Raw genomic sequence first — 288,358 nt, 5'->3', positions numbered from 1 at the left:
AAAAGACGGCGCTCACTGACAGTACAGTGTCCCCTTCACTATACTGGGGCATTAGGACTTACACAGACCGCAAGTTGAGCACACCCTGATGGCCTCACTAACACTACTTCCAGCAGCAACCTAGTTTTCCCATGAGGTCTCCATTGTTTCCTCTAGGATTTTTTCTAGCTGTGGCGGCAGACTCTGTTGGGCCTTTTACACAGATCTACCAACTACCTATACACTTATTTCACGTGGCCGCCATTTCAAAACATGAAAGCGAGGCTGCGGTGGGAAGAAACCTGGAAGTAGAGGATCAGCACTGTAAATATTGCAGCAACATGCTGTGTACTACAAACCCCCAGCTGTTGCCACGATTTCAAAATGCAGATATGGTGTAAACATCACTTTAATATCATTCAGTTTAGTTTAATTTAAACATTTAAAAGCATATTAGGCATCAAACAACATTACAATCTCTTTCAGAGTAATACGTCCAAGTGTCCTCCTAGGTTTTAGTTCATAGCAGCAGGTAAACACAGTGGGGACGCTTCCCTGCTTCAGCCAATGTAGCCCAGTGAGCGATAAAACAATGCAGTCCTCTGTAGCACACCCTCGTGTTGTCTGTAATAGTGTTGTCCCGGTACTGAAGTTTTAAAAACGTCCAATTCCCACTAACATTTAAGCGCCGCTGAGCGCGCTCATAAACCCAAGTGCAAAACACGGATACACGGACATTGGAGCGTTTAAAGCCGTGAAGATCAATCGATTCATCAGCGGATCACTCGTCTGTGTTTGTGCTCAGTAAACATCGGTAAAGTGCGGTAACTGACGACCTTCACAGCCAATTACAGTCATTTCTGTAGAGCACATGAACACAATGGCAAATCAGCACGCCATCAACAGTGCCTTAAATGTTAACGGGGAATGGATGGGTTTTTTTTATTTCAGTACCGAAATTCAGTATCGTGACATGTCTAACATAGTGAAAGAATCAGTTCATTAACTTAAGTGATGAATGGCATCAAAAATGTGTGTTTGGGAAAGAAAACGTTAACTAACTAGTGCCATTTCCCTTAACTTAGCTCAAAATGAGGTCAAATATCCCTTTTTATTTTCACTATTCATTCAGAACGGACCTTTGAGTCACTCGGAGGGCGGTGAAAGTATATATTTGTGTCGATTTCTCTTCGCTGACAAGATATACAGCCAGGTACACAACATTCCTGAGTGACTCAGGCGATACTTCCAGGTTTCTTCCCACCGCAGCCATGATTTCGCTGTTTAAAAAGGCGGCCGCGTGAAATTAGTCCATAGTGTTATTTCATTGACATAAGCACAGTATTACAAGTTGAGATCGCATTCATGTAATACAAGCATGTGTATCTGTGCTCGAGCGCAGATTTCCTCTGTTCGTGCACAAAACTTCTTGTTGCTCAAGTGCAGATTTTCTTGTGCGCTCTCAAATATACGCTGCTGAAGTGCGATTTAGTGCGTTTATGAAATGAGTATGTCATTTATTAGATTTCCTAGGAATGTTTATGAATCTCTCCAATTAGACCTACAGAAGGGCATTAATGCGCCCTGAAGTAAAGTGAAACGGTTATAAACTCAAGCAAGACAAAGTCATTGTATGCAGAACCACAGACCTTTATCTATAAATAAAATATAATTATGGAAACTGTGTTCATCATAACTGAAAGCTACGCTGTGTTTGCTGGCCTCACGCATCACGCACCTGTCAGTCAGTCAGTCAGTCAGTCAGCACGTAACCTTAAAGGGTTAAGCAAATAACGCACAGGAATACTACAATTACAGAAAAGTTTGCGCTGTTATAGTTCACTTACCTTTTAATACATTTTGGTGCAATTATAACCCGCTATTAAAAAAAGGACTGAATGTTTTGAATGAGAATGTAGCTAATTTAAAGTAGCTGTGGTGGGATAAATTTTGGTGTGGCGCCCCGCCATGGAAGAATGAATGTTGTGGAAACCATGGGTCTCCAATCCAAGTTCTAACCAGGCTCAGCCCTGCTTAGCTTCAGTGAGTAACCGGTCTTGGGCTGCAGGGTGATATGGCTGTGGGAAATTAAGCCCCAGGACGTTTCACTGCATCATGGTGGTAAGGTTATTCACCAGTCAGTTTGATGGTAGTAAAATCACTGGAGATAATGTAAAACTCAATTTAATTGAGATCATTTGAATTGAAGTGGAGAATAAATACATAATTCCAATATGAAGTTGAATTAAAATTAAATGTGGTCTACAGACTATCATGTTGTAGCTACATAAGTCTTTTATTTTTCCTCATTATATCTTAAATATATGCAGCATTTTGTTCATTTTTGTGCCATTTTTACCATAAGCCTCTGTTGATTTACTCACCAACGCATCATGAGAAGTAAACATAACTACTCAATATTAAATAAATAATTAATAATGAAAACGTCTATTGGCATAAGTTGCCTAAAGATAAAGGGAATTGTTTAACTTCAGTTCAGTAATTCCACTTCAGTTCCTATTAGAATTTTCTAAGCTTAAAACTATTAAAAATAATGGTTATTTAAATAAAGCTGAAATAGAAATTTTACAGAAGAAAACTTAGCAAAATTGAAATTATTAAAATATAACCAACTAAAACTCTAATAACCCAAATGGCTAAATATTTTTTAAACTGCAAAAATACAGTTTCAGTTCAGTAAACTCCACTTCCATTAAATTTGAACTTCCTCTGAAACTGATTCTAATTCCAATCAATGAACTGTAATTCACAAAATATTGTGCAATTCCTACTGTGCTTCACGCAGGTGAGTGGGCTTGACAAACCACCTGTAGGTGACACACTCTTTTCCTCTCCATATACAGTATACTAGACACCTTCATTCCAACACCTCATACTTCTTGGAAAACGTTGCACAATTCTGAGTCTGCTCCACATGGGTGAGTGGGCTTAACAAACCACCTGTAGGACACACTCTCTCCTCTCCATTTGCACACACACAAAAACTAAAATAACAGATTTGTCAAAGCATTTGTATCATGGGTCTCAAACTTAATCCCTGGAGGGCCGCAGCTCTGCACAGTTTTGCTACAACCCTGATCAAACACTTTTGAACACCTCGATTATTTGGATCAGCTGTGTTTGATCAGGTTGGAGCAAAACTGTGCAGAGCTGCGGCCCTCCAGGAATTGAGTTTGAGACCTATGATTTATATATGCTTGTCAGGATTCTGCCACTTCAGTCTTGTTTTGGTGGAATAGTCCAGTCACTAGTCCTGTCTTGTCTCTTGTCATTGTTGTTAATGCACGATCTTAAGTGAGCTGCAGTTTTGTCTTCATAGCGAGCACACGTGCACCCTCGCTCTAATGTTCGTGTCTGATTTGTCGATGTCGTGCTGTTCTATTCTCAGCGCCTCAGTATAGTTGGTTTCTGTTTCAGTTGGCACTGGGATTGGAACATGCACGTCGCATATGTGAGTGCATGGTAAGTGTTTATTTATTGGGTATTCGTGTCTTGCATTCTGTCTCGTCTTGGTGTTGTCAAAGCACGTGGCTCGGTGTTTACATTGTGGCTATGTGCTTTAGTGTTGCGTTTCATGTGAACTTGCGGCATGTCTGCGGTCCTGTGCCAGTTCATCGCCGTTTATCGCCTCGTCTATCCCTGCTCTTCCCTGCCAGCCCAGTCAAGTTTGTTTTGTGTTTTAGTTATGTTTTTCCCTTTCAGGATAGTATTGTTGCTTTTTGTTTTATTTAATAATTGATAAACCCATGTTTTTGTCTCTGCATTTGAGTCCTCGCTCTTTTCCCTTTCCTGAAACCCTGACACTTCTACTCTCTGATGATTGTAAAAGTTTTTTTTATCCTCCATTGGTAAAAGTGAATAATTGTAAATGGTAGGGCTGTGCGATTTGGCCTAAAATCTAAATCTCGATTAATTGAACATTTTAACTGGATTAAGATTAATGAATGATTCTTTTATTTATTTATTTTTTATTTTTTGCCCTCTCCGTGCCGCCCACACTTATCATTGCTACCAAGCCGACTAATCACAGAGCTTGCGCTGTGCGTTGTCGCAACATGTAGTTGCATTTTTTGAGAGGTCAGCTTCAGCATCAGTTACGTCGAGGGTCACTCCTCCAACATCAGTCACTCCTCCAACATTTTATTATTTGGTATTTTACTATTCACCTGATTAAGGAGGTCCCAGTGGGCTTGAAACCAATCTCTGGAGCAGTTCACTTGTGGTGAGAAAGCAATTCAACCCAATGGACCTAAACCAGGCTTGTATGATGAGCAATTAGCGTTTTTCTAATGACTTACAGTATCATGTGACATCTGCTTCGCAAATTGGTGAAGTTTGTTCCTCGCCACTGTCGCCACTGGCTTGCATGGTTTGGGACTTGTGGAGCTGCATATTGATAGATTTTCTCTTCAGTGTTTGGACTCTCAGCAGTGAAAATTAAAGAACACTGAACTGAACTAAACTTCAACTCTGAAAACTGGACTGAGACTGTTTCAGTTGACTATAATCTTCTATGTTAAGCTACTTTGACATAATCTACATTGTAAAAGCACTATAGAAAGGAAAATGAATTGAATTGAACTGAATCTCTACCACCTGACTGCTATAGATTTACATTATTTAGATGGTATGAGGGGCGGCTCTGTGGCTCGGTGGTTAGCACTGTCGCCTCACAGCAAAAAGGTCACTGATTCGAGTCTCGGCTGGGTCAGTTGGCATTTCTGTGTGGAGTTTGCATATTCTCCCTGCGTTCATGTGGGTTTCTACCGGGTGCTCAGGTTTCCCCCACAGTCCAAAGCAAGTGCTGTAAGTGAACTGAATAAACTAAATTGGCCATAGTGTATGAGTGTGAATGAGTGTGTATGGATGTTTCCCAGTACTGGGTTGCAGCTGGAAGGACATCCGCTGTGTAAAGCATATGATGGATAAGTTGCCGGTTCATTCTCCTGTAGCGACCCCTGATGAATGGAGAGACTAAGCCGAAGGAAAACGAATGAAGGTGGTATGGTTGTGTCCCAAATGACACACTATGCACTTGTAGAATATGTACCACTAATATATTACATATAAATAATCAAATAAAGGTTCCAAAAGAGTTTTTTACAGTAATGCCACAGAACAAATGATTTTAGTCAAGAACCAATTACTTCTTTTAATTTGAGAATCTAAAGAACTTTTTTGTTCAATGAAAAGTTTCCATTGATGCTAAAGGTTCTTCAATGAATCCATCAATGCCAATTAAAGTCTATTTTTTATACATTTAGCATCAATGGAAACTTTTCATTGAACGAAAAAGTTCTTTAGATTCTCAAAATGAAATGTTTGGTATGCGACCATGTGAAGGCTGCGCCAGACCATACACTGTGCTCGTCCAAAGTCCCTTTAAGGCAAGTCATTTCACTCAGCAGCCATCTTTGAATCGCCTCTCGGGCAGTATGCTCGGGCATTCTGTCTGAATGGAGAAACATTCAATTCTGCAAAACCATTTGCCAAGCTTACGATTACATTACATATTTGGAATCACCAATAAACTTAAACAACCGTCTCGAAAAGTTTAGTTTCTAAACATTCGAATCAAACTAAATCTGTATATTTTCAGGTTGTCCGAGCTAATGCGCATGCACACTCAAGGGGAAGGAGATCATGACACCAACCTCATTCACATTATTATCCTCTGGATAATGATCGTCTGATCGCGCTGCTCTTCTGAAGTAATTTACAGCTTGGTCTTGATTGTGAATCTCCTCCAGAAATGAAAACGACTCTTTGTTTACAAATTTGTGGCCGTTTGAGTAGTTGCTGTCATGTGATGTGCATTTGATAGGACTGACTGTACCTCACATTCATTTCATACAGACTACAAAACCAAAAAAATAGCGGGTTCATTTGAAACTACAGATTTCAAGCTATATGTGGATTTATTTCTTATGTCAGTTTTCACTGAGATTCGTGCAATTTTAGACCACAAAAAACTGTTGCAAAAGCACACGTCTGGTCCAAGCTTCTCCCTGGAGAAATGTCAGTCTATAGCGATCAAGGATTGGCTCCTGTTATAGTAGGCAGGGCTTTATTCGCCATATTGAATGTTACACTTTTCCCCATTTAAAACTATACGAGTGACATGTCTTGTGTGTTCTATAGTCTGAAACTGCACACTTCCATACTATATAGTACGCTAAAATCAGTATGCAAGCCGAGTAGTATGTCTGAATTCACAGAATTCGAAAATCAGTATGCGAGAAGTTCCCGGACGACCTACTACTTCCGGTGAGATTCTGAAGTGCGCACCCTATGCACGCTGCGGTATCCCATCATGCACCGTGAGAGAATTCATGAATGGGAGTGAAGCGATGCAACTGACATGGGTAGGTCACGTGACCATGACAAAATGGTGGATGTAGTACGTCCGAATTCCATTCATACTGCTCACATTCATATTGTAAAGAACGTTCTTTTCTAAAGGCTTAGTAGTACATTTACATTCAAATGCAGTACCTACTGAGTAGAACGCGGTTTGAGATGCAGTCTTTAGCTCGACGCAGTAGTGTAAACAGCGGGGTCATGTGACTCCACATGCGGTAGGGAAAGCAATTTAAAAAATTGACCTGGAAAACTTAGATCGATTATAGGTTCTGAATGTCAATTTTGATTCCTTTTTGATTAATCGCCCAGCCCTAGTAAATAGTAAGGTAAACAAACTGAAATGAGATAATCACATATCACATATTTCAGATAATCTGAAATCACATATCAACATCTTTAACTCTATTCTCCATCATTCCTGAACATCTGCTGGACAATAACACACACATACACACACACACACACACACACATCAATCTTCTACTCAAACCTACAGACCTCCCTGTACCACAGACACGCCTTTAACACACACACACAAACACAAACAAATAAACTCCCCCACCACGCCTCACCCTTCACACCCACACAGCCACATAAAAGAATACGACTCTTATTTTCAACATTTTATTGTCCCTCCTTCAACTTTTTGAGCTTACTGATGCCAATCTCTAACATCTTTCATTTGAAAAAAAATCTTCCAAGGAATGGATTTGTAACAGATCAAATATTGAACCACTCGGTGGTGGAGGGATCCACTACGAGGCCCTATTAGCTTTCATTATAGTATTGCAGCAGCATATTAGCATGAGCATACAGGCATGTATTAGTGGCTTTGAGGTTGAGTGACAGGTGAATCATAAAGAACAGGTGCAGAGCCTTGAGACCAGAGATAAGAGTCTGTCAACCCTGTACCATCCCCCATTAACACACACATACACACACACACGTTTAAATATACATGCATTCATGCAAACATGCTGTGGTGGTGATACAAACAATGGTCGACTGAAGTTTGGGGTGCTTACACAACAGGAAGGCAGATTCTGATAAAGGCAAGGAGGTGGGTTGCGGAAAAAGGCAATGCATCCCATAAACAAAGGCTATTTCCAATATATACCTACACTAATTTGCTCACCAATGCAACACACAATAGCATTGTAAATATCTAAAACATTACACACTCTGTTAAATACTGTGGTGTTGCTGTTTACAACAAAAAGTTTTGGAAAAATAGGGTTCAGTGCTAATGTGAAGAAAAAAAATCCATATTGATTTTCCACAAAAAAAATGACAAAAACTTAACTGATAAAGTCCTGACAGAAAAAAACGGTCAGTATTCTTCTTTAGTTTTTCTAAAAGCTTATAACTATTCAGCAACTTGCTAATTTTAAATATATTTTATTTGTGCTCCTCCAACATTTTAATATTTGGTATTTATAATTCACCAGACTGATGTGGTCCCACAGGCCCTTAGCCAGCCTGCTGAAAATGTGATTCTTTTTTGCTCAAAAAGTGGACCTTTTTGCAGTTATGTGCCTCATTTTCTATTTAATTATGAGATTTAAATACTGCATTGTAGTCACATTTTAAGCACTATTTGTAGCTGAATTAGCTTGTTGGATGGTCATCATAACCACACTTTTTGATGTACAAAAATATTTTCCTAAAGATTTAGAATAAAGAAACGTGACAAAATACTTATTTTTAAAATACAAATGTATTACATCATGTATAATTAGAAAGTTTTACATATAAAAACTGTAACATATTGTCATTTATTAGGCAAATAGCAAACTGGCCAGCACACTCAACTTTACGCATTAAAAACATAATAATAATAACGTAGATCTTCACAATTTCTCTAGCATCTCTTGTAATAAAAATACATTTGAAAATTCATGTATAACAACAATAGCCAAAAGAGTATTCAAATGTGTTTTAATATTGGTCGCTTTTGGTGTTTCACACCTTTTTATTGGTCAGTTTTTGTTTCAAGTAAAAGGTCCAATATTTGGAATAAATGTTACTTGTAAAATATTTTCTCTGTATAAAACCTGTACATTAGTAAAGGATGACATCACTTACATCAGCTTGTATGGTTTCTGGCACAGCTGGACATTGAAAATATTTGTAAGCATTGGGCAAACCTGATTAGCTGAAGTCACACCGAAGCAACAGCCAACAGAGGATTCTGCTTGGTCTTAAAGCCTTTTCGATGGGTTATTTTCAATGTACAATGACACACTATACTATACACTACTAAAGTACTACAGTAAAAAAATAAAGGTTTTAAAAGAGTTTTTTTTTACAGTAATGACATAGAACAAACAATTTTACTCAACATTCTTTAAAAGAAACAATTATTTCTTAGAGTGAAGAATATTTTGAGAATCTAAAGAACCTTTCATGGAATAAAACGTTTCCACTGAAGCTTTCTATTTTTTATGAATCCTTCAATGCCAATAAAAGCCTATATTTATAAGAGTGTATGAACTTAATTTGTCATTAGCAGTGGTGTAAAGTTGAGTAGTTTTTCTCAGGAATTGTAATTTACTAAATAGTTTTAAAAATGTGTACTTTACTTTCCCTTAAGTACATTTTTAGTGCAGTACTGGTACTTTTACTACACTACTTTCCTTCAACCTGCTTTAGTTTTTCTTGTCTAAGGGAATTAGACAAATCAGTCCTGTGATTCCTGTTCAATCAATTCGCCCATAGAAGGTAAATCACATCATAATGAACAACCTCAAGACATGGGTAATTTAAAATTGCAGCAAATTGCTTGGAAGAGTTAAAAGTGTCCAAAGTGTGTCCAAGATGTCCAAAATCTTTACACGCATTTACCCAGAGCCTGTTTAGATGCATGTTACTAATAAGAAGATGACGGATATTTACTGTATGATGACCAAAATGGCCTTAAACACCCTGCAGGCACAAGATGTCAACTTGAAGCAAGATTGACGTACCCCAAAGTTGTGGGGACATTGCATTTTGTTTGGAAATGAAAATCGGGTTGACATCAGAGCTTAACGTCAGGCCGACGTCAATGTCTAACGTCCAACCTAAAATCAACCTAAAATCAACCAAATATCAACGTCTAATAATGTTACAGCTTGACATTGTGTAGACGTTATCACTATGACATCAGATGTTGGATTTGGGTTGCCATACCTGACGAATGAATGTCAGTATTTGACTTCAATGTGACATTGGTTTAAGGTGTTGGCTCGACGTTGGATTTTGGCCAGTTTCTAACACAACCTAAAATCAACAAAATATCAACATAATTTGACATTGTTATTGGACATCAAAATAACATTGTCCTTAGACGCTGGCTAGACATTGAATTTTGGTCACCTGACGTCACAACCTAAATCTAAACTAATATTAACATCTTATGATGTTGTGTGCCTTTCCCAGCGTAATACTCATTACTCACTACTCTTCACTGTAAAAAAATGACCGTGATTTCAACAGTAAAAAAACTGTAAAAATGCTACTGTAAAAATCCGTAACCTGGTTAACGGAATGTTTCCTTAATATATACGCCGAATAACTGTAAATTGACATTCCCAGAATTCCCTGTATGGCACATCACTTTTTATGCTTTTTGTTGACACAACTAAGGATCTTTTTAGTTGTTTCCCCATCAGTTCTGTACATTAGAGGTTTATGTTACATCTAATGCTGATAAACAATGTTTATTTCATGACTTTAATTTCAAGCGTGTTACCATACGGGTGTTTAGTAGCTGTGTAAATGACACTGAGCACCTTCTATGTACTGATACACTTTTCTGCTTGTGGGAAAAGTTATTTGTGATGAGCATTGGTTCATTATGTAACTTACATATCACCACCTGCATATGGCTGTGTTAACATGTCTATCTACGTAACAAAAGATGTGTCGATGTTGGTAATTCAAAATACAGACATTTTATCTCTTTAAATTAATAAAATACGGTAGTTTACTGTAAAAAAAAGAGAAATTACTTTTACGGTTTGTACCGTATTTTTAACGGTAAAGTACTGGCAAACACAGCTGCCGGTTTTTTACCGTAAATTTTACGGATTTATTTTTTACAGTGTTGGGTACTTTTGAAAGGTCTACTTTTTACTCATACTTTGATTTATATTCACAACAAATACTTTTACTCTACTTGCACTACATTTTTAGGTAAGCAATGGTACTTTTACTTAAGTGTGATTTTTCAGTACTCTTTCCACCACTGGTCATTAGTCATTGTACATATAAAAACATTGTTTGTCATGACTTTGTGTCATTGTTTTTACAGTCTGACTGATTTGCCCATTGATTAAAGTGTCCAACTTTCCACATTTTATTGTTAAAAACAGTAGATTATCTGAACATTTAAAGCCATATATTTTTTCTTTTTTTGTAATTTTCAGTGTTAACACACTACTTGCACCATTTATACTTAAAAACAGACTTGAATATTGCATGAGGTAAACATCTTATGTTAAGGAGTTGATAGTGTTATCAACAAATTACAGAATGAAAGCAGCAAGTCAAAGCACATGAACAGCACCGAGCAGTTTATCATTTCAAAATTACAATAATTATGAGATGAAATAAACACATTTTATCTATTCTGGCCAATGACTGATATGAGCAGAATCCCAAAACTTAAAGAGGGAGCTATTTGCTGACCACTGAGATGAGAATTTACTAGCACATGACTATTGTTATCTATCTAGAAAAAAAAATGCCTTATGAAAGTGAACCAATTAAATGACAAAATTGAAATAGTTTTAAACCCAGATGATCTACCAAAAACTATAAAATACACAAGATGTGCTACTTGTATAGTTTTAATTGGTAAAAAAATGCAACAATGGCTGATTTGAATGTGTAGAAACAAAAGTTGGTTGTACATTGCAAAAATGCTCTTCTTGCTTAGATTTGTTGTCTTGTTTCTGGTCCAAATATTTACAAATTCTTAAATCAAGAAGCATTTTAGCAAAAAATATTGTATTGTTTTCAGAAACAATATGCCAAATTTAAGTGAGATTCACATAAATCTGCAAATGGGGTAAGCAAAATAATCAGAAAGTCTTATGGGCAGATTATTTTTGCTTGCTTTAAGTAAAAACTCACTTTTTAGTTCTAAAACAAGACAACGTGTTTTGCTAGAAAATCCTTCTTGATTTAAAAGTTTTTAGATATTTGGACTAGAAACCAGACAAAAAATTGTGTTTTAACCAATACAACACTCATTTTGAGTCCAGAGCCAGGAATGAACAATTGGGAAGTAGATTTAGATCGGCAAACTGTAGATTAAACAGGTTTAAGAATGCATTAATTCCATCTGCAATTAAGTTATTAACCAGTATTAAGTATGTGTTTATTGTTGTGAATTATGGTATGTATAGAAGTGGCATTATGTTGAGTTCATTCAATATCAACATTCGCTAAAAATGTTGAGTTCATTCACTAATAATGTTCCTCAACATTATAATGCAAAGCTTTTCACAAAAAAACAGTCAATTTAATTATGCTACTTCCAAGTACTTCCAACAAGCAAAAGTTGCTGCTTACACTGTAAAAAGTTTAAATAGCTTCAACCAAATATTATCATTATTCACCCCACTACTTCTGTTTATAATTTATATGTCATTTCTTTTTCATTTTCATGCTTTAGCCTGGGCCAAACATGAATCCAACTTTAAAAAAATTATAATACTGGCTATATTTTGGAATTTGTGTTCACTAGTCCAGTCAACATTAGCCAATGTGCATGTTGACTGGATTTGACTTTTTTTGTGTAATTTTTTCTTACTTTACTTATTTAGTTAACATATTTTACAGTGTTCACTTAAAAACATTCCACTTCAATATCTTATCTAAACTTAAAACTATTGAAAATACTTATCATTTAAATAAACCTGGAATGTTATGGAATTACTGGATGAATGCCTTTTGGTTTTTCATATTTCTGCTCCTCCAACATTTTATTAACAGTCTTTTTTACAGTGTGGTATATTCTGTTCAGTGAATTAAATAAAAATATCATTATCTATTCGATTTTTCTAAACTTAAAACTACCAAAAATATATTTGCAATTTAATTATATCAGGAACATAATTAAAATGTTGGATTGTATAAAATTAACTTTTTATAAATATTTTATAAATATTTTTATAATATATTGCTTATCCAACATTTTATTAGTTGCTACTTTTATAGTGCACACAGTGTTTCAAACTAGTCACTCTAAGACTTGAAACTTGAGAATCTGATCAATAAAAATAATATTTAAAGAACAACTATACTATTCATGTCATGTCAAGCGATGCAAAGGCCTCATTAAAGACCAACCCATGAAAACACATCAAATGTTTTAGCCTGGCCCAAACATGAGTACAACTTTAAAAGATTATAGCATTGACTATGTTTTGGAATTTGTGTTTATTAGTCCAGTCAACATCAGCCAATCTGCAATTTTTTTTACTTTATATTTTTATGTAGTTAACATATTTTTACAGTGTTCAGTTCAGATCATTCCACTTCAATATCTCATCTGAACTTAAAGCTGAAATATTATAGAAATACTGGATCAAAACTTTTACATTTTTCCTATTTCATTCATTCATTTTCTTTTCAACTTGGTCCCTTTATTAATCCGGAGTCGCCACAGCGGAATGAACCACGAACTTATCCAGCACATGTTTTACATAGCGTATGCCCTTCCAGCTACAACTCATCTCTAGGATACATCCATACACACTCAGGGACAAATTAGCTTACCCAATTCACCTATAGCGCATGTCTTTGGACTGTGGGGGAAACCAGAGCAACCGGAGGAAACCCACGGAAACGCAGGGAGAACATGCAAACTCCACACAAAAACGCCAACTGACCCAGCCGAGGCAGCGACTTTCTTGCTGTGAGGCGACAGCACTACCTTATGCGCCACCGTGTCACCCTTTTTCATATTTTTGTCAACATTTTTAACATTTCAGGCAACTTCCAACATTTTATTAGTTGCCTTTTCTTACAGTGTGGTACAATCAGTTCAGTAATTTTAATAAAAATATCATTTAAAACTAATAAAAATACATTTGCAGTTTAAATATACATTAAGTACACCCCTCACAAATCTCTCTTTTAAATTCATATTTTCAATAGGAAGCTATACAATATTATATTTGTGCATATACATTAGATTAGTCAGTACTGAAGCCAAATCTGGAACTTATCTAACAATAACTTATGATAACGGTCCAAAAACTAGTCCACCCAAATTTCTGTTATAGAAAAATATGAAATACAAACTTAAAAAAAGAGGAAAAATCAAGAGAAGCAAAAAAAATATATATATAAAAACATTTAGTTGAAATTTTATAGGTTGTAAAATATTTTTGCAACATTTCACTTGAATTTAATTGTATTATCTCTCAATTTCTAAATATGTTTGGTGACTAAAATATTGTTTTAATAAATATATCTGTTTATTAAATCTGTTTTGTTTAAATGCACCAAAATACTTTGCCAATATTCACTGAGAAATTGATAAAAATATTCATTTTCAAAATGGGGTGTACTCATATATGCTGAGCACTGTATCTGGAACACAATTATAATGTTGAATTGTAGTTTTTGCTCTTCCAACATTTTATTAGTTGCTATTTTTACTTTGCATATAGTGTTTCAAACTAGTCACTCTTAGATCTGTAACTTAAGAATATGATCAATATTCAGTAATATGAAAAATAAATATTTAAAGAACAAATAAACTATTCTGTTACATCAAGTGATGTAAAAGCCTCATAAAAGACCCACCCATGAAAACACATAAACACACAAATGTGTTCAAACGCACAATCGGTGACAAGGAAGCAATACAAAAACAAGAAGAAAAGCCTGAGAAGAAAAGGAGGATGTACAAGTGGAGCTATGTGATCCTTCTGGCAGAACCAGATCGGGATAAGGGTGAATCAGCAGAGGCTGGGCCTGTCTCTGCCCCCTCACCCTCCCATCACACCCTGGACCTCTCCCCTGGGATCCGGGATCAGTCCAGACATGCTAAAACACACACATAGACGACTAACCTGTACCGTCAGCCGGCTCATTCAATGTCATTCACTTCACTAACACCACACTGAAAGAGCAGTGTGCCACAAGTCAACAAAGCTTGTTTACTGCAAAGCGGTGTCACTGAGATCTTATTTTCTCATTAGGATGATGTGCAAAGGTGTAGATTTCATTAATTTAGCATGCGATGTGTAGAAATTGTAAATGAACAAGAATGAGCTGCTTACACATGAAATGCTTTAGGTTGAAGCAAATTAGTAATGTATTAGAATTTAGCGCTAATCGTCGTGTGCTAACAATGTGCTAAATGCTAAAAGCTACACAAATGCAAAATTACAACGACCTAAAGCTGCACTGTAAAAATAATGTATTAATAAATAAATAAAACAGTGCAAATGTAATGTTAGCCTAATTCTGTGGCAGCGTCAGTTTTGTCTTTCACAGGGGAGGCAATACATAGTGATGAGCTCTGGGACTTAAGGTGACTTAATGGTTCGCACAATTGCCTTACAGCAAGAAAGTCAGTGGTTCGTGTCCAGGATGGGCCAGGACCTTCCTGTGTAGAGTTTGTATGTTCTTCCAGTGTCTGTGTGGGTTATATAGGTGAATTGGATAAACCAAATTGGCCGTAGTGTGTGAATGGGAGAGTATGTGGATGTTTCCAAGTGAGTAAGTGAGTTCTGGGAAAAAAAATAATCAAAGAGGCCGGACGACATGAGAGCTGCAGATTATAAAAGACTATACTGAATACTTTTAAAAAGTGGTGATTAAAAATGTTTCAGTGTAATTACAAATCGGTTGTTTTATCTAATATTTATGTATTTGATGATTATTTAAGTGTTGCACTTTTAGCTTAGCAATATGCTAATGAAAATCTACTTAAGTAAATGCACAATTGTTAATGGTAAACCAAAGACTCTAGAATAAACAAGACATGTCACTCGTCTAGTTTTGAATGGGGAAAAGTGTAACGGTCAATATGGTGAATGAAGCCCCGCCTACTAGTACAGGAGCTAATCATTGGTCGCTATAGACTGACGATTCTCCGATGGAAAAGCTTGGACCAGACGTGTGCTTTTTATACAGTTTGGTGGTCAACAAACAAACTGGAATCTCAGTGAATATCTGCCTCACAGACATAAGAAATAAATCTTGAAATCTCTACTTTTAAATGAACCAAGTGCACTTTTGTAATCTGTATGAAATGAACGCGTGGTACAGTCCATCCTGTAAAACGCAAATCACATGACAACAATTATTTAAACGCCCACAAATTTGTAAACAAAGAGTCGTTTTCATTTCTGGAGGAGATTCACCATCAAGACCAAGTTGTGGATTACTTCAGAAGAGCAGCGCGATCAAACGATCATCATTCAGAGGACAATAATGTTTAGAACGGCCATAAACGAGGTTGGTGTCGTGATTTCTTTCGGGTGCGCATGCACATTAGCAGATTTTATTGGTAGCTCCAAATATGTAATGTAATCATAAACTTGGCAAACAGTTTTGCAGAATTTAATGTTTCTCCATTCAGACAGAATACCTGAGCATACTGCCCGACAGGCGATTCAAAGATGGCTGCCGGGTGAAATTATTTGCCGTAAAGGGACTTTGTGGAAAACAGCTTCTTTTTTTAGCAGCTACACAGATGCTAAAAGACAAGGTTATAGAGTGTAAATAAAAATGTAGTTATTTTTATTATTAATATTACATTTTCTGGAAATATGTATTTTCTATCTGTAGATTTAGCCTCTGTTACTATTTGATTCTTCTTTAGTCTCCTTGGAATAGGAGTATATTAAAATAAATGAGTTAATAAAAACTTTAATAGGACATTCATTATAGTCTCTACAAGTGACAATAACATACATTAATGCTTACGCACAAACAGGACAGTAGAGATATGACAGGAAAGCTGGGATAGAGAGCTTTTGCTTAGTCCCTTGCTTATCAGGGGTCACCACAGTGGAATGAACTGCCAATTATTCCGGCATATGTTGAACAGAGCGGATACCCTTCCAGTCACAACCCAGTACTGGGAAACACCCATACAGTCTTCCATTCATGCATTCGGAATCGCATTTAGAGCACCCAGAGGAAACCCACACAAACACAGCGAGAACAGATGCAAACTCCACACAGAAACCCCAACTGACCCAGCCAGGACTCGAGCCAGTGACCTTCTTGCTGTGAGGGGACAGTGCTAACCACTCAGCCACTGTGCCACCCTTATTATATATATATATATATATATATTCAGCATTGACATACATATTAAGCTTTATCACAATACTTTCATGGCCATCTGTCAAAGTCAATATTATGTATTGGTACTTCAAACAAAGAAACAAAAATAAATGTATATTAATATTATACATAAGAACAAAATGAATAGACCATTTTTAACACTTAACCAGATGAAATCAGAAGGCCTTTCTTTGGAGCATTGGGAACCCCAAAGCTTTCATGTCCCAGTGTGCGCATAGCAAGAAAATAAAGCATGATAATAGAATAAAAAGACATATGGTAAGCAAGAACATTGTACTTTAGAGCATTGTCAACAGAGCTGTCAGTCAGTCTGTCTGACACATGGAAGAGCCACAAGCCATGGCAATCCTTCTCATCAGACGCACCTACGTCAGTCTCCCATGTCCTGGGAACTTAACCAGCTGGTTTAGCTCAGAGTTATCTGTGCCTCCAGTCCAAACAAGTACATCATGTCAGGTCGTACTGATCCAGGAGTGATACAGGATCAGGCACTTACACACACGCACTCACACATACACAGAAAAAGGGGGGAATGGAGGGGGAAAAATCCTGTTCTGCAACATAAACCAACACACCACATACGCTAACAAACAAACATTATTGGCAGAAATAATGAGTTCTAGTCTTGGGAGAAAGAGCTCAAATCCAGTTGTTGTTGGTTGAGTTTTAAATTACAGTATTTTATTGTCTGTGACTGTATACAAACAGTGTCGAAACTTAAATAGCAGATGCCCACAAGATACTTCTTCAGACACAGAGCAAACACAGACCTCTTCAAACTGATATTCAAACACTTGCAATCTGATAAGCATTCGTGCTGTACTTTTACAGATTCGCAGGAAAAAGCAACGTCATGGATCCGGTTTGTAAGATAGAGACCATTTAAGCAGAACGTGAGCTAATAGAGGAATAGTTTACCTGAAAATTACAAAATTTCATGTTATTATTTTTGAAGACAGTCCAGGTTACTGCTTTTTATTTAATTACAGTAATTGTGGATGGAGGCTTTGTTAACATTATGAACATATTTACATATTTATATTCTTTCAGAGAAAAAATATGATTAAGAGGTAAAGAAATATTTATTACTCCTTATTTAGTGCTATAAAAAGTGTACTGCTTAATAATTTTTGTTAAAACCTTATACAGTTGAAGGCAAAATGATTAGTTCTCCTGTAAATTAAGTATTACTTTTTCAAATATTCACAAGTGTCATTTAACAGAGAAAAGTTTTTGTAATAGTTTTTTACATAATCATTTTAATAACTTCTTTTGTCTACACCATTATGACAGTAAATCATATTTTAGAAGTAATTTTGCAAGATATTCAGTATTTAAAATGTTTTAAGCTTAACTAGGTTAATAATAACTGTGATTTTATTGCACCTGGGAAACATTCGAAAAAGAATGAAAATTTCATAAGAGGGCAAACTTTTTTTTTATATGTGAACAAATATTAAAACATGCAAAAACACTGTGAGAGAATCTTTCATTTTGTAGATTTCAGCTCATTAAATTAAGCAAAAAAAAAAAGGCGTGGAGTTCACAAAGGTCACAGAGACACTTTGCTGGATAAATATCTGCTAACACAGAGACACCCTCATCCAGCGCTCCCTTAAATCCCTATGGGACCCCCAGAGCCGTCTGGAAGCTGGCTGTTCTCATGGGAAAAATGCTGGACCGATACTCCCTCAGTCGGGACACGGAGCTGGAATCCTGTTAGGCCAGTTTCCACCTTCTCCCTATTCTAAGAGTCCCGATCCCGGCAAGTCCAAACCCGCCTCCATCAAGACTTGCCAAACTGGAAAAATGTGACCCATATGATTACTTATTTAGCTTTAATTTGGGCTAGTTTTGTCAAAAACATTGATTCTCATTGCTTGATAGAATATTGCAATTAGGATGCTTCATAGCTCAAGTCCTGATATATAATGATAAATAACACCACAGAAATCAAATTAACTTTCACTGGGGTCACATTTCTGAGGCAGCCACAGGTTGCACAAAGGTTCAACTTCTCCTAAAACACAATGCAGGCCTGAAAACATCCTGAAATACACGGATAAGCCTGACCTCTTCCCCTCTACCTTTTTTCACCACTTCTGCTTTCCTATAAATTCCACAGATAGAGGAAAGCGGAGGCAAACAGGACGGACTGGATCTGACTGATGTATGGCTGTGCCAGAGGACTGAGATGAGGATTCTCCATCATAACGTGGGAGGTTAATCACCCGCCTGAAGCCTCTGCAAGCAGGGTTTCGCCTGAAAAGAATGAAGTAATTTTCCCTAAAGACTGTCAGTGTGCCATGGACAGGTTCTGCCGCCTGCGTTATGAAATCTACCCAAGCTGACATTCCTAGTTATAAAGCATTATGGATAAAAGTTAGCACTGTCAATTTAAATAGAAGATAAATTCAGTGGGGATGCAATATAGTATAAATTAATTTAAATATAGAAGTTGTCAGTCTTATTTTTAAATATAATGCAAACTGCTTTAGTGCAGGCATTCAAATAATAATCTTGCTCCTGCTTAACCAAGTTAATTTACATAAAGGAATATAGTTCAATCAAAAATGAAAATATACACACTATTTTTCTTACTGTTTGTATGAAACAAGTAAAGGGCGAGTAAATGATGACAAAAGTTTGAGTTTTGGGTCAGGGTGTTCGCGGGGTCTTAAAAGTATTAAAAGTTGATAAATCAATGTAGAGAAATTTAAGGCCCCTAAAAAGTCTTAAATGCTATTTTGTAAGGTATTAAGTTTTATATCATTTTTGATTATGCAATGTATAGTTGTATTCTAAAGTTTTCCTGAATTAAATCTGTGAATATCAGGATGCAGTGTAGTTTATGAAATCAATGAAATCCTGCTAGATTTTACATAATGCTGCTTTGTTTACTGCAGTAACCAAGATAACACTATTATTTCTGCAGTTCTATAGGCAGCAACATACTGAATTAGCTAGATTTAATTTATTTTGTATTCAGTATATGAATAATGTTTTAGTTTTGTATTAGTTTCTCACATTAATATTTAGTATATAGACTGTTAGTTAAAATTTCGTCAGTGATTCAGGTTGAAACCTAAAGTGGTTATAAGGTCTTAAAATGTATAGAAAGAGTCTTTAAAAGGTCTTAAAAGGTATTAAATTTCACTCTCTTATAAATACTCTGTGGGTGAACTATTGCTTTAAAGGATCATGCATGCCAAAAATGAATATATATATATATATATATATATATATATATATATATATATATATATATATATATATATATATATATATATATATATATATATATATATATATATATATATTCAGCTTGAAGGCGTAGGGCTAAGGGGAAGGGCTAGATAGCCCTTCAAACTGAGATTTCTCAGGACCACACTCGAAACCAAGGGGTATGAAAATATCCCAGAATACACCCTCTACAACAGCAGCATGCCTGCACACAGGAGTCAGGAATTTTTTGTCATCATTCTGAATTTTTACAACAAATAATCATATGTTTTATACATTAATAACCGCGTTCATGTATTACGGTCATGCTTTAAAAAAAAACACTAAAATAAAAACCGCTAAATTTCTCTATCTATATTCCCAAATAATAACTCCTGTATAGCAGTCCCACAACATTCTGACACTCAATAGCTATGCTTCCATCCAAAAATGCGAATGAACTTTATGCGCAAACTAGATTATCGCATTAAAGACGTGCAAATAAAGCAGCGTTTCCATCCAACGACTCAAAGCGAACAAAATCGTCACTTCCTGATTAACTGGCCCCAAACATCAACAGTAATAACAGAATTTGCTGTGGTAGGAGAAGCTGCGTCAATCTTTTCTTTTCTGAAATTTATGCGCATCTTTTCTTATCGAATAAAAAGTTTATCCTACTCAGTTATGCACAAAAGTTTTTATGCTAATTTTCAAAATTTATGCGCATCTTGCTGTTTCCATCAACCGTATTTTTATGCGCATATCCAAAATGCACATAAAAATAGGTGGATGGAAACATAGCTAGTGACACTCGAATACCCTGTCAGAAAAGTGTAGCGGCTGGGAATGACCTTTTTACAGTGTCTGGTATAATGTTTCTGTTGTTTTCGTGTGTTTTACATTAATATGGGCACGGTGTAAATGCACAGTACAGTTATGATCTTATTGCCACATTATATTGTTCTATACACATTATATTACAATGATTTCCTGAAGATAAATACCAAAAAATAACACAATTGCAATAACTACAGAAGTCGCGATCATCTGATCTCATATGAAGCAAGAGATTGCGATGACATACTGTATAATAACGTGTGCAGGTGCTTTAGTGGTGTCCCATTTCTTAAGGGTAAATGTTGAAGCCCTCCCGTTCACACTCTGTTTCAAGGGTCTAGGGGAAGGGGGAGGGGTACAAAAATAGAATTGGGATTGGGCCTAACTCTAGGGGAGTTGTAAAAAGAGCATATTTTTTAAAAGAAATCTAAGTGTTCCTTCAAAGCCCAGTTTAATAGATTATTTTGTATTAATGAATACAGACCTTACTACTCTATTTACTGAATTACTCTGTACTGCTGTGGAAACAACAATTCCTTTGTCTTACTTTGCACTCATTATGACGTAACTTTATCTTTATCTAAAGCACCTGGCAATGTCTTGACGGCCTTCTAGACAAACCTTGTCACAGGTCTCCTTATTTGCATAACATTTGCAAGTCAAATGACAGTCTCTGGCTGATAGCAGGCCAGGGGTCTCAGCAGCCATCCATGTCCTTTCAACCTCCCAGAAACATCTCAAACTACCTGTAAAACATAGCCTCCAGCACAGAAACACTCCATCACATTAGACTTACAGGTAAAACATGCTGCAATATCTTTATTCGGAACTCTTGAAAACACCATGCACTAGTTAATGGAAAATTAAATTAATTATTAAACTAACCACACTAGGGCATTTGAGAATGCTCAGCCATTTCAAAATGGCACCACTTTTTGTGGGATTTATAGATCGGAATAGGTATAAATTATTATGACAAAAAGAAATCATAGTACAAATAGTTAAAAATGAAGTTTAAAGGTTTGAAAAAAAGTTTTGAAAGTTTAAACAAGGACAAATAATATAGGAAAGTCTTTAAAAAGCAAAATATAACTATAAAATTCAAGAATAACATTAGCACTACAATCACATGAATCACTGCAAATGATAAAATGAAAAATATAAAAGAGTTTAAAAAGCAAAAATCAATTAAGATATATTATTTAAAATAAAAAGACATTTCTGTTTAATGTTTGAATAGTAGTTTGAAGGAAATACCAGTTAACAATCAAACAAAACATAATAATAATAATAATAATAATAATAATAATAATAATAATAATAATAATAATAATAATAATAATATAAAATATAAACTGCAATCACTGAACAGTGGCCCTACAGTATCATTGTTTCTTCATTTGCCAAAAAAAGAAAAACAATGGTACAACAATGGTAGAAATGTTCTTCTAAGTAATTCCCACGATCAATTCTTGGGAAGGAAATGTGAAAATGTTGCAAGAGTGTTGTGGATTGTTGCACTCAGTGTGGGCAGAGAATCTATGTAATTTTACACATGTGTCCCTGTCTAGGCCTTCAGGAAGCATTGCATACGCACCCAACTTCTCTCTTAGCATGACCCCAACACACACACACACACACACACACACTACTGGCAGAAACATGACCACCTCCTTGACACACCCTCACTTGGGTCGCTCATTTGCATAGCAATTTGCAAATCAAATGAGATTGTGTGTTCCATGTGCCAGTCCAGGGGGTAGAGATCTCCAAGTTTACTTCACCAATACACACACACTTTCCACCCAAAAGCCTTCGGTCTCACACTGATACACATGCAAAATGTTCCTGGTGCTGATAGATCTCAAGGGGAAAACAGTAGATCAGATCAAATCAGCTTGTGTACATGAATATAGGCACTGGTATCGACCAGGCACTCTAAATATTGATGTCTCAACATACCTTTTATGTCAAAAAGTGCATTATAATTGTTAACTAGTATGTTGATATGTTGTTTATGGTTTAATAAAATGAAATGAGTGTTTTGAAAAGACAAACCCTAGTTTTGTGTCCTGTTTGGTGAATTGTGATTGAGTGACTAATGTTTTGTGCATGACAACTTGTTGCTCCCTGGATTTCATTGTGCATTGCTGGATTTGTTCAGGGAATTATGGGACACACCAATCAGAGTTGGGCAAAACCAGACTGAAATGTATTAAATAAAATAAAATAACAAATTCCTCAAATTTAGGTGTATCAAAATAAAATACAAAATACAGCAGCCTCAACATGTATCAAAATACTGTATTTTGTATTTTAAAAATACTACAAAATACTTTTACAAAGAAGCATGTTTTCCATCAATTAGGCTTATTCGATCAATCCCTTCCCCATTAAACTGACTTAGTGAAGTAAACAGTGTGGCCAGTAAAATTGCTATCATCTCTGTCCAATGATTATTCAACTTTTTAATATTTTAAAGGGTGTAAAATAAAGAGTTAATTAAATTTTTTTGTTCACAGAATTTTAAGAAATCTATTTTTTTTTTTGCTATTTAACTTTAACAATACTCGATGTGAAAGCTGTATTAGGAGTTTTTGATTAGTATAACATATTTGTGTCTTAAGGCTTACATCTTTCCTCATTACTATACAGTGGCCCTACTGATCAACTACTGGCATCTGAAACAGCCAATGAAGTATTGTAGGAATCACAACTGTAGGACATATTTTTATGTTGTTTGTCTTAACGACAAACATTTGGCATTAGCAAGCTATCCCAAACTACTATTATTTGTATAGTATACTCATTTTCCTAAATAGAACAGTCAATAACATCCAACATTTACAGTTGAAGTCAGAATTATTAGCCCCCCTGTTAATTTTTTCCCCAATTTCTGTTTAACGGAGAGAAGATTTTTTTCAACACATTTCTAAAAAATAATAGTTTTAATTACTCATCTCTAATAACTGTATTTCTTATAACTGATTTATTTCATCTTTGCCATGATGACAGTAAATAATATTTGACTAGATATTTTTCAAGACACTTCTATACAGCTTAAAGTGACATTTAAAGGCTTAACTAGGTTAATTAGGTTAACTAGGTAGGTTAGGGTAATTTAGCAAGTTATTGTATAATGATGGTTTTTGATCTGTAGACTATCGAAAAAATATATCGCATAAAGGGGCTAATAATATTGACCTTAAAATGGTTCATTAAAAATTAAAAACTGCTTTTATTCTAGAAAATAATATTATCAGACATACTGTGAAACTTTCCTTGCTCTGATAAACATAATTTGGGAAATATTTAAAAAAGAAAAAGAAATTCAAAGGGAGGCTAATAATTCTGACTTCAGCTGTATATGATGTCTTGATGTAGATTTCTTACACTGAAAAAAATGATTCAAAGATGATTCCTTGGATTTACAAAAAAATTTTAAGTTAAGTGGTTGTAAACAATTTATTTGGGCTGAATTTAAACAAACAAATTTAGTTGAAAATTCCAAAATTTTATTTGTTTGTTTAAATTCAACACATTTAAATTGTTTGCAACAATTTTACAGACATCATTTTTCAGTGTACAAAGTATTTTACCGTTTTTAAAAATACAAAAATACAAGACACCAAAGTATTTTGATACAAATTATTAAGCCATTTTCATCAGCCCTGTCAAATACAAATTACAAAATACTATTTTGTATTTAAATTACGTATTTGAAATACATGTATCATAAATACTGCCCATCCCTGGCACCAATATGGGCATTTTTTGGTCAACACTGAGAACTTTTTATATCTGAACAAACAATATGAATCAGCTTGTGAAAATAAACAGAAATATTTCATTATTTGGCAGACAATAAACTGTCTTATTGGGTTGACAATAGGGTTGCATGATATTAAAATAAAACTACATAAATGCAAATAAATTTACAAGATGACTTTTGGAAATTATTTTTTATTTTTTATTGATTGGAATGATTTACAGTTGAGTGCATATACATAAATACAAAATTGGGCAAATAATAATAATAATAATAATAATAATAATAATAATAATAGTTATTTATTTATACATAAATAAAACTATTTATTTATTTATTTATTTATACATAAATAATTACAGCTTCATTTATAATAAATAAATAGATTAAAATGTATTATTATATATAAATAAAAGTACAGATGAAAACAACAGAAGAAAGATAAAAAAATAAATAAACAGTACTTTTTTGTTTTCGGTTGGACTTTAACAGTATTGAAGTATAGAAATTTAATAATCAAATGTACATAACATTAAATAGTCTTTATTCTATTGCATTGAATAATTAACTTTATAATCAATTAAACTTTTTCATTTTTCCCGTGCCCAAGGTTTTAAATTCTTGTGAAAAGTTACAGTCACAGGCCGTAAAAAACAGCCAAATAAAAGTCTTTCATATTATTAAATTAGAGTTAAACTCTGCAATGACTCCACAAATTGCATATTCTAAACTATGTTTTCTGGTTAATTGTAATTCCAATTTGACATTGCAGATCCTGTGATGTGACTATTGAAGATTCGCACATTGCCATATCGATGCTGAAACAATATATTGCATCAAAAAAAAGCATCAATATGGTAATGTCAATATTGCCGCCAATGCACCTTGCATCACAAAGCTTTGCAATAGAGACAAATGGTAGAGTCACTTCTTAGTATCCCTGAATACAGACCTAGGAAACTGATTGAGTAAGTTGATGATCACCGAAAGGAAGAGTTGAAACGGCATGAGATATTAACAGTATCATGATGCTATAAATAAACATAATTATAAATATGAACACAACACTGGATGTAAGAGTTTTTTTTAAACACATATATATATAACTAACATACCGAAGTGGTAATCTAACTATGCATATACTATACATACTTATATACGCATAACCTATAGACAGACTATACAAGTACTTTTACATAAGACATAACAATATTATGCAAGATGTGGTTCAAAGGAGGTATTTAAGATTGATGAAAACAAGTATAGTGCAACTTGATTTGTGGCACATTCACAGGTAAACGTTGTTTTTCTTATTATCTTTGTAAAGTGGAGTTTGAGTACAGTGTCCAGTGCATATAGAGAGAAGAGTGTTTCTACTAGTATAAGATTCTGACGGTATGATAACCTTGGATATAAATATCACGGTATTGAAATTACTGCTCTAAAATTTATTCTTTTTTTAAATGTCTGGGTGAAAAAAACTAAAACATTTTCCCCTTGTACACATCATATTTTAATTTGAGAAACATTTAAAATATTTTGGAACAGTAAACATGTCAGGCTGAATAATTCAAAGGAATCATTGGATTATTGAAACTGCTGTCTTCATTAGTTTCAAAAGCACAGATTTCTTTACAATTTAAAATGGCATCTTTTGATATCTTTTCTGCTGGAGATACTGTTGTCCTAAAAACAAACAAAAAATGTAAATAAAAAAAACTTACACATACCTTAGGAGCGGTATTACAGAAAATTTTGATGGTTTTAAAACCTTGACTTTTCTAAACTGCTGTATACCTTGAAAACGGTTATTGTCCCATGCCTAGCTTCAGCAGGTGGTTTGTTAAGCCCACTCACCTCTTTGAAGCACACTCAGAAATGCACAATGTTTTTATAGAGATATGGAGAAATTTTAAGAAAGTGTCTGGTGCAAATGTGAAAACTGGTGCAAGTGTCTGTTAAAGATGAGAGTGTGCTTTCTACAGGTGGTTTGTCAAGCCCACTCACCTGTGTGAGGCACTTTTACTTAGTATCTGACGACAAGACAAAAGGCAAGGACCAAGACTGTGCGCTTAATGGCTTTAAATTAAAATTGTTGGCTGTATCATTTAACAATATATTAGAATTTTATAAATATATACACTAAATTGCAAGCATTTTCAGAGTGTTGGTAGACTAGTTCAATAACATCATTTGTAGTGCTTCAGAAGTAAACAAAGCTAAACATCTCTTTTGGCATGCATTCCTCGCTGTGACTGATTGGTGGAATTTTCTATACAGCATCATGGGTAATGTAGTTTTTCTGCAAAAATAATTATTGTTAAACATGAATGTGTAAAAAAATATGTATAATTAATGAGTTCAACTGACTAAAAACAACCTCAGGGAACACAACATATCTTACAACAGGTCTTAAAAAAATGTTTTCACTCACTGGTAAAAAATCTAAATCCTTTTAAGAAAAATATTACAATTTTACTTCCAATTGTTGCAGTCTTGCTTTTATTCTCAAATGGTTGGATTTATTCATAGGTACAGAGTCATTAGTGATTTAGTTTCTCATTTAAAAACAAGCTAAAGTAAGAATTAGGGCTGGGCGATTAATCGAAATTGACATTCAGAACCAATTTTTCCAGGTACCTTTTTTTCAGTTACTTTCACTAACGCGTGTGCAGTCACGTGGCCCGGCTTAAGGCTGATTTATACTTCACCAGCCACTTTGCAGACACATCTGATTAGGCGTGGGACGATAACCGTTTTCAAGGTATATCGTGGTTTAGAAAAGTCAAGGGTTTAAAACCGCCAAAATTTTCTGTAATACCGTTCCTAAGGTATGTGTAATATTTATTTCCTTTTTGTTGTTGTTGTTTTTTTAGGACAACAGTATCTTCAGCAGAAAAAATATCCAAAGATGCCGGTTTAAATTGTAAAGAAATCTGTGTTTTTGTAACTAATGAAGACAGCAGAAGTCAATGATTATTGATGATAATTATTGAGCCTGACATATTTACTGCTCCAAAATATTATAAATGTTTAAAAAATTAAAATATATTGTTTTCAAAGGGGAAAAGTCTTTGTTTTTTACCTAGACATTTAAAGAAAATATATTTAAGAGCAGTAATCACAATACCGTGATACCGTAATATTTTATCCAAGATTATCATACTGTCAGAATCTTATACCGGCCCATGCCTATATCTGATCTCTGGTCAAGTAGGACGAAGGACCCATTCTTGAGCCTTACTTTGCACTTCATTGATGATGATTGAAAGCTGCACCAGAGATGCATTGAGACAACATTTTCCATTACATTAAAATGATTATTTACATTAAAATATTTGTTTACAGAAGACGCAAGAAATGCACTGTTTAAAATATTATTGACAGTATATACACAAATTATTTTATTTAGAAGATATACTGCTTATTTTCTACTTTTATTATAAAAAACATTGAAAATAATTTTGTTTCCAAAAGTTATTTATTTTCACTTTTTATAAGAAAAAAAACGACTGTTCGCTTTAGGCAATGTGTGTTTTAATTTCAGCTGTTCAACATTGATGTTCAATAAATACTCAAATAGTAGATAGTGTGTGTTTACTTCAATTATTTTAAAATCAAGTAATACAACCTTCATTCAGAAAACTCTCACTTGTAATATATGAGCATATTTACTGTACAAAACTTATCCATGAACTGTGAGGGCAAAAATAAATAAATAAATGAATAAAATGATCGTTCAATGATTGTAATCAAAACAAAATGTTTAATTAATCGAGATTTAGATTTTAGGATTAAATCGCCCAGCCCTAGTAATAATACAGGCTGATTGGTTAAACAAAAACATATACTGGATCAACTCATACTCTCATAACTAACTTAAGACCTGTCTTTAACTATTTAAAAGATACCATTATAGGACCACACTGCCACAGTGTTTACATCCCTCAACATTCATTTTCCTTCGGTTTGGTCTCTTTTTTATCAGGGGTTGCCACAGCGGAATGAACCGCCAACCATTCTGGCATATGTTTTTACGCAGCGAATGCCCTTCCAGCCGCAACCCAGTATTGGGAAACACCCATACACACTCATTCACGCACACACATACACTATGAACAATTTAGTTTATTCAATTCACCTATACCACATCTTTGGACTGTGTGGGAAACCGAAGCACCCAAAGAAAACCCACACCAATACAGGGAACAAGGGCATAGAATTGGCATGGACAGAGGGGACATGTCTCCATCAATATCCACCAATTACTGAAAGGTCCCTACCAATAATTCTATCGACTTCAAAATGAAATAATGCTCCGTCAACCCTTAGTAACCTACACATGCACAAAGTCAAGTTCACCGTAATACTATTAACCAATATCCATGATTCTGAAAAACAATAATCGGGATAAAACTGTTAAATTGCATCACACACCTCTCTAAATTCCTCTACATTCAAACCTCCTCAAAGCCCAACTGCAGATAAATCATGTAACTTGACTTTTGCAGCATGGGAAGTGATTGTTAATTGTATTATTAAGTGTTTATTTTATATTATAAAGTACTTTAGTCATGTTTTTAAAGGTGCAAAACAGAATTCGTGCTGTTCAATGCATGCGCTCTAGGGATGTATGTCCACACCAATGTCAAGAGCTAGTCTACGCCCCCCGGTAGGGAGAACATACAAACTGCACACAGAAATGCCAACTGGCCCAGCCGAGACTCAAACCAGTGACCTTCTTACTGTGAGGCGACCATTTCTCAACATATGTATGTATTACAAACATAACAACAAATTGCGAGTGTAATATATTATATTGCAGAAGATCTGCACCTCAACTGATATCTAGCTCAAATCTAACGCCACACACATGTCACCCATGAGAAACAAATGTACTCAAACATGAGATGCTTTCATGATCATGATAAGTTTCAGTCATCACAGAAAGTCATGCTGAGTCAGTGTGTACTCACGGAAGTAGATTGTATTATTTGTGACCTAATATTTGACTTTAATTAAACCCAAAAATACAATAATTAAAGCAGACAGCTGAAAAGCAGACAAACGAGCTCAACCCAACCTACAGGTTCAGCTTACTGAAACACCTTTTCTTTCTATTTATCATCTCTCTCCTTGTGTGCAAATCACACACACATCATCTGACCCATGACATTAGCGGCCTGCTAGCACACAAAAAGCCGCTTTCTTTTTTTCTTACGCACGCCTATTTGTAATGTTTATGATTGCAATAAGAGCAGGTGACAGAGACAGGTGTGCTTTCCTCTGTTTATGGGGGCTAATAAAAAATACATGAGACTGTGAAAAGACCAAGTAGTATTTAAACACACACAAACCGCAAATAAAACGTGTCTAAATGCGAGTTAGTATAAATGAAGTACTGAAAGTCACCAAAACGAAAAGGAGTACAGTAGCAGACAGAGCGACAGGAAGAAAGACAAAAGACGAAAGACAAAAAAGAAGAGAGATGGGGGCAGTGAAAAATTAACCCTTTCTTTCCCAGAATCAATGGCTTACTCATTTAAGAACTCAAATGACTCTCGCTGGGAAAGTACCAAGCCTGGGCCAGAAAAGAGGTTATACACGCACATTTGTAGTATATTTGAAGAATTCAGATGCAAAAACCTCTGTGCCATCTGGAATTTTCTTCTAAAATGAGCATTTTTCTGAGACTCCTTTGTTTATGTTCACTTATTTCACATTAAAGGCAATAAACATAACATATTAATTGACATAAAAGGGAAATTACTCTTGCTAATACTAATTTTAGGAGACAAATTCAGATGGCACTTAGAGGTTTTTGCATGTGAACTCTTCATTTGTGAATTGCAAATGTTAAAATGAATTTACTTCTAGTCTGGGGTGATGTAGACAAGTGCAAACGGGGTCAGAGTCACAATGGGCCTCATTGGGCTTTGTGTTGAGTGTAAACAGTGCTTGTGTAACATGCACACATGAAAACAGATTATGTCTAGTGACTTTAAAAAAATGTAATTTGCACCTCCTGCTGAAACTTGCATGAGGCCTGAGCTTGTTATATGTATGACAAAAGTAACATGGAGAAAAAAAACACTTGTCCTGCTATAGTAAAGATATATTTAGATTGATATAAAGACATCGAGCAAAAACATCTTTCACAAAAACATCGTCACATATCAGTTTCAGCAATTTCTCAAATGAGAGTGAAAAGATGATTGGCTAATTATTGAAATGAACTGTTTTCTTTCCTATGAAAGTGAAGTGAAATTACTGAACAAAAACATAGGATGCAGATCAAACCAGAAAGACTTGCATAATATATTATAACACGTATATTTTTCACTATATTAAAGGACCAGTGTTTTTCAGGAGAACATAACTTTATATATTATTAATTATGTTGTTTCACACTGCGGTTTTATAAATCCATTAATTTGACCTCTGGCCTTCGGTTGTTTATCATCTTTTCAGTACCATGGCCTTTACATTGTTTGTTATAATTTGTATATTTTTTGCTATATTAGAAAATCAGTGGTTTTTAGGATAACATAACTTGTATTTTATTTACTACATTTAAAAAATTTTAAACTTTTGCTGATTGTTTCAACTACTTATTTAAAATGAGTTGAAACAACATGATTTTAAAGGGTTTTTTTTAGGGACAACATAATTGTTTTATGCTCAATATACTCAAATTTGTAAAAACAATTAAGTTAACTTAATAGATTTGTGTTGGGACAACGTAAAGAAATTGTGTGGAACCCAACTTTTTTTACAGTGTATATAGTTTCAAGTAAGTTTTATAAAATACTTTAATTTGACCCATGCCCATCCATTGTTTATCTTCTTTTCAGTAGCATGGCCTTTGCATTGTTTGTTTTAATTTGTATATTTTTCACTATATTAATGGACCAATGTTACTAAGGATAACATAACTTTATACTTTATATATTAACTATATAGTTTGAGGTACATTGTGGTTTTATAAATACCTTAATTTGACCTCTGGCCTTCGGTTGTTTATCTTCTTTTCAGTGGCAGAGCCTTTGCATTGTTTGTTATAATTTGTATATTTTTCACTATAGACCATTTTGAGGGATGGTCCAAACGTATTTCCTGTTTTACATTTTTCATTTCCGTAGCTTCCGAGAATCCAAAAAATACACATATTGATAAATAAAGCTATGATAGCTGTTTTAACATTAAGTTATGATTGAATTGCCTCTTGTTACAGTCATGAAATAGCTTGATAAGCAGGAAATGTTCATCGGTCAATGACATGACCACATTGAAATGGTCTTTATTAAAAGGACCAATGTTTTTTAGGATAACATAACTTTATATATTAATAAATATATAGTTTGTGGTACATTGCGGTTTTATAAATACCTTAATTTGACCTCTGGTCATCAGTTGTTTATATTCTTTTCAGTAGCATGGCCTTTGCATTGTTTTGTATAATTTATATTTGTTTTTCACTATATTAAGGGACTATAATAAACCACTGTTTATTAGGATAACATAACTTAATATATTATTAATTATATAGTTTCAAGTACACTGCGGTTTTATAAATACCTTAATTTGACCTCTGGCCTACGGTTGTTTATCTTCTTTTAGGTAGCATGGCCTTCACAAACACACAAAATGCCTCAGGAGACAAACACAACACCACCACCACCATAAAAAAGCAAATTGATGTATAAAAGCCAACAAGAAATTCTTCTCCCAGGTAAATAGGTAAATGTTGAAAATAGTGAACAAAGAGTGTGTCAGGTGACCAAAAATGAGCAGCCAATCAAGTTTCGGTGTTGCTTTAAATCTTTGGCTTGACTTTGCATTGCAAATTAGTTCATACAAGTATGCAAATTAAAAATGAGACCTACTCGTGAACTTTTGTAGCCTCACCCTCGCTCTCTTTTTTATTTTTCCACTCTTATCGCATCTCTGCACTGTATCTTTTTTTTTTCTTTTTCACTGTAAAGTGGGTTTGTTGTTCAGTTAGATATCAGTTTCAGCAGCGTTTGTTGGCCTGACGACTTCAGTCCTCAAGCGCCCTCAAGTGGTAAATTACTTTCATTCGCTTTTGTTTATCGTTAATTACAAAGGGTTTCTTTCTGCAGGTTTAAAAAATGTAAGACTTTAAGACCTTTTTAAGACCGTCATGAATGAAATTTTAGACTTACGCTAGGCTAAACACTAAGGTTTTTTTCTAATAGCCCGGTTGGTCATGCAGAAAATAATTTACCTGCCCCATCCAAAAATTCTACTAGTTATTTCTTTGCCACATATTTAAAATAATGTGTCAAAACAAACAAACCCTAGTTGTATACATGCGCAGTTTTTTCATAACTTTTCTTCAAAAAAACATATTGGCAAATAGAGTTTGATTGAAAGTTTTTTTTTTTTAGATGTATTGTTTGGTGATTGGAGACATACACAGATTAAAATTAAAACTTGTTTAAAAAGACCTACAAGACGATATTTCAGTGAATTTATGGCCTAAAATTTATTTAATTTTAAGCCATTTTTAGACTTTTTAAGACCCAGCAGGCACCCTGTTACAGCAAAAGTGTACTTTAATTTGTACTTCAAACATAATAACCACTCTGACTAGTTAAGTAAATGTTTATCAGCATAAAATAAAGTCAAATCTTAACTAAAAGTGTAAATCTCCAAAAACTGCATGTTCTCAGTATGAATAAACTCATTTAGAATCACAAAACCTGGCGTTATTACATGGATTAACTTGATAGAAATGAAAGTGGTAGAAATTAAAGTAAAAGAAAGAAATTAACGTGATAGAAATTAATTAGGGGATGTGATGGGCATTTTCAACATTAGGATCATATATTGATGACTGACAGTTATATATTGATATTATAAATTGAATAAAGTTTTGCTAAAGTAAAGATCAAATCCATTATAATCAATGGGTTGTTACATCCATGTGTATTCTCAGACTTTCTGCAGGTTTCACCAAGTCAAATTTAATACTTTTTAAGACATTTTCAAGGCCATTATGAATAAAATTTCAGACTTATATGGAGTTAAATAGTAAACATTTTTTTCTGACGGCCAATGGAAAAGCTTTTTAATGGTCCTCTAAAAAAAACGCAAAGTTTGTTATTTCTAAGCCACATATTTTAAATAATGTGTCAAAACAAGCAAACTCTATTTGTATGGACTTAAAAAATTGAGTTAATAAATTTTACTTTTGTTAAAGGTTTTATTGAGATTCATTGTTGGTGATTGAATGCGTTGGCCTGGTTGGAAAATTAAGACCTGTTTAAAATGTTTTAAGACCTGAAAGACAATCTTAAGACAATATTACATTTTAAGACCCTGTGGATACCCTGAATCTACTGGTTACTTAGGAGTTAAGAAGCTGTAAAGTAATTTTCATCTAAAACTTTGTAACATTGTCTTTACAAATGCCTGCAAGCCCATCTTTGGAATCTTTATGCTCACAGGGGCTGTCTGTGTGTAAACGGATCATTCTCCGGAGAATTAAAGCAATCAAAAGACAAACTTTGTCTGACTTTATTCAATTTCAGTCTTCACATTAAAATGCACTCCTTGTGAACAGGAAAAAATAAATTGCCATTAAGAAAATACAACGATAATAAAAAAATAAAAATATATACAAAATACAAACCTAGCATGCAGGAGGGAAATCTAAATCCCAAAAACTTTATTTCTGAACAATCACCTGAGGGAATAAAGAAATGTTTAATTGTATTGAAAACTAGACCATCTATAAAGCACATAAATGGATTCTAAAACATAAGCACATTAAAAATATTAATAAATATTATTAGTTGTTTTTTTCCTTGCCATTGTCACCACTGGTTTGCTCAGATCGGGACTTGTGGAGCTGCGCTTCCGTGGATTCGCTCTACAGTGTTTGGACTTTCAGGAGTGAAATTTAAACCACACTGAACTACAATAACTCTGAAATCTGAACTTTACTAGAACTATGTTAAGCTGCTTTGACACAATCTACATTGTAAAAAACGCTATATAAATAAACATGAATTGAAAATTATGAATTTTAAATCATTTTCAGTTAGTAAAAATCAATGTATGATTTGCTTTGTTATGGTTTAGTTGTTTACTAGCTATGCATGGGACCATAACCAGTTTCAAGCTATACCATGGTTTGAAAAAGTCAAGGTTTTAAAACCACAATAAAAATGTGGTTATATCATTCCTACGGTATTTTTTTTTCACCTTTTTTTTGTTAGTTTTTTTAGGACAACAGTATCTCCAGCAGAAAAGAGGTCCAAACATGCCTTTTTCAAGTTAATGAAGAAAGCAGAAGGCAATGATTTTTTGTATTATTTCGCCTGACATCTTTACTCTTGCTAAATATTTTAAATGTTCCTCAAAATAAAATATATTGTGTTCAAAGGGGAAAAAAGGTTTGGTTTTTACCCAGACATATAAATTTATTTTAGAGCAGTGATCAGAAGATTACAGTGAAACCATGATTTTTATATCCAAGGTTGTCATACTGTCAGAATCTTACATCCAGCAAGCAGTTTTTGTTTTTAAAAGATGTCTGATAGATGTCTAATAAAATAAACAAAGTCGCCTTGGCTAAAACAAAGCTAAATTTAGGGCTGTCAGTAAAAATCGAATAGACGTATAAGAATAGGTCAAAACTAGACTACACATATAAAGTCTGTCTAATCTGTCTATTTGAAGGCTAGTCTAGTTTTGGGCTATTCTTAGACATCTATTAGATTTTCACTGACAGGCCAAGTTTAGCCAAGCTGTCTACGTTTAGATGTCTATTAAACCAGCCTGATCTCATGAGAAAACTTAAGTATTTTACGTTTTGTCAGTTTAGATTCGTGTACGAGTTCAGTCGTACAAAATTGTACAATTTTAAAAAGGAGGCATGGCACCTAACCCCACCCCTAAACCCAATCGTCATTGGGGGATGAGCAAATCGTACTATATTATATGAATTAGATCGTACAAATTCATATGAATTAGCCACTAATTAAAAAAAAAGTTACGACTTGCCATAAGATTGTGTTGATTAAACACAAAATTGTTTGCTGGGTTCTAGCCCATGCCAAATACTTGCACACATCATAATTTAGATCCAGTAAGTTTAGCGGAAAAAAAAAATTCTGAAATGATTTTTTGCCAGCATTCAACCATTTTGTAAACGTTCAAACCTTTAAAAGAAAAACAAATGATTATCTGCCAATAGATAGAACCCACAGTCAGGCTTGTTTCTATTCACAAGAGCAGAAAAAAAAGATTTTCCTGTCTGCTAAAAGTGAGATGTTCTTTGTGGTTACAACCAAAAACAAAAGAGGCAGTGGAAAACACATTTTTTAACAGTCTACAGGAAAACCATCATTATAAATCACCATTATTTTTTTATTATTATCCTCCTGCCAACCTTAACAACAAACAAGCATGTGCTACGGAAATATGGGGGCATTAAATTTAGTCCACAAGTTTCTCATTAGAGCAGGTGCACTTCTGAAGATAAACAAAAATAGAAAGCACATGCCATATATAGCAGTGCGGGTGAGACTTTACACTACTTTATTCCACTCTGAAGAGCCTCTTGTCAGGCCAACATCACAACCTGTCTGACGGAAGCAAAGGATCAATCAGATTTTTAGCGTGTAACCATTTCCTGTCTCGGTAGACCAGCACATCCTCTAAATGATAACCTTTAGTTGATTGGAAGGATGTGGTTTACAGACACAACACGTCGCAATTATTCCATCAAACAGCATCCACCCACACACTTGCATACATACACAAACGCCAGGCCTGACAACAACAGTGTAAACAAGTTCTAGTGTGAGCAGGGTCAAAGGTACATCTTGTTTTTTTTTTTTGATGGTCTACTTTGGACACTTTGTTTATTGTAGGCAACTCAGCACCTCCACGTCAACTAGCAAACATTTCTTTGCTTCTGTCAAAATCATACTGAACAATCTCATGAGAGAATTAATAGTTTTTTGTATTAAAAACTAGCCCATCCTATAAAGAACATAAATGGATATTAACACATAAGCACATAAAACATTACTAACAAATATTATGAATTTTAAATAATTTTCAAATAGTAAAAATCTATTTATGATTTACTTTGTTATGGTTTAGTGGTATACCAGCACATACCATGATTAAAATCTAGCAACTTTAGTGGAAATACACAACATACCTGACAAACATCTTGTCATCGATCCCAGTTTTAAGAGCAACAAATAATAACTTGAGTTTTAGTTGATCATTTGGAAAAGTGGCAGAAGGTCAATTTTTCTGATGAATCATCTGCTGAACTGCATCCCAATCATCACAAATACTGCAGAAGACCTGGAACCCGCATGAACCCAAGATTTTCACAGAAATCAGTCAAGTTTGGTGAAGGAAAAACAATAGTTTGGGGTTACATTCTGTATGGGGCGTGCAAGAGATCTGCAGAGTGGATGGCAACATCAACAGCCTGAGGAATCAAGACATTTGTGCTGCCCATTACATTACAAACCACAGGAGAGGGCAAATTCTTCAGCAGGATAGTGCTCCTCATACTTCAGCCTCCACATCAAAGTTCCTGAAAGCAAGAAGGTCAAGGTGCTCCGGGATTGGCCTGCCCAGTCACCAGCATTGAACTTATTGAGCATGTCTGGGGTAAGATGGAGGAGGCATTGAAGATGAATTCAAGGAGTCTTGATGAACTCTGGGAGTCCTGCAAGAACACTTTCTTTGCCATTCCAGATGACTTTATTAATAAGTTATTTGAGTCATTGCAGAGATGTATGGATGCAGTCCTCCAAGCTCATGGGAGTCATACACAATGTTAATTCTTTTTCCACTGCACCATTACTTTATATTCTATACTGTTTTATATTCTATTTTTGTTAAGTGATAAGACTTTTGTCTAAGCAAAGTCAGACCTTACGGTCCTACAGTAATTAAATAATTAAAAATCAATGATTCTATTTTATTTCGGTAAAGTAAGCGCAATCTAGAGACATTTGCCATTCATATAAGCCACTTCTGATATCAAATGATCAACTAGAAGTCAAGTTATTATTTGATGTTCATAAAACTTGGATAGTTGACAAGACTTTTGTCTGGTAGTGTCAAATTCTGAAACAGGAAAAACAAATGATGATCTGCATCAAAAGAATAATTGAACAACAGAATGTCTGAATGGAACTATCAAAATTAAAGTCTGTGTAAAATCAAGATACACATTGTTATTCTTTAGGTGAACAATTAATCCATGTAAATTAATCCACAAAAAAGGTTAATTTTGGTAATCTTCAATCAAATCTGATCGTTTGCTTCCACGTTTGGAGCGCAAATCCTTGTCTATTGATGTCAGTATGCAGCAACTGACCAAGAATCATGTATTACAAAGAGAATTGTAATAATACACACTTTGACAGGTGGAAGACAACACGTGAAAGGTTTAGAACTAGGTTTATTGTTTCTGAGATGAATACTTCATTAGCTCTTTGTACGAGTTAACAAAATAAGGCAGAAAAATGGATGAACAATTAGTAAAACAAGTACCATCTTTCAAAACCTCAATAGCACCGGTTGAGTTGCTCAGATTGTTTCTTAGTCTTTAAATAATAATAAAAAAACTATATACTGCATAGATCAAACCATATTTGTATAGCAAAGCTCTGAAAAAGGGAAATTTTAGCAGACATTATTACTGCAATCCTGAATCACCTCTTGAAATGAGTTAAAAAATGAACAAAAAAAAAAGAAAGCTCAAAAAGCATGCACAGTGTTTTCAGATGGAGGTCTGTGTAATTAATTCACAAAGAAAGGCATAGGAAAAGGGAGACAGTGCAACCAACATTGAAAAGAAGTCTGTCAAATCAGTCCAAGACAACAACTCCTGGAAGACTTTAAGGTCAAGGCTCAAAGGTGAATTCGGCCCTGGCTGCGTCTGGTGTGCTGGAGAATCTGAAAACCAACACATGACTGAAGTCAAACTTTATAGCAAGGGTTCTGTCCCTATTACGGTGTAATAGTCATAGTGGAAAAGCTTTGAAATGTGATGAGAGAATCTCTTCTTTATACAAGATCACAAGAGGTTTCAAGAAATACAAAGATTAAACAAAATAAGAGCTATAAACTGAACCATTATTGTCCTTAAGTGTTTTATTCATTAACGATGTTGTTTCTGGCACCAGTGTTTAGTCCATGCTGAGGTGACTCATTTTTTATGAGGCTGCTGCAATGGACACATGGATGAAACACTGACCTCTACTGGCCGAACGTAATACTAAAAGCTTTAAAACGGAAGTTTTTTTAATAAGCACACTTCCCCTAGTGGTTTATGACATGCACTGCTTTTATTGCAGTAAGAAGGCTCAAAAATCTTGCTTTTACATGATCGAACATCTATTTGTTACTATGTCTTATGTTTTGGACACTCAAACGTCAATCCCACTTGCCCAAACATGCAATAAATCAACTTATAATATATAATCTGACAACACTGCTACTTTCAAACGAGTGTGTGTGCACAAACATGCAATCCCAATCAAACACCTGCTTGTTCTAAAAATCTGAAAGAAGAAATATGTCTGAACGCATTTTGGAAATGTCAGATTTTCTCTGGGCTCTACAAGTGTACAACAAAAGGTAAGGCTTTACAATACAGGACACATAGTTAATGTTAGTTACTGTATTTCCTATCATGAACACTACTTGCAGAGCATTTATTAGTTACAGTTCAACATTTATTAATGCATTAGTTAACGCCCAGAAACCACTTTATTTTCATTAAGCCAAAACCAACCACAAATATAACGAAAGGGTAGTAAATTTGCCAAGAGTGTACTGTTGAATTATTTTTAATTTCAAAGCATTTTCCCAAAACATAAGGGTTGTCACCAAAAATCATTCTATTTGCTGATACACAGAGAATGTTGTGGCCAAATTAACACTCAAATTCACCCTGGAGTGGATAAAAACATCCCCAACAGCACATACAGATTAACCAACACTAACAAAGATGAATAAATACTGTAATAAATATCAGATTTCATGTGTTTCAGTCACAAAAACAGTGTGGTCATGTAAAAAAAAAAAAAAAAAAACAGGCAAAACATGTAAAAAGTTTCCCGTTTTTGACTGAAAACATTAGCAATGTTTCCATCCAACTAAATTTATGTGCATTTAGCATAAAAAAATGGTTGATGAAAACCCTAAGATGCGCATAAAAACATATAAGCATAACTGAGTAGGACAAACTTTTTAGTCGATAAGAAAACATGAGCATAAACTAAGATGGAAACCAAATTTACCAAACAAGTTTCAGTATGGCCATTAAAAAGGTCATGTGATTTTGTTATAACAGATTATGTGATGATAAAAATGTGTGTGAATGGACAAATTAGCAGGCTGGGCACATTGTAAATTATCTGAAATGTTGTTTTGGTCATCCTAAAACGCCTTAACCATATTAGCATTAGTGTTATTATATTATTAATGACCTCCAAAATTGTCAAGAACGTCTGTGCACTGCGTCTCACGTCTTCAAACGCCACCACGTATTTCATTGCGTGTCGGCACTGTCTTCTGAGGCGCAAGTCATTTATTAAATAAAGAAACGATTAACCAGCTTCTCCTACTGCAGCAAATTGCTTTTTTACTTTAGATATTTAGCGCTACTTAATCAGGAAGTGACGATTTGGTTCTCTTTGACACATTGGATGGAAACGCTGCTTTATTCGCACGTCTTTTATGTGATAATCCAGCTTTTGCATAAATTTAATTCGCATCTTTGGATGGAAACATAGCTATTATCATATAAACAGCCTTTTTACCATCTAATCAGTAAAGTGCTTAATCAAAACAACACATCTCAAAACCATACCCGTCAGCATTGGGATGTGAAAATAAGGGATACCCCCCTTCTCAAAAAAAAAAATCCCCAAATTACTAAATATATTCATCTGGAATGGTTTCATTAGTAAACATTAGAAAAAGCTGCAAACAAATTAAACTGTTTGGCCTATTAAAATGAATAGCTATTGTAAAGAAACTGAATCGTAATCAATTCTCATTAACCTTCTCTTCTAAATTAAACAATTCTCATCAAAAGAGCAGCAAATGAATCTTTCCTTTAGATTCTTCATTTGATTACATTAATAATAAGGTGTCACTTCAAAAATGCACAGATCCATAATGAAAGCATTCGATTGCTTTTCTGACTGTTTATGCTCATTTAAGACTAAATTAGTTGTCTTTAAAAAAAAAAAACCCACCAAGATCGACATGATTAAGTTATTATGTGTATATGTCTGTTCAAAAACACACCCAAAACCCACAGTATTCACTTCTGCTCAGCTTCAAATCCCGTGTACAGAATCCATTTGTGAAACAGCATCTATTTATCAATATGGAGCATGTCAGCTGACAGTCACGCATCGCTTGCATGAAATATTTTGAGGATTGCAGAGGAGGGGCAATGGCGCATGTAGCGAAATGGTATCCCGCTGTTTTTATGTTTATTTCAAAGTGTTTTCATGCCTAAATAAAATGAAAGCACAGAACAAATTCACATTTAAGAGCAAGGGGCGTCCCCTGGTGGTTCGGCGGTGTGGGTTGCGTATAGGGAGGATCGGCTCTTTAATGTTTATTGCCACCCTTTGATTGAAAATACGGGAGAAATATCTTTACGCAGGATAGAATTGTCAAATATGGGAGAATCCCGGGCAAAACGGGAGGGTTGTCAGGTATGCTCAACACCTGACTTAGAAAAAAAAAAAAGAAGACTTGACCTACCCTGGGGGTGTCTGGACTGCTGAAAGGAGAGGGCTCAGCCGAGTGGTTCTCTTTATCAAACGAGTCGTCTCTCCGCCCGTGTGCAAACTTTCTTTTCAGGGCTTCGGCGATGAGAGCCGCTGGATCAGATGAACAAGCTATGCCTTTGCTTCTCCGTCTCCTTATTGGAGTTCCTCCTGGAGACCTATGAATACAAAAACACAAGTTTAGTATTGAGCTGCAAACTAAAAACTTATACAAGCTTTAAAACTTTCAATGCATACCTCTCGACAGAGCGCAGTTTGACCTGATTGAGGTCTCTCAACACATCTAACATTGAGGGCATGATGGAGGGCGCTGTAGTTAAGGATGGACCACATTGTGCAAGCGTTTCTGTTTTTGCTGCCTGTCTTTGTCGAATCACCTCCGATACAGACACATTAGTTCTAGTGGGCATTGCTGGAGGAGGAGGAGGAGGTGGAGGAGGAGGGGGACAGACAGGAGTAGACGTGAGGACAGGAGCTGGAAGAGGAGCAGAACAAGGAGTGCCAGGATGAGCTGGAAAAACCACAGGGCCTAAGAGGTAGATGAGCAATGGATATAAAAAGTTATTAGTAAGGAATAAATTTTGGTCACCTGACATCACAACCTAAATCTAACCTAATATTAATGTCTTTTGGCGTTGTGTGCCTGCTGGGCAATAACTAAATGCACTACAGAATGTTACGTTTATACACACACACACAAATGACATGCAAATGCATCAGCTTTTTACAGCGTAATACTCACTACACTTGAGTACTTCTGAAAGGGCTCATTTTTACTCATACTTTGAGTAATATTTACAACAGATACTTTTACTCCTGCACTATACTTGCACTACATTTTTAGGCAAGTAATGGTACTTTTACTGGAGTATGATTTTTCAGTACTCTTTCCACCACTGGCAATAGCCAAAAATACATTGTATGGGTATAAAAATCTTTACATTGTTCTTTTATGCCAAAAATCATTAGAAAATGAAGTAAAGATTGTGTTCCATGAAGACATTTTGGCAATTTTGCCCTACTGTTAATATTTATAAAACATATTTTCTATTTTTTTTTATTAACATGCATTGCTAAGAACTTAATTTAGACAACTTTAAAGAGTTTTTTTTATATATTTTGTTTTTTTAGCCACAGATTTCATATTTTCACATACAGTTAAAATCAGTCATTAGTCCACCTTTGATTTTTGATTTTTTTTAATATTTCCCAAATGATGTTTAACAGAGCAAGGGAATTTTCACAGTATGTCTGATAATATTTTTTTCTTCTGGAGAAAGTCTCATTTGTTTTATTTCAGCTAGAATAAAAGCAGTTTTTTATTTTTTTAAAAACCATTTTAAGGTCAATATTATTTGCCACTTTAAGCAAATTTTTTCAATAGTCTACAGCACACACTATCGTTATACAATAACTTGTCTAATTACCCTAACCTGCCTAGTTAACCTAATTAACCTAGTTTAGCCTTTAAATGTCACTTAAAGCTGTCTTGAAAAATATCAGGTAAAATATTATTGACTGTCATCATGGCAAAGATAAAATAAATCAGTTATCAGAAATGAGTTATTAAAACTATTATGTTTAGAAATGTGTTGAAAAAAAATCTTCTTTCCATTAAACAGAAATTGAGAAAAAAAAAATAAACAGGGGAGCTAATAATTCTGACTTCAAATGTAGTGGCATCTCAGCTAAATATTCACCAGGGTCACATATTTCATACATTTTTAAACATATTTTTAAACATACAACAAGGCAACAAGGCAAGGTTTTTAATATAAAAATAAAACAGAAGATGAAAAATAATCATACAAAAAAATTCACAGGGCTCTATTTATTCTAGTTAGCCAAGTTAAGGCATGTGAATAGCTATGGACAAAAAAAAAAAAAAAAAAAAAAAAAAAGAGAGAGAAAACTTTTTCCCACAATTGAATCACTTCGTGACTAAAAGAAAAACTGTTAGCACCACACTGCCTTCTTTTTATGATATCTCTGAAATCCAGCATTTACATCAACGGCAGATTGACGGAATTGGGTACTGTACCTGCTGGAGCTGTGATTATGGTAGCAATCTGTGCTCGAAGGCTCTGAAGTTCCTCCTCCAGAGCGGAGATCTTCAGGAGGGCCTCAGGCTGAGTGCTCTGTCCCAGGAACCCTCCGCCTCTCTGAGATTGTACAGACACGGACCCCAATGAGAGAGTCTCATAACCGTGAGGTACACACTTTTTCCTCAGTGGCACAGCATTCCTGTTATAAACATATAAAGATGTGACTTCCACACAGATGCTTTGATTGCCACAACCTTTTTACAGTAAAATATGTACAATTTTTAGATATAATAACAATTTAAAATAGATATGTAGTTTAAAATGAAAAGTATTCCTGTGATTTAAGCTGAATGTTCGGCATCATTACTTGTGTCACATGATCATTCTAATATGATGATCTGCTGCTCAAGAAATGTTTATGTTATCACTGATGTTGTGATCAGTGATGGAATCTGTTGGGCTGCTTCATATTTTTGTGAAAACTGTGATACAGTACCATTCAAAAAAGTGGAATAGTGTTTCCATCAGGTACCATTAAAAATATATTTACTATTATTTCTCAAGGACAAATAAAATTGCTCAAGAGTGCAAGTAAAGACATTTATAATAACATTTATAATCACGTGAATAAATGACATTATAAAACATGAAAATGTAAATGATATGGGCTGCACAATTTAAAATTTCAGCACCGATATCTCAATGTGTGTCCCCGTAATAGTCACATCGCAGGATATGCAATGTTAAGGGATTATAGCTGATCAGCACAACAATTGAGAATATATTAAAGATTTGTGGATTCATTGCAAAGTATAACCTTAGCAGGGTGAATCTTTATCATTTGCATGTGTTTTAAAGGCATTTCAAGAGAATTTAAAGCATTCGGGCACAAAAACGTACAACATTTGTAACTTTAATGAAGAATATTATTATTTAATTATTAATACAATGAAGACTATACAGTGTTATTTTACATTTCATTATTAAGTTTGTGTACCTGAATAATACTTGATTGTTTGAAAACCACACTGCACTGTTTATTTGACTTTTTTCTTTGCTATTGTAATTATTCTTGTTTGCCATTTGTTTATTATTTTTATACATGATTTACACCCTTACAATCTCACCCCAGTCAATCTAAATTCAAGATTTCCCAAATAGAGCTATTAGAGCCATCTGCTGAAATTGTATTTATTTCACAATATATATCACTGAAAAACTATAACCGCAATGGAAGATTTTTCTAATACCGTGCAGCCCTAAAATGATTGAATGCAAATTATATTTCAAAATGTTGTTTTTTTATTACATATCTGATCAAATAAATGCAACTTTGGTGATAAGTAGAGACTTTTCCAAAACAAACTGAACTTAAAATCTGGCTGATCCTAAATATTTGACAGGTAGTGTATATTTAGAACTGTCAGTGAGCTATTAATAAACACTTGGGTTTCTGATGTGACTACCTGAATTTTGTGTAACTGTCTTCTTCATCCTCGACCAACCAAAGCACATCCGCTAAAGTAGGAATGGCTGGAGAGTCCACTGACACATTGATATGGTTGTGTTTATTAAAGGTCTGCAGAGGAATCTTAAAGGAAGAGTCAGAACACATTAGTGAGGGTGCTCTTAAGTACTTTGAAGCTTTTTGCATGTTAAAGTGAGTCTCAAAACTTATTAACAATTTATACTGAGAGAAACATGCATGTTTTATACACAAGCGAGCATTAAGCTTGAGTTACAAAATGAGCTGATTGCAAAAGTGCGTATAAATATACGTCATATATATGTAAATATATTTAATTTTTGTTTTTTAATAAGTTTATTTATTGAAAATATGCATAACATTGGTGTGATCGTTTGTCAATATGCGTGCAAATGTGATCTTAGAATCGAGAAGCAGCATGACTAACTGTTAAAATAAGTGTTCGCATGAGCAAAAGAAAGCAGGTAAATACTGAGTGAGAGGATGATCACACGCATGGTGAGACACAGGCACACTCCCGTTACCTTGCGTTAAGTAATTGTGCCTGAAAACGCAACTGGTGCGATTGGTTCTGTTTGAAATAGACTAGACAATAAGTGGTGCTCGTGCACCCACAGTCCTGCTGCTTTCAAGAACTCCAGATTTATGACAGCAGTTGCTACTTTCGCTGCATTCTTTGAACAGATTATTAATAGGTTTAACGTTAAATGTGATCATGCACGTGATCATCATTTCATTAGGTCACATGGTATGTTTTTCACCTGCTTTCTTGCTTAATTCTTTTTAATATGGTTTAATTAACATTCTTTACAATAACATTGCTTTAATAGGAGATTGACTCTCTATTCATCTATAGTTAACTGGTTTTAGATACATGACAATCATTTTTTTAAACGTCAATTGTTTTTTGTTGAATAAAAAGTGAATGCATTCAGCTAAATTGTGCTTGTTTTGACATTATTTAACATTTGTAGCAAGGAAATAGTTAGTTTGGTGTGACCAGAGAAAATTTTGGTAAATGTTTTGTGTTAAGCCCTGAAAAGTCATGTGAAATAAAACTAATTGCAACGTGACACTTATGAAAGCACAATTTGAAAAAATGGCGAGTGGCTAGTAATGTTGGAAAAATACTAGCCACAGTGGCTGGTGATACAAAAAAGTCAATGTCAAGCCCTGATTATAATATATTTTTATCTAAACTTAAAATAAGCTAAAAAGAAGCTTAGAGATAAAAATGCATACAGGAAAATACTTGGAATTAACTAAAGGTTGAGACATGGCAGTAAGAGTTAGATTTGTTCTTGTGAACTAAAATAAATAGTTTTTGCTAAATGAAATTAATCTTAAATAAAACAAAATGTAAATATTAGATGACAAAAATGTCTCCGCAACTAACTGAAATGAATAAGCTTAAACTGAAGCACTTCAACTTCTAAAAGCACAACTGAAATACAAATAAAAAAGCTAAACGGAAATTTTAAAAATTATCAACAAACTAAAAATGACAAAAGTACATAAAACAATGAACATATACAAACACTAAACAACAAAACAGTTCCAAACTGAAAAAATACAAATAGTGCCAAATAGAAAAACAAAAAATAATAATAATAAATAGTGCCAAATTAAAACTGTTGAGTAACTAATTGAGATTAAGTTGGTTTTATTTTCGCACATTCGTTCAGTGACAACTTGTAACATGCTCTCTATATTGTTTACCATGGTGCTTTGAATATTCAGCCTGAAATCACATGCAAGTATGACTTGAAAACAACATCAGCTCTATTTATTTGGCATCTTGTACTTTGATAGTCATTGGCTGCTAATATGATTTCACTATTTAGATTTAAAAAACAATACTTTTCTGAAATTATATTATTAAGGAGAATGTCTGAATGTTTTTATATAAAACCAACTTTACCTCAATGAGTAACTACTGTAGTTTTTATTAATAGTATTCTTATATTTTATTAGTAGTACAAAATTATTTCTACTGCTTCAAATACCTGAAACCGCAATCGGGGGTAAGGAGAAAGAGGAAGATTTGTCCCAATCATACGGACTAGGCTTCGGTACTGTCCACAGTGTGTACTGTCCCATACTGGAACCAACTGCAACATTACACAAAGATGCACTGTTAATAAATTATAACTTACATTTAATAACTTTTTTTATAAATGTACTCGACTGCTTCAATACCATGTCTGGAGGCACTCCAAAATATTCCAGAACACATTTCAGCAGGTCAACGATGTCCTCCAGCAGAGACATTGACCGTGTTTGTGTGTGTTGTGCACGCTGGATTTCTGCTGACAGATGAACTAACAACACACACAGACACTGCACCAAACTTCTCCACGTGACCACAGGGATCAAATCAGCTGCATTCCGCTCAACTCTGTAACAAAAAGCGCAGTCAGAAGGTTTTTGCATTAAATCTGAAATGCTGAGATAAAACTAATGACATAATTGCAAGATAATAGTAATCAAATACAGCGGTAATTAACAGCATCGTCAACTGCCCTACCAATGAGTGCGTGAGAAAACACACACGTATCTCAAACATATCCTATAACGTTATTTCATTTTAGGACATATCTACGTTTCATTTAATCCCACTGTCGTCGTGCTACTTATTAAATGCCGCTTAAATTTACGAAGACAATTTATTTAATAAATGTTATTCACTTTACCTCCTCGCCGTCTCACGCTTCCCGTGCAGGTAAACTCAAATAAAGCTCTTTCTGTGAGAGCGTTTGTGATTGGTCCGGGCTGTGGGGTTGGCTCCAGTAGCCAATCAACTTGAAAGATTTAGAAACTACGTCAAAAGACGTTAGCCAATCATTTCGTTTGAACAGAAGGAGTGGGAAGTTTCGTATCTTGTGTGTGTGTGGTGTAAAAAGTAACGGTAGCGGTGAGTACTCTGTAAACTGATAAATTCAATCGTTGTTTTAACTTACACGAAGGAGTGTTTTGAGAACAATATGTAACAATGTTATCATGAATAAATATAGATATCTTAAAATTTACAATGGTGTAAATTTCCGTTGATTCAGAATAGAAATTTCAACACTTTAGCTGTTATGCTAACACACTATTAGCGGTAGTGTTTTGAGCATTTATGCTATTCGCGTTAGCTTTTCTGAAGTCTCATGTTACCATAAGTATTTGTGAACAAGGTGTACTTTTAAAGTCTAAAAATATGTATTTTACACATAGTTGGTAATGCCTTATTATTGTCGACATTTTATAAGCCTATTGTAAACAGTCACTTGATCGGAGCGGTTGAAATGTCTACAAAATAAAACAGAAATAATGCATGATACGCCCGTAATTACGATATTTAGTTAGCATAATAATTAAAACAAAGGCTGTGTTTTGTGTAGAACATAATCACAATGCATAAACCACATCTGGCCTGAATGTAGCTTCTAGGTATCTAGGTAATGAATTTTCTTAATATCCTCTGGTATTTCAGATCTCCACAAAAAAATGATGGACGCATTATCAGTAGTGACACAGCTGCGGGACTTGGCATCAGAACCACAGAACCGGGAGGTGATTGTTCAGGACCAGGGTTGCCTTCCAGGATTAGTGCTGTTCATGGACCACAAAGACCCTAAAGTGCTTTTTGCCACCCTTCAGGTACACCAAGACCTGATTTGTCAATGAACAAATCGTCACGTTGGAATTGCAACGTTCTATCTGCGTTCTGAATGATTTTGAGATATTGAGCTTCAAAGTTTTTGCATTCCATATAGCAAACAGTATGCGTGTTACATTTGTTTTTTAAATAAAAAGTCTTAAACAGCCCATATTTTACATGAAATAGGGTCATATTTAGGTTGTAAGGGTCTCCAACAACAGTCTAATATGCATGCAAGGTAAAAAAAACACTTTCATGGTCTTATAATCTGCATTTATTTTTACCTAATTATCCCAGCGACTCCCATATGAATCGTTTAGCGATTCATTTGTTCCCAAACCCCTCCTTAGGGCGAAGCTAATCTGCGCTGATTGGACTGATGACAGCCTGCTGCGATTGGTCGACGACACTGACAGGCTTCAGCGCGAGACAGAGTGAAATGGCCAGCTGCTAATCAACAATATAAAAGAAGTCACAGTGCATACACGCTTCATAGTGGATTTTGGCTGCCAGTGGGTGAATGTAAATACAGACGACTAACTATTTTATTAAGCAAAAAGTCCAAGAACTGGCGAGGAGATCTCCTAGCCAATTACAGTCTACCTGCTCTTTTCACACACACACACAAACATGGCCGGCGCGACCTAGGGCGGCAGAAAAGAGGGTGGCGTCAGCGACACCTCCCTCACCACCCGCCTCCTCAGTTATATCCGTGAATACCCAACCATAATATGGGCTCTTTAAAATGTAAACAACTTATTAAAAATCATCCCATAATGTAAATGAGTTGTCATTTAATAAGAATATGTGAATAACTCAATTTCGACAAAAATATCAGATAGAACCTTATAATTCTAAGGTGACGAAATGTGTATTATATGTATAATTTAGAGTTCTAAAGTGTCCTCTTATGTCTCTGCAGGCTTTGCGTTACTTGGCTGAATCGTCCCGTAACATCAACACAATGAAAAATGAGCTTGGCATGATGGTCAGCCTGGAGTTACTGATAAAGAGGTGTTTTATTTTAAACGCATCTCTTTTACTATTAATATTTTATTTATACCTGTAAATGTATAATAAAATCGATCATTAGATCTTCTGTTTATGTTCTGGAATGTTTCATATGAGCTTTGCATTTTGATATATACTATGAACTTTAGTCTAATTATGCACAATGCATCAATGCACAAAATTCATTATCCTTCATTCCTTTTTATATTCCCTGAAGGACTGATTTAACAACTGATATTACAGACCTAGCAACAGAGGTTTATGATTTGTTGAACGCTCAGTCACAGAAGCCGGGTTGTCAGACCCCAGAGCAACAGAAGAAGAAGAACAAACCTCAGTTCTTCATCAACAGCACCAACAAGAAAGCCAAATCAGTTACTCTCCACATACAAGGCTTAGATGGGGTGGTATGTACAATATGTGAATCTGTCACATGCACTTCTTTGATTGTCAATTGTTTGTGCAGATTATAAGCTAAGATGATGTTTTGTGTTGACAGGATCAGAGAGGTGTGTGTGAAGAGGCTCTTCTGAGGGTTAAAGGTGTAATCAGCTTCACGTTTCAGATGGCTCTGAAGAGATGCACTGTACGCATTCGTGCTGATCTGCCTACTGAGGTACTACTTTTTCTTTTCTTTTTCTTTTTTTAAGGAAGGAGTTAACTAAACACAGATGTGGTATTGTGATTTGCATGAAAAATGTAAAAGCAAATGTGTTTTTTTATTTTTTTTTTTTTTCCAGAGTCTGGCCTCTGCCATTGCTTCCACAAAAGTGCTTTCAGCTAAGCAGGTTGTGAAAGATGAAAATGGAGAAGAGGTGCGTGTTTCTGTTGCTCATCCAGGGCTCAATAATATGTTGGTCTGATCTGCTCAAGTCAGATTTTTATGTTTTGCTATTATAATAGTTATCAGTAAAGTAAAGCTTAAAATTATAAATAATTGATATTTATAATATATGTGCCCACACACACACACGCATATATGCACAAGCAGCTATAGGGGGAAATAAAAGATCTACTGAAAAATTTTCTAGGCATGGGTTTAAGTAAAATAAATTTCCAATTATTTTTTAAATTACAATTTTTTTTTTGTCATTTGATCTTTTTTTCTTTTACAAAACTTGGCTTTTGCTCAGAATAGATGTTTGCTCATACAGATGATGATTTTTAAGATGCCAATAAAGACATTAAAAAAAATAATAATTTAAGACAGCTATGATGATAAGGATGTAGAGAAACCATGGCCCATTTCCAATTCTATTTTGGGAACCTTCCCCTTGACCTTTGAAACAGAGTGTGAAGGGGAAGGGCTTTAAAATTTACCCCTTAGAAATAGGACAGCACCTGCACACGTCATCATATATCATCATGGTCTCTTGCTTTATATGAGATCAGACGATGGCGACTGCTGTAGTTATTCCTGTTGTTTTTTGTCTTCAGGAAATCACTGAAGCCATATCATGTTATCAAAACGATCTAATGTGGCAATAAGATTGTAACTGTATTGTGCATTAAAGTGGCCATATTTATCCATGTATCACATGAAAACAACATTAACATTATACCAGACACTGTAAAAAGCTCATTCCCAGCCACTAGACTTCTCACAGGGTATTCGAGTGTTATCGAGTGTCATAATGTTGTTGGACTGCTATACAGGTGTTATTAATATTAGAGTGATTATTATAAATCACAAAATTTAGCTGTTTTTATTTTAGCATATTTTTTTAAAGCATGACTGTAAAACACAAACGAGGTTATGAATAAAATAAAACGTATACTTGTTCGTTGTAATAATGACAAAAAAATACTAATTTGTGGATCTAAAATAAACATTGTAAATATTAAAAATAAATGTGTCCTATTAAATAAACAAAATAAAAATGTCCTGATGTTTTCATTTTGTTATGATTGGAAAATCAGTTAAGTGGCACCTGCATTATTTTTTATATGTTGCTAAGTATCGTGTACAGTTCATAGAAAACAATGTTTACAATTCTAAAAGACATGACGCAGGCACGTCTGGTCTGCAACACAAAAGACGTATAGAATTTAAATAAAGTATTCAAAAGTTAAGAAATGTCATCAGAAGTTTAAATATATGAATTTAAATCAGATCTCACCGATGAACTATGATTAGCCACTCACTACAAACCTTTTTATCTGTCTGTAAAGGATATTGCATGTATAATATTGCTGTAGAGATTGGACTCATAATCATACTGTTATTTATAATTTATATGTCTGCCTTGTGATCACAGGTCCTCATTCCCCTCAGCACTTCTGGCTCAAAGGTAGAAGAAAACTCCAATCTGCCGGATTACCTGCCGGAGGAAGAGAGTCCAGAGAAAGAGCTGGACCGTGCGGTGTCTCGCACTGGCGCTAAACAAGACACCGGCGGAAGCTGGTTGAACACAGCCGCCAGTTTCCTCACTAAAACCTTCTACTGGTGAAGATTGACTTTCACAGACTGCTTCTGTCTGAGCTTGGACCTCAACTTTTAAACGAAAACTGGCCTAAAAAAGCAACAAGCACCAACTAGCACTAAGGAAAGTCTAGTCATTGAGTGACATGCTTTTACAGGCTACAGAATGTGTCCTTCAGCTTATCAACCTGTGTTTGTCAAATCTCAGCCACATCACACTCTGTACTGAAAACTATTCATGTTGTACATTTTTGTATGTTAATGAACAGATCTTTCTTTTCCTCTCTTTCAGGAATCAGAAATATTCTTCTGTTTCTGCTGTCAGATTTGTGCTGTATTCTCTTTCCAGCGGATTTTCTGTAAATATTTCTATTTTTAGTGTGTCTATAAGGAGAACGTGTCGTCTAAAAATGGAAACAACTGAACAAGAAATTAAATGCATATTTGATGCTGTTTTGTGTTAAAAAAAAAAAAAAGGCATTTGATGTCATTTTTTTAAATCCTCAAAATATAGCGTTTATAAAAGAAAATATCAATAATAAAGATGACAAACCAACATTTAAAAATATCTTTAATAGTAGAATGGTTTAATTATGCAAACAATGCATAAATACCTTTTAAAAGTAAAACATTTGGTATCAGTTGAAACTACATAAATAAAAAACATTAAAACCAGAGAAACAAATCCTGGTTAACTTTGAGCTGCAGTTTGTAATGACACAGGTTTAACATAATGACACAGTTAAATTAGTGTGTTTATTATGACCTTTACAAAAAAAAGAAAACCCCTTGCCCTTTTTTTAAATCTGTTGTTAACAATGTCAACTACATGTACATCAGTCATTTCACGAGTTCACACTTGCAATAGTTTCAGAATAAAGCATATTTGGCGTGCTGTCCGGGGAGAGGGCTTTGAGCTCGTGGAAGACACCTAAACTCGAGTTATTCCTCTTATCAGGAAACAAAGAAGAATAGGGATTCGAGCGAAGTATCTAGACCTGCCCAAGAATGCTCCCCCTGGGATTGTAATGCTTAAGAGGTGAGGTGACGGGGTGGTGGAGGGATGCTAAAGTCGTAAGATGCTGCAGGTAAGACAGCTTTGGTATATATAGGGGTTTGGTCAAGAACTGATTGGATAATAGAATAATTGTCAATGACGTATTTGATACTGAAACTTCTACGCGTGCTCCTCCCGAAATTTGTTTATAAAACATCACTTTGTAACATCTGGTAGAAATACTTAGACTCTATATACACGCATTAATATGCAAACTTTAGTTTTAAAAAATCCTGCTAATATCACAAAGCTCTCAAAATTGTCCTCTTATGTTGTCTTGCATCTCCAGCACTGTACTGTGAATGAAGCTTAGAGTATCAAAAGGAAAGCATGAGTCTTTATGCCCACCATTACTGCAGTGCTATTGAAATGACTGCTTAGTATTGCATAATTTAATGAATAGTATAAAATAACAGTATAAATAATGCATATCTTTAAGAATAAAACATCTACAAAATAGAATTTGACATTCTGTCCTCTGATGTTGATGAGAGCTGTTCACACTGATGTTAAAACAAGCTGCAGAGACACAAACAAATATTAATAACTGAAGCAAAGCTCAATGAAAGCAAACATACAATTATATACCACACTGTAGCTACATTGTTATGCTCTTTCAGGTATTTTAAAGGGTTGGATCACCCAACAACAACATTTGTCATTAATTAATCACCCTCATGTTTTTCCAAACCCCTGAAACCTTCGTTCAGCTTCAGAATACAAATAAAGATATTTCAGATGAAATCCAGGAGCTCTCTTCCTCCATGGATAACAATCCTGAGATTTTTGAAGTCCAGAATAATCCCCAAAACAGTCCACATGTTTGGTGTGTCAATTGGAATATTATCAAGCTACAACAAAAATAATGCCTTTGTTCAACAGTTTCTCCTCCTCAGTGTCAATATAGGACACGCATTCATGAGAGCAATGTATTCTCTCTGTGTGTTTAGTTGCAGTCAACATATTATTGTGCATGGGCATTCAGGATGTACATTAGTGCAGTGTTCGTGAACATACTGACACCAATCAGGAGAAGCAACAAAAGCATTCTCGCAGATTGATGATATTGATGAGGGAGTTCTCAGATTTCATCTAAAATGTGTTCATTTGTGTTTTGAAGATGATCGAAGGTCTCGGGTTTGGAATGACATGAGGGTGAGTAATTATTGACAGGATTTTCATTTTTGGGTGAGTTATATCTTTAAATTCAAAACTACTGCAAATACCTCAGAGTAATACTTACATGAGTTTCTCTAGTTTGTAGTCTGGATCATCCAGAAGGCCAGACAGAGGCCTAACAGCTGAATCTGTGAGATTGTTTTCACTCAGGTCCAGCTCTTTAAGAATTGAGTGCTTAGATCTCAGTGCAGAGGCTAAAATGGTGCAACCCTCCGCTTTGACCCCGCAGTTAGTTAGCCTATAGGATAAATATGACTTATATATAATTAATCAAAGTAAGTGTCAAATACATGTATGTTAGTTTTCATCATTAAATCACATTTAAATTCTGTCACAGCAGCATAGATAGATATAGAGTTACCTTAATGTGTCCAGCTGACAGTGTGGATTTCCCAATCCAGCACTAAGGACTTTAATTCCCACGTCATGTAAATTATTTACTCCCAGATTCAGTTCTCTAAGACTTGATGATTTTTCTACAAGAATTGCTGCGAGTTTATCACAGGAGTCCACAGATAAACCACATTGACTCACACTATGGAGGGGAAAATGATCAAGTTTTATATCAATAAATGATTAACAATAATTAAATCAAATGTATTATTTTACTTAGCAATTTGAAGTTTGTGGCGTGGTAGAATTTTTAGTAACACTTTTACAAAAAGATTTCTATTTGTGACACTACTGACATTACACTGTAAACAAATCAATTAGTTACTTTACCTTACATTACATTTACTTACAAATTGAGATAATCCATTGTAACTTGGAACAATTAAGTTTACTTCACTTATTTTATAATTATGCACATAGTTCTTTTAATTATTACTCAACATTTCTTAGGTAAAGTCATTTAAAGCTTTAAAAGAAAATTTAAAAAACGTTTTAAAACTTTTTCACTTTTTAAAAGTCAACTACAAAGGTTATTTTTGACCAAAATACAGATTTAAAATATTTATAGTGTGTAAAAGATCAGAGCATAAAATGTCTCATGATGCTTCAGAATTCATACTAATAAGATGAATTGATCCTCAAGAAAGATTTCCAAAAAATCAAAAACAGCTAGGATGCTTTATATTTTTTGTAAACAAAAATACATTCCCCATTCAATTGAATGCTTTCTTTATAAAAGTATTAAAAGTAATAAAACTAGTATAGTAATGAAATATATTATACACAATAGTTGAAAGCCTGAAGAATTATAATGTTAGGATGTTATTTAAAACCATTGTACCTACTCTAATTTCATAATGTTGCCACTGTGGTTCCTCAGGACAGGAGAAAGATGCCTTATGCCTGCGTCTGTGAGCTCATTATAGCTCAAATTCAGCTCTCTCAGATGAGACGGGTTCGAGTTCAGAGCAGCAGCCAGGACAGCACAACCTTCCTGTGTGACACCACAGTCTCCTAAACTGTTATGACAGACATTTATTTTTAAAAATGCTTTTGTTGTATGTTAAGACTTGACTTACACCTGCTGAAATGAATAGCAGTCACATTTCAGCATCTAAATAAATGCAACATGATCAACCACAACGATAAGCAAGGCAATCGTGTCATAGAATGCATTGATTCAATATGCCTGCTCTCTCTCTTTCTCTCACACACACACAAATCAAACAAATATAAAGTTATTGGTATCCTTTCACTCCAGAAAACTCACAGTAAGAGCTGAGTGATATGACACCATGCATTAACATGCATTAAACACTAATATTTAGAAGTTTACATGAGTTTGTTGCCTCATTACAAACTTTCACAATATACACATTAAACTAAGATAGAATTAAATAGACCTTATGTCTCCTTGGGGTGTTGTTGAATTTATTCAAATTCCATAAATCCTGCATTTTGCATTCTGAGAAGCTGTGAACACTGTGTGTTTATGCATGGCTGTCTACTTCACTTTTGTACTCTTCCTGCATCTCCCATTTTCAAAATAATAGTCCCACATACTTAGTATTTTTAATACAAGCTTGTATAAACTTAAAAATAAGCTGGGAATTATAGCTGTAATCTCACTAGGAAACATTATGGCCAATCAAACGTTGCCTGGGGTGTGCATATTAATGATGCAGTGTGGATGATTTGACAATCAGAAATGAGCAAACAATGGTGTTTGAGGCTCACGGTATGCCATTTCTATGTATTGAACACCTATTTTTTTTTTTCAGTTATGCCTAGATTTCCATTCTGTGGCACCTTTTAAAACCTTTTCTGCATATAAAAATCTAAACTTGCTTACTGTAAAGTTTCCAGCCTACAGTTGGAGTTCTTGACCACTTCGGCAAGTGTGGACACACCAAAGTCCTTTATGTGGTTCTGTCTCAGATCCAGTTCTCTCAGAGAAGCCGGGTTACAAACAAAAGCCGAAGCCAAATCAGCAACACCCACCTCTGAGATCTCACACAACGCCAGTCTGAAATCACAGGACTCGCACATAAGTGGTTGTTTTGTCTTGAATGTAAATTGAGATTTGAAACACTCACCTTAAGATCTCTATTTTACAATGAGGGCTTCCAAGTCCGCTTGAGAGCATTTTTACTGCTCCATCATATATTGCGTTGCCGCTCAGGTCTAAAGCTTTCAGAGTGGAGAAACTGGATCTCAGAGCTGAAGCCAAAAACTGACAGCATTTCTCAGTGAGCAAACCGTAACTTAGCCTGTGGGTGGAAGTGTGAACATTTTGGTTATTTAGAAAAAGTTGTTAATTTAAAAGTGTACTACCATTGATAAGTGGGGTAAGATTAAGATTTCGGCTCTTATGCTCACTAAGGATACTTGATCAAAAATACAGTAAAAATGTTATACTGCACTGTAATAAATGCAGGGTTATACACAATACATTCATGCTGTTCCAACACAAATTTAAGTTAACTTTAACGATTAAGTTAACTTAACAAAACTAAGGGGATTGAACATAAAACAATTAAGTTGTCTCAAACAAACTCAAGAATTGTGTTTTTCAATCTCATTTCAAATATTTTTTTTTTTAATTGTGTGAAATGTCATTGTTTCAAAATTTCATTTTTTTATTTTACCATATAATTGGTGTTCAAAAAATACATTCTTGCAGAAAAAGTTTAATAATAATATTAAAGTCATGGCAAAAATGTTTTCCAATACTTAAAAATGTGTTTTTAAGGTATATATTTTATAAAGATTTTTAAAATAAAACAAGTTCCTTACGTTAATATGTAAATGTTTGAAAAAGGTTTTTTTGACAGTCAATTTGTATATTCATTTATTCATTTCATTAATTTTCTTTTAGGCTCAGTCCCTTTATTAATCTGGGGTCGCCAAAGTGGAATGAACCGCCAACTTATCAGCATGTTTTATGCAGAGGATGCCCCTCCAGCTCCAACCCATCACTGGAAAACAGCACTACCCACTGCGCCACCGCGTCGCTCCAATTTTAATATACTTAAAATTTCGGGCAGAATTTAACCTTTAAAATGTTCTGGACTCAATGCTCCTGTAATTGACAATAAAGTTTTTATAATTTTTTTATAATTATTTTTTCAGAGTTTTTACCTTTAATGGACAGAATAGTAGAGATTACAGGAAAAGTGAGGGGAGCAGAGAAAGGGAAAGGATTGGCAAAAGAGCACATCAGTGCCATGTGTTGACTCACTAAGCTAATAGTGTTGACATTTGACAATACAATTAATGAACCCCAAAAAGAGGAAAAAGTACCACAGTGTTTCAAGCTGAGAGAGGGGAAGTTGGATTACATCCGAAAGCTTCTGCACTCCATCATCTCCTGGGTTATTCCAGTGCAGGTCGAGCTCTCTGAGGTGAGACGGGTTAGACTGTAGTGCTGAGGCTATTGCGAGGCTTCCTTTAGCTGTAACTCTGCAGTCCTTTAGTCTATGATTATAAAGATGACATGATTAAACATGATCGTGAGGAAAAATATATTTCACATTTGGTATTGGTATCTTCTGTTGATTCGTTATTTGAGGATGTTTAATCTTACAGCTACTGACCTCAGTATCTTAAGACTACAGTGCAGATGTCTTAAGTAATCGGCCAGTATTTTAATTCCTGATTCTCTCAGACTGTTTTCACTCAGGTCCAGTACCCTAAGGATTGGCAGTTTTGGGAGCAGTCCTGATTCCAGAATGGAGCAGCCACGTGTGGTGATTCTGCAGTATGAGAGCCTGAGAAGACAGTAACACCATCACATGACTCCTTAAAATATGAATGAACAATTCCGAAATCACATTATTTGTAGGATAAAAGCAAAGTGAATTATTAGACAGGGTAGTAAAAAAAGAGTTTTACCTCAGTTCCTCCAAATTACACTGTGTGTTCTCCAGTCCGGCTGTCAGAAGCTCCAGTCCTTTGTCTCCAATGGAGTTATTGCACAGATCAAGCACTCGTACATTTGAAGAACTGGAGCCAACACTGGAGGCAAGAGCTCTGCAGCATCTCATAGTAAGACCGCAACTATCCAGTCTGAAATATAATGGAAAAAATCATAAACAAAACCCAAACACACAACCCTTTGAAAACCACACAAATCGGATGGAAATATGAAAGCCCAAAAACTCACAGTGCCGTCTCTGAAGCTTTGACCACCGGTAACAACCTGATGAGTCCTTCATCTGATCTGACATACTTTTTTAGGTCGAACGTATCCAGCTTTTCATCTGACGTGAGTAACACAAACACTAGGGCAGACCACTGCGCAGGGGAGAGTTTAGAAAAGTGGCCGGAGTTTAAGAAGCGCTGGACCTCCTTGACCAGAGAGAGTTCGTTCAGTTCATTGAGACAGTAAAAGAGGTTTATGGACTTCTCTGGAGAGGACGTCTCCTCTATCATCTTCTTAATGTATTCAGCTGTTTCTTCAGTGCTCTGACCGCCTCTGTTACCAGATTGAGAAAGCAAGCCTTGCAAAAGACTCTGATTGGACTCCAAGGAAAGGCCCAGAAGAAAGCGTAGGAAGAGATCCAGGTGTCCACTGTCACATAGTAGAGCTTTATCAATTGCACTTTTATGCAACTCAAGCAAGGTGGCCTCCTGATGCTCTTCGTGATCAAGAACGTTGTTTTGGTGGACTTTAAACATGTAATACACATACATGGCTGCCAAAAACTCCTGAATGCTCAGATGGATGAAGCAATACACCTTATTTTCGGTCACTGCAGACTCCTCTCTGAATATCTCTGAGCAAACGCCTGAATACACCACTGCCTCCCTCACATCAATCCCGCAACCTGTCAGATCTTCCTCGTAGAATATCAGATTGCCCTTTTTTAGCTGTTGGAAGGCAAGCTTACCAAGTTTTAAAATCATATCTTCATCTTCCAGACAGGGGTTGTAATCTTTAGCATATCTCGTGTTTTTCGCTTTGGTTTGGATGAGAAGAAAGTGTGTGTACATTTGAGTGAGTGTTTTGGGAATCTCTCCATCTTCAACTGTGTTGAACATTCGCTCTAAAACAGCAACTGAGAGCCAGCAGAAGACTGGTATGTGACACATGATGTACAGACTTCTTGATGACTTTAGATGTGTGATAATACGGCTAGAGAGGAGTTTATCATTGATTTTCTTGTTGAGGTATTCCTCTTTTTGAGCATCGTTAAACCCTCGAACTTCAGTCACCAGGTCAATGTACTCAGGAGGAATCTGATTGGCTGCTGCTGGTCGGGATGTGATCCAGATGAGAGCTTCAGGAAGCAGAGATTTACTGATAAGGTTGGTGAGCAATCCGTCAATAGAAGCTGGCTGAGTTGAGTTATTCAACTTTGTGTTGTTCTGGAAATCCAAAGGAAAGCGACATTCATCCATACCGTCAAAGATAAAGAGAACTTTTTGGTTTTCGTCTTTAAAGCATGCTTCCATTTTGAAGTATTGGAGAAGCTCCGTCAAGCTGAACAGTTTTGCTTGCATCAGATTCAGCTCTCGAAATGGCAGTGGATACACAAACTGGATATCCTGATTAGCGTTGCCTTCAGCCCAATCCAGTATAAATTTCTGAACTAAGACGGTTTTCCCAATGCCCGCAACTCCCTTAGTCATCACACATTTTATGGGTCTGTTTTGTTCTTGTGAGTGTTTGAAAATGTCATTGCATTTGACTGGAATTTCCACTGTGGTTTTTCTCCTCAACGCTTTCTCAATCTGTCTCACCTCATGCTCTTTGTTGACATTCTCACTTTCTCCCTCTGTGATGTAAAGCTCGGTAAAGATGTCGTTCAAGAAGGTGGGATGGGATCGTTTGGACATGTCATTGTGAATCCATTGAACTTTTACTTTCAGTCTTGATTTATATCTTTGTTGGCAGTCCATGATTAAACCGCAACCAGGAATGTTGTCCTTGTGATACCTGTAAACATTCATTGACTATGAAACTCACACATTCTGTCCAGGTTTGAGGTCAGATTCATTTTAAAAAGGTGTATATATGTTTAATTTGCAAGGACTCATTAAATTGATTTAAAAAAGTGTCATAAAAGATATTTATATTTGAACAAAAATTATACAATCAAATGCTCTTCTGTAAAGCCTTGTATTCATCAAAGAATACTGAAAAAGTATGTCATGGTTTCCACAATAATAACAAACATCACGACTTATGATTCATTTTTTCAACACTGATATAATTTTTTTAAGTAACAAATCAGCATATTAGAATGATTTCTGAAGTATTGTGCAACAATGAAGACTCATGTGACAGGATTACATTGCAATATTACAGTTTTTATTGTAATGTTTTATCAAATAAATACAGCATTAATGGGCACTTTTTGTTTTTACGTTTGACCGACCTTACCATTGCTCACTGGCACAGTCTTCAGTGTTGAAAGAAACTGGTTCAGTCATTGATACCTTGCCTTTGTTTGACAGACGATGCAGCTTGCTCTGCTTAACAAAGCTTTAAAATATGTATATGATTTAATATATGGTTCGGCTTTATTTATGCTTGTAGCATGTGAACAATAAAATCATTTTATTGAACATTTAAGACTGTTGAAAATTTAAGCCTGATTTGGCAAAAAGATATTAGCAGTAATATAGATAAAGATACCTGGGATAGAATTCTTTCTCATAGTGGAAAATATATAAAAGAAGACAGAGGTAAATTTATACAGTATAAGATACTTCATAGGTACTATTACACACCAGTGCGACTTTTTAGAATGGGATGCTTAGATGATAATAAATGCTGGAAATGTAAACAGGAGATTGGTACATACTTTCATGCATTATGGCAATGTACAAAGATTTAACCCTTTTGGGAATCTGTATTAATACAATTAGGTAGATGTTTGGGATTTAATATCCCTCTCTCACCCAGGATATGCCTTTTAGGTGACAAAACTGCGGTTCCACATGTTACAAATGATAATTTTGGGCATTACTACAGTATTAGCACGTATAATACTGAGGTTTTGGAAGGATATTCAATGCCCTACATGTAAATTATAGATGGAATCCATGATTGAAAATGTATCATTTGAGAAAATGTTGGCCAAAATGAATGGTGATTACAAGGAAATAGATATGTGGGAGATTTTCATTTCCTCCCTTGAAATGTGAATGTATCTATCCTGTTATGCTCTGTACTATTATTTTAGTATTTTTTTTTTGTTATTGGTTGTTGAATTATTTATTCATTTTCTAAACTGATAAAACAAATTTATAAATTGTGAAGAACCTGTATACATTTTATATTTTTGTATGGTATTGTATGTTATTTCAAGAAAAAAAACTAATAAAAATCTTATTTCCAAAAAAAAATAATAATAATTGTATATAGTTTTACTTTTAATAATATGACAAATTCTAAAAAAAACAAATACAAAATTTTTTTCATATTAACCTCTTCAGCAATTTTTAAGTATATTATAAGATACTTTTTAACTCGAGACGATGTTTCTTACCTTTGTACTGAATAAGAGGATTTTTTTTTCAAATCAGCACTTGGCTGAACAACATGGCTGTGTTTTTTTTGTGAGACTGTCCTAGAATGTGACAAAGTGTTTCAACATATGTTCGTTTATTTCTTAAATTATGGGAAATACATTAGCACATTTTCTTCACCATAGATTGAATGAAGATTGAGTGCTTAAATTTCTCAGATTCATTAAAACTGCAGCTTCACATGTTCACATTATTTCTTCAGTTAAACAGGAAATACAATGAAAACAAGATTATTCAAAGAGTTTGACTCATGGTAAATGGGTAGACAGGCCTAGGAACTATAAATGCACAAGAGCAGATGACTAAATAAGACTAGGAACAATGGAGAGATTAACGACACAGACGTGACATCAACAAGGGGGGGAAAAAAGGATTTCAAAATGTAAGACTGGTTTAAAGAAACATTTGAGACTGATTAAAAAACACAGAACAAACTATTTATACTTATTAAGAGATTGTAATAAAAGACAACCAAACGTGCATTGTTATCATACATTGTAATCATGTATGCTAAAATAATTGATAAACTACGCTGACTTTTAAAGGACTTTCTCTTAATCTTTAAATGGTGTGCAGTGTGAAAACTCATGTCACAATTTACAGCAAAAGAATGAGGAACCACCAACTTTATGGAGAAGTTGACCAGTTTCTAACACTCATGTGGTCTTCATTTGTGGTTTAAAGAAACTTGTTTTGTGGCTAAACAGTATAAGTAACCTTAATCAGTAACCTTCTCTATATACTCACAGGTGAGGTTAGTGTAGAGGTTGTTTTATTATATCATCAATATGATAATATTCAGCATATTTAAAACATTATGAACAATTTTTATATGTATTCATATACACTTGATGCAGTGGGAATTTGAGGACACCTCATGCAAAAATAAACCATCAGTGCTTATTGCTTAAAGCAGTGTTTCATCAAACATCCTTTGAGCTGCTCATAATAACAAAAATGAGCAATAATAATAATACACTATTTAGTTCTGTAGGTTAAATTTATCATAATGTAAGATAAAGTAATAACAGTAAACACGTAATGGATTGTACTGAACATTCTTCTACAATGAAAATAATTAGTAAATGCAAAGACTTTTGTCTTTTCATTTCTGTTGCCATTGTCGAAAATAAGTCTAATCTAATTGATAAAAATTATTAATTAAAATTGTCTTTCTTTCCACTCGAGCTTATTATTACAAACATACCACATCCAGTATGTTAGAAATACTATGACTAAACTAAGTAACACATAATACATATTGTAAAAAAAATACACATTGTTAAAAACTTTAGGCATTTTTCATTGTAAAGCTACAATATTTACTCTAGAATGTATCTATTTTAAACCCAGCTCAAACATTTTAAACAGTTGTTTATAAAGTACTTACAAGACCGACAAGACGAGTGTCTCCAAACAGCTGCTATACTCTACTTTCAGTTCAGAGATTTCACTCCTGTCAGTCAACAATCACGTGGTCACAAAGAGGAGGGGCTAAATCATGACTCAGATTTTTGCTATAGACTGTAAAAAAAGGTTCTTGCCTTTTATTATTACACGTGCAAGAACTTCCCTCTCACATTTTTGTATAGATCTCCATGAAGCATTTCATAAAAAAATAAAGAATAATACCAAGGCAATTCATAAAAAGCTTTTTTTTCTTAACTTTGCTTAGTGATTCCAAAAGATAACAGGCCTAATAAAAAATTAAATATAATAATCATGATATATAAACAGTAAATATTAGAATAAATATAAACTAACATGATACAGCTTAACCTTAAATTAATTACATTGAATTAAATAAAAAATGTAACTATTAATATTAATAATAATAAAGCCATGAATTGTAAGAAGTATGTCAAAGAAATATATTTCTTTAATTTATAAGAAAGTTTTTTTTAATGCAGGCAACATTTTTGCCCCACTTTTTTAAAGACTAACTAACATTCCATAAATGTTAAGTGTTTGTTTATTGATTTATTGTTTATTTATTAATTAAATACACTCTAAAAATGCTGGCTTGTTAACCCAGCATTGGATCAAATATAGGCAAGTGAGTTTTTAAAAAAAAAAAAAAATTTTAAATGACACTTTTTAATCCAAAAGTTGAGTTTGTTCACATTTTACCCAATTTTAGGTTACAACAACAACCTAGCTTTTTTGTATTGTGTAGCTTATTTTATTGCAAATTTAATTTCAAACAATATAAATTATTATAAAATCCCAATTTTAATATTGTTATAAACAGGGTGTTAATAATTAGCGGGGTTTTTGCGATTCACTGCATGTGTTCAATCCTATATTTTATGGTTCAATCGCAGTCAATGGTAAGAAAAATATCATTCAACAATCTGAAACTGGCTGTTCTAGAGCACCGATAGACATATTAAGTCTTTACAAAAACACATTTCTTGTAAAATAGGTGTTAATATCTGCATGTAGCCTAAAAAAATTAAAAAAAATGACACATAATTTGTAGAGTTTGACCTTCAGTAACCTTTAAAATAGTCAATAAATATCCTTCAAAACACTCACTGAAAATTCATACATTTTAATAATGAAATAGATGTAATTTAAATACATTTATAAATTCGGTTTACTGAAGCATGAGTTACCAAACTACCATACTACCCCGCCCCCCTTAATAAGTAGCCATGCAACAAACAACAGATTTTCTGCATTTAAAATTTTTACGAAATACTTTTTGTAACGTGTCATAATATTCTAAATCAATCAAATAATGAAGGGATTTGCATTCCACACCATTAAAGGTCACTTTAAATCTGCCCCCACTGTATGTGAATGGAAATTAATTTAATTAAGCTTTACTTCAGTGACTGGACTGTCAACAAGAGTTTGTAGTACAGTATCTCTCTCTCTCTCTCCCTCCCTCCCGGTGTGAGCTTGATGATGTTGGACTCAGAGCTGGACTTCAGCCAGACACAAACAGGAGGATGTGCGTATGAAGTCCTGAGCTCCTGATCATCAGTCAGAGCAAAGCAAAGTAAAGCACAAACTCCTGGAGGAGATCATGAAGCCCAAGTCTCTCTGCGTCCCGCGGTTTGGCATGTTTGAGGAGGGCAGATACCGGCGGCAGGTCGACGCAGCGACACCGGAGCAGAGTGTCGATCATACGGTCGAGAAGAAGAAGAAGAAGAGGCCCAGAGAGCCGCAGTTCACAGCCCTGACCGAGAGACCACCGTACGAGCTCTTGCTGGAGGACGACAGCCAGCACACAGTGAAGGAGGAAAAGAAAGCGAAGAAGAAGGAAAAGTACAAGAAATACAAAAAGGTATGCACTTTTTGAAATAAATGTTTTGTTTTCCTGCGCTGATTTATGTGTGCAGACCTACCAATTAAAGTTCGGTAACACTTTCGCGACTAAGGACCGACAGTAATGAATCCACATTTTCAGGATATCGGATACACTGTAAACATTTAAATGAATTAAACTCTGACACCATTTGAAATAAAATATTTGAATAAACTCTAAAATTGTCTAAATATTATTCTCTATGATGCACAAGTTTTGTTTTTACAGTTATGCCTTTGTTGATTTTATATACAGTAATGAATCCATATTTTTATTAAGTCGGATACACTGTAAACACTTCAATGAATTAAACTCTGGCACCATTTGAGATAAAATATTGAAATCAACTCTAAATTTGTCTAAATATTATTCTCTATGATGCACAAGTTTTGCTTTTTACAGTTATGCCTTTGTTGATTTTATACACAGTAATGAATCCATATTTTCCATTCATACACTGTAAACATTTAAATGGGGGAGTTGGGGAGCTGGGATGTAAACATAAAAAGTTTGGTACCTATTTGTTTTTGCTACTTTTGAAGTTACAGTTTTTCAGCTTTCATCAAAATATATTTTTTTGTATGTTCAACATAAGAAAGAAATACATAAAGGTTTTCAACCACTTGAAAGTGAGTAATTAGAGTAAATTTGTGATGAACTATTCCTATAAGTTAATTTATTCACTAACATGAACACATTGATGAATGCATTAATGCAGTATTTATTCATGTTTGTTAACATTAGTTAATAGAAATAAATGTTAACTCACAGTCAGTTTTAATATTCGGATTTTAATGAGGCATTAGTAAATGCTGAACTATGAATAATAAATGCTGTTCGAGTATTGTTTATTATTTGTTCATGTTAGTAATAGTATTAATGAAACCTTATTGTAAAATGTGACTAGAAGTTCTGAGTCTATTTTAAATAAAATCTCACTGCTGCATTTATTTGATCCGAGACACACCAAAAAAAGTGATATTGTGAAATATTATTACACTCTTAAAAATAAAACAAAATAAAATAAAAATGTGTTTAATTTGATGGCAAGCAGTAATTGCTGCAGACTTCTGAGTTCAGTGTCCCATGATCTTTGAGAAATCAATCAGCTGATTTGGTGTGCAAATTATCAATGCAGCAGCAAATGAGCTGCTTTTTTGACTATTTTTATTCTTTTTCTTTACAATATACCAATAAATCAAGTATCTAATGATTATAGTACATTATATTTTTCCAATTCACATCTGACTATTCAGTAATCAAATCATGCTTTCAAAAACAAATTGTTTCTTAATTGCTTTAAAGGGGGTTTTGATTATGAAATTATGCACAGTGAAAGTTCCCTTTTCAGCTGACGCTTTGAATCTAATAACCATCTAAATTTTTGCCTTTTTTGAACAAGCACATGGCTTATCTAGTGAATGTGCTGACCCTGTGTTAGATTATAGGTCAGAGATCAATGGGTGACCTGTCTGGAGTCTTAGACGGTTTCCTTATCAGACTCAGCCAATTAAAACCGACGAGACTGAGTGTAAATAGAGCATCTTTAGTAAACACCATCCCTCTGTAATCCACTTAAAATCTAAAGCATCATTGTTTTTTTCCAAAGCATTTAGGAGCACTTTGTGAATTGCTAATTGCATAGCTTTATAAACAATATAAAAGCTTTATAAACAATATAAAGTGAAATACAGTGCTCAACATCAATGATTTTACACTGTAAAATATCATATTCATTCTTTATAGTTCACTACTGTCATATGCACTGCATTATGGGTAATTGTAAAACGATTACGGTAATTAACTGCATATTAGGAATTTACGGTATTCTACTGTAATCAAATTAATCAAGTACCGCTACTGTAGCTGAAGGGAAAAATGAGATAGTTAATAAAAAAATATTTAATTAGCATCTTGTATCACAAAATGTATTAAGATAAATAGATTGATAATTGAACATTACTTTTGTAAGCTATTTAAAATGGATATAATAACAATAAACAATAAAAATATTGCCGTACATGATCTCGTTACTTGTTTGGAATTTATTAAATTCAATAGTAAATACTAAAAATAAAGGTTTTTTACTGCTAGTGTAAAATGTAAATAAATTACAGTACTGTAAAAATTTCATACTGTAAAATTATGTGGTAAAGGGCATTTTACCATAAAAAGAAGTTGCGGTACGGTATTTTTACTGTAAAATGTAATTGCGGTAGGGCCCTGCTACTGTAAATAACTGTAAAATTGCAGCTAACTCTAACACTGTAAGACTATTAATGTTGACTGTATTTCACTTTATATTGTTTATAAAGCTATTTTAACAAAAATAAATTATAATAAAATAATATGCTGGATAAGTTGGCGGTTCATTCCGCTGTGGCAACCCCTGATTAATAAAGGGACTAAGCCGAAAAGAAAATGAATGAATGAATAATGAAGCCACAGGACATAAATGAACTCCCGCAAGTTTATTTTTAATATGCAGTAAATTACTGTAAAAGTATTATAATTACCCCCTAATGCAGTGCATATTACAGTTGTGATCTCTAAAGAATGAGGTATTTTGCTGGGCGTTTTTGCAGTAAATAACTGTAAAATTGCGGTAAAGTCTAACCGTGTAAAATTATTAACATTGACTGTATTTCACTTTATATTGTTTATAAATCTATTAGCACCAAACTTAAAAGTCAAATATATCCTCTTTTGTGGTTGTGGTTAGTAGAAGGATGCATTTTCAGGTAATTTACTGTAAAGGGGAAGTGGCGGTAATCAGCTGGCAACAGTGCAGCCAGTAAGTTACTGCAAAAAATATAATATAATGTCTAACTGTGTATGTTGTTGACCCACTACTTCGGGTTGAAACTCATCCTTCCACTAACCACAACCACAAAAGAGGATAAATTTCACTTTTATTAATAATGTAAACTTATGAACGGCTCCAGAACAAGGGTCAAAACATAACAAAAATGTTTAGATTTGCATTAAAATAAATACAGGGATTGGTGAATTTGTGTAACTAAAAAGTGACCCCAAAAGAGACATTTTACTTGTGTTATGTATTTTAACTACACTCAAAAAATTATGTTTGCTGTTTGTTCAAACTATTTATTCAAAATGAGCTGAAACATTTCAATCCGTGAGGGTTTTTGGGGACAACTTAATTGTTTTATGTTCAATCCTCTTACATTTGTAAAAACTAATAGGTTAACTTACAGTAATTCCTTCATGTTGTTCCAACACAAATGAATTGTGTGGAACCCAGCATTGTATGGATCACTCAAAAAACATTTTTTGCTTGTTTAAACTACTTATTTAAAATGAGCTGAAACAACACAATTCTTGAGATTTCATTGGGGGCAACTTAATTTTTTTATGTTTAATCCACAATCATTTGTTAAAAGTGTTAAGTTAACTTAATCGATTTGTGTTGGGACAACATGAAGGAATTGTGTGGAACCCTGCATTTTTTACAGTGATGGAGAATATTGGAAAAATCTGACATTGCAATACTTAGTTTTTCTGCAATATTTATTGCGATATGAATATAATTTCATCAGATGATTTTAATAGCTCTTTTTGGGAAGATTTCATAAATTTAAATCGATTGGGGTGATCAAGTATTTGTAGATTATATTATATTATAATATATTACAAGCATCCACAAATAAATTAATATATTACAAGCATTCACAAATACAACAGAGCACAAACAATGATAAATAAACAGTGCTTTTCTCGGGAGTTCTATACAAATATGGAAATTGAACAGTCAAATGTAAAATAATTTGGTCATCATTGTATAAATAATTCATTCATTCATTTTCTTTCGACTTAGTCCCTATTTCGGGATATGTTTTACACAGTGGATGCCCTTCCAGCCGCAACCCAGAACTGGGAAACACCCATACACTCTCACATTCACACACACACACACTCATACACTATGGCCAATTTAGTTTATCCAATACATTTATAACGCATGCCTTTGGACTGTGGGAGAAACCAGAGCACCCGGAGGAAACCCACGCGAACACAGGGAGAACATGCAAACTCCACACAGAAACGCCAACTGGCCCAGCCTGGACTCGAACCAGCGACCTTCTTGCTCTGAGGCGACAACCGCTGAGCCACCATGCTGCCCTGTATAAATAATTTTATATAATAGTATAAAAATAATATTTAATAATATCTTTATCTTTTAATCTTAAAGAAACAATCTCATCCTGTGATGTGACTATTGCGGATACACACATTGCGAAATCAATGCTCAAACGATATGTTGTTCAGCCCGAATTTTAACAACATTAAATCACACTGAATTCACTGAAAAGCTTTTCTAGTTAATCTTGAACACAACAAGAGCTACACAGTCCGACGTTCATTTGTGTTATTTTGGGAGGAACGGGTCATTCAGATCACATGCAGTTATCCATTGTCATGCAGCAGAAATTTCCTCTCAGGATAAAGCAGTACATCCTGTTTCTGGCCTGTTGTCCCACACAGAGGCAGCCACTAATGTAAAGCCTATAAACTACACGCTGCTGCCAGTATAAAGTGATAAATCCAGCTAAATTGGTTTAATCCTTCTTGAACGTCTCCTTGGAATTCCGTCCCGCTACAAGCCTTAATACTTTACTTTTGCTACGAGCACAAGCTAAACTTCCTGAATCTGTGAATGAAGCCCTGCTCATTCGCCCAAAATAGTTAGAGGAAATTACATTTCATTCTAGCTGTTTAAATATTTATTGTTGCTCAGATTTTTGGATTTGGATTTTTTCCAGAATAAAATAATAACTACATTATGAAAAATTGCATGATTAAATTAAAAAACAATACATAAAAAATGAAAAAAAAATATTAAAACACTGTAAAAAAATCAAGATTATTGAAGTGTTTTCCACTACAAAATGTCATGTTTAATTCAGAGTGTTACTTGTAGTTTATTTATTATTTGTGAAATTTATTTTGCTTTTATATATATTTTTTGTTTTTGGTGGAGAAATTAAAACTGGAAACTAAAGAACTAAATCAATAAAATTCACATTAATGATTATAATTCATTAAACTGAAAAACCAACAAAATCAGTCATTCGAAAAAAAAAAATTTTAAGGAAAAAAGCATTTAAATTTGACAGGAGGACAAAGACTTTCTCTTCGACTGTACTAAGCATCAGTGTGCTGTGTGTGAGAGTTAAATATGTAGTGAGCTGTCAGTCGAGGTGTTTAAGCCTCTGCAGTGACAGTGAGGTGTTAAGGTTTGATGTGCTGCTTTAAATCCACTTCATACATGAGTCAGACACAGATACACTCAAACACACAACGCTATCCATCCTCACACACACACACACACACACGCACACACACACACACACACACATGCACACACACACACACACACACACACACACAACACAAAAACAATGACACCATGAAATATGACCACACACTTTCTGCTTTTTATGTGGACTTTTATAATAGACATTTGGTTCATATTTAATAAAAATGTATAATAATTAATTAAATTGAACCACCAGATGTTTTAATATAACAAAGATTTGTTCCCTAAGGTATAAATGAATCTTTCTTAGTCAAACTATTTTGTGATGCAGCAAGTAGTCATTTTTAAGTATTTGAATATGTCATTTGCCCTGGACCACAAAACCAGTGTCAATTTCTTTATTAAAATTTTGACATCACATGAAAGTCAAATCAAATATTAATTACAGGACAATGTTTGACTGAGATGCAACTTTTTAAAAATCTGGAATGTGAGGTTTCAAAAAAATCTAAATACTGAGAAAAATTTATTTTATTTCAGAGGACTTCTATTTCAGAAGTCGCCACAGAGTAATGAACCGCCAACTATTCCAGCATATGTTTTACGCAGTGGATGCCCTTTCACCCGCAACACAGTACTGGGAAACACCAATACACACTCATTCACACTCATACACTACTAGTTTATTCAATTCACTGTTCCTGGATATCTACCTTCCGGCAGATTTCAGCTCCAACCCTGATCAAACACACCTGAGCCAATTAATTAGGACCTGAACAGCAATTGATAATTACAGGCAGGTGTGTTTGATATGGGTTGCAACTGAAATCTGCAGGAAGGTAGACCTCCACAAATAGGGTTGGTCATCCCTGGTATGCTGCATGTTTTTGGACTGTGCGGGAAACTGGAGCACCCGGAGGAAACCCATGAGAACACGGGGACAACATGCAACATCCACACGTGCATGCCATCTGATCCAGCCGGGACTTGAACCAGCGACCTTCTTGCTGAGGCGACAGTGCTAACCACTGAGTCACCGTGCTGCCCCAATTTAAAGTTGTCCAAATTTAGTGTTTAGCGATGCATGTTACTAATCAGAGTTAGTAATCAGAGCAGTAAGAAATTTAGAAAATATCTTGATGGAACTTGATCTCTATTTAATATTCAAATGATTTTTGACATTGAAGTAAAATAGATCATTTTGACTCAGCTTTTTAGCCATTGCCAGAAACGTGCCCATGCAACATAAAATATTATCATCGAAGGTCACAAATAAAGACACCCTAATGATCCTTAAAAAATACAAAATTTGGACAAAAGTTTGTTCTCTAAGGCAGTGTTTCTCAACCACGTTCCTGGAGGACCACCAGATCTGCACATATTCATTGTCTACTTAACCAAACACACCTGATTCAGATCATCAGCTGATTATCAGAGACTGAAAAACCTGTAATGGATATGGCAGACAAAGGTGACATCCAAAACATGCAGTGTTGGTGGTCCTTCAGGAACATGGTTGAGAAACACTGCTCTAAGGTGTTACTGAATCTTTCTAAGTCCAACTATTTTGCAGTAATTCTTAGTCAATTGAATACGTCATTTCTTTTAAGTATAAATTCACCATGTAAACATTCAACATTCTGTCTTCCAGAACGTAGGAAAGGCTCTTCGATACAGTTGGAAATGTCTGATGCTGGGTCTGCAGAACTTCACCGTTGGATATTCCACCCCTTTCTCCACCGCTTCCTCCATTATTCCTGATTTCCACCCTGGAGGAGCCTGGGGTTGAGTCCAGCATTTGATCCTCCTTAAAGTCATCCAAAAAATCTTCATATATGGACCAGTCGATGCTACACATCCAGATGCTGCTTTACAAACGGACCAAACGTCTGCCTGAGCAACCCCAGCTCTCATGCTGTAAACTGTTGTAAATATCCACAACTGAAAATCTACAGCTATACGAAAGATGTATGTCTTTTTATACCCAGTTCTATATGTGTATATTTGCTCAGAATTTATATGAATTTCTGTATCGATAATGAATTATTCTTGTATACTGAACTAATATGCAACTGTCCCTTTAATTAATTCTGCAATTATTTTATGCATAGGCTGAAGGCTGTGAATGAGCGATTCACATTAAAAGAGAGGATTTGCTTGATAAAGAGATTAATTTGAATGTTTTTAGGATGGGAAATATAAGTATGTTTCTTAAAAATTGTAGGACACTTTGGATGTATTAATGGGAACGATAACAGGAAAAGATGATCAGAGAAATGACAGTGCCATGACTTGTTTGAGGGAGTCAGTGAAGCTGAGTAACTTGCTTATAACACCTGCTTAAAGTTATTTCTAAGACAAGAAATGTGATTAAAATTAATAAATGAAAATTCAGAGTGGTGCTATATTGTCTGTTTATTCATTAAATGTTAGTTGTAATTGCTTTATAAAAATATACATTCATTCATTCTTTCATTCATTCATTTTCCTTCGGCTCAGTCTCTTTATTCAACATTCATTTCACACACATACATTATGGCCAATTCAGTTTATTCATTTCACCTATAGCGAATGTCTTTGGACTGTAGGCGAAGATGGAGCACCCACGCGAACACAGGGAAACTCCACACAGAAATGCCAGCTGACTCAGCTGGGACTCAAACCAGCGGCCTTCTTGCTGTGAGGTGACAGTGCTAACCACTGAGACACTCTGTGTCCCAGCATATGTTTTTAGGTCATTGTAACTTAATAAACTAAGTTAATCGTGGTCTAACTTAATTTTATAAGTTACGCAAACTGTTTTAAGTCAGTTTAACATAATATCAGTTCAACAGAATGGAAAGATTTAAGGCAACCAGGATTTTTTTACAGTGTAGCCAAAAAAAATTTATCTAAAAAGAGCCTAATCAATTTTACAATCATTGTTTTAGTTTGTTAAAAGCTGCTTTTATTCCAGCCACACTAAAAATATAACTTTTCCCAGAAGAAAAAACATTATAGCAAATACTGTGAAAATTTCCTCACTCTGTTAAACTTCACTTAGGAAATATTTCATAAAGAATAAACATTTAACACAAAGGCTAATCACTTTAATGTCAACACTGGCTAAAAGTAGATCACTTTCACTTGCCAAAAGTCACATTTTAAGATACTGTATTTCCCAATTTCCAAACCCTTGAATGCAAAACTTAATTAAGCCCAATTAAGCCACTACAAATGAGTCATTTCAGTCACATTTCACTGTGTGATTTTTACAAACAATAATACAAACAATAATTACTTGTCATTGTACATGCAGAATTGGGTTGGACATAAATTAATAGTAAACCAGATTACGGACTATTGATTATTGAGATTATTGAAAAAAGTTCAATTATGCACTTACCCTAATTTGATTTCAATTCATTATCTGTCTGGAGAAAAATAATCTAACTTAGTAATGCTGATTCAAAATGAGATGTTAAAAATGTTTTATTTTTAAAATCAAGAAATATAATTTGCAATGGGATATTTCTTTTATATCTGCTAAATATAATTAATAGCCATGCAATATAAATAGTTCTATACTGCACTGTAAAAAATCACATGATCATTCAGTCATGACAACATATGTTTTTAGTTCATTTTAACTTATTAAGCTAAGTTATTCATGTTCTAACTTAATTTTATAAGTTACCCAAGCTGTTTTAAGTTAGTTTATCATAATAAAAGTTCAACTGAGTCATGAGGTTAATTTGGTTCATCTTAAAAATTTAAGGCAACCAGGATTTTTTTACAGTGTGTAGAAATTGGCTATACTTATGTCTTTTAAGTTAAGAAATGTATCCCTGGAGGCTGGAGCTCAAAACCAGCCTTAAATTGCACAAGTATTTGTGTGAATAGTCCAAAATACATCGTATGAGTCTTTTATGCCAAAAATCATTACAATATAGAGAAAAGCTCGATGAAGACGTTTAGTAAATTTCCATTAGTAAATATATGAAAACTAATGTCTAATGTTTCTGACTTGGACAAATCTAAAGACAGGCTTTTAGCCCTGAGATTTCAGTTCTTTTTTGTCCTATCCTAACAACAAATACATAGATTGAATGCTTATACATAATATAAAAGACAAATAAATGTCAATTTCCACATATTTACACTTACAACTGATTTTCTGATCCACAGTTAAATAGCTTCTAAAAACACTGGCATGTTGCAATGTCGAGATTTAGCAAACACTTTCAGAAAAAATTTAATTAGAGACCATTATTTAACAAACATTAAGTACGTATTCATTATTTAAAGGTGACTTTTTCGCAAATAAAAAATAAGTAATGCACTTATTATTCTGCAAAACAAGAGAAAGAATGAGGAAAAAATAAGACGCGACGGTTCCTCCTGTACTGCAGGCGACACTGTTCCACACGCAAGTCTCGTCGGTTACACGTCACTCGACCGTCGAAGAAACGCGAGAAGACATCATGGCGGGATTCATGAAATACAAAAGTGTCTCAACAATCGAAACTGTCAGATTGAAACTTATCCTGACTGCTGTGTTATTTTTACTTCATGTTTCTCAAACGTCAGGTAAGCAATAGTTACATATGCTATAATGTATAATATTGTAGTATTTACCGTTTTGAAATTATTTAGGACTTTAATAAGCTAAATGTTGTTAGCTTACTGAAGATAGTACTATGTGTAACGTTAAGTAAATCAAACTTGTCTTAACAGTAACGTTATTTTTAAAAGGCCGTTTTTTATCTTTCTTTGTCAATATGTATGGTTTAAATCTTTATTTGGTATTTTAATACAACCTTTTCTGAACACAGTAGATTATTCTAGAAAACTTTCATGCTTTCCTTGCGAATACAGTATTAGTTCATAACCCATTGTTTATGTCGTCATTTATATTTAAATATGAAAATAGATAGATAGATAGATAGATAGATAGATAGATAGATAGATAGATAGATAGATAGATAGATAGATGTGTGTATTTCTAATATTGTGTATACGTACATGTATATTCACTTTCATTTTCATATTTGTGCAGGTGCCAGCCGTCCCATCATAGAAATTAAAGATGGACAAGAAATCAAAGTACAAGCTGCGCAACATTTTTGCTACAATAACACCATCATACCAGGATGGAGGGAAACATGGACTAGAATACAGGTAAGGCATTCAAACTATTTAAAATCCATGTGGTTATTAATGTTTACATCAAAACTGATGGAGCCCTTCCCTCTTATTTGATTGACAGGTGAGAGTGTGGAGCACTACAAAGCTGAAAGTGACAGTGGTCAATGATGAGCAAGACCTAAAGGAGCTCGAGCACTTCAGCATCTGGAAACTCGTGCAGTATTTCGTTCGGGAACAGACCAATGAGACCACCATAAGTGTCAGTCTATTTAACAACAAGACCTGCTTCAGAGTGGACCCTTCAGACAGCCGTACTCTCTATACAGTACAACCCAGCCGACGTGAGTTGAAAAGAGTGACAAAAAGTCCAAATGGATGGGCAAGCTCATTCGTGTTGGTCATTTTGATTACATGTCAGGAGACATACAGTGCTCAACATATATAAGTACACCCCTCCCAAATCTGTCTTTTGAATTCATATTTTAATAGGAAGCTATACAATATTATATTTGTGCATGTACATTAGATTAGTCAGTACTGAAGCCAAATCTGGAGCTTATCTAACAAAATAACTTACAATAACAGTCCAAAAACTACTAGAGCCAAATTTATATGTTATAGAAAATAATAAATACAATTTAAAAATGAGGAAAAATCAAGAGAAGAAAAAATTTGACAAATTTATTAGAAATTTTGTAGGTTTTAAGTTTTTTGCAATATTTTGCTTGAATTTAATTGTATTATCTTTCAGTTTCTAAATATGTTTGGTGACTAAAAATTCATTTTAATAAATATATCTGTTTATCAAATCTTTTTCGTTTAAATGCACCAAAAAACATTGCCTATATTCACTGAGAAATGGATAAAAATATATTTTTTTTAAATTGAGGTGTACTCAATTATGCTGAGCACTGTATATAAGGGAGAATTCACTCAAAAATAAACATTTGCTCTTAATTTACTCACCCTTTGGCCATCCATGATGAAGCAGACTTTAAGTCTTTAAATCATGGTCCTCATCAAATACAAGTCACTAGCTACCCGTATTTTAAACTGCAAAAAATAAACAACATATACAGGCTACACAAAATTAATAGCTGTTTTTAATACTATTACAGGGTTCAATACCAAAGATTTTTTCTACTGGCCCGATCACGGCCCTGCACGCACTGCTTGACGTGAATGAGATGAACTGAGTTAATGATAATAACTGAGCAATTCCATGCAAATATCAACCTTGCCATGAAAAAAAAATTTAAGTTAAAAAAAGTTTTTTGTGTAAGCAAGTATATTACAGTACTTTATAAACCCTCAAAAATGTCTCTGTCAATGTTTAAAAATCAAAATTGTGTTAAAAAATGTAAAACATAAAACAATTTTGCCTCGTAGAGTCCATGAAGACTATAGAATGGAGTTGATAATATTGTAAATAATGTTTGTCAGATTATTTACTTCAGAAAACCTCTAAATGTCCCTTATAACCCATAAGTATCATTTTTATTTGTCTTTATGTGTTTTTTTTTTGTTTTTAAATCAAAATGCTAGAAGCTGTTGACTTGCATTTTATCAAGCATCGATGAGCACAGTTTTAGCTACAAATCTTGTTGTTATTTTCTATGTCAATATAGTTAGGAACTATACTCTCATTCAGGCGTTATAATCAAGGAACTTTGCTGTACCATAGCTGCAGCAAGTGCAATGGTATTATGTAATAGGCATGGGACGATAACCGGTTTCAAGGTTTACCTTTGTTTCAGCTTGGAAAAGTCAAGGTATTAAAACACCAAAATGTTTTGTTCTACCGTTTCTAAGGTATATGTAAGGTTTTTTAATGTGTTGTAAGTAAATCTGTGTTTTTGAAGCTAATGAAGATAGAAGTCAATGGTTTATTTTAATTATGTAGCCTGACACGTTTACTGTTCCAAAATATTACAAATATTTTCTTAAACGTAATATATTGTGCTAAATGGGGAAAAAAGTTGTTGTTTTTTACTAAGACATTTATAAAGAAATTATTTTACAGCAGTAATCACAATACCATGAAACCATGATATTTTTATCCAATGTTATCACACCGTCAGAAACTTATAGGCCCATGCCTATTACATTGCGCTATTTATGTCATTTATTCATTTATTTGGGACTGTGTACATTAACATGGCTGCAAATGCATCGGTATTAGCCAAAAGTCTTTTTCATTTGTTGCCCCTAGGCAGATGATAAAATTGTCTCCCTAAAATCAATACAAAAAAATATACAGTGAACAAAGCAATTATATAAGAGCCCTAAAATGGACTGATAAATAGAGTGCATATAGACAAAGCAAACTATAATACCAGCATTTTATAAAAGAGACAAGAGATGTTAAAACATATTTAAACATGCGGTTCGTCAAGAAGGTAGACACTAGTGCCTAATTACCTATCAATAGTATGTCAGCAAAGTTCCTTGATTATTACAACAGAATGAGAGTAAAGCTCCTAGCCATATTGACCTAGAAAATAACATCTCATTTTCATCCGTTTTGGTACACTTTGTAAACCCCAAAATGACAGCTGAATGGATTAAAAAATGGTAAAAGCCAACTTTTGAACTTCAGTGGACTTGAAAATGAACCTATCCAAAAAAAGATGAGTGTTCCTTGCAAATTTTCAGTTTTGTGTTGTCTTTTCCTTTCATGCTCTGATATGTTCAGTGAAGTGTTCTTGGTTTGCAGACTGACATTGTTTTTTTCTGCTGTAGATTTTGACATCTACCTGTTTTTGGTTTTTCTGGCTGGAGTGTTGCTGTTCTTTTACGCAGATGTTCTCAGCAGGTAATTTACAGTAATACTCGAACAGGAATCAAAATTAATGCTCTTTTTGGCAGATTCTGCTCTTCTTCTTACTGAGTATATTATGTACAATTTAGGTTGTTATATGACACATTAATACTCATTTATTGAAAGGGGAAAAAACCTATTTGTGACTTGTGTATGTAAATATGACAAAACCTATTTTAATAGAATGTGTGTTTTAAAACAATGTCAGAGAACATTTTAATTCTAAAAGATTGTATATGACTCTTTTCGTTGATGTTGCTATTTGTATGTTGTTGTTTTGTTTTGTAAAATTAATGTTTATTAAAAAACTGATATGATTATTTGTTATAAATTGTATATTTAGTACAGGTTTTGCCATGAGTATAGCCAATGTTGCTGATATGGCATTAAAACATAAATAAATATGACACATTATTTGTATAACTCTCTGTGCTCACCTGTTTCGACTTGTCTTGTAGAAGTCAAGTGTTCCACTACTCCGCTGGCATGAGCACTGGTATGATTGCCTCCCTCCTCATCCTCATCTTTATCGTTTACAGATTTTTACCCAAGGTAGGAGAAATTTCTTCACTGTGTACTAAACATCACTATCGTTATCATATTGTTAATAATCTCCTTACCTTTCAACATCCTTATTTCCTTGGCCTGTAGAAAAGCCCATTCTATATGCTGGTGGTTGGTGGCTGGTCGTTTTCGCTCTACATCATCCAGCTGGTGTTTAGGAATCTCCAAGTTATTCTTACAGATCACTGGCATCTGGCTATCGGTAAGAGAACACTGTCAAAATATTGTGCTGTGTTTTCTGAAATTTCATCTTGGGGAAGGTAATAGAAAGATTTGTCAATTCAAATAAAAAATAGATTTAAAGGGCATACTTCATAATAATAGTTCACCCAGAAATCAAAATTGTTATTAATTAATTACTCATCCTCATGTTGTTCCAATTGCCTGAAAGTTTTCTGTATGATAAATTTATTTGACTAATTTCCATGTATTTTTTTCTACATGTATACTTTAAAAGGAAACCCAAAGTTAATGTTATAAATGTATGTGCTTCTTGATAAAATCACATGCTCAACTGTAGTTTTCAATCAGTTGAATGGTTGGAATGTGCCATTTGCAGCAATTTGCTGACAAAGTATTGAGTATATGATTCTACCAAACTAGCTGTTTAGACCAATAATTAAGGACAATGCTTTATTATCTGTTTGTTTGCCTGTATAAAAACTGGCCTTGCAGGACTGCCCTTTGAGCAACCAGAATGGAACCTTTTGTGTTTCTTCTGTATTGTTTCCTTGCAGCAAGAACATTAAAGGGCACCTATTTTACCTCTTACCTCTAACTACAGCACAAGTAAGATGTAAGATAAGATTTTGGTGTCTTCAGAATGTGTCTGTAAAGTTTCAGCTCAAAATACTCATCAGATTATTTATTTTAGCCTCCAGAATCTGTCCATTTTAGTGTCTGAGGACTATGTAGCTATTTTTGTGGCCTGTGGCTTTAAATCCAAATGAGCTGCTTCTCCCTGCCCACCGCTCCAAAGTCCATGACTGCTTCTCATGCACTACGTCAGATAAACTCAGTCACTGATAGAGACAGACATGGATGAAGCTGAAATAAGGTCACTAGTCAAAAATAGTTTATATGATGTATTTGTGGTGGAGTTTATTCAAGTCTTTGTGAAATGATGAGTCACCAGTACACACACACACACACACACACACACACACATAAATTTATGCGTTTACTGAAACCATGTGGCTGTGGTGATTATAGCGGTTATTACGTAGCAATTTTACTGCCTTTATTACAAACATTTTTAGTAGCTTAACATTTTTAACAGTTTTAATCTTATGAAATTAATTATTGAGGTGCAGCTGATCACAGAGAGTTGTAACATGTTTTAATCCCAGTTTCTTTGCGAAAAATGTTCTGTGGACATGTTATTATGGAGACATAGCGCCTGTCAAACAATTCGGTGAGTGGGGAAAACTGCACTCCTACGTCATGTTGCGATGGACCTCACTGGGATTTGGATCCTATTTTAACGTCAGGAAATTAAAAAAAGAGACCTGTTGGGTTTATATTACTCGGATATCACAGTGGACACACTATACTTAAACATAGTTCTGTCCAAACAAGTTACAAAAGTTGATTTTCATCATAAGTGCCCTTTAAATCTTTAAAAATGAATCTTCCAGGGTCTTGGAATCATTTTTGACCTTGATATTCGTTAATCTTCAAAACACAAATTAAGATATTTTAGATGAAATCCGAGAGCTCTCTCATCCTCCATTGATGGCAGTGGTCTAGAGACATTGTCAAAATCCAGAAAACATTGTCAAAACATTCCATGTGACTTCAGGGGTTCAACTGTAATCATATGAAGCTCCACGAACACATTTGTGCACCAAAAAAAGCTGTAAAAATGACTTTGTTCACCAGTGTCTTCTCTTCCTTGTCAGGTCATGACTTGCATTACAGGACTTGACATTTACATTTTAATCTGTTTTTTGTCATTGTTTTTTTATGTAAAGCCTAATGAGGGACGATGGCTGCAAATTAGCTTCATGCACTATGCCCTATGTACACTGCATCGGTTGTTTTTGTATAACAATGTCAAGTGTATTGTCCCTGTTAAATAAACAAATAAATAAATGAAATAAAATCAGGGTTTAATTCAGGCAGCTTGACATAGCCATTAGAGTCAGCAGGTAAGTGTCATATTGCCCCTATTAAATGTGCACCCTAATCTAAAATAAATCTGTAGTAAATGTGCACCCTAATCTAAAATTCTTATAGTATTCGTAAGTTAGGTTTTTTTAAAATGGCTCTTATGTCTAGTGTTGTGTTTGTATTTATGATTAATTTATGTAGCACCGTTGTCCTGCGACACACGACATTTCATTTCTTTGTATGTCCACACATCCATAGGAATGACAGTAAAGCTCAACTTGACTTGACTAATCCAATATGAAAAACACTGGCAAACAAAGTCATTTTGGCTAAAGGTTTTCTTAGATTCATATGATTATAGTTGAACCAAAGAAGTCACATGGAATGATTTTACAGCGATTTCGGTCCGTTTTCTGAACATCTCAGGACCGGTGCTGTCTATAGAGGATGAGGGAGCTCTCATATTTAATCTGAAATACTACAATTTGTATTTCGTAAACAAATAAAGGTGTCAGGGGATTGGAACAACTTGAGGATAAGTGATTAATACCAAAGTTAAATTTTTCATTCTTCGATTTGACATTTCTGAGTTTATTGAATGATTTTGTGTAGTTTGATTTCATGTTCTTTCTTCAAAGATTTAGTTAAGACTTGATTACTGTTTATACTAGCTTCTGTAATGCATAAACAGCTGATTGTTTATTATGTTATACATTTAGGTTATGTCCTTGTGGTCGGGTTCATCAGTTTTGCAGTGTGTTATCGATATGGCCCTCTGGTGGAGGAACGAAGTATCAACATCCTGTCCTGGGCGCTGCAAATTTTCGGCCTTCTGCTAGTCTATGCTGGAATTCAGGTCCAACAAGTGGCTTTTGCCATCATGATAGCTGCTTTCTGCTCTAAAAACCTGGAGTACCCTTTTAACACAGCATTCATGCTTTATCAGTGAGTATTTCACTAGGATACATGGTGTTTGAATGCATGTTGAGCAGTTTAGTCACTGTGTTTTTGCTAAATGAATGCTCTGAAGCAAGTTGAAGCCAAAGAAACTGGAGCCACGGCGTCTGCTGACAGAAGAAGAGTTTCAGAGACAGTCAGAGGTGGAGACGCAGAAAGCTCTGGAGGAACTTAGGAAATACTGCGGTAGTCCTGATTTTAACACCTGGAAGACAGTCTCTAGGCTTCAGTCGCCTAAGAGGTAAGACAGAGTATTTTAAAACCATTTGCATTTTGTGGAAATTCAATGTTTTAAATGCTTCAGCTTTGTAGCCTCGAACCATATTCATCCATGCAGAGGAACAATGTACACAAGGAAATCAAATCAGAGCAGATGATTGACAAATTGTTCTTATTATCAGTCATTCTGATCCATGGTCATTTTTTTAGATGTTGTAACAAACGTACAACTATAATCTGCCTATAAGCTGATACTTTTCTCAGTGTTTATACAGAATCTATTTAGAGAAACTTCAAACACATGCAGAGCCCCGAAAGCAGATATGCCCAAAGTAGGGCCTATGGGCCAAAGTTGGCCCATAATAATCTTTAATTTATCCCACCATCCCATCTAAGAAGAAATTAAATGAAGGTTGCGGCAAATGCCTTCAACAGAGATCGTCATTTCTAATTTAATTTAATCTTTTGTTTGTTTGTTTAATTGTTGTGCTACAAAAAGGTCAACAGAAATAAAATGTTTTGATTAAATGTCGTGCATAAATCAGATTTTTAAAAATGTAAATACTGTCACTCAAATATAGAGGACAATACACAAGACATCAACGAGCAAATCAAGTCAAAGACTTAGCATTGAACACCATTGTGTTATAAATGTGTTTGCTTTTAGTGTAAGAAATTCATTATAAAATGTAAAAAAAAAAAAAATAATAATTATTAATAATTATAATTATTAATATGATTGAAGTCTTTTTTTCTATTTATTTTTCAATATTAATAAAATTAGGAAACTACCATAGCAGCTTTAATGTAATAGTTATGTATATTTACCTTCGGCCCACCCTCCTCAATCAAATTTGGTTTATGGCCCTTCATAAGAAAAGGTTTGGGCACCCCTGCCATAAATGTAAAGGAATGGTTAAAAAAGAAAAGAAATAAATTAAATTGGAGGAAGATTTGTATTTTTAAATGCTTTTTGTGTTCACTTACAACAACTTTTGTGATGGAAATATTGAGGTAATAATAATAATAATCTCTAATAATTGAGAACTCAAAAGTTTATCTTGAAACAAAAAAACACTAAGTGAATACAGTAGTTTTGAAGATAAATTAAATATGTTAGGGCAGAAGATAAAACATTTTTGTGGGCAAAAAAAATAAGAAAATGTTAAAGAATTGAAAGTTTTGTGTCCAATGTTGTTGTTTTTTTGTTTGTTTTTTACATTACCATGTCCCATTAGGGGAATTTAAGGTTTGGGAAACTAATTATTAATGTGTTAACATAAAATATATATTTAAAAAAAAAAGAAGGATTTTGATTTCATGCGTTGGCACACAGGTTTGCAGATTTCATTGAGGGTTCTCCACATCTGCTGTCCAACGAGGTGTCAGTTCACATGCAGGAGTACGGCCTGGGAGGATCCTTCTTTGAGGACGAGCTCTTCTCCACTGATGAGGAAGATAAGGAGGAGGAGGAGGACGGCTGGGAAACAGAAGATGATATCAAGCCAGAGGTGACATCTCCACGAATGAACAACACACGGGGGAAATAACTGGAGAACAGTGTTGGAAAATATTTAATTAAGCAGATCTGAGATCTGATCAAGCGTAGCATTTACTGTTCATTGATCCATTCCAAATGGATGGTTTAAAATGAAAATACCCGGGACATTTAGTTTTTCATGACTTATTATTATTTTATTTCTCTTAAATGTTTTTTATTATTTGACTTGCTGTGTGTGGAGGGAACTGTGAAGGCTGCGTCATTACATGGACTGTATTTTAGGTTATGTTTTGTTTTTAAGTTCATATTAAGGCCCAGGCACATGTGTATACCAGTAAAAACAAAAACTGTTGAACAGAAGAGGCACATACGTTACACAGCTGTTTGTGGTTATTTACTGGAGTCGTAAGTTTGGTCAAAGGATTATTTTCTTATGAATAATAAAAGTGGAAATTTATCTACACTCTATATCTTTTTACTTGGCAAACTAGAAAATGTGGTCAAATCTCTCACCAAGTACAGAAATGGTAAAACGTGTATTTGTTGTAACCACTTGGTGGCAGCATAAGCCAAAAGAGGCTTTCTATGGCAACCTACAGTAGATAGTCGGTCATCAGGTGTATTGGGCTGCAGGTACTGGATATCTCGATATAATTTCTTTTCTAGAAAAAGATGTAACATTCTTAGAGATATAAAGATTTTACACTGTAATTAAATTAGTTTTTTTATCAGCTGTAAATGTAATTTCTACACATACCATAGGATTTTGGGTATATATTGGAATTTAAAAAAAATTCTGTGCTTAAAGTCCCCTTTACAGCACCCTGAAATGATTTCATATTTCAAACTGAAGAATCTTAGCAGTTTCTGGAAAATTTATCTATCATCATAGGTGTTTTTTGTTGTTGTTATTAAATTAGACACTTGAATGTCAGCATAAAGGGACATGCTGATTGGGAAAATGTAAAGATATTTTTAAAGCACACATAAATCTGAAGTTTTGGGAATAGTTGGAAGAGGAATGGTAAAGGATATTCTGTCCAAATCGTTAAAAAAAGGTGTGGATTTTTTTAAAGTCTTAACTTGCTAATGCATTTCTGCTACAGCATCATCTAAAGGAAAAAACTGCATGTTATTTCACCTTTTTCTACACCTTTTCACTTAGTTAATTGCATTGCAAAGAGATTACTTTTTTTAAAGATTTGAATTTTGTTTGGTTTAATATTTAACGTCACCTTTTTGAGTGACATTTTGAGCACCCAAATAGTTTTTTTTTCATCATCAGTTAACTGAATTCAGCAACTGTGGTATTATCACCATGTATTAAAATAGCTTTTCAAAATATAAAATTAAGAGGTTAAGTATTTAATTTTAGGGGCAAAACAAAAGGTAAATGAGATTTGGGGTTTATTTTAGTGTCAATAGCAGAGTGCATTTCAACAAAACATGGCGATGCTGCCCTGACATGCAATGTGGTGTTTTATACTTTCACATTAGGTGCATTTGACTTTGGCTGAAGGTACCCAATTGGTAAGATTAGTAGTCAGGGAGGAGTTAAAAAGGGAGACCAAAAATCTGAAATTTTCTGCTTCCCACACTGACGCTTGTTCATTGTTTTCTTGTTTTTTTTTTTTTTTTTTATCATAGATGAAGTATATATATTTTTAAAATAAACTTCTATAAATTCATTGATACTTCATTGCTGAATTAAGTCAAACACAACTTGTGACATATAAAAAGTGATGCTCAACATGATATATCTGGAATTGATTACATTTAAATGTTAAATTTTTACAGCAGATGCTCAGAGACTTATAAAAAACATGACAAGTTTAAGTTCGTTTAGCAGTTTTATTATTATTATTATTATTATTATTGAATCCTTATAATGAAATGGTTGTAAAAAAGTGTCTGGTGCATATAGACCATTTCAATGTGGTGAAGTCATTGGCCCATGAACGTTTCCTGCTTGTTCTCAAACTATTTCATAACTGTAACAAGAGGCAATTCAATCATAACTTAATGTTAAAACAGCTATCATAGCATTATTTATCAATATGTGGATCTTTTTGGATTCTCAAAAGCTATATAAATTAAAAAATTTAAAACGGGAAATACATTGGGACCATTGTCTTAAAAAAAAGTCTTAAAATGGCTTAAATCTCAAAAACTAAATTGTAGGCCTTCAAAAATCTTACATTTACTGAAATATTGTGTTGTAGGTCTTAAATCTTTTTTAACCAGTCTTAATTTTTGTTTGCCATGTATAGCTACCCAGTCTGGCCAACACCAATCCAATCACCAACAAATTTATCTCAATAAAACTTTAAATTTTTTATTTAAGAATGCAATTTTTAACTCTATTTACCATAATGGTTGAATTATTTTCCTTACAATAACATTTGTATAAAAGTGTATTTACTGCTGAGGACACTGACCTGGAAAGACTGTTGTACAGAAATTTAGTTTATCATAGTTATTAAAACCTTTAAAACATTTTTCAAGAACGGTTATGTTGAACAAAAGTGTATGTATACAACTAGAGCTTGCTTGTTTTGACTATTTAAAACATTTTGCTTAGAATTAGCAAAAATATTAGTTTTTAAAATTATTAAATTATAAAAGAAGTTTCTTAGGGCAAATAAAAATCTTACCGACTGGGCCATTCAATTAGATTTTTAAACATGTCTTCAAAAGTCTTAAATTTAACTTGATAAATCCTGCAGGAACCCTGTGAGTGGAATATTGAGCCATTTTGAACTTTGACTTTTGACACAGCAACAAAAAGGCCGTTGCATGGCACAATGAAATGAATGGCTTTCATAGCGCAGCGCTTTTTGCATCTGGTGTGAAAACCGCATCAGTCTGTGCATGCTGAATATTGCTGGACAGTGGCCCAAAATCACTTTTTTGGCTTGTATTTCTCTCCGTTTTCCTCTTAAAATAAAAATGCCATTTTGGGACGATAATTTTCAGTGGTGGGAAATTCAATGCATCCCTAATTCTGACATTTCTTAACATGACTTTGATCTCAGGACAAAGAAACGCAAACATAGTTTACTTCCCCATTACCTGAGTCACTTCTATATTCACTTCTCTCTCTCTCCAGTATAAGTGAAGCAGTGGCCAACACAAAGTCAGACCACATTAGTCAGCAGAATCGCAAGATGCTGTCCCTCATTATACAAATACTGTGGTTTCGGTGACCTTCATCGCTCCGTGCAGACCTTTTCTCATTACAGGCTTTGCAAAAAGAACACGAAGAAAGCAGAAACACAGAGCAGAAGCATTGTCTGTTGTGTTGAGGAATATTGTCTCAGCTTTTGCTTGTGTATCCCACTGGCTTAGACAAAAAGACATTCACCCTTCCTTGTTGTTGTTCTTCCTCTGCAACTCATGCAAATGCTGTTTGCATTCCAGTGGTGACATCATCACCGGTGGAGGTCCCGGGGCTACTGCATGATTCCTCAGTAGTCCAGAGTACTGAGCCATAAGACTATTTGCATACGCTTTCGTGGTAAAGAGACAGAACGTGTTACTCAGGCTAGGCAAATCGGTGGCAAAGGTGGGCCGAGGACGCTATTCCCCTCCTCCTACCTCTTTCCCTGAAATGCAGTTTGTTTGCGCTTGGGAGACACCTGAGCCTGTAGGTGGGGATTCCCGACCGACTATCATCCGATCGCAGGCGCTGGGCTTGCCCCGTCCTGGTGTGGGCGTGTGACATGTAAAACTGGCGGATTTCCCCCGCTACTCCTTCCCAACTTATCCAAATGTGCGCGCTCGTATTCCTCAGACCGAGACAGAATGAGTCTGTGTGGCCGAGCTTCCTCGTGGCGCACCTTTTCCCTTTTCACCTGTGCGGTTTGTTATCATTCGAGAGGTCAGGAGTGAGGATTCCCACCTTCATCTGCATGCGGTTAGATTGATTTTGTAATATTATGACCGCTTCGGAGGATTTACATGCGATGTGATGCAACTTTACGCTGTTCTCTCGGAGTGTAAAGGGATAGTTTACACAGAAATCTTTACGTTTATTAGTTACTCCAAAGACTATAGAATGCAGACATTGTCAACAGAAAAAAAAATACAAAGAGAGTAAGAACATGAATATGAACTTGAGGGTAAGACGTTTAATAATTAATTACGGTCAGTGTTATTATTCTAACTAAATAGTAAAGTAATGTATCACTTAAATGAATTAATATTTGAGGTACTTTTTTAAAGAGACTTTGGTTTCTCTCAAGCGGAGTTACATTTAAAACAAAAGATGTTTTGAAGAAAGCTGAAAACCTGTAATGACTGACGTCCATTTTAGGAAAAACAGACAGATGGTTACAAAGGTTTTAGCTTTCTTCAAATTACCTTCTTTTGTGTTCAACAAAAAGAAGAAACGTAAAGAGGTTTCAGGCCCATAGCCAAGAGGGGTTCGGGTGGTTCGAAAGACCCACCCCTCCCTGAAAACGTCCAGAACTTGGCCCCTATATGAGCTCATTTGTCACGTTTTTTTACAGTAAGCCATCATAATAAATAACTGATAGAAGAAGGCTTTAAGACAATTTTAATTTAAAATTATTCAAATGGACAAATTCTGACTGAGGAAATAAGCTGGCCAGTTTGTTATTTGCCTGTAGGCTACTGTTTTTCGTTTAAAACAACAGATTCCTATTTTTTGTTTGTTGTTAAATAATGAATGATAATAATTTTGTATTTTAAAAATAAGTAGTTTTTATTCTAATCATAACATTATTTATAAAACTATAATTACTTACAATTTAAATGCACATTTGTACACTTTGTGGTAAAATAGTTTGGTAAGTACTTTTACAAAATTATAGAAAAAATTTTGCTGCATCAAAAAGTGTGGTAATGATCACCATCTGACAAGCTAATCCAGAAAAGATTAGTGTCTAAAATGTCACTAAAATTCAGTAATAACTGAATAGAAAATGAGAAAAAAAACAACCCTTTTTGGCTACGGGCCTGGGTTTGGAATGAGCTAAGGGAGATTAAATTATGACAGAATTTTTGGGTGGACCATCCTTTTATTGTTGTGCTCATTGTGTGCTGATCAAATTCCTGTGGTTGAGTGATGGAGTCTGAAGTAACTAACTAAAATGTATTCATAAAGCACCTTTCACAGACACAAAGTGATTTTCAAAGAGTTCCTTGAAGCACAGAAGGCACAGTCACGTCTTGTTTTAAAGCAGGGGTGCACAAACTCAGTCCTGGAGGGCCGGTGTCCTGCATATTTTAGTTCTAACCCCAATTAAACATCTGAACCAGCTAATCAAGCTAGGTATACAAAAACTTCCAGGCAGGTGTTGAAGAAAGTTGGAGCAGGACTAGTTCACCCAAAAAAATGAACAATACACCATAATTTACTCACCCTCAATCCTCAAATTACTTTCTTCTGTCAGATGAGCACAGGGTAATTTGACATTTTATTCTGCCTCTACCACATGCCATATAATGCTGTTAGGTAGTGACCATTTTCTAAAGCTTTCAAAAGTTCATAAATCTGTTGTAAATCATAGATCATAAATCAAACTCATATGCTGGAACACTGTAAAAAGCAATTAGTTGAAAAAGTGAGTAATCTCATTGCCTTCAAATGATTAAGTAAATGAATTATGTGCATAATTATAAAAATTAAGTGAACTTAACAGTTCTAAGTTACAACAGAAATACTTAATATTTTAAAGTAAAATCAACTTGTCGTTTTTAAGGAAATGGGCTTAATCACTTTAGATAATCGCTTTAGGGGATTCATGTTTTATAAAGAAGATTAATGTATTTTTGAGACTCCTTTTTAAATTATAAACTCAAATCACTGATTCTCGATAACTTCTTGACTGACCTCTGACTTGACATATGAGAATAGGTGAACGAGGATGACTAATCGCTGGTAACTAAATTTGCAGTGGAAAATGAGTTCAATTGACAGTGAATTTTCACTGTAAGAAGAAAAGCTTAAATTATTTTGCACAACCATAATTGTTTAACCCAGAGTACAATCAATACCATGTGTGATATGTCGAATCAGAGGTAAGCCAAGAAGTTTTGGAGGATTAGAAATAATTTTGTTACAAAAACAAATCAATCCGCTTCATAAGTCTTCTTTTTTATATAATATTTTTTTCACGGTTTTCACCTTTATATTGGATCGGACAGTAGAGAGAATTGACAGGAAAGTGTGGGGAGCAGAGAGAGGGGAAGGATCGGCATAGGACCTCAAGGCAGGAATCGAATTCGGGTCGCCGTGAGCACCGGTGTGCACTTTCCACTACACCATTGGCACCAACCATAAGACATGTCTTTAACACCTGGCGGCGTATGGATTTTATCAGATAAGAACAGAAAACAGAAGCTACCAATGCTATCTCATGGCAATTCTTAACTTTTTGATTTAGTGACTAATTCCTAAAAAAAATTGTATGATTTCTTTTGTACAATTTAGTATGATTTGCTTATCTCCCAGAGACGGTTGGGTTTAGGGGTGGGCTTGGCTGCCATGCCTTTTAAAAATTGCACATTTTCGTACGACTGAACTCATTGAAATTGCACGACTTAGCCTCCGAAAAACTTCAAATAGTTCTGTTTCCTCTTGACATCAGGCTACAGTTTATAAAGGTTTACCTAAACTGGACACTAAAAGACCTGGTCTGATGAGTATCTATGTATTTTTGCTCCTACATTTGGATGGTAGAGTTTGAACTTGGTATAAACAACATGCAAGCATGAATCCATCCTGCCCCAAGTTGCTATGCTTCATACTGTTGGTGGTGTAATCGACTAAAGGGCCATTTCCTTGGCACACAGTTGGATAATTTAGATTCAATTTACTATTGCTTAAAGGGATAGTTCACCCAAAAATGAAAATTCTATCACCATTGACTCACCCTTGTTTCAAACCTTTAAGAGCTTGTTTCTTCTGTCAAACACAAGAGAAGATATTTAAGATAATTTGGAAACCTGTACCCATTGCAAGCCATTCCTCTCTATAGATCTCAATTGCTTCAGCTTTCTTCAAAAAATATCTTTAAAATATCTTAATATAACCAGAAACTGGTTTGGAACCACTTGAGAATGAGAACATGTTCATTTTTGTGTGAACTATCCCTTTAAATGCAACAGACAGTACCTGAGTCTTGTAGCAGACAATGTCACCGTTTCTCTATGACCACAGTATGACTGTTTGACGGTTAGTTCCAGCACTCAAATATGAAACTGGTTTCTCAAACACAAACATTAAGTTTACTTTACCTAAATGGCCTCCACAGTCACTAGATCTTGCATTTTTTTATTCTTTAAAAGTGTGTAGTAAACATGTCAACCTATGTAACCATCTAGAGATGTATAGACATGTATTTTGAGAAGAAAGGTGACAACATGTGGTGTGTGTAGGATGGCTGTCGTGCTGAGAAATGTGTGAGGTCACCATTGTGAGGAGCTGCTGGAGAATGACTTTATATGTAAAACATTGGTTGCATATGTAAAGCACACATATGAAGCTATATCTGTGAACGGCATTCAGGGGAGTGAGTAACATATTATAAAGGTTATGTACCATCATGACAATGTACAGGGTTTATACACATTTTTACTACTAAAATTCCAGGACTTTCAAGTCAATTTTCATGACCTAATGTTTCATGTAATGTCTACATACATGTGGTAAATCATTAGAAACGTTTGATTTTATTACAGCATGTCATAAAACACGCAACAGTTTCAATTAATTTTGATATTTATGTAATATAGATGATGTTTACACAGCACTAATATTGTGAGAGCATGTTTTTGGCCAAGAAAAAAAGTAATAACAACTAACCTCCATTCCAATCAGTGGTGTAGTCGGGGCTACAGTATACGCATGTATACTCAGTATGCCTACTTTTTTCCACGAGCTGTTTGGGTATTATGACTTCTGAGGATCAATAATTGCGTATACCCTCGGTATACTCACTTGTTTTGCTGATTAGACTTCCCTCATTTTCGTGTATTCGCATGCCCTTTAACTGTATACCAAATGTTTTTTTAACTCTCATCTTAATTTGTTGCAATTGGTGCATTTGTTTATATTTTGCGCCATTCCCCGCCCCCTGACGACCACAGCAGCTGTTAGAAAATTTTGTGAGTTTTTCGAAGTCAACTGAATGATGTCTCGCTGAAACGTTCAGGTAAAATTATAAAACAGCATGGGGGGGTTGGGTGGGTAATAGTACACCACCTTTTTTTTTTTAAGGACTACACCACTGATACTAATATACAGATATTTATCAAACTAATTTTAGATGATGTTAATAGTTTGTTAAACTAGTAATAGTAGGTAAAACTACTTCTATTGTAAAGCCGTGATCACACTGCACTTTTCGATCCATAGACTTTCATTCAAATAGGCATGCGAATGCAGCACGCCAGAAACGCAAGCACGTGCAATAAGTTTCGCATTTCACTGCATTCGAAAGTTCAAGCTTGGTGAATTCTTGCCTGCGAAACCACATGAGATGATTGCGTTAGACCAATAGAAGATCAGTTAAAATAAAAAATTTCAAATATGGAGCAATCGCTCACTTTTATTACCGTCTAATATTGTTAACACCTCCCATTCTCGCAGCGCCATCTGATGGAATTTAGCACAAGCTCTAGTGTGACCGCAGCTTAAGTCGCTTTGGACAAAAACATCTGCTAAATGTAATTTCCATGACTTTTACAAAACCTTGTGGGCTTTTCTGTTTTTTCAAAACTTTACCAGGCCTGGAAAATGCCATGTCAAAATTCCATGACTTTTCCAGGTTTTCCATGACCGTATGAACCCTGAATGCATGTAAACACCTAAAAGAAGTTGCATTTATGAAGTGACATCTCTAGTGTGAAAACAGTTGCTTACGTAGACCTTAGCTAGCAGGCTAAGAGCCAAAAATAACAGTACCACCTGAAAGTAAAAACTTATCCAAGGATGGTCAGAGGTTAAAACGAGACACCTAGAGATGGGGCAAAAAATCTGTATAAAGATTGTGAAGAACACAGACACTGGAGGAACCGTCCAGGAGAGACTTCAGATTGCTCTGAGGTCTGCTCTGCACTTTCTCAGCTTTAATATGTGTTAATAAAGTCTATTTTCTGGTATTCAAAACCTCCCATCTGATTCGTCATTGATTAATGTAAAGGCCGGCGACTACGACAATCTCAATCCAATAGAGCATCTTTGGGCTGTTATGGGACGGGAGATGCACATAAATGTATGCACAGCTTATGTAAATATTTTCTTGAATCTGTGCCAAAAAGAATTATGGCAATTCTGAAGGCAAAAAGGGGTCCAACTGGTTCTAGCAAGGAGTACTTGCGTAAATAGCCAGCTTATGTACTTGTGAAATGGAAAAAGTGCAGAAAATTTCTTGATATACATTCTAATATTTCTTTATTTGCAAATGTGTAAAAAAAAAAACTAAAACGTTCAACTTATTTCCAGCTTTAACTTCTATATTTTAAATGTGGACTCATCCTTTTGTTCCTCACGGTACATACTTTCACTTTTGTATAGCAAACAAACATGACCCATGCAGACATGTACATGTTAAAAATATATATAATAATAGTATTGATAATAATAATAATAAACTTTCACCTTGGCAATTACTTCAGATTGGAATGTTTCATGAAAAGAAAACAAAAATAAATACAGGATAATCAACTCATTATAACTTTAGCAATAAACTTAAGAGAAAGCAGATTCACATACACTTGATCACAGAGTGCTGTTTTGCAGCTTCGGAGCAAGTGAAATGAAAAATTGTGCAACGGACACAATTCAAATTAAAATCTAAACAACGTATTGTTTTGTTTTTTTTATGATCAGACGTATCTTATTTACTGTGGCTGCCCATGTAAAATAAACCAGAACACTGATGCAAAATAAACCTGTCTGAATATTATAATTATGCACGATCATGTGGGCTTATGAAAAGTGACCTTAATAAAATGTAATATCAGCGGATGATGATCATAACTGGCACATTGTTTGATGCAGTCAAAAGCATCCTTGAATGTGATGAATTTAAGAAACCATTATTATAAGAAATATCAGACATAAGACAGGATTTTTAAAAAATGCCACAGATAGAATGAACCTGAGCGTGGAAGGTTTTTTTTTAAATAGTGTACTTGAGTCCAGTGCAGATTTGGTTCCTTAAAGGCCTCTCGGGCCCAAAGAAGCATCATATGGAGAATAAAGTAACTTCAGTCATCTCATCTCCATAATGCTACATTCCCTCCATGAGCTTGCTGAAGTGTCTCATCAGTATTTATTTATACCAAACAGACGAACTCCATGAAACTGAGGCAACTTGGGAAGGAGGACACTTAGTAGTGAGCATGTGTTGACTAGGAAGTGGGTGGTGTCATATTTGGTGTAGAAGCTAGCCAAGATATACCTGTGAAAAAAAAACATCTTAATTTAAGCATTATAAGATATATACAGAATTATTAGCCCTCTGTTTATTTTTCCCCAATTTCTGTTTAATGGAAAGCAACACATTTCTAAACATAATAGTTTTAATAACTCATCTCTAATAACTGATTTCTTTTATCTTTGCCATGATGACAGTAAATAATATTTGACTAGATATTTTTCAAGACACTTCTATACAGGTTAAAGTGATATTAAAAGGCTTAACTGCTTTTATTCTAGCTGAAATAAAACAAATAAAACTTTTTCCAGAAGAAAAAATATTATAGGATATACTGTGAAAATTTTCTTGCTGTTAAACATCATTTGAGAAATATTTGAAAAGGGAAAAAATGAACAAGAGAAGTAATAATTTTTACTTCAACTGTATATTTATCAATAGCATTATGAATTAATGTGTTGCAGTTTCTATCATTTAATGAAGAAATATGATTATGACTCACAGTACAATAGGTGAGATGGTGAGGAACTTTCTGGATGCTGTGAACTGAACGCCGTAGTCCATCTGTTCCCAATGTGTGAGCAAACGTGCTTTGCCTTGGTCTGGTGTTTCAAACGGTGTGCCTTTGACTGTGTGCAAAAACAGATACATCGCCTGGACAGCAAAGACATGAGATGAGAGATTAACAACTCTTTTTTTTTTTCCTCTGTTTTTAATTTTGCAATACTGAATTTTTTTCTTAGAATTCTAAAATTCGGTCTTTTTTTGTTTACGTTTTGCAATTGCAATATTTCTCCCGTGGAGTAGAGGTCTGCAAATAAATTCACAAATAAAACGCAGTTGCGGTCAGTAACTCTGGTGTAATTTGAACCGGAGCAGGTGGTCTAACAATATAGCGCTCCCAAGATATATATATATAAATAGAGAGAGAGAGAGAGAGAGAATGTGTGCATCCGCCGTGGTGCTGTGTGTCGCTTGTTATAGGCTGTCTGGACTCTGTAGCATCCAGCTGGGTGTTTTTTGGGAGGCATATTTAATCGATATACATTTTACAATCTTCCTTGGCCCAATATGTACCTGCTATGTGAATAGAAATAATGCGGATATAATATATGAAACACAATCGGTAGTTAGCAAACATATTGATTGGATATGTTTGTAAATCTGACTTTGAAAGAGTCAGCGCCTGACCAGCCACAAACCTCACCGCACGTCACGCGGCGCTCATGGGTCAGGCAGCGGGTAAACAAAGGCTGAATATATAGCGGGAGCGGTCAGGTGCGGAATTAAAAATTCAGTCCCGTGCAGATCTCTACCGTGGAGTTCTGAGTTTATGTTTCATTTGCACATTTTGGACTTCTCTAGTTCTACTTCTACAGCTAGGACTGTAACTGGATGTTTAAGGCAATTTTTTTGAGTTTATTTTTGCAATTTCAATTTTTATTCCATGTAATTCTGAATGAACAATACATAATTTGGATTTTTTTTTCCTCTAGGAAATAGGAGTTTACATCTGGCAACGTTTCCTGGGAATAATGAGTTCACATCTCAAAATCTCTCTCAAAAAATTCAGTGGAACTCTGGGTTTACTGTACATCCCACATTACTGAATTTTTTTGGTCAAAATTTTCACATTTTACAATTTCAAAAGTTTAAATGTCAAAATTTATTTGACTTTTTTTCTTTTCCCCTTTGGAATTCTTTACATTGCATAATTTTGCCTGACTTTTCCTGGGAATTGCAAGTTTATATTTTGCAATTCTGACATTTCAATTTATATGTAACAATTCCAACTTGTTTCCTTAAATTAGGAGGATACATCTCACTATCTTAAGTTATTAAGTTTACATCTCAGATTTTTAAACTCTGTCTTGGAAAATCCTTTAGTTTCTTCCCTTAATTCTGCTTTTATTTTAAAAAACATAATAGTTTGAGTTTACATTTCTCATTTCTGTTTTATTGTTTCTGTCATGGAATGAAATGTGTGAAAGTGAGAAAATGTGATAAATTACTTTTTTTAATTATTCTGTCACAATCCCTTTCATGCTTTTTTAAATAGACACACCACTAGAATTATTTCTCACCTGCACAATTTGGACTTTCCTGGCAATTGCAAGTTTACATTTTCTTGGCTTGGAATGCTGAGTTTACAATTACAACATTTTATGGAATTGCGTAACAATTCCATTTATTTTTATTATTAGGAGACATCTCACAATCCTACCTTTGAGTTTACATCTCAAATATTAAACTCTGTCTTGGAGAAGTATTTAGTCTCTTCACTTAATTTAGCTTTTATTTTAAAATATAAAAGAATTTGAGTTTACAATTCTCAGTTCTGTTTTATTGTTTCTGCCATGGAATAAAAAATAAAACAGTAAGTTTGAGTTTATATCTCAATTAAGGGAGAAAAAAATCTGACACTGTCATTTTAATTATCCCTTGTGTGCTGTCAGGGATGTTTTCATCCACTCTGGGTCATTTAGAAGCTTTCAAATTTATAGGTTATACATTTTTTGCATTATTTTGCTTGAATTTAATTGTATTATCTTTCAATTTCTAAAGATGTTTGGTGACTAAAACATTATTGTAATAAGTTTATCTGTTTAATAAATCTGTTTTGTTTAAATGCACCAAAATACATTGCCTATATTCACTGAGAAATGGATAAAAATATTCATTTTCAAAATGGGGTGTACTCAATTATGCTGAGCACTGTATTTTGGGAAAATGCTTTAGAATTCAACAACACACAAATTGACTACTCTTTTATGTTCATGGCTGTTTTTGCCCCATTGAGTTCCATTATTACGACATTTTTGATAGTCATGACACCATATAATCTTGCATTCTTGACTATCCGTGGTTTTCCCTGTTGGAAAGAGGAACAATTTGTGATTTGTACTGTTGATCATCAGTTACAGTGCAAAAAAATGCTTAGATTCTGGCTTTTATATGGAGTATAGTATGTGTGAGTGTGTAAAAGAGACCTATGCACAATTACCTAGATATGTTTGAGAAAATAAAAAAAATAAGCACCTCAGCTCTCTGAACATAGTAAGTGTATTTATAGTATGCTGTTTTACTCCATAGAACTCCATATAAAAGCCAGAGACTTTTTTTGCACAGGCCTATCTACAGGGCTAAAGCTGCCAACTGATGAACAACCGTAAAAATGACAAATTTAACCTCTTCCCAACTTCCAAAACCACCAACAATCAAGAATGCATGAGTATATGGTGTCATGGCTTTGCAATCAAAAAATGTGGTAATAATGAAAGTCAACGGGGCAAAAACAGCCACGAACATAACGAAAGTACCAATGACATATGTTTTTGTTTTTAAAGAGACACACCATAAGAATGATTTCTCGCCTGCACTAACCAGATTGTGAATGATATTGGTGAGCGTCCAGACCACCGGCACGCTGAGGAATGGGATGCTGAGCAGCACCACATGCAGAGCGGTGGTGAGCAGCAGGTAAGCCAGCCAGATCCCCCGGCTGTTCATCACCCGCGTGTTCGGGTTCACCTCGCTGTGAGCAACGCCCACATTCATCCTGCATGAAAACGACAGTCATGATATCCTTCTTTTTTCAATTATATATATATATATATATATATATATATATATATATATATATATATATATATATATATCCTCTAATAAATCTGTTTCGTCAAATGCACCAAACTATATTACCTATATTCACTGAGAATATATAAATTTATATGCAAAATCAATACAGTTGACATGTAAACAATATTTGTATACAATACACAAAATGTCAATGACACACATTGTCAGTACAAAAAAAATACAAAGAGAGTAAGAACATGAATGTGAACTTGAGGGTAAGACATTCAAGAATCAATTATGGTCAGTGTTGGGAGTAATGCATTACAAGTAATGCGAGTTACGCAATAGTATTACTTTTCTAAGTAACGAGTAAAGCAATGAATTACTTAAAAAAATTAAGTAATAATATTTGAGTTACTTTCATTTTATTCATTCATTTTCTTTTCGGCTTAGTCCCTAATTAATCCAGGGTCGCCACAGCGGAATGAACCGCCAACTTATTCAGCATATGTTTTCCACAGCAGATGCCCTTCCAGTTGCAACCCATCTCTGGGAAACATCCATACACACTCATACACTACGGACAATTTAGCCTACCCAATTCACCTGTACCACATGTCTTTGGACTGTGGGGGGAAACCAAAGCACCCGGAGGAAACCCACGCGAACACGGGGAGAACATGCAAACTCCACACAGAAACGCCAACTGACCCAGCCAAGGCTCGAACCAGTGACCTTCTTGCTGGGAGGCGACAACACTACCTATTGCGCCACCCTGAGTTACTTTTTAGTTGAACTAATTAGCTTTTCAAAAGCAAACTTCTGAATTAAAATGGAGATAAGAGAATGCACTTATTATTTTGAACACATGAAAGAAAAGGAATTGTACTTCACTAATAAGACAACAAGCACAAAAGCAGCAAACACATTGCTTTAAACTTTCATTAATCTATATATACATCATGTAGGAGCTCTACATGCCATATATACAGATTGATGAAAGTTTAAAGGGGCTCAGGAGCTTCTCAGAACATAACATTATCCTACATTATTACCATTCGATGTGTTTTTTTTAAAGTACAGTAAATAAAGGTGTAAGATATAGTGTGTTGTTAATTGCAAAGCTCTACTATTTAAAAAAAAAACCTGCAAGTTCTGAAAGAGATTAAGCCTCAGTCAGGTAATAAATAAAAGAAACAAAAGCAAAAACTAATGCAGTAATAGTAAGTAACACAAAAGTGACTCAAAAGTATGGTAATGAATTACTTACCATAAAAAGTAACTAAGTAACGCAAGTAGGGGAGTAACTCAATATTGTAATGCATTACTTTCTACAGTAACTTTCCCCAACACTGATTACAATATATAAGTTAAAGTCATGACAAAATGACATAATAGAGCTGTGTGATTTGGGGAAAATATCTAATTGGGATTTTTCTGACAGATATTGCAATTTGATTTGCGATTTAATGTATTAGTCAAGCTACAGGTCAATAATCTGTAAGCCGTGGCAACAATTCTGCGACAGCTCTTAAAAATGACCTGTTTTTGTTCGGTGTCTGTGACTTTGAAACAAAATATTCCAATATTACCGACATGCTGTTTTTCTTTAAATGAATTTTGCGCAATTCTGATTGGGCAGAACAAAAGTGTGCTCACTCAATTGGCTAGTAAGACTGTCAAACACAGATGGCAGTCACGCATTTGCTCTGGGCGGGGAAAATTAAATTTTGCATATGTAAATTTCATACCGCAGCCTCTTGCAATACGCTAATTGCAACGTTTCAAATTGCGATTGCGATTAAACGCTCAGCCTTATAGCTCTGTTTGCTTTCTTATTTTCAGATAATGAAAATGTATTTAAATGATGACTAAATTCTTGCACAAAAAAACAGGAAAATATGGTTTGGTATTAGTAGATTTAGATTTGTGGATATAGAATTTACAAAGAAATTAAATTTAAAACAAAGCAAGCATTTCTTTTAGTAGAACTGATTCATAATCACTACAAATAATATCCATCAAGGGGTGGCACAGTAGCTCAGTGGTTAGCACTGATGCCTCACAGCAAGAAGGTTGCTGTTTTTTATGTGAAGCTGCTTTGACACAATCTACATTGTATAAGCGCTATACAAATAAAGGTGAATTGAATTGAATTGAATTGGTTTGAGCCCCGGCTGGGCCACATGGCATTTCTGTGTGGAGTTTGCATGTTCTCCCTGTGATTGTGTGGGTTTCCTTCGGGTGCTCCGGTTTCCCCCACAATCCAAATACATGCTCTATAGGTGAATTGAATAAACTAAATTGGTTGTAGTGTATGAGTGTGATTGTGAGAGAATACGGGTGTTTCCCAGAACTGTGTTGCAGCTGGAGGGGCATCCGCTGTGTAAAACATACGCTGGATAAGTTGGCGGTAACAGAAATATCTTGTTGAATATTAATTCATTAATAAACGAGCCAATATGTTTCCCAAAATGGACAACATAATGACAATCCCAGAATAAATGAAAGACTTTCTGTATTAAATTGACAAAATGAATATATTATTATTAATAATATGAACAATAAACATATAATTATATCCGTATTATATCAGATTTGAACTTATTTATCAAGTGTTTAATAGGATCGTGATATCCTTCATGCAAAAACCCGAAGCCATTAAAAACACAAATAAGGATGCCCTTTAACTGACACCATACTCCTCAAACCGAGTTACATGCGTGATCACAATTACAGCACATTTACTTCCTCGACAGCTTCTGGTCACTTTTATTTAAATATGTCTACTAATATATAATCTGCGGGGTCTTAATGCGTGTTATTAATGCTGGTTTGTCATATGAGCACTGTTAGCCATCAGGCTAGTGGATTCATTAATAGTTCAATCGCTGCTGATAAAAGCCGAAGAAAGTGCGCCATTGAGAAGAGTCACGTCTGAGATGAAAACAAATGAAGCATGCAATGAAAACAGGCCAAAAGACAAGATTTTAGTGCGTTTAAATGGTGTAAATAAAGAGCTAATGTTGTCATATGACAGCCACCCACCTTGCGAAGTAACCAGGAAATAAAGCGTCTGCGTCGACGTTTGAAAAATGACCGAGCTGCCTACGTAGACAGCATCGCGAACGCGCACTAGAAAGCGGGCACGTGTTGGTGATGTGGTCTAGGGGAAGCGGCAAAATAGGTTTGGAAACACAGCCCTAGATTCTCCGCCCCCTGACCTGATGCCTTGTTAACGCAACGAGGATTCAACTTCGTTATTTTAAATACACACATTTTATTTATTTTATTATATTATTTGGTTGTTGTATGGCCATTTTATAATATAATTACTTAATTGATGCAAAATAGATATGTATTTAACAGATTATTTGAATTAAATCGAAATGCATTAGCTAAATATTTAATTTAGTGCATTTCTACTTTTATTTTATTTTATTACATTATGCTTTATATTATTTGGTCGTTATTTAAAATTTTGATTGATTTCGTGTGATACTTTCATCATGAAGGAATTAAATAAATACATTTATATGAATACTTCGTCAATTTTATTTTATTATTGTTTCAAGCATATTTTTATTATTTGATAAAATAAAATGTATATGTTATATTTTATTACCTAAAGATTATTTAATTTATTATATTTATACATTTATTTATTTTATATCATTATCCTTTAGTTTATTTGGCTGTTATATTTTAAACTTGGATTTGATTTCGTGTTATACTTTTATCTTGTAAGGAATTCAATAAATATATTTATATGATTACTTTCTATATTTTATTTAATTTTTTCTATGACCAAGTATATTTTCATTATTTTATGAGATAAAAAATGTTATTAAATATATTAAAATATATTTTTAAATAGTATTTTGAAATAGTTTTTAAATATTTGGGATAAAATAAATATGTAAAATTATATCAAATTAAATGAAATTATAAATGTATTTTATTTTTAATACACGATAAAACTAGGTTATTTTGTGTAACGGTTTTATGGGATTTAACTTGGCTAGTTTGTACATTATACTGTATATTTTATAATCATAATGCTTTTCTAAGCTTGCAAGTTAATCAGTTTTAAAATGTATACTCATTTTGTTGACAAAATAAACATTTAACTTTTTTTTCAAATAAACTGTCTGTATTTATATGAATACTTTGTATTTATTTTATTATATTTGTATATAAATATATTTGGGCGTCACAGTGGCGCAGTTGGTAGCACGATTGCCTAACAGCAAGAAGGTCACTGGTTCGAGCCTTGGCTGGGTCAGTTGGCATTTCTGTGTGGAGTTTGCATGTTCTCCCCGTGAGTGAATGTGTGTGAATGAGAGTATATGTATGTATCCCAGTGATGGGTTGCAGCTGAAAGGGCATCCTCTGTGTAAAACATATGCTGGATAAGTTGGGGGTTCATTCCGCTGTGGCAACCCCAGATTAATAAAGGGACTAAGCTGAAAAGGGAATGAATAAATATATATTTTATATGAGAAGATAAAATAAACATTTATATTTAATGAAATTAATTGAATTCACATTAAACAATCTTTTTGTTTTGAAAAAGTTTTGATATGATTTTTTAATTATATGAAATTATATATGTATTTTATTTTTAATATATTTAAAACTTGGTTATTTTGCGTAAGGGTTTTATGAGATGTCTCAGCAAGTTTATAGGGAATGTATAATTTATAGTATAATTTCTCAATAGATGCATTCAGTGTATTATATTCAGTGTATTCAATCATTTTTTAAAATTAAAATAGTAGAAATCTAACCTCAATATTATTTTATTCAATAATTTCTGTATTATATAATTACTTAACACATATTATACTGTATATTTGATCATCATAATGCTTTTCTAGTAAAGCCTGCTCTGCTATATTCTGTTGTTTACTCATTTTGTGGCTCTCCATTTGACAAATCAAACATTTAACTTGTTTAAAAATAAATTTATATGAACTTTCTATTTATTTTATTCTATTTATATTTTATTATAAGTATGTTATTTATTATTTGAAAAGATAATTAAATTAAATTAAATGAATTTGCATTAAAAATTGTGTTTTGAAATAGTTTTAAGGTATTTGACTGGATAATCTTTTTAATTATATAGAATTATGTATATTACTTTTTTAATAAAACTAGGTTGTTTTGTGTAATGTTTTATGAGATATGTCTCACCAAGTTTTTAGGGAATGTCTAATTTATAATATTATTTCTCAGCAGATGCATTCAGTGTATTCAATAAATTATTTGAATTAAAATAGTAGAAATCTAACCTCAACATTATTTATTATTTTTATATAGTCTATCAAGTATTTCTAGTCTTCTATCAAGTTTGTAGGGAATGTGTAATTTATAATATAATTTCTCAATAGATGCATTCAGTGTATTATATTCAGTGTATTCAATCATTTTTTTATTAAAATAGTAGAAATCTAACCTCAATATTATTTTATTAAATGATTTCTATATTAAATAATTACTTAACACATATTATACTGTATATTTGATCATCATAATGCTTTTCTAGTAAAGCCTGCTCTGCTATATTGTGTTGTTTACTCATTTTGTGGCTCTCCATTTGACAAATCAAACATTTAACTTGTTTAAAAATAAATTGGCTGCATTTATATGAACTTTCTATTTATTTTATTCTATTTATATTTTATTATAAGTATGTTATTTATTATTTGAAAAGATAATTAAATTAAATTAATTGAATTTGCATTAAAAATAGTGTTTTGAAATAGTTTTAAGGTGTTTGACTGGATAATCTTTTTAATTATATAGAATTATGTATATTAGTTTTAATAAAACTAGGTTGTTTTGTGTAATGTTTTATGAGATATGTCTCATCAAGTTTTTAGGGAATGTATAATTTCTAATATTATTTCTCAGCAGGTGCATTCAGTGTATTATATTCAGTGTATTCAATAAATTATTTGAATTAAAATAGTAGAAATCTAACCTCAACATTATTTATTATTTTTATATAGTCTATCAAGTATTTCTAGTCTTCTATCAAGTTTGTAGGGAATGTGTCATTTATAATATAATTTCTCAGCAGGTGCATTCATATTATTATGAATTTGTATTATATTTAGTGTATTCAATAAATTATTTGAATTAAAATAGTAGAAATCTAACCTCAATATTATTTTATTCAATAATTTCTACATTATATATTTACTTAACACATATTATACTGTATATTTGATCATCATAATGCTTTTCTAGTAAAGCCTGCTGTTATATTCAGTATACTCATTTTACGGGCTCTCCATTTGACATATTAAGCATTTAACTTTTCAAATATGCTGTCTGTATTTCAAATATTTCAAGAGAGTGACCTTATCAGATCAGATATCTAGACTTTTTACAGATTCACTGGTAGTGGCAACAGTCCTACTTCCTCCACACTGTGACCACAGGAAAACTTCACATATAACTACCAAAAAAACAAAACAATAAATGATACCATAGTTTAACAGTTTACCAGTAGTGTCAGAAAAGATGATGTCTGCACTTTATTATTGGTCCAAATTATTGTTTTATAATATTTACTGTCAAAGATGCTGTAATGTCAATAATACCATCTCTGTCTATAGTCCTGATGGGAAACCGAGTTCCCTTTTGTAGTGCTGACATCATCCTTATCAAGACAATACACACTAAGCGGTGATCTCTGAGCTTGGGACATATTTTTTTGCAGGAAGCTTCTTGTCGCCGTAAAAAAAAGTGTAGTATGAATGTTTATGGAAATCACATCTTCCCTCTCCTCTTACAGAGAGCTGTTGAATACAGACTGGGAAATTTGGCAGCATTAACCCTGCCATTTCCTTGTCCATTAATACTAGTAGTAAAGGTGATTTGCTTACTTGTTAGCTTTTCTTTTTTGTTGTTGCCGCAAAGAACAATGCACATGAATGAAGGACAAACTCTGAAATGCTTGCTCATGTATTTATTGGTTATAAATGACACACCTTCTCTGAAGTTACATAAAATTATTGAACAATAAATACAAGAATAAATAAGAACAATAAATAAATATATCATCATATTCTTAATGTTAACACAACTATAAGTTGTTAATAAATCCATGCTTTTTATTACACGTGAGAACCTTGTAGAAGCAGCAAAGGCTGTTTGAACATTTTGATCAACACAAATAACATGTATTTTCTAGCAGTCTAACACTGTTTTAGATTAACTCCAGGAGTCACTGGAGAAGCCAGGTATGAGAAGACACGTGCAGATATGATGGAGAAGGAGTAGAGTCTTTCCACGCTGTCCCGACACAAGAAGTCGTAATTCCAGTTCACTGCAGTCCAAGGAGCATCCACTGCCGATTCCTGATCATCAAATAAGGGTAATAATGAAATTTAAAGTGTGACAGCAATACATTTACATTTATGAAACGCTCCAGAATCTAAGAATAACTTATTTGTCTCTTGCTTAATGAAAAATGGCAGGTGTCCAAACATTATATCAAAAGGGAAATATGGGAAAACACACACCTTAAGCACTTTCAGGAGTTTTCCAGTAACACTGGCGATCTGTTTGGCATTTTCTCTCCATTTACTGCAGGCTGGATTCATGAAGACGCCATCCTTGTGAAAGATTCTGCTGTAATTTTTCAGAGCCAGAACGATTCTTGACTGACAAGTCTGAAATGCAAAAGACAGGTGAAAATTAAAAACTTTAGTCAACATAAAGATGATTTTGTTTAAGCCGGACTTGTGCTATAAAATATCTGATCGATAAATATGAAAGATAATAGTTCTTTGTTAGCATCAAAGAAAGTTCATTGAAGCTTTTTTCATTCCAAAAAATATTATTTACATTGTTAAAAGTTTCTTTACATTTTTAAATGTTCTACACATGAAGGAAAAAAAATTTTAAGAAATGTTTTAAATCAATTACCAAATATTTTATGGTGGGCTATCAATTAGAAACCTTTTTTTTTTTTTTTTTGGTAGGCTAGCTTTGTTGTTAGAGTGTGGGTTTCATTTGTTTACCCACATTAGATGAACTGATACTCATATAACTTAAACTTTAATGTTATTGTTACTCATTAATTATTTTTAAGATCAAATAGCCTATTATTTTAAAATGTAAATGTACATGTGTACACTCTCAGAAATAAAAGTATGCAAGCTGTCACTGGGATGATACCTTTTCAAAAGCTACAAAAAATACATATTAATACCTCAAGGGTACACATTAGTACCTTAAATGTACAAAAGTGTTCCTCTTAAAATTTTTAGCGACTAATATACCCTTGTGACAGCTCGCGTACCTTTATTACTGAGAGTGTATGCACTGTAAAACTGTGAACATTGTATGTTTTAAACGTAATTATAGTTCGTTAACAAATGAGACCTTTAGGTAAAGTGTTACAAATCATTAATATAATCTCTGTTATTTACCTTTTTGTTGCTTTGAAGGCTCTGAGGGTCACATGTGTCATTTGGTCTTATAGTCACTGGCAGGTCGGTAATGACGCTTGTCATTTTTGGAGACTCAACCTGCAGAGAGCATAAAATTCCTTTAATAAAACCAACATCTTAAGAAGGCATCTATAAAATAACAACAACCCAAAATTAACGATTTTATCATCCTTCAAGAACGTACCTTGTTGTATAAATCTCTCGCCATCTCTACGAGGTCGATGGAGAGTCTTTTGCACTCACTGAAATTCACCGCAGTGTGTGCGCCCGTCGGAGCTCCACATGCGCTGGACCACGCCGAAAACACAACGCAAAGTATTAATAATGGTGATGGATTCATGCTGACAAAGATTCTCCGTAGTGCTGTTATGGTTTATTCTTTCTTCTGCAGTGTTTAAAGGGCAATCTGATTGTAGAGGCTTCCCGACTTGCTTATAACTGTACAGCAGTGGGTGTGGAGAGTCGTAGGATTTTCCCGCGACAGGTAGACTCATAATTAATGCATTTAAGTTTCGCTTTCATTAAAAAAATGTTTTGTTCCTCAAACGTCTACAAGATGTTCAACACAATACTTGAGCAAATCTTAATGAGATATTTATAGGTTCATATGAGGATTTATGATATGCTAGCTCCTTATGACGCCTTCAGAATTGTGTGTGAAATGTACATTCATGTTTCTTCATAGGTTCATCACACGTGCGAATTCCTATTGAAATAAATTGGGGAATTCCAATATTCCAAACTCTTGGAGTTTCAAAATGTGGGGATAGTAGTGTGAAATGTCACGGTGGTCATCGCAAGATCTCTGTTGACCGTTTGCTCGCCATCACGCCATTCCAGATTAATTGCATAATCCATCTCAGTGAATCCATGTAGCCTAATACCATTCATTAGTCTGTTTTTATTTTTAGGTGATGAATTAGGATTACTCGTTTTACAAATTCGAATATATATCTATGTAAAAAAAAATTAGTTGTCTCTAAAATCACAGTTACAAATTTGATTTTATAGAGCCTACCAAGAAAGCACATAGGAAATGCAAGTAGTAGGCTATTGTGTATTGTGTAAAATAAAATTATTTAGTGAAAACTGAATTGCCTATTTGGTTTAATTGTAACTCAGTGTAACAGATGTAAAAATGAAACAACTAATCTTTAAACTAACATATAAACTAATATATAAAATATCAAGTGATTTCATGATTATATTTAGTTTTAAATGATTTAAAATCTGCTTGCTGGCAAATTGATGAAACCTGGTTTGAATTATAGTGACAAAATAAATCAAATAACCCTAGCATTTAATACTTTGTCTAAATTTCTCTGAAAAAGAACTTTTGATATATACCTACGATGAATAACATCTCAGTTGGTGTGATCCAAATGAAAATTATGTTATTTTTGGAAAATAAATAAATACTACAATTCATGTATTACACTTTTTATTACTGTGATTCTTGAAAACCTTTTTACATCTATGAATTATTTAATAATGTGTTTTAAGTCTATAAAAGATACATTATCATAAAGGGGTGTGAAAATTAGTTCTTTCTAAAAAAAAAAAACTCTGCATTTAAGATTTTTTTTAGGTGGGAACTATTGCATTCTATCTATTTTTTCATGTTTAAAAGCTAAGATTAGGGGTGAACCTATTAAGATTGCACAGCATAAAGGAATGCAAAATGCACTGAAATATACATTTTCCTCTCTTCTCAAACTTTTACAGTCTTAATGCATATAGTATGTATAATATACACTTACAGGCCACTTCATTAGGTACACCTGTCCGACTGCTCGTTAACTCAAAATTCTAATCAGCCAATCATACGGCAGAAACTCAATGCCTTTAGGCATGTAGACATGGTCAAGACGATCTGCTGCAGTTCAAAACTAGTATCAAAGTGGGCAAGAAAGGTGATTTAAGTGACTTGAACGTGGCATGGTTGTTAGTGCCAGACAGGCTGGTCTTAGTATTTCAGAAACTGCTGATCTGCGGGAATTTTTACGCACAACCATTTCCAGGGTTTACAGAGTATGGTCCGAAAAAGAGAAAGTATCCAGTTCTGTGGGCGCAAAAGCCTTGATACCAGAGGTCAGAGGAGAATGGCCAAACTGGTTCGAGCTGATAGAAAGGCAACAGTAACTCAAATAAACACTCGTTACAACGATGTATGCAGAAGAGCATCTTTGATGCACAACATTTCCAACCTTGAGGTAGATGGGCTACAGCAGCCGAAAACCACACCGGGTGCCACTTCTGTCAGCAAAGAACAGGAAACTGAGGCTACAATTCACAGAGGCTCACCAAAATTGGACAATAGAAGATTGGAAAAGTGCCTGGTCTGATGAGTCTCGATTTCTGCTGCGATATTTGGATGGTCGGGTCAGAATTTGGCATTAACAACCTGAAAGCATGGATCCATCCTGCCTTGTATCAACAGTTCAGGCTGGTGGTGTAATGGTGTGGGGGATATTTTTTGGCACACTTTGGGCCCAGTAGTACCAATTGTGCATCGTGTCAACGCCACAGCCTACCAGAGTATTGTTGCTGACCATGTCCATCCCTTTATGACCACAGTGTACCCATCTTCTGATGGCTACTTTCAGCAGGATAATTTGCCATGTCATAAAGCTCGAATAATCTCAGACTGGTTTCAACAAATCTGCAGCCACTGCGTGATGCTATCATGTCAATATGGACCAATGTCTCTGAGGAATACTTCCAGTCCCTTGTTGAATCTATGCTACAAAGGATTAAGGCAGTTCTGAAGGTAAACCGGATTCACCCCGGTACTAGTAAGGTATACTTAATAAAGTGGCCAGTGAGTGTATATCACAATTAGGCTACATTACATTTAGTTTAAATCTAATTAGTTTTCTGAGTGAAAAAAATGGCATCCAACCCTAAATTCCCCATGGTGCATTGCTAATTGATATTCTAACAATTACTATTAGTCTACAGCTTCCTTTTTACTTTGAAATACAAAAGGATTAGCTGAACCTTTCCATTGTATTAACAGACAAACAAACTTTGGATCCACAAAAATGAGCATAGCAAAAGTAATACAGGAAGTTAGATGATGTAATTATGTGTCATGTAATAAACAGAATCAATGCTAAACTACTGCATGGCAACGTAATGAGCATTGTTATGTGAATTTTGACATGATCACCAGTCATTTATGACTTACGGAAATAAAGCATGGATCTGGAGTGTACCAAAAACACAAACGTTAAAGGTGACTTGTAAAACAAGGTATTTTTGAAGCGCACCTCTACTTTGCTTTAATAAGAGTCATCAGTACATCATCAGTACACAATTACAGGAATTTTCTCAGCAAAGCACAAATGACATTCATGAGAATTTGGGGAGGTAAACCTCTCGTAGATTCTCTCATTCAGAAATTCATTGAAAACAATTCTGTCATTAAGGGCAATAGAAATGATAGAACTTCCACAGCTATATAAACCAAACCACTTTTCTTAGAATCCTGAATGAAAGAGTTTCCCCAATTAGAGGACTTATCATTGAGGAAGTGAGAACAAAGCATGCAGATCACACACAGAATTTCTCCCATGAATATCAACAATTTGTGACTGATTAGCCGCTGACTTTATACTGTAGATTTGTTTATCTTGTATCTCCGGAAGGGGGATGAGGGGGTGGGGTTCGGGTGGTTCGAAAGACCGACCCCTCACTGACAAAGATCCAGAATTGGCCCATCCATACATGAGCTAATTTTGACTGCTATGACATCATAAATAGTGAAAATAACCCATTGAAAAAGGTTTTAAGACCAAGTGAAATCCTCTGCTGTCTGTCGCATTTGTGTGACTTTAGCTAATCAGTTTTGGCCAGTGCACACAGTTATTTTTCATGAGTTCAACATCCAGCTGTGCAGTTAAACATACAATCTGACGTAAGTGAAGTCATCTTTTGCTACTGTATTGTTTTTAAATAGAGAAAATAGCCTATTCTACAAGTAGCTTTTATTCTAAATCTTGAACCTTATTCTTTATACAAAAAATGACCAATGAAAAGGTGTGACGCACCAAAAGTGACCAATATTAAAATCAATTTCAATAATAACTTTGCTATTGATGTTGTCCATGAATTTTCACATGTACTTTTTTGGTATGATGACCATCCGACAAGCTATTTCAGCTAAAATAGAGCTTAAAATGTCAGTAAAATGCAGTAATTAATTAAACAGTAGCTTAAATGAGGCCTATAACTGCAAAAAGGTCCACTTTTTGAGAAAAAACAACCACCCCTTTCACCAGGCTAGCTACGGCCCTGAACTATACTACTCATAGACTGTAAAAAAGGTACTACTTCATTAATAAATACCTATAGCCTACATTATTTTCCACATCAGGCATTTTTTTTATTGATTTATATTTTGTTTGTGTAATTAGACGAGAAACTGAGTAAATTGTATTAAGAAATACCCTCATGTCTTTGGGTCGACACATCAAGTCACAAAATTAAGTTATACTGCTTTTTTTGAAAAAATAAGACGTTTTTTAAGAATTAAATATAGATTTTTCACTAAATTAAATGTTTCAAAAACAAACTGACAGATAGATGTTTAAATATTTCATCTATGACACAGTTAATGCGCCGGTGAGGATACCGGAAGCAGATTGTTCTTACCCGGAAGTGCGCGGTTGTTTTTGTTTTGAATGAAGCGAGTAGCATGAGCATATGGATTCGAAGATAACTGTAGTCTAAAGGTATGACTTATCTTGCAAAATTATTAAAAGAAACACATGTAATACTCTTTCTGATAGGCTGTTGAAAGCTAAATAAACCGTACACACATGCCAGGCGTCAAGTGCACAGGAAAAAAAACATGCACGTCAATTTAACGTTAAAGAAAAAAATCATCCAGACCCATTTATATTGTGACATAATTATCTTGTCGTGCACATGAAAACTATTACAAACCTTGATTATTTAACTTCCTACTTGTTTACGTGGATTAGTTAACAAGCAGGGAAGTTTGATTGTTTCAAAACGTGAGCTGTCTACCTAGAAAGCAGTTTTGTAGTCATGTAGTCGCTTGTTAAACGAATGATACCCAAATGTGTTGTCTAGCTATGCAGCTCAGTGGCTTTTAATAAGCTGCCATGAAGTCTCTATGACAGCTTGAACAGGTAAACAAACTAAAGCCTTCCCGTTTTGAAAAGGTAATTCTCACACAAATTAAGAAAGCATTTGTCAGGTTCAGTTTCTCTGGATTTATTAGTTATGGTTTTGAGTAAAATGTTTATGTTTATTTAATTCTTTGAAGGTCAGATAACATTTCCTTCGGTTATTATCATTTAGAACCATTTAATAAAGAAAATGTCCGATTTTTTTTCCACAGTAGCAAATTGTTTTTATTTGTTGTGATTGTAATCAGGGTTATTCCACCAAAAACAGTTTTCTTAACTCATCTGAATTAAAGGCTTCTTGTGTAGTGTGTGTTGTCTAAAAATGAATATAAACATACTTAACTGGAAGAAGTGACCTAAGTAGTTTACTAAATAATATATTTATAAATCATAAATTCATAGAAACTGAACCTTTTTGTGTGTATAATAATAATAATGATTCCTTACATTTATATAGTGCTTTTATGGACACTCAAAGCGCTTTACACATTTTTGGGGGGAATCTCCTCATCCACCACCAATGTGCAGCATCCACTTGGATGACGCAACTGCAGCCATATTGCGCACCACACACCAGCTGATTGACAGCCAATAACAATATGGGGACGGTTAGGAGGCCTGTGGGTAAATTTGGCCAGGATGCCGGTGTGGTGAGAAATCGAGTCTTCTTAGGACCCCAAATGACCCCAATCAAAAGTGCTTTTTATAGTCTTGAGATTTTAACAAGACTTATATTAGTAGCATTATTATTGGTAACTACAAGTTAAAGAAACACATAGTTAAAATAATTGTAATGTTTGTAAACATTTAATGATGTCTTTTTGATGTATTTATATGTAACATATAGTTACATAAGAAGTGGTAGCATGTTATAGGCTATCTAAAATAAAAGCATGAAAAAGAAATTATCCACGTTTTATGTCATTATAGCGCTTTTTAAAATTACATTACATACATTTAAATTATATATATATATATATATATATATATATATATATATATATATATATATATAACTCAATTTCATGACACCAGGGTTAAACCCCTACTTTTTTCAAAGGACGTCCTGGGATTTTTAATGACCACAGAGAGTAAGGACCTGCGGCGTTTAAAGTCCCTATCAATATACTGGGGCATTAGGACCCGCACAGACCACAGGGTGAGCACCCCCTGCTGGTTTCACTAACATCACTTCCGGCAGCAACCTAGCTTTCTTATGTGGTCTTCCATCCAGGTACTGACCAGGCGCAGCCCTGCTTAGCTTCAGTGGGTGACCATGTGAGAGCTGCAGAGAGCTAGTTGCCTAGATTATGCGTATTTTTAATAAACTGCTGTGATGTTTCATGCTATAACATGTCTAGAAACATCCAGTTTTCAATAATTACTTTACTGATGAAACAAACGTAGCAGATGTATTAGTAAAACATATTTTAATAATAATTTATTTAGTAAATTGATAATAAAACAGCAAGAACAATGTAATTATATAAAGATATATGTGTATGTTATGTGTCTAAAATCCAAAAGTATGGAAAAATAAACAATACTAGTTTTTATATCCATGTTTTAAGGAGAAACTGGAAACAGAGCAGTGAAACGAGCCATGAAACCAATCAATTATGAGGAATAATAAGGACAATAAACTTAATCAGTTAATAAATACTTTGTTGATGTATTAGGAATACTGGTGTGAAAGTAGACAAACAGGGATATATATTTATAAGGGACCTAAATGACCTAATTTCACAGTTTTTGTACCCCATCAGCACCGTCCTCATGATGAACTTCGAGGGTCTGGACCCGGGTTTGGGCGATTATGCGCCTGGCCTGCATGGTGGCCTGGAGCCCGGTCTGGACTCTTCCCTGGACCCACGGCTCGACCCGGCGCTGCTGCAGGGTGTGGAGATCGACCCCGATGGGCTGGCTGTGTCCGAGTCCGTGCACATAATGGAGGGGATGTACTCAGAGTTGCACAGCGTGGCGGCTGAAGTCGGGATCCCTGTGACGGCTACTCACTTCGACCTGCAGGAGGAGCTGCTCTGGATGGGGAATCACCGGGTGAAGAGACATGTTCATTACTGTATTTACACTGCTGCATGATTGTTTAGAATGCTACGATTATTTTGGGATGTTTGAAAGTTTTTTATCCTTCTTAAAGCTTAAAGCTATTTGAAGTGAAGTAGGCCTGTTTGTTAAATGTTATTGCACTATAAAATAACTGTAGAAGTAGTTTGTCATTTAATAATTTAATCCAGTTATTTTAAAGAGGAATTTTTAGCTTCATTACTCCATTCTTCAATTACATGATCCTTAAAAAATCACTCTAATATTAATTGATTATTATATATATATATATATATATATATATATATATATATATATATATATATATATATATATATATATATATATATATATATATATATATATATATATATATATATTATCATCCTATATATATTTTTACAGTTGAAGTCAGAATTATTAGCCCCCCTGTTTATTTTTTTACTCAATTTCTGTTAAACAGTGAGAAGATTATCTCAACACATTTCTAAACATAATAGTTTTAATAACTCATCTCTAACAACTGATTTATTTTATCTGTGCCATGATGACAGTAAATAATATTTTAGTAGATAGTTTTCAACATACTTTTATACAGCTTAAAGTAACATTTAAAGGCTTAACTAGGTTAAGACTATCGGAAAAAAATATAGCTTAAAGGGGCTAATAATTTTGACCTTAAAATGATGTCTACAATATTAATAATTGCTATTATGTAATAACTAATATTAATATATATATATATATATATATATATATATATATATATATATATATATATATATATATATATATATATATATATATATATATATATATATATATATATGTATGTATGTATATATGTATATATATATATATATATATATATATATATATATATATATATGTGTATATGTATGTATATGTATGTATATTACTGCATCTTGGATGGCCTAATTGAGAGTAGGTTAACACTTAAGTTTAATTTTTGGTCAAACCATCACTTTAATAATGGTGCTCATTATATTTAATTCTTATAGCAGTGTTTTTGCTTTGCAATTTCATTAAATATCTGTTCAGTCACTTTTGATCAGTTTAATCTGTCTTTGCTAAAAGTTTGATTCCTTAATTAATTTTATATTAAACTATTACACTCACTCTAAACATTTGAATATGAACATATCAAGATATTTTCCAAAAAAGTGTTTAATAAACACAAAAATAACACATTATATTGATTACTGAAGGACACTGAAGACTGGCAATTCAGCCTTTTCATAACAGGAATAAACTACATCGTAAAATATATTCAAATAAAAATAGCTCTTTTAAATTGGTTAATTATTTTTAAAAAAAATTGTCATTTTCCATTAAATAAATGCACTCTGGTGAGACTTTTTTCTAAAATATTATTAAACAAAACCTTTATTAATCATGCAGTGTGTATCATCTAGAAAAAACACTCTCAGAGCTATAAAATCAAGCAATATCCCTCAAAAATTCTGCATGAATGAATAAATGCTTCTATTGAAGTTGGGAGATTTAAGGCTAAAGTTTATTCTCGCTTCAAAAATTCAGCTGTGGTTTTGAAAGTGGTCTGCCACATCATCTCTGATGTACTTCCACATTGAGGTGATGTCATTTTATGCTTGAGTACGAGCTGCATTACTGACTTTTGGTGTGTTTGCTTTTGTTCTTTCCTGTATCGTAACAGGGACACGCGAGTTCCTTTTTTGGGCCGACAATGGGCCGCTACTCGTCTTTCCAAGTGCACATGACTGACGACGTTCGCCATATCCAGAGTATGGACACGGGGGTGCTGTTCCTGACCAAAAACAACCTCAGATGCCTCACACGAGGAGGTTTTATTATGTTTGACTATCCGTGAGTTGCACACCTTTAATAAATGCATACAATTTACAGTAAAAAATGACAAAAACATGGTAGCAGGCTAGCAGCATCTTTTAATTTATGATGAACTACTTTTAATTTATTAACTTAGGCATTGATAATATGTCAGCATATTAAATTATTAATATCAGCATTACACCACTGTAGATACACAGACAAAAACAATTCTAGGTGGTGATGAGAAAGTCAAAACATACTAATATGTACTACTAAACACGTCTTGTTAACATTTATGACATTAAAGCCCAAACTAGGGCCGCGGTATACCATCCTAAGAAGAGAGGGAGAATGATAGAGATGGTTTAGAGATTGTCATTTCAAATTTAATGTAATTTTATATTTGTTTGTTTTGTTTAGCTACAAAAAAGCTAGCTGAAATTAATTCTATTTAAATGGTGTAAGTTAGTTTAAAATGTATATACTGTCACCTGATGGATAGAGGACAATGCAGAGACTTTAAGCAAATTAAAGCAAAGGCAGATTCTGCTTGACTAGTGTTTTCAGCAATGAACTCCACTGTGCTTTAAAAGCGATTGTTTATGTTTTTATTGCAAGTTATCATTAAAAAAGTTATACTGCATTAGTTAATATGATTCAAAGTGATGTTTTTCTAATTGTTTTTAAATATTATGAAATAAATTAGGAAATTGCACGTTGTAACTTTAATGTAATACAGTTTGGTATATTTATCTTCTGCCCAAGGCTCTCGATATTTGGTTTTTGGCCCTTTATACGAAAACGTTTGGTCACCTCTGCACTAAAGTAATGCAATGAACATTATTAAACTGTAATGTGCATAACTTAGGAGAAAAAGTAAAATCAAGCAACGTAATTTCAACAAAATTTTCAAATGTCAGGCAGAGAGTTCTGGGAAGGTATTATTCTCCTTATATAGTATGGAAACGTTTATTGTAATTTTATTTTAGCATTTTTGTAGGGCTTTTTTATTAAAATCATGTTCAACTTTTACAGTGTACACTACCTGACTAAAGTCTTGTCGGCTATCCAAGTTTTAGGCACAAAAAATAATAACTTGACTTCTAGTTGATCATTTGGTATCACAAGTGACTTGTACGAAAGGCAAAGACCTTTAGATTACACTTATTTTACCAAAATATGATCATGCATTGATTTTTAATTATTTAATTAGGACAGTAAGGTCTGACTTTGCTTAGACAAAAGTCTTGCTGATGAATTTGCCCTCTCCTGTGGTTTGTAGTGTAATGGGCAGCACAAATGTCTTGACACCTCAGGCTGTTGATTTTGCCATCCACTCTGCAGATCTCTTGCACGCCCCCATACTGAATGTAACCCCAAACCATGATTTTTTCTTTCACCAAACTTGACTGATTTCTATGAGAATCTTGGGCCCATGTGGGTTCCAATAGGTCTTCTGTAGTATTTGTGATGATCGGGATGCAGTTCAACAGATGATTCATCAGAAAAATCGACCTTCTGCCGCTTTTACAAATGATCAACAAGAAGTCAAGTTATTATTTGTTGTTCTTACAACTGGGATTGATGACAAGATGTTTGTCACGTAGTGTACATTTATCACATAAATGCAGGTATAATCTCAAAACTCAAAGCGTAATGTCATATCAAATGCAGGCATAAGCTGTGCCTATTGCAATACAAGGTTTTATTTGCATGTGTATGCCAGTGTGTGAGTGTTTATTCTCGTATTTTGTTTTCAGAATGGAGGAGGGTGCAGACATGCACAGCTTGATTCTTACTGAAAATAACACCTTGTTAATGGGAGGCCTGCAGAATTATGTGGCTGAACTGGACCTCACCGCAGTGCAGGAAACTCAAAAAGTAAGATGTCTGCTGTTTTTGTTGTAAAAATACTGTTGTTGTTTTAAAAATAAAGAAAAAAATAATTGTTTAAAGTGGTTAACATACAAATGACATTTATTGCAATTTAAATATTTATTTATATTTGTACTAGTGCTGTTAATTGGGTAAGCTAAATTGGCTGTAGTGTATGTGTGTGAATGAGAGTGTGCGGGTGTTTCCCAGTGATGGGTTGCAGGTGGATGGGCATCCGCTGCGTAAAACATATGCTGGAGAAGTTAGTGGTTCATTCCGCTGTGGCGACCCCTGATTAATTAAGGGACTAAGCCGAAAAGAAAATAAATGAATGAATAAATTCATGCATTTATTAAGTACTATATATATATATATATATATATATATATATATATATATATATATATATATATATATAAAAAATATATATATATATATATATATATATATATATATATATATATATATATATATAGTACTTAATAAATGCTTAGTACACAGTTCTTGTAAATACAAAATTTTATGTATATATGTCAGCCTGATCTCATGAGGAAACGTAACTATTGTACTATTTGTCATCAGTTTAGTGGCTAATTCATACAAAAATGTACCATTTTAAAAAGGAGGCGTGGCACCAAACCCTGCCCCTAAACCCAACCATCATTGGGGGATGAGCAAATCGTGCTAAATTGGACAAATGAGTTTGTACGAATTCTTTCGATTTAACCACTAAATCAGAAAGTTCTGAATTACCGTGAGATAGCATTGATATATGATATATGTATCCAGGAAAAGGGTCATTTTTCTGCATGTTTTTGGACTTCTTTTCTAATTTCTTTATTACTGTCACTCTAGTTTACTGTTGAAGTGCCTGGTGTCGCCATCATGAGACAAACCAGTCGTTTCTTCTTTTGTGGTCACACATCTGGCAAGGTGAGTGCAGCAGCCAAGCGAAAATGGATGTGGAACAAATAGTTTCCTCCTTTCGCTTTTCCCACAGAATAGAGGGATGTGGTGTATGAAAAGTTTTGCCCTTAGCTCATGTGGGAATGTGCTGCCTACACTTCAGCTGTAAACACAGGTTAATACATACGGGCTTTTTCCTTTTGTTTATTCACACATTCCTCGTTTTCTCAGCTCAGACCAGTCGGTGGCTGGAATTTTCATCTTGTCCACAACATTAGGTGGAAGAGCTTTTTCATGCATGGATTCATCTGTCTCACCACGTCAGCTAAAACATCACGTTCATTAAAAACATGCTAAAAGATTGAGGTCTTTCATTAGTAACTGAAGTTACTGTAATTTGCCAGGATATTCAGACTTCATTGTGTTTTAGTATTTTAAGCTAACATATAAAGTGTATTACAATGTTTTCATACATTAGAATATATCCTGTTAAATTACATTTTCTTCTGAGCCAAAAAAAAGTTGTAATACTAGTTTTACTATTATTTACAAAAGATGCAACAATAGTTTATATAGTAAAAATACCTTGCCGGACATATTTACAGCAAAATTTATTTGATGACACATTAAACACTATTTAAGGATCACAGTTCATCCCAAAATACAAATTTATTTTGCTTTAATTAAATTAGTTTTACTTTGTCACTATCCTTTTTACCCATCTGTCTTTAAGAAGCTTTTAATAACTGAAAATATAATGTAAAATCACCACTAGTACAGGTCAGAATAAGTATGTTTCTTTATTTATGTATAAATATATTATTTGACACATTATTTGAAGGTAAAATAAATGAATTAAGTGAGGTTAGAGGAGGAATTTTCACTGTTCATTTTTTTCAAATATTTCTCAAATTATGTTTAACAGAGCAAGGCTATTTTCACAGCATTTCCTATTGTATTTTTCCTTTTTGGGGAGAGTCTTAGTTCTTTCGGTTTGACTGGGATAATAGCAGTTTTGCATTAAAAAAATAAAATTTTTAAGGTTAGTATTTCAGCCCATTTTTCCCCAACTGGCTACAGAAAAAACACTATTAACATATAGCTTACTTAAATAACCTAACCTGCCTAGTTATCTTTGTAATCTAGTAAAGCCTTTAATTTAATGACAAGTTAAGGATCACGTTTCAACCCCCAAAATACAAATTTACTTTCCTTTAATTTAACTTAATTTCTCACTATACTTTAAAGCACAGGTTGTCAGCAAGAAGCTTTTAATAATGTAAAATGTAATCAAATTTAATATCACTAGTACTTGTACTTGCATAAGTTTATATAAATGTATTATTTGACCTCTTACCCTTGTTTTTTCAAAGTACTTAAATAATATTGATAACCTTTACCGTGTTACAGTAATCTTTAAAGTGTATTGTAATCAATGTGAAATAAATATCTTGATGGTCATTTGTGCATTGTCTGTTTTAGGTGTCCCTTCGTGATCTGCGCACGTTTAAAATGGAGCATGAGTTTGATGCTTTCTCTGGCAGCCTGTCTGATTTCGACATTAACGGTAACCTCTTAGCGGCATGTGGTTTCTCAAGTCGCGGTCTGAACGGGCTGTCCTGCGATCGGTTCCTCATGGTGTACGACCTGCGCATGATGAGGGCCGTCACCCCATTGCAGGTTCACGTGGACCCCCTGTTTCTCCGCTTCATTCCCACATACACCTCCCGCCTGGCCATCATTTCACAAACAGGTTTGCTGCACGTGTGTCTCTGTCTGAAGTGATGTTTATCTAGCTATTATCACTGAAATAGACCGTTAAAATTATGATGTAAAGACATAAAAATTACACCAAACAACATTTAGACATCAAACACAATTTTTTTTCTTTTGCCAAATACGGTTGTTTTCTTATGTTAGAGTGGATAGCAGAAGTATAAGAAGTGACATATTATAACCAACATTTGTTTATACAGTGAAGAAAACTGACTGAACAAAAGCAAAAGGGATTTTTTGTGTAAATATTGTCATATAGATAATTGTAATCCATTACAAACTGTATCTATTAAAAATCATCTTACAATAACAGGATAATTTAACTAGTTTAACTGTAAGTTCTTGTCATAATTTGTTACCATTTTTAAATCTATAGCAAATTAACTCTGATAATGTGACAAATGTTGAACAGGAGTCTGAATAATATTTGGTTTAACCGTATATGAGATAGTATTTGTGTGTTTGTGGGAAGAAATGTTTGGGGATTTTTATTTTAGAGCTTGCCTGTTTATTCTATAGTATTCTTCTTCCATCTTCAGCTGTTGCTTAATCTAATTTTTCAGAAGCTCACTAATATAATATGAAGATATTTTTTGTGGCTTTTTCTGACATGTCTATACTGGATGTAAAAGTTCAACCTTATTTTCATTTCTGCTTTGGCTCTTCTCATATTGTCCACATTTTTACTTGGTAGGTCACATGAAGTGATTTTGCTGAATGTTCCGAACAGCGGGCCAGACGTGCATTGCAATATCCTTGCTTTAAAACAGTCTGATTGGTCAAAAACTGTATCAATCAATCAGTCAAACAATTAATAAATCCATATTAATTCATAATATATATATATATATATATATATATATATATATATATATATATATATATATATATATATATATATATATATATGCATGTATCACTATAATTTAAATTCTGTTTGTGAGTTTTGGAAAAAATTTAAAGTCTTTTAAAGAGGACTTTTTAAGTACAAACAATGTTTGGATTAAGTTTTTAACTACAAAAATAAAGTAACTGACATCAAAAGTCTTTAACATTGTCCTCACATATATGATGTCATAGATCTAAAACTAGGTTACATTTAGTTATAAGCAAATTAAAACCGCAATGCTGAAAACATTTTTTTTTGCCTTGAAATAAAATTAACTGAAATGAGCATTAATAAGAAATGAAAACATACTTTAACTGAAATAAAAAGCTTATTGTTAAGACATTTAAACATGCTTTAATTCTGTTAATTGATGAGGTAATCGTTTTCATGAAGTTTCACTTAAAACTAAAATTACTTTTTTTTATTATATACATCATTTAAAAAAAAAAAGATGTAAACAAAGAAAGAAAATAAATTAAAACGCTGGAAAAATAACTTATGAATGAAATGTAAAATGGAATTGAAAACTCAGAAAAAAACTTAATATCTACAACAAGTATGTCATTTTATATTTGGAAAATGGTTCCAAATTTCTCCCAGTACTGGGTTGTGGCTGAAAGGGCATCTGCTGAGTTAAACTTATGCTGCAATAGTTGGTGATTCATTCCGCTGTGGAAACCTCTGATAAATAAGGGACTGAGCTTAAGGAAAATGAATGAATGGTTCCAAATTTTCTTTCTAAATGTGCCTGGTAACATGCCGTACTGCTAATATGGCTAAATTTACAATGACTTTTCATTCTATCCAGAAAGAACTAAGCTTTGTCTTGAAAGCGCTCACTGTCAATGTAATAAATGCACATTTCTTATGCATTGTATAGTCAGGTGTCAGAATTATAACTCTTTTGTTCTGTAAAGATAGGAGAACTGCACTAATAGAAATATATATATTTTAAAAACAGAGCAGTAACACAGAGCAGTAACATGCTAGTCAATAAGTTGAATCAAGTTCAATCCACAACTATGAAACGTCAGAAATGTGCTGGTGCAATCTAGAAGTTTACATGCAAGTCTAGTTTGAACATGTTCTCTACTGGTCATTTCTCACATTTGGGGACGTGAGATTCACTTGTTTTGTTGTTTTGAGTGTGTCCAAATGAATATCATCCAAAGGCTCCGCCCCCTTTTGGAAAGCAGCAGCTCATTCTCATTTAAAGGCACACACACAAAACATGCGTGTTTTGAAACCCAAATTAGGGCAATTTTAAAAGCTGTTATAAATGATGATTCGTGGGGTATTTTGAGTGGAAACTTCATAGACAAAATTCTGGAGAAACGTAATACTGTATGTCCTCTTTAAGGTAAACATGAACTCAAAATTAACCGTATTGATTTTGTTAGCTCACATCATTAGTTTAATTGAAATCTGAAAATGCACTTCCTGTTTGTTTTCAGTTAAATCCTCAGATTATGTCTGTCTGAGGTATTGGGCGTGGTTTACATACTTAACCATGAACCGCCAGCTGTCAGTTTTGACAGTGCTATGATAACAAACAGAAATAGACTACTACTTTACTACATCCAATCAGCTTGAAGTAGAAAAAAAACAAGCTACGCCACCTGTTTTCCCATTTAACATTTTGTTTCTCTTGGAACTGCATCACAATATGAATAAAAAAATGTTGCAGCTTGCGGTTCATGTGTAACTGTATGTCTTGCAGGTCAGTGTCAGTTCTGCGAGCCCACCGGCCTGGCCAGTCTGGCTGATATCTTCCACGTCAACACGGTGGGCCAGCTGCTGATGAGTTTTGACGTGTCCTCCAGCAAGCAGGCTCTGTCATTCGGGGACTCGGGCGGCGGTGTGCATCTGTGGTCCAGCGCCCCAGAGGTGTCCTATAACAGCTACTCTAGAGACACAGAGCTGGCGCTGCCCTGCCTGGTGGACTCACTGCCGCAGATGGACTGGAACCATGAGCTGTTCCCTCTGTCTCTTCTGCCAATGCCTCTCACCAGCACTGAGCCCCTGCTATCTGACTGGCCCACCGCCCTCATCGCACCCAGCCCCAGGTACAACTGAGCTTTAATGGTTATGTGTTCAGCTGTGGTGAAAAATCAATTCTGCATCATTTCTGAGATTTCCAAAATGCATCGCTAATATCTTCTTTTGTGTTAAACAGAAGAAAGAAACTCAAACTTGATTGGAAAACAATAACAATGAGTACATGATGACGTTGTTTTAATTTAACTATCCCTTTTAAATTACTTAATGAAAATACAGTTGTTCATTGTTAGGTCTTATTAACTCACAGTGCATTAGCTCAGTGTTTCCCAACCCTGTTCCTGAAGGCACACCAACAGTACACATTTTCAACCTCTCCCTAATCAAACACACCTGAATCAACTTATCATAACATCAGAAGAGACTCCAACACCTGAAGTTAATGGGTCAGAAAAGGGAGACATCCAAAATATGTACTGTTGGTGTGCCTCCAGGAACAGGGTTGGGAAACACTGCATTAGCTAATGTTTGGCACAACTTTGGATTTGAATAATTATTAAATGTTGAACCATGATTCATTGATGTAGTACAAGTAATGGTTATTTATTCACTAACAAACATGAATTAATGGAAACTTATTGTAAAGTCCAACTAAATAAAGTTTTATTTTGTAATAATAATATTTTTCTTGTGTACTGCTTATTTGGGTGAAAAATCTGTTCACGCATAAACACATTTTTTCATAATGTGCACGATATGCATATTTCATTTCTGCACATCCCTGTGTCTTAGGGTTGTTGTGTAATACTGCCCCCTGCAGTACATCTCTGTAAATGTGCTCAATCTATTGTGATTTGCTTTTGGTATTTTTATTTAGTAGAGATGTATCTTTAATTTCGTTTTTCTAACGTCTTTTTTCTATGCCAATTTTCTTTACACAGTTTTTGCACACTAACTCTTAACAAATGGCATTTATTGGGGATGTTTATGGATGTTGATGTGTTTGTTTCACTGTCAGACGAGCCCCTCCAGTAGATCCAGAGATTCTGAGGACAATGAAAACTGTGGGATTTATTGGATATGCACCAAATCCTAGAACCCGTCCCAGAAACCAGGTAATTTTAAAAAAAAACATGGCAAGGCAAGTTTATTTATATAGCAGATTTCATACACAATAGTAATTCAAAGTGCTTTACATAAACAGGAATAAAAGAAACAAGTATAATGCAAAAACAACAAAGAATAAAGATTAAAACCGATTAAAATGTGTTAAAACAGATTTTAAAGGAATGAAAAAGAAAACAAAGATATAATAATGCGATCTGTCGGACATAGCACAGTGCTCATTCAGTAAAGGCACAGCTAAACAGATACCTTATGTTGGAGCACATCTGATCATTTCTGGAAGCTGATTCCAGCAGCGGGGGGTGTAGTAGCTGAAGGCCGATTCACTCTGCTTTGAGTGAACTTCAGGGAATTTTAAATTTACTCGATCCTAATGATCTGAGTTATTTGTTGTTATTTGGCGTGTATTCAGTGAGCATATCTGTAATGTATTGAGGTCCTAGCCCTTTTGGTGATCTATAGACGAGTAATAATACTTCAAAATCTATTCTGAATATAACTGAGAGCCTGTGTAAACAGGACAGGTGTGATGTGCTCTAATTTTCTGGTTCTGGTCAAAATCTTGGCAGCAGCGTTCTGGAGTCTTTTTAGAAAGGCCAGTGTGGAGTCCATTACAGTAATCCACCCTGCTGCTGATAAAAGCATGAAAAAAAAATACAAACTTGGTTCTTTGTATATATCCTAAACATGAAGAACTTTTAATATATTTTTTAAAAAGCATCACTAATAATGCGTACATGATCACTATACTCTTCATCAGTTTTGTTTTTCATATTCTGTAAGAGAAAAGTCATGTCATACATTAATGTAGCTGTGTCAGTTTGTGTCAATGTGTCAATCATTTCAGTGCAGTAATGCTGTGTAACCAGTATCTTGTTCCTCTTTTTTTGCCAGGTTCCTTATAAGATAAAAGATGTCGAGCTTGACTATGACAGCTATAATCAGGTGCCGGAGTCTCCCATTGGTCGAGACGAGGAGCCACATCTTTACATGGTGCCAAAGAAATACAGGAAGGTAGTGATGAGCTATTGTTGTTGTGCATAATCCTGTTCCGCATTATCCAAATAATGACATAACACTAGAGCTATTTTGCACATTACAGGTGTTTGCGTGCAAGTTATTTTTAGATCAGATGATGTTATGCCTTTTTTTGGAAGCGTTGCATGCGATACACATTAGTCCATTATTGCAGTAGTATTCATTTAATTCTGCAGACATATTGATAATTAATCATGGTGTCATGTTGCAGGCTTACTGGTGATTGTCATGTTTGTTATTTACATCTGAAATATTCCACCATTCTGAATTGACATGTTTTTGTCAGGTGACCATTAAATATTCCAAACTGGGACTGGAAGACTTTGATTTTAAGCACTATAATCGGACTTTGTTTGCTGGTCTGGAGCCTCACATACCCAACGCTTACTGTAACTGCATGATCCAGGTAAAACTACGAAACTACACAAATTCACACCTACTAACCACACATAACACACACATTTATGCCTTTAATTTATATCTATTATGTTGACTATATTATATACACAGCACATATATAAAACACACACACATATGGAATGGATTTAAAATTTATAGTAATGTGTTTGTGTAAAACATAGTTGTTCTCAGGGTTATGTTTAGAAGAGTAAATAATCAGTAGTTAATGGAATAACCTGATGATTGATTGATGAATGATTTTCATTGACAACCAGTTTAGTTCAGTTACTCCCCCAAAAATTAACTAGTTACGTTACTTAGTTACTTTTTGTAAGTAATACATCACATTACTTTTGAGTTACTTTTGCTTTACTTTTTATTACCTGGCTGAGACTTGATCTCTTTCAGAACTTGTTTTTTTTTAATAGATGAGCTCTCTAATGAACAATACACTGTATAACCTTTATTTACCTTTAAAAAAAGACATAAAAAATATGTATTTTATGATAATGTTATCTGAGAACCTCCTGACCCCAGAGCTATAGTATACATGCTGGATATACAGATTATTGAAAGATGTGTTTGCTGCTTTTGTACTATTTGTCTTAGGTAAAATCACTGTCCTTTAAGAATATAATCCCTTTTTCCGTTTCTTTGATGCTTTCAAAATAATTAACACATTCTCTCATTGACTGCCTGATTCATTGTGACTACTTTCAGCAATTTTAATTCAGCAATTTATTAATTAAACAAATTTCAAGCTTATCACGTTATATTTTCAAAAAAGTAACTCAAATGTTATTACTTTTTAAAGTAATGGGTTACTTTACTTGTTATTTAGAAAAGTAATCTTATTACGTCACTCACGTTACTTGTAATGCGTTGCCCCCAACACTGATCACAACTAATTAAAACATTTGTTGTCCTAAAAGTTGTTCTATTATTGACACATTTTTGGGGAATAAAAATTCTAAATTACAAGAAATGTTATCAGACCTTTATAGAATGAAACAAATATTACAATTCTACTGGACTCAAACCCATGCCCGAGTTTGTAACTTATTTTTTTAAATATTTATCTTATTTCAGATAACAAAGATTAGTTTTAACAAAAATTGTTGTGACTTCAGTTATTTATATAACTTGATGTACTAAAATAAAATATAGTAAAAAGTAAAGAGACATTAAAAAAATCAGCTAATAAAAATTACAAAGACAACAAATTAACGTCCACTTTTTAGATTTTTTCTAACTGCATATATCCATATATAATCCTTCTTAATAAATAGATTTAATAGTCTTTTTTATACTTATATGTAAATACTTTGTTTTCACTTAAATTATTCGTTATTAAACAACACAAGTGGTTTAAACATTGATTGTGTATATAAAGTGTGTGTCTGTGTGATTTATGTGAAAGTACAACATTCACATTTAAGTTCTAGCACTCATTATTAAAAATACTTAACTCTCTTTCTTTCTCTGTGCGTGCATGTGTGTGTGTGTGCTGTGCAGGTGCTGTACTTCCTGGAGCCCATCAGGTGTCTGGTACAGAATCACCTGTGCCAGAAAGAATTCTGCCTGGCCTGTGAGCTGGGCTTCCTCTTCCACATGCTGGACCTGAGCAGAGGAGACCCCTGTCAGGTGCGCCAGAGCTTCTCGTCCAATCAGAGTTCATCACCAGTTTGTGCATCATGATCATCAGCGATGCGTCACATTTATACCTACACACAGCATTTGCTTGTTCCCCTCAGGCCAGTAATTTTCTCCGGGCTTTCCGGACAATTCCCGAGGCATCTGCGCTGGGTTTAATCCTGGCTGACTCTGATGAGCAGACAGGGAAAGCCCGTCTGGGCCGTCTAATCCAGAGCTGGAACCGCTTTATTCTTGCACAGCTGCATCAGGAAACGCTGGAGCAGGAAGGGCCGCAGGCATACAGAGGAGCCAGCAGCAGGTGTGGACTCGTGCCCAAAGCAGAACCAATTTCTGTGGAAATCACTCTTAAGCTCTCTGATTTGACTGCAATAAGTTTACATAAAAATGGTTTGTGTTTTGTGCTCATGGCAGTGTGCTGAGTTCCTCAGGGGAGTCTGTGATTAGCCGGTTGTTTGGCTGTGAAGTGGAGAACAGCAGTCTGTGTTGTTGTGGAAAGGAGACGGTTCGCTCTTCATTGACGCTGCTGTTTACCATGCATTACCCTGAGCAGAGCTCTCTTGGTCAGTGATGCCAAACCGCACATTATTCACTCATTGATCCATCTATATAGACCAACTTTACCCACCTATATGGCCTTTTTGGTTCACTTAAAAGTTCTTGTTCTGTGAACTGACTACATTTATTGATTTTGTTTTGTTTTTTCATTTCATTTGGACAGAGAAGAAGATAGAGGAATATGACTTTGTAGATATCCTAAAGAAGAGTATCTGTCTGGAACAGAGCACACAAGCCTGGTGTGACAACTGTGAGAAATACCAGCCAACAGTAAGTCCTTAACTGCTATTACCATGCACACTGCAAAAAATGCTTTTCTTACTCGGAGTGTTTGTCTTGTTGTTTCTTGTCCAAATAACTAAATATTCTTCAATCAAGAAGCTTTTTCTAGACTAGTAAAAAGTAGTCAAAATGAAGTGAGTTTTTCTTTAAAACGTGTAAAACAAGCAAATAAATCTGCCAACAGGGTCAGCAAAATAATCTTATTTCAAAGTGAATTCAATACTTTTTTGGCAGATTATTTAGCTTGTTTTAAGGAAAATTATTTTTGAATTATTAACAATACTTTTACTTGTCTGGATAATGCTTCTTGATTTAAGAATTTTTAAATATTTGGACTGGAAACAGGACCCAAACTCATACTGACCCTAAGGTTTTAAACTGACGTGTATGTAAATGAAGTGTAAACACTAAATACTGTGCGCTGACTTATTTTTAGGTGCAGACCAGGAACATTCGCTGTCTGCCTGATGTTCTAGTGATAAACTGTGAGGTGAACAGTGCAAAGGAGGCAGAGTTCTGGAAGGCACAGACTGAGGTATTGATATCATTGTCAAAATACAATCATTAACTATTTATCATTGAAACCCTTAAGCAGGTCGCACACCAGAAGCACCGCTTGGCGACACGCCGTGCAGCGACACTCATTTCAGAATTCTAAAAATAGGTTTCTATCAGGGTACACACACCGGCGCCGCAAGTCAGGACACTGTTCATATTTCTGCCGCACCACAGAGCGCCATCTGATTAGTTTCATTTTAAATATCATGCGAATATGCACGTCTGGTGTGCGATACTTTCAACTGTCATGTGCGCGCGGTGCTGAGCAGTGCATCCAGTGTGTGACGCCCTTTAGAGTGTATTTTAGAGTATTTAGATTGTTGTGTTGACTGGTTGTTAAGACTTATTGGTGATTTATTTACAAACATTAAGATTTTCACATGTTAATCTGGTCAATATTGTGATAGTACTCTATAACTTGATAAAAGCTTCAGCAATTAATTGGAACAGGAAAGTTGAAGCTTTCAGTCAATAACTCGGAGATACTCTTTTGGTTGGCAGTATGTGTTCAACAAAGCTCTGAAGAAAGAAGCAGCAGAACCTCCCAAACCTAAAGAGCCTTTACCTACAGAATGGTGTTTGGAGTAAGTGGATATGAAAAGTGAATATTAGTACTACATACATTCTAAAAGTAATCTTTTATAATAAATACATAAAAATAAATAAATAACTTTGAATAATTGTAAAAATTAGTGCTGGGCAAAAATTATTTGCGGTTAGTCGCAACCAAAATTAAAGTTTGTTTTGACATCTAAATGTGTGTATTGTGTATATTTATTATGTGTACATATAAATGCACACACATATACATATATTTCATTTACATGTTTATTTATATTTAGATATTAAATATATGTGTATATGATATAAATTATGTATACATTTAAATATCTATGTAATAAAATAGTTTTGTATAGTTTTGTTTCTATCACCCATACATAATAAATAAATAAATATATATATATATATATATATATATATATATATATATATATATATATATATATATATATGATATATATATGTATATGTATGTATATATATATATATATATATATATATATATATATATATATATATATATATATATATATATATATATATATTACACACACATATATATTATGTCAAAAAAACTTTAATTTTGGATGTGATTAATTGCGATTAATCGTTGCCCATCACTTAATAAAAATATAAAACTTAAAATATAGTTTATTACTATAAATCTTATTTTTTTTCTTTCAGAGAAGAGCTGTGCAATGTGGAGGGCTTGACCTTTGACACTCAAGCAGAGGACATGAGGCATGTGTGGATTCCTCTCAGTCTGAGGATGTGCATCAGTAAGGCTCAAGGCCTGGAGGTCAGCAGCCTGACTGAGGGAGAGGAGGTGAGTGACAACTTTTTTTTATGAGGTCATAAAAATCTTCAATAATCACATCAAGAAATTTCAAACATGGGACACAAACAGTTGAAGCCAAAATGATTAAGCCCTCTTGTGAAGTTTTTTGTTTAAAACATTTTCTAAATGATGTTTAACAGAGCAAGGACATTTTCACAGTATTTGCTATAATATTTTTTCTTCTGGAGAAAGTTTTATTTGATTTATTTCGGCTCGAACAAAAGCAGTTTTTAATTTTTTAAAAACCATTTCAAGGTCAAAATTATTAGCCCCTTAAGCTATATATTTTTTCGATAATCTATAGAACAAACCATCGTTATACAATAAATTACCCTAACCTGCCTAAATAACCTAGTTAAGCCTTTAAATATTACTTTAAGCTGTATAGTAGTGACTTGAAAAAATATCTAGTCAAATATTATTTACTGTCATCATGGCAAAGATAAAAATAAATGAGTTACTATAAATGATATATACAATTGTTAATTAAAACTATTATGTTTAGAAATGTGTTGAAAAAAAATCTCTCCATTAAAAAGTATACAATGGGGCTAATAATTCAGGAGGGCTAATAATTCTGACATCAACTGTATGAATTTGGCTTGTGTCTTATTCCTTTTCATAGCTGACTGAAAGTGAAGAGGCAGAAGGAGCGTCCATCTACGATCTGTTTGTCACCGTGTCACATGTCCAGGATACTCGGACTGGAGGAAACATGGTGGCGCACATTAAAGTGGGCGAGACTTATCATCAGCGCAAAGAGGTGGGCAAATAATGAATCTCCAAAAGAAAAAACTGTGAATGAGGAACAAACTCAATTTTCTGTCTCGCTTTCAGGGAGTTACACACCAGCAGTGGTATCTGTTCAACGATTTTCTGATTGAGCCCATTGATAAGGTAAAAACACACCAAATATCGCAAATCTTTTTAAAGGGGTCATGAGCTGATCAAATGAATATAAATTCTGTTGATCTTTAGACATCTTCTGACATAAAAACATGTATATGCACAGAAATTCTAATACACAATTTTTACACATGTATCTATTACTTTTTACCACAGTTTTTAACATCATATACTGTATAAGGGTTAAAGTGAAAAAAGAAAAGAAAAAGAAATTCTCTTGTTAGTCTATATTGAAGCTAAACTGCCAACGTGACAAGAAAAAGACAGTCTTACTGATCTCAACATTAGTGAGGAGTATACCTGTCAACCCTCCCGTTTTTCCTGAGATTCACACTTATTTTACCATTCTGTCATCATGGGAACCCTTATGAGCAGAAACGGTTAGGAAAGCAATTGAATGCTTGCCATTATAGATCCGTGCATTCCACTAAAAGTGACATGTCGGTATTCCTTATTTTCACATCCCAATGTTGACAGGCGTGGTAAAGAGTGAATAACTTATATTTTCAATGAAGATCCAGAATGTGACAGTAAAGGGCTGTCAGGCCATTGATGTCAGGCTAGTTTGTTTTGTGTGTTCTACAAGTCGCTTCTTGTTAGGCTCATGTTGGAGTGAGTTTTCCTGATGCATAATGTAGAATCAGGTTCGACTGTCGGTAAAAGAGAGTGCTCTGATTGGCTGTTCAGTTATGAATCAGGGTGTACAAACAAAACTTGAAGTAAAGAAACTAAACAAATGATGCAACATGCAAGTCAAGAGGAAACACAAAGAATCTGGCTGCATTTCAGCAGATTTCTTAAATATTTACAAACATTCATTCATTTCCCTTTCGGCTTAGTCCCTCCATCAATCAGGGGTCGCCACAGCGGAATGAAACACCAACTTATCCACCATATGTTTCACGCAGCGGATGCTCTTCCAGCCACAAGCCATCACTGGGAAACATCCATGCACACTCAATTCACACATTCAATTCACACACTCATAAACTACGGTCAATTTTTTAGCATACCCAATTCACCTGTATCACATGTCTTTTGGATTTCTGGGGGAAACCGGAGCACCTGCAGGAAATCCACGTGAACACGGGGAGAATATGCAAACTTCACACTGAAACGCCAACTGACCTAGCCGAGGCTCGAACCAGCAACCTTCTTGCTGTGAGCCGAAAGTGTCACGTCGCCCTATTTACAAACAATATAGATTTATTATCAGATATATTTGTACAAGTGAACCCTTCTCTGGTGAGAGAAATCTACTGTGAAAATGGTGCGTAAATGCAGCTTTGTTTATGACTTTTATGTGTGCAGCACTAGTTCTGGTATCCCTTTGTGGAACGATGATATAAAGACTGCCACCTGCAGGTATGAAAAGGCACATCTTCTCATGCAGGCAGAGAATGTACTGTGGTCCCTTGCGATTCACTTATCGCGGCCTCGCAGTTTCGCAGATTTTTTGGTGCATCTTGACATGCTTTTTTACAGCGTATTATGTTCTGCGTCCTGATTGGCTGTAGACCATTGTCAGACCAATGCGTTCAGCCTGCCAAATTTACAAAAAAGTTTGTTCGCTAGCAGTGTGACTCTGAAGTGCTGTACTGTATGTTTGCAAGTTTTCTCCCCCAACAGACCCCACAATGTCAATGAAAGATTCTGCAACGTCAGAGGCACCTGCAGTAACACCCAAAAGGCAGAGGAAGATGTTAACCATTGCGCAAAATGTTGGACTTCTGAACATGCTAAAGGAAGATAGAAGTTATGCGGACACCATTACGGATTAAATGAATCTTGGTTCGGTTATTTCGTTCGGCTGACTACTTCTCGGATTTCACGTATTGCGGGATATTTTTAGAAAGTAACTCAAGCGATTAATGAGGGACTACTGCATATTCTTATTTCAGTCAGCTGTCGTCCGTTTGGTGTGTTCATGCACAGCTTTTTTGACGCAGATGATGCAAGGTGACAGCATAGTCACTGCTAGTTCTTTGACTTTGGTTTGGTGTGTTCTTAAGCCCTTCAATTCATTATACAGCAAATTTGCTTACCAACAAGGCATAATTCGATGCTGGATTTTGCAATCAATTCACAAACCTGTCTAAATTAGGATGTATTGTGATGTAAAAATATAAGTGGAACTCAGAGAGCCAAACAAAATAACAAAGACAAAACGCAGCTCACAACCCCTTAAAAACATCTAAAAAATACTGTAAAAAACATTGTTACACTGAAATTGCTTCAAATGTGACTCTGAATCATTTCACATCTTTTTTCCATATCTTCATTAGGCTGAATCGGTTCAGTTTGATGTGAACTGGAAAGTTCCTGCTGTACTTTATTACATCAAGAGGAACTACCACACCAAGTTTGATTTGCGCAGTATGTGACTGTCTTAATAACAGAATCATTGAATGGTTGACTCAAATGACTCATTTAAAATACTTTCCAATCATTCTGTCATCTTTCTTATAGTTAAAAACCCTATTGAGGCCAGCGTTCTGCTGACGGAGGCTTCTTTGGCACGAAAACAGAGGAAGAGTCACGCCACCTTCATACCCCTCATGGTGAGCGAAATGCCACAGGTTGGAGACCTTGTTGGATTGGATGCAGAATTTGTCACACTCAACCAGGTATGTGGGAAACACTGTCCTTTCAGCTTAAATATTTTGTCAGCTCCGACATCATTTGACATATGATCTCGCCATTAACAGGAAGAGGCAGAACTGCGCAGCGATGGGACCAAGTCCACTATAAAACCCAGCCAGATGTCTGTTGCTCGTATCACATGTGTGAGAGGCCAGGGACAAAATGAAGGAGTGCCGTTCATTGATGACTACATATCTACACAGGAACAGGTCAAGAATTTACGTTTTTGGAAATTACTTTTTGAAATGACGTTTTTTTTAATGACCTCATAAAGTGAGAACCGTATTAGGAGGATCTGATAGCATCGCATTTTTAAATATACTGTATACTCAGAGCTGAATCATTAAGGAACAACTATTACTGTACTAGTGAGTTTCATACATTTGCCTGTTTTAGGATTGGGCAGTATCCAAATTTTGAAACCGTCAAACCTCCTCCTTATTTTACCTCAGTATCCTTTATTACCGTGCATATTAAAAAAAATTAATATGTAAGGCTCAGACAGCATCACCAAACTGTTGGCTTGTGCCTAAACCATTCAGAAACTGAATACCGTATATGCAACCTTAGGTTCGTGGTCACCTGTTTGTCTTGTTCGTATTAGAGATCTGCGCAGGGCGCTCTCTCTCATTCACACACACACAAACACACACACTGCTACAAGTGACACACAGCATCACACTCTCTCTCTCTTTCACGCATGCGCACAGACACACACATGCACACACACACATAAACAGCATCCAGGAGGATGCACGTGTGGTCGCTCGGGAATGATATTGTTAGACCGCCCACTACCGTTCAAATTACACCAGAATTACCGACCGCTCCCGTGCTTTATTCAGAAATTTATTCCTGCACCACAAGAAATCTTGTTGGGTCCCGCGGGACGGCAGCAGGAATGCAGACCTCTAGTTCTTATTTACCACGTCTCCCTTCTCGTTCGGTCGAAACCCGAAATCCTGACAAACTGCAGAGGTTGTGTTCTTTTTCGAGACCAGGTCACTTGGTGCGTGACTCGACATCTTACCTCACTTCTCTCTCTCTCCTCCACACTGCCCCGTGATGACAATCACACATATGCATTTTTAGGCATTAAATAAATAATATTTAATACTTGTCTCCTAAATAAGTGCATTGTTTTTTATGACAGTATAATGGTATTGAAACTGGCACTGTTGCTATTTTTAGATCCCGCGGTATACCATATTACCGTATAATCGCCCAAGCCTAGACTGTTTTTTCTTTATCAAAACATGAAACTATTTCTGATTCTTACTGGTTTAATCTCTTTGCATGCGCAGGTGGTAGACTATCTGACCCAGTATTCTGGAATCAAACCTGGAGATTTGGATGCAAAGATTTCCTCGAAACACCTGACTACTCTGAAATCCACATATCTTAAATTGCGGTTTCTCATTGACACTGGTGTTCGGTTTGTCGGGCACGGCTTACAGAAGGATTTTCGGGTCATAAACCTGATGGTGAGTTCAATTTGTGTGAATTAATATACATTTAAATGACACTTTATTGGGTTCGGTATTGGCTGAACCTCCTTTTTGCCATCAGAAATGCCTTAATTCTTCTCTGGCACCAACAGTTTAACATTTAAAATTTATTAAACACCCTTATTTACTATTTTAATGCTCGGATTGAACTTAAAAGCACATTATGTATGATTTCTTTCAGTAAAATACCCAAAAGTCACTAGAATGGTGTTATATATTTCGCTGACTTGTGTATTTAAATTATCCCTAGTATTTTAAAGGATGTTCAAATCCAGTAAATAAAGCAATTTCAACTTGTAACACAGACTGTGCTCTATTTCGTTATGCTAATGACATCATACATGCCAGATTTCCAGTTTAGTTTTATAAAAAACATAACCTTAAAATATATTTAGTTTTATAAAACAGCACTGTTTCCTGCCCACATGATCTCATCTCTCATCAGCAGTTACGTCAGAGGAATCCCATAAGATGTAATGAAGATGATAACTTCCATGATTTCACAAGCATGGATGACTTAATCAAAATATGCATTTGTTTGTAGTGAATATGTGCCCTCTAGTGGCGAAAATTGCATACAATGCCTTTAAGCAGTTCTGCATGCTTACATGCATTGAGTTTTTGTTGTATGATTGGCTGATTCAATATTTTTGTTAACGATCAGCTGACTACTAGAGGTTAATATACCTAATAAAGTGTCTGGTGAGAGTATAAATTAATACATTTACAACAGAAAAAAATGTAAAAACCTTCACTTTTTAGGTCCCAAAAGATCAGGTTATCGACACCGTCTACCTCTTCCACATGCCTAGGAAACGAATGATCTCTCTGCGATTCCTTGCATGGTATTTTCTTGGTAGGTTTCTTTCATAAACTTTCCCTCAACTCCTGACCTGAAGGGTAATTTTCTGTGTCTCAGTGGTTTTTTTTTTTTTGTTGCTGTTTTGTTTAGATTTGAACATCCAGGGCGAAACTCATGACAGTATTGAAGACGCACGGACTGCCCTGCAGTTGTACAGGAAGTACCTGGAGCTGAGCCATAATGGAGGACAGGAGGAGTTCCGGAAGGTTCTTAAGGCTCTCTATGAGAAAGGACGCAAGCTAGACTGGAAAGTTCCAGACATCGATTCTGCAGATGGTCAAGGTAGCCCAAAAAGTATGAATCACTGACATGGCAGTGAAATTTTTTCACGTAATGTATATTATTGCTTATAATCATTATTATTTAAATAAGAAAGTCATTTTTTTATCTTACAAAATGTGCATTACACAATACAATAGGGTATATGCAGAAGCATGCAGAAGGACTTTTAATTTGTCAGTAACCTGGTCAAACTGTATGCCGTTACAAAATCGGCATGTTTAAGGTCTGTTTTCTTTTTAAAAAAAAACAATGATCTACACTACCTAAATGTTATACGCTATAAGTGAGTCTCAGAATGTACAAGAAGTACTGCATTAAATTATATTTTTCCGCACCATGTGTTTAAAATATTTACATTTATTTTACTCTTGTATTTCCAATGGTGTTTCTGCGCTCGTCTGCTGATCCTGACAGGTGCGTGCGTGTAAATGGCTTTTTTATCTCGGTTTATGGTTCAACAACTACATGAACTCTGAAGTCTATTTAACTGAGTATATTTTATTTACATTACAGTATCGATGCTGTAAAAGGAACCGTGTAAAATTGAAAAAGTCATATTAACTGATCACTGAAAATTTATCTGTATGGGAAGAAACACGAGCTCTGCATATACCCTATTAAAAGCAAGCAAGCAAAATGTGCGAAGCTGAATGAGGAAACAGGTAAGTGAATTTGTATAGTGCAATTTACACATGCTAGTTTTAGTTTTCTTTAAATAAGTTACATAAAGATTAATATTCGAATATATAATATACACTGTAATTTCAGATTCTTTTAATATTTGTAAATGTTTTGTGTTAAAAAAGATGATGAAAACACTGCAAAAAATATTTTCTTTTTCTTGTTCTTGTCTTGTTTCTATTTCAAATATCTAAATATTCTTAAATCAACAAACATTTTCTAGACAAGCTAAAAGCATTCTCTTGTTTTAAGAAATAATATGTTAAAATTAAGCAAGTTTTTCCTTAAAACAAGCAACATTTTCTGTCAATGGGGTAAGCAAAATAACTTGTTTTTCCTGTTTTAAGGAAAAACTCACTTAATTTTGGCATAATATTTCTTAAATGAGACAATATGTTTTGCTTGTCTAGAAAATGCTTCTTGATTTAAGAACTTTTAGATATTTGGACTAGAAACAAGACACAAAATTTTAAGTAAGATACCATTTTTGCTAAGAATATTTTCCATCCCAATGACAAAGGGAAAGCTTTACCATGTCTTCTCTGATATGATACACTTGTTGATGATACAGTATACATTTTAAAGTACTGACTGACTTTTCGCAACTAAGACGATACCCCTGAGCACCTCTCTCAAAAGTGAGTCATCAGACATTATTCACTCACTTGCAGCGATAACTTGCAGGGTTGCCAGGAATGCGTTCTGAGATCCATGTCCATTAAGAAACAATTCAGTTTTCATTTTGTATTTGTGAGTCATTCACTCTAAAAAATGCAGGGCTCCACACATTTCAGTCTTATTGTCCCAGCACAAATCAATTAAGTTAACTTTACAGATTTAACTAATTCACACTCACCGGCCACTTTATTAGGTACATCTTACTAGTACGGAGTTGGACCCACTTTTACCTCCAGAACTGCCATAATCCATCATGGCATAGATTCAACAAGGTACTGGAAATATTCCTCAGAGATTTTGGTCCATGATAGCAGACCTGCAGTTGCTGCAGATTTGTCGACTACACATCCATGATGCCAATGATCCATGATCCACCACATGCCAAAGGTTCTTTATTGGATTGAGATCTGCTGACTGTGGAGGCCATTTGAGTACAGTGAACGCATTATCATGTTTAGGAAACCAGTCTGAGATGATTTGCGCTTTATGACATGTTGCATTATACTGATGGAAGTAGCCATCAGTAGATGAGTTCACTGTGATCATAAAGAGATGGACATGGTCAGCAACAATTCTCAGGTAGGTTGTGGCATTGACACAATGCTCAGTTGGTACTAATGGGCCCAAAGTGTGCCAAGAAAATATCCCAAACACCAGTATACCACCACCACCATTCTGAATCGTTGATACAAGGCCGGATGGATCCATGCTTTCATGTTGTTGACGCCAAATTCTGACCCTACCATCTGAATGTCACAGCAGAAATCGAGACTCATCAAACCAGGCAACGGATTCCAATTTTCTATTGTCCAATTTTGGTGAGCCTGTGTGAATTATAGTCTCAGTTTCCTGTTCATAGCTGACCATGACTATGTCTTCTGCTGCTGTAGCCCATCCACCTCAAGGTTGGACGTGTTGTGTTTTCAGAGATGCTCTTCTACATATCTCGGTTGTAACAAGTGTTTATTTGAGTTACTGTTGCCTTTCTATCAGCTGGAACCAATCTGACCATTTTCCTCTGACCTCTGGCATCAACAAGGCATTTGTGCCCACAGAACTGCTGCTCACTGGATATTTTCTCTTTTCAGACCATTCTCTGTAAACCCTAGAGATGGTTGTGCGTGAAAATCCCAATAGAGTTTCTGAAAAACTCAGACCAGCTCGTCTGGCACCAATAACCATGCCACATTCAGAGTCACTTATATCCCCTTTCTTTCTCATTCTGATGCTCAGTTTGAACTGCAGCAGATCGTCTTGACCATGTCCACATGACTAAATGCATTGAGCTGCTGACATGTTATTGGCTGATTAGAAATTTGCATTAACAAGCAGTTGGACAGGTGTACCTAATAAAGTGACCGTTGAGTGTAAGTGGATTGAACATAAAAAAAAGTTGTCCCAACTAAAATCTGAATAAATGTGTTGTTTCCGCTTATTTTAAGTAGTTTAAACAAGCAACAAACATTTTTGAGTGTTTATTTATTTATTATAATCATTTATTCAGTAATATTTAAACCAAAAAAGTGTCCAAAATTTTGCCAGATGTTGTTTAATGAAGTTGTGGTGCATTTTCCCTCTGCAGGTACAGCCGTATTTCCCTCAGTGATGGGTTTATGATTGGAGCTGTTGGATATATTCCTGCCAAACAGATGCCAGCTCTCCATCATTTCATGTACAGACTTTGTGTTCTCTTTCAATTCTTTTTCATCCAAATTGCCACCTAATACGTAGATTTCATGTTGCAGATCTGAAATAAGGCATGTTATACTGTGCTAGAAAAAAAAAGTCTGGTTTCCATTTCAAAGGGGGAATCAAAAGAATGAACATTTCTCCATGCCAGTTTTCAGCCTATATCTGATCTGTCAGGAAGAAAGTACACACACAAAATCATGATTTCAACACCAAAAAGAGCTCATTTAAAACTAACAGCCAGGTGTTTCATGCTTGCTTGTTAATGTCATTTTGGAAATTGCACTTATTCTTAAAATCAATTACTGCTCACTTAATATCACTCAAGCAGTCTGTGGATTACTGGGTTGTTTTCTATTTTGTAAACTATGATGTACATTTTCATAATGTGGCAGCTGAATAAAAACTTTTGGATAAATCTTAGAGTGCTTTTTAAAGTTCATTTAATAATTCAATAATAATAAGTCAATCATTTTGAAGTGGAAGAAAATTGAACAAAGTTAAACATCTTCATGAATTCAATCACATTTTCTGGTTATGATCTGCCCTTAAATACTTCATTAAATACATGAATTTTTGTTTTATGAGGAATAATATTTCACCTTAATTTTGGGTGCATGTGGGGTTATGCATAAATCAATCATAAAATGTGTTTTTTTTTACATAACCCACCCGCTCACCCGTCACCAGATTTTGGTTTGGCAACAATATGCTATTGGGGGACTAAACACCAAGGTTTTCCAAATATTATTATATGTGAAAATGAGGTACAAACAAGCCATAAATACATTAGAAAAAGTTTTCATTTAACATAATATCAACAAGTAATATTTCATCAAAAACTAGACATAAATGGTGTATTGTGCCGAGTGAATGTGTTTACCAATGTTTATTATTCACTGTGCAACCTCAGAAAGCAGTTGTTAGTGGATGTGAAGCAAAGGAGCAGAAATGCCACATTTTTGTCACTTGCCTTTAGGTCAGGGGTGAAAAAAACTCTCTCCTGGTGGGCCAGTGTCCTGCAGAGTATAGCTCTAACCCCAATTAGATACACCTGAATCAGCTACTTAAGCTCTAACTAGCATACTAATAACATATTGGCAGGTTGGCAACTAAACTCTGCAGGACACTGGCCCTCCAGGACAGAGTTTGTGCACCCACCCTTAGAAAAACCTTTGCATCCTGGTACTCTGTATCCCCCTTTCTGTGTATCCATGACCGTCAAGTGGGCTGAATCCAGATACACCCTAAATCTCAGCTCCTGGAGGGCTGCAGACCTGCAGAGTTACTACCCCGCTTCAATACTCTTACCTGTGGATTTCAAACAAGCCTGAAAGACTCGATTAGTTTAATCAGGTTTGTTTAATCAGGGTTAAAGATAAACTGTGCAGAGCTGTGGCTCATCTTTGAATGGAAACATAGCTAACGTGACTCTTCAAGATCGCTGTCAGGAATGAGCCTAACTGCTCAATCTTGTCCTTTACCTCCATAAAATGTTTCAACATCCATTTCCTGTGAGTAATAGTATACAGTAAAGCAAAAAATATATATTATGGTGATAACTATACATTTCTGGACATTTCCATCCAGAGGATGTTACTGTTTTTTCAAAAGTGGACAATGCACAACGTTGCCTTGAGGCAACAAATGAAAAACTACCATTTTAGAATATAGATAATAACAAAAAGTGTCTTCTCAATTAAATATGCTGCTTCACATATCCATGCACATCACACATATTTTATTATAAAGATATTTAAATTTAAACATGTTAAAAAGTTAAATCTATCTTACTTTCTGCCAGCAGTGCGCTCAAGCAGGCTATGGTCCCAAAAATTGCTCTTTTGCCCTCAGAAGACAGGTCAAATCCACACCCATCTCAAATTTCATTGGTGACCAACTTGTTATTGGACTTTTTTTGTGATATTTTATTTAAAAAAAATTAAAGGGGGATTTTGTGGTTTGTTGCCTGAGGGGAATGCAACGTTTTAGCATTGTTCATTGCTGTTAGCCTAACCCTCATCATGACTTAAAACTGAAATTTGCTTTGCCATTGTGGAGAGGAAAATAATTAAAACTATGTTTAGCCCTTGACCGTGTGCTGATATGACATGGCAACAATGATATATTATTTCTGTTATACTGACCGAAAAATGCATGCATAATTTATTCCTTATACCATCAATTAAGCTTTTGACATCATGCAATTTTGAAACAAGGGGGAAAATTGCATAGAAGAAGGAAGCACTGTGAATTTAGACACATTTCACAATATGTAAAATTGAGCCTTTTGTTTTTGAAACAAGCACCTGTATGGTGTATCACTAATACTGAGTGATAATATAATAAACGTTTATATAAAGAGCTTTTGAGGTTACCTGAAATGTGCTGAATTTAGTTAAACTTTTATTAAACAATGTTTATCTATTTTTAAACCTTTTGGGATATTTAAGACATTTCAATGTTAGAGGTCTTTTTATTACTGGAAAGCTTAGGTTTTACATTTTTGGAAAAAAAGAGAAAGGTTTAACACAGGGACACAATAATAATTGAACATTTTATATCCGTTTAATAACAAGTAGGCTAATGTCATTTTAATGGTGAGGCATGTTGAATACATATATTAGAATTTAAAAACTAATATCAGTTACTATTGATTTTGATTTAATATCTAATTCAAGTAAGAGTTACTCAAAAATGTTCAAATAGACTATTGATTTTAATAGCAGGTTTTGTGCTAAAGGAGATATTTTTTTTTAATCAGGCTATTAATATAAACAGTCTTTCTGTTGGGCTATATTGTGCATTTTATTTCTAAAAAGCTTTTATGTAATTTAACAGTAACAATTTCTATAAACTAAATTATGAATATGAATTTAGTATTAGTCCATAATAGCCTAAGTCTATAAGCCTAAAAAGGCTAATTTTCTCAAACATATGCTACTTGGATATTTTTGATTTGGTTCTGTCATAATATTTAGAAATGTAATGTAATTTTTTCAACGAGCAGTAACCGACGGTGATTAACTAACAATTTCAAGATCCTTCGCAGATAATTAAAGTCAATTGTTTTGTCTGCTCATCGTTTTCTCACATGCAGTTTCTGACGAGACTGCCGGATGTGAGCGTCGCACGTGCAAATATTACTGCAAACACTCACTCGTTTAATGGAAACAACATTACAAACGCATGACTCGTGATGTATATTAAAATTAAAAACGAAATTATGCCAAACATAACCTCAAAGCCATGGAAATATGCTCAAAAGCGCAGAAAAGGGTCTGCTGTTTGACACCTTTTTGCACCCGCATTTAAAGGATCTTGGTGTAACAAACTGAGCCTGGTAAACAGCTGAATGATGACAAATAAATTATATATGTTAAAATATACCATTATTTTAAATAAGATCGCTATTTATGTAAGTTATTTAACAAAAAAACATTAATTTTCCCTCTTAAGTAGGCTATAGGCTGAACGAATGAAATCTTGATATTTTTGAGTTAATTCTACGTGATATTTTAATGTATTTGCAGAATTTAGAACCGGTGAGTGTTATTAGTTTAAATGCTGAAAAATAAGAGTGAAATCCCACCCTGAAAGTTGGCCAAAGTACTCTGACGTCACGTTCCCACAATGCACGCGCCCGTCGGCTCGAGAGCTGCTGCTGCTGTTTAGAGGGAAAGAAACAGCAGGCCCGAAAAATACACACATTATTGAACAAAAAAATAAGTTGTCCTCTGCCAACAGTTCGGGAGAATTTACCGCGGTATGGCCGTGAAACGAATTTTTCGTTTGCACCGTTGCGAGATGTAAAATGGAGGAATGCGCGTTGAATGCAACTTTTGAGGGGATCAAAAGTTTGTGGTGAGCACAAGACTATTTATGCAAATGTTATATTGTTAATTTAGGACCGCGTGGACTGTTTGCGCGTATGCTCGCGTGTTAGAAACCCTCGTAGAGTTTCGTGGATGGTATTTTTAGGCTTTTGGAAAGATAAATGTCTGCCATTCACCCTCATAAGAGGCTCAAATGTTGCGTGCATGAGCAAACACATTAGCTGCGCGCAACACTGTTTGTGTATCCAGTGTGTTTGGTTGATTTAAATCTACGTTTAACGTTATGGAAATGTGGATGGATTGTATTTGCTCTTTTATAACGAATAATTTCGGTTATACATTTTAATCATAATGTTTTACAGCACTTAAGCGAGTTTGCTGAAGCGAAACGTGTGTCCAGAATTCTGAAGCCGAAACGTGCCAGAAGTAAACACGCTACAAAACCAACATGTTTTTCTAAAGTAAGATAACTGTAAGAAAGTACCAGAAATGTTTAATTTCTAGCTTCATATAGTGTATCGTTTTATTGTATCATATATTACACGAGAATAACTTCTATATAGTTATAGTTCTATAACTTCTAAACTAATGCGTATTTTTTTCCATATTTACATGGCATGTGAGATGAAACGTTTAGTTAGGCTGTTTCTGTAGTTAGTAGCATATAGCTAAAATATTGTATTAGCTATTTGGAGTTTAAATATTAAAAAGTTTCAAATAAGCAGACCTTTTTATCTAACATTGTGCTGTATTAATATGTACTACATGATATAGTTTAATTATTAAAGGAATTGTGTTTCTAAGTGGATAAAAGTTGTGTTAATACACAGTCGAGGCACATTTTGTCACAATTCAGTGCTTAAACCTCATAAAATACTATTAAAGAGTCACAATTTAATCAAAATGTTCTGTCTCTTTAGATATTTTCAGACCCTAAAACATATTGCGACTAAATACTAAAATCAACAGGTGTATTTAGACTTATTTTTTTATTTAATAACATTTTTAAATATGTACCGTTTAATTTTCTCACATTTTCATGCCTTATTACTATAATATATAATTTTTAAATATTATTGACATATTGAAATGTATTGTTTTTATGTAATTAGTAGAAAAGCTACTAGATTATAAGTCATCTGGGATGTTAAAATTCAAAGCCTAAACATGTTAAAGAATTCATAATTTTGCACTTTACAACAATGTTCGTTTGTTCGTAGGTCACTCATTAGCTAACATGGACTAACAGCAATATATTTTTACAGCAATTATTCATCTTTAACATTAGTTAAAATATTTAGTTGACTGCATCAAAGCTAACAAAGCTAGTATTATAATAATGTAACAATTGAAGCTAGCGGTAAAATAAATGCTGAAGAAGTATTTTTCATAGTTGCTTGATGTTAGCAAATGTTAACTAATGCAACCTTATCATAGCAATGATAAACTATTAAAGATAATACAAGTTAATATTTTAATGTTAATACATAGAGCAGCACATTTCATCCCAAATAAAAGCTCAAGCACATTCATAAAAATAATAAAAAGTTATATTAAAATTAGTTTCCCTGAATTGCTTTTTAAAAATATGTGAAAAGATTGCATGAGTGATGTCTATCTGTTGTTTAAAAGGGAGGGAATAATAGAGGAGATGTGTTTTCCGGAGGTCTGTCAAGATAATGAATGTGCTTTTGTGAGACTTGAAACAGGTAAACAAACCCTTTATAAATGTCACTAACTAGTCATCATTGACGTCCCTTCAGGGTGTTTTTAAGTTTCTTGTGTTGAAATCTATTACCATTCAGAGGCAGGAAGGTTTAAATGCTGTGCTCCTCCTCCATTAAGTACTTGTTACAAGTTTGATTTAAAAAAAAAATATATATATATATATATATTTTTTTTTTTTTTAAATATATAAAATTGGCTATATTAAACAATTATAAAACCTTTGTCTTTAAGTATATTTTTTGTCAACATTTTGCAGTACTTTTAATTTGTACATTTTAGATAATGCATTAATGAACTGGCAGTAAGGAGTATATTTTACAATCTTTTTTTTGTGTGACCAATAGGGTTTATGCGGAGCTTGTGCTTCTTCCCACACTGATAAACTTCCGGTGAACGGTTAATGTAAATTTTTTTTTTTTCATTTTAATTGTTTACAGCATAGATGTTGTAATGTAATTAAAATACAATCAGTTAAATAGACTGTTGCATTCATTTAGTTGTTGAAGTGTAAAGCAAGACAAAAAGCTGTTTACTCGCACGCGTCCGTCAGAATCGGCAGGCTAGCGCAGAAGCTTCATTGAATATACTGGGGTAAAATAAATGCTCATAATTTAAAGACATGGCGAGGAAAAATTTAATTTAATGCAGTGCTTCTTGTACAATCTGAGACCCACTTAATTTCAGATATCAGTCAGCTAGTAGAGATCGCTGATTTTTAAAGAAAACAGACCTTTAACGTGCCGATTTTGCAATGGCATACAGTTCACAGGAAACGCTAAACCCCGGTTACTGACCAGTTCAAAGTCCTTTAGCATAGTCCCGCATATACCCTATAGCAGTGTTTCCCAACCCTGTTCCTGGAGGCACACCAACAGTACATATTTTGAATGTCTCCCTTATCTGACCCATTAACTTCAGGTTTTGGAGTCTCTTCAAATCTTCTGATGAGTTGATTCAGGTGTGTATGATTAGGGAGAGGTTGAAAATGTGTACCGTTGGTGTGCCTTCAGGAACAGGGTTGGGAAACACTGCCCTATAGGGCTACTGGATATTGGAAAAAACTGACATTGTGATATTTAGTTTTTCTGTGTTTGTATGTTGCGATAGGATGACTATTTGGAAAAAAATTCTTATTTTATATCGATTTAAAGAATTTGTTGAGGAGTGCATCTGCATAAAATGTACTAAATTATACAGAATAAAATAAAGCACAGATTAAATCAGAGCAAAAAAATGCAATAAACAACGCTTTCTTTCATATTTTTAATATACGCTTTGTTTAAACACAGTCGAACAGTATTAAAGTATAGAAATTCAATATGTAAAATGATACTGCATATGGTCTTTATTTTGTTAAACACAATATTTAAGCGGAAAACCTCTCAACTTGAGTCATTATCACAGACCTTTAAAAAACACATCTAAAACTCTTTCACATTATTAGATTAAATTTAGCATGCTCTGAAATGTTTTTTGCTTAATTACAACCTGACATTGCAGATTCTGCAATGTGACAATTGCAGATTTATATATTGTGATATCGATGCTGAAACAATATATTGTTCAGCCCTAGTTACTAAAATTAAATTGTTATTGTTCGTTCACACAGATGAACATTTCCTCGCTATTTACTTGGACTCAAGTGGTTCAAATCTTTTATAAATTTTTCTTCTGTTGAACATAAAACAAGATATTCTTAAAAATATATAGGAAAGCAACAGCCGTTGACATCCATAGTTCAAACCAGGGCTGCACGATATTGGAACAATCTGACATTGCGTACATTTTTTTTTCATGCTATATATATATATTGCGATATGAATATAATTTCACCAGATGATTTGAACAGCCATTTGGAAAGATTTAATTAATTTAGATAGTTTGGAATGATAAAACCTTTTCTATGCAGTGTGTTTGCATAAATTATAATAAATTACAAGCTTATGTAACTACAACAGAGCAAAGATAAAAGTTATATAAACTGTGCTTTATGGTTTTTAACAGTAGTCTAATGGTATTCAGGTGCAGAAAGTAAACACTCAAATGTAAAATAACATGTTCATCATTGTATAAATTTATAAAAAAAATAGTTCAAAATGTTTAAATTTTTTTGATCATTAATAAATCTAATCCTGTTGAGTGACTATTGTGGGAACAAACATTGCGATATCGATGCTTAAACGATGTATTGTGCAGCACTAGTTCAAACATCCAATAAATGGATGTCAGTGGCAAAAAAAGGAAGAAAAGAAAGCAAGAATCTGAACAAGTGAAGGATGCATAAAGAATTTTATATTTTAGTTGATCTATCTTTGCAAATGCTACAATTTTTTTGATGGGGTTAATATTTCTGTCTGTTTCTTATGTACCAAAAGCCAAAATACAAAGCAAAAATTTTGCAGGAATAGCAGTTGTGCGAGCCTACTTTTCTAAATGATTATGCCACATGTCTAATTAAAATTTTTGAAAGTAAGGAATGAAACTTGACATAAATATGCTACTGCATTGGATGCTCATTTCTGTTAATAATGCCAACCGACAACTGCTACTCATTTACCGAATATTAATGGTTAACTGGTCATATTAATATTCAATTATTTAATAAAAAATAATTGACGTGTCTATTTTGTGTCTGATACATTAAATATTGCATTTTAAAATACTGATTTATTTTAACATGAACAACAGCACATCTTCAAGCACCTTCATCGTTTCCAACAGCATAGAAAAACAGAAGAAAACTAACTAAAAAGAATCAAATAAATAGTCCTGCTGAAGATATATATTTTTTTACTTAAATGACAAGTTTAGATTACAAAATGAAAACACTGACTGAATCCTTTTTAAGAACCAGCATATGCTGTTTGTTCAGTCATATGTTTTTTTTTTTCTTACGTCAAATAAAAATAGCAGGCTACCTCAAATCGATCGCTCCACAGAAAATATGCATTTAATCAACAGAAAACCCGCCTCTGCTTTCATTTGATTGAAGAATGAAAAAGACACAACTGACGTAACATGCACCTCAAAACGCTCTCGGCTATTAGTAGACCATTCAAAAATGCCACTCTCAAAAAGCCTGTTCGCTGTGATCGGCCCCTTATGCAGCCAAACTTTATATATATATATATATATCTCTTTTAATCATTTAACTGATACCATTAATTAAACTGATACCACTCTTTGGGTTAACGGTTATTTATTAAAAATTATAAATAAATTATGTGCAACCCTAATTTGAACATTCAATAGGTGTGTAATTTGAGCGTGTTCATTTATTCATTGCTTTTTATAATCTTATTAAAATAGGGAATGATCCCTTTTATGAATCCAGCATCAATTGTTTTGGCGAACCAATCCTTAATTTCTGCATCTGTGTGTTGTTGTCTGCAGAAGTTTGAACATGCAAAAAAACAACCTTCACTCACAAGAAAAATCACCTGTCGAAGCTTCTTGTCAGGTACCTGTGAAATGCTTTCCTCTCAAATGTGGTTGTTCTCTATTTCTGTCCTTGTGGCCACTAATCATCTTTGGCTTCTCGTAGATGTGCAGTGACACAATCCCAGAAAGCGACCCATATATATGAGAAAATGTACCATGGCAAAGACCAGCTGAACGGCCACCTGCAGACCCATGACCCCAACAAGCAGGAGCTGCGCTGCGAGGAATGCGGCAAGCATTACAACACTCGCCTGGGTCTGAGACGCCACGTGGCCACACATGCCACCTCTGCCACCAGTGACCTCACCTGTAAGGTCTGCCGCCAGGTGTTTGAGAGCATGCCGACGTTACTGGAGCACTTGAGTACACACACTGGTCGGCCTCCTCCGGGGACTGTGGTACGAGAAAGGAAGCATCAATGTGAACGGTGCGGCCGGCGCTTCTTTACCCGCAAGGATGTGAGGCGCCATGCGGTGGTACACACCGGCAGACGGGACTTCCTTTGTCCACGTTGTGCTCAACGCTTCGGCCGTCGGGATCACCTCACCCGACACCTAAAGAAGAGCCATGCGCAGGAGTTGGACGCCCTGCCAACGTTGCCCATTAAAGAAGAGCCCAGTCCCACCATGTGCTCCGTCGGATCTCCAAAGGATGTCACCGAGGCATTTCCCATGGCCATGTTCAACTCGCAAGGCCTTCCGAGCGCATCTACCTCAGGGGTCAGTCATCATCATCATCACGGGATGGTGTCTGGCCCCCTGTCCAGCCCAGTGGGTATGGGCTGCTACCTCGAGCCAAACAAGCCTCCGCCGCAGCAGTACCAGCAGACACCCAGATATCAACCCAGCTCCACTACCTCATATCTGAAAGCAGAGATGGAGAACTTCCTGACTGAACTCCAGTGCGGGCCAATGCCTCCGCAGGCAGCTGTGGCGACTGCCATCTCCCGGCCCGGTGACCTCCTTCCTGAGAGTTTTGGAGGTCAGAGTGCGCATTTCACACTCAGGAACTCGGCGTTCACCTCCGCCGAGCCGCCTGCCAGCTCTGCCAACATGGACCTTTCACATCTGCTGGGTTTCTTGCCGTTCGGTCTGCCTCCTTATAGCACTCCTTTGGGATACTCCACCACCTCGTCTGCCCCCGCCGCGTCCCCGAGCCCTACCTCGCAGCTCTCTGGGCCTCTTACCTCATTTCAGCCACAGTCACTGCATGAGCCTCAGGCTGCAGGGCACTTAAACCAGCTCTCTGGTTTCTCTCCAACCCTACCTCGATTCCATCAGGCCTTCCAGCAATGATCCGCTACAAACAACCTGTCAGAAACAAAAGCCCCGTTGCATCATTGCCAAGTAGCATATAGGTAATGAACCGGAGACGGTGAAGTGAAGTGGGTGCGAGGTCTTCAAATGTAGAAATAGACAAGATGATCGCTAGGATAGATGGAGGTTTGCTTTTAGAGTAGTTTTAACTTTGTGGATTTTCCTAGAGGGTCTTCCGAGTAACTGTTTTGTAGTGATAAAAGATTCATGAGAAAAAGAAACATATACTGAAAGGTTAGAAAAGAAATACCTCAATATTTTTTGTCAAGAAGGAAAATAATGCTATTACAGTGTTCTCTCCGTTGTATAATGAAGCACTTTTTTTTTTTTTATTAACGGCACTTCAATGACTGAAGGTGTGGTCACATTTATCGTCACTTATGAAATTTCACTTGTTTGATATTATTGTCTGAGATAGCCCATGCAAATGTTGCAAAGCATTTGCTAAGGGTAGAGGTGACATGGTGGCTCAGTAGTTAGTACTGTCGCCTCACAGCAAGAAGGTCGCTGGTTTGAGTCCTGGCAGGGTCAATTGGCATTTCTGTGTGGAGTTTGCATATTCTCCCCGTGTTCGAGTGGGTTTCCTCCGGGAGCTTCTGTTTCCCCCACATGTCCAAAGACATGTGGTATGCGGTCCACCCCGAAGATAACTTTCCTAATAAAGTCAAAAGAAATGCAGAAAATAAATTTCAAGTCCTTCCCTTACTCCTTAACTGAACCAAAAAACAGGAGAAAAATCACTTTTAAAAAAATGGCACTCAGCCCCTACAGTGCTCAGTGTGCTGCTTAATACTATGTGGGTGTTACAAAAGTCACAACAAGGAGGGGAGAGAAGAAAGATGGAGAGCGCCTTAAATTTCATAACTTTAGGCAACTAGAAAAGACGACAGATTACTGAATAATAACGAAGCAATCTTGGAAAAGTTTTCTGTCTCCCACCCCTCCGCGTGATCTGAATCTGTTGGTCTCATATTCAAAAGACGCTGCGTTCTCCAAGCACCAGCCACAGCGCACGCTTGTGGCACGTTCAATTAAGGCAGGGTGACCTGGAAACCGGACAGGAGAGAGAGAAACACAGTGGCACAGAAAAGACAACTCATAAATACACTCAGGCGTAACAAGGTGAATTGGATGAGCAAAATTGGTCATAGTGTATGAATGCGAGAGTTTACGGGTGTTTCCCAGTACTGGGTTGCGACTGGAAGGGCATCTGCTGTGTAAAACATTTCCTGGAATAGTTAGCGGTTCATTCCGCTGTGGCAACTTCTTATAAATAGGGGACTTAGCCAAAGGAAAATAATGAATTTGCGCCAAGGGTGCTTTCGTACATGTTTTTGGCCTGAACCTAATTTTGATTGATTCCTGTTGCCTCTAAACAGTGTTCACATTAGAACTTCACAGGTCCACCAAATGTTTAAGTACATCGATAAGACCTGAATGGTAATAGAATTTGAGGTTACAGTGATTATCAATGAATGGTGAGTAATTGATCGACAGGGGTCTGGATGCAGACTTGGTGAGCTGCATGCAATGCTTTTTAATGCGCACATCTAACCCAACTCTTGACGCTACCCCTCACAGTGACGTCACTAGCTGCATTGTGACATTGAAAGTCAGAGATGAGCAGTCTCAGTTTACAAATCAAAGTCTGCATCCAGATACTATTGAATTGATCACCACTTCAGTGTCTACGTTTGTTAAGTGCATTTTTGAGAATGCACATAGATATGTGCAGAAACCCAATACCTCAAGGGAATTTCTCTTATGGATATTGAAGCTAGAAGAGAGTGCTGTTCTTTCACTCTGCCTACCTTCAAATCCCGATGATAGTAGGGATCCAACTTGCACCAGAAACAAGTTTGACCAACTTATATGTTATCAATAGCAGCTCACTTAATTGATTTAGTGTGATTGTGTTCATATTGAGGTGAACCCTGAATCCCTGAACCTGTATCCCAGACAACAGAAAGCTTTGAAAGTGACATTTGCATGAGCTGGCCTTCATTATTCAACACTTAACTTTTTTTTTTTTTTATCCCAAAAACCTGCCGAAAATGTGTCCACACCACACCCAGTCAAGTTGAACTGTGGTCTTAGATGTACCTCTCAGCTCACGGTCACACAACACAAAAAACCTACCTCTTTAAGCTGAAGTCTTGTCTTGAAAAGGATTCAGTGGTTTGACAAGAAATGAAGCAAATCCTCATGCGAATAGCATGAAGAACCTTATCTCGTTTTTGATTTTTTTTTTTTTTCTTTTCTCTTTAGATTGCTCTACAACTTTAGTTAGGGTTAGTTCTACAGAAAAAAATGTAGAATCAGGAGATTAATTAGCATTTAATTCATTAGCTTGTGTTGATTTTAAACTTTAGGTAAAATTTGTAGGTGCTTTGGTGTTCAAATCCTTAATGCTAATGAAAGGACTCGCTCATCCCCTGTAAATCCCCCATCTCTCTCCGTTCATTCCAGAGTATTTTGTAAGTGAAAAGAGAAAGTATTGATGGTTCTGGAATTGAAAAATCATAATGATTAGTGAATATTTGTATAAAATGACATAACCCATCCTGACAAATTCCCATTATGGGAACTAAGTAAAATATAACTTTACTTTTTGTTTTTGTTTAATGAGAAAAGATCATATTTGTGCCCTGAATATCTCAATAGAAAGAGTGGACGAATAATTTTACATGCAAACAAAAAAATCACTATGAAGTTTTATTTTGGAGTTTCAGGCTAAATAAGCTTATCACAAGCCCTGCTATTGCTGAAGCACTTCATGTACTTCTCCAAGCAAAACCCAGGAGCACTGTCAGAAAAAAAGTGTTATATCATGTAAATTTGAATGGCATTTTAGCACTGCCTCACTATTGTTTTGACTCAGTGTTACATTCATCAGTGACCTAAAAGGTAGCTGACGGTGTATGTTGTCAAGTCCATTTTGTTTAAGCCAAACGAAGGACTGAATTCACTTGATGAGTTTCTGTTCTGTTCGTTTTGCTCATGAGCATTTCCCTCTTTGGCTGAGCTCAAATGAAGCTGACAACGCAACTCAACTGTGATGTAATGGACTCAGACTGATCTACCTCAGTGAGATGCACTCTGTGCACAGCTGTACTGTACCTTTAGTGAGAAAAGTTTCAGAGGCTGTTTAGCAGGAGTAAACAGGTGCTTTACATCTTTAAAATTCCAAGCATTGGCATTTTTGTGTTTCAAGAACTGTTTGTTTTCATTCTGAAAGCAGAAGTGGGTGAGTGAGAGATGGCGTATGCAGAAAGAAACAATGTTGAGGATGAATTAAGAAATAAAGCATCTTGTAGATTTTGAGTGATGGTGTGCTTCATGCATTAACAATTACTGTCAGTAAAATAGTCACTACAATGGCATTTATTGGTTATGGTGTCTATTACAAGAAATATTCAAGTAAATATAAAAGTAAATCTATCACGGTATTGAATGTTACAAAATGTTTTTTTATATATATAATGATGATATTAATAATATAAAAGATTAATGATGATGATGATGATGATAATAATTACATTTATATAGTGCTTTTCTGGACACTCAAAGATGAGGATCTCCTTATCCACCACCTGTGTGCAGCATCCACCTGGATGAAGCGACGGCAGCCATATTGCGTCAGACCGCACACCAGCTAATTGGTGTAGAGGAGACCGAGTGATGAAGCCAATTATGATATGGGGATGGTTAGGAGGCCATGATAAGACCAGTGGGCAGATTTGGCCAGGATGCCGTGGTTAACCCCCCTCCCACCGCCATTTTATTACTCAATGGGAACCGCTTCTTGTTTTCTGAATATACACAATACAATCATTTATATAAAATTTAAATCTAAACAGTGTTGTCATGTTACTTGACTGCACTACATTTAATAAGTTATTAAACCATAACTTAAAGTATAAATACAAAACATTAGATATTTGTGATAAACAAGGTTAAGTTATTTTTATAAAGGGTTCATAATTTGTAATTACACTCTTATTACTTTTATGAACATTCTTCATTCTTGACCATTCTTGTTGAATCGCCGAATGCCGCCTCAACTGTAAGTCGCTTTGGACAAAAGTATGTAAACAATCTATGTTAAAAAACAACAAATGTAAACATTCTAGCTAAATCAACATTCATTATGACTAAATAATTAATTCAGTCATTTACATTAAATATAAATGTCATATAAGTAAGCTTTATTGTCAATGCAACTACATGTACAGGATATACACAGAATCGAACGTGCAAACCGGTGCCTAACATGATATTAATACAAAAAATATATTAAATACAATTACACATATAAAATCTAAATATAAGTAAAAATAAAAATTGTAAACAACAATAACACTTAAGGGTATATGGCAAGGAGTTGTGCAGATGCAAACAGTATATAGTGTAATCAGTAATGTTATGTTTGTTAAAATTACACCAGGACTAAAAATGTTGAATAAAAAATTATTATATCAGTTATATTAAAGTACAAAACATAGGACAATGTTTGTTAACACAACGGTTATGGTTATTTTTGGTCATTTTTCATTACTTGCTAACTCATTACTAACTGAATAATTGCTGAAACGTTTTAATTAATTATGTTATTGATATTAATAAATTCTGAACAATTGATGAAAATTGCCTAATACGTAAAATAAAATATAGAAAACAAAACGGGGAGCTTGTGGTCTTCTACATGTAGAAATTATCTTGAAATGTTTCTATATATCGATATCTCAATTTACCTCCAAATTACGATTTAAGAAAAGTGATTACATCTTATTACATTTTATAACTGCAAGACTTTATCATCGTTATCTTCACGTTACATGAAAAGAAATCCGTTTCCAAATAAACAAACTCGCAGTCAGGCATATGAAAGGGCAGCTAACTCATCCCAAACAGGAAGTGGAACCAATGTGAAGAAGGACCATTCCTTTTAATCGAAAACACTAGCAAAATATTTCAGCTACAATGTCATTTTTGCACAATGAATAGCGTCTACTTACTGAAGTAGCAGTTTATTTATACCTGTTGTCGGTTTGGTTTGTTCTGCCGTTGTTCGTCGCCTGTCAGTTTGAGTGGGGCATCGTCTGAACTGGCTCGAGATGGCAGATGAGGCTCTTTTTCAGTTCCTACACAGTGAAATCATTCAGTATGTCAACAATGCAGAAACTGGGGAATCGGTAAGACCAGTGCATTTACTAGAGTAACAGAGTAGCGTAATAATATAACTGTAAATGTCAAGCACTAATGAAACAATTGACCAAGTATGAGGATGTAGAATTAATGCAATATACTTCTGTGCACAGGAGAATGGACGATGTGTTTCTAAACTTGAGAACATGGGCTTTCGTGTGGGACAAGGACTTATTGAGAGGTACAATTGTTCATTCATAGATCTAAGTCTAAGTCAATTTGTTACCTACAGTTGAAGTCAGAATTATTAGCCCCCCTGTTTATTTTTTTCCCTATTTCTGTTTAACAGAGAGCAGATTTTTTTTCAACACATTTCTAAACATAATAGTTTTAATAACTCATTTCTAATAACTGATTTATTTTATCTTTGCCATGATGACAGTACATAATATTTGACTAGATATTTTCAAGATACTTCTATAAAGCTTAAAGTGACATTTAAAAGCTTAATCAGGTTAACTAGGCAGGTTAGGGTAATTAGGCAAGTTATTGTATAATGATGGTTTATTCTGTAGACTATCGAAAAAATAGCTTAAAGGGGCTAATAATTTTGACCTTAAATGTTTTTTTTTATTAAAAGCTGCTTTTATTCTAGCCAAAATAAAAGAAATACGACTTTCTCCAGAAGAAAAAAATATTATCAGACATACTGTGAAAATTTCCTTGCTCTGTTAAACATCATTTGGGACATATTTAAAAAAGAAAACAAAATCAAAGGTGGGGTAATAATTCTGACTTTAACTGTATGTTGTGATGTTACTCTTGAAGCAGTTTAATTAGTAGTTGTGCAGACTGTCACTGAAATGTTCAACTACAGTGCTCAGCATATACAAGTACACCCCTCACAAATCTCTAATTTAAATGAATATTTTCTATAGGAAGCTTTACAATACTATATTTGTGCATATACATTAGATCAGTCAGCACTGAAGCCAAACCTGGAGCTAATCTAACAAATTAACTTATGCAAATGGTCAAAAAATAGTACATCCAAATTTATATTAGGGAAAAAAAAGATAAAATTTTTCAAAAGAGCATAATTTAAGAGAAACAAAAAATTATTACATTTTGTTGAAATTTTGTAGTTTGTATTTTTTTTCTCCAATATTTCACATGATTTTAAATGTATTATCTTTCTACTTTTAAAGATGTTCGGTGACTAAAATATTATTTTAATAAATATTTCAGTTTAATAAATCTGTTTTGTTCAAATGCACCAAAATATTTAACCTATATTAAGTGAGAAATGCATAAAAATAATAATTTTCAATATAGGGTGTACTCAATTTTGCTGAGCACTCTTTTAAATACTAAACTATGTGAGTCGTTTGCAATTAGTTAACTAAACATGTAATAGAATTGTATTTTTATTTATTTATTAGGATAAATCTTATCATTAAGTCAGTTTATTATATTATATAATGTGATGTTACTCTTAAAGCAGTTTTATTAGTAGTTATGCAGACTCGCTGAACTATTCTATATAACTATTTAAATACTAAACTGCGAGTTTTTTGCATTTAGTTTACTAAACATGTAATAGAATTGTTATTTTTATTTATTTATAAGGATAAATCTTATCATTAAGTCAATTTATTATATATATTGTGGTGTTACTCTTGAAGCAGTTTTATTAGTAGTTGTGCAGACTTTCACTGAAATATTCTATTTAACTATTTGAGTTGTTTGTAATTAGTTTACTAAAAATGTAACAGACCAGTTATGTTTATTTATTTATTAGGATAAGTCTTATGTATTGTGAAGTTACACTTGAAGCAGTTTTATTAGATATTTTATTTGTTTATTTTATTTATTTATTTATTTATTTATTTATTTATTTATTTATTTATTTATTATTGATAACATCATTTCGTTTTCAGGTTTACCAAAGACACGCCCCGCTTCAAAGATGAGCTTGATGTTATGAAGTTCATCTGCAAAGATTTCTGGACCAGTGTTTTTAAGAAGCAGATTGACAACCTGAGAACAAACCACCAGGTCTGGACAGTATTGGAATTCAGATTTTTTTATTTTAAGTCCATTCATGAAGCTTATTGAATAGTTTGTTTGATTAACATGATTAATACAGACATAATCATTGTGCTAATTGTTTGTAGGGTATTTATGTACTACAAGATAACAAGTTTCGCCTACTGACCCAACTATCTGCTGGCAAACAGTATCTGGAACATGCGCCGAAGGTAACTAGCATAAACATCTTCAATAAAAATGAAAAAATGCATTGAATGAAAACATAAACATAACCGGAGATGTTGTTTTAAAAATAAACCACTACTAAATCACATACTATACACTTATACCAGGGCTGCAAAATATATATCATTTCAGCATCTATATATTGCAATGTGCATTAGCCACATCGCTGGATATGCAATGTTGAGTTGGGTTCATAGCTGCCTGTGTTTTTGAAATGTATGAACATTTTAAGAGAATTTAAAGCATGCAGGCAGAATAAATTGTACCATTTGTAACTTTAATAAAGATAAATTTAGTTTTATCATTCATACAATGAAGTCGATGCATTTAATTTTTCCAATTTCTGTACCTAAATACTGTTTGACAAAACCATAAAGCAACATTGCTAATTTGTTATTTTTATGCATGATTCAATCCCCCATTGCAATCAGTCTGAATTAATGACCACTTTCTAAATAGAGTTATTCAATGCACCTGATGAAACTCTATTCATATCACAATATTTATTGCAGAAAAACAAAATATTGCAATGTCAGATTTTTCCAATATTGTGCAGTCCTAACTTATACACACTTATACACTCAGCCATGTAATGTATGAGTTTAGGATTGACCCAAATGGAACACTAACATATTTGTACTGACCATTATTTGTCAAAGCATTTCCCAGTTGACAACACTACCAAATTAGTAAAATAAATGAACAAACTACCAAAAAATACTTGTCATGTGTATAACCTCATTCACCATTGGGTGGCAGCGTAATCACTTGCATAGTAGAATTATGCTTGCACAATCCAAATTAAATGTGCCCAGTAGCTCCTCCACTTCCACTACATCACTTCTTGTTATCTTGCTATCTTGTTAACTTCTTGTGCTCTTGTTCTTTTTAGAAGTTTCAGTGTGAATGCACTACTTAGACTATTTATACTACAAGATTATGTAGATTAGAGCATATGATTGCGATTTGAATGCACCTAGTATCTTCAACATTTTGTTTTGTTTGAATGAAAACACTTTAAAGGGATAGTTCACCCAAAAATGAAAATTTGCTCTTAATTTACTCATTTAAAATGTAATGACATTTTGCAGTTGAACATTAAAGGGCCATGAACCCCCCCATGAAGGTCAGGAAAGGGGTTGAGTCCAGCTTTGTTTAGGTGGGAGTGTCGAGTGACCAAAGAGGTACAGGTTTGCATGAAAAGGGGAGTTTCATTACATGCTGCTGTGAAAATCAGCAACAGTGACTATGTTTACATGGACGTCAGTCATCGGATTATTTGCCTTAATCTGAATAAAACAGTAATATGATTAAGGTGATACATGAGTTGCTTTTTGAATGTTCCTTTCATGATCCTGTTTTGCATGTTATAGCACATAATACAATTAACGTCATTGCGTCACCACACTATCCACATTTCCTCCGGAGTTTCGTGTAATTTCGGGTGTTTCATTCGTAATTTGTTGACTTTAACTGCAGTTTGGCACTTTCAAGTGACAAGCGAGATATTGGATACGAGGAACTGCTGGAAAAGTGTTGTTTTAATGGAATGTTTGATACCGCACACTGTATGGGAGAAAAAAAACACCGCATTTCTCGGTCAATGCAAAGACTCGTTAAGTGCGGTAATAGTTTGATTAAGGTGTTTAAATTCGGAGAGCAGCATTTACAGTGGATCTTTCAGTCCATAATGTTGTAGTGATATTAATGTACTGTAAACTTAGTAACTAAATCATTTTGATTAAGGAATGTCTTTAAAAACTGAAAGAGAACTGCGGATGATACTGACTAACTTTGCTATCTGAGTAAGCATAAACAAAGAACATTGATCACACACTTACCAAATCTGTAGAGACAGGACAATCAACACCAGTTGCAACCGTGTCTTTTTTTTAAAGGTGATAAGTGGCAAATCCAGATTTCAGAATTTGAAAAAGCTCTCAGGTAAAAAATTTTTTTGCACATCTATAAACACAACACTGATGACCCATGTCTCCGAACAATTCTTCTTCTTTCACTTGTTTTAATTACGATTGGCAACACAACGTGGCGTCACTCTGAACAATGTAACAGGTAAAAACAAAGCTCTTCGAAGCTATCATGCATATGAATGAAGTTGCACGTCATTCACAATGGAACACGCTGATGGGTGGTCTGGAAAGACTTGGAGGTCTTTTTCATGAATTAATGCTGAAAACTCAAAGACGTCACGTTGTACCGGCCGGTACAGACATCCAATCTCCACGCTGGGATTTACACAAGGATCTCATTGCCGTGACGCAGCTTCAAAATTTCTTTTCAAACCGGAACAACGAATTTGCTCGAAATAACGCAAGAACAACCAATTTTAACTATTTTTTAAAACCTTTTTTTGTGACCCTTTAAAGAATTTTATTTTTAGCTAAAACCGCTATTTTTGTTGCTTTAATAAAAATGCAGGCAATAACAATTCAAAAACATGTACATGCAAAACAAAATAATTTCAGTGCCTCATGATGAAACATTAAACCTTTTTAAAGCAAAACAATCAGTCTGTGTAGACAAATAGCATCTGCTCACTAGCTGAAATACATTTTGCAATAGGATACTTGTGTTTCAGACATTTGAATGCACTCAGGACTGTGTGCTGTGGCTGTGGATTAATAATAATAATAATGCTGTAAGCGGTTTTCAATTTCTTAGCACAGACCGATTGTTTCACTTCATAAGACTCAGAATGTATCATCAGGAGTCATTGCCTTTTTTTTTTTATAAGAAACTAAGGAACACTATTTCAGCTAAACGTCTTCTTTAATACTGTGGTGAAGAAAAAAATATATATATATTTGACAACCTGAGGTTGAGTAAAATACCAGAAAATGTTAGTTTTTGGTTGAATTATCCCTTTAACGATGTGAGGATCAGTGTCTATGTACTCTATATTCAGTTTTTCTGCTGATTCCCAGTTTTTTTTTTCTTGACTGCAGTTTTTAGCCTTCACTTGTGGACTGGTCCGAGGAGCGCTTTCAAACATTGGTGTGAAAAGTATTGTCACAGCGGAAGTGTCAGTCATGCCTGCCTGTAAGACACAAATAAAATATTTACAAATGCAAATATAAACAATCTTATATAGCGTATATTTGCTATACTATAGTTCTAATTAACATTAAAGTAATAGAAGCTAATAGTTTCTTTCTTGTCTCTCTCCATCCCTCCACTTCCTCACCTTGTTTATTTTTAGGTAAATTCCAGGTGATGATCCAGAAGATGTGATTCACTACAAAGGAGCATATAGTTCACAACGTGCATCTCAGTTTTATTGCCTTATCTTTTTTATTGCCTGCACATTTTATCAATTATATCACTATGAAGTTTTTTAATTTGCAGTAACTTGAAAACCACTGGCATTAAATGTGTTTTGACATGTACTGTATTTTATTTTTAGTATTTTGACACTTATTATCTGTCCATATTCACTGTTCTGATGATTCATTTGCACTAATAGCATTAAAGCTAGAATCCTGGTATGGGTTTGCTTCAATTTTAAGTGAGGAATATTGATCATTAAGTAGGAAAATATAAATAATGCATTATATGTATTTTAAGGTGAGATTTTTTTATGTTTTTAGTATCAAGTCATCAAAAATTGCCACATTGTATGAAGCTTTGGCCACAAAAGAGATACTGCAATGTGTGTCTGTCAATAAATAATCTCTAATTATTATATAAAACTGATATAAATGTAATAAGCCACTTTCTATAAAGTTTTAGCCACAAAACAGAAACTGCAATGTGTGTCTGTCAATAAATAATGTTTAATTTTTATATAAAACTGGTATAAATGTATAAAGCCACTTTCTATAAAGCATTAGCCACAAATCAGAAACTGCAATGTGTGTCTGTCAATAAATAATTTCTAATTATTATATAAAACTGATATAAATGTAATAAGCCATTTTCTATAAAGCTTTAGCGACTAGTCAGAAACTGCAATGTGTGTCTGTCAATAATCTGTAATTATTATATTAAACTGGTATAAATGTATAAAGTCACTTTTTTAAAACTTTAGCCGCAAAACAGAAACTCCAACGTGTGTCTGTCAATAAATAAGCTCTTATTAATATATGAAACTGGTATAAATGTAAATAAGCCACTGTCTCCTGGTACGCTGCTTGGTGTTTTTTGTTTTAGCAGGAATGTGCTGATCACGTGACTGTTTTTTTACAACGTCACAAACACGGAGCAAATAGGAAACGAGATGCGCCGCGTTAGGCAGTCTGATTGGCTTATTTGTAAACTCAGTTCTAACGGCACCCAGATTTAAACTAGCATTCGCGTCGGACTGTTTGTGGATTCAGGATATACGAGTGTCTGCTGGTTAAACGGTTTACTGTATTTAGTTGTCATTTTAAGGTGACTGGAGGCACTAAATTGAAGTGTAAGTAATGTTTGTACAGGGTTCGTTATTTCCTTGGATATAACTGCTGCGTTTTAAACAGGACTAAGTTATTTTGCTGTAACTTGACGTTAATGTTAGTCGAATCGGGCCGCGATCGTTAAGCTGTTAAAGTAAGATGAACATTTTAATTTGTTATTATTATGTAAAAGAACAACAGGTTAAATGTCACTTTCTCTTTATAAACACGTTGTTGTGGTGATTAGTCCGCATTAATAGATGTTTGTTTACGTTTTTGTCATTTGTTCGTGCTTGCACTAATTACAGATTAAAGCGTAATATTGGATATGGTATATTGGATGGCACTATATTTATGCACCGTTTATAAACCGGTCTGATATATGAAAATGAGTGACCAAAAGTGAGTGCTGATATTGCAGGCCAGTAGCTCTTGAGTTTGAGATCCGCCATTAACTGCCATTTTGCGCAGTTCTTTCAGGAGTCGCGTTACGTTGACGCCTCTGATATTTTTTCTGCTCTGTTTTATGCATAGTGTTGTTTATAGATGTGGTTTTGAGTTTATGTATGATTTTTCAGACGATTCCGGTGTGAATATGGACGGGGGCTCTACTTATTCATACGCATGGGATGCCCCTACACATGTTTTGGAGTCTATAGATGATTTCGCCCTGGACCCTCAGGATAATGCGGACAAGTGGTTTGGTCAGTTACTTTTTGTTCATTATGTAGGGTAAAATGCCTGTTCTCACCAAATGTGTGTGTGTGTATATATTGCACCTTTTTTCAGTCTTTTGTCTGTTCACCTAAGTGAAATTGCTTGATAAAATACAAATTTGATTACAAATTTAATGATTTAACAGACAGGTGAATAAATAGGATCTTTATCCCAGATGAAGGGAGTCATTTTGCTGTAGTAGCCATACATGGATACAATAAGTTTTTATGTAAGTACATGTACCATAAAAATGAATTGTCTAATGTATACATGTGTGGCTGGACTACAAATCCGGTCATAAGTGTCTGTCTTTTGTTTAAAAAACATTTTTATATTTCAATTAAAAGCTGAATATATAACTTTTCTGGTGGCGTGTACTTTGTTAGGACAATATTTGGCTAAGATGCAACTTCTTGAACATCTAGAATCTTTGGCTTCAAAAAAAAAAAAATACTAAGAAATTTCCTTTTAAAGTTGTGTATATAAAGTGCTTAGCAATTCATATTGCAGCTAAGAGATTTCATACATTAAACGTAGGAGGTTTACCAAACAATTTATTGAATATTATCTCAATGATGTGATTTTTGACGAAAGAAATCTAAAATTGATCGTTTGGTTATTTGGTGGAATAGCTTTTGTTATTGCCAAAAAGTATCAGTGTGTCGTAAGTTTTACCCATAGCAAATGAGTACACTTGCACGCATTGTGCAAAAATACAATCATTAGCAATAGCATAAATTATATTTACTGTAGCAGTTTAGTCACAAATATTGCCGTGTACCGTTTAAGTGAAGCAAAGTATACATTCTTAAATACCAAAGTTGGTATTAGGAAATAAGTAAATTTTGTTAACTGTTGTTTTAGGTTTGCAGGCGGCTAGTGAAAGTGGTGTTAAGGAACAGCTCACCACCCCTTTACGGACTAAACCTTTTGATGAACCTGTTGATACCAACAAGCCAAAAGCTATGGTGTCTCCCTTGGTCAGGCAAGAGCCGACGAGCTCAGGTCAGAATAAACCTTTTCCTTTTTATTTCCTCAGATATTCAAGACAAGCATCTTTTTAAAAATGAGTGTTTAACGCATACTCTGCTTCTAATGTCACAGAAAGCACCTCTACAGACATCCCGTCTAATATAGTCACATCATGGGGAAACAGCAGAACTACTGGAGCACCTGGTCAGGGCCCCAAGTCTGTTCTTGCACAGCCACGCAGGTAAAGCAAAGAAAGACCTGTATTAAACTAATGCATTTTTCCACCTTTTAATCTCTTCTAGCCTCACTGGTTGATTTTTACATTTATTTATACATTTATTTTTTTCCACCAGGGTGTCTAAACGGCCTTTGCCCAAAAACGAAAAGCCTACAGTTGTCACAACACCTCCTTCTGTCAAGAAAAGACGGTATGACTTTAAAAATGGGTTTAGAGTCTTTTTTTTTTTTTTTTGTCAATTAATAGTGGCAAGTTAGCCATTTTATTCTGCCTAATAGAGTTTTACCGGCTGCCTCTTCAAGGAGAGTATTTGATCAGCGCCGAAGGTAAAAATGAACAGACAAGTGTTTGCTAAGAAGTGGGGGCACCTAGTTGGTCATTTATTGGACTTCACGGTGAACCGCTAATGTGCTGTCTTAAGAGACCAGAAACAACGTAAAGGGGTATTTCTCCCAAAAATGAAAAGTTCTTTACCATTTACTCATTCTTTCTTAACATACTCGTTCTTTACCCCCCCCCCCCCCCCCCCCATTGTTCTGTATATATTAGTTTAACAGAAGAGAGTAAAAGGGGTTTGGAACAAGTGAAGTGAGTGAATCATGGCAGGATTTTCATTTTTGGGTGAGCTCTCCCTTTTAACTTCTGGATATAATTTATATATATTTTTTCACTTATCTTCACAGAAGCTCTACATCCAGAACGGTGAGACGCAGTGGTGCTGGAGTCAGGAGCAGTGTCCGACTGAAGGCTAAACCAGCCATTTCAAAGACCACAGATATTGCTTCCAATACTACTCAGTAAGTTGTTCAAAAGCTACGATAAATATATTAACATTTGTGAAATTTTTCAAACAAGCCTTGCTTTTAAATTGTCCGGTCATCAAAGGGTCCTGAAAATGACAACAGTATAACAATATAAAATGTTTCTTGAGCTCCAACTCAACAGTTTGCAATGATTTGATAAATAGTCTGACAATGAAGACTAGAGCAATGCTTTCATATGATTAATTTGTTTTATATTATAGTAATTTATTATATTTTGGTGATGGTCAACTTAAGCCATTAATACATTGCTGGGGGTTTTTTTTTTTTTTGTTTTTTTTTTGTCTTCTGAAGCACTATAATTACCCACTTGTTTAATGATTTTATATATAATTTTTTTTCTTAAATTATGTCCTTGTGTTTTTGAATTTTCAGTCAGAAAAGCACAGAGCAGCAGGAACTAGAGCGCATTGAGGCTCTGCAAAAAGAGGTGGCAGAACAACGACGTAAGAATGAGGCCAGTTACAGAGCTGCGCTGGCAGGAAGTGAGTCACTTGTTTAATTATCTACTATGTGGACCGCTCTGGGTTTTTTTTATTATTATTTATATTTTTATTTTTTTTATACGTGTGTATATAAAGGTCAGCCTGTAAAGAAGCAAGTGCTCTCTACCACCATTCCCAAAGAGTTCAACTTCCGCACAGATAGCCGGCTGAAGAACCACAAGGATGGTGTCTCAGTAGTGGACCACTCCTACAAGGAGACAACCTTCACCTCTCAGCTTCGCAAGCACCCATCTTCCCCGGTGAGTACCACCGCTTGGATGTTGGATTCTCTATAAATCTCCTTGATGATTTTGTGATTTTTTTTTTTTTTTTTTTTGACTGCTGTCTTATTCTGTAGTTGAAGGCTCCAAAGGGAACCACTATTCCCAAACCCTTCAATCTCTCCAGAGGCAAGAGGAAGCACGATGACACTGGAGTCTATGTGCCAATGGCCCAACAGGTCGAGCAGTTCCAGAAGCGCACACCCACCCGATATCACCTTCGCAGTCGTCAGAGCCAGGAGAGAGGTGTGCCTACTTTCAAACTCTGTTTCTGAAGGCTTGGAATATTAGCATTGCTTTTTTTGTGATGCTGTAAAATGTTTCCCTGCTAAATAATTTAAACTCCAAATTTGCCTGGAGAGTAATAGTATAATCTTGTATGCATAGAAACAAGCGTATTCATATTAGACTGGTTTATATTTGATTAAATCCCTTTATGTACAGTATAATCTATTTCAGAGTAGTAGCAAAAGACATTGTTATACAGTAGGTCTTCCATGCTTTAACAGGTATTGAAGGAAATAAAAATGCCAAAAACTAAGTTTACATTCCAGATCATTGTTATTCACTCAAATGGGTTATATATGCGCATTTTTTAAATTATTATTATTTTTTTTTTTTAACAACAGGGCCATCACCTCTGAAGACAGATAAGTCAAAAATCACACATCCCAAAACGCCACAGCTACTCACTCAGCAGAGACATCGTCCCACAACAGTGAAAAGCACTGCAGAGCTGGAGGCTGAGGAAGTGGAAAAACTGCAGCAGTAAGCTTTGCTCTAAAGCTTTTGTGTAAAATACTTTATTTGAATATAGTATGAACCTGTCCTTTTTCATCTCAGGTTTAAGTTCAAAGCTCTAGAACTTAACAGAAAGATACTGGAAGGGGCTTTGGTTCCTAAAAAGCCAGCTTGTAAAGAAAAGACTAAGCCTGAGGGCTTCCAGTTGGAGATTGAGAAGAGACTTCAGGAAAGGCAGACCAGTAAGAAGCCTGAGGAAAAAGAGGACCACACATTCCATTCCAGACCGCTGCCAACCCGGATTCTGGAGGAAGTTGTGGTTGGTTTCAGTTGTTTCAACATTCTTGATGTGCTAAGGTTGTGAATTTATTTATTTATTTTTCTTTTTATGATTGTCTTGTTGCTCTCTTAATACTTGCAGGGAGTCCCTGAGAAAAAAATGATAAACCCAACTGTTCCAGAATCACCAGCGTTTGCTCTTAAAAATCGTGTGCGTCTAGAAAAGAAAAAAGAAGAGGCAAGTTAATGACATGCTGTTTAAGTAAATAAATGTATGTATGAGAATTATCTTTGAATCTTTTCATCCAATTACTTTTGCACCCTCAGGAAAAGCCTCCTGCTCCAATTAAGGCACTAGCTGTCCCTCACTACCTGCCCTTCCAGCCCAAACCTCCAGTCAAGAGTCAGGTAGAAATGTGCCCGTTCTCATTTGAGGAACGTGATCGTGAACGAAAGATAATGAAGGAAAAGAAACTGGAGGAACTGAGACACGAAGAGGTATTGTCTTTGTGGATTGGCTGTTCAATAATGACTTTCAGAAGTTGAGTTGTGCCTAATTGCACTGCCTCACCTATTGTCACAGGTGCCGAAGTTCAAGGCTCAACCCCTTCCTGACTTCCATGAAGTGCATCTGCCTGAGAAAAAGGTACAAGAGGCCACCAAACCGGCTCCTTTCAAACTGATGATTGATGAACGAGGAGCGGCAAGAAGTGAACGCTGGGAGCAGATGGTAAGGTTTTCTTCTGAATGTTTTTGTTTTGTCTAATTTTACCTGATGTGTTTTTTTTTTTTTTTTTTTTTTTTGCATTTACTTTTAATATCATATAAGAACTTTGTAAAAAATTTAATCTATCAAATGACCGGATTTGATTTTCACCTAAATTTGTATTACATGATATGCAATGTTTTCTGCGTAAAGAAATTTAATACATTTTATTGAATTATGAAGTTTTACTTTTGATTTATTCAATTTCTGTACCTGAATACTGTTACTCTCCAGCAAGTCATAAAGCATGGTTTTGCACTTTCATATTTGCTTAATGACTAGTTTATTATATGCATGTATGTAAGTTACATTAAAATACATATTTTTCACTCCATCAAAATCATCCCAGTCAATCTAAAATAATGACTTTGTAAATAGAACAATTTTTTTTTTTTTTTTATTATTATTATTATTATTATTATTATTATTATTATTATTGTTGTAATTTTGCAAATAATTATTCCAGAAGTAATTTGTTTGGTGTTTTTAGAAGTTCAAAACTGCTTGCCAATATGAACTTTAAGGAAAGTTTAATTTTGCTGATGCCATTTTGGTCCATAGCCCTTCTATAATTGATAGGAGGTTCTGTGGGGTCATTTAAATTAACATTGGATTGTTTGGTAAACCCTTGTCCTAAATAACTGAAAGGAGAGCTCTTTTTGTAATGATGAAAAAGGTGAAAGTCCTTTGATTTCTCCATTTCAATTGTGCTTTCACACCTGTGGATAGATTTATTTTTTTTGTTCCGAAACAAGAATTAAAATTGTTACAATGTTTATTTGTTCTTGGTGCGGCTTGGTTTCACACAGCAATTTTTAAACTAACCAAATAGTGTCATGCGTGAAACTCTACTCACTTTGGTCAAGGTTTGTCATGCGTCCTTATTTTAATTTATGACAGTAAGACATAAGCCAGAAGCTGCGCTTTAATTTTGAATGGTGACACCCACAGACATAGTCACCAAATATAAATCAGAGAGGTAAGACTTTTTCTCATACATGACTCTTGACTAGAATTATGCACTAGGCTTTACATTATAGAGAGAAATTACAGAAAAACCAAGACTGCAGTTTGGTCAATTTTCCTAATTGATAAACAACTCCCAGTAATTCAGCATGCCTTTGCATTTGACATGAAATGCATATTTATCAGTAGGAATGACATCCTGCCCTACTCTTAAATCTCTCTTCATTTAGCTGTATATATGCCTGTAACGTATGCATAATATACTGTGACTAATAGCCTGGTTTGTTGGATCGTTTTGCTTTTTTCACTAATCGATCCCCTTCAGAGTTCGTTTCAATCATGTCGGTACCACCTCATTCAGGCAAACTAGCTCTGATTGTTTTGGCTCCGATCGGGATTTGCATATGCCAAATGAACTGCACTAACTGGAGAAACATGCCAGGTTCTGAAACCAATCTAGGTGTGAAAGCACCAACACTGTAGTCTCCATGTTACCTTGAGGTTTCTGTTTTATATTGTTTCTTCAGATGAAAGAGGAGTTGAAACATCAGGCTGAAGCAGCATGTTTCAAAGCAAGGCCAAACACCGTATCCCACAAAGAACCTTTTGTACCAAAGAAGGAGAATCGTTCCATCCTGGGTATGTCATGTTTTATGAGGTGGATGGTTCTTTAGATCTTTCCACAATTTCTTGCTGTGTGAAACTGGCTTACTGGTTCTTATTCCCCCTCTCCTCCAAGTGCACAACTAACTGCAAAAAACAATTGTCACTTCCTTCCAACTTTCACCACTACTGTCATCTCAACCTGACCATTTGTGGTCCTCTTTGTTCACATTTGGCTCTTTCTCAAGCCAATACTACTAATTCTGCAGTCCCAGAGGGCTTTCAGTTGGCAACAGAGCGAAGAGCCAAGGAGCGCATGGAGTTTGAGAAGGAGTTAAGCGAGAGGGAGGCCCTGAGGGCTCGTATGGAGGAGGAGCGGGCCAGAGAACGAGAGCAGCAAGAAAAGGAGGAGATTGCAAGACTGCGACAGGAACAGGTAAGAATGTTCAATCACAATGAGCACTTTTGGGAACGTCATTTTGGTTGTTGTTTAATTTATATTTAATTTATATTTTCCATAGTCAGAGGCTGAACATTTTGTAGTAGTAACTTTTTTTTTTTTTTTTTTCTTTATAGGTTAAACATTTGAAATTCTATTATTAATTTCTATTTTTTTTTTTTTTAATTCAGTTAAATAATTTTTTTCTAGGTCTGAAGAGCCATAGGTTGAACATTTGAAATTCTGTAATATATTAATAATAATATTATATTTTCCAGGTCTAAACAGTCATGGGTTGAATATTTGAAATTATAAAATATTATTAATAATCATTTTTATTTATTTATTTTTTTTAATAGGTTGAAAATTTAATTTTATTTTCCCATCTTTTCCCACAAGGTGTGCAAGGCCCAGCCAATCAGACACTACAAACCAGTAGAGCTGAAAAAGAGTGATGTATCCCTCACAGTGCCCCAGTCACCAAACTTTTCTGATCGTTTCCGCATGTAAATGCAACTTATGTTGACTTAATTGTACAGTTTTCTTGTGTTTTGACTTGTTTTATATCTTTCTATAATGTCTTTTTATGGGAATATTTAGAGGAGTTTTTATCTGTCTGTGGCGAATGCATTAAACCTTTTTAGTGCTCCAGTGAACATTTTATATAGTTGGGTGAGACTTCTGCCCCAGCTCAACTTCCTTTTCAACTTTCCCTGTACTTTTTTTAGCTTTCCCTTCCATATCTAAATAAATCTTTGAAAACACATGTCTGTTTAGTAAATTACTGTCGTGGATTAACTTTTTGTAATGGTCTAAATAAATGTGTTTTTTTTTTTTGTAAAGTGACAGTTTCTGAATATGAATTTTAGAGATCAGTCATTCTGAAGATAAGGAAAAGTTTGAAATGAGTAATTTGTTATATTTTTTTCTGGCCAATCAGAGGAGAGTTGGCTCTTAAAAAGGGGATGCTTGGAGAGATCAGGGCCTCATTTCAAAAAGGTTAAAGAGCCCCTATTATACATGAAATGGGGTCATATTTTGGTTGTAAGGGTCAATGTGTCAAAAAACAATTTCATGGTCTTATAATCTGCATTTATTTTTACCTAATTATCCCAGCGACTCTCATATGAATCGTTCAGCTATTTATTTATTTTTATTTATTTTTTTGTTCCCAAACCCCTCCTCAGCGCGAAGCTAATCTACGCTGATTTGACCGATTGGTCAACTGACAGCCTTCAGCGCAAGAGAGTGAAATGCCCAGCAGCTAATCAACAATATAAAAGTAGTCACAGTGCATACATGCTTCATAGTGTAAGGCGTGGATTTTGGCTGCCAGTGGGTGAATGTAAATGCAGACGATGGACTTGGAAATACAAACGACTAACTATTTTGAGCAAAACCTCCAAGAACTGGCGATAAGATCTCCTACCCATCACAATCTACCTGCTTTTTTCTCACACATACACACACACATAACCCTCCTCAGAAGACACAACACGCCTAGAGCGCCAGTTCAGCTTGCTGGATGCAATTTAGACACCTCACCTCAAACCTGAGCTGAAATATTTTGAAACTTGACCGTTGCATCCGTGTAGTAACAGCTGATGATCCGTAAACAAAACGGCACGCATCGCGTTTTCAACATGGCTTTACACGCTATATGAGAATATAAAGAGTTAACCTGATACAGTACATGTGGTTACAAGTAACAAAACACAACAAAATACATAGTTTGCAAGCTAGAGTAAACGAGGCAAAAATTTTAATCGCACATACTTACACTTGTGAAATGGAGGAAGAAACTGATCCATGTTCTGACAGTCTTTACTGATCCTTTAACAAACAACCGATAAAGTCTTCTTTGTAAGCATGTAGTTTCCAGAAACACTCGAACTGCTCAAGGCTGGGCTATATTGCTGAGGTTTCATCTTTGGGTAGACTGTTAATAATATCCATCTGGACCACGTGATTTAATTCGACTGGTGTGTGTGTGTGTGGCTTTTTTTTTTTTTTTTTTTTTTTTTTCCCTGTGTTAGTGGGCAGGGCCACAGGTTTCAAATGTCCCGGGTTTGCGTGTGCAACTACTTTCGTAGTCGCGTCATCACGAAACACCTAATGACTCCTTAACAATTCGACTCGTTTAAAGGTGAATCAATAGTTTTAGACGCTGTACATTTACAGATTTAAGCTTTAGCTGGATATTTCACTTCACTTAAAGCTGACACACTACATGCAAGGGCATTTTCAAAAACCCTTAATATGGGCTCTTTAAGTGAAAACTCCATATGTTAACCCTGAAATGAGAAACTGGGTTTTCTGTTTCAAAGTGGCAGGTTTGTCAAACTCCAGAAAGCAAAAAAGAAATAATTAGCTTAAATTCACCGACCTTCAACACAGACATGTAGCGTAACTAGATTATTGGGATTATTACTCATTCTAAACGTGTTTTTTTTATTTATTTTTATATATATATTTAATAAAGTGCTGCTTACATTCTAAATGTCATATTAACCTCTACCACTTGATCAGTTAAAAAAAGGCAGATACACAAGCTCTTAAATCTATTAACCCAGTTTTAGAAATTTAATCTTAAACTGATCAATGTGTGTAAAAGTGGGAACCTTAAACATTTTCCACTGAACATTGAGTAAAGGTTATATGCATTCTTGTTTTGTCCAATTTGTTTTAGAAACTATGCAGTAGCCTATTTTTGTCTTTTATGCAATTACAACTGAAATAACTTCAAAATTACAGCCAATTCCCCACTTTTTCAAGTCAGTCTATGAATGTCACGCATTACTTATTATTATTATTATTAGTATTATTATTACTCATTAGCTTGAGCAGCTGTTTTTCCCATGCTGTCTCTGATGCAGTGGTGTTGCTTTTTTAAATATGGTCACATTTGCTGTAACTTTGCATGAGCACATCAAGTTCAGCTGGGAAAAAATGCTTTATTTATTTATATATATATATATATATATATATATATATATATATATATAATCCCGCCCCTTTTCGCAGCGCTGTACGACAGAATTTCGCACACACAAAGCCCAGTGTGACCGTAGCTTTAAGCTGCGGTCACACTTGACTTTTCTTCCCATAGACTTCCATTCATACACACGCGAATGCGTCAGACGATGCGTCCTCGATTGGTCTCAAGCTGCAGTCACACTGGGCTTTTCTTCCCATAGACTTCCATTCATACGCACGCGAATGCGTCAGACCGGAAACGCAAGGTCATGCGTCCAGTTTCGCAGGTTGCTGCGGTGCAAAGTTCAAGCTTGGTGAACTCTGACCTGCAAAATCGCATCACTTGACTGCGTGAGACCAATCGAGGATCAAAACATGACCTCTCTGGACAAAAATTTAAAGCATGGAGCGATCGCTCGCTTTTTTTAATGTCTAATCATCTTGTTTAGTCCCGCCCCTTTTCGCAGCGCCGCACGATAGAATTTCGCACACAAAAAGCCCAGTGTGACCGCAGCTTCATGCAGTCAAGTGATGCGATTTTGCAGGTCAGAGTTCACCAAGCTTGAATTTTGCACTGCAGCAAACTGCAAAACTTAACACATGACCCTGCGTTTCCGGTCTGACACATTCGCGTGCGTATGAATGGAAGTCTATGGGAGGAAAAGCCCAGTGTGACCGCAGCTTTAATCTCACTTGGTTATCAACATTAAGTGAAAATCAAGTCAACAGCACCCTTAGAAATGTTTTCTGATTGAAATGGCGATGTTCAATATATATTTTCCACACTGTATAATCAGAGGGAGAGCCTTTATATTTTGGGGCCTTGGATCCATGTAAAACTTTTGTATAGCAGACTTGTGAAGCATAAGCCTGTAGCATGAGCCTGTGTAAAGATATATTGGACACCTGGGCCTGGTTTTTCAAAAGGTTTAATCCGGATATAATTAATCTGTATTTAGTAATCCTTTTTTTGCGATCCGTGATCAGGTAATCCAGCTTACTTTTTGAGAAAGATTTTCAGAGCAACATTGGATTGGATCAATCTGATTCGGATAGGAACTTTTCAGGATCACTAAATCTGGATAACCAGTGCTCAAACAGGATAGGAAATCACAGTGTAGAACTATAGATATGTAAAGAGCAACAAGTAGAATAGCCAGCGTGGGGTCAATATAACTTTATTTTTATTTGAAATGAAAACACACATTTAAAAAAACTAAAAGCAAGAAAAATCATCCCATCCTCTTCCAGCAGTCCGCTCATCTGAGACCTGCGACACAAACACTGTACATTGAGGATATTTATAACAAGTTTCAAATATATATGTAATGAATAAAAAAAAAGACTTAATCAAAACTCCACAATAATTTCAGACTTTCTCATCTGATGTGGAGAGCCCAGCTTGTCTGAGCATAGCCTTTAGGAGGCGGATCTCAAGTCTGGCCTTGGTTTGCTGCAGTTTGGTCAGAGTCAGTTGTTCCTCTGCCAGACGAAGCTGGGCTTCTGCCCTTTCAGTCTTTTTGCAATTGTTGAAAGTGATTTTAAAAATCAGTGATTGCCATTCTTTGATTTATATATATATATATATATATATATATATATATATATATATATATAATCTCAATTAGTGACAGAATATTTTGACAGCTGGTTGGGGGATTATTTTATGAGGCTAAACTCTACTTTGCTGTAGGCCTATACTAAAAGGCTGAATACGTTAAAGCCTGCCTATTCACTGTAGCCTGATGGAGGAACAAATACAATTAAAACCTTATGAATAAATAGGATATCTTGCAAGATACTGCATGATCCAAATATAGTATTATTTGATGCATTTTTAAAGTTTTCGTTACATTTTGGGAATGAAATCCACGCTGAATCCACCCTTCTGATGGGATCAGCTTAATCCAGATATTTTGGATCGAAGTGATCCAAATCCTACAAAAAAGGTCTGAAAAACCCAAACTAAAGGTTTGATCCGGATCAAAACCAAGATTGGATTACGTGATATAATCCAATTTTGTAATCAATATTTACTTTTGAAAAACCCATTTTCAAGATTTGATCCAATCCGTTATCCACAATCCTAGTGCATTACTTTTGAAAAAAGAGTTTTCATCTTAAAAGGGCTTAACTTTAGTTCTAATAAAGCTACATGACTAAAGGCACTGCGTGGATGACGCTAGAGGGACGTGTCTCACGCTTTGCAGTCTCTACACTTTTATCTTGGAAAGACTTTGTGCCCGCTCTCCTCCCCTGGGACAGTTCTGCATGCCTCTATTATCAGTTTACTGTTTGCGAGTCCCCTTCTGTGCGCTGCCTATTTCTGGTGAGCGGAGATAAAAGTGGAATCTGACAGACTGGTACTGTGAGCTTCCACAAAACACCAGAGATCAACGTGTCCAAACCCTTAGCGGAAAAAAATACATGTACGTTTATGCTGCCATTCTCACTCTGGACCAACATCTTTACAGGTTGGTGTCAAATTTATTGCTTGTACTTGTTTGTGCTGCAAAAGATAAATATACTTCTGAAGGGATATTTAGCTCATTTTCTGACTTTGTTTAACAAAAAAGAAGATACCTTGAAGAATGTTGGTTGCTGGCAGCCATCACCTTCCACAGTATGAAAAAAAAAGTGCTAGCTACCAGTGTTTATTTTTTTTTAAAGTGAATCTAAGGATCTGAGAATTATTGGAGCAAACTTGTGTGTGTTGTTTCAAGAAAACAACCATTCACTTGTGTTTTATTTTCATTTGTTTATATTCACTTATTCTTCATTTAATTATTTTATTTAATCACATGATCATTAATCAATTACATGATTATTATTTTATTTATCATTAGTTAATTATTTGTCGTTTTATTGTTTTTGTATTTTCTTACTATTTTCCTATAATTATTGCTTTATTTCTTCATTTTCCCATATTGTTATAATCTTATGACTGTGGATTCAAGTGACACTTGTTTTCTTGAGTAAGCGATAAGAGCATGTCTCCATTTCAAGGTCTGTATTGTCTCACTCTGGACTATGTTGTGAAGCAGTAATATTCTATTGCTGTTGCTTGTGGTATAATAACACTTGTTGGATTTATCCTGGTTAGATGAAGTCATACTCAACTAAGTTTATTCAGTAAACTTTGCTTATTCTTTATCATAATTACTTCATCTCCTGTTTTTTCTCCTCTCTGGCTTTCTCAGTCAACTCCTATATTGATAGGAGACTGTAAATTCAGTTGAGAACTGGTTAACAGGTTTGGGTATTGGAAACTCTGCTGACTTATTGTCCAGATACCTGACATTGCCTGACAACGTCTGGTGTGGAGAGTGTGATCTAACAAAAGTTATTTCTTTATTTAACAGGGGGGAAAAAACCCCACGAATAGTTGAAAAGTGAAGCGTCAGTCAATGATTGCAGGATTTTTGGGTGAAATATCCCATAGTTTATCAAATTTATGGACAACTGAAAACTAAGTATAATACAAGCTACTACAAAAAGATCATAGCTGCCTTTTAGCCTAAAGTTAAATCAGTTTCTACTCAACTATGTTTATTTTAAATGAATGTTAATTGTAATATTAGTAACTAATTCAGTTATATAAATAAAATAATGTTAAATAAATGTTTCTTTTAGAGCTAAATTGTCTTGTCTAATTCAAATATTTAGTCAATTTTTATTATTTACCTAGGTTATTATAGTTTATTAGTCCATTATATTAATTTATTACCTTTTTAAGAAGCTTAAATGTTTGTTACTTAAATCTCTCTACTTTATTTTTAAATTTTGAATTAATATTAACATCATTATTAAGCTCAAAAGTCTAAGTAACTCGGCTGTGCATGCACAATTTCTGTTTAAATTATCCTCAACTGCTTTGCACATTTTAGCCTATTTCAAACCAACTTCATTTTCTACAATAAGATAAAAGCTTAGATGTAGCAAAAAGTCCTTTTTTTGTCAATAATGCTCATATTTTTCTCTTTCTCTCTAGCACAACCTTGCTTTCATGTCTCTCAAGGGCTCTATGAAATGCCCCTTGCCTCCATCAAACCCAACAACCCTGGAGGCCAAGGTGGATGACCTGCGGCTGAAGGTGGAGCAGCTCCTCCTGTGCTCATCCAGAAGTTGCTCCATGTGTGGGACGTGTGCACAGCACCGTGCCCTGCAGGAGACTCTGACCAGTCAGCTGTCCACCCAGACCAGACTCCTAGACTCTCTAGAGAGGAAAGTGACCGAGATGAGAACAGCCCTGGAGGATCTGACACACGGTATGGAGAAGAGAACGAATGCAGTCATGTTCAGATGACTTGAAGTGTGTCTCAAGTGTCTAAATACTGTTCTTTCTCTCAAATATGAAAGGTCTGGAGGACCGACAGTGCGAGAGAGTGTCTGTGCCTTTAGTGGCTCTTCAGAGGCGGAAATCACTGCCTGTTCGAAGCTCTGCGGTCAGTGGAAACTGGGACGAGGGCCAAAATTGCTTAGAAACTGTTGCATTAACTGTTATGTCTATAACAAAGAGGCACAAATCATCTCTAATATAGTGCGATCTGAATTTATTCTGATCATAAAGAAGTTATTGTGAAGCATGTTAGAAACAGGTAATCGTCATTAACTATCATTGTAAAAAAAATACTATGGATGTAAATGCTTACAGGTTTCCAATGTTTTTCAAAATATTGAATTTTGTGTTCAGCTGAAGAAAGTAAGTCAAACAGGTTTGTAACAAATGAAGGATAAGAATTTTCAGATTTTGGTGAACTATTATTTTACCCTTTAAGAGCTATTATGTTTGTTAAACCTGTGAGAAGTATGATCTGATTCAGAGAGAGAAGTTATGTTCAACCACATATGAATATCACCATTTATGTTACACTAATTTAAAATAAAATTTTGGATATTAGTACTGACATTTATTATAATATCAGAGTAATTAATGTCTTAAATCTCAAAAGCTACATTTTAGGCTTTCAATAGTCTTAAATCGACTGAAATGTTGTGTTGTAGACCTTAAATCTTTCTTTAACAGGTCTTTATTTTTCTTTGTTTACATCTAGCTACCCAATCTGGCAATTAATGCCCATTCAAATCCTAAAATCCATCTTAATAAAGCGTAACTTTTTAATTAAAAACAGCATTTAGTTACTTTCCTTACAGTAACATTTGCTTAAAAGTGCTCCATTTATTTACTGCTGAGGATACTGACCTGACCTATATTTTTTTATTAAATTATTATTATTATTGCAGTAATTGACAGCTATGTTTTGTTTATGGTAAGGGTTATAGGGTTTGTCAATTGATATATTAGAAAATGTAAAAAAATATTCAAACTAAATTATTATTATTGTATTAATAAATTTATTATATTTAATCATTTTTGAATGGGCAAGTGAAAATCTTTTCTAGGATATTTGAAAAAAAAAATCCATAGCATTTAGTCCTGTATAATTCTATTATTTAATTCATAATGGTCTTAAAAATGTCTTAAATTTAACTTGGTGAAACCCTGAATAGTCTATATCATGGGTCTCAAACTGGATTCCTGGAGGGCCGCAGCTCTGCGCAGTTTTGCTCCAACCCTAATCAAACACAGCTGATCCAAATAATCAAGGTGTTGAAGACTACTAGAGACTATTAAGCAGGTGTGAGCTGGAGGTGGTAGGAGCTAAACTATGCAGAGCTGTGGCCTTCCAGGAATTGAGTTTGAGACCACTGCTTGTCTATGAGGAGTAAAATAACAGTCGTAATTAATGCATTATACGAGGTGGTTGCAAATTGCCATGCAAACATTAAAGGTTGCCTTAATGTTTCCCACTTCACACCAAATCAGAAGGTTTCTGTTCCATACCTGTTTTATTTTTCTTCTGTTGAGCACAAATGACGGTATAGTGAAGAATGAATGTTGGAAAGAACTTCTGTTGACCTCTATTGTAATTATTTGTCCCAGTGTGAGTAAAGGGTGTGGAAATCTTCATTTAGAATATACATAATTTAGAATATTCCCAGGAATGTTGTGGGAATTGAACATAATTTAACTGAGAGAAATATGCTGTTTATTCACTCCAAAAATGACTTTTGCTCCTTGTTCAAACTACTTGTTTAAAATGAGTTGAAACAAGTGAGTTGGGGTTTTGTTTTGGTTGTTGGGGGGGGGGGGGGGTAACTTTTATATTCAATTCTCTTAAATTTGCAAAACAGATTAAGTTAACTTAAGTGGTTTGTTTTGGGACAACATGAAGGAATTGTGTGGAACCCAGCATTTTCTACAGCGTTTGCTTTACGTAAAGTTCTTTAATTATTAAGAGTGTAGTAAACATGTTTCCTCTGTGTATTTATTAGAATTTGTATAACCACAGTTTAACTACAAATACCTAAACTATGCTTGATTTTATGTGTATGTATAATATTGAACACCTAGCAAACCTTAGCTGTCCTGTTAGAATTGCGGAGCATTGTGATTCTCATTTTTTACAGAATCATATCTTTAACATTTACCGTGTACTTTAAATGTTTGTCTACTGTTTCTTATTGACAGGAGGAAGTCTACATTTGTTTGGACAGAGACCGTAAAACGATGCCCCATGCTTTTAATAAGCCCTCAGAGAAAGGTAATAACATCATTCTTTTATTTTATGTTAATGATGGTGTGGTTTTGCCACAGGATTGACATGGACAATCTTGATAAATCTGAATGAAACATTTGTTAGCGTGTTAAGAGTTGCTGAGTGGCAGAGAGACGCACAAATCACCTGACACAATGTAGAATAAACAGGCAATTAAAGGTTTTACGGGAAAGCGTTTGAGGCTTTTTATGTTTTTAAGATGTATTTTTTGCTTTTATTTGATAGAACAGGAAATAAAGTGGGAGACAGAGGGGGGATGGGATTAGGAAAGGTCCACGAGCCAGGATGGGAACTCATGCACTAACCACTGGGATATCGGCACCAACAGATTTTTATACAATTTCAAGATTCTTCATGAAAAAACATTATGTTTGCTTTGCAATAGGGGCAAAATTATTAGCTCTCCTGTGAAATTTGTATTCTTTCTCAAATATTTTCCAAGTGCTTCTTGAATAGAGAAATAAATCTTCACATTATTTCCTATTATATAAATTTTAAGTGATTATATGTTTTTTGACTGAAATATTTTTTAATGAGTGAGCAATAAAAGAAAAAATTATATTAAGGTCAATATTATTAACCTCCTTAAGAAATATTTATTTTCAATTGGCTAGAGAAGAAACCACTGTTGTCCAATGACTTGCCTAATTAACCTAACTTGCCTAGTTAAGCATTTAGCTCACACTTAAAGCTGTAAGGGTCCATCTATTAGTCCTATGACAGAACCAACAGCATGGGTGAAGGTTAAATGCGTATAAGCCTTTTTAGCATATGTGAAAATAAATATTTTTAATTGTTAAAATTTATTTTAGTTTGTTTTCAACTCCAAATTTAATCTGACTCCAATTTATAAAAATGTACTACCATAGCTACATATGTACAATTGTGGTTTCAAATGTAGCCTTTTTACTCTCTGTTGTTCATGTTAACATCATCAAACAGCATGCTGACATCAAATTATTAATGTTTTTTTTTAATAGACTTTTAACACTGATCATCTTACATTTGAAGAAATCTATGTGTGGAACGTAATTACTCTGACTTTAGTTCATACTGCATGACTGGTTTTCATCCACAGTAGTTCACTCACAGGTTTGTGCTAAATATGTCCATGTTGTACAGGTATTTTGCTAGAGGTCAATGAGAACAATGGAACAAGAAGAGAGGACCATCAAGCCAAGAAAGATCCAGCAGAGCTTAAATTTGAACCTGCATTGCCAATTAAGAGGGAAAACGGCACATCCAGCATAACACCAAGATTAGAGCAAACACAGAAAATGAATAAGATTGAAAAAAAGAGCATGCCGCCGATCCAGAATCATGTCCCAATACCGACCAGAACTCCAGTCATCGCTTCCCAAAAAACAGAAGCCCAAGAAATCAGGAAAGTGCCGCCACCAAATATTAAAGTTCCTTTGGCAGCAGATGTGATTATTCCCAACACAACTGGACAGACTCGCACTGAATCTGTGAATGTAACCCCAGCAAATCATATTGTACCCAAGACAACCATCACTCCTGCAGCGCCACCGTTGGTACCCAACAATCCTCCCAAACTCACTATATCGGATGTCCCCAAAGACTTGAAACCATCCCATAAATATCCACAAACAAGTCTGCCACTATCAGTAGCTGCACAGAGTTCTGACAAAACACTAGTAAATGTGTCTACAACAAAACTGACAACGCCACAAGATACAGCATTGTTTCCTCCAACCCACAAACCACCAAAAACAATGGGTTTAAGTGTTACCACGGCAACAAAAGAAGCTTCCTCCCTCAGACAAGTGCACAGCTGCCCCAATTCTTTACAGAGGTAAAACCAGCAGTGGTCCAATTATTTAATTATCTTAGCAGAACACACTGATAAATGTTATTGAATTTTTTTGTTAAACATTTCAGAGACATTTATTGCCGTAAAAACAATGAAACCGTCACTTGTACATATACAAAACATCCATTGTGCATATACACACTTTATTAAACTGAAAACGAAATAGCATTTATATTAAGCAATAATACCACAAGTGCGCTTAAAAATAAGGCTGAAACAAAAGTTAAGTTAAGAGTTGATGTAACCAATGGAAACCTCCCAGCAGGGACAGGACATCAACATGACGTCAGATTGACGTTCTACCCCAACTTCGTGGGGACCATGCATTTTGTTTGAAAATGAAAATCGTGGATCATCAGAACCCAACCTCAGGCTGCCGTCAATGTCTAATGACCAAAAAATGACCAAAATCAACCAAATGTCAAGGTCTAATGATGTTACAGCTTGACGTTGTGTGGACGTTAACACTATGACTTCTACCAGACGTTGCATTTTGGTTGCCATACCTGACGAATAAATGTCAAGGTTTGACGTCAATATGACGTTCGTTTATGATGTTGGCTCGACATTGGATTTTGGTCACTTTCCAACACAACCTAAAATCAATCAAATTTCAGCATCAATTATTTATTATTTGATGTTGTTATTGGATGTCAAATGTTGTCCTTAGATGCTGGCTACACTGTAAATTGTAATAAGTTGACCTTAGAAAAATTGAGAAAACTCATTGCCTTAAAATTTAAAAGTAAAGTGGTGTATTAATATTAGGTGAGCGTAACTTAAAACTATTTATATACAACTACTTAATAAAGTAAACCAGTACCTTTGACTCAAAATACTTAGTTGTTAACTTCTAATTAGTGTTCACATTACTAGGAAAATATTAGGAAACCAATTGCCTAAAAATTATCAAGTAACCTGAACTAAAACTTTTAAGTAAAGACAAAAACCAAAACTGTACTTGCTTACTCACTCCCAGGGCCGTTTATATTAAAGTTGATATTTAGTCACACCATGTTGGCGTTTCTTTATCTCTAATTTTTACAAGGTAGGTCTATAGCATAATGCTCAACCCCCAACCTGGAGGATCAAGACATCCAAACACATACACTACAGACAATTTAACTTACTCAATTCAACTCCACACAGAAATGCCAACTGCCCCAGCCGGGGCTCGAACCAGCAAGCTTCTTGCTGTGAGGCGACAGCGCTACCCACTGTACCATCTGTTTCCTCAGTTCTCATATCACTATTCTCTGTCATTAACATGCTTTTGACCCATGGCCACTCAAAAGTTGTAAATACATATTGTAAGTCAAAATTATTAGAATCTATTTAGTTTAACAACTTAATGTGCTAAAAAGTTGAGGTTACTTGTTTAAATATTGTAAGATGAATAAACTTATTCCTAATAAGTTAACTGCACTGAATTTTATTAGTGAGAACAGCTATTGCTTTTTACAGTGTGGACATTTTGATCACCTGACATCACAGCCTAAATCTAACCTAATATTAACATCTTTTGACATTGTGTGCCTGCTGGGTTTTTAGTTCCAGTCTCATTCACTTCCATTGACTTGTATTTTCTTATTAGAATATTCTTATTTTTATGCATTGTCATAAACAAAATTGTTTGTTAATCAAGTAGTTTGATTGTTTACCCTCGTTTGCTATTCCTAGTCATTTCCACATAGGCAAATTAATCAGAAGTTCTAAAACAATCACAAGAATAAGTTAATTCCGCATAGCAGAATAATGCCAGTAAGTGAAAGCATGTTGTTTTATTTACAGAAATATGTCTTATACACTGAATGAATCATTTTACTCCTATTCTGACATGTGCTTTCTTAAAAATAGTATCTGAAACATTAATGTAGAGCTTTAACCTGCGTGTTTTATACAGATTACAGGTCCCTGGATTAAAGGCAGATTCGGTCCACTCTGTAACATCAACACTGACTAAAAGAGCGACAGAAACCGCTGGAGCTGCAAAGCACACATCTGGTGGAATACAGATTAAAATAAGTCCAGCTACAGACAAGAATTCAGCACAGACAAAGAGCAACAACCCTCCTAAACTCTGTTTTAAAGTTATAGGTAAGTAAGAAAAAGTGATTTGCCTATGATCCAAAATGAGAGAAAATACATTTAAGTTTAAGGATAAGTTCAGATGCAAAACCTACAAATGCTGTCTGAATTTTATTCTAAATTTGCATTTTTCTCGGGTTCCTATTAGGGAAAATCCTACATGACAGTAATAGATTGATTAAGGTGTTTACATGTTTACATTCGGAGATCAGCATTTACAGCAGATCTTTCAGTCCATAATATTATTGTGATATTAACATACTGAAAAAAATCATGTTGACTAAGTGGAGTTTATTTATAAACTAATTTCGAGAGGATCACATGCTTATGATTGCTTGTGGCTGGCCCCGCATTATCCAATTTATGATTCACCAATCAAACGATTCTTGAGCCACTCTAAATACTTATAAGTTCCATATGACAGCCATCTTCATTTTGAAGAATCCCTCCTTCCACCCCTACTACTCCTCCTTTCCTAGATGGGTGACATGGTGGCCCAGTGGTTAGCACTGTTGCCTCACAGCAAGAACAGCACTGGTTCTAGTCCTTACCAAGCCAGCTGATGTTTCTGTGCGGACGTTCTCCCCATGCTCACATGGTTTTCTCCCACTGTCCAAAAACATGCAACTTAAGTTAATTGACTAATCCAAATCGGCACCATAGACATGCATCTGTTCATTAGCTACTACAGCAGGGGAGTTCTTGAGATCTACCTGAGCTCAAACTACCCTCTTGCCTTGCAAATGGGAGGGAGCCCCGGGCTCGAGGATCTTATGAGCTCAGGGCTCTCTCCCAGGACAAACAAACAAGTTTGTTTTAATGCCAAACAAGCTTTATAATCAGTCATCAGCTAACTGTGACCTCTTGAAGTTATGTCTTTAAAAACTGAAAGAGTACTGCTGACGATACTAACTAACTTTGTCAGCAAAGCAGTCTGAGCTAAATTATCCATTGTTATTCTCAGAGTGTGTATTAAAGTCATGCAAATTGATTTTCAAGCTAAACCATTTTAATGTTGTTATTATTTTATTATATTATTTTAATATGACGTTATTAATATACCGTAAACAGAACAGCAGCCTGTTCTTCCATTCATTAGATGTCAGGAAATTCAACTTTTTAGTCAGTGAAAATCAGGGAATTTTATATTTGGCATAAAATGGGATAACCATGAAGAATATTTCTCAATTGCAAATGCCAGTCAAGTATTTCCAGATAAGAGAATAGACAAGCACACATTGACAAATTGCTCTTGTGTAAATTTGTTTTCAAAGGTTAAAGAGGTGACAGCAAGGCCTCCAGTATAGCCTGACCTTAGAAATCTGAAGCATCTAGAATACGATAATCCTTTGTCCCTGGCACATCACTGTCCCGTCCACTCTCCTGCAGCTGTTCCCACTCCAGCCCAACACCAAGAGCATTAAAGCTCCAATTTCACGACCATTAACATCTCAGACCCAACATTCCCACTAAAAGATGATTGTCCTTATGGCTCTTTCCAGATGATGTTTCGCCTCAGCCTGCTCCTTTTGCACACCGGTTTGTGGCGCTGAAGTCTAGCCCTCCGCCCTGTGACACCTTCAGTATCCACACCAGAGAAGTGCTGGGAGGGTGAGAGGATGCTTTTCAATAAGTTGCTTGTCACTTCAGATGACTTATTGGGCACCTTTTAACTTTTAATTATCTGTGTTCTTAGTGGACGCTTTGGCAAGGTGCATAAATGTACAGAGACTAGGACGGGGATGAGGCTCGCTGCCAAAATCATCAACACAAGAAATTCCAAAGAAAGAGTGAGTACACTAGTTTCATTAGTGATGTTTTGATGGCCTAAACAATTATAGACATTTAAAAGTGAAGCAAATACTGTTTTTCACCTTCTAACAAGACCATTTATTTGAGTCTAGACCACAAAGACAGTCATAAGTGTTTTTAAATTGACATTTATATATCATCAATCTGGATAAATAGGCTTTCCATTGAAGTATGCTTATTTAGGATAGAAAATCTGGACTATGAGTGTTAAAAAATGTAATTACAGAAGAAAATCACCTTTAAATTTTGATTAATTCATATTACTAACCAGAAATTAAGTTTTGATATGTTTACAGTAGAAAATGTGCACCATATCTTCATGGAGCATTATCCTTATTTAATATTTTGAATATTTTTAGTATAAAACAGAGATTGATATTTTGTGCCCATATTATGCAGTTATGGTTATTCTCAAAAATATACTCCTCTAAAATAAAACTGTTTTTGTGGTCCAGGGTCACAATTAAATAAGTGATTAGAGTAAATGGATTAATTTTTTGGCCAGTCTTGGTCAATTGCATGTTTATAAAGTTGTTAGCTGCATTTGTTTTAATCTTAGATGTTTAGAAATGATAGTTTAAGAATGTAGATAATCATATAGACCATTTCAATGTGGTCATGTCATTGGCACATGAACATTTCCTGTGACAAGAGGCAATTCAATAATAACTTGATGTTAAAACAGCTATCATAGGATTATTTGTCAATATGTGGCTCCTTTTGCATTATCGGAAGCTATAGAAATAAAAAATGTAAAACAAGAAATATGTTTTGACTATTGTTTTTGTTTACATCCCTCAAAATGGTCTATGCCATTTATTGTTTCCATTTATATAAACACAAACTAGATCAACAATAACATGTATGACCACCTATGGTGTAAAGTAATATATATTACAAATACTCAAATTACTGTAATTGAATATTTTTTCTCAGAATTTTTGTTACTTTACTAAGTTGTTTTAAAAATGAGAACTTTTACTGTCCCTTAAATACATTTTTAGTGCTTTACTCCTCTATTTTCCTTCAACCTGCAGTCACTACTTAATTTTATCATTTCATGTCTATGGTGATTGGCTAAGTAGAAGTCTTGTTATTTCCATCCAATCAAATTGCACATAGAAAAAATCCCTTCATACTGAACAACCTCAAAACACGAACTTTTACAGTGTGAAATCATTAAAAGTATCCACAAAGATACAAAGCCCCAATCCCAATTCTATTTTTGTACCCCTACACCTTCCCTTGGCCCTTAAAACAGAGTGTGAAGGGAAATGGCTTCAAAGTTCACCCCTAAGAAATCGGACACCACTACAGCACCTGCACACGTCATCATATGTCATCACGCTCTCTTGCTTTATTTGAGATCAGACGGTATTTATCTTCAGGAAATCACTAAAGGCATTTATCATGTTATTATAACGATATAATGTAGCAATAAGATCATAATTGTACTGTGCATTTACACCGTGGCCATATTCATCTATTTAAACACACGAAAACAACATTAAAGTCATACCAGACACTGTAAAAAGGTCATTTTCAGCTGCTAGACTTTTCTGTCAGGGTATTCCAGTGTCATCGAGTGTCAGAATGTTGTGGGACTACTATACAGGAATTATTATTAGAGATTATAGATAGCGAAATTTAGCGGTTTTTATTTTAGTGTTTTTTTAAAAAAGCATGACGGTAAAACACAAACGCCATTATGAATGTATTAAAACATGTGCTTGTTTGTTGTAAAAATTTATAATAATGACAAAAAATACTAATTTGTGGATCTCCTTCTGTGTGTAGCCATGCTGTCTTTGTAGATGGTGTATTTTGGAAATTTTCTTACCCCTTGGTTTCAAATGCGATCCTGAAAAATCTGTTTTGAGGGGTATCTAGCCCTTCCCCTTAGCCGTACGCCTTCAAGCTAAAGAGAATTGGGACACCCCTTCATGTGAACACGTAAAACGAGGGGGTAAGGGAGAAGGGCTAAGGGGTAGAATTGGGATTGGGCCTAAATCATTACATGCAAGGACCAACAAACTGTTTAGACTTCATGTCACTGTGACAAGATGAAGGACTTCCACTATGATGACTGAAATCACCTGAGAAGCCTTTATCTGCACCGCTCTCTCCCACCGTGTCCCGTATGTTGCCGTCTTTAGTGCAACCTAGTAATATGGTGGCCGCATAAGATCCAATAAAATCGAAGACACTGGAATTGGAAGTTAAACTGGCGGAGACAGATTAAAAGGCTTAGGCTAAGGGAGTTGGAGCTGGAAATAGAGAGGGAGCGGTTCCGAAGAGGTTATGATCTGTCTTAGCCGGTCGGAGTTTCTTCATTTGCTGTGGATTTCTCCCCACAACAAAATAAATGCACTACAGAATGTTGCGTTTTCACACACATGCACTAATTGCATGTAAACACAACAACCTTTCACAGTGTAACACCCACTACTCATGTGTACTTTTAAAAGGACTCATTTCTACTCCTACTTTGAGTAATATTTACAACAGATACTTTTACTCTGCTTGCACTACATTTTTGGGCATATAATTGCACTTTGAATTGAGATTTTTCAGTACTCTTTCCACCACTGATCACCATTATTCTCATATTCAGCCATTTCAAAAGAGCAAACATATCCTATCCAAGTAAGAAAGCACTATTTCTAGTTTCTGGTCAGGACATGATATGACTGTTCTGTTGTTTTAACCAGGACATGGCACTGAATGAGATGCAGGTCATGAACCAGCTGAGCCACCCCAACATCCTCCAACTTTATGAGGCCTTCGAGGTCAAGAATCAAGTCGTGCTCATCCTGGAGTAGTGAGTAGAAGCAAATCTTTATACAAGCGTAACGTGGGTATGAATCCATTGATTGTCTTGTTTTCTTCAGTGTGGAGGGAGGCGAGCTGTTCGAGAGGATCGTGGATGAAAGCAGTCCACTGACGGAGGTGGATGCGATGGTGTTTGTGAAGCAGATCTGTGAGGGCATTCAGTACATGCACCAGATGTACGTGCTTCATCTGGACCTCAAGGTAACAGGCAAAGCAGAAAGAGTCAGATTTAGACTGCTGTTCTCATACCGACTGTCTGGGATTATAGTGTAAGCCGTTATGGTAACTGCTGTTTTAGACGATAATGTTGAAGGAAAATGTCAGTTATAAATGAACTTTAAGGCAAATTTAAAGCAGCCGTTACTTTAATTGGGTTTTAAAACATGTTGTTTAGTGATTTTTGAAACAACTTTTTAGTTTTCCATTAAAAGAAGACCATAAATCTGACTAAACAGCACATTTTCAGATGTTGTAAATTGAAAAATATATACTTTTTCTATTAAGAGTATAATTTCTAAACCTGACTTGATTTATGCTGTGTTCCATTCAGAAGAGCTCATCTCTATGCCCTAATCCCTTCTAATTGTTTATCCTCTGAAGTGACCGCTATGAAGGGTGTAGGGGACAAAAAAGCTGCACTTTAAAACTCATTTATTTGTCAAGTTAAACTCCAGTTGTCATTCTGTCACAACTTCCCTGCGCTTTACTCATTTTAAGATAGAAATGGGTCACAATGTTTATACATTAATAGAAACTAATAATAAAATGTAAAAAGAATCCTGCACATAATATTAAAGCCTAAAACTTATTTTCTGAGTAAAGTGTTTTGATTTGCACTTAAATAAAAAAATGGATTTGTCTTACTCCTTTTTTATTTTTTATTTCATTTCGTTCATCCTGTTTAATCCTTATTTTTTCCTGTTAGGGCCTTTTAAAGAGCCCCTATTGTGCATTATAAAATGTCATATTTTGGTTTTGGGGGTCTCCAACAACAAGCTAATATGCACGCAAGGTCAAAAAACACTTTCATTGTCTTATAAAATGCATTTATTTTTTACCTAATTATCCCAACGACTCTAATATGATTCGTTCAGCGATTCATTTGTTCCCAAACTCCTCCGTTGCGTGAGGCTAATCTGCTGTGACTGCTCCAATGACCCAATCTGTTGTGTTTGGTCGACTGGGTTCAGTGCGAGACAGAGAGAAATGGCCACCACGGCTATGCAGTAGCAGAGAGTATGTGAGAACCCAATAGAGGAATACAATAAAGCAATGCAGTTAAACACCAGCATATACTGTACTCCTAACCCTAACCCCAAGGAATAACACTGACACACATTCAGTATTAATCCACACAGTTGCAGCGTAGGTTATTGTATCAATAATCTGAAAAATGACAGGAACAAACATAGCACACGGTTGGCTATACTGTGGTGTTGTAAAAATGAACTTTAAACGTTTATTCCCTGCAGCCGAATCTCCATCTGTCAATGGTCGTCATCTTCGCGTCATGATCAGTGCCATGATCCCCGTGCTCCGCTATTGTCTGAAGGGAAAAGTGTGTTCACATTTTACCGGATCCGGCACTACATATTTGCTGATGTACCGTATTGACGTCAACGCGTTCAGGCAAAATATCCGGACCCAACACAATTAATTTATTCGACTCTGAGTCGACTATTTTGTTAAAGAGTCAATAGTTTTAAACAGTGCGTTTCAGATTTAAACCTCAGCTGGATGTTTTCATTCACTTAGTGCTGTGTTACACACTGCATAGAAGGTAATTTTGCACACTATTGGTATGCAAAAATGTTCAATTAAAGTTATCAGGAAGTGCTTTGAGCATTTTTGTTTGATGTTTGACTTTATTTGAACTGACACACGAAGACAGGGCGGGACATAGAGTAGCTCCTCCTCCTTTTTAAGAAACAGCCAATAGCATTTATTTTTTTATCACAACTCTACATGTGAGAGTGGTTGAGCTCAAGCAAATATAGCAATAGCATCTTGAAGGGGGTGGGGCATTTCAGATAGTAGAGAGCATTTGATTGGACAGAAGATTTGAGGATTTACATAAACAATTTTAGATCATTTGTTTTGTGGATTTTTATTTTGTGCTTCTTGATTATCAGATTACAGCTTCTTTCAAGTATTTCTCACATATTATTCATCATTTCTGACACCTTTAAAGTGAGACTTAGTGTCGCCCCACCCCTTTTTTAAAAACAGCCAATAGCGTTTTGGTTTTATCACTCCTCTGCCAGTGAGAGTGGTTGAGCTTAAGTGCATCAAATGAAAAGCAAATGAGAAGCGTATTAAATGGGCGGAGCATGTGAGAGGTTAGAGAGCATTTGATTGGTCAAGATTTGATGGGAAACTAAAGTGTGAGGTGACATGAATAAAATGATTTTTCCATTTAGGCGAGGTGACAAACTACAAGCTTTACATGCTTATATCAGTTTTATATCTTATATCTTTGTCACTGTTTTGGAGCACACTAGCTTATAGATATCCTTAAAAACTAACCATATTAATGATACTAACATCTAAAAAACTTTATTTTATTTCATGGGACCTTTAAACCTCTTATACGGCTTGCATAGAGTTGTTTTTTTGTCTGACAGCTTTAAAACAGGGTGATGATCCGACAGTTTATCACTTTCTTTTTCAGCCAGAGAACATCCTCCTTGTTAATCGCTCGAGCCATCAGGTGAAAATTATCGACTTTGGACTAGCCAGGAGGTGGGATTTATACCATGATATTGTTCTTACCCGTGCAGGTTCATGTGTTCGAATAAAGATTAGTGTTGTCATCAGCCATTTTAACTGGCCTGACATTTGCCTTACATACTTTTCTAGTGACAAGCGTGTATTTTTGCATGTGTTAATCCCTTGAGAGTTCAAATATTAGCCAAGGCTTATTTTTATGCTTCGACTAACTTTTCTCTTTGTCCCTCTTCAGATATAAACCACGAGAGAAGCTCAAAGTTTCATTTGGAACGCCTGAGTTTTTAGCTCCGGAGGTCGTGAACTTTGACTTTGTCTCCTTCCCTACAGATATGTGGACTTTGGGAGTTGTCACTTACATGCTGTAAATCACACCAAACTCACATTGCATCGTTTTGTGCTGTAATTTCGATATATGGTCAATGTTGCGATATAAAAAAGTAAGAATTGTGTGAGAAAGAGGTAAAAATTTTGATATAGAGGTAAGTATTGTGAGGAAAAGGGTAAGAATTGTGAGAAAGAGGAAAGAATTGTGAGGAAAAGGGTAAGAACTGCGAAAAAAAAGTAATAATTGCGGGGGGGGGGGGGTAATAATTGTGAGAAAGAGATAAGAATTGTCAGGGAAAAAGGTAAAAATTGTGAAAAAAGTAAGAATTGTGTGAGAAAGAGGTAAGAATTGTGAGGGAAAAGGTAATAATTGTCAGAAAAGCGTAAGAATTGTGAGGAAGAGGTAAGAATTGTGTGAGAAATAGGTATGAATTGTGAGAAAGAGGTAAGAATTGTGTGAGAAAAGGGTAAGAACTGCGAAAAAAGTAATAATTGTGAGGGGTAAAAGTAATAATTGTGGGAAAGAGGTAAGAATTGTGTGAGAAAAGGGTAAGAATTTTGAGAAAGAGATAAGAATTGTAAGAAAAAGGGTAAAAATTGTGAGGATAAGGGTAAGAATTGTGAGGAAAACCTAAGAATTATGTGAGAAAGAAGTAAGAATTGTGAGGATAAAAAAGTAAAAATTAGGAGGAAAAGGGTTAGAATTGTGAGGAAAAGGGTAAGAATTGTCAGGAAAAGGGTAGGAATTGTCAGGAAAAGGGTAAGAATTGTGAGGAAAAGGGTAAGAATTGTGAGGAAAACGTAAGAATTATGTGAGAAAGAAGTAAGAATTGTGAGGATAAAAAAGTAAGAATTGTGAGAAATTCATAATTGTGAGGTAAAAAGTCATAATTGTAAAATACAAAGTCAGGATTTTGATGAAGAAATCTAGAACTGCAGTGTACAAAGTCGGAGCGACAGTATACAAATTTTCTACAATTTAATTCAACACTGCATTATGCAAATAAGTTATTTTTTACGAATGACGTCTTACAAATTAGTTACAAATATTGGCCAACATTGGTGACGTGTGGTAAAAGAACTGGGAGTGAGTCCAATAACATCAAACAAGGGCAGTAAAACAGCATGTAGGGTCACTCAATCATCTGTGTAGTCTAATTAAAGCATTACCAGTGTTATGAAGTATTTTGGCCACCAAAAACTGAAACTTGCGCAACACTGTTAGATTCATGTCAGATAAACTGTTGAATTTATAATATATACAGTTGAAGTCAGAAATATTAGCCCCCCTGAATTATTAGCCCCCTTGTTTATTTTTTTTCCCCAATTTCTGTTTAATGGAGAGACGATTTTTTTTTCAACATTTCTAAACATAATAGTTTTAATAACTCATCTGAAATAACTGATTTATTTTCTCTTTGCCATGATGACAGTAAATAATTTTTGACTAGATATTTTTCAAGACACTTCTATACAGCTTAAAGTGACATTTAAAGGCTTAACTAAGTTAATTAGGTTGACTAGGCAGGTAATTAGGTAATTTATTGTATAATTTTGGTTTGTTCTGTAGACTATCGAAGAAAAAAAAAATAGCTTAAAGCGGCTAATAATTTTGACCTTAAAATGGTATTTAAAAAATGAAAAACTGCTTTTATTTTTGCTGAAATAAAACAAATAAGACTTCCTTCTGATGAAAAAAAAATCAGACATGCTGTGAAAATTTCCTTGCTCTGTTAAACATCATTTGGGAAATATTTAAAAAAGAAAAATCAAAGGAGGTTTAATAATTCTGACTTCAACTATTTTTTTTCTGTTGTTCTAGTTTAAGTGGCCTCTCTCCTTTTTTGGGTGATGACGATGGCCAGACCCTCAATAATGTGCTCATGGGGAACTGGTAGGTTACGATTACATAGATTTTTAATGAAATAATTGATCACAAATGCAGAAATATGTGAAAGCTCATTTCTGTGAAATAAACAAACAGGAAAAATAATTTACAGTAGTCAACATTTTAATTAGTTTTAGGAAAACAAGTGAAAGGTGAAGATGTTTTGAGGACAATTTTGAAAAACTTTTTCGATTCACTTCTAATGTTGACTACTTTGTCTGTATATATATATATATATATATATATATATATATATATATATATATATATATATATATATATATATATATATATATATATATATATATAATTTTATTTATTACATTTTTTTTCTTTAAATTTCACAATTCTGACATTTTGCCCAATCCAAGTTTATAGCACAAGACTCAAATTTTTTGTCTCAGAATTGTGAGTTTATCACAATATTGAGTTACAAACTTCAAATTTTAAAAGTCTCTCATTGTACTTCACAATTCTGACCATTTTCTTGAAGTCAGTATTGTGAGGGGGAAAAGTCAGAATCTGCAAGATGTGAAGTCCGAACTGTGAAATAAAAAGTCAGAATTGGGAAGTATAAAGCCATAACTTTGAGCAAAAATGGGTGAGAATTATTAGATAAGATAGAAAAGAAAAAGCCAGAATTGTGATAAAAAAAAATCTGAGTAGATACTGTCAGAATTGTGAGGGGTAAAATGAGAATTGTGAGTTAAAACAACCCCTCATAACTGTGAAATGAAAAGTCAGAACTATAATAAATGACTTTTTTAATCTTTGGGAGAAATGTGCTACCAAAGAAATATCTAATCTGAAATCTTTTTTGTGTTCATGAAAAATGTAAAAACTTTCAATCTAAAAATGTATGAAGCAGCGCCCCCTTCTGGATGTGTGTAGGTACTTCGACGAGGACGCTTTTGAGCACGTGTCTGCTGACGCTCGGGACTTTGTTTCCAACCTACTGATCAGAGAAAGAAGGTGAAATGAAAATACAAGTTAATCATCATATTTAAATGCTTACCCACTCCAAAACATATAATCATGTTTAGTTGAACACAATATTAGCATACAGTGACTATATAGTGGCACTCAAGTTAAAACAACAACAACAACAGTATTTTGTATGACTTTTGTATATTGCAAAGATTATAGATGTTTGTTTTTAATTCATTATCTGTTTTAGTGGTCGTATGAGTGCCACACAGTGTCTCAAACACCCATGGCTCAATAACATCTTTGAGAAAGCCAAAAGCAGTAACATCGTGCTCAAGTCACAGGTTCTCCTCAAGAAATACATGGCCAGACGAATGTGGAAGGTAAAACACTGAGGACACAATGATCTTCCACTTTCTAAACACTGTTTTAAAGTACTAAATGCTCTCTTGCTCTCCCTCTATACAGAAAAACTACATAGCCATCGCTGCAGCCAATAGGTTCAAGAAGATTGGAAGTTCAGGTTCCTTGACCTCACTCGGAATCTGAGTATGTTCAAACTTTTAAAACACACAGGTCATGTCTTTGTTTTGCTGTGCTGCATTTCAAACCACCTTTTCATATCTGAAGTTTGACTAGCTGCTGATTGTAATAAGTTGCATTGGTAAAACTCAAAAATCTATAATGTGCAATAAACATTTATTTATACAATACATAAATATCTTGTATTTTTTTCAAGCATTCATAAATGAATCATTTATAGCTATATACACTCACCGGCCACTTTATTAGGTACACGTAACTAGTACTGGGTTGGACCCCTTTTGCCTTCAGAACTGCCTTAATCCTTTGTGGCATAGATTCAAAAAGCTACTGGAAGTATTCCTCAGAGATTTTGGTCCATATTGACATGATAGCATCACGCAGTTGCTGCTGATTTGTTGGCTGCACATCCATGATGCGAATCTCCCGTTCCACCACATCCCAAAGCTGCTCTATTGGATTGAGATCTCCTGACTGTAGAGGCTATTTGAGTACATTGTCATGTTCAAGAAGCCAGTCTGAGATGATTTGCACTGTATGACATGGTGCGTTATACTGCTGGAAGTAGCCATCAGAAGATGGGTGCACTGTGGTCATAAAGGGATGGACATGGTCAGCAACAATTCTCAGGTAGGCTGTGGCGTTGACAACATGCTCAATTGGTACTAATGGGCCCAAAGTGTGCCAAGAAAATATCTTCCACACTACTACACTACCTACCACCACCAGGCTGAACTGTTGATTTAAGGCAGGATGGATCCACGCTTTCATGTTGTTGATGTCAAATTCTGATCCTACTATCCGAATGTTGCAGCAGAAATCAAGACTCCACTGGCCAAGTGACGTTTTTCATTTTCTATTGTCCAATTTTGGTGAGCCTGTGTGTGAATTGTAGCCTGAGTTTCCTGTTCTCAGCTGATAGGAGTGGCACCCAGTGTGGTCTTCTGCTGCTGTAGCCCATCCGCCTCAAGGTTGTACATGTTGTGGATCAGAGATGCTCTTCTGCATACCTCGGTTGTAACGATTGGCTATTTGAGTTACTGTTGCCTCTCTATCAGCTCGAACCAGTCTGGCCATTTTCCTCTGACCTCTGGCATAAACAAGGCATTTGCGCCCACAGAACTGCCGCTCACTGGATATTTTCTCTTTTTTGGACCATTCTCTGTAAACCCTAGAGATGGTTGTGCGTGAAAATCACAGTAGATCAGCAGTTTCTGAAATACTCAGACCAGTCCATCTAAAACCAACAACCATGCCACATTCAAAGTCACTTAATACCCCTTTCTTTCCTATTCTGATGCTTGGTTTGAACTGCAGCAGATCGCCTTGATCATGTCTACATGCTTAAATGCATTGAGTTGCTGCCTTGTGATTGACTGATTAGAAATTTTCATTAACGAGCAGTTGGACAGGTGTACCTAATAAAGTGGCTGGTGAGCGTATGTGATAGCGTGTGGATAAAATAAATAAATAAAAGGGAGCAACATTTTTTTTAACTGGTAATGGCTAGAATTTTAATATTCATATTTTAAACGTCCAGTAAATGAAGACCACGTATCAAAAATGCGACAGGAAACAATGGTGGTCTGTCATAATTTACGAGAAGTAATTGTTGGCCCATGAACAGGAAGTAAAAACAAGAAGTTCAATATGTATCTTTGCTGATATCATTACAGTATTTCATGCAGAAGATCCTGTTTTGAAATGTGGCAAAACATTTATATTCATTTACTGATGATGATCATAATGTAAATACTGGTGGTTAAATAAGCAGTGGCGTGTTCATTCAAATTGCATGTGTCATTAGATTTTAAATGTGACTTCCAGAAATAAAACAAATAAGACAGTATTAGAAAAACACATTTTTCCCTTCTCAATGCTTTCATTCATTCATATTTTTTTCCACTCTTGCATGTAAAAACAGGAAAATAAAGCTTACAAAATGGATCCTCAACAGGTACTTGTGCAGACCTGAGTAGAATGTCCCTGGAGTTGAAATTACATCATGCTGATGATGTCAGATTATAATGTCGATGTTATTTAGAGAAATTGGAGAAACAAATCTCAAAGTCTTCAACAGTTGATACAGTTTGTAACTTCTCAGAATGGCTTAGATGACTACAATACATCTTAGCCTCCTCCAGATGTTTGTGGTGCATTTCATTCATTCCAGTGGTTTATTATAAAGTTAATTTATCAAACCATGACAATGTAGCAATAAAACATCACACTGTGTGTTTGTATTACAAGAAAGATTTAACTGAACTAGAAAAGTAAAAATCATACACAAACTTTATGGTAGCTTGAGAAATTCTACTCTGAAATTTTGAAGTAGTTTTAAAGTTTAAATAATTAAAGTAGTTTTAAGAAGATTGAAACAGCTGGCATGTTATGTACAGTACATATATGTTAGCATGTTTCATCGTTAGCATAAATTAGCATGTTTCTATAAACTAGCATGTTGTTAGTATTAATTTAGTATGAATTAGCATGCTGCTAGTATGTTTATAGTATGAATTAGCATGATGCTAATATGATTAGTATGTTTGTTAGTATTTTTCTAGTATAGATTTGTTTATTGTTAGCATGAATTGGTATGTTGTTAGTATGTCCAATGTAAAGTCTAAGGGAGTTTTTTTTACAATGGAAGTCTATGGGACAGTTGCTAGGGAGCTGTAAGTGGTTGCTAGGGTAAGGCTAGTAAGTTGAAAGGTCATCAGTGACTGGCAGATTGGTAGTCTGAGTTAAATGAGTGTAACCTTAAGTCTGTTATTTAAGTCTGTTCGCAAAGTTATGTGGTCACAAAGTTTGGTCCAATGTTAAGTCAATGGGACTTTTCTGAATTTTCCTGGGTCAGTTTATGAAAAACCGAAATGTCGGAATCAGTTGGAAAAGATATAGCAACCCGAGTCAGACCAGTTTGGAGTAAGTTTGGTGGTTGTAGTATGAACTGTCTAGGAGGAGATGCATTTAGAAATTAGTCTCAGAAGAAGAAGAAGAATATTAAGTTTATGTTAAGTATAACACTATGTTGGCTTTCTCAAACCACCATAATGACTTATCTATGCTGACGTCTTCAATATGTCAGATGATATTTACAAGAGTGTAATAAAATCCTGTCTTATCAACTTTACATTGTATAGCAAACAATCCAACTAAACAATTGTTTGGGTTTTATATAATATGTCATAATCATGACACTATAAAGTGTAACCATGTTGTTGTTTTTTTTAGTTTTTTTTGTTGGTTTGATTAGCATTTGTATAACCACAGTTTTAGGTTAGTCAAGTCATTTTTTAATTCTGTAGTGCTTTTACTGTGTCCATTGTGTCAAAGCAGCATTTTCATTTTCAGCAAAATGACTATAAATATAATGGGATGTATCTCAAAGCTTTAAAATACTCCTTTCAGAGGTTTGTGGTTGGTGTACTGAAACTAGATGTGGTTAGCTCATCTATTATTGCAATTCCTTTTGAGAGTTGAAGATAATGAATATGTACTTCGTATTCTGTGTCTGATGAATAGGTCCACTAGTATTTAATTTACCAGTATTTAATAAGAACTAGTATTTAATAAATATAGTGCTCGGCATATATGAGTACACCCCATTTTGAAAATGAATATTTTTATCCATCTCTCAGTGAATATGGTTAATATATTATGGTGCATTTAAACAAAATAGATTTATTAAACAGATATATTTATTAACATAATATTTTAGTCACAGAACATCTTAAGAAATGGAAAGATAATACTTTTAAATTCATACAAAACATTTCTACAAAATTGTGTATATTTTTTGTTTCTCTTGATTTTTTACTATTTTTGAAAAAATGTATTTAATATTTTTTCCCTAACATATCAATTTGGGCTACTCATTTTTGGACCATTATTGTAAGTTATTTTTTTTAGATTAGCTCCAGATTTGGCTTTAGGACTGACTAAAAACTAATGTATATGCACAAATATGGTATTGTAAAGCTTTCCATAGAAGATATTCATTTAAATGAGAGATGTGGGGTGTGCTCATATTTGCAGAGCACTGTATATATTGAATAGGTACTAGTTAATATATAAAAGATATTAGTATCTAAAAAAAGAATAGTTGCATGAAAACTGATGCCATACAGTGCCATACAGCTGTTTTGACATTTAATCTATAACCCGTACTAGTATCTATTTTCTTGTTACGAGTGCTAATTTTTTGATACTAATATCTTTTCCATTAAGTACTAGTACTTATTCATTCTATACTAGTGCCTATTCTTTAGATACTAGTGCTTTTAAAAAAAATACTAGTTAGACACTACTCATTAGACACTAGTTATTTTTATTAGACACTAGTACTCATTCATTAGATAGTACCTATTAAATAGATACTAGTACTTATTAAATAGATACTAGTTCTTATTTATTAGACACTAGAACTTATTTTAATAGTGACTAGCAACTATTATGTTGTTAATAACAAATAATTTTTTTCCATTGATTTCTATGGGATCTGTCATTGAGATATCAACTATTCAGTTTTGACTAGTATGTATTCCAGCGGGGACTAGTACATATTTTTATGTACTAGTAGTTAATCATTATGTACCATATATATTAATTAGATACTAGTACCTAATTAATATATACTAGTACTTATGTTTTAGATACTAGTACTTATTCATTAAATAGTATATATTTAATAGATATAGAGCTAATTAATTAGATACTAGTACACATTTATTGGATACTATTACTTGTTTGAAATGTTACTAGTAAACTGTTTAATTGAACTTTACTCTTCCGTTTGTACTAGTCATAACATAAGAAAAAAGCAGAATTGACTAGTAAAATAAAAATTGTTATAAGAATAGTTATAAAAGATACTAGTGTCTAATAAATAAATACCAATGAATAACTACTAGTATCTATTTAATAGTTATTTCTATTTAATGAATTGGTACCCGTATCTTTTTAATAAGTACTAGTATTTATTAAATAGATACTAGTACCTAATGAAGAAGTACTAGTATCTAATACATAAGTAATAGTATATAATACTTAAGTACTAGTATCTATTAATTAGGTAGTATATAATAAATAAGTATTAGTATCTAATGATTAACTACTAGTATAAAAATATGTACAGGTCCCAGCTGGAATACATATTGTCAAAACTGAATAGTTGATATCTCAATGACAGTCCCCATAGAAATCAATGGAAAATGTTTTAATTTGGTACTAGTAATAACAGAATAGTTACTAGTCACTATTAAAATAAGTACTAGTATCTCATAAATAAGAACTAGTATCCATTTAATAAGTACTACTACCTACTAAGTAGATACTAGTCTCTAATGAATAAGTACTAGTGTCTAAAACACAAGTACTAGTATCTACTTAATAGGTACTAGTATCTAATAAAATGAACTCTAATGAGTAAGCACTAGTGTATTTTTAAAAAGCACTAGTATCTAATAAATAAGTACTAGTACTTAATGGAAAAGATACAAGTATCTAAAAAAACAAGCACTAGTAACATGAAAATAGATACTAGTATGGGCTTAAATGTCAAAATGGCTTGCCATAAACGGCTTGCCATATCTTTTGGTAAACCTTGTTACTAGTAAAATATATATATATAAATACTGAGTACACCTTTAAAATGTGACGTTTGCCTTGTTGTCAACAACCTGTTAAACATTATTAGCCATCTAAAGGGTTTACAGCATATAAGACATGAAGGCTTCTCTAAACAGATGTGTTTTTTTTTGTGTGTGTACTAGTAGGCTCAGCATAATCCGCAGCAAGGGGTGGGGTGCTATTGGGACGGGTTACATTTACTAAGTACACACTCATCGACTAGTCACATCCGTGTACTGTTGCTTGGATCGACAGCATCCAAGTTTTCGCTGTACAAGTTTCGCTTTGCTGAAGATTTTATTCAAGGTAAGTGGTTTTTATTTTTCACACAAATGTATTATAGACAGGCGCGCGACACATCTGCTTTGAAAATTTAACAGATTTTCTAGTAACGTTAGTTTCGAAATTGAAGACGACGCCAGATTTCCTCGTCGCTTAAAGGTAACTTGGTTTCTTTCTGTTATCTTAAATAATTAGTTTTGCCTGGAAATCCTCGAAATTACACGCTGGGTGTAATTTTGTTAACCCAGTGAATAGCCACATTGTTTCCTCCGCCAGTCGTCTTATGTCGTAGAGGGAATTTCAACAGACTTGCCTTTTCCGAGAGAGCAAAACTAGAAGTCTTCACAACTTTAGACGTGTGGATTTCCTTCGCAAGCACGACAAACCTTTATTTGGTTAGATTTAACATACCATCGTGCAAAAATCTTATAAAGTTGGTAAATTGGCGAGTTTAGAAAGTAAAGGTGGTTGTGTAATACAGCAGTACGTTAGGTGGATTATGAGGAACAAGGAAAGAAAACCGTTGAGTGTCGCCATCATATTTGAAATATATATTTATTTAGGCTAACGCTATTTAAGTTACAGTTGATTTACTGACGTAGTTAAAAGACTGTCGATTTTTTATGCTTAATTGGCAAATAATTCACGCTACATGTTATAACAATGACTATGACTATTAATCGCGTGACCGAAGTCAGATGATGTAAAGACAGGAGTTTAACCTTTCTCACGGTTTTACTTAGTTCCTTGTTACTGAACACACGTCAACAGTTGTCATTTCGTGTTACATTTAGCTGGGTAATATTTTTGGTGTTATTAAAGGGAATGAGGATTGTTATTACAACATCTTTTACTCGCATTAGTTTTGCGAATGGGTTTTGTTTCGCTTCTAGATGACACACAAGTAATCCAAATATAATTGTTGTAAGAATTTATAATAAACGAACTGACAATCACACAATGAGTCATTCAGCAAAAAAAAAAAAAAAAAAAAAAACTATGTATAATAAAAAGTATTTTTATGTTCAAACATAACATGTCCACCCTTTAATAATTAGGGAGTAAAATAATTTGATAAAATGTAGTCTTTTGCAAGAGATAATTTTCTATATACTTAGTAACATAAAGGAGGTTGAAATTTATGTTTTGAATTATATTTTAAAGCTAATACTATATGGCCAAGTATTTAAATATGATGATGAAAAAGATTATAGCATATATAGTAGTATAACACCATAGTATTTTGTTAACTTTTTATAATGATATGTACAAGAAAAATGAACAAAACTAAACAAAATGTTCACTCTATTATAGACCATTTCAATGTGTTGATGTCTTTGGCTCATTAAAATTTCCAGCTTGTTGTTAAACTATTTTCCAACTGTAACAAGAGGTAATTCAACCATAACTTGACATTAAAACAGCTATCACAACATTATTTATCAATTTGTGGCCATTTTTGGATTTTTGGAAGCTATAGAAATAAAAAACGTAAAATGCATTTGGACCAATGTTATTGTTTACATCCCTCAACATGGTCTATAATAATGTAGAATATTGCTTTTATGATCAACTAGTATGACTTATAGTAAAGTTAACAAAAAGTTTGTCATGTGTCACTGCCCAAAAACATTTTGTTGAAACTAATTCTCTATGAGTAATCTTTTTCACGTTTAAACTCAAGTATTTTATTCTTTTTATTGTATGATTATTTGTATTTTTATAATGCTAACAATATATATGCACCACATAATTAATTCATTAAAATCACCAATATATTCATGTGTAAAGACCAAGCCAGGGCTTTAGACTGCAAACAAAATGGTGGCAACTGCGATATTTTGGTTAACGTGAACAAAGTAAAAGTAAAGTCTCATGATGCAACACCTCTAATTGGAGCACTCGCACCCCAAGCTCGTTCTCTCAGTCTTTGTCTCACAACTGCTGAGAGTCAGTGAGAAAATCATTCAGCGACAAACCAGCATATACAGATTAGCAGAATGTTTCATCAACATACAATGTTATTATGATTCCTAAAGAAAAAGGGTCCAGCTGAGAAAGGCACTTGTAGCACTACCAGTGAGAGCCCTGCAAACACAAAACAATTAGCCTAAAGCCACGCAAACTGTTTTCTATTCTTATGGGTGGAGTTAACGGAGTAAATACATAGCTGTAGGTGTAGGGCAATTAAAAAAAGAAGAAACCATTGCTTGTTTTTTACTTTAGAGCTTTATTCTAATTTGATTTTGTTATTACCAATATGCCAGAGGCAGCTTAGTTCCTTATATTATTTTTCATGTTCATGAGGTGCATATACATATATGACTTTTAATCATGAATAAAATTTTGCTAAATAATTAGGATTATTGTTTTTTTCTTTACCTTTAATATACATTTGAAGTCAGAATTATTCGCCCCTCTTTGATTTTTTTTTTTTCTTTTTTAAATATTTTTCAAATGATGTTTAACAGAGCAAGGAAATTTTCACAGTATGTCTGATAATAATTTTTCTTCTGGAGAAAGTCTTATTTGTTTTATTTCGGCTGGAATATAAGCAGTTTTTAAATTTTAAAAGCCATTTTAATGTCAAAATTATTAGCCCCTTTAAGCTTTTTTTATTCGATAGTCTACAGAACAAACCATCTTTATACAATAACTTGCCTAATTACCCCAACCTGCCTAGTTAACCTAATTAACCTAGAAAATATCTAGTAAAACATTATTTACCGTCATCATGGCAAAGATAAAATAAATCAGTTATTAGAAATGAGTTATTAAAACTATTGTGTTTAGAAATGTGTTAAAAATCTTCTCTCCGTTAAACAGAAATTGGGGGAAAAAATAAACGGGGGCTAATAATTCTGACTTCAACTGTATGCTTTCTTTCAATTGTTTGAAAGGGATATTTGACAGAGATACTCAGTTAATTATTAGCCTCATTTAGCTTGTGTCAGTAAACTGACCTATATATTGTTTCTGTATTTTTAACCTTGCGCTGCTATTAAGGCTTGTGGGTGCGGTCGTGTGCTTTCATTTATGTGTTTTTAACCTTGATTTCGTTTACAGGATTTAACAGAGAACCACCATGGCTGTAGAAGGAGGAGCGAAATGTGTCAAATACCTGCTCTTTTTCTTTAATTTCATCTTCTGGGTAAGTAACACATAACATCTGTAATATATCACGCCACATTCTCCATTAGCCAGGCGTTGTGCCATAACAGCTTGACCCATTTCTGTGAATCGCCAATGGCTTATTGCATGTTTTAAACTCCAAAAAATATTTTGGCTGCTTGTTCATACTACTTATTTAAAATAAGTGGAAACAACACAATTCTTGAGTTTTTTTTTTGGAGACAACCTAATTGTTTTGTGTCCAATCTTCTTAAATGTGTTAACTTAATCGATCTGTGTGGGGACAGCATGAATGAATTTTGTGGAACCCTGCATTTACTACAGTGTTTGGAAACTGTGTTGTGAAACATTTATATTCCTTTTCACAATCACATTGTGTTAGTTTAGCTCTCATCCGTAGCTTTGACGTAAAAAGGAGAAATGAAATTGACATTCTTCTCTACAACGTAAATAAATCTTGTGGTTGGCGGATTCCTTCGGTTCTCAAAACCTCAAAACTAAGAGAGTTTGGGAGTTGCTAATAACTATGACTCATACTTTTTCCAGTGAAGGAGTTTAGCAGACCCACATAGACTTTATCTTATGATGACTCAGAGTGTAACGCCAGAAATTTCACAACATCCAGGAAAACATGCTTCCTGACTTTGTCAGATGACTGGAACACATTATAGTCATGTTGAGCTAGCTTGTAGATAAACCATGATTTTTAAGCTACAAAATACCTGTTGCTCATTAACATCATAGTCATTTACTTAAGAATTAGGTGAACATTTTAGTTGGCACATTTTATGGTTTTCCCATTTGAAGCAAGTTTTAAATAAATGAACAGTTCGTCTTAAAATGAAAATGATTTACTCTCCTTCAGTTAAATTTTTTTTATTTTGAACACAAAAGAAGATACTTTGAAGAATGTAGGTAACTGCAAGCCAATTACAGTACTTCCATGGAATTTGTTCCTTATTATTGAAGTCAATGACTACCGATTACCAGCATTCTTCAAAAGAGCTTGTGTTTTACAGAAAATAAGGAAACTCAGAAAGGGCGAGTACATTTTGGGTGAACTATCCAACATAGGCTCATTCTCAAAACGCAGCCCTATATACATTTCTGGAGATCACGAATTATGTAGCCAGAAGTACGTATGGCTACATTGCGTCTTTAAAACGAACACTACGGGGCGCTATGACTCTTACTAGCTGACCGCTTACCGCTAATAGACAGCTTTCCCCGCTGCTTCCAGTTTGTCCAGTTAGCTCGCTATGTACGTTGGTGGACTTGAGACGCAGAGAGGAGTTGACCATGAAGACGGGGTTTGAGTCCGGGGAAGAACGGTTCTAGAAAACGGGTAAGAAAAAAACAGAGGCCAGAAATAAAATAAACAAGTAAATAACTGGGTGAGAATATGGTAAAATCTGAAAATGTGGTAAAAATCAGTCGAGGGCTTTTCTTTTTTTGGATTGCTTTTTAAAACTGTTTAGGGAAGTGGGTTTAGGGAAGTGGGTGGGCGGGGTCAGTTGGTGCTTTTGAAAACACTATTGGTTGGGTTTAGGGAAGGAGAAGGGTGGGTCAGTCCAGTCATTCAGTCAACAGCAGCCTCTGGTGGATTTACATGAGAGGAGCAGGCACGAACGGCACTCACGGAAATTTTTTAAAATGTGATAAAAGCGCGTACAGCGACCTCCGGTGGATTTGTGAAAACAAAAACTGCAAAAAACGTACCTCCTGGGACATATTTGGAGCTCTCCAGAAATGTATATAGAGATACGGTTTCAGAATGAGCCTGGGTTGCAACTATCCCTTTAAATGTGCCAACTTGAAAAAGGCTTAATAGAGTGATTCATAGGTTTCAACTTAAAATGGGAGTAAAGCAGAAATGTGGTTTTGTTGTTAGTAGACTCTGGGGATTAAAGTGTTTATGGCTGTCCTTCAGCAGTTAGCTGATAATGTACGTAGGTTTCCGTTTAGGTCATGGAAACATAACACATGCACATCCTAGCAAGTTTTTTTCGATCACATATAACACTCTCCACGCATTCTTCTTTTGCTCTTTGATATCGGCGTGGCTTAGTATATAAATGTTTCCTGGTGTAGGTGTGCAAACCACACACTCTGTTTAAAATGTAACCTGAGCAGTAGTTTGTGTGTTTTCTGATAACAAAACACATTCTTTCACATGTGCAACACTCTTACTTGGGTAACATGCCTTCAGATTCACAACATAGCAGCTAATGGCAGTTGATTTTCAAGAGATGACAACTTGTTTTCACAAATGCAGTATACAAGTTCACTTTTGCACCCACACAATCATGATGTAGCAGTCAGATTGCAGAAGCAAAATGTAATTATTCACAATGACTGATAAACCTTTAAAGAAAAAATGGTTAGTGAGCTATGATGTTTTTAATTGTTTGCATACAGTATGTATATATGGGGCATTCTACCAGAAACATACATTATCTGTCCCTGAAATAAAAACATAAATACAGTGAATAAAAATGATTTCATCCCAAAAAATTTTAAACTGGACTGATGGTTGATTTCTGTGAGTTGTTCTGTAAAGGAATATGTCATTTATTTGGTTCTCAGATTTTTTTCTTTATTAAAAACACTTTACAAATGAACAAACCTATACTAAAAACTTATTTAGAAAAAATACTTCAGAAACAGCTAGTTTAAGTTGTTATCATTCACATTAATTGATTAAAAACATGCATTTATAAATTAAATTCTACAAATAAATACTACCAATATGTCATGCAAATAAATTAGCAATTTTCCTCGTGTTTCTGTCGGTCCTGCCTGTCACATTTGCATTAAATTTAACATAAAATTCATTGCAATACACGTTTAAGGCTATGACTCGAAAGTGACATCATTTGAAGGAGAAGCTTTACTGGAATGACTTTACCGGTAAATTCAAAAAAGTGCTGTTCACACAGACAAGAACGTTACGAAATTTTTCCGGAAATGACCATTCACATATCCATTCCAAAATACCAGTAAATTCTGACATCCTTAACCAGAAATGAGCTCTAAACGGCTGCGCTTGTATTTGTAAACTTTTGACAACATTACAAACTCTGTAGATGGATAAGTATTGTGAACAACTTTGATGAAAACATATGGAGAAACACTTTCGCATGTCGAGGTCAAAGACGTCGAGATGTTCATAATATGTGTGTATTTCTATAAACTAAATTCTTGTTTATTTACTTCTTATTTCGTTTAAATAAATGGTTAATATTTTTTAGCCTACTATGTGTTTTTTTTTTGTTTGGCTACAGAACAAACAACTGGTGTCTAATGGCATGCCTAATTAATCTAACATGCCTAGTTAACCTAATTAGCCTAAGTATCCTTTTTAATTGCACTAATACTACTGTCTTACTAAACAACTAGAAACATCATGTACAGTCATTATGGCAAATACAAAAGAAATTAATTATTAGAAATTAGCTATTAAAACTATTGTGTTGAAAAATGTGTTCTCTCCTTTAAACAGCAATTGGGAATTATTTAAAAAAGACTAATCATTTTGTCTTTAGCTGTATGTTTTTGTCGAACCCTTCTGCTCACATTAATTGAAACTATTTTTAAAACAATCATAATAAATTTGTTAATAAATTGTGGTAGATCAAAATAAACAATAAATGTTGTGAAATTATATTCCTACATAATCATAAAGGAGCAATTCTAGGGTACTTTATCCAGAAGTTTCCCAAGGGTTGTGTGAGGAAAAACACCAGTGTCACTGTTGTGTCTAATAACAGTACAGTCATGAAATGAAAGTACTTTCCCAGGGAAAGTATCTTCCATTTGAATACATGGAGATTTCCAGCTATGAATTTAAGCAGTACAAAACAAGGCATCTGATGTATATTTAGATAATTAAAGAATTTATGTAAAGATTTTTTTCAATTAAGATCTGTTAATTTATTTTAAGACTTACGCTAGAAATATTTCCTGACAATTCCTTTCAAAAATATCCTTTGAAATAGAAAATAAACAGAAACTGAATTTTAAAACACTCTACAGGTATGTGGCATTGTGCTGGGAATTTATTAGTTAGACTATTTCTCAAAAGACATTACAAATTGTGAAGTTCAGTCTCAGTCATGTGATTGATCTTCCTATTTATGACGCCATCATGTGACTTCTCAATATGATTATCAGCGTTCATCCGTGTCACACTCTGTGAAGTAATACCAAAGGCCAGCTGGAATATGGACTGATAATTACATTAACACCACTCCTTATTTAGGACATTGTCGTGTGTATGTTGAAGTAACAACAGACACTCCTGGTAATTTCAGCGCATATCTTTATTCACTAAGCAAATGAAACTTTGAACCGTTTCCTTTTTGTCTATTTCATACAGGTGCCTGCTGCCACTTATTACCATCAAATATTTACACTGGTGTTGCTTTGTATGTTGGTCAAACCGATGTAGTCATAAAAGTTAAGAGACATTCATATACGCTATATTTGTACAGCTGACACGTACATACTTTTAAACATCCTTTCCGCTTTGCTCAGCTGTGCCGCTCAGTCCCGGTTCACTTGAAACATTTACACAGTGCATTATCTGTTTGATAAAGATGTTAACTAATTTGCTGATAAACTTTACATAGCATTATAAACAGTGCGTCAGCGCCATTGACAAATGACTGAAACAAAAACAAATCTATAGACCATTACACTGAATTTTATTTGTTTTAAGTGCGTCCTATATGTTTTCTACAATGTGTGTTTTTTTTTTCTGCAAGCGCAAATAAGTGTAATAGGGATGTCATGATACTGGAATTCGGTTCCAATTGATACAGAAATTTTTTAAAACGTTCTTAAACACCGCTGATTGGCCGTGAAGGTCATCATTTTACTGAACACTCTGCTGTTTACTGAGTGTAACCACAGATACAGGGACACTGGAGCATTTTAAAGCTGCGATTCAGCAGCGGATCGCTCATATGTCAGCATATAGACAAACCAGCTGATCTTTTGTATTGTCTTTATAAGGGAAAAACATTATGTAAAAATGTATTTCGCTTATCTGTATGACCAAATTGTATCTTAATGTTACGTTTACACAACAATGTAACCAAAAATAGAAAAGCTTTTAACTTGCGTAATACGTTTCACATTTAGTTGACGAAGTTTTCAAAACGATCCCCGTTTACACATGCAAAGATGGGGAAAAACGGTCTATTAAAATAGTGACGCATTTTGAAAATCTCACAATCAATGCCAACTTGATTTCTCAAAACATTTTTGCCTCACAGCTCTTATGTATCTTAGTATGCCAGGTCAGTATTTGGTACTGTTGCCTTGTTAGCAAATAGTAACAAAGAGTAAAAGCAAAAAGTAACAAAGAACTCGACGGTTAATCGAGGGGATTTTCATGCACGCTTTGTCTGTAAAGCCAGCTCTTGTAAACCTCCAGCACATGCATTCAGATACACAAGAGTCATAGTACACTGAAAAGCTATGCAAAAATTGTTTTTAAATTCTGATTTGATTTAATCATTTGATAATGAAATCGAGATGATCATTCGGCAATATTGACAGCTGTTTAAGTAGCTTTTCAATGAACTACGAGTCTGTGTAGTAAACGTGAAATATGTACATATAATAACATGGTTTTACTCCAAACTCACCTCACAACTAGGGCCAGACAGAATCTGTGGACATTTTTTTATATTTCTGTCTAGCCAGTGTCTAAGGACAATGTTAATTTGATGTCCAATAATGACTTCAAATGACGTTGATAATTGGTGGATTTTAGCTTGTGTTAGAAAGTGAACAAAATCCAATGTTGAGCCAACATCTTAAACAGTAAACATCTGTCATCTTTTCATCAGTGACATGCATCTAAACAGTCTCTAGGTCATTGCGTGTAAAGCATTTGGACATCTTCTTGGACACTTTTAATGTTTCCAAACAGTTTGCTGCAATTATAAATCGCCCATGTCTTGAGGTAGTTCATTATGAGGAGATTTACCTTCTATGTGTGATCTGATTGGACAGGAATCACAGAACTGATTTTTCTAATCCCCATAGACAAGAAAAAATAAAGTACTGACTACAGGTTGAAGTAAAGTTGTGGAGTAAAAATACCAACACTGCACTAAAAATGAATTCAAGGGAAAGTAAAAATACGCATTTTTTAAAACTACTTAGTAAATTACAATTCCTGAGAAAAACTGCTCACAGTAATTAGTACAAAGTATTTGTAATTTGTTACTTAACACCACTGCTCATAACTCATTCAATCAAGTGTTTGAAATAAATCCTTCTGTGAGACTATTCTGTAGTCATGTGTTTATTAGTCATACTGAATCAGTGAAAGCATAGCATTGCTAACTTGAATTTGCAGTCAAACAAACAGACACAGAGAAAATGAGTGAAGTACAAAACCTTGTTTCCATAATAGTATCTGCAAATTGGTCATCATTAAGGAAAATAGTTGCATTTAGCTTTCACTTTATTTGGCAAGACGTTTCTACACCAACTATTCAAACTACACTGGAAAAAAATATCTGTAATTTCGCAGTTTTCCGTATTTTGTGATTCATGTTTTTATTTTTCCCCATATATTTATGCTTTTGAATTGCATTGTGGGAGCTTAAGCTTTCTTCCAACAACTTTTAACCTTGGTTGGTGTTGTATATTATTGTACTAAAACCTTGTATTAAACTGCCTGTAAATTTCTGTTATTTTACAGACTGATTTCTCTATAAATGATTTCAAACCACTAAAATGTCAATAAAAGTCACTGTTTTTAACTGTAGAGTAAAATTTTCGAAAGTCGACAGAGTCAAGATCCAGTAATGCAATTCACAACTGTAAATAAACAGAAAATACGGAAATTGTTAATTAACACATATTTTTTGCAATGCAGGACTCTGTTGTATATAGCGAATGTGAAAATAAATCGTGTTTATCAATTGTATGTTCAAAATGGAGTTGGTGCTGTTTTTTAATTCACTTTGAGATCATTTGAAAATACCAATTGTTTCATCCTTTTTCTGTTTCTAATTAAACAACTGTGTCGGAATAAAATGTAAGTTGATTGCGGTTCAATATCAATTTGATGAATAACTAAAACATTATTGAGAAATCTATTGGCTTCAACCATTTTTTCTCTTTCTCATTTCTAGCTGTGTGGCCTGGCCCTGATAGTTCTGGGAATACTGGTTCACGTTTCTTTGCACAACACGGCGATCCTCAAAGGAGCCTCTGGTTCTCCTCTGGTGCTGATAGTGGTGGGCGTCATCATCTTCTTCATCTCTTTCTTCGGCTGTTGTGGCGCCTGGAAGGAAAATCAGTGCATGGTCGTTACGGTGAGGATGGCTGATGAAAATATTTTTGTTCTATTGAATAGAATGAGGGCGTGAACTGATTGTGGTTCAGTTAAGATAAGGGAAGTGGTCTAATGAGGTTTCTTCAGATATTTGTAAGGTCTGAAAATTCATACTGAGGTTACTGCTTATTTATTTGCTCCATCTTTCAATATTTTAACACATAGTTAGATGTAATCTTTTTGTAAACAAATGCTCATTTAAAAGACTATGAAGTACTTTTATTGATAATTCAATAGGCTTTTTTCAGACGTGTAAATCTGAAGTAGCCCTTTTTACCACTTTTATTGATAAATGTAATTTTTAGCTTCATAAACACAGTTTTCTGTAACAATAATGGTTCTTTTTATAAAAAAAATGTTTGAAATGCTTTTCTGCTTCATATTTTTGTGGAAACAGAACATGTTTTACTATGAAGAATTATTTATTGAATGGAGTATTTAAAATAACAGCATTTATCGAAATTCAACATGTCATTAATGAATAAGATATGTTTCTAGAGGAAAAAAGTTATGGTCATGGTTATTTATTTGATCTACTATAACTATATCGGCACTGGTGGGAGGCATGGGTTGGCTGAGTGCCATAGTGCCCTCCACCCTTGAAGATATACAGCCATATTGCACTGCTTCTCATGTGATATTGCTTTTATACAACAGTTAGACAGCATAATCGTGTATATAAAAAAAGAAAATCAAACACAGAGTCTCAAAAACTCTTTTGTGAGAGGAACTACTTCCGCCATTCATTCACATCTGCAGCTGACACTCAGAACAGCAGAAACCATTGCTCATTCACCAACGTTACGTTAGAGCTTGTATTTAAATGATTCTCTAGTGTAATATCTACAGCTGATTTTATTCACATTTTAAGATTATATGGCTGAATGGCATGAATTGTCATCAGTATTTCTCTGTTGCTATTGGCATATTACAATAATTAACCTCAAAAAAAGTCCCCTAAGGACTTATTATGCAGTCTTGTGGCGGAACATCAACCATCTTTGCTCTGCTCAGTATGGCCGATGCACTGAATCTCCGAAATTATAAATATGTAAAATAGGCACTATCCTTATAAATAAACTGCATAGTTGCAATCTAAATAACAACATTTCTGCCTAAAAAACCCTCAAAAGTTTATTATGTTGTCCAACAGCTCTAATATTTGTCAAACTGTAGAGAGTTTATTCATCTGCTGTCACTCTGTGCGCGAAGTAATTAATAAACAAGGGTGAAAAGGCTGTACGAGTGCTGTTACCAGCCAATCTGATTTGACAACCAGACAGAACTGTTTTATATATACAGATGAAGTCAGAATTATTATTTTTTTCTTTTTTAAATATTTCCAAAATAATGTTTAACAGAGCAAAGAAATTTTCACAGTAGTTCAGATAATATTTTGTCTTCTGGAGAAAGTCTTATTTGTTTTATTTTCCATAGAATAAAAGTAGTTTTTAATTTTTTAAAAGCCATTTTAATTTCAAAATTATTAGCCCCTTTAAGCTATTTTTTTTCCGATAGTCTACAGAACAAACCATCATTATACAATATCTTGCCTAATTACCCTAACCTGCCTAGTTAACCTAATTATCTTAGTTAAGTCTTTAAATTGCCCTTTAAGCTGAATACTAGTATCTTGATAAATATCTAGTAAAATATTATGTGCTTTCATCATGGCAAAAAGAAAATAAATCAGTTATTAGAGATGAGTTATTAAAACTATTATGTTTAGAAATGTGTTAAAAAAAAATCTGCTCTCTGTTAAACAGAAATTGGGGGAAAAAAATAAACAGGGGGGCTAATAATTCTGACTTCAACTGTGTGTATGTGTATATATATGTATATATATGTATATATATATATATATATATATATATATATATATATATATATATGTATATATATATATATATATGTATATGTGTGTGTGTATATATATATATATATATATATATATATGTATATATATATATATATATATGTATATGTATATATATATATGTATATGTATATATATGTGAGAGAGATAACACTTACCCCATTGATCAAATAACTTGCATTCTTAAGTTATTCTAATAATAAATAAATACTTCATTTTAAAGCAGGAAGTACTAAAATACAAACGGATTTAAAAAAAAATTCAACATAACATAAAACTTTATTGACTAACTGAAGTATTATGTATATATGTGAGGTTGTATTTTAATTCAGTTCTGTGATGCAGCACACAAACTTCATTTACACCAGGCTAAATGTTTTTGCTGATGCTTGTGTTTATATACAGACTAACGTGGAGCCATGTTAACACTATTGACATTGTCAACACATGACCAACAGGTCAAACCAGATTCCTCCTACAGAACACTTCATTTGATCGGCATATCTCCATTTTTGAACAAAGCGGAAGACAAACAGTTGCCATGAACTAACATAATAATATAATGATGTATAATAATATAATATAATAATGTGCCATTGCTTACATTGACACACAGTAGAACAGCACTTAGCAGCTTTCAAAAAAAGCATTTTGTAGATTTTTTTGTCTTGTCATTCCCTATCCTATCAGTCACCCTCTCAATCTTTGTGTTCCCTCAGTTTGCAATCATTCTCTCCCTCATCGTCATCACTGAAATTGGAGCCGGCATTGCTGGATACATCTTCCGTGGGAAAGTGAGGAATGCTCTCATTGCCACTTCATTACAATTGCCCAGTTTTCCCAGTACCGTTTGACTCATGAAAATCTGTTTCTCTGCAGGTGAATGAACTGCTTGATCAGAGCTTTCATACCATGATCACAGGATACAACAAGACAGAGGAATACCGAACAACCCTGGATTCTATACAGAAGCAGGTCGGTGAAGCAAAAACTCTCAAATTTTCAGATGTGTGATTGTTCCCTGGACTCTTACAAGAGTCTGTCCTGCCTTGTTTGCACAGTGCCACCTGCTGACGCTATAAAGACATCCTGTTTCCTCTTATAATGTCATCTGCTTTACTTGCTTTCTGAATATTAAATAACATGAATTTGTTTTTCCATTAGCTCCAGTGCTGTGGAGGAAACTCCTCTTCTGATTGGGTGAACTTCAGTGCTGATCACATTTCGGTCCCAGATTCCTGCTGTAAAAACATCACTAAGAATTGTGGTATTGGAGCTTTAATGAAACCCACCACAATCTATACACAAGTAAGATTTTCCTTCTTTTAGTTTACCTCTGTTTTATTGATGCATATTAGTTACAGTATTAAATACAATGAATCACAAGACAACTGTTTGTCAGCAGAAAACTAAATTAGTTCACAGTGTTCGAACTATACCTTGGCCTTTGGGGGAGCCCACTTTTTTGGTTGGGGTAATGGGTACAGTTGCTTTGATCTAGAAAGTCCCTTGCCACAATGAAGTTGGCTATAAAAAACACAGGATCCCTGTCCTTAAACAGCAATGTATAAGCAAAAAAATTATAAATATAAAACAAATATAAAGGTAGAACAAAGCACCATGATAGTTTCGGTTTACTTTCTCGCTAAGAAGAGCTTGTTTTCCCATCAATAACTTTCTTTAACACTTGAAAATATCTTTTGATATTGTCCAACATGTTTACAGCAATGTCACGGTGTTTAACATTGTATTGACCTATTGTATAAAGCAAATAAAACGAAACACAACGTCACATCATTTGTTTCGGGCAATGAATAAGCAGTGTCTCAACATCCATATAAAAGCATCTGGCTGTCAGTCTTTGACATGACTGGACTTTGCTCCTCAGCAGCGCCCCCACACCTTGATGCTCATGACGAAGTGTAGTTACACTTTTTTTAAATGAGGTGTAAATCGCCGTCATGCATAAATGAATGATATTTTTGCACTTTTACACATAATAATCCTTGATCACATTACACAATATTGAAACTGCACCTCAAAATAACACATTGTCAATATTTTTTTGAGACCCCCCAAAATTTCACAAATCATGTATTCAGGGGAGCCCAGGGAGTTCACATTTTCTCCCTCTGAATCAAACTGTGCATTTCTATATTCTCGCATCGAAAACAGTTAGGGCAAAACACAAATAAACAAATAATATAATAAAATCAATATAAATGAAATATAATTATAAGTAACTAACACATATTAGGCCATACAGCAATACAGAAAAATATATAGATACAAATATGCAAAAGATACAACAGTATAAAATAAAAAATTCATGAAAAAATATATATTAAAAAAGGAAGAAAGAAAAAAGATATAAACATGCATTTTTTTTGTGTTTTCTCCATTTATAACTAAACCAGGGGCAAGGAAAATAGGTCAACTATAGTTTATATTTATTTTATAAATGTGAGAGGAAGGGTTGCCAAATAGCGTCAGATATTTCAGTATTACCACACACTGTATACCTATATTTTTCTATTTAAATAGACTGCATCCAATGTACTTAACTTTTTCCAGCTCAGTGTTAAAAGCCTTTTAGCAATGATTAAACAGAAGGTGAGTGTGTTTGACTGTGAAGATGACAAGGAAACATTTATAGGGTTAAGTCCAAGTAATGCTACTAGGGGGCATAGTTCAATGTCTCAAAGAAAACATTCAGAAATTGATTTAAAATGGATTTTCTTTGTTTTAAGTGTTTACTATAAGAGATATCTCTTTTGTACTTTGGCATTTCTTATTAAAATGATATATGTATTCACTATATAAAAATTAGACTGTATGTGTTCTTATAGCTGAAAATAAAATCTTTTATTTCTTTAAATAATTCATTGGACAGAATAAAGTTTTTGTTTTCGTATGTGTTTGATACAGGGTTGTCAACCCATTTTGGAGACGCGCATAAAGGAAAATATTTTGTGGATTGCTGTGGGAGCTCTGGTCATTGGATTTGTGCAGGTAAGACCAGCAAGATTTCCCTGTTAAAAGCAGGGTTCCCATGGGTCATGGAATTCCAAGATTATAATGGAAATTTTATATTTTTTGACCAAACCATTTAGTTTATTTGGATTATTTTTATTTGATTTTCAATAATTAATATATTTTTATACCATGTTTTGTTTTGCTTATTGTTATGGTTAGCCTATTTTTAAATTAAGGTGGCTATGTAAAGGAAACTTTTTAATCAGTAAAATGAGGGGAAAGTCAGGTAATTTGACATTTGGATTGAAGTGGAAACCCTGTAAATGCATAGAAATTAAATGCCAACTCCACATTTGTTTTATTGTAACCGATACATTGTTTTTATTTATTTTTTAGATCACTGGCATTGTGTTGGCCTGCATTTTGTCACGAGCCATCCGCAGCGGCTATGAGGTCATGTGATCACATCCAATCATCACTCTTCATTCTGATCACACCAGTTAAAGCTCCTAGAGACTGTTCAGGTGTTTTTAAACCTATTATATAAAAGCCAGTTATTTCCCCCCTTGCTGTGTAAGTTGACTATACTCATTTTCACTCAGAATTAAATACTACCACATCTTAACTTTCTGCGACTAATCCGGTAGATTAGTCTATTGTTAAGTCACTGATTTACTCTGCTTTACTTTGGTATTGTGGCTTTAGGCATTGTTTTAAACTGGATCTTTACCACCATGTTGACATTCCTTTGGGTTAAAGGACTACAAATCAAATACTGATCAGCCAAATTTTATACGTGTATAGAGCATTAATGTTTAAAAGAAAAAAATAAAATGTTCTTATCTTGTTTGTCCTATTTAAGTTGATTTTCTTTCAGTTATAAAACTTAGTACTGCTGTCGGTGAGTCAATGTGAGCCTCAAGGAAGCAGAAAGAGATCCGTATGTTTGAATTCTTTTAATAGAAGTTCACATCACTTTCATGCCTTTTTAACTCAATAACCAAATAACGTTTTCTCTTGACATAAAATGCGAACACATTTGGCAACATAAAAGAGAACAGCACGTATTGCACCTTGTTGGTATCAGTGTTAGGAAAAAGGCACCGGTTGGTAGGCTGAACAAGCAGATGACATTGCAAACTACTATGCATGAATTAAATGGTTTGACCAACAGCTCAGCACACACAGCAAACAACTTCTCATAGGATATAGTAACAAGGTGCAATATTTATTGTGCAATTTTGAGAACTCAAAAATAAATATGAACAAACTTAATTAAAATAGATAGATATATTCTGCATTATAGAATACACATTTTCCCTAGAATCTTTTTAAAGGCTTTGTAAACCACTTTTTATTTTTACCATCTTATTTAACACATAACTGGATTGCTTTTAGCTAAATAAATTTAAACACCTCCATTTTTCTGTCACTACTACACCAAAGATGAATGAGATAGATCAGGGGTGCCCAGACTCGGTCCTGGAGGGCCGGTGTCCTGCAAAGTTTAGTTTCAACCCCAATCTGACACACCTGGGCTAGTTAATCAAGCTATTACAAGGCCTTCTAGAAACATCTGCGCAGGGGTTTTGAGGCAAGTTGGAGCTAAAATCTGCAGGACGCCGCCCCTCCAGAACCGAGTTTGGGCAGCCCTGAGATAGACGGTACTGAATGTGAATGCAGATTTTAAACAGATGAAAATAGTTAGTATTGTATACATCGAATAGTTATTGATAGTATTAATGGTTCTGGGCTAAAAAGTAATCACGATTAATCACATCCAAAAATAAAAGTTTATTTTTGACAATTTAAATGTGGCGTGCATATATTTAAGAAAATGTTTATTTATATTTGGATATAAATTATATGTGTATATGACACAAATTATATATAAATTTAAATATCTGTGTAACAAAATTGTTTTGTATAGTTTTGTTTCTATCTCATATACATAATAAATATATAATACACATATATTATGTGAAAACAAACGTTTATTTTGGATGCGATTAATCTTTTCCCAGCACTAATAATTAATATTCTGAATGAAAAATGATAAGAGCAGTGAACTTTAAATCCACATGGGTGTATTTGGCATGTGTTTTGCAGTGTGCTTTCCTAGCAAACAATTTTATGTTTAATATACGTCTAATAGACATCTAAACCTAGACAGCTTGGAAAAAACAAGGCTAAATTTGGGGGAAAATCTAATAGACATCTAAGAATAGCCCTAGACTAGTAGTCAAATAGACAGACTTTATATGTGTAGTCATTCATTTCAGTTTATTTGATGACTAGTCTAGTTTTGCACTATTCTTAGACATCTGTTAGATTTTTCACTGACAGCCCAAATTTAGCCTTGTTTTAGCCAATACGACTATGTTTTGACGTCTATTAGACATCTTTTAAAAAATAAAAAATGCTTGCTGGGTTGTATCTTGTTGAATGTAGTATTAAAGCTACAGTTCACCCAATAATGAACATTCTGCCATTATTTACTCACATATCACTTCTTTCAAACCTATCTGAGCTTCCTTCTTCTGTTGAACACAAAAGATGTTTTAAAGAATGCTGGTACCCATTGACTTCCATAGTAGGAAAAAAATTGCTATGGAAGTTGATGAGCAACAAGCATTCTTCAAAATAGAAACTCATAAAGGTTTAAAACCACATGAGGGAGAATAAATGATGAGGTAATTTTCATTTTAATAAACTACCTCTAATATACTTCTCTATCCACACACCCAATCTCTATGGAACTAATGAAACTATTCCACAAATTCCAGTATCCCAATGAGCTCCCAATATTCTCTTCCCTCATGTAAACAAAATTAGATTCATTGCCACAGGAACCTTTTTAAAGCACGACAGTTTCACGAAAAATATCACAGAAACGTACAAAATTTCTCTGATTATGAAAGAAAAACTACAAAAAAATGTATGTCGGATTTGCATATAAGTTTGTGTTTGTTCCCATGGTGCTTTGCCTTTGGATGTGGATGTTTCAGAGCCGGGTGTTAGAAAGAGAAGTGGTGTTCTTCCTCTGGAGGTCAGTGCCTTTGCTGTTTTGGGTAGTTTACCGTGAGCAGAACCATGCAGTGCAGATACAGCGAAGTCTCTGACTCTGATCAGACAGGAAGGAAACAGAAAGCCGCAGTGAATTTGCAACACTTTAACAGTCACATCAGTAGTTTCAAAAGAAAAACAACGGCATCTTCTTTGGAACTTCTGAAATGTTATAAATATTCAATTAGATTATAATAAAACCTCCAGCACAGTTGGGTTCATTTAAATGTTTTTATAATTTTAATTTGTGATTTGAATTTTTATTGATTTTCGTAGATAACGCAGATGAATATCAAACACAGAGCAATAACAATAACACCGAATGATACAAAATAAATAAATGACATCATATAAATTTACATGCATATTAAATAATAAATGCAGGTGATGTTAGTAAATACCAAACCAAAACACACACAAAAAAAATATATAAATAAAATAAATTAAAATAAAATAAAATAAAATAAGAGGCCAATATGATATTTATCATTATTATTTTGTCTCGTTACATGTTTGCTAGCATTGTGGGTCACAGTAATTCAGAAATTCTCCCCATTTATTGGAATAAATTTCAATCCTTCCATGTAAACTGTTGGAAAGTTTTTCAAAAGCTAACTATAATTGCATTTTGTGGACTCCAAATAAAAGCCTGAGTTAACAGAGAGTTGATTGTCAGCATCAATTACTAATTCTTTAATCCTGAGTTTTAGAACAAATCTAAAAGCCGCTGTGTTGCTGTTGCATGTAGTTTTGTTTTGCTAAAACATTAAAGATCATTTATCGAACAAGTGGTCATTTTACAGAGTGACTAGCATTGCCACTGAAAAACATAATCCTGAATCTGAAAATGTTAAAGTACGGTAATAATGACATGGAATGAACACAGCTTCAGGGCCAGATTTAATTTCTACATTACAAATTTGGTCGAGAGCGCAATACTATAAAACAACAGATGATCAGAGTGAAAATACTCTCCTACCATAAATTTACAGTCCAAATAGTGGACTAAAGTGACCTAGTTTACATGGACATAATCGAATTTACTTGCCTTATTTATCTGAAAACGACAATATGATTAAAGTATTAATTTTAGAATTTATTAATAGTGCTTAAATATGTGTACAGGTTATGTATGTTGATATGTTTTGTTGTGAACATTCGCTGATTTCACCCCTACTCCTTTGTTTGTGATGGTTTGTTTTGCCTTTATTGGACTGTTTTAAGTTATATTAAGAGATAGGAAAGTGAAAGAAAGACCCAGCAACACAGTTTTTGACCAGGGTTTATTGGTACACTGCATGAGAATTTAGTAAACGTCTTTAATTAGAAGGAAACCAGAGTCAATTTATTGTTTGACTGATTTCCTGAATATTCTCATAGTACAAATTATTTATATCAGTTTTTAATGCTTTTCGAATGTTGCTTTCATGTTCCCACTTTAAATGTTATAGTAACGTTACATAGTTCTATTAACGTCATTATGTTAGCATTCCACGCTAGTTTCCTCCGGCATAGTTTGTGTTCGTCATGATGGCACCATATGCGATTCGTTTTGTTTTTAATTTTGCGACAAGTTCAACTGTAATTAATTTTTCACTCTGTGCGTGCAAACAGACGATGGCGGATACAAGTTGTCAGGCTACCTCTATAGACAAATACAATTGGGTTTCATTCTTGAACTTTTCATTCATGCCCCTGTGACAAACTTCGAGGTACTGGATGAGAGCTAATCATCATTTCTTGCTCGCACCAAAAACGTGGTTTCTAGCTTGAAGCCATTCTCGTTTGTTTGTCATCAAACGAGGTTTTTGCTAATCCAATACAGTTACGGCCAGAATTTAACGAGAATTGTGTATTAAATGTCCCATTAATTGTATTTTATTACCCCAACCCTAAACCCAACCGTCACAGTAATGTAAAAAACAGTAGTTGTAGATGTATTGTATGGTTATTAAATTACCTAATAAATAGTATTTTTTTAATGTCTACTCCAACCCTAAACCCAACCGACACAGTACTGTAAAAATATTATTTATTGCTATACAGTGTCACAGAAATTATGCCATATTGATGTGTGTATATAAATAGATTATGACCCAAAAAATAAATACATAAAAATTCGCTGTTTACATGGTAGACTCTTAATCAGAGTATTGTCTTAATCATATTCAAATAGGAGTCTTGGTGTCCATGTAAACGTACTCAGTGAACTCAATCAAGTTTGCACAAGCTATTAATAATTCCAGCCCATAGTTTTGATCTGTACCTCGGAGGTGTGCTGAGAACTGCAACCACTGTGTGAGCCACTCTCGTAACTGTCCTGGACTCAGACGCTCTGGATTCAGCCCCCTCACAAAACAAGCCTGGAGGGAAAAAATAAATAAAATTGCTCAATTAAAGCTGCTGGCAATATGTAACTTGCACACTAGAGTGACCTCTCACCTCTCTGAGCTCCGAGTCGTTTAACTGGTGCAAGCCCAATCGAATAATGGCACGATCGAGCTGCATGAGTTCCAAGGCGTGACTGTTCAAGCGTCCACTGATCCAGAAGGCCGGGAGACGAGGCGTCAAGAAGAGCAATGGACAGAGATGTCTCTGCAAGAGGAGGTTGAGTAAGATTAAGTTTGCATGACAAATAAAAAAAAAAAAATGGGGCTGCACGATATTGGGATTTTATTTACATTTATTTAAAGGGCATCTAGGTTGAAAATCATCTTTTGGAAGCTGTTTGGACAGAACTGTGTGTAGGTATAGTGTGTCCACAGTTATATTGGGATGATATAAAGAAAATAAGTCTTTTTTTATTTTCTGATGTTAAAATAGGATCTAAATCCCTCCCATTTTGAGGCTCACCGCAACGTGACATAGGAGTTCAGTTTCCACGCCCACCGAATTGACTGACAGCCGTGTAATAACATGTCTCCGTAGTATAATCACATCAACAAGACAGGACGTGCGCAAAGCAACTGGGATTAAAAGATCTGTTCATCTCTCTCTGATCATCAATCATCATCAAATGTGATCAAGAATAATTTTGTGATCAAGTAATACATTTCATGACAGTACAATTATAATAGAAGAAGCTTCAATCTTGGTTTGTGGACGTTGCCCTTATCAATATATTGTGCAGCCCTATTTTAATTAAATTAAAATAGGGCTGCACAATATATTGCAATTAATTGTGAAACAAGCCGATTATTTGGAGCTTACCATCTGATCTGCATACATTTTCTTGATACCCAAGGGAGGTCCAGAGAACAATGTTCTCACAGCGTGGACATCAGACACTACAGGATGGACTCCACTTCGCACCTGCAGACAAACATTTATCCTGAAATTCATTCTCACTATTAACTAGTTTCCTATTATAAAGATACTAGTTGTTTAATAGTTTTTATTCCAGGGTTCCCGCTCTATCCAAATATCAAATTCCTGGACTAAAAAAAAGCTAAATTTACATAACCTGTACTGAACACAAAAACAAGCCGCTGTTCAGCTTTGTGTAATATTAAAATGTTTTCAGATTGAATATCCCTTTGCATGACTTTAACAGCCACTATGAGAACACATTGATAATCTACCTCAGATTTTGAAACACAATCTGAAATACTTGTAGTTTGTTTGGCTGTGAAATGCTCCTCCTTCAATTGATAGTGGTTTTTACATTTCATTTAGTTTCTGTCATCGACTTTTTAACATCCAGTCTTTGACATGGCCATTTTGTAGCCAAAAAATGTAACAGGTAGAGTCTGGTAACTGCATTTGACTTGTGATTGTCAGTTGATAAGTAAGAAAAGACCTTTAAAAATTCCATGATATTCCAGAAATTCCATGACCCGTGAGCACCCTGACATCCTTAATCATCGATCACAGTGTTTCTCAACACGTTCCTGGAGGACCACCAGATCTGCACATTTACCATGGCTGCGTCCCAATTCGCATACTATCTGTCCTAAATAGTATTTGAAAGTAGAATTAGTACGTCCCAAACCGTATGTTCAAAAGAGTATGCCAAAGGTTCCCGTATGGTTCACTATTTCCGGTAAAAACTCGAAGTGTAGAAGCGTCCATATTCTAACCGCTGATATTGCCCACAATACATTGCGCGTAGGACGGGAATTCGATTTAGAACTACAAATGCGGGTGAAAAGTGTAAACAAACTACAAACATGATGGATGCGCGAGACCAACCGTCAAGTAGAGAGGCTTCGGAAAAGATGTTTGTATGACTGTTTATTAATATCTAGCCCACTGGAACATGTTTTAATCACGTTTTCTGTGTTATATTTCATCTGCAACAACAATACTGAACTTATATAAAGACATGTTTGGACATTAGCGTCTGAATGCAGAATTATCCAAACACCCGAGGAGATTTCTCTGCATGAAAGACTCGTGAATGAGAGATTAACCTGCTGCTGCTGCTTCTCTAATAAGGTAGGGAATTAAATATGAAAGAAATGTAGATGATGTGTGGATGATTGACAGGGCTCGTAACTAAGCAACACAACGATCTGTTAACCAGGAGGTAGTATGTCCCAATTTATTGCATACTCTTCTGTTGCACACTCAAAAGTGTGTACTTTTCCTTCACAAAAAAAGTACATACTTTTAGGGTGTAGTACAAGTATGCGAATTGGGACGCAGCACATGTCTCCTTAACCAAACACACCCGATTCAGATCATCAGCTCGTTAGCAGAGACTGAAAGACCTGTAATGGGTGTGACAGACAAAGGAGACATCCAAAACACGCAGTGTTGGTGGTCCTCCAGGAACGTGGTTGAGAAACACTGCTCTATCAAATACCTTAACCCAACTACTACCTTAATAACTATTAATAAGCAGCAAATTAGGAGTTCACTGAGGCAAAAGTTATACTTAATGGTTTGTTAACAGTGAGAATTGTACCTTATATTATAACCTGTGACTATTTATGCTTATTAAAAAGTCAAAATGTGAATAAAGCAGTTAATAATATGAGATTCAGCTCACATTACCTTACTGCAGAGCTCCAGCAGGTGTCTTTTCAGTCGGGTGTCTTGGACAGAATTTGATGTGCTTTCCAGCCCTTTGACCACAGCCCAGTGATGACGTGCCCTCTGGTTATGATAGACCCCCTGAAACTCCACCAGCTGCTGAGGGGTCCAGAAGTGCCGGATGAGAAGCTGTCGAGGATAAAGGTACCTAGAAGGATAGAGAATACTTTAATTATTAAAGGAATAGTTGACAAAACTGAAATGACCACTCACTCTCAAGTGGTTCTAAACCCATATGTTGTTGTTTTTTTTGTACAAAATATACTTTGAACAATGCTGGAAACTGGTAACCCATGACATGCATAGTATGTCAATGGATACCCGTTTCCAACATTCTCCAAAATATCTTCTTTTGTAAGAAAAGAACTCAGGTTTGGAACTAGTAGTGGTTAAGTAAATCAGTGTTTCTCAACCACGTTCCTGGAGGCATGTTTTGGATGTCTCTTTTGTCTGTCATGCCCACTACAGGTCTTTCAGTCTCTGCCTTACCTGCAAACACTCCCGTTTTTCCCGGGAGTCTCCCATATTTCAGACCCATCTCCCGTTCTGTTCTCCCGGAAAACTCCCGGAATTTAATTTGACAAAAAATATGGCAATACAGAAAAATTTAATACCTGTGGATGGATTATTGCACGGGTGTCAAACTCAGTTCCTGGAGGACCGCAGCTCCGTACAGTTTAGTTCCAACCCTGCTTCAACACACTTAAGCTACGGTCACACTGGACTTTTCTCCCTATAGACTTCCATTCATACGCACGCGAATGCGTCAGACTGGAAATGCAAGCTCGTGCGACAACTTTCGCAGTTTGCAGCATTGCAAAGGTCAAGCTTGGTGAACTCTGACTTGCGAAATCGCATCACTTGATTGCGTGAAACCAATCGAGGATCAAAACATGACGTCTCTGGACAGAAATTTAAAACATGGACCAATTGCTCGCTTTTTCAAATGTCTAATCATCTTGTTTAATCCCGCCCCTTTTCGCAGCACTATACAACAGAATTTCGCACACATTACAGTAGTGTGTCCGCAGCTTTACTTGTGGTTTCAAACAAGCCTGAAGGACTCAGTTGGTTTGATCAGCTGTGTTTAATTGGGGCTGAAACTAAACTGTGCAGAGCTGTGGTCCTCCAGGAACTGAGTTTGACACCTGTGGATTATTGAATCAATGAATAGAAGAATGGCAGATAAAAAAGGAAACTTTAAATACGTATTATAAGTATCAACTGAAAGGTACTAATAATCAGCAGAGCAATATACTAAATACTCACATAAGCATGAAGACCAGATAGTTGGCAAATGGAGGTATTGACAGGATGACCAGGGGAATGGCTTTGATTAAGTCCCTGCGGACCTGAAAGTAACAGTAATATTTAATACTACATATAACCGCAAGATTTCTCACAAATGTCTACTTCTCAAACTCACCTGTCTGATTTTCTCCATATCCCGGTAAGGCAAATTGGGGTGGCTAGTTTTGTCACTGAGCATGCGGAACACGATTTTCTGCACTTCTTTACCATCTTCAAACAGGAGTCTGAAGCCTTTACAAAAAAGCAGAAAACCTACATCATAGCACATTTGATTGAGATAGTTAATAGTTCACAAAAAAACAATAATATGAAACACATTCCACTCATTCTGACCTCTCATGAAAGTCTGATAGAGGACAAAAAAGCGAGGGAAGCGCCGCTGCAGGAATCTCTCGTACTTCTCATTGGCCCACTTTAGACTCGACACAATGCTTCGACCAATCCCGTGTCTTGCTTGTGAAGGTGAGTAGTGTCTGACAAACCACAGACTGCTGCAAAGACAGACAGAAATACAGAAATTAACCAAGGAAAGGTGTTGCAAGATACCAGAGCAGTGAAGTGCATGTACTATATATGTACTAGATGTTAGTTTCAGTCTGTTAGTTTTAAGGATATCTATAAGCTAGTGTGCTCCAAAATAGTGAAAAAATTAGCATTTAGAAAATATAAAACTGATACTAAACATGTAAAGCTTGTTGTAGTTTGTCACTTCTGCCTAAATGGATCAATGATTTTTTTCCACATCTCCTCATACTTCATTTTCTCATCAGTTCTTGACCAATCAAATGCTCTCTAGTATCTGACATGCCCCGCCCCCTTCAAGACGCTTCTCATTTATAACTGCCAGAGCTGTGATAAAACAAAATGCTATTGGTTGTTTTTTTAAAGGGGAGGAGCTACTCTATGTCCCCCCCTCTCTTAATTTTTTTTAGTTGAGGTTACATCAAACATCGAATAAAAACACATTTCAAAGCACTTTATGGGACCTTTAACATTTTCATCCAAAAATATTACTACTTTTTTTAATGCTACCAGTAATTATTATTATTGTTATTAATGCAATGATATTTTTGGCCATTTCTATCTTTATAAGTATAGGATAATATATTAGACAGGTCAGCAGTGGTTGGGGGGAGAAAAGTTCCATGAGCTGGGCCTCGAACTCAGGACACCCAAAGCGCAAGGGCACTATATGTCTGCGCACTGCTCACAAAGCTATTGACGATGAAAGCTAGCACTCATTTGATAGATAATATCATTTTTTTTCATTAACATAATAAGATAGTACTTTAATTTAACAACTTAATTTGTTGGCTTTAAGAGGTTATTAGGTAGGTAGTATAAATGAAGTGTGTTTTTCCTTAAAAGAAGCTAAATAATCTGCCAGTGGGGGTAAGCAAAATAATCTATCTAATATCTATCTAATGACAGGGTTCATACAGATTTTTAATACTAAAATTCCATGACTTTTCCAAGACTTTCAAGTAAATTTTCATGACCTAATGTTTCATGCAATGTTTACATATGCGTGATAAAAACAATACATGTTAAAATTTATTACAGCATATCGTAAAACACGCAACAATCTATTTCGTTTCAGCTTATATCTATATAAATTAGATTTAGATAATGCTTACACTGCACTAATAATGTGATCAGCCAAGGACAGAAAAGTAGTAAAGACAAGGAATCTATATTCAAGTATACAGATATCTGTTGTCCATGACTTTTCCAAAATTTTGTGGGTTTTTCTGATTTTCCAAAACTTTTCCAGGCCTGGAAAAATGCCATGTCAAAATTCCATGATTTTTCCAGGTTTTCCATGACCTTATGAACCCTGTATTGAATAAGTACTTGTATCTAATACACAAGTATCTATTTAATAGGCACTAGTATCTAATGAATAAGAACTAGTATCTAATAAAAAGAACTAGTGTCTAATGAGTAAACACTACTATATTTTTAAAACAGCACTAGTATCTAATGAATAAGCACTAGTATCTAATGAATAAGCACTAGTATCTAAAAGTACTCAATGTAAAAGATACTACTACTAAAAACTAAAGATAATACTATTAAAAAATAAGCACAAGTAACGTAAAAATAAATACTAGTATGGGTTCTAGATTAAATGTCAAAACGGCTTGCCATAGGAAGATACTAGTTTTAAGTATGTACTACTAACATGAATCTAGATACTACGTTTTATAGATTAAATATAAAAATATCTTGCCGTTCTCTCATGTAATTCCTGATGAAACCATTTTTTCCCCTCTGTCATCGACTAAAAAAGACAGACATTGAAAAATATTTAATATGGTCTCATTTGAGTTATTTACGTTGAAACATCCTCTTCGCTATCATTTTATATCCAGCCTGTATGCAAAACATCCTAGCTCTGGGAGTGTGGTTAGCGAACAACCACATACAAATGATTGGTCATTCCGAACGTATTATTAATAGTACCTGGGTTTTGTGGAAGCCAATCTAGGAGTACAGAGACTTGCTTTGACCCTGACAGGTTGTTTTCCATACAGTAAGATCACTGAAGCCCCGCGGCATATTCCCCGACAGGACAGCGCCATCTTGGACTGAGCAGCTGACAGTTCGGCGTGGGCGTGTCGTCACGACCGTGAAGTGCGGGTGCGGGTCTGTGATTGGCAGGTGAAGTTACCGCCTATACTTTAAACAACGCGCATTTTTTTGTGTTTTGGTCGACTGGATACCGTAATATTTATATGATATGAACATAAAAGATAAAAGCACACTCAAAATATTGAGATATTTTTGAGAAATGTAATTACTTGCAGACTAAAAGTAGATAAATTTATTCATTTCATGACTATTCTTTTACAGATTTAAATGTAAAATTTAATTAGCTTAATTTATCTATGCAGTTTTATTTATCCTTATGAAATAAATATCCTTATATTTGCTATATTGTATCACATTTTATTAATTAAATGAATATTTTGAATATTTTTTATTTAAATTTTTTTAAATATTATAATAATGATTAGAATTATTGAATAAAAATCAATACAATTGATTAAAATAAATCCATCCATTTTCTTCTGCTTGGTTAAAATAAATAAAAGATCTAAAATTTAATTTACACAAATAAATAAATAAATAAATAAATTCTCTTATTCTTTATAATCGAATAATCACGCAAATAGTTTAATTGAAATAATATAATTTTTTTGATAATAAATAGGATTCAAAATGTTAATATAATTAATAAAAATAATATAATAATGATTAGAATTATAAAATAAAAATTATCAATAAAATTGGTTAAAATAAATCCATCCATTTTCTTCTGCTTAGTTAAAATAAATAAAAGATCCAAGGTTTTATTCAAATAAATAAATAAATAATTTAGATTAAAATATAACAGCATTTATTTTAAATAAATAAATAAATAGAATCTATTAGTCTTTAATGTGTGTGAATAATCACGCAAGTAGTTTAATTAAAATAATATGTGCTTTGATAAGAAAAAAATATTCAATATGTTAATATAATTAATAAAATAAAAATAATATTAATTATATAGAGAATACAATAATATGTAAGTTTATTTATCTTTATAAACCTCTTAGACTAGCATATAATTACAATGAATAATGTAATAACAAGTAATTTTTTTTAAACATTTGCGATTTTAAACGGCAACACGTGACATTCCACAGCACAGAGCACTTGATTGATGATCTGCATTGATTACAGATGGAAAGGCCAGCACGCGACTGATTCAACACTACAAAAGACGAGCAGTAAGTGTTTATAACAATAAGGTCATGTCCTTAACATAAACACGAACGTATTGCCACTTTGGAAGTCGTGAGTTTTATAAAATAAAGTCAAGCAAACATTGTTTTAATCAACTTTCATCATTTTTGGCGCTCGGCCTGCTGACTCTCAAGTTGTTTGACCGTCATGTGTTGCATTTCTTTAGAGTACTGTGTGGTTTATACTAGGAAATGTTTGGATTTTAATGTTTGGCGGACTTTATTTAGGGTGAAGATTTTATTAAACCAACGGAAAGCTACACAAGGCTCCAGAAAACGGAAGTATGGCCACTTATAGGTTCGGCAGTAGCGTTGGTCCGTCAGGAGTCAACTCTGAAAGCACACGGCAGATGTGGAATGAAGACAACGGTAATCAATCATCATAATACCAATTCGATGTACTGTTGAAGTTACATGTGTAAAATGCAGTTTAAGCTGACAAGGTGTTATGATGTTTTTAAAAGTCATTAATTTACTGAAACATTGTGATGTAGGTCTTAAATCTTTTTTTTTTAACCGGTCTTAATTTGTTCATGTATTACTACCCAGTCTGGCCAACACCAATCCAATCACCAACAATTCCTCTCAATAAAACTTTAACCTTTTTGTTTTTAATTTAAGCAGCCAGCCTGGTGGAAGGGGTGGACCTTTTTGCTGTTATAAGATTAAGTTTCTATTTAATTATGAGGTCTAAATACTGCATTTTAGTGACATTTTAAGCACTATTTTTTTGCTGGATTAGCTTGTCATAACCACACGTTGTCATCATGGTCATCATAACCACACGACACAAGATTTAGAATAAAGCAACATGAAACAATACTTTTTTTTTTAAATACAAAAGTGATTACATATATCATTAGACAATATATATATATATATATATATATATATATATATATATATATATATATATATATATATATATATATATATATAGGAATCTGTTAAAGTTTAAATCATTTAAAACTAGCCTATTGTCATTTATTAGGCAAATAAACAAGCCAGCGTATTCAGCTTTTCTCAGTCAGTTATTGGGACTTTAGAATGGAAAATCACACTGAAAGAACAGCCAATACATGATTCCGCTTGGTCTTCAAACCTTCTTCAATGGTTATTTTTATACATATTTTTTTACAATTTATTATGGAATACCCGTCAAAATAGGAAAAATGAGCACATGTATGGGACAAATCCTTTAACTTTGTCAATAAGGGGTGGGTCTTTCAAAGATATTAATCTATAAATGCTTCTGAAGCAGCAAACGCCATCATCCCACTTGTCCACTCATTCTGTGAACGCATTTAGTTTTTTTATTGTGGATGTTCCACAGTTCGGTTACGCAATTCTGATTGGGCAGAACGCAAGTGTGCTCACTCAATTGGCTAATGAGACTATCACACAGACGGCAGTCACGCATTTGCTCTGGGAGGGGGAAAATGCATAATAAATATGTACATTTCTTGTACAACTGTTGCGTTTTTTTTTTTTAGCTAATCGAAACGTTTCAAATCGTGATTGAGTTTCGATTAATTGCACAGCCCTAATGTACATGCATTCAGTTTATTATAGTTTTAAAAACCTTTAAAACATTTTTCTAGAGGTAATGTTGAACAAAAGTGTATGTATAAAACTACAGCTTGCTTTTTTTGACACTATTTAAAACATTTTGCTCAGAATTAACAAAAATATATACTTTTAATTATTAAATGATTATAAAAAAATAAGTTTGATAGGGCAAATAAAGCTTCACCATGTAGGCAATTAGAAAAACTCAGCGTTTAGCCTTGTTTGAGTCCAAAATTTAATTCATAATGGTCTTAAAGTCTTTCATTTAACTTTATGAAACCTGCAGAAACCCTGGAGTAGTAGTGATGTCTGCACGTTTACTTATGTTGTCCAATGTGGTACCTCTTGTTTCCACAGGTTATGGTGAAGAAACTGAAGATGCCAGTGACCCTAATAGGATTGTACAGTGCCCATATGACAAAAACCACCAGATCAGAGCCTCACGCTTCCCTTTTCATGTTCTCAAGTGCAGAAAGGTGGGTTACAGCATTTAGAGTAAATGAAGTTTAAATGGATGAACAGAAATCTTGGGTTTGAGAATGTGGTAGGTAAATGAGACTTTAGGTAGGTTTGAGGGAAAGTACAACAGGTATTATGGGTCAATTTTACTTTAGAATTACAGCAAGTTAGGGTTAGTTTGAATACAGCAGGTTTACAGTGGTTGTTTGTACAGCATAGAGAATGGGAATGTCTTTACAGCGCAATACATTTTAGTACACTGCAACTTGGATCCCATAAATCTCTATCGGTTTATTGCATATGATGGATGGATAGAGAAAGGGAATATCATTACAGTGCAATGCATTCTGGGATTTTTGGGAAATGAACCTGGATCCCATTGATTTCTATTGGTTTATTGTATAAGAAATATGGATGGATGAACATGGCTGTACGCAAACTGACATGATAAATGAAGTGCTCGCACTGCAAATAGAGGATCGTATATATGGAAAAGTTTTCTTGTGGCAGCTCATTGATGCACTGTCATTTGCAGTTAAGCTGGTTAATTAATTTGATCTATTTGTGCTCTGCTTTTTTCACTTTTGTGCAATTTCAGCTTCTCAGACATGGCGCATTTTATAAAGCAAAATAGATGTTTTAAATTATTAGTATTATAAGATTATCTTTTTCTTTTGGTAATTTGCAGTGGTCTCCATTGTGTGCTCCTGAGTATCTGAAAACATGATTGGTCGTATCCGTTGTGTAGATTGCCATTCTCTATAACTTGTTACAGCTATGTATTGTTACACCCATAAAAATATACATCATAAAAGCATTTCTTTATGTGTGTGCATGCATCTTTTTGACATTTTAGATCCATTTTAACTTCTGTCTTGATCAGGGGTCAGCAAACCTAAAATTTGCCAGAGAGCCAGACAGCATATATTTAAAGGCGCAGTATGTAAGTTTTAACCCAGTGGTTAAACTAGGTATTGGACTAACAAACGCAGACGCAGGTTGCCACATTGAGGACAGGAGCGAGTTATTTAAATGGTGTTCTAAATAAAAGCAACGGTACCCGTTTTGACTGAATGAATGAAATACGCTGTTGTCCACCAAGACAACCTGGGGTGCTGAAATATAATTCACTAAACTGGCATTGCGCGGGTGAAAATTACCAAAACAAAAGAGCTTTCCGGCACTGAAAACACGTTTTCAAAGCAGAGTATCTGACTTCAGCATTGTTTTTTAGATGTACAAGAATGTTCACTTAGCATGTTTCTTAAATATCTGCAAACGTATTGTGGTATTTTATGCTTTAAATGAGTCAAACTCACATACAGCACCTTTAACTTTTCAAATAAAAACATCCTGGATGTGTTATTTGTTTGCTGGCATGTAGGTCTATTTGAATCATCCTGACAATCATCTACACCGAGATGAGCAATGCTTTTGCTTTCAAAAGTGGTGGTGGTATTTTTTTTTCTTTTCTTTTTCTTTCAAACTGCAAGGCAACAGTATAAATCTCTTTACATGTAAACCGTTGCACTTGGGTAGTTATAAATATTTAGAATGAATAGCGCAGTGATGAATTGTTGACATTATGAATGCAATAACCAATCGTATGTGAGATAATAACGACTCGTGTCAAATTGCCGGAAATGGACTAGTATTATGGCTTTTAATAACAGTATTGGCTTTTCAGTCTCATGTTACTTAAATGGCAAAATAAAATTACATTGCTTATTGTTATAAAAAATGTCATGTAAACAGTTGGCACAGGCTGTATCTAGACATGTCATTTTGTCTAGGCAGCGGGGAAGCTAAAGAGCCACGTGCAGCTCCAGAACCATAAGTTGCAGATTCCTGGTCTAAACCAAAAAAAACAAGTGTGAACACACCCACAGTTTAAGCTCTAGTTTTATCTGTCCTTACACTTTAATCTGTCTCAACCTTTATCTGTCCTCTACCATCTGTTTTAGAACCACCCCAAATTGGCCAGTGAACTGAAGACCTGCCCCTTCAATGCCAGACACTTGATTCCCAAGCATGAGATGTCTCATCACATAGCAAACTGCGAAGACAAGAGATGTCTCAATGCTGAAGATGGTTAGTGTTTGAATGATTAGAAAAATTCATGTTGAGTCTTCATTTACTCGCATGATGTAATTCTAATGCTGTATTCTGCTCTTGTCACAAAAGGGTATCTCAGTTTATTACAAAGGTGCACTTTTGTGCTTTTGCTGTGCTCTGAGATAAGCATTCTGGTTAAGTTTTTCATTAAACCCTATTGTGTCCATGAAACATTTAAAATATTTGGCATGGTTGCATGAGACCATTGTATGATGGTCAATTGTAGTTTAATTCTCACTACTATTGCAGACTTTACTTAAATCTATAAATTTTAAATATGTACTTGGTTGTTTAGTAGGTTAACCTAGATTAAGATGTGCTGTAGACTTTATCCACCATTGTGTTGCAGTAATAACAATTGATGTTTGTTGATTTGTCAGGTCTTTTATCTAGTTCTGTTTTGTCCAGGGAATGTAGAAGTACTGGAGAAGTTCCAGGTTCCTGTTAATACCTGGACTAACCCTGCACCCAATGAGGACTGGGAAACAGGTCTGTGACCTGTTAAATGATTGCTAAACCTTTTTGAATGTTTGTGTTCGTGCTTTTTCTACTAAGTGTATCATACTGTGGCAGTGCCACTTTGCCTAATTTAAATTGTACAAAACAGAGTTCTGTATTTTGCTTTTGGTTTAATAAATCACTACTTTCTGGATGATTCCTTTTGGGCTGATGTGATTTCAGAGACTGATGATAATGCTGCCATGTTTGTCTGGGGTGAATCAACCAATCCACTTCCCCAAAACAAGTGAGTCATGCTGTTTCATTTATTCTTCCTTTCTTTTGCCTGTGCATCAATACGTTTTGATTGTTTGGATGTTGTTGTGATCTGTAGAGGAATGGATGGTGTATTGTGTGAATGTTGACAACCTACAAGCATCGCAATAGTGTACAAAACGTGCTGTACAAACAAAAAGCTGCTATGTTGTTCCCTGAAATGATGCAGATTCTGCTGTGCTAGCATCAAATTTAACTTTGCAAAATAGTTTTTAAACATATTGCTTCTCTGCTTGAAGTGAGCTATGTTTCTTTAGCATTTGGTTTAGGGGATCATGAAGTTGAGAGTTTGGTTTAGTTGCAGCTGTCCACAATTGAAGAGCGCATTGACTGCACTTCATATTCTTTTTCTTGCTTTGAATATTGGTACTAATGTAGTAATACAGTGATATGAAGTCAAATGGTGTATACATCATCTAGATCAGTGTTTCCCTACCCTGTTCCTGGAGGCACACCAACAGTACATATTTTGGATGTCTCCATTATCTGACCCATTTATTTCAGGTTTTGAAGTCTTTTCTGATGTTATGATGAGATTATTCAGGTGTGTTTGATTAGGGAGAGGCTGAAAAGGTGTGCCTTCAGGAACAGGGTTGGGAAACGCTGATCAAGATGCAAACCATATAAAGGTCTTTGTAGGTTTTGTAGGATCTTGCTTTTCAGGTTTCTGTGCGTGTCATCTGACCAACTGCTTTGCTGGGTTTTTTTTCATAGATTAATGCAAAAAAATGCCTACCTGCTTTTTACTAATTATTTAATAATATTAACCAGGTTTATCCACCAGGGGTGCAAATTCTAGCATGCTGTCTGACTCTTCTAAAGCCAGTTAGCTTGAGTAAAATAAAGCATTACATAGATTTGTCTTTGTTAGGCCAGAGCCGGCTACCACCATCAGTTTATCCGATGGACTGCGGGCACCGCGGACTCTTCCATGGAAACTCTGTAAGCACTCCTAATTCTAGTAATTTTAAATGAATAGTGTGTCTGTGGGATTTAAACTCTCCACTAGATGGCAGCAACACACTTGGCTTATTTAAACAGTCCTGTGTGTTAAAACTGTCTGTTTTCTCTCTTTTTACCAAGGATATGGCGCCACTGGATGGACTTCTGGATATTCTTACTTTTTAAAAAATACTTTAAGCCCTGTGTAACTTCTAACCTAGATTTGTCTAAAGCCTCCTTACCTTTTAAAGTTTTTAATTTTGAAGTGTTGAGATTTTGAAGTATTTCCTCTTTACTATTTTCTGAAGGTCAATATGCTCTGTGGCTATGGTCAGTGTGTAGACAATCTATAAACCAAAGAATTAATGCGTCTTCCATAGAGAAATCCATCAGTGTCAACCTTTCAGTGACCTTTAATCCTACATGCGTTTCATTAAAAGTTTCTTTAAACATAAATGTTGCATTTCTTCAATCATGCAGTAAAGTGACAAGGAAAGGGTATCTGATATTAGTCATTACTTGGATGCATATTTGATGCTGTTAATATTATAGAGGTGGACTTTCTTGAAGTATACTAACTATAGTGTATTAGGTTACACTAGATTCAGCTTTGTCAGCGTTTAATTGCAGTGAAATGCAGTTAGCATTAAATCAAAAATATAGGTAAATATCTCTGTATATCAGCTCATCATCCAGTGTGTAAAGCAAAATAAGCAGAGCTTAAAAAGCAGAACATTGAAACAATTCAAGTACTTAAGAGGTAGGAGAGCAGAGATAGGTTCAAGGCGAACTCACTTGGTACTCTTTTTTTTTTTTTTTTTTTTTTTTTTTTATTATAATCTTTTTTTATTTGTTGTTTTTTTGTGTATAGCAATATGTACACAGAGGTAAAGGTTCGCTAGATGTTGCTGGGGCAATACTTTGCCAAACGGTATTTGTGCTTAAAGGTACATGTAAACAGGGCTGTCCAAACTTTGCTTTGGAGGGCCGGTGTCCTACATGGTTTAGCTCCAGCTTCCTTCAACACACCTTGGAAGTTTCTACTATACTTAGAGCTTGATTATCTGGTTAAGGTGTGTTTAATTGGGGTTAGAACTAAAATATTAGTTTGGACACCTCTGACCTAAAAAAGTAATATAGTAATATATTTTGAAAACAATAGGAACTAATATTTACCATTTAAACTTCAATATGGAACCTTTATGTATAGACGTGTACCTTTTTGGAAACACGCTGCCCCAGTGATAGGTTGTGTACCTTTTTTATTTTTGAGTACGACCAAAAATTATCACTAAAAAATTACTATCAAAAATGACCCTAATACCATAAATGGAATAGGAAGAAACATGGTGAATAATGTGATTAATGCAGTGATAATTGTGATCGTCAAAAAAACATTGCTTAAATGTACATTTTCTCTATAATTAAGAACAGGCTTGGACATTATTTGGAGGGATTAGAAATTGCCCTCTATTCCCTCCGAGTGTTAATGTACATAGTTTGACCATTTAAATATTAACGTTAATTCTGACATTTTAGTTGCCCTATAAAAGATAATGTTTTGGTGTAATTTGTGTACAAACGTGTATTTTTGGAATTACAATAATTGGAGTAATAAAAGGTTTTACGATTTACAATTGTAAAGTCTGATTAAGGAAAAACTATGTATATACTTTTTTTTTTGTCCCCCCTAGACCAAGACTGACCATTATTAATGTTCACACCGTGTAATTTATAGCAAGAGGTTTATGATTGACGGCCAGAGTTTTTAGTCCATCAAATGGACTAGTCTTATGCTGCAAAGTTTTGGAGTGGACTCCATTAGTTTTTTAAATGCATGAGTTTCAGTGCTTCTCATTAGTCATCACGCTTGATTACTTGATGCTCAAGTCAAAGGGTATTTAAATGCTTTGAAAAACTTTTTCCCTATAGCCTTCAAGCTCTTTCCATCAAACCTGCATTCAGTTATTCAGATTCTACATATGTGGTGTTTTAGGTCTTCTCCAATAGATCAAACTTGTTGTTTTCCTATAATTAACAAAACACTATAATTCCCGTATTGGCAAACCATTCGTTTTTAGCCAAAACTTCAAACTTAATGTATTACATCTCTATATTAGATCCGTTTCATCCCTGTCTGTTTTTAAATCTAGGTTGGAAACTTGCCTGTTTGATTTGCCATTTTTATCAATGAAAATTGTCAGTTTTTAGCTATAATTTTATATCTTTCTTTGTCGTCATGTGCATGAGTCGGTATAAGATACTTGACAGTATGATAACCTTGGATATAAAATCATGGTTTCACGGTATTATGATTCCTGCTCTAGAATATGCTCTTTGTAAATATCAGGGGGAAAAAAACTACAAATGTTTCCCCCTTTGAAAGCAATATATTTTAGTTTTTGAACCATTTATAATATTTTGGAGCAGTAAACGTGTCAGGATAATTCAAATGTATCACTGACTTCTGCTGTCTTTACTTTCAAAACACTTTTTTTTACCATTTCTTTGCCATTTAAAACAACAGCTTTGGATATCTTTTCTGCTGGAGATACTGTTGTCCTAAAAAAAAAAAAAAAAAAACGTAAATAAAAAATATTACATATTCCTTAGGAACAGTATTATAGAAAAACCACGGTTTACCTTGAAAACTGTTATCGTCCCATGCCTAATTGTGCAGCATATTGGTCAGCAACCTCAGGTTGTTTCATAGTGCTATATAAATAAAATTGAAATGAGCTTCAGTTTGTTTAATATTTTGTTTGTCTTTTGGTAAAGCCTTTAAAAAAAAAAAAAGCCTTTTGCTCCTCTGTAAGAATTATATGATCATTTAGTCATGACAGCATGTGTTTTAGTTCATTGTAACTTTATAAAATTAAGTTAAAAGATGATTAACTTGGATCAGTAAGTTATGCAAGCAGTTTTAAGTCAGCTTAACATAAGTTAAATGGACTCGCAAGTTAATTTTATTCCGCTTCAATTGAAGACAACTAGGATGTTTGACTGCTTTTTCAAACTAATTTAAAATTAAACGCTTAGTTTTTTTTTCTGTTCTGACAAAACACAATTGTTCAATCCACTTAAATGGATTTTTTAAAATTGTAAAAATGAGTTTGTAAGAACTTAGATTTGTCTTGGGACAACATGAAGAAATTTTGTGGAACCCAGCTTAGAAGTGCTAGAAATGTATTAAAACCAGTGCTGAAATGCTGGTGTATAGCAACCATTTTGCAACTGTATACATTACAGTAAGGACGAACTATTTTATGTATGTATTTTTTTTTTTTATAGCTCATGAGCTCATACTGTCCTCACATTATTTGCTTCAGGCGAGTTTAATTAGAGTGTGAACGTTCTGTCCTTTTTTCCATCACAGTGGCTGGTTTGGTCTAGTGTAACCCTGCATCTGTGTCAATATGAATGGAGCGTGAGTTAGTCTGGCAGGGCCACAGGTCTGCCCCCTGTTCCTCATCTCGCGTGCCTCGTTTAACCCGCGCAGACAGCTGGACACACCAGCTCTCTGCCCGCGCTGCACTGACAACAGACATTCACACAGATGACAGCGGCGCAGTGTGTGTTTGTGTGGGCCGGAGTGGTTGCTCTCCTCCTCTGGCGTCTCTGAATGTGTGTTCCTGTTAAACACAGCTGTGCTGCGCTTCCTTGAGTGCACTGTTGCTCCGAGGAGGAGTTTACAATCACTGGTTTAATTTTCAACTTTACGCTTTGACTGTATGTGAGGGGATGAAGAGCAGTGCAGTCTTGAGAATGCAGTTTTCTGTCATAGTTGAAATTCAGGGTTGTTTTCTTCATTTAACATACATTTCTTCTTAAATGTATAAACTAAATTTTACATTAGTAATGTGCATTACAAAGCCATACGGGACAGCTAATTTATTCAGTTTTTTTATGATGTATAAATCTCAATAAAACAATTGACTTTTGTGGTCTAGGGTCAAGTTTTTATATTGGAATATTTGTTATATATAAAATAAATAACATTCTCACCTTACCATACGAATGTCACAGCAGAAAGCAAGACTCAGACCAGACATTTCCAATCTTCTATTGTCAAATTTTGGTGAGCCTGTGCGAATTGTAGCCTCAGTTTCCTGTTCTTAGCTGACAGGAGTGGCACCCGGTGTGGTCTTCTGCTGCTGTAGCCCATCTGCCTCATGGTTGGACATGTTGAGCATTCAGAGATCCTCTTCTGCATACCTCAGTTGTAACTAGTGTTTGAGTGTCCCTATCAGCTGGAACTAGTCTGGTCATTCTCCTCTGGCATCAACAAGGCAACAAGGCCGACAGAACTGCCGCTCACTGGATATTTTCTCTTTCTCGGACAATTCTCTGTAAACCCTAGAGATGGTTGTGCGTGAAAATCCCAGTAGATCAGCATTTTCTGAAATACTCGGACCAGCCTGTCTGGCACCAACAACCATGCCACGTTTAAAGTCAGTTAAATCACCTTTCTTCCCCATTCTGATGCTTTGTTTGAACTGCAGCAGATCACCTTGACCATGTCTACATGCCTAAATGCAGTGAGTTGCTGCCATGTGATTGGCTGACTAGGAATTTGCTTTGAGCAGTTGGACAGGTGTAGCTAGTAAAGTGACTAGGTATGTACAGATATATATATTGAGTTTTAATTTATGGAAACAACTGCATAGGACATTTAAAATAACTACACTTTTAGTAAATTTTTGTTGTAATTTTATTCAATTGAATTACTCTTTTGATGTTTGGGGTTGAGAAATTCAAATGATTATTAAAGCTTTGTTTAAAATGTAGTAAAACATGTGAAATTATTACATTTTAACTTTTACTTCTATTTTGATGGTTGCGAAATAAGTTATTCATGTGATGCAAAGCTGAATTTTCAGTACATTTACTCTAGTCTTCAGTATCACACGATTCTTTAAATTATTTTAATATAATTTGATGTTCAATAAATTTATCTATGTAATTTTTCATGTTTCAAAGAAATTAAGCACAAAAGAGAATTTTGCATGAAAACATGTAAAAAGTATGTGAATATAAATACACAAATGACAATTTAATCCATCCTTTCTGAATCCATTAAATCACTGACCCTAAAGTTTTAAACCATTTTTTCTTTATATCAATTGTAATTAACAAAAACACTCAATTCTTCAGCAATACATTTTTACTTTTAGAATATTTTAATGAAAACCTATTTGGGAAATGATAACTAAAAAAGCCTGTTTCACCACAGAGTTTTTCTCTCATAGCTCATTAATATGGGATACGATATTGCCCTGCTCCTCAATTCTTTAATCTTAAGCTGTAACTAAACCAGATCCGAATGCAGAGACAAATCCTAGATTACACACAAGACAAGCTGCAACGTGACTGGCAATAAAGAGCCTTCATTTGCATCTGGTTTTCTCCCCTCCAACAGATGCTGAAATTACCCAGCGTCATACTGTAATCTCTCGAACACAGCATTTTGTGCTTTGACACGAGCATGTCAGTTCATCATTAGCCCGAGTCCTGCATCAATGACACTCTGCTGAATGTGTGGAGCTGCCTGGAAATGGGTCGCTCGAACCCATCAGCAATGCTGAGAAGAAAAATAATTCACAATTGTGTTATCTTATTCGTCTGGATGTTGACTTAACAGGCTATTCCTAGATCTTTTAGAATAGAAAGTATAGTGCTGTATGAGTCTGGACCTTTTTTTTTTCTCTTCTTTCTCTCTCTCTCTCTCTCTCTCTCTCTCTGGGATACTGTAGACTATTCATGAGGTGCAAATGTATTCTGTCCTTCAATTAATTTTCCCCAGAGAGTAAAGCTATCAGCCTGTGCCTTTACGTTCTGCCGGCATTTTACAGTTACATCAGAGAGTGCCTCAAAGCAGATTTGGTTTCTGTTTACTGGCCTAATAATTGTCATTTGGTAGAATTTCATTGTGAACTGGATTTATTTTGGCACTTTGCATAGTGCATCTGCTTTAAATGTAATTTAATTTAAGCATTGGTAAAGTATTTCTCCCAAGGTATTGTAAAGGAGATTTCATTTTTGGAAAATGGTCTAATTGTACAACAACTTTAGAGTTAGACCTGTTTTTATCCATTCAACCAATCTTTGAGTATGGCGGGAGCACTCTTAGCTTAGCATAGATAATTGAATCAGATTAGACCATTAGCATCTTGCTCAAATGACCAAAGAGTTTGATGATTCTCCAGTTTAAAACTTGACTCTTCTGTTGTTACATTGTGTAGTTCAACTGACGGGAAATGTAAAGTTGGTATTTTCAAGGCTGATATGGCTGAAACTTTCATTCCTGAGTAATAATCAAGTAACTTTGCTGCCATGCTATGTCTGCAGTAGGTCCAATATTACGCAGCACCTGAAAATTGGCTAACTTCTGTCGACTCTGCAACAGCAGCAAAGTTCCTTGTATATTACGCCAGAATGATAGTATCGCTATTTCAGCCTTGAAAGCTAATAGTTTTCACTGATGTTAGTACACAATGTAACTACAAAGGTGTCAAGCTTTAAATGGAAAAATTCTTTTAGTTGTTGTTGTTGTTGATATTGTTTTTTTGTCTATGCTAATGGTGGTCTAATCTGATTTAATGACTTATGCTAAGTTAAAAGTGCTGTCGCCAGACCGAAAGGTTGGCTGGATGAATTTAAAAAATGGGAAAACTCAACTATTTAACTCTTGGGAACTTGTAAAATGAGCCTGTGTCCAAATAAAATCGAAGTGTTCCTTAAAGTTTTTGTTAGAAGGTTATGAATGGGACATGAACCTAACCAACTAGCTGCGTTGTAAATCACAGCATTGCAAATTTGAATTTAAAGGAAATGCTCATTGCTGTCTGTCTTTGATTTCTTTACATTTCATAAATATAGGTTTCATTTTTATTCTAAGATATAGGATTGTGCAATATACACTACCTGACAAGTCTTGTCTTCGACCCTAGGTGTAAGAGCAACAAATAATAACTTGACATCTACTTTATCATTTGGAAAAGTTGCAGAAGGTAAATTTTTCTGATGAATCATCTGTTGATCTGCATCCCAGTCATCACAAATACTGAAGAAGACCTATTGGAACCCGCATGGACTCAAGATTCTCACAGAAATCAGTCAAATTTGGCGAAGGAAAAATCATGGCATGGGGTTACATTCAGTATGGGGGCATGTGAGAGATCTGCTGAGTGGATGGCAACATCAACAGCCTGAGGTATCAAAGACATTTGTGCTGCCCATTACATTACAAACCACAGGAGAGGGCAAATTCTTCAGCAGGATAGCGCTCCTTCTCAAACTTCAGCCTCCACATCAAAGTTCCTGAAAGCAAGAAGGTCAAAGTGCTCCAGGATTGGCCAGCCCAGTCACCATACATGAACATTATTGAGCATATCTGGGGTAAGATGGGGAGGCATTGAAGACTAATCCAAAGAACCTTGATGAACTCTGGGAGTCCTGCAAGAACCTGTTCTTTGCCATTCCAGATGACTTTATTAATAACTTATTTGAGTCATTGCAGAGATGTATGGATGCAGTCGTCCAAGCTCATGGGAGTCATACACAATATTTACTCTTTTTCCAGTGCAGCATGACTTTATACTCTATACTGTACATTATTGTCTAAGCAAAATTATTGTCTAGACTTTTGTCTAGGCAAAGTCAGACCTTACTGTCCTAATTAAATAATTAAATGATCATATTTTATATAGGTAAAATAAGCGTAATCTAGAGGTCTCTACCTTTCATATAAGCCACTTCTGATACCAAATGATCAGCTTGAAGTCAAGTTATTTGTTTTTGGATAGGCTACAAGACTTTTGTCAGATAGTGTATCTAAATGATCAAAATATTGCAATTGTTTGCAATAAATGAGTGATTTAATTTAAAGTATTTTTGTGTGCCTGCTATTAGCGCACTCTCTAAACGAATTTAACACATCAGGCGGTGTAGTTACATGTCAACACACATCTCTGCAATCAAGCAGAGCGGACATGCTGTATATTTCTCACACTATTTTAGTGTGGATGCTGAAATACTGACCAAGCAATCAAACCTTGTTTAGAAATAAGTAACTGTAAGTGTTTTTGTGTTCCTGATTGTTCTTGATTGTTTTCAAGTGGATAAAACTGTGGCGCACAGTGGTGGTGATGAGGTTTATTTTTGTTTGTTTGCATCGGTAATATGTCTGATCGTTTTTTGCAACAGAAAAACATGGCTGTTCACTTTCAGAGGTTGAAGTGATCCTTGCCTTTTCCTGATGATTATGAATTTTGTAACATGTTAAAAAATGTGTTATAGCGTATAGAATATCACCTTAGTTGGCAAGCTATTGCATTTTCTTCAACATCATACAGCCCTACTAGGGTACATTGTTTTGGAAAACCATCAAACGTGATGGGTCCATTTAAAGTGATTTCATTTGCTTTGTTTATGGCATGCCTGTATTTTAAGTGACATTGGCTCAGTGGTTAGCACTGTTGCCTCACAGCAAGAATGTCACTGGTTTGAGCCCCGGTTGGGCCAGTTAACATTTTGTTTGCGTGTTTACGTGGGTTTCCTCCGGGTGCTCCATTTCCTTCATAGTCCAAAGACATGAGATAAACTTAATTGGTAGTATTTGTGTATGTGAATAAGAGAGCGTATGGGTGTTTCCCAGTATTGGGTTGCAGCTGGAAGGGCATTTGCTGCGTGAAGTAAATGCCAGAATAGTTGGTGGTTCATTCCACTGTGGCAACCCCTGATAAATAAGGGACTAAGCTGAAGAAGAATGAATGTATTTTAAGTGCACATATGATCTGAACCTTGCAGATTTTGTTCTAATGAAGCCATTTTTTACAATTGGTTGTTTTTCCCTCAGTAATTTATGCTGATAGTTTTTATCTTAAAAAAATATTATCTTTAAGAGTATCAAAAAACCTTAGTTGATACAGAGAAGATCCAAGTTCTGTTTGGTGTTGTTTTTGAAGGGCATTTAACATTGATTTTTTCCCCCCTCTTGAGTGTTATTTTTTGTTTTTTAGACCTTAGCCTTTTACCAGATTTTTCCTATTACATCAATTAATGCTGAATAAGTGATGCACTTAGATGTTCATCATGCTCTTACAGCCTTCAATATTTGCTATAAATAGTTCTCACTGTCTCTGTTTGTCAGTGTTTGTGAAGCCCAGATGGTGCAATCAGTGGATGAAGGACACTTAATAAAAGTGCATTATTTGCATGCGGCCTGATAATTGAAGGACTCTGTGCTCAGGTTGAGGTCTCGGTGCTGTCTGGGTCACCATCTGCGTAAGTGCTGTGTGAAAAGGGCTGCTCAGCACGACTGCAGGTTGAGACTTCATGTTTGAAAAGGTTTAGCGAGACATTTCTGACAGAAGCCCATGGGAAGCAGACTCATGCAGAGCGGGTGGGTGGACTTCCAGCATCAATTTGATTAAATCAGTTTAAGACTCTGAAGGTTTTTATATAGTTTATCACATGGCTCTCTGGAATATTTGATTCTGATTGTTTAAACAGGTTTAAGATCTTCTAGGTAACTGGCACTACTTTCACGTCTGTTGCATCACATACTCTATTTCATTTTATGTGAATCCTACTTGCAGAATTTTGCTACTGGTTTATTGATTGAAGTAAAAACAGATATAAAACTTTGTGAGGCCCCTTTTGGTGCATTCATAAAAACTTCAAATGACTCTTTCTTTAGAGCAGTTTCACTGTTAAAACAACATTGAATTGGCACTAAGTAATGCATTAAGGATAGACTAATCACCCCATCAAAAAGTCATGTCGTTTGTACACTTCCTGTTAACTGGTTATACACTGAATCTTAAAGCTACTAAAGTCATAATTGTTAGTGAATTTTCTTTTGTAGTTTAATAATTAGTGAAAATATTGAGTAGGGGATGGGGTTTTATTTTTGCATCTTTTACTCATCGTAAACTAACGGGCCGTGTATGGAACAAAATCAATGCCAAAAGTATTGAATTAAAAAGCTTGAATTTATGGAAGTGAATTTTTGAACTGAAATAAAATGAACTGAAAATTGACTTTTGAATATCATACATTGTATTTTTAAACCGTATTGAATATTTTGTAAGTAAAATCTGGAAATTGAATATGAAGTATTGAATTTAAGTATGAAAACGTATTCAAAATATTCTTAGTTGAAATTTTACAGCTTAAATAAACAGCTATGTTAAATTTCAGGACCTAAAAATACAAACCCTGGCAATTCAAGTCCCTTTCAATTCAGTGTATTTTTTTTTTCAACAAGTTTTTTTTTAATTCAATACTTTTGGCTTTGATTTTTGTTCCATAGGCGTGAATTGAATTGAATGCCCTTGCAGCTGCAACCCAGTAATGAGAACCACCCATACACTAGGGCCAATTTAGCTTACCCAATTCAGCTATACCACATGTCTTTGGACTGTGGGGGAAACTGGAGCACTCAAAGGAAACCCATGCGAACATGGGGAGAACATGCAAACTCCACACAGAAACACCAACTGACACAGCCTGGACTCGAACCAGCAACCTTCTCGCTGTGAGATGACAGTGCTAACGACTGAGCCACTGTGTCGCCAGCCTAAAATGAATCTAAAGATTAAAAACTTGCATACCCCAGATGGCTTTGCTATTGACACCCAACTTTGGCAAGCTTTTATCAGAAACTAAAACGTGTAATAATATGCAGCCAGCGACTCGACCTGTCAATTCTCATCGCAATCTCGTTATGCAATATTTGATGTGCTGTTAAAAATGCTTGTGCTCTGCTTGTACTGTGGCTGGGCTTAAAATGCCTTTTGCTGTCAATCACATTTAGACTCATTGGACTGAACAAAAAGGAAGGGATGGGGGGAAAAGCAGTCTGTCACTTCCTGTTCCTCACACGCCACTGGAGCGATGGGTCGCTCTGTCCTGACTCTGATGGAAAGGTATTGCCGCTGTTGCTCCTAAATGTGAAGCTAAAGTCCCGGGCTCGTGGGATGACATGGAGCATTTCGTCACCTTAGAATTATATGTTTCTATCTGACATCGTTTAAATTGAGCTATTGATATATATTCTGATTAAATGACAACTTATTTACATTATGGGATGTTTTTTTATAAGTTGTTTACATTAAGACTTTATTTAAAAAAACAAATGTTACACTTAACTGTTTGCTATATGGAATGCTAAACTTTGAAGCTCAATATGTCAAAATCATTCAGAACACAGATACAACCTTATAATTCCAAGGTGACTATTTGCATTTGTGCATGAGAAACAGAGATGGGTACTGAGAGCCACAGAGGACAATTGAATTGAGGATGAGAGAGCCGGGTCCACTGTTTGGACATTATGGTGTCTCGTGTTTGTTGGTAAAGCATCTGTGGGTGTGTGAATAATACCATAGCTGAAACATCGAGTTAAATTCAGTTTAAAGATTTTTAAATGGCACTAGGCTGTATTTTGGTTTCCTCGAATGCTTTTAGTGTTAGGAGAGGGGTTTCGGTGTAACGGTTAATTATTTATTGTAGTGCATTATTCTTTTACTTATTCAACATTAGTGATGTAATAACCTTGAAAAATTCATACACATTTTGAGTCTTTATGTAAGTGTGTGGGTGGCAAGGTGGCTCAGTGGTTCGCGCGTCACCTCAAAGTGAGAAGGTCGCTGTTTCGACTCCTGGCTGGGTCAGTTGGCATTTCTGTGTGCTTGCATGTTCTCCTCGTGTTCTCTTGGGTTCCTCTGGATGCTCTGGTTTCCCCCCACAGTCCAAAGACATGCAGTATAGGTGAATTAAATAAAGCTAAATTGGCTGTAGTGAATGTAAGTGTATGGGTGTTTCCCAGTACTGGGTTGCAGCTGGAAGGGCATCCACTGTGTAACACATATTCTGGATAAGTTGGCAGTTCATTCTGCTGTGGCAACCCCTAATAAATAAATGGACTAAGCTGCAGGAGAATTTGTGTGTGCGTGTGTGAAATTTGTCATTTACTCATCCTCCAGTTGTTGCTAACCTGTTTGAATTTCTTCCTTCTGTTGAAGACAAGGAAGAGTTTTTTTTTTTTTTTTTTTTTTCATACTATGGATATCAATGGCTACTTTTCCCCAATATTCTTATTAATATCTAAATATTTGACAGAAGAAAGGAATTCATAAAAGTTTAAAATAGAGTATAAAAAAGGAAAAGAAACACTATATAAGAAATACTACAGTAAGAGTAAATGGTGAGGAAGTTTTTATTTTTGGGAGAACTATTTCGTTAACTTTACTAGCAAGGTTTGAAAATAGTCTCTAAACCAACATTCTTCAGATTATCATCTTGTGTTCGACAGAAGAAATTCATTAGTTTTGCAATACATATAAAAAAAGGTAAAAGAAACACTATAAAAGAAATACTAGATTAAGAGTAAATATGAGTTTACTTTTTTTGTGAACTATTTCTTTAACTTTAGCAAGTTCTAAAAATAGTCTCTAAATCAATATTTTCCTAATCATGAAGCAATGTTATTTATTTATTTATTATTATTATTTGTTTTTTATTGCTTTACAAAAAATCTGTAAATACCTATACATCCAGATAAACAAAGTATTTCAGCTAAATGTATATGTTTCAGATTTATGTTGGTCATATTTATCTAAGACTGTGTGTGTGTGTGTGTGTGTGTGTGTAAGTAAACTAAACATAATTTTTTTTTTTTAAATAAAGTATGTTTAACAAGAAAATACAGTTTTTTTTATTTAATTTTTTTAAACACTTTAAAAAAAAAGTTTATTTTTAATTGTAGGTTTTTTTTGTTGTTGTTGTAATTTTAGCATTGTAATTAAAGGGACAGTTTACTAAAAAAAATCATTTACTTATCCACCTGTTTGAATTTCTTCTTTTGAAGATCTGCTGAAGAATGTTGGAAGGGTGTTTTTTTTCTTACTATTGATATCAATGGCTACTTTTCCCATAACATTTTTCAGATTATCTTGCTTTGTGTTCGTAAAATTCATAAAAGTTTTACACGAGTATAAGTAAGGCAAAACAAACAAACAAACAAAAAAAAAACACTAAAAGAAATACTAGAGTAAGAGTAAATGGTGTGGAAGTTTTACTTTTTTGAGGAACTATTTCTTTGTTAACTTTACAAGCAAGTTCTGAATATAGTTTCCAAACCAACATTCTTCAGATTATCTTGTTCAACAGAAGAAAGAAATTCATAAAGGTTTTACAATAGAAAAGGCAAAAGAAACACTATAAGAAATACTTAAGTAAGAGTAAACGGTGAAGAAGTTTTCATTTTGGCAGAACTATTCCGTTAACTTTACTAGCAAGTTGTAAAAATAGTTTCCAAACCAAAACTCTTTAGATTATCATGTTTTGTCTTCGACAGAAGAAAGAAATTCCTACATTTTTACAATAGATTATAAAAAAGAAAAATAAACACTATAAAAGAAATCCTAAAGTAAATAGTGAAGTTTTCCTTTTTGGGAGAACTATTTCTTTAACTTGACTAGCAAGGTCTGAAAATCGTTTCTAACATTTTCCTTATCATGCAATATTTATTTATTATTATTATTATTATTATTTTACAAAAATTCTGTAAACCACCATAAATCCAGACAAACTGAAAATATTCCAGCTAAATGTATGTGTTTGGATTTATTTTATTTTCTATGCCAATGGGGTATATGCACAGCTAGTGTTTTTCTGCCAATTATAAACTTCCAATGAAAGCTTAATATGACTATTTTCAATTTCATAAGGTTCCATTTACAGCATCAATGTTGTAATGTAAATACAATACATCCAGTTAAATAGACTTGAGCATTAATTTAGTTGTTAAAGCGTAAAACGAGATGAAAGACCATGTGACCACCATCAAGATTAGCAGGTGATCGTAGAAACTCCATTGAAAAACTGGGGTAAAACAAACTGCCATATTTTAAAGACATAGCGGGTGTAATATTGAATTTAACGCAGTGCTTCTTGTCCGGTCTGAGACAAGACCTTTGTATCGTGTGCCTATATATCAGGAAGTGAAGATCACTGTAAAAGAAATCAGATGTTAAACGTGGCAATTTTATAATGGAAAGAAAGTTCACCGGAAGCGCTGAGGCTGGCTGACTGAAATTAAAAGTACTGCTCCATCAGTATTCAATACAAATATTTTTTCTGATCAACTTTTATAGGGAAAAAAAAATCTTAAAAGGGGAATTATCTGCCTTGTACTCTGGTTGACTACAATGAAGGCAATCATAATGTATAGACACATCAATGATGATCATAACTTCTCTCTTCCAGAGCTTGCTTCTGACTGGAGCTCTGTGTGTTAGTGAGGGAAACTGAGGTTATGAGATGCTGTAATGAAATGCAGCAAGTTTTCCTCCCCAAGTCACTCAGTTTGTCTCCAGAGAAGCTTTTTTAGGCCTTGTCCCTCGTGGCTTTTTCGGCAGACCCTTGATTTTGTATAACAGCTGTCAACGACGAATAAAAATACTGATTACTTGTGGGAGTAAAGCTGTCAGATACGATCTAAAAAGACGAGATTTCATAGATGGTAAATGGTTCTGGATTCACCTCAAAGTAGTTTAGGGCACAGTTATAATTATGCTTCATCAGTAAAAGTCTCTCAGGATTGGTGGCATGCAGTGACGTTGTTGGTACAGAATATTTGTCAAAGTACTGAAGAATCACTTTAAAGACTGATATCATTTCTGTGTCTTACACAATTGCTCGTTACATAACCGATTAAGGTAGCTGTGTTCTGTCTTGTCCCTCTTTTACTGTTTTGCTAGCATGTATCGTAAGACCTCACGTTTTTTTCTTCCACTCTTTTTGCTCTGACATTTCCCCTGTTCCATAGCCTTTCTCTAGCTCTGTCAGTTTGTAATGCCACGTCACTTCTCAGGACCGTACCGCTGTCTGACAGCCACTACCACCGGGAGTGACCTTTTCTTCCATTCCTTTCATCCATGCCAGCACTCGCTCTCCCTCTATCTTTAAAGAAGAGCCGAAGAAATATAAAGCAATCACTGCATCAATCATTCAGTGCCTCGCTGGGGAAAATTCATGAGATCCCGTGGCTGGCTGGCATTTTTTAAGCTCAGTCATCATGGTTTTTGTGATATTTGTAAGGAGAAAAATAAGATATGCATAGACGGCAGAATCCAACAGGACATATTGCGAAAATCAATGTGTAATTTCTTTATATCATAGCTGTGAAGTGTTTTAAATATTTAAACACAGTGCATGACGATACTGGCACATAAAAATGCTGGGTTATTAACCCAATCTTGGGTCGAAAATTGACAATTTATAAAATTACATTTAAATAACATACAGTGGAGAAAATAAGTATGGACACGTCATGGTTTTGTCCTGGGCTTAATATTTCTTAGGGAGCTGTTGACATGGAATTGAACCAGATTTTGGTAAAAACCCAAACAATACAACCATAAAAATAAAACAACAATGAAATTACGTTAGGAGAAAGTACTGAACTACAGACATGTATTTAATGCTTTATACAAGGGCTTTTTTGGTGATGGCAGCTTAAAGACGCCTCTCATAAGGAGAATGAAGTCACATGCATTGAGATTTTTTTCCACAGACTTCAATAGAGTGTAAAAATCTTGATGGTTCTATGGGTCTCGTCTATTAAATCTGATCTTTAATTTGTGTTTTCTATTGGATTCAAGTCAGGTGATTGGTTATGCTATTCTACAGCTTAATTTTTCATTCTCTGAAAGCATTTGAGAGTTTCCTTGCCTGTGTTTTGGATCATTGTCTTGCTGAAATGTCCACTCTGGTTTCATCATCCTGCTAATGTAGACGTTGGACCGAAGCAGCTAATATTTATTTACAGTGACAAAGGGCAGAGGGTGGCTGAATAACTTCTGAGAGATTTCAGATGCTGCCTGGGCTTTCACTGCCTTTCTCTTCATGTGTTCAATACTTTTTCACTGTGTCATTTCATTTCAATACACATAACTTAACTTGTAAACTAATTAGATTTGTTTTCTTTGCATGTAAGGGTTTCTTTGGTTGCCATCAACATCAGATGAAACTTTAAAAGTCAATGACACCTTTTAAAAAATATGTTTTCTGAGAAAAATATGACTTATTTTCTCTGCTGTAAATATATTGTTTTTGTGCTAGGAAAAGAATAGGTGTTAAATAGTTTTAGGACAACTTTTGAAAGGTCTCTTTGTCTCTCTGTCTCTCTCTCAAAACAAATGCTGGGTTATTTCAAGCCGAGTACTCAAACTGAGTAAAATATGGTCAAGCCTGAATATTGGGCTGCAAACAGTATATGTACGGTATATATTTAGTTGAATTTGAGTTGAAATAACCCACCATATATATCAGTTGGACCACCTATGGTGGTCCTTAATTATGAGTAGGCATGGGACAGTATACGTTTCTGACGATATAATAACCTTAAATATAGAAATATCACGGTATTGTGTTTACTGCTCTAAAATAGGTTCTTTTTAAATGTCTGGGTAAAAAACATCTTTTTCCCCTCCATTGAACACAATATATTTTATTTTAAGAAACATTTAAAATATTCTTGAACAGTAAATATGTCAGTCTAAATAATTCAAATCTTCTGCGACTAGACTTCTTTATTAGTTTCTATAAGCCAGATTTCTTTACAACCTGTAAATGCATCTTTCTTTTCTTTGGATATAAAGTATGCCACTGCACTGTTCAGCTCTATAGCATGTTTTGATATTGGTGTGTAAGCCATTTGCTTTTCAAATGTTTTCTGAATTGTGGGTTTACCAGCAGCTTTTGACGTGGAGGGTCATTTCTGCTGGAGATACTGTTGCCATAAAAAACATACAAACATAAAATAGTCATAAACGCATTAAATCTATACCGTAAGAACATTTTAGGGAAAAAATTAAAACCTTATCTTTTTCAAATCGTGGTATACCTTGAAACCAAATGTGCCTAATTTTGACACATTTAATTCCAGCAGAACTTTTCAGTATTCATTTATTTTGCAAGGCAGTGGTGAGCCTTTCTGATATGACTGAAACCCCTCATACAAAGCATGTCTGCATTAGGAACAAAGAGATGTATCTTTCAGCCGCAGCAAGAGAAGTTCCTTTTAAAGCATTGATGTAGCGTAAATAAAATACGTTCAGTTAAATAGACTTAAGCATTAATTTAGATGTTCAAGCCTAAAACGAGATGAAAGCCTGTGTAAATGGTAGCGCAGTAAACTCCATTGAAAAGAATTTTTTATATTTTTAAGACATGGTGGGGAAAACTGAATTTAAGGCAGTGAAGATTGTAGATCATTTGAGAAATCAGCTCTTAAATGTGGCGATTTTGTAGTGCAAGACAGTTCATTGGAAGCACTTGTGCTGGCTGATTGAAAATGAAAAGTGTATGTACAGTCCATTCACCTCTCTGTTGAAGTTTAACAGATATAATTATCTGAAATATAATGAATTTAAACAAATTTACACTGCAGACATTGACACTGCTGATACAGCAAATTTAAAGAAGCAACTTTATTATTTCAATGCAAATAGGTCAACTGGTTTTAATAATTTAGGTTAAAAAACTGTCTGTATAACCATAATTTTAAAAGCATTATAAATTGAAGCAAATGTTTGTATTAATTTAACTCTACATTTTAAGTTCACGCAAATATTTATATTAATTGGCAACTATACAATTTTACTATAAAGTATGAATAATCAGTGTAAATAAATTCTTAAAACAACAACACTGATTATATTGAGTGCCACAAAGTCACTCCCAATCCAAAGACTAAAGAATACACAAGACATGTCACTCATCTTTTTGAATGGGAAATAACTGTCAATATGGTGAATGAAGCCCTGAATGCTAGTACATGAGCCAATCACCGATCTCTATAGACTGACGATACTTCAGGGGAGGGGCTCAGACCAGACGTGGTCTGTCTGTCGATTCTATCTATCTATCTATCTATCGTTGTATCTATCTATCGTTGTATCCATCTATCGTTGTATCCATCTATCGTTGTATCCATCTATCGTTGTATCTATCTACACACACAGTTGAAGTCAAAATTATTAACCCCCTTTGATTTTATTTTTATTTTCTTTTCTTTTTTATATTTAGCAAATTATGTTTTAACAGAGCAAGGAAATTTTCACAGTATGTCTGATAATATCTTTTCTTCTGAAGTAAGTCTTATTTGTTTTATTTCGGCTAGAATAAAAGCAGTTTTTGATTTTTTTTAAACAACATTTTAAGGACACAATTTTCAGCCCCTTTAAGCTATTTTTTTCGATAGTCTACAGAACAAACCATTGTTATACAATAACTTGCCTAATTACCTTATCCTGCCTAGTTAACCCTTAAGTTTTGAAAAATATCTAGTCAAATATTATTTACTGTCATAATGGCAAAGATAAAATAAATCAGTTATTAGACATGAGTTATTAAAACCATATGTTTAGAAATGATTAAAAAATCCTCTCTCTGTTAAACAGAAATTGGGAAAAAATAAACCGGGAGGCTAATAATTAAGAAGGGTTAATAATTCTGACTTCAACTGTATAAAAGCTGTCATATGTTTTACTTTTATCACAGCTGATTGATACAGTTTGGTTTTGACATCTTTAACCCAGAATAAAGACAGTTTGGCCATGTAGCATAAGTTACAATAGCTATGAAACCCAATACCAAACCCATAAACTGGTGCAAACTTAGTGAGTGGTAAGCCATAAATCAAAAAAGCTTAGAACTGTCATATTAACGAGAACTGCTCAACATTACTTATTACTGTATGTGGTGAAAATAGTTGTCTGTGAGGCTGAACAATATATCATTTCAGCATCGGTATCGCAATACACGCATCCGCAACAGTCACATCACAAGACTGATCCAAAGCTAAATTTGAAAACACTCATGATTTGTCATTACAATGTTTAACCACAAAGTTACCAAAACATCTATTACTAATGTGTGTTTTTAGGGCCTCTGACTGTGTGAGCGTTTTGTAAAGTCAGTTTAAGACCCAATCCCAATTCTACCACTTAACCCCCTGCCCCTTGTTTTGCGCGTTCACGTGAAGGAAGGGGTGTCCCAATTATCTTTAGCTTGAAGGCGTAGGGCTAAGGGAAGGGGTAGATACCCCTTCGAACAGAGATTTATTTTTTTCAGGACCACACACGAAAGAGGTACGAAAATTTCCCAAAATACACCATCTACAACAGCAGGATAGCTGCACCCGGAGATAAGGAGATCCACAAGTTAATATTTTTAATCATTATTTTGAATTTTTACAAGCAAGCAAGCACATGTTTCAATATATTCATAACCGTGTTTGTGTTTTACCGTCATGCTTTTAAAGAAATCAGCTAAAATAAAAACTGCTGAATTTCGCTATATATAATCCCTAACAATAACTCCTGTATAGTAGTCCCACTACATTCTGACACTCGAAAACCCTGTCAGAAGTCTGCTGGCTGGGAATGAGCTTTTTACAGTGTCTGCTATAATGTCAATGTTGTTTTTTGTGTGTTTACAGATGAATGGTCACGGTGTAAATGCACAGTACAGTTATGATCTTATTGCCACATTATATCGTTATGATAACATAATATATGCCTTCAGTGATTTCCTGATGACCAATCCCAAAAAATAACGCAGCTGGAATAACTACAGTAGTCTCGATCGTCTTATCTCACATGAAGATGCCATGTGCAGCTGCTGTAGTGGTGTCCATTTTCTTAGGGGTAAATTTTGAAGCCCTTTCCCCTCACACTCTGTTTTAAGGGCCAAGGGAAAAGAGTAGGGGTACAAAAATAGAATTGAGATTGGGCCTAAGTATTCTGGCATAAGATATTACGCTTTTACCTTTAAGATTAATTGTATTTATGTAAATACGCAATGAAAAGTGTTTTACATTTGATTATTACATTTGTTTATCTGAATATTGCTAGACTTCTAGAAAATCATGAAGGCAGTGTGCATTTATTTGTAGAATATCGTTTTCATTACTGTATTTATGAGTGTTTGTGATTTGATTTATTATGATGCTCTACCTTATAAAATCCTCCCAATGTGTCTAAAATTCTGAATTCTTTTCAAATAGACCTATTCATTTCATCTGGTGAAATTACACTCAGTATCGCAATATATATATATATACTGTAGAAAAATAAAATATTGCAATGTCAGTTTTTTCCAATATCATGCAGTCCTAGTTCTCCGTTTAATATTCTAAGTGGAAATTTAATGTTTTAAACAAGTCTTTAAAAATATATATATATATATTTAATAAGAAAATGTTATAAATCAAATTCATTCACTGCCACTTTTGATCAATTTAATTAACCCTTAGTATATTAAAGTGTTCATTACTTTCAAAAATGTCTAATCTAGCCTTTGACAGCCTTCTTATCAAACATTAAATATTTTTGACTCCTGTTTTAAATGAAATCAGAAAGCAGCATATAGCTGAGCATTACAAGCTTTAGGAAAAGCACTGTGATCGGTTACATGTGTCCGGCTGGGGTCTTATGTTGTAGGATTGGGGTCACTGATATACCATGCAGCCTTGATCTTTAATTTGGATTATGGCTCTTTGTCCTGCATTTCATGTATTTCTGCACCATCTGTTTTCAGGCAGGGATTGTAGTAACATCTTTGGCACGTTTTCAGCTGTCACATGCATTGTGGTGAATAGTGTTTTTATGATGTCATGCTTTTAGTGTGTGTACAAATGCTGAGGATAATATATAATCCAACAGATTTTAGGGAATTATGCAACATCTCTGTTGTGTTACTCACTTTTGGGTTTAAGAACGGCAATGAGATTGTTAAAGCAAGTTAAAGTCAGACTGTTTTCTTGCACATTATAGATTTGTTAATATAATTAGGATACAGAGGGCCTTAGGTTGCATTATGTAATATCATAGTTTGCCTAAAAATTCATACTTATCGTTTTCATCCAGTGTTTGCGGTTCACTTGGTGTTTGTGTGTAAAAATGAGGTCTTAAAATGTGCCAGTTGTTTTATGTGGAAAGGCAGTTGGTGAGTCAGCACAATGTCATAATAAACAGCTGACATCTTTTCTGACATTTTAAGTGCTTGTTGATGGAAAACCATGTTGCTGCTGTTTAAAATGTTAACATCAACCATCTGTTTTTAGACAGAACCAGCTACCAATCACAGTATCTGCTAACAGAATTTGAAGGAAAGAAGTTGGGCTCTTCATGCACATCTTAAGAGCTATATTTAACAGTGCGGTTACTAATAGGCTAGTTGTATTATATTTACCACAGATATTTTAGTAGTCCACCAATTCTTGTGAATGTGAGTGATCTGCACCAAACTGTTTTAATTTAAAATTACTTTATCATCTGCTAATACATTTTTCGTAGTTTTTTTGCTCTGCTGTCTTTATGATTGTACCTTATCGTAAGACCTGCAATATAAATGGACAAATGAATAATTACATTTGTAAAACACTGTATTTTAAATACCTGAAATGTGACAACAGCTTGGTTAACCTTCTGATGTACAGAGGATGTTTGGTCCTTTACCTAAAATGTTTTTTATTTAAAGATTCTGTTTGGAAAAAGTATATCCATTTCGAATGCATTGGTTTCATTTCTTTTTAATCCATTTTGCATGCATGATTACAATCATATTGAACACATTAAAATATATAAATAGAATCCAGTTATGAATCAATTAGGCAAATGTACAAATCAAATTACTCTCCATTGCAAATATATACTATAGCCATGCTGTTTTTATGAATTTGAGTCATTTTCTGCTCTTGCTGTCAAACATTCTGTTTGAAAGAGTCCAGAAATGCTGAATGCCTAATCATAACATTTGAATCCATTTTTAATATCAATTTCGCATGCAAGTTAATACAATCATATTTCTTTAACCCATTAAAAATCAATTCATGCCAAACATGAATCAATTCAGCTAATGTGTGTATATATACAAAACAAGTGACAAATTGTTCTCAATTCTATATGATCCATCCTGGAATAATGAATCTGGATCTTTCTCTGCTCTCTGTGTTCCTCCATGAAGACAAACATAAAAGACTTTGTAAACTTTACATTTTTAAAAAGTTGAATGCGTTGTTTGCAACATGATTTTTCTGATCCAAGATGAAATATAGGCTACCTTTTATAAAAGTCCATTCAGCACTGGTGTAAAACTCAAAGCAGCAGGTGACTTTCATGCATGAAGAGATGAGTTTGTGTGAGGAAAGTCACTGGTGATGATCACAGTCTGCTCCACTCATGCAGCGATCATAATAATTTCCGCGTCTTTAGAAGGTCTCCTGTCCTCCACCAGCAAGTTTATCATGCTCTCAGACTTTATCAGTAGATTGCATCCGAGGAAGAAGATGCCGAAAATGACAGTCAGTGAGAGCACGCAGAGAACCGCTATCTGCACCAGACGCGTGATGAACTGATCGCGCTCGTCCTGGATCGGTGAACCAAACCCGTCGCTGGTGATCACCGAGAAGTTGCAGCATCCTCGACCGGCGTCCAGAGGATGCTTCACGGTGGAGATAGTCCGGTTCAGTAGTCCGTGAGAAACATTCATGTCGAGTTTCCTGTAGCGTGTCTAACGCGTATTGGTGTTTTAAACTTCCGAAAAGTCCTGCGTTTCCCAAGGTCACTTGCGCGTTTCTGTGGATTTCATAGTTTAGAATTAATACACAGCCGTTACGCCTTTGGTATGTGGAAGGAAGTCTCGTTTATTTGTGTGGTACGATCGAGTGCCTCATCCACGTAAATCTGTTGCGGTCTTAGTGATGTCTGGAAGAGCGCACTCTGGTATTTCAGTGCGCGTCTGTGCGCGTGCTGAGAGAGCCACGGTCACGCGCACACTTTCTTTTGAACTCACTGACCACTGGTTTCAAAGGAGGGGTGTCCTACAGTATATGTTCACGTGTAGCCTAACTTTAAACGTGTACCTGTTTTAATGTGCGTTGTGACGAATTCGCTACGTCATCTTGCAGTTATTTTAACATGTCCAAAACACAATTCACTAGTTTGTATCGTAAAGTCGTTTACTGCATCTTTTAGTTCTTGGCCTGTAGACCATTTCAGTGTGGTGATGTCATTGACCCATGAACATTTCCTGTTTGTTATTAAACTATTTTTTTAACTGTAACAAGAGGCAATTCAATCATAACCTAATGTTAAAACAGCTCTCATAAAATTACTTATCAATATGTGGCTCTTTTTGGATTCTTGGAAGCTATAGAAATTAAAGATGTAAAACAGGAAATTTGTTGGACTATTGTTTTTGTTTATGTCCCTCAAAATGGTCTATAGCATAACGTCAAATGAATCGGTGGTTTCATGATGCAAAATAAGGTGGCGTTTTCAAAGCGTTTGCAAACAAATTTTAGTAACCACCAAAGTCAAATTAAAAAGTGGGGTTATAATTGACAAAATCATGTAGTAGCAAATTTAATTTTAAACAAACTTAGCTTATGTAATAGCCGTTCAGTCAAGATGTGTGGAATCTGAAGATAATGGGTAAATATGACTATTTCACCATTTCTATAAGTTTATTTATAGCTAGTTAGGGCTAAATGTTTTAAGATGTGGTAAGGGTGACATTTAACTTTTAGCAGTTACTATCAAAATAGTGTGTTTTTTTTTTTTTGTTTTTTTTATAATTATTATTATTTTTTTTTTAAATATAAAGAAGTCCAACACTGTTCACAGTTGAAGATACACCCAGCTATTTAAATATCTCAGATTCAGGAGCTTGGTTTATAGCAACATCGAATGGCAGCTAGGTGGCAGCATTACCGCAATTTCCAGTATTCCTGTTCTGTTGTGATGTATAAAATAGGAGAATAGCCTACCGAGTAATACATAAACGGAAATTAACAATAAATTAAACACACATACAGTGCTTAGCATAATTGAGTACACCTCATTTTTAAAATGAATATGTTTATCCATTTCTCAGTAAATATAGGCAATGTATTTTGGTGCATTTTAAACAAAACAGATTTATTAAACAGATAAATGATTAAAATAATATTTTAGTTACCAAACATATTTAAAAATAAAAGATAATATAATTAAATTCAAGCTAAATATTGCAAAAATTACAACCTAAAAAATTTCTACTTTTTTTTTCTTTTTTGCTTCTCTGTTTTTTTCCCCTTTTTTAAATTTGTATTTAATATTTTTCTATAACATATATATATTTGTCTGTACTAGTTTTTGGATCGTTATCATGAGTTATTGTGTTAGATAAGCTCCAGATTTGGCTTCAGGACTGACTAATCTAATGTATGCACAAATATAATAATATAAAGCTTCCTATTAAAAATTTAAAGAGCACTGTAACTCCAATATAATTACTTTCCTTTGTTGGTTGTACCTAGGTGTTTTCTGTACCAATTGTACATATTTAAGTAAACAGTTCAATTATTTAATTGGCTTAAACTTAAGTTCAGTTTAAGTACATATTAGTTAGCACCACCTAAAATAAAGTGGAACCAAACAAACAATAACAAGAAAATAACAAATTTATACACACAGCATGTTTATGACATTTGACCTTACCAGTTCAATGCTATTGCAGTCTTTTGCCTTGGTGTGTCAGCTTTATTAACTTAAACAGTTTTGAGAATGCATACAAGTGTGCAACATTTATTATACTTCATTAGCTGAATTTATTATAATAATAGCATCATTTACACCTTATGTTTTTAATACTACATTAACCTCCCTAATGGTATCACTTTTATTCTTGTAGCCCAAAGTAGCAGAAACACAAATGGGAATCTTAAGTCTGCATCCTCGATTTAAAAAAAAAAAAAAAAATCTCTGCATTGCAAGCTCCGTTTATGTGTGTAATAGATTAATTATAAAAAAAAGTTTTTAAAGCAATGACATCCCACTGAAGCTTTCTCCAGCCAGCCTTTCATCTGTTTGTATATCCTCATGCTAGCAGTGCTGCAATATGTATCTTCACCCTTTTGCTTTCTAGAGCACATATGTAATGACTGGTTTACAATTACTCTGTGGAAGGCAATCAGGGCCAAAAGTCATGAAACGCAAGCCATGAAACTTAATTGTGACAACCTGCCAAGCTAAAGGTGTCAACAAGCACAACAGCCAATGAAATGGCTGCGTCTGAGACTGTATTTGCATATTGAACAGAATGTTCCTCTTCCACATCAATGTCAAAATCGAAACGTTTGACGTTGCAACTTCCTTTTTAAAACAATAATGGTTCAGTGATGGCTCCATCAAGTGGGGAAAAAAAGATTATTTCATGTTGTTTAAAATTGAAAAATACCTTTCCCCCCCTGTGTCATTGCTGTAAAACACACTTTTTAGAACTTTTATTTTTACAATTGTTTGACCCCTGGTCACCTTTCAAATTACTCTCCATGCTGATGATTAATTTGCTGATGCACGATACCCTGGTGACATTATATAAATGTAATTATGCCATAGTTCCGATCCTCCAAATGTCTGGCTGAGCATCTTTCCAAAAAAGCTGATATGTCATGGCTTTTATTTAATTCAAGTTTAGTTGTATAGCTCTTTTTACAATAATAATTGTTTCAAAGCAGCTTTCCAAAAGGTGCACATCCTTCGTGGCATAGATTCAACAAGGTACTGGAAATATTCCTCAGAGATTTTGGTCCGTGTTGACATGATAGCATCACGCAGTTGCTGCAGATTTGTCGGCTACATGTGCATAATGTGAATCTCCCGTTCCACCACATCCCAAAGGTGCTCTATTGGATTGAGATCTGGTGACTGTGGAGGCCATTTAAGTACAGTGAACTCATTGTTGTGTTCAAGAAACCAGTCTGAGATGGTTCGTGCTTAATGACATGGCGCATTATCCTGCTGGAATTAGCCTTCAGTAGAGGAGTTCAATGTGGTCATAAAGAGATGGACAAAATACTCAGGTAGGCTGTTCTGTTGACACGATGCTCAATTAGTACTAATGGGCCTGAAGTGTGCCAAGAAATATCCCCCACACCATTACACCACCAGCCTGAACTGTTGATTTAAGGCAGGATGGATCCATGTTTTAATGTTGTTGACGTCAAATTCTGACGCACCATCCAAATGCCGCAGCAGAAATCAAGACTCATCAGACCAGGCAACGTTTTTTCAATCTTCTATCATCCAATTTTGGTGAGCCTGTGTGAATTGTAGCCTCAGTTTCCTGTTCTTAGCTGATAGGAGTGGCACCCGATGTGGTCTTTTGCTGCTGTAGCCCATTTGCCTCAAGGTTGGACGTGTTGTGCGTTTACAGATGCTCTTCTGCATACCTCGGTTGTAACGAGTGGTTATTTGCTTTACTGTTGCCTTTGTTGTCTGGCCATTTTTCTCTGACCTCTGGCACAAACAAGTCATTTGTGCCAACAGAACTGCTGCTCACTGGATATTTTCTTTTTTTAGACCATTCTCTGTAAACCCTAGAGATGGTTGTGCATGAAAATCCCAGTAGATCAGCAGTTTCTGAAAAACTCAGACCAGCCTGTATGGCACCAACAACAATGCCACATTCAAAGTTCAAAGTCACTTAAATCTCCTTTCTTCCCCATTCTGATGCTCAGTTTGAACAGCAGCAGATCGTTTCGACCATGTCTACATGCCTAAATGCATCGAGTTGCTGCCATGTGATTGGCTGATTAGAAATTTGCATTAATGAGCAGTTGTACAGGTGTACCTAATAAAGTGGCCAGTGAGTGTAGACAACCTGCAATTTTATAGCATATAGCTATATATAGTCTGTGTTAATGTACATGTTTTTTTATCCTTCTGGCTTTACAGATGGACTCTCACTGAGCACATAAACTGATAGTGCTTTTTTCTTTTTGAAACGATTCACATTCACACTTTTCTTATAAATACGAATTGTTAATTTAAAAAAAATCTTGCCCAAAATGTAGATGATCATTCTTTTGTTTTTGTTTTCTCAAACATAGTCAGAATGATGTCACCATAAGCATAACAATGTGTTTTTATACCACACAACTGCAACACAACAGGAGAAAAGAGACTGGAATATTGCTAGCTGGCAAACTCATCGCCACCATGTTAGCGTTTCCGTTTTACCATGGTGCGGATTTTCCTGAGGTCCAGGTGAAAGTGACGGTGTCGCTTACACACGCCAAGTAGTGCGATAATCCTGGAGAGGCCTGACTTTGCGAACACGCAGCTCCGTCACATCTAAGTGCTGTTATTGATTTCATGTGATGAGAGGTTATTTTTAAACTCAAGGCTAATGTTAGGGACCGGCATTCCCCACCCACTACACCCATCTGAAGGCCCAAATATAATTTCTCTGGGGAACAACGTGTACCCTTCGAGGAATCTACGCCTGTAGTGAGAGAGGGAGACGAGAATGTTATACTGGTGTTCAAATGTTTGTGTTTATGTCAGAGATAAAATTACAGAAATGGAAAAAGTTTATTTATATTTGAATTAAAAGTGTAACTACTGCAGTTTATGTCTAATATACCATCTCAAGACGGAGCAGTTGGCATAGATGTTGTGCTCATTCATTTGTATTTAAAAAAATATATTAAAAAACCTTGTCAGCTGTTCAGGTTTACTACCCTTTTGTTATCTTCAAGATGAAAACATCCATTGAATTAAACCGCTTAAAATGCATCAGATAAGTATTATTTAATTTTTAAATTGCGTAAATCTGTCAATCAACTTCAGTTCTAATCAAAACTAAATTGTTTAGAAAATTACAGGATTTTAACTGTTGAATTGCTAAATTCACAAATGATGTCTCTAATTTGGTGGAAAAAACACACACAAAATGAGGTATTTTCAATTTAAAAAGTAATAGTGGACTGGATTTTTTTTTTTTACCTTTTATTAGTCTTGGACAATTAGGAACAACATTGGCTTTGATGCATTGTTAATTTCATTTTTTTTTTTTTCCATAATTTTCTGTTGGCTGTTTTTGCCCCATTGACTTCCATTATAACCACATTTGATGTTGCATGAATACACAGTCTTTGTTTTTGTTTACTCCGCGTAGTTCTGAGAGCTGAGATGTATATTTTGATTTGACATCAAGGTAAGTGTGTAAACGTCATTCTCAGACACACACACACACTTTAATTTGCACTTGTACTCCATATAAAATCTAGAAACTACGTTTTTTTTGCACAGGCCTAATAGTGCTAACTGATGATCAACACTAAAAATGACAAACTTGTCCTCTTCCCAACAGGGAAAACTATCAAAAATGCATGATTATATGGTGTAATGGTTTTGTAATCAAACAAATGTGGTTGTAATGGAAGTCAATGGGGCAGAAACAGCCACCAGCAGTAAATTGAGAAAAAAAAATCTATATCAATGCATCAAAGTCGATGTTTCATATGTCCAAGACTTTAATAAAAGGTAAAAAAAAATCCTTTAATTGATAGGACAGTAGAGAGTATTGACAGGAAAGTGCTGGGGAGCAGAGAGAGGGGAAAGGATCGGCATAGGACCACGAGGAGGGAATCGAACTCGTGTCGCCGTGAGCACCGAAGTGCATGTGTTGACGCACTAACCACTACACCACTGGCACCGACAAAAATGATCCATTTTGTTTTTTTTTTTTTTTTTTTTTTTCACCAAATCAGTGACATAATTTATGAATTTGGCAATTAAAGAGTAAAATCCTGTAATTTTCTAAACAATTTGGTAGTATTGATCAGGACTGAGGTTAATTAACAGATTTATGCAAAGAAAATAAAAAATAACTTATCTGATGCATTTGTACAGCAGTTTAATTTAGCAGATGTTTTCAACTCGAACATAACAAAAGAATAGTAAGTTGGCCCAGAGTGTATCGTTGAGTAAAAAAATAAAATAAATTCAAAGCATTTTCTCAAAATATGTGTTAAAATAAGATTTGGCACCAAAAATCAATCCCCTAACTGAAACACAAAGTTATGGCCAAATGAAGTCTCAAAATCGCCCCAGAGTGGATGAAAACATCCCCAACGCTACATAAGGGTTAAAGGAAATGTTCTTCTTATGATCATCATTATCATTATTATTTTTAACTTTCCAATTATGCAGTTCAGGTCTAATTTTACTTTGACTAAAACATCTACGTCAACTGCTTTGTCAATCATTTGCATGTTGTAATGGAATGGAGAAAAACGTTATTTTTTTAGGATAATTATTTCTAATTTTAGAAAGCATAACCGTTGTAGATCAGGTCTAGCACTATCTTACGTCAGAACATTTGGCATAGATGTTTTACTCATTCATTTGCATGTTGTAAGAGAATAAACCTGCTCAGCCAGTTTTCTTACACAAGATCCTGTCTATTGTAGTTGACAAAACATGTGTACTGTGTGAAATGCCATGTTTATACAAACAGAGATGATTTACTATATTTTACTCTAAATGTGCAAGATTCCTGCCGCCTCGCTCTCTCACATTGTGAAGTTGCTATTCTGACAGCTGTTTTAACAATGCAGTTGCCGGACAGGCCTTGCTGTACATACTGTAGCGTTCCCTGTAGCTCACCACATGACCCGCTGAACATCTTTATTTCAAGCTTTAAAAGCACACAATTTTTCTTTGTTTAAAGCTGTCATATAGTGCATTGATACAATGTTAAATTGTTCTCTGATATCTAAACAGAAGGTATGTGGTTTAGGTAAGTGCAAAAATTCTCTACTCTAGAAATAGTTTTACAGGTCAATTCCCAACGCTAGGAGTTGCCCCTAATATAATATGGTCAGTTTGACCATATTTGGAAGGGTCATGAATATTAATGAGCTGAGTAATATGACACATGGACATTGCGTAAGTGTGCATTAAACACTTATTTAGCAGTTTACACATGTTTGCTGCCTCACTGCATACATATGTATGTTGCCTCATTATAGATGCACAGTACAGTATAGTACACAGTAAAAAAGGTACATAACAATATACGCGTTTAACTAACAAAAGGTACATTTAAACAACCTTATGCTAATTCCGGTTAATGCTGAATAAATTTAATCACATAGATCATCACAGTCTGTTTTTTACTGGGATTTTACACACACAGCATTTACATGAGAATTAGGTAACGACAGTATTTGAGGCGTATAACTTTTCCATCTACTGATCTTATATTATTCAGCTATGCATGGGTTTCAGATTTTCATTTAAAAGAAAAAGGCATAATAGACTGAAAATGAGCTGTCCTCAGTTTCTACAGCAAGAATTAGGATACTCCTAAATAGAAATATATATTATATATAAATAAATATGAGAAGTAGAAAGAGAATTGAAAGTGCTGGTGTTAAAGGGTCGAGGATGGTTTAAAATGTTGTTAGTATGTGTATTTTGTATTTTATATTTATATTGTGTATGACCATACACGTGAAGGGTGGGGGGGGGGGGGGGGTGTCTTAAAATCCACCATCAGTGTGCACCATCCACTAGCATGACACAAATGCAGCCATAGGACAATAATGCTTGTGCGGTCCCTACACACTAGCTACAGGTGGAGTAGAGAGACTGTGATGGAGCCAATTTGGTGGATGGGGATGATTGTGATGTCATGATCGTTAAGGGCCGATGGAGGGAATTACACCCCTACTCTTTTATAAGAAGTGCCATGGGATTTTTAATGACCACAGAGAGCTCGGTTTAATGTCACATCCGAAAGACGGCGCTTACTGACAGTATAGTGTCCCCTTCACTTTACTGAGGCATAAGGACAGACCTCGGGTTGAGCATTAGGACAGACCGCAGGTTGAGTGCGCCCTGCTGGCCTCACTAACAGCACTTCCAACAGCAAACTGCTTAACTTCAGTGAGTAACTGGTCTTGGGCCACAGGGTGTTATGGCTGTGGTATAGTAGATTATTATTTATTGGTATTAAGGTCCTATTTTTTTTTTTTTTTTTTGACCTTTATTGAACTAACAAACAATTTTTTTGTTATTACTGTAGTAGTAGTACTTATAGTAGTTATAGAAGGGGTTAGTAGTGATAATAATACTTATAAAAGAGACTATTACAAAAATAAAAATAAAAACATTTTAGATCTCTATTTTGCTGTAATATTTAGGGATTTTCCTTTAGATTTGTCTCCTATACCAGGCAGAAGAATGAACTGAGCCTAGTATTAGAGCTGAATTGTTGTGAGAGAAATCAAGAATTCTTGAGATTGTTCACAAGGATAAGGCTTTCTCTGTTGAATGGGAAATCTCATGTCCGGGAGCTCTTCAGTAATTCTCTTTATCATCTGTCCAGGCATTCATTCATTCAAATGGAACGATTGAGTGTTGAATTGGAACAAGCACTGGACGGAAATAACCAGTCTTTTTCATTTTTGAGTACTTGAGTCATACAACATACATCTATCTTTTATCTATTACCCAGTGTTTATATTCTCTCTCTCTGTCTCTCGCCTTCTCAACACCCCTGATTTACAACTACAAGGCCATATTATCACAGATGAAACATGACACATTTTCACACTGCATGATATACCGCATGATGCCCGATCTGGATTGGTTTAGCATGTTCAGACTCAGTCATAAGTTCAGTGTGTACAGTAAATGTTCCCTCCGCTTTATGCTCCCCTCGCTATCGATCATATGTCCACTGCACCTGTTTAGTGCCTGACAACTCGTCAACAACACTTTGTCAACTCTTTCAGTCAATCTACATGGGCTCACAGTTGATAAAAATAGCCTTGCAGTGTGTCCCCAGAGTGAGAAAGCTGCAGGCAGAATCGAGAATTAATTATATTACAAACAATAGATGCTGATGCATGTTTTAGGCTAGATCCAGGACAGGGATTTGCACTTGAAAATGCATTTTGTTAATGTTGATTTATCAGGTTTATAGTTGCACCAAAGTGATGAAGCTTATGACTAATTTAAGTGCACTTATATACAGTATACACACCTGTTATGCGGTCATTAGGGTCCTGCATGTGTTCATTCGGTGCCTTCTTGTTCTTGCGCTGTGGAACAACTCAGAACAACCTTTGGGCTCTTTTCCAAACCGAGCTCTCCATCGAAACTTGAGCCCCCAGTGTCGGTCTTGTTTTATATCCCAGCATTCTCATGTTCTCAAGGATGTCAGAGACCAGTACAGGAAGCCGGTGGACATTTATATAATAACTTTTGGAGAAGACTCACTCTTGTTTAATTGTGTGCTTTCTCATTACTTGTTTGATGGTGGATCAAAAAGCCTTCGTCTTGAACAGGGAGAACCTAACATGGAAACTGTGGATATTTTTGTAGGTTGTCCCTGGCCTTGCCCACATAACTGCTGTAATCGGAGTGATAGTGACTTTATCCAATTACTTCTCGTGGATGAGCTCTGGTATTTTTTATTAGAGTGCTGCCATGTCCTTCAGATGTTCCTATTAGGTTGCCAGACAATTTCATAACCCTAAATAACTCGGTCTGTAACTGCAAATGCAGCCTAGCAACGCCCTAGCAACTGTCAAGAACACTTATTTATCTGTCTTGTTATCTGTTTATCTGTTCGTCTATCCATCTATCCATCCAACTGTCTCTGTTGTACAGTCTTCAGAGAAATGCTTCTAAATAATACCAAATTAGGATCTTCGGTAGCAATGGCAGGATAAGGTTCCATTAAGAACCATGCTTTGAAAGTAATATACAGTACCTAATATATGTATTGTTATATATTTGATAATTTATTATTACATTTAGCAGTAATAGTATTAGTATTAATCTGGTCTTACATTTCGCAAGTTCTGTTAAAGTTTAAAAGGTTTTTTTTTCGGAAAAGTATAAATACATTGTATGTACCAGTTAGATATGTTTTATGTGGACTTGTAGTAAAAAGTTTAGCTGAACAACTTGTAGTTTTTAGCTAAACATGTACAAGGAAAATTGACACTGAACATGGAAAAACTGCAAAAAGTAACAGCAAATGCATGCAATGAAGACCAAATTTTCACAGTCCTATATGATGCCTTTATTTAGGTTATTACAAGTGCATTTCAGTAAATTTGTATTTCCTCTCTGCAGAGGATATAAGCAGTGGGGGAAAGAGTACTGAAAAATCATACTTAAAAATACTTGCCTAAAAATGTAGAGCAAGTAGAGTAAAAGTATCTGTTGCAAAGATTACTCAACGTATGAGTAAAAAGGAGCCCTTTCAAAAGTACTCAATAGTAGTGATTATTAAGCTGTAAAAAGCTGATGCATTTACATGTAATTTGTGGATGTGTGTAAACATAACATGTAGTGCATTTAGTTATTGCCCAGCAGGCACACAACGCCAAAAGACATTAATATTAGGTTAGATTTAGGTTATGATGTCAAGTGACCAAAAGTCAATGTCTAGTTAGTCTAATGTTATTTTGATGCCTAATAACGACATCAAATGACGTTGATATTTTGTTGATTTTAGGCTGTTAGAAAGTGACCAAAATCCAATGTCGAGCCAACATCTTGTACCAATGTCATATTGACGTAAAATACTGACATTTATCATTAGGTATGGCAACCAAAATCCAACATCTGATAGACGTCATAGTGGTAACGTCTACACAACGTCAAGCTGTAACATCGTTAGATGTTGATATTTGGTTGATTTGAGGTTGGACATTGGGGTCAGCCTGACGTTGAGTTCTGATGTAAACCCAATTTTTATTTCCAAACTGTCCCCACGACGCTGGGGTACAACTTCAGTCTGACGTCATGTTGACGTCTTGTGCCTGCTGGGTGTTTAGGCTATTTCGTTTTTCATACAGTAAATATGTCATCTTCTCATCAGTGACATGCATCTAAACCGTCTCTGGGTCATTTTGTGTAAAGATTTTGGACATTTTCTTGGACACTTTTAATGCTTCTAAACAGTTTGCTGTAATTATAAATTGCCCATGTCTTGAGGTAGTTCATTATGATGTGCAATTTGATTGGCTAGGACTCACAGGACTGATTTTTATAATCCCCATAGACAAGAAAAAATAAAGCAGTGACTGCAGGTTGAAGGAAAGTAGTGGAGTAAAAGTACCAATAGTGCACTAAAAATGTACTCAAGGGAAAGTAAAAGTACACATTTATAAAACTGCTTGGTAAATAACAATTTCTGAGGGAAAACTACTCAGTCACAATAGTTTGAGTATTTGTAATTTGTTACTTTACACCACTGGATATAAGATATCACAGCATCTGAAATACACTCAGTGAGTTTGAAGTCACAGTATATCTTTTCCATTTGTTTTGATGCAAATAATTGTTTATGAAGGCCTAAAGTATATGAAAAAATGTACCGTACTGTGTTACAAAGAGGACAGCATTGTAGCTTATTAATTAATACTCTTGTTGCTTCGCTGCAAAAAGGTCACTAGTGAGTCCCAGCTGAGTTTGCATGTTTTCCCCGTGCTCCAGTGGGTTTCCTCCGGGTGCTCCGGTTTCCCCCACAGTCCAAAGACATGTGCTATAGGTGAATTGGGTCAACTAAATTGGCTGTAGTGAATGAATGAGAGAGTATATGGGGGACCCCTGATAAATCAGGAACTAAGCCAAAAAATAGTGAGTAAGTGTTAAAAAGAAAATGGAGTCATGCGGTATGGTTTTTTTGTGAGTTCAGTAACAAATTTGAAAATCAAAAACAGCAAGAAATAAAGAAGCCTAAACTCTTTCTTTTTTGGTAACCCAATTTTTGTTTGGACATTTTTGGATTTGTATTTTTTCCTGACACTTTCTATTGTCCATCTCAATAGTTGACTCTCTAGCTCAGGGGTGTCGCAGGCCTGTAGAGTTTAATTCCAACCCAGCTTCAACACACTTTCCTGTAGGTGTCAAACTAATCTGAAGGACACAATCAGTTTGATCAGAGGTGTTTAATTATGTTTGAAGCTAAACTGTGCAGCACTGTGGCCCTCACAGAAAATTAGCGTTTAACATTGTTCCTAAACAACCAATGCAGTCATCAAAATTTGCGTTCATACTGTGCTGTGCCTATGAGAAGGTGTAGATGCAGACGTGTGGGCACTGTATAGGTTACACTCCTTCCTCTCTTATGGCCCGTTTCCACTGACTGATACAGTGCGCTACGGTATGGGTCACCTTTATCAGGCTTGCGTTTCTACTGCCAAAAGGGTACCAGTGGGCGTGATGTATGACAGAATGTTTCAATCGACGTTATTCTCACTCTAGGAAATCTCGCTCAAAGTAAAGCTGTACGGGTCGTTCACATATCATATGAGAAGCACTTCTTACAAAACAGATGCTTTATACACATAAATACTTGTGTAAAAATGTTCATTGCTAACCTTTCTATGAACATGATTTCATTATAACTGCGGATCAATGACCTAGGATCAATGAAATAGCCTACTGTACATCTGTAATTATATAAAATAAATAAATGAATGCAACACATATGAACACATATAGACCCTTACAGTCTCCGATATGTTACCACTTACAGAAAAACACACAGGAGGATACATTTAGTCCTCATGTTTTAAGTTGCTAAAAGAATAATTTGCTCTTTTTTTTTTTCCCCACTTTCGCATTTGTCCATTTCTGAAAGGATCGGATGTGAGAAGCACTTAAATAGTCACACACACACGTTATTATCATCAGCTCAAAAAGCTCGCATCTTTAGACGTCCTCGTAAAACAAAAACAGGACACGGATATGGTTCTTATTGGCTTTGTGGCTGTTCATCAAGAAAACGACAAGGTTTCTTTGAGCTCAGGTCGACTATGGCTCGTTATTATATGTATACAGTATTACGATGTAATGTCTCGGCTGTGTATTTAAAAATGGCGTTTTTTTGTTTGTTTTCATTCTCTTGCTTGTGTACGCACTAGTGACGCTTCTCTGTAAACCAATAGCGTTCAGCTGCACGTTTAGCTCCGCCTTTTGGTACCCTTTTGTCATGCTAGGTACTTTTTGCAAAGGGTACCTAAAAAGTGGTACGGTTCGCTTTTTTAGTACCTTTTGACAGTGGAAATGACTATAAAAGCATACCGTACCGTACAACTCAGTCGAAACGGGCCATAGTGCACCGGGCACTTTGTCAGACACACTTCCATGTTTCCGTTTGTACAGATAGCTCTTATATACTTTTAATGCTTTGTACTTTTTTCTACAGCCACATCCTCTATATTGAAAGTCTTTAAATATTTAATATTTGCTTTTATTTTTTATTGCATTTTTAGTTTAGATTATTTGCCTTTATTTTCTATTGTATTTATATTTGAGAGACCTATTGTTATGGTTTTTGTTGTTGTTATTTTAAGGTAACGAGTGGTTGTGTAAGCATTTCACTGCTTATCACACTGTCATGACTCTGTATGAGACCAATAATATTAGAATTTGAAAAATTTAATTTGTGTCGATTCCCCAAGCTTCTCATACTCAATATCACAGCAAAAATAGTTCAGTATATTTGAAGCCAGCCACCCCCTTGCAAGGATCTTATGCACTCAGTCACCCTTTCCCCTCACTCACAACACCCCTGTCTGTTTGTCTATTTATAGCTCCTCAGTTTAAATGAATTGATTTCATAATGCTACATAAACTAGCTAAATGTGGCTTCCCCCCTCATTCGTCATTGTCAGATTGACAACGGGGCAGATTGAGTTACAAGGCACAATGATGCACTAAATGTATTTATCACATGGTTTTCTTTTACTCTCAGCTCACAAGAGCTGCTCATATAGTCATATGGTTCACTGTAGACAGATTTACTGCAATTAATTATACAAGCTATGCAAATAAGTACAGAAGATAAAGTACATTGCTCTGCAGCTCTCAGAAAGCTCTTTGTTTATTGGGATATCCCTTTTCTGTAATGACTCACTGTACCGTGGGCCAGTTTCATTGCCACCGCCCAGGTATTATTTGCTATAATGTTAAATTTAGAATGGCCTGGGATATTACATAACATTTCTGCCCCGGGCCACTAATATTGAGGATCCTTCTCTATTTTAGCCACAAAATGCATGTGTTGGTCTGGAGGACGAGGTCTTTGGCATACGCTCTGTCTGCTCACTTGTACTTTCCTTGGTGGTACCATCGGACGCATACCTTTTCAGGCACAGAATGTGTCAGAGCAAATTACAGTGGCCCAAAATTAGGCCATAGAATCTGGTGTTCTCTGCAGGGGAGGAGGGGATATGTGACACCCTGCAGGCCTTGTGGTGTGTGGCGTGACAGTCAGCCATCAGACAGGGCTTAGGGTTTTGAAGCTACCGCACACATTTTTTCCGGAATACCTCTTAAGGACAAAACAGTTCCCAGTGTTCCAGCACAGTCTGGCGTGATATATCATGATAGTAGCAGGATGGGTCTGCACGGGCACCTGTGACTCATAAATCCCTGAATTTTAAGTTCCGTTGATGTAGATTCTGTACCTTGAAGACAGCCTTACAATGTTGTGATGAAATTAGCTGAAGTTAAACCTGATGACACTTATTCTACACCCTCTAATTCAGGCTATGTGAAGTGTGAAGAGGGATGGAGAAACTGCAGACTGGCTTAACAGTTTTCATCATTACATGAGTGATATAAACGTGAAGGATCGGCAGTAATAGACTCTGAAATCTAAATGCCGCAATAATCGCTATATTCATAGTGGTTCACACTGCAAAAAGAAATCATAACATTGATGGTAAAAACTGGCAGATTCTGTTGCCAGAAGTTTAGTTAAAAATACAACAGAGACCATAAAAGAGATCTCAAAATGTTATAAACTGCCCATGTATTATTAAATTATGGTGTTATACATGACTGTTTGGAAGTACTGACATCTACACTGTACCTTTATTAAACAGACAAAATCTCAATCAAAAGCATGTGTGATTAAGATGAGAAAGTGATGAACCAATCAATGCTCATCACAAGCAACTTTTCTCACAAGCGGAGACTACGATATACACTCATCGGCCACTTTATTAGGTACACCTTACTAGTACCGGCTTCGACGCCCTTTTGCCTTCAGAACTGCCGAAAATCCTACGTGGCATAGGTTGATACGAATCCCCAAAGGTGCTCTATTGGATTGTACTCAAATTGCCTCCACAGTCACCAGATCTCAGTGAACTCATTGCCATGTTCAAGAAAGTTCTCACTCTATCATCTGAATGTCGCAGCAGAAATCGAGACTCATCAGACCAGGCATTTTTCCAATTTTCTATTGTCCAGTTTTGTTGAGCCTGTGTGTGAATTGTAGCCTCAGTTTCCTGTTCTTAGCTGACAGAAGTGGCACCCTGTGTGGTCTTCTGCTGCTGTAGCCCATCTACCTCAAGGTTGGACGTGTTGTGCGTTTAGAGATGCTCTTCTGCATACCTCGGTTGTAACGAGTGGTTATTTGCGTTACTGCTGCCTTTGTTGTCTGGCCATTCTCTTCTGACCTCTGGCATCAACAAGTCATTTGCGCCCACAGAACTGCCGCTCACTGGATATTTTCTCTTTTCAGACCATTCTCTGTAAACCCTGGAGATGGTTGTGCGTGAAAATCCCAGTAGATCAGCAGTTTCTGAAAAACTCAGACCAGCCTGTATGGCACCAACAACCATGCCATGTTTAAAGTAATTTAAATCAAATTTCTTCCCCATTCTGATGCTCTGTTTGAACTGCAGCAGATCATCTTGACCGTGTCCACATGCCTAAATGCATTGAGTTGCTGCCATATGATTGGTTGATTAGAAATTTGTGTTAACGAGCAGTTAGACAGCTGTACCTAATAAAGTGGCCGGTGAGTGTACAGTATATTGTGTACTTTAAAAGTAGTACTATATTATTTATTGTTTTCTTGGCTCTTCTGTCGGTATTGTGTAAACATATTTTTTTCTTGTTATCTCATGACATTCTCCTTTATTTTATTAGTTTATCCTGTGTCAGGGTCAGCGGTGTATTACAATCCTTTACTCTAAATATGAGCAATAGTAATTGGACTTCTATTCTTAGCCTCATAAAGCAATATAATGACGTATGTGATGATCTGATTGAGAACTGCCTGATAGTAAAAATGAAAACCTGCTCTAAATATAGTTTGAGAAGCACGTCAAACTGATGTGACCTCAGATCTGCAGGTCTGAATCATTGACATGACAGATGACCGACTGTCCATATGGAGAGTGTTCAAAACCACAACTTCCTCCTGGAAGTGGAAAGCTGAAAACTCATCGCAGTGAAATAATCAGATGACATCATGATTACTCGGGTTACAGCTGTTATGAAAGCGACAGCAAAACCTTATATAGAGCAAAAAACACAAAGGGTTTAAGTTTCTTCAAGTTTTGAGATTTGCTTTTTATTTTCCTATCGCTATTTAAAAAAACATTTGCCAATCCTTGCAGAATCTGAATTTTGACTATGATAAAGAAATGGTAAGAAAAATGACTTGATATATTCACTCTTTCTGATATCTTGCTTTAATCTGTTCTTGCATATTTTCCTTCTGTGGTACAAAAACAAAAGTTTTTTTTTTCATTACACAATGCATAAGGACTAGAGACGTCAAGCTGCACAATGACCCTAAAGTCATATACGGTGCTCAGCATATACAAGTACACCACTCACTGATCTCTCTTTTAAATTCATATCTTTAATAGGAAGCTATACAATATCGTATTTGTGCATATACATTAGATTAGTGAATACTGAAGCCAAATCTGGAGCTTATCTAACTAAATAACTTACGATAACGGTCCAAAAACTAGTACAGCTAAATTTGTTCCAAATTTGTATGTTTTGTGTAAATGCACCAAAATACATTGCCTTTATTCACGGACAAATAAAAACATTTTCAAAATGGGGTGTACTCAATTATGCTCAGCTCTGTATATGATTTTTACAGTGTCAAAAAAAGGTACTAGAGCTTTCACTGGATAGCAGCTTGTTAAAAATGTACCCATTTGTACCTTGTCTACCCTTTTTGAGTGCTTAATAATTTGTACCTAAAAGCCAAATTTGGTGCCTTTTGAAAAGTACAGCTCCAGTGAAAATGTCTGGTTTTACTTGTTTTAGTGGAACAGACTGCAATGTACTCTGTAGTTTTCACAGTTTCTTGCCCTATGCTCAGTATGCAGTGTTGGGATAACACGTTACAAGTAATGAGTTATGTAATAATAAATGATACGAGTAAAGTAACACATTACTTGAAAAAATTTGTCATTTGAGTTACTTTTTTGAAAATGTAAGGCAAGTTAGTTTTTAGTTTAATTAGCTTTTAAAAAATAAATTGCTGTATGAAAATTAGTTGCAATGAATCAGACAGTGTGAATGTGAATCAGAGAATGTTCATTATTTTGAACCCATCAAAGAAAAGGGGATTACAGTCTTAATAGACAGTGATTTTACTTAAAACAAGTAGTACAAAAGCAGCAAACACATTGCTTTAAACCTTCAATAATCTGTATATATGGCCGATAACTATCCTAATTTAATAATAAAATATCCTAAAATATTTTATTTTGATGTGTTTATTTAAAGGTAAATGACTGGTATACAGTGTAAATTGTCAAAGCTCCTCTATTAAAAAAAGTTCTGAAAGAGATAAAGGTAACTTAAAAGTATCGTAACGCATTACTTACTGTAAAAAGCAATGCAACTACAGTCTCAGAAACAAAGGTTCAAGTGTTTTAATTTTTTAATTATTAGTACAAATGTGTACCTTTTGAAAAGGGACCGCTCGTGTACCTTTATTACTGAGAGTGTAGTTTACTTTTTTGGGGAGTAACTCAATATTGTAATGCATTACTTTCTAAAGTAACTCTCCTCAACACTCCGTATGTATGACCAATCTTTCATTTTCACCGGCTCCAATTCGTAAAACAGGTCTGAATGAATGAATAGTTCTCAAATAAGCCTCCCTGATGGGATACTATCACAGATGTCTTGTATATGGACTAGTACTAAACTAGCAGTAACGTATCACAGAAAAAAAACTATTGAATATGCTTTATAGAAATCTAAATCTTGATAATAATTTTTTTTTAAATACTAACGTGAAGGAAATTTTAAGAAGCAAACAAGATGATTTGTTTCAAATTTATTTCATATAGAGCTGCACAAATTGAATGAAAGATAAGCAATACCTCTCATTTTATATATATAAAAAACTCTGAATGCCCGATCTTGATTTTCAATATGAGAAAAAAAAAATAGTCTGCAGAAGCTCTAAACAAACATATACATCCTCAAAATACATACATACAATTATGATTCCTCTAAAGTCCGACTGGTACCGCACACTAAGCCAGGCATCTGTAATACTCCACGTATTTGCATGTGTAAGAGGCTGTACATGTACAGTAGCTGCACTGGATCTCACACCACCTTTTATATTAACTACTGACTGTTAAAAATACATGCTTCTGTTTCTAGAAACATTAGCAAAGTCAACCCGAATGCATTCACATCAATCCTGTTCTCAAGTGTTTCAGTGTTTTTCTGTTTGAGCTCATTTTTGAGCATCTTTAAAGGGACTGGATGTGTTCATCTTGTGTTAAAATGAGATTTGGGTTGTCTATGGTACACATGAATCAGATTCAGTCTCCTGTACGTTGTGTGCGCAAACATGAATAAAATGACGACTAGTTCATTTAAAAGCCTGTGGCCTTGGATTTTAAATACATATAGCCCCTTTAAGATAGATAATGCTTCGGCACTTGAAAGTATTTAAGGCTTTGTCTGATCATTTAAGCATCCAAATAAATGCTGTTTCTACTCCTTGTTTTGGTCCATGGCCTTTCTTTCTTGAAGATGGATCTTTGGATGCTGTATATATGGAATATGCTCTCTGAACATTGGTGTAATACTGATGGGAATATCATTTCTTTCATTTAGAAGTCACACATGTAGAGCATTTGATTTGCACCATTGACCTGAAATGTTACTGACTAAAGCCACCATTTCAGCTTAAAACACACTAAGATTTGGAACTCCACGTCTGATAATAACATATCCAATGAATGCATACAGTCACTTAGTGAGTTCAGTGTTGAAGACGATGCGATGAAGGTCTTCGAACACAGGCGTTAAGTAGAATGTCATCCTTCTCTGACTCCATTCCAAGAAAGCAGAGAAACAGTAAGCGATAAAGTCCTTTGACTAGTCAAACCCTTAAGAGCTCCCCAAACATCCCATATCCTCAGTTCATCACCCTGGTTGTCCATTTATAAAGTCACATTCAGAATGGCAACGTGTCCATGAAGATTTTATCCACAATGGGTGGAGGTGGGACCAAGTCTTCCAGTTTGAGATAGAAGATTCGCTGGAGGCCTTGGGTGCACAGTGTTCTCAGCTCCGGGAGCTTGCTCAGCAGTCGGGACAGATAGTTGGGCCGGGCGACCTCAAGGGCACTTGTGGAGACGTGGTCTCTGAGACACGTGATCAAACGGTTTTGGAGGTCTTCAATCCGTTTGGGCTCTTTCAGGCCATGTCGATCTGTTGGTCACAGTTAAAATTAGGGATGATATTTATTTGGGATGAAACATCATGTGTGACCCTGGACCACAAAACCATGTACATATTTGGAAATTGAGACTTTTTTAATTAAGACAATATTTGGTTGAGATGGAACTATATGAAAATCTGGAATCTGCAGGCTCAAAAAAAATCTCAATTTGATTAAAGTTGTCCAAAGTTCTGTGGACATTACTCAGACCCCCTGGTTTTGCATGATTCTGCGATCGCTGAATCCAACGCAAAAACAAATCGCACATTTTTGCGATCCTGCAAAGTTCTTAAATGCAAAATAATTGCAAAAGAAAATAAACAATTTCATAAAACAAACAATATAATAAAATTAGATTTAGTTCAGTTTTCAATTTGTTTTACGTGACTATTAGACATTGCATACGCAGCACAGGTGATGTATTTGAGTGTCTCTCGAAAAATGACGTCTCACCTGCGCCCTCACAATCATTACATTATATTGTAAGGGGGCGAAATAGTTTTGCAGCCTGTCCAGTAAGCAGATGCGAATGAAGTGCGAGAGATTTACATGTGAAGTTAATGCAAAGATTGGGTTAAGCATCCTGTGGTGCGAATTAGGTGTTTTGTGCGTTTGAGGTGCTTCAGATTGCAAAAGAAAGTTTGAGCAAAGAAATCGGAGCAATGGAAAAGACAGAAAAGCAAGCAGCTTACAATTGGTTCAAGGATAACAGCCGCTGGACGTGACCAAATTTAAAGACATTATTTGTTCTTTACATGTATGGCTGATATTATGGTGTGCACAGAATCGATAAATGTTTTTGCTTAACTCTTTTGCTGCAGTTAACGAGAGAAAACGCTTCCTTGACATTAACGACTTTTTACGGAAACCTGTGTTTTAGTTGTATTACAGTAGGAGAAACCCTAACGAATGTCCTGAGTGAGGTATTGCATTGGTCAGATGCTCTGTGGAGTGAAATCTGAGAGTACGATCGTGGATAAAAATAAGGAGTTATACAACCTTCCTTTGGCTTAATCCCTACAGTGTTAGATCTTGTCTTGACAAGAGACCAAAATAAAGAAGCTTTATTTTTATGATTTGTGTCAGATTGCACACATAATATAGTGAGCTACCTAATATGGTAAAAATATATACATAAAAATAAATTTTTTTAAAACTTATATATTTTTAAATTGCAAAACTGTTCGCAAATGTCGTTTTTAATTGCACAAAATCCCAAAAAAAGCATGAAAAACTAGGGGGTGTGATTACTAATCAAACACTGAGAGTTTTATATATTTATGGTAAACAAATTACAAAACATCTTAATGGAAATTGATCTTAATATTTGCATGATTTTGGCATAAAAGAAAAATCGATAATTGTTCTTACAATGCATCTTGCTATTGCCAAAAATATACCTGTGCACCATTAGCCTGAGTTTGTGGTCTAGGGTCACATACTGCTTCCATTCTGTGTAGAAGCAGTTGGTATTACAGTAATTTACCTGTGATTATGACCAGTGTGGCAAGACAGGAAAAAGCAGATATGTCCAAATTCAAGCGATGTAAACTCTGAGAGAACTCCATAATTGAGTCAATCCAATCACCAAAGCTTCGTACGCACTGCGTCCGGTGCAGAACCATACCATTGCAGAAAATAAGTTTGTCTGTCTCAGGGTTTGACCTAAGTGCAGAAATAATTCTTTAGTCATTTCATAAAATATCAATAAAATGCTTAAGTAAACATCATCTGAACTGACGCACCTGTAAGCTAGACGAAGAATGAAGAGCTCAACAAAAGCTGACTCCAGAAGAAGCTCTTGGTCCTCCTTACAAAAGGCACTGAATCCAGGGATGCTTCCAGCCCACTTCCTGATCACGTCCATTGACCCTGTTAGCAGGTCATAAAACTGCTGTATGTCGTTGGCATCTTCCTTCTCAGGTAATCCAGATGCTGATTCCTGATACTAAACAATTACCAAAAATACAGCATATTGATTAGCATTGTTGATATTTGGGGCAGAGGTGTCCAAACCGGTTCCTGGAAGGCCACTGTTCTGCAGAAGTTAACTCAGAAAAAGGATTGGGCTGTTATGTTGATCAAATCTGCAGGGACGTGGCCTTTGAGGAGCAGTACTGGACACCCCTGATTTAGAGTGATTAAATGAAATCTATATATTTATTCAACAATATTTATATTAAGCTTAATTTTGTTGTTATGTTGTAGTGACGCGTGTTTTTTCCTCACCTTTGAATAGTCCAGACTTGCACTAGCAGGGTTTGAGTCGATATGGGCAGTGACGAGAGAGGCGATGATGTTCACAGGTGAAGAGACTGATAGAGAGTCCTGAACAGCTTTGGGTTTCGATGGCAGACGCCCCCTTCTTCCTTTCAGGCTGTCTGTTCTTACAACTACACAGAGGGAGAATATACACACTTATTAAAAATGTTTGAGGTGGGTTACTCAATAAGTGAAGTTTACTTATAAACTAATTTTAAGAGGATCACATGCTTATGATTGATCACAGCTAGTCCCACATTAGCTTACGATTAATTCACCAATCAGATGATTTGCAACTCACAATAAATAATCAGAGATTCTTATTTCAGTATCTTCATCTTAAAGAATCCCACCCACCCACCTAACCTTACTCTTTCTTCCTAGATGGGTGACACAGCGGTACAGTGATTAGCACTGTTGCCTCACAGCAAGAATGTCTCTAGTTAAAGTCCTTACTAAACCAGTCGACATTTCTGTTTGAAGTTTGCTCGTTCTCTGTGTGCTCGCATGGATTTTCGGGTTTCCTCCCAAAGTCCAAAAAACACGCAACCTAAGTAAATTGAACATACCAAATTGGCATCATAGTCAAGCTCCTAACAAGCTGTATATCTCTCTTAGCCATCCTTATATCTGTCATTAGCCAGAAATAAGTCAGGGGAGTTCATCGAAATCTACCTGAGCTCAAACTCCCCTCTTGCCCTGTTAACAGGAGGGAGTCCAGGGCTCAAAGATCCCATAAAAAAGCTCAGTGCTTTCTCCCAGGACAGCATGCTAAACAAGCTTTATTATCAACGATCAGCTAAGTGTGAACTCTTGAAAACATGCATGTATTCCCATTTGTTGAATTAAACGAGTTTGTCCTTACCTTCCTTCACCATCCCCACAGCTAGGCACTTTTGGAAGCGGCAGAACTGGCATCTGTTTCTTCGCCTTTTATCCACTGGACAGTCTTTGTTGGCGAGGCAAACATATTTGGCGTTCTTCTGTACGGTGCGCTACAGAATTGAGGAAACAATAAATGTTATAAATCAAGCCTAATGGCCAAAACCAACAGCATGATGACAGCATTTCTCTTTCTTACCTTGAAAAAGCCTTTGCATCCTTCGCATGTGCGCACCCCGTAATGCTGACAAGAAGCATTGTCTCCGCACACTGCGCAGCGTCCCTCGTTTCCTGTGGGGCTCCTCACTTTAGGAGACAGGTGTCCGTCCATCAGTCCTGATCCATCCCGGCTGCCCTGCTCCAGGCTGAGTGGACTGAAAGGAAGTGGAGAACCGTGTTGCGGAGTATGAGAAAAAGGATCCTGATCTGGGATCTGTGGCTGAATCGGTCCCAGTGGGGAAAGCTCATCAGCTGTGACGTGCCCAAATGTGAAGAAAGATGCAGCCTGGTTCAAAGGCTTCTCTGAACCCCAGCAGCCCTCATCAGGGGAGCAGGGACCAAAGGTGCTGTCCCATGCAGACATGTGCTGGAATCCTGGGGTGGAGGGAGATGGTGCAGATGCCGGACTTCCAAAGCAGTTTGACCCACCCGAAGAGGACAGCGTCTCATCCAGGTAGCTCAAAGCAAACGTGCCCGGGTAGCAGCCGTACACCTGAAGGTCATCCAGCTTGAAGGAGTCCAGCTGCCCGGAGGTGCTGCCCACACAGGTAGAAGCAGCTCCTGTGGCGATCTGGCATGAGTAGGTGTCAAACTCGCCAACGTATCCTCCGACCAGAGAGGTGATGCTGGGTAGGGAGGGTGCAGAGAGCTGTTCCCGCTGGTCGGTCACATCCATAGCCAACCTGGAGGTGAAGTCAGGATTCAAAAACTCTGAGCTGAAGAGGGAGCTCTCATAGGACTGGACTCCATGTTGACTTTGAACACAGGTCATTTCTGTAGAACAGAACCACAACATATCTACTTTTCAATACCGTAGGAACATCTAATTCCTCGAGGGCTTAAAAGTGCTTCCTTAACTATATTACTCGATGGCCAGAAAGTCTGTATACACACAGTTCTCTGAAGTGCTTTAAGATTCCTGAGAAAACTTGGAGGGGCGTCTGGCTGGAAAGGGCAGCCATGCTTATTGTGTTACCACATTAGGAACATCAGACAAACACAACACATGTTGCCTCACTGAGAGGGCGTGTTATGTTTGTAACAGGACGTGGGAGTGGGTGGTTTATGTATATGGAACTTTTTAAGATAGACACAAATTTCCCCAGCAAACTAAAACCAGGTGTTCTGTAAGGTAAGTGATAGTAAACATAATCAGTAATGTTCTGCATTACCTCTCTAAATCTGCAAACCATTGCGATGAGAAAATGCACCGAATTAAAAATATTTAGAAAAATGTATATCAGACTTAAACTCATCACTCCACAGGAAGTTCTTTAACTCAATTGAATGTGGAAGACAATTTTGGTTCAGCAGCCTGACAGACATTCATAACCTTGTACTCAGAGCAAGGTGAGAACATGACACTTTATGACCATTTGACCCCTGAACATTTCATTGCCTACATATGTTGACCAATATTTTGACAGCAAATGTAATTGCAATATAAATTATATTGTGATGCAAGTATCTAAGTGGTGTAAATTATATTTCACTTTCAATGATTTCATATATATATATATAATGCTGTAAATCTGGAACACATTAGTTTAGCATATTGTTATTACATAATAAATAAAATAAGCAGTAAAGAAGTTTTGTTTACATTATTACTTTGACTGATTTGTCAGACAGTACTTTCATTATATTCAAACTCATAATTATTTAATTATTTCTATAAATATACAACGAAGCACCAAGTTCTCTCGTCACTACCATGATTACAATTAAAAAGTTCAAAAAGGTTTAAATTTGTATTTTTTCGGATGAATTGCTACCAACATACATGAATCGTTTTAAAAATTGTACAGATATTCCGAGTACAGTCAGTACTTTAAAGCAGTATGTTTGCAGATAAGTTGTCCGGTGTTGCTCGAGCACCTGTTGCAGCTAGACTCAGCGCGTGCACTGCGCACTGTAACACACACCCCCTCTGTCATTTCACACTGTTTAACACTGCTTATACACACATTTTCAAACGAATTTACATTACAAATAGCCAACTCGTATTTACGCATCTTATTGTCTTGAATAATACACATAAAGCGCTTTTCTCCAGATAACTCGCGCGCTTCATAAGAGTAAACGATACTATATTAATTAACTTACATCTCGGTAGCATAAACACTTTGATTCTAAAACACGTACACCTATTTTGGATTACTAAAAACTACATTTGCTCTTCTTACAGTGTTAAAAAAAGCACAACCAAACATAAAGGAAGCAGTATTATCTTAATAACTGTCTAGCGAATTTAAAAGCAGCTTACCTGAGGAACGTAATGTGATGAGGGACCTATAAGTGTCCGTATTCCAAGATTTGGATAACCATGTATAACGTCCCCTGCCACGACAAGACGCTTTTCTCAAATTTCTGTAAGCGAGCAGATATATAGCGACTACTTTATTGTGCCGTTACGTCAGAGGTGCATCCTCTCGAGGCGTTCCACTGGCAAATATGGCCATGCTGGGGCGGAGATCTTGGGGCGGAGGGAGCAAATCTTTCCGGCTGCCGACCAATCAGAGCGCTCGCAAAAGACATGACGCACACACGGGATTCCATTGACGCAAACAATCTGCACGTTTATTGTTCTAATTATAGCAGCGCTCTGCTGTGCAACTGGCCGAATTTAGATAAAAATAGTAAGGAGAAGACACAAATAACTAACAGAAATGCAAAGAGGAACAAGAGAAAGTGTAAAAAAGGAATCATAGTCACAGTTATTTATGTTTTAAACTGAATCCATAGAGAGGAATGAGAGAAATTCTATATTTTTAACAATTGAATGAGACTATGTTATACATTATTAAATTCTGTACTATACCTGACCTTTTTCTTGTTATTTTCTTTAAAGTTCCATGTTACAACTACAGTACACTACTAAATCAGACCTTTTCCTCCCCTAGAAACCCACAAAGAGCCCACGAGGAGAGAAGGCAGGGCTACACCTGCTCAATCTGAACGTGTCAAAACATGAAAGTGTTAAAAGAGGGGAAAAAAAAAGAAAACGGAAGTCTGCACCATCTGAGGACTACAATACAGGGTGTGCGAGGGATCGACAGTGCCAGTAAGTGCCGTCTCGTGCCGTGCTTGGAGGTTTTCCTTTTAACTTAGAATAAAATTCAAAGATTACCCACATTTCTTTGTATTGTGTCCTCCACTATTACTGTTGAACTACTATAATCAAGACACATATGGGTCAAAAAGAAATCTGAAATAAATTTAACACTTTTTTCAACAGAAAAACAAAATGCTGGGTTGTTTTAACTAACATCTGCACTCAAAAAATGATGTTTGTTTAAACTAATTTAAAATGAGCTGAAACAACAATTCTTGAGTTTTTTGGGGTCAACTTAATTGTTTCATGTTCAATTCATATACATTTGTAATTATTAGTAAGTTAACTTAATTCTTTCAATGTTGCCTCAACACAAATCAATTGTGTGGAACAACATTATGTAAAAGATGGTTAGCTTTCAGGGGTGGACTTAACCAATAAACGAAGTAAGCAGCCGCTAAGGCCCAGGGAATTAGGGGGCTCTGACCAATGCCAAGAAGCCTATATTAATCATGTAGCGCTTTTATAAAATTTATCATCATATGTTGTAAAATCTGTCTATAACCATTAAGATTTTAATACTTGCCATTCTTTTCAAATTTGGCACCCCCATGAATAGTGGAACATTCCTGTACTGTTTATGCAAATATTAAAGTTTAATCACAAATATGGCTGTTTAACTGTACATAGTTAGTGGACTTGTTTTTTTTATTTGTCAATTTATTGTATTTAATTTTACATTAAGAAGATAAAGCTTCCACTTAAAATATATTTTTAACATGCAGTTAATTTACATAAAAATTCTACAGAGAAAAATTATCTAAAGAGAAAGAGAGTGTTTTGAGTTTTAATGCTAGGGGCCCCCAAATCACTAAATCCACCTCTGGTAACATTATTATTTATCTTTTAAAATAACCCAATGGTTGGTTTGTCTATATTTTACCCAGTGTTTGATTAAAAACAGCTCAGCACTTTTAGAGTGCATGCAAACACGATGCTCATCCATGATGTAAACCATTAGATCTCCACTTTATTTTAACTTGCAGAAATAATTCATCAGAAAAGACATATCTTACTCTAAAAAATGCTGGATTTATTTCAGACTAACATAAAAACAAACCCAAGGGTTGGGTCATTTTTTGTTACAATTTTGAACCAACGATTGGGTTTAGATTACAACTCAGAAAAAAAAAAAAAAAAAAAACATCATTTTGTAGTGTGTGAGAATAGAGCTATATGGATGTAAATCCTTGACATTTTGAGCATTAGTAACTCCAGAGAAATGTAAAAACATCCTGCCTCTGCTTGAAGTAGGTGTAAATAATTATACTCCTGCTGGCTACCGCAGTAAACCAACATTCAAGCGTGAATTTCTGAAGGTGAGACACTTGTGCTGCTATTTTAAAGAGCATGTCCTGATCCAGATATGCCTTGCTGTGCTTGCTTAGTGGGTTCTACTAGGTGATGATAGCAGTGTGCGTATCAGTTGTTTCTCACATAGTGATTTCACGTCTAAGACAGTCAGACAGACAGTTTCTGTGTCATAATCCATTTTTCTTGCTCATGCTGTGTTTTGCTGAAAGGTTATACTTCAAGAGATTGACCTACACTTGCAGAATTGTGCAGGTGGCCAAGTAACATGAAATACAGGCCGCTGACATGGTATCTACAGTAGCTTTGGTATTTAAAAACAAGCACAACAGGTCTTCAGAGGAATTTAGATCATGCCAACATGGCAGCAGGAACTGGATGGCAAGTGGACTTGCGTATATATTCTGTGGTTGAAGCAAATTTAGCACAATATTGAAATTTTCATTTGGAAATGTGAGAACACATGCAAACAAACGGATTAAACAAATTAATTTAACTTTTTACTTCATAACTAACATAGTTTGACAATGGAAACATTTGGTACAAATCTCACCGAAAGCTCTTTTTTTAGATGGAAGCCTCAAAATGTAAACAAAACTTGTTCAGAATCATGAATTTTAATCTCTCAGTTCAGTTAGGGTATTTAGAGTGTTTAAAGGTGCATGTGTGTGATATTATTCATATCATTTTTCAAGGAACACTACAGAAAAAAAAGGAAGTTTGACGTTTATGCAAGGAGCACCAGATGGTTCATTTAGGTGTTTCAAAAATATTATTTGAAGTAAAAATTTTAATATTATTAATAATAATAAAACTTCAAATGCATGGAGATGTTCCATCTTTAATCTTTCTGAAGAATGAATGAATTCTCCAAGACACAATTCAGCCCAAAACAAAATTAACCAAACATACATGACTACAATATACATTCTCAAAGAATTAATAAATAAAAAGCAGCAAAAGGGGTTCTTTGGCAGTCAATCATATGAGGAACCACTTTAAATGCACAGCACCAATATACTGTATTTAAAAATATGCTAAACCACTCTGCTATACTGGTGCTATAGCACTTTAAGTGGTTCTCGTGTTATCATGAGCCAAGTTAGTAGTTCCAAATAGCACCTCAACTATCGATGGAGAATTTTAGTTTTTTATATATTAATAATTCTTACAATAATTATTTTTTAGGAGTTTTTCACCTTTTATTGGGATAGGATAGTGGAGGTCACAGACAGGAAAGCATTGGGATCAGAGAGAGGGGAAGGGTTGGCAAAGGACCTCGAGGTGAAAATCAAACTCAGGTCACTGCCAGCACCACAGTGCTATATGCGCATTTAACCATTAGGCTATTGGCGCCAACAATATATAAATAATTCTTAATCAATAGCCTAAATCTTTACAGTTTAGGAAGTACATGCCATGATGCATGAATAAATAATAATAATCGCCTTATAGCAAGAAGGTCGCTAGTTTGAGTGCCTGCGGGGCCAGTTGGCATTTCTGTGTGGAGTTTGCATGGTTTCCCCAACAGTCCAAAGACATGCGCTATAGGTGAATTGAATAACTAAATTGGCCCTAGTGTAATATTGTGTATCGATGTCTTCCAATGATGGGTTGCAGCTGGAAGGGCATCCGCTGTTGAAAACATATGCTGGATAAATTGGGTGTTCATTCCGCTGTGGCGACCCCAGATGAATAAAGGGACTAAGCTGAAGGAAAATGACTGAATGATAATAATGTTATTTAATTACCTATTATTTTAACCCTTTAACTGCCCCACCCAAAAAAATTGGATTGCATTTCTCTTAACTCCTAATGTCGCTAGTTAATACACTCAAATGTATTGTTTTTCAACACATCACATCATTTCTAAAATATCAACAGCTACCAAATTAATACATAAACTATGAAAAATCTGAAGTGTAAGACCAATTTATTTAAAAAGTAAATCAAAATAAAACATTTTTGAACACTAAATCATCTTTATTTTTTGAAGTTTTGCATAAAATATTTCAGATACTCTTTTTTAAAATAAAACCAAAATCAAGTGTAGTAGTGCAACAGAATTATGTTTGTTAGATAATTTTTTTTTTTGTAAACCAATAATGCTGTATGTGTAAACCATTATTCAGTCATTCTTTAAATGACTTTAACAGTTTTGAATTAAAACAATAAGTAACTTTTATTTATTTATTTTCCTGCTTTGAATATTGTTGCATATGTCCTGGACATGTGCTTGGCATATTTAACCCTAAAAGACCCTTCGATGATGTCTGTGGTTCCTGACATCCACGGCTTTTTTTATTTTAATTTTTTTGCCAATTTCCATGTCGCTGTCTGTCTACTCAGAACTGGCTTCACATCTTCTTTCCGCCGTTATCACGAGCTGGCATCTTTTTCCTGATCAAAGCATTTTTTCTCGTTCACGAGCCAGTTATTTCTGAGGGTAGCCGCGGAATCTCCTTCATTCTTCCGCGTGTGATAGGCGGACCGCACCGGGAGCCGCACCATTGATCTGTGTCTCAGATTCGCTCTTCCTTTCACCCGCGCGGTAGGAGAAAATAAAGGATGCGTCTGATCTGAGACCAAAAAGAGGAAGCTCCGCCAATGGCGTCATGAGGCGCTTTATCTGACGTAGCAGGAATCCCTCCCGCGCGCGCGCTGCCATATGGGGAAGCCCAGACGAATACAGCAGAAGAGCCTGTCGCTGAATGACGCGACAGTTTCCATTTCCGCGTCCATTTACATCGCGCCTTAAAGCGGATCACGAGGTTAATAACTTTTAAAATAAACCTTTTAGGAGCTGACGAGTAGGTAAACGAGCGCAGAGGGACAGTTACAGATTAATTATCTTACAGCTGCCGAGTTGTTGGCATATCGGTTGAGCTGAACTTGTCACGAGGGGCGGGATAGGAAAAAGACGATGAGGAAGCGGTCACAAGACCATGAGAAAAACATTGTGCTGACACGCAGTTAGCGAGCAGATCGGAACAGGTGTTACGAGAAGAAAAAGATTGAAAATACTTGTTTTAAATGTGAAGAAGATAACAGATAAAACCAAGAGGGCAGGAAGTACTGTAAGCGTATTACCGCGGTTTAGCCTGCAACGCAGTTTTGATAGTTAGTCCAACATGCAATGCCATTTTGCCTTTAGTTTTATACACAAAGTTAGTTAACTTTATTTGTCGCCGTAGGGAAATTTTATTTGCAGCATACACTCAGAGACATCTGACACTTCACATTTGGCATTTATATAAATAACATATAAAAAGATAGGAATTAAACATAAGAGGAATTAAATAACTTAATTGCTTGAGGTATAAATGATAATTTTTCCAATTTTTTTTACACATCTGGGAACACTATATCGACGACCTGATGGTAACAAATGGACATATGCACATGAACTTTTAATTTTCAGCCAGTCAGCCCAACGGCTTCAGGTGAACTGTCTTTCCATTACGCCATGTTTAAGATCTGTTTTCTTTAAAAAATCAGTAATCTTCACTGACTAATAGATATTTGATATAAAGTGGGTCTCAGACCAGTCAAGAAGCACTGCATTAAATTCCATTTTTCCTTGCCATTTCTTTAAAATATGATAGTTTATTTTACCCCACTATTTTTAATGGAGTTTCTGCGCTCGCCTGCTGATCCTGACAGCGATTGCGGTTCCATGGTCTTTTACCTTGTTTTACATTTGAACATCTAAAAATGAATGCTTATGTTTATTTAACTGATTGTATTGTAATTACATTAAGATATCAATGCTGTAAAAGGAACCTTATAAAATGTTAAGTAATCACAGAAACTTTTCACCGGAAGTTTACCAATGGCTGAAAAACACTAGCTGTGCATATAGCCCATTGGAAGGTGTATGATAAAGGATATCTCTCATCATTGACAATCACAATAGCCTTATTTAGTACTCTTTCTTTGTATGTACTATCAATGCTCTTTAGTTGTATTCCTAACAACTTACTGGCTGTTGTTACCACCTTCCCCAGAGACCTCTTCTGGGCCTCAAAAGCATTTCCATACCAAGAGATCACACACACACTGTTGCAATACGTTCGATAAAAGCACTATAAAACATGATCAACAATGTGTTGTCAACATTAAAAGACAATGGTTTCTTTGAGAAGTACAAAGTATCTAAAAAATACACTACACAAAATTGAAATGGCTTGCTGACTGGCAAGTGACTAAACGAGGAAAGCTAAAAAATGATTAGCATACTTCCTCTGTTAAGTGATTAAATTAAGAATAGCTAATATTGTGTTATATATGCAAATAATCTACACTACCAACATTGGGTTACACATGAACAAATCCAACTAGCAAAAATGTAACCCACCAGTTGGGTTTGTCCATATGTCAACCTAGCTCAACATCCCCAGATTGTTGGGTAGACAAAATAAGCTAGCATTTTAGAGCAATTACTATACCTACAAAAGTGCAAATTTGCACATCCTTTTTTATGCCATCGAAATATTGGCAATGCATCTAAAACACCACATCAGTTGTGTGACTGTTAAACATTTCATTGAAAAGCATATTAATAAGAGACTGGTCTAAGGCTAAGCACGTCTACCGT

At 34.9% G+C, this 288,358-nt stretch overlaps 16 protein-coding genes across 23 annotated transcripts; 10 read left to right on the top strand and 6 right to left on the bottom strand.

Annotated features, from left to right (window-relative positions):
• Nucleotides 1-37,964: 37,964 nt before the first annotated feature.
• On the bottom strand, nt 37,965-47,606 carry mtfr2 (mitochondrial fission regulator 2). 3 transcript variants are annotated; one of them, XM_056449484.1, is made up of 8 exons: nt 47,557-47,606; nt 47,068-47,266; nt 46,875-46,979; nt 44,849-44,973; nt 43,379-43,581; nt 41,575-41,866; nt 41,312-41,495; nt 37,965-38,479 (listed from the first exon to the last, which is right to left on the bottom strand). In XM_056449484.1, exons 2-8 carry the CDS (start codon nt 47,137-47,139, stop codon nt 38,435-38,437), a joined length of 1,026 nt encoding a protein of 341 aa, XP_056305459.1. In that variant the 5' UTR covers nt 47,140-47,266; nt 47,557-47,606; the 3' UTR covers nt 37,965-38,434. The 3 variants fall into 3 exon arrangements, with proteins under 3 accessions (XP_056305459.1, XP_056305458.1, XP_056305460.1); XM_056449483.1 differs by having other exon boundaries at nt 47,562-47,594; XM_056449485.1 differs by having other exon boundaries at nt 41,575-41,812; nt 47,562-47,594.
• A 128-nt stretch (nt 47,607-47,734) lies between these two features.
• Nucleotides 47,735-52,423, top strand: armc1l (armadillo repeat containing 1, like). The gene is made up of 7 exons (XM_056449486.1): nt 47,735-47,782; nt 48,347-48,513; nt 49,437-49,528; nt 49,743-49,932; nt 50,025-50,141; nt 50,266-50,340; nt 51,784-52,423. The coding sequence occupies exons 2-7, from the start codon at nt 48,361-48,363 to the stop codon at nt 51,973-51,975; spliced, it is 819 nt and encodes a 272-aa protein (XP_056305461.1). The 5' UTR covers nt 47,735-47,782; nt 48,347-48,360; the 3' UTR covers nt 51,976-52,423.
• Nucleotides 52,424-52,588: 165 nt separating this feature from the next.
• Nucleotides 52,589-60,567, bottom strand: nlrp12l (NLR family pyrin domain containing 12-like). The gene is made up of 10 exons (XM_056449482.1): nt 58,742-60,567; nt 58,471-58,644; nt 58,173-58,346; nt 57,880-58,053; nt 56,673-56,846; nt 56,429-56,602; nt 55,422-55,595; nt 54,545-54,718; nt 54,248-54,421; nt 52,589-53,523 (listed from the first exon to the last, which is right to left on the bottom strand). The coding sequence occupies exons 1-10, from the start codon at nt 60,529-60,531 to the stop codon at nt 53,514-53,516; spliced, it is 3,192 nt and encodes a 1,063-aa protein (XP_056305457.1). The 5' UTR covers nt 60,532-60,567; the 3' UTR covers nt 52,589-53,513.
• A 4,504-nt stretch (nt 60,568-65,071) lies between these two features.
• Nucleotides 65,072-73,106, top strand: si:dkey-126g1.9 (required for drug-induced death protein 1). Its single transcript, XM_056449462.1, has 2 exons — nt 65,072-65,410; nt 72,364-73,106. Exons 1-2 carry the CDS (start codon nt 65,150-65,152, stop codon nt 72,499-72,501), a joined length of 399 nt encoding a protein of 132 aa, XP_056305437.1. The 5' UTR covers nt 65,072-65,149; the 3' UTR covers nt 72,502-73,106.
• Nucleotides 73,107-75,160: 2,054 nt separating this feature from the next.
• nemp1 (nuclear envelope integral membrane protein 1) lies at nt 75,161-84,470 on the top strand. The gene is made up of 9 exons (XM_056449294.1): nt 75,161-75,281; nt 75,751-75,872; nt 75,961-76,180; nt 78,582-78,654; nt 79,119-79,212; nt 79,312-79,426; nt 82,056-82,281; nt 82,367-82,534; nt 83,849-84,470. The coding sequence occupies exons 1-9, from the start codon at nt 75,176-75,178 to the stop codon at nt 84,060-84,062; spliced, it is 1,338 nt and encodes a 445-aa protein (XP_056305269.1). The 5' UTR covers nt 75,161-75,175; the 3' UTR covers nt 84,063-84,470.
• Nucleotides 84,471-93,475: 9,005 nt separating this feature from the next.
• On the bottom strand, nt 93,476-101,116 carry ormdl2 (ORMDL sphingolipid biosynthesis regulator 2). The gene is made up of 4 exons (XM_056449946.1): nt 101,050-101,116; nt 97,807-97,981; nt 94,925-95,076; nt 93,476-94,446 (listed from the first exon to the last, which is right to left on the bottom strand). The coding sequence occupies exons 2-4, from the start codon at nt 97,978-97,980 to the stop codon at nt 94,311-94,313; spliced, it is 462 nt and encodes a 153-aa protein (XP_056305921.1). The 5' UTR covers nt 97,981; nt 101,050-101,116; the 3' UTR covers nt 93,476-94,310.
• Nucleotides 101,117-111,127: 10,011 nt separating this feature from the next.
• On the top strand, nt 111,128-139,653 carry pan2 (poly(A) specific ribonuclease subunit PAN2). Of its 2 annotated transcripts, none has more exons than XM_056449234.1 (26): nt 111,128-111,208; nt 113,398-113,689; nt 115,392-115,561; nt 117,286-117,406; nt 118,256-118,333; nt 119,789-120,059; nt 122,692-123,037; nt 123,988-124,084; nt 124,989-125,108; nt 125,419-125,538; nt 127,047-127,175; nt 127,286-127,485; nt 127,599-127,747; nt 127,906-128,012; nt 128,461-128,559; nt 129,084-129,166; nt 129,828-129,969; nt 130,607-130,744; nt 130,819-130,878; nt 133,173-133,263; nt 133,357-133,514; nt 133,596-133,739; nt 134,835-135,014; nt 135,801-135,894; nt 135,991-136,182; nt 139,124-139,653. In XM_056449234.1, the coding sequence occupies exons 2-26, from the start codon at nt 113,408-113,410 to the stop codon at nt 139,156-139,158; spliced, it is 3,606 nt and encodes a 1,201-aa protein (XP_056305209.1). In that variant the 5' UTR covers nt 111,128-111,208; nt 113,398-113,407; the 3' UTR covers nt 139,159-139,653. The 2 variants fall into 2 exon arrangements, with proteins under 2 accessions (XP_056305209.1, XP_056305208.1); XM_056449233.1 differs by having other exon boundaries at nt 135,991-136,194.
• Nucleotides 139,654-142,867: 3,214 nt separating this feature from the next.
• Nucleotides 142,868-152,875, top strand: plagx (pleiomorphic adenoma gene X). The gene is made up of 3 exons (XM_056449682.1): nt 142,868-143,094; nt 148,188-148,254; nt 148,339-152,875. Exon 3 carries the CDS (start codon nt 148,385-148,387, stop codon nt 149,528-149,530), a length of 1,146 nt encoding a protein of 381 aa, XP_056305657.1. The 5' UTR covers nt 142,868-143,094; nt 148,188-148,254; nt 148,339-148,384; the 3' UTR covers nt 149,531-152,875.
• A 1,577-nt stretch (nt 152,876-154,452) lies between these two features.
• On the top strand, nt 154,453-160,496 carry trappc6b (trafficking protein particle complex subunit 6B). Its single transcript, XM_056449959.1, has 6 exons — nt 154,453-154,746; nt 154,873-154,940; nt 156,640-156,757; nt 156,877-156,960; nt 159,943-160,036; nt 160,197-160,496. Exons 1-6 carry the CDS (start codon nt 154,669-154,671, stop codon nt 160,226-160,228), a joined length of 474 nt encoding a protein of 157 aa, XP_056305934.1. The 5' UTR covers nt 154,453-154,668; the 3' UTR covers nt 160,229-160,496.
• A 775-nt stretch (nt 160,497-161,271) lies between these two features.
• On the top strand, nt 161,272-169,444 carry tpx2 (TPX2 microtubule nucleation factor). 3 transcript variants are annotated; one of them, XM_056449827.1, is made up of 17 exons: nt 161,272-161,393; nt 161,949-162,074; nt 162,952-163,092; nt 163,192-163,300; nt 163,413-163,487; nt 163,981-164,094; nt 164,494-164,603; nt 164,700-164,863; nt 164,962-165,130; nt 165,514-165,652; nt 165,728-165,944; nt 166,047-166,142; nt 166,232-166,402; nt 166,488-166,634; nt 168,164-168,275; nt 168,509-168,675; nt 169,078-169,444. In XM_056449827.1, exons 2-17 carry the CDS (start codon nt 161,966-161,968, stop codon nt 169,186-169,188), a joined length of 2,151 nt encoding a protein of 716 aa, XP_056305802.1. In that variant the 5' UTR covers nt 161,272-161,393; nt 161,949-161,965; the 3' UTR covers nt 169,189-169,444. The 3 variants fall into 3 exon arrangements, with proteins under 3 accessions (XP_056305802.1, XP_056305801.1, XP_056305800.1); XM_056449826.1 differs by having other exon boundaries at nt 161,273-161,393; nt 166,047-166,138; nt 166,231-166,402; nt 168,488-168,675; XM_056449825.1 differs by having other exon boundaries at nt 161,273-161,393; nt 168,488-168,675.
• Nucleotides 169,445-173,912: 4,468 nt separating this feature from the next.
• On the top strand, nt 173,913-193,422 carry mylk2 (myosin light chain kinase 2). The gene is made up of 16 exons (XM_056449838.1): nt 173,913-174,128; nt 175,646-175,922; nt 176,014-176,099; nt 178,187-178,259; nt 179,397-180,090; nt 182,012-182,205; nt 183,699-183,807; nt 183,893-183,986; nt 186,720-186,829; nt 186,900-187,041; nt 189,512-189,582; nt 189,803-189,931; nt 191,717-191,788; nt 192,674-192,754; nt 192,960-193,092; nt 193,178-193,422. The coding sequence occupies exons 2-16, from the start codon at nt 175,661-175,663 to the stop codon at nt 193,256-193,258; spliced, it is 2,331 nt and encodes a 776-aa protein (XP_056305813.1). The 5' UTR covers nt 173,913-174,128; nt 175,646-175,660; the 3' UTR covers nt 193,259-193,422.
• A 5,639-nt stretch (nt 193,423-199,061) lies between these two features.
• Nucleotides 199,062-215,365, top strand: cd63 (CD63 molecule). The gene is made up of 8 exons (XM_056448645.1): nt 199,062-199,189; nt 202,232-202,316; nt 209,455-209,637; nt 212,253-212,327; nt 212,413-212,508; nt 212,698-212,841; nt 214,462-214,545; nt 214,906-215,365. Exons 2-8 carry the CDS (start codon nt 202,251-202,253, stop codon nt 214,969-214,971), a joined length of 714 nt encoding a protein of 237 aa, XP_056304620.1. The 5' UTR covers nt 199,062-199,189; nt 202,232-202,250; the 3' UTR covers nt 214,972-215,365.
• Nucleotides 215,366-215,450: 85 nt separating this feature from the next.
• Nucleotides 215,451-226,530, bottom strand: letmd1 (LETM1 domain containing 1). Of its 3 annotated transcripts, none has more exons than XM_056448642.1 (9): nt 226,390-226,530; nt 224,257-224,414; nt 224,039-224,175; nt 223,882-223,964; nt 222,574-222,760; nt 220,786-220,887; nt 220,018-220,170; nt 219,842-219,938; nt 215,451-217,633 (listed from the first exon to the last, which is right to left on the bottom strand). In XM_056448642.1, exons 1-9 carry the CDS (start codon nt 226,506-226,508, stop codon nt 217,560-217,562), a joined length of 1,110 nt encoding a protein of 369 aa, XP_056304617.1. In that variant the 5' UTR covers nt 226,509-226,530; the 3' UTR covers nt 215,451-217,559. The 3 variants fall into 3 exon arrangements, with proteins under 3 accessions (XP_056304617.1, XP_056304619.1, XP_056304618.1); XM_056448644.1 differs by having other exon boundaries at nt 224,039-224,154; XM_056448643.1 differs by having other exon boundaries at nt 224,257-224,411.
• A 1,093-nt stretch (nt 226,531-227,623) lies between these two features.
• On the top strand, nt 227,624-233,992 carry zgc:56699 (uncharacterized protein LOC405758 homolog). The gene is made up of 8 exons (XM_056448646.1): nt 227,624-227,702; nt 227,946-228,086; nt 229,644-229,762; nt 231,710-231,836; nt 232,269-232,349; nt 232,542-232,605; nt 233,506-233,576; nt 233,718-233,992. Coding segments are annotated over exons 2-8 (549 nt in total). The 5' UTR covers nt 227,624-227,702; nt 227,946-228,001; the 3' UTR covers nt 233,720-233,992.
• A 21,213-nt stretch (nt 233,993-255,205) lies between these two features.
• Nucleotides 255,206-265,766, bottom strand: rprm3 (reprimo, TP53 dependent G2 arrest mediator homolog 3). Its single transcript, XM_056448647.1, has 2 exons — nt 265,476-265,766; nt 255,206-256,228 (listed from the first exon to the last, which is right to left on the bottom strand). Exon 2 carries the CDS (start codon nt 256,140-256,142, stop codon nt 255,831-255,833), a length of 312 nt encoding a protein of 103 aa, XP_056304622.1. The 5' UTR covers nt 256,143-256,228; nt 265,476-265,766; the 3' UTR covers nt 255,206-255,830.
• Nucleotides 265,767-274,550: 8,784 nt separating this feature from the next.
• On the bottom strand, nt 274,551-281,720 carry nr4a1 (nuclear receptor subfamily 4, group A, member 1). The gene is made up of 7 exons (XM_056449136.1): nt 281,602-281,720; nt 279,316-280,109; nt 279,100-279,229; nt 278,202-278,365; nt 277,718-277,920; nt 277,459-277,637; nt 274,551-275,962 (listed from the first exon to the last, which is right to left on the bottom strand). Exons 2-7 carry the CDS (start codon nt 280,105-280,107, stop codon nt 275,706-275,708), a joined length of 1,725 nt encoding a protein of 574 aa, XP_056305111.1. The 5' UTR covers nt 280,108-280,109; nt 281,602-281,720; the 3' UTR covers nt 274,551-275,705.
• Between the last annotated feature and the right edge of the window lie 6,638 nt (nt 281,721-288,358).

Source organism: Danio aesculapii, chromosome 23, assembly GCF_903798145.1.
Source record: "Danio aesculapii chromosome 23, fDanAes4.1, whole genome shotgun sequence".
Taxonomy (NCBI): Eukaryota; Metazoa; Chordata; class Actinopteri; order Cypriniformes; family Danionidae; genus Danio; species Danio aesculapii.
The sequence above is the reverse complement of the archived record's forward strand: the minus strand, read 5'-3'. Positions and strand labels throughout refer to the sequence as shown.

What these genes read in the sequence shown, in the direction of transcription:
- cd63 (XM_056448645.1), top strand. Translation starts at nt 202,251, where the DNA reads ATGGCTGTAGAAGGAGGAGCGAAATGTGTCAAATACCTGCTCTTTTTC. An exon ending in ATCAGTGCATGGTCGTTACG is followed by an intron (nt 209,638 to 212,252) that starts GTGAGGATGGCT and finishes GTGTTCCCTCAG; the next exon opens with TTTGCAATCATTCTCTCCCT. An exon ending in TGGTCATTGGATTTGTGCAG is followed by an intron (nt 214,546 to 214,905) that starts GTAAGACCAGCA and finishes TTTATTTTTTAG; the next exon opens with ATCACTGGCATTGTGTTGGC.
- si:dkey-126g1.9 (XM_056449462.1), top strand. Translation starts at nt 65,150, where the DNA reads ATGAAGCCCAAGTCTCTCTGCGTCCCGCGGTTTGGCATGTTTGAGGAG. An exon ending in AGTACAAGAAATACAAAAAG is followed by an intron (nt 65,411 to 72,363) that starts GTATGCACTTTT and finishes TCTGTCTTCCAG; the next exon opens with AACGTAGGAAAGGCTCTTCG.
- mtfr2 (XM_056449484.1), bottom strand. Translation starts at nt 47,139, where the DNA reads ATGTCTCTGCTGGAGGACATCGTTGACCTGCTGAAATGTGTTCTGGAA. An exon ending in TTGGAGTGCCTCCAGACATG is followed by an intron (nt 46,980 to 47,067) that starts GTATTGAAGCAG and finishes GTAATGTTGCAG; the next exon opens with TTGGTTCCAGTATGGGACAG. An exon ending in ACCCCCGATTGCGGTTTCAG is followed by an intron (nt 44,974 to 46,874) that starts GTATTTGAAGCA and finishes TCTTCCTTTAAG; the next exon opens with ATTCCTCTGCAGACCTTTAA.
- nr4a1 (XM_056449136.1), bottom strand. Translation starts at nt 280,107, where the DNA reads ATGACCTGTGTTCAAAGTCAACATGGAGTCCAGTCCTATGAGAGCTCC. An exon ending in CAAGTCTGGACTATTCAAAG is followed by an intron (nt 277,921 to 278,201) that starts GTGAGGAAAAAA and finishes GTAATTGTTTAG; the next exon opens with TATCAGGAATCAGCATCTGG. An exon ending in ATTCTTCGTCTAGCTTACAG is followed by an intron (nt 277,638 to 277,717) that starts GTGCGTCAGTTC and finishes TTCTGCACTTAG; the next exon opens with GTCAAACCCTGAGACAGACA.
- nlrp12l (XM_056449482.1), bottom strand. Translation starts at nt 60,531, where the DNA reads ATGAATGTTTACAGGTATCACAAGGACAACATTCCTGGTTGCGGTTTA. An exon ending in AAAGCTTCAGAGACGGCACT is followed by an intron (nt 58,645 to 58,741) that starts GTGAGTTTTTGG and finishes ATTATATTTCAG; the next exon opens with ACTGGATAGTTGCGGTCTTA. An exon ending in TGTCAGCTGGACACATTAAG is followed by an intron (nt 54,422 to 54,544) that starts GTAACTCTATAT and finishes TTTATCCTATAG; the next exon opens with GCTAACTAACTGCGGGGTCA.
- plagx (XM_056449682.1), top strand. Translation starts at nt 148,385, where the DNA reads ATGTACCATGGCAAAGACCAGCTGAACGGCCACCTGCAGACCCATGAC.
- nemp1 (XM_056449294.1), top strand. Translation starts at nt 75,176, where the DNA reads ATGGCGGGATTCATGAAATACAAAAGTGTCTCAACAATCGAAACTGTC. An exon ending in TCATGTTTCTCAAACGTCAG is followed by an intron (nt 75,282 to 75,750) that starts GTAAGCAATAGT and finishes ATATTTGTGCAG; the next exon opens with GTGCCAGCCGTCCCATCATA. An exon ending in AGGCTTCAGTCGCCTAAGAG is followed by an intron (nt 82,535 to 83,848) that starts GTAAGACAGAGT and finishes GTTGGCACACAG; the next exon opens with GTTTGCAGATTTCATTGAGG.
- zgc:56699 (XM_056448646.1), top strand. Translation starts at nt 228,002, where the DNA reads ATGGCCACTTATAGGTTCGGCAGTAGCGTTGGTCCGTCAGGAGTCAAC. An exon ending in CAATGAGGACTGGGAAACAG is followed by an intron (nt 232,350 to 232,541) that starts GTCTGTGACCTG and finishes ATGTGATTTCAG; the next exon opens with AGACTGATGATAATGCTGCC. An exon ending in AATCCACTTCCCCAAAACAA is followed by an intron (nt 232,606 to 233,505) that starts GTGAGTCATGCT and finishes TGTCTTTGTTAG; the next exon opens with GCCAGAGCCGGCTACCACCA.
- armc1l (XM_056449486.1), top strand. Translation starts at nt 48,361, where the DNA reads ATGATGGACGCATTATCAGTAGTGACACAGCTGCGGGACTTGGCATCA. An exon ending in TGCTTTTTGCCACCCTTCAG is followed by an intron (nt 48,514 to 49,436) that starts GTACACCAAGAC and finishes ATGTCTCTGCAG; the next exon opens with GCTTTGCGTTACTTGGCTGA. An exon ending in AAGATGAAAATGGAGAAGAG is followed by an intron (nt 50,341 to 51,783) that starts GTGCGTGTTTCT and finishes TTGTGATCACAG; the next exon opens with GTCCTCATTCCCCTCAGCAC.
- tpx2 (XM_056449825.1), top strand. Translation starts at nt 161,966, where the DNA reads ATGGACGGGGGCTCTACTTATTCATACGCATGGGATGCCCCTACACAT. An exon ending in GCAAGAGCCGACGAGCTCAG is followed by an intron (nt 163,093 to 163,191) that starts GTCAGAATAAAC and finishes CTAATGTCACAG; the next exon opens with AAAGCACCTCTACAGACATC. An exon ending in CCTTCTGTCAAGAAAAGACG is followed by an intron (nt 163,488 to 163,980) that starts GTATGACTTTAA and finishes TTATCTTCACAG; the next exon opens with AAGCTCTACATCCAGAACGG.
- trappc6b (XM_056449959.1), top strand. Translation starts at nt 154,669, where the DNA reads ATGGCAGATGAGGCTCTTTTTCAGTTCCTACACAGTGAAATCATTCAG. An exon ending in ATGCAGAAACTGGGGAATCG is followed by an intron (nt 154,747 to 154,872) that starts GTAAGACCAGTG and finishes TTCTGTGCACAG; the next exon opens with GAGAATGGACGATGTGTTTC. An exon ending in ACCTGAGAACAAACCACCAG is followed by an intron (nt 156,758 to 156,876) that starts GTCTGGACAGTA and finishes AATTGTTTGTAG; the next exon opens with GGTATTTATGTACTACAAGA.
- letmd1 (XM_056448642.1), bottom strand. Translation starts at nt 226,508, where the DNA reads ATGGCGCTGTCCTGTCGGGGAATATGCCGCGGGGCTTCAGTGATCTTA. An exon ending in TGCTGGAGCTCTGCAGTAAG is followed by an intron (nt 220,888 to 222,573) that starts GTAATGTGAGCT and finishes GTTTGTCTGCAG; the next exon opens with GTGCGAAGTGGAGTCCATCC. An exon ending in GTTCTCAGCACACCTCCGAG is followed by an intron (nt 217,634 to 219,841) that starts GTACAGATCAAA and finishes CTGTCTGATCAG; the next exon opens with AGTCAGAGACTTCGCTGTAT.
- pan2 (XM_056449233.1), top strand. Translation starts at nt 113,408, where the DNA reads ATGATGAACTTCGAGGGTCTGGACCCGGGTTTGGGCGATTATGCGCCT. An exon ending in GAACCCGTCCCAGAAACCAG is followed by an intron (nt 124,085 to 124,988) that starts GTAATTTTAAAA and finishes TTTTTTTGCCAG; the next exon opens with GTTCCTTATAAGATAAAAGA. An exon ending in TACAGAGGAGCCAGCAGCAG is followed by an intron (nt 127,486 to 127,598) that starts GTGTGGACTCGT and finishes TGCTCATGGCAG; the next exon opens with TGTGCTGAGTTCCTCAGGGG.
- rprm3 (XM_056448647.1), bottom strand. Translation starts at nt 256,142, where the DNA reads ATGAATGTTTCTCACGGACTACTGAACCGGACTATCTCCACCGTGAAG.
- mylk2 (XM_056449838.1), top strand. Translation starts at nt 175,661, where the DNA reads ATGTCTCTCAAGGGCTCTATGAAATGCCCCTTGCCTCCATCAAACCCA. An exon ending in CAAGAAATTCCAAAGAAAGA is followed by an intron (nt 183,987 to 186,719) that starts GTGAGTACACTA and finishes TGTTTTAACCAG; the next exon opens with GACATGGCACTGAATGAGAT. An exon ending in GACTTTGGACTAGCCAGGAG is followed by an intron (nt 189,583 to 189,802) that starts GTGGGATTTATA and finishes GTCCCTCTTCAG; the next exon opens with ATATAAACCACGAGAGAAGC.
- ormdl2 (XM_056449946.1), bottom strand. Translation starts at nt 97,980, where the DNA reads ATGAATGTGGGCGTTGCTCACAGCGAGGTGAACCCGAACACGCGGGTG. An exon ending in CCAATATCATTCACAATCTG is followed by an intron (nt 95,077 to 97,806) that starts GTTAGTGCAGGC and finishes TTTGCTGTCCAG; the next exon opens with GCGATGTATCTGTTTTTGCA. An exon ending in ACCATCTCACCTATTGTACT is followed by an intron (nt 94,447 to 94,924) that starts GTGAGTCATAAT and finishes TTTTTTTCACAG; the next exon opens with GTATATCTTGGCTAGCTTCT.